The sequence below is a fragment of the Tyto alba genome, unplaced genomic scaffold, assembly GCF_018691265.1.
Source record: "Tyto alba isolate M040663 unplaced genomic scaffold, T.alba_DEE_v4.0 Super-Scaffold_13, whole genome shotgun sequence".
NCBI classification, from domain to species: Eukaryota; Metazoa; Chordata; class Aves; order Strigiformes; family Tytonidae; genus Tyto; species Tyto alba.
In genome coordinates, this window is record NW_024881275.1 from 17,704,303 (window position 1) to 17,972,598 (window position 268,296).

The 268,296-nt window shown below is 41.2% G+C and overlaps 7 protein-coding genes and 2 long non-coding RNA genes across 19 annotated transcripts; 3 read left to right on the top strand and 6 right to left on the bottom strand.

Moving 5' to 3' along the window:
- Nucleotides 1–7,850: 7,850 nt before the first annotated feature.
- Nucleotides 7,851–9,249, bottom strand: CARTPT (CART prepropeptide). The gene is made up of 3 exons (XM_042787903.1): nt 9,038–9,249; nt 8,858–8,941; nt 7,851–8,752 (listed from the first exon to the last, which is right to left on the bottom strand). Exons 1-3 carry the CDS (start codon nt 9,236–9,238, stop codon nt 8,645–8,647), a joined length of 393 nt encoding a protein of 130 aa, XP_042643837.1. The 5' UTR covers nt 9,239–9,249; the 3' UTR covers nt 7,851–8,644.
- Nucleotides 9,250–16,084: 6,835 nt separating this feature from the next.
- MCCC2 (methylcrotonyl-CoA carboxylase subunit 2) lies at nt 16,085–53,365 on the bottom strand. Its single transcript, XM_042787685.1, has 17 exons — nt 52,985–53,365; nt 48,757–48,823; nt 44,869–44,953; nt 44,506–44,607; nt 43,852–43,979; nt 41,208–41,320; nt 36,650–36,763; nt 31,864–31,928; nt 30,788–30,887; nt 29,771–29,866; nt 28,448–28,520; nt 28,168–28,244; nt 26,105–26,171; nt 25,679–25,835; nt 24,816–24,930; nt 23,468–23,553; nt 16,085–16,512 (listed from the first exon to the last, which is right to left on the bottom strand). Exons 1-17 carry the CDS (start codon nt 53,117–53,119, stop codon nt 16,395–16,397), a joined length of 1,698 nt encoding a protein of 565 aa, XP_042643619.1. The 5' UTR covers nt 53,120–53,365; the 3' UTR covers nt 16,085–16,394.
- A 1,175-nt stretch (nt 53,366–54,540) lies between these two features.
- Nucleotides 54,541–118,426, bottom strand: BDP1 (B double prime 1, subunit of RNA polymerase III transcription initiation factor IIIB). Of its 7 annotated transcripts, none has more exons than XM_042787564.1 (42): nt 118,185–118,421; nt 112,719–113,271; nt 111,954–112,057; nt 110,908–110,967; nt 110,403–110,546; nt 109,362–109,495; nt 107,668–107,762; nt 107,010–107,064; nt 104,243–104,386; nt 102,336–102,605; nt 101,827–102,001; nt 100,648–100,807; nt 97,862–97,938; nt 96,337–96,439; nt 96,051–96,127; nt 95,336–95,483; nt 94,859–94,941; nt 93,442–93,673; nt 92,760–92,947; nt 91,790–92,006; nt 91,124–91,311; nt 89,361–89,571; nt 87,742–87,857; nt 86,843–87,062; nt 86,196–86,380; nt 83,723–83,939; nt 82,509–82,720; nt 81,135–81,525; nt 78,049–78,165; nt 77,780–77,816; nt 75,905–75,988; nt 75,013–75,244; nt 73,906–74,063; nt 73,112–73,253; nt 72,363–72,549; nt 71,084–71,141; nt 68,853–69,042; nt 67,244–67,460; nt 66,312–66,354; nt 65,126–65,420; nt 63,560–63,800; nt 54,541–63,203 (listed from the first exon to the last, which is right to left on the bottom strand). In XM_042787564.1, exons 1-42 carry the CDS (start codon nt 118,319–118,321, stop codon nt 63,075–63,077), a joined length of 7,026 nt encoding a protein of 2,341 aa, XP_042643498.1. In that variant the 5' UTR covers nt 118,322–118,421; the 3' UTR covers nt 54,541–63,074. The 7 variants fall into 7 exon arrangements, with proteins under 7 accessions (XP_042643498.1, XP_042643501.1, XP_042643499.1 ...); XM_042787567.1 differs by having other exon boundaries at nt 89,472–89,571; nt 101,827–102,004; XM_042787565.1 differs by having other exon boundaries at nt 67,244–67,409; nt 101,827–102,004.
- Nucleotides 118,427–119,975: 1,549 nt separating this feature from the next.
- Nucleotides 119,976–127,548, top strand: LOC116963625. Its single transcript, XR_006164865.1, has 3 exons — nt 119,976–120,089; nt 125,804–125,912; nt 127,070–127,548. It is a non-coding gene; the product is annotated as an uncharacterized LOC116963625 (long non-coding RNA).
- Nucleotides 127,549–127,764: 216 nt separating this feature from the next.
- Nucleotides 127,765–132,919, top strand: LOC104364342 (survival of motor neuron protein). The gene is made up of 9 exons (XM_042787897.1): nt 127,765–127,888; nt 127,974–128,045; nt 128,128–128,253; nt 128,553–128,726; nt 129,144–129,287; nt 130,303–130,374; nt 130,902–131,012; nt 131,875–131,960; nt 132,673–132,919. Exons 1-8 carry the CDS (start codon nt 127,850–127,852, stop codon nt 131,929–131,931), a joined length of 795 nt encoding a protein of 264 aa, XP_042643831.1. The 5' UTR covers nt 127,765–127,849; the 3' UTR covers nt 131,932–131,960; nt 132,673–132,919.
- Nucleotides 132,920–140,060: 7,141 nt separating this feature from the next.
- LOC104364341 (general transcription factor IIH subunit 2) lies at nt 140,061–159,818 on the bottom strand. Of its 3 annotated transcripts, none has more exons than XM_033000966.2 (16): nt 156,432–159,818; nt 154,867–155,025; nt 154,707–154,784; nt 153,972–154,008; nt 153,209–153,295; nt 152,366–152,416; nt 151,828–151,882; nt 150,925–151,030; nt 149,833–149,923; nt 149,580–149,667; nt 148,934–149,041; nt 147,120–147,183; nt 146,159–146,262; nt 144,261–144,363; nt 143,918–143,957; nt 140,061–143,496 (listed from the first exon to the last, which is right to left on the bottom strand). In XM_033000966.2, the coding sequence occupies exons 2-16, from the start codon at nt 154,920–154,922 to the stop codon at nt 143,374–143,376; spliced, it is 1,191 nt and encodes a 396-aa protein (XP_032856857.1). In that variant the 5' UTR covers nt 154,923–155,025; nt 156,432–159,818; the 3' UTR covers nt 140,061–143,373. The 3 variants fall into 3 exon arrangements, with proteins under 3 accessions (XP_032856857.1, XP_032856855.1, XP_032856856.1); XM_033000964.2 differs by having other exon boundaries at nt 154,867–155,069; XM_033000965.2 differs by having other exon boundaries at nt 154,867–155,098.
- Nucleotides 159,819–161,470: 1,652 nt separating this feature from the next.
- On the bottom strand, nt 161,471–171,635 carry MARVELD2 (MARVEL domain containing 2). 3 transcript variants are annotated; one of them, XM_033000963.2, is made up of 6 exons: nt 170,384–171,635; nt 168,751–168,780; nt 167,480–167,616; nt 166,444–166,615; nt 165,960–166,010; nt 161,471–161,829 (listed from the first exon to the last, which is right to left on the bottom strand). In XM_033000963.2, exons 1-6 carry the CDS (start codon nt 171,509–171,511, stop codon nt 161,749–161,751), a joined length of 1,599 nt encoding a protein of 532 aa, XP_032856854.2. In that variant the 5' UTR covers nt 171,512–171,635; the 3' UTR covers nt 161,471–161,748. The 3 variants fall into 3 exon arrangements, with proteins under 3 accessions (XP_032856854.2, XP_032856853.2, XP_042643581.1); XM_033000962.2 differs by having other exon boundaries at nt 161,471–165,179; XM_042787647.1 differs by lacking the exon at nt 168,751–168,780 and having other exon boundaries at nt 161,471–165,179; nt 167,480–167,599; nt 170,331–171,635.
- On the top strand, nt 165,173–166,118 carry LOC116963624. Its single transcript, XR_004408307.1, has 2 exons — nt 165,173–165,727; nt 165,987–166,118. It is a non-coding gene; the product is annotated as an uncharacterized LOC116963624 (long non-coding RNA).
- Nucleotides 171,636–221,430: 49,795 nt separating the features above from the next.
- On the bottom strand, nt 221,431–229,903 carry TMED7 (transmembrane p24 trafficking protein 7). The gene is made up of 3 exons (XM_042787958.1): nt 229,610–229,903; nt 226,788–227,033; nt 221,431–224,389 (listed from the first exon to the last, which is right to left on the bottom strand). Exons 1-3 carry the CDS (start codon nt 229,763–229,765, stop codon nt 224,153–224,155), a joined length of 639 nt encoding a protein of 212 aa, XP_042643892.1. The 5' UTR covers nt 229,766–229,903; the 3' UTR covers nt 221,431–224,152.
- Nucleotides 229,904–268,296: the final 38,393 nt, after the last annotated feature.

A 268,296-nucleotide genomic window follows, 5' to 3' on the forward strand; every position in this document is an offset into this window, starting at 1 on the left:
ACAGGAGTGCTATCCTGCCTTCTCCTGTGTGCCATGCAGCCCTAAAGCAGTGCAGCAGGAAAAGCAGGGGGCAAACAGTTGAAACTGCAGCTCAGGCTCAACAGCATCTGTGGCTCCTCAAAGGAAGCGTGCCATGACAGACTGTCCCAGATCTCACCCTGCCCTGCTGACCCCCTTCTCCAGGGTGTTGACAGCAGCAGATGCTCAGAGAAACAAGTTCACTTGCTGCTGCCAAGAAGGTCTCCTTGCTTTTGCAGGAAACATCCTCACTTGGGGTGCCAGACCTCTGTGCCAATGCTCCCAGAAGTAAGCACAGCTCCTTCTGCTGAGGAACACGGACCAACCTGGCTCTGAGGACCAGTGTGGATGGAGACACCGCCTGTAGCTCCCAGCACCATCCTCCCCGCCGCTGAGCACCAGGAAGAGAGGTTGTTTGAATGGGAAGGACCCTCTGAGAGCTCAGCTCCCTCACGCTGCCACGTGCTGAGGGCTGTGACTTGCTCTGCATGGAGGGCAGCAGGCAGCATGAGTTCAGCTAAAGGGGAAGAAAGATGGCCGTTCCACATGTTCTTTTTTAACCTCCCCTGGCAGAAACCACCCTCACTGCCGGAGGGGACCAGCTGAGGACACGGCGTGGTGTCAGCCTGCAAGAAACACGTGGTGGTTACAGCACAGCCCCTCAGGAGAAATGGCCCCCGGCGCCCTGCCTCGGCCAGGCGGGCACTGGCCGCAGAGACCGGGAGCGCCGAGGCTCCCTGTCCCAGCCACAAGCCCCGCCCCGTCATCACATGTGCGGCTGTGATTGGCTGCCAGAACCAGCCACCCTTCCAGTTGAGCCAGTGATACGTCAGAACAGGGAGCCCCTCCCCCTGAGGCACCGGCTGCCACCATTTTGTTTCAGCTGCCATCTTATGGCAGGGAGCTGCCACTGTCCTGCTCTGTGATTGGTTGCTGTTCTACCCACGTGCCCTTTGGTGTCCCTGTGATTGTCTCCCTCTTTCATTTGGACCAGGAAATGCTCGGATATGGAAATATATATATTCATTTACAATACTTGCAATATAATAGATATATAAAGGAGTGTATACATATGTATAAATATATATTTTTAAAATTTATATCTAGATACAGTATTTTATATATATATGTCTACATTTATATACTTATGTGTTGGTATCTGTATATACGTATATGCATTTATAAAGATCCAGAAATTAAATATCTATAAAAGCATAGGTGCGGAGTAGCAAGAACATCTTTTACTAACAGCTAATGGGACAAATGTGAATAAAAAGTAATTAAATAAAAGGCAGGTTTGCCTTCCCCCCCACACACACGCATACACACTGTGTTGCTGCAGAAGCACCACCACCATGTCAGGAGGCATCAGGAGAGGGAGCATGGACACCTTCAAGGAGCCAACCAAGGGGGCCATGTAGATCACCAGGGTATTGCAGAGCCTTTCAGATCAGACCGTGATTATTCTGGGACACATAGGAGCATCAGGCAGGAAGGTGGTGATAGTGGGGCTGGTGGGGCTTTTATTTCTGGGGCCTCAGCTTACAAGCCAGCAAAACAAACAAACAAACAAAAAACCTGTTCCAAGAAAGTGCTAATTAGGAAAGGAAAATTAATTTTACATTGCTTCAAGCATCTGGTTGGCAAGGGGTTACAGGGACAAAAGGGCCCTTAACTGCAGACTCGCCCACACGGTGGGCCAGTGAATGTCACACACTGGGGCTGAAGGTGACCTCAGGAGTTAATACATGCATCACCCTTCTAACCAAGGAGAAAAAGTGTTGGGGAATCTTTAAGACAAACAGTCTTGGATATGCCAAAGTCAGTTTCTTCTTTTTACACAATGAGCATTATTATGGTGTTAAGGATGTCAGAAAGGTATTTGGTGTAAGAAAGCTTTGTGGGCTTTGTCATACACTGTATAACTTTGGCCATAGCTGTAAATATTATTGCTAGTTCTGTTATTGTACTACTGTGCAGTTAATTTTGGGACAAGGATAAGGTGCTCCAGCTGCAGGCTGGAGTGCAGGTCTAGGGATTTTTTAGAGGGACAAGGCCCTAGATATTAAAAAACAAACTGATTATTTGGCTGTGGTTTTCTGTGATAGGTGTAAGGTCTGTTAAAAACATCATGAATGTAAAGTCTGGAAGTGTGCAACATGCTAGGAACAAATCTATAACGTAAACAAGCACTAATGATCAAAAATCGTAGAATCATAGAATCATTTAGGTTGGAAAAGACCTTTAAGATCATCAAGTCCAACTGTAAATTATGCCCATGATCAAAAATCTAGGGGCAGGGCAAGATTATATTGTCTATGACATGGAACATACGCAAGAAACTGGCACACATTTCCCAAACTTCATTTTTACATGGAGATACCTCTGGATGACCCTTCAGCTGAAAAAAGGCAGAAGAAGAAACTGAGAGAAAATGGGAGTTTAAAGGGGACACATCTCATGCACTTTATTCAGTTGTTTATTGAATCAGAGTTTATAGACCTTATAGGAAGCACACAGAGCACCGGTCTGCACCCTGTCATGATCTTACAGGTTGCTGTAAGATCCACCAGAACCACCGGAGCTCCCTGACACCATCCGTCCTCTGTGTGCCACACTTTGAAATGTAATTTGTGGTTCACAGACCCACCAGCTGGTTCTCTGGGTTGGCGTGAGCTTTTCTGGGGAATCCTGAAGGATAATACCAGACAATCGCAGTGGACCAGGAGAGTGGAGGGACTTCTGGGACAAGGTCTGACTGCTGCGTGATCCTTTTGTTGCTCCCAGGAGTGCCTGCAGGGCAGAAGGCATTCACCCCCCAAGCAAAGCAGGCAGGATTTCCAACCTCCCATCAAGTCAATTACCACATATGAAGCAGAATTTGCCATTTACTAGGGAGGAATTAAAAGGGAAATGCATTAATGCTTAATCAGTATTTATGTTTTCATTTTGGATCTTGTTACAGCTGCCACTACAGACAGACCATGTGGAAGAGCTCCAGGCAATTCCCACACCACTTCTGGACAATCTTGCCAAAATCATGGATACAGCCCTCAGCTGCAAGAGAAAGGGCACAAATGAGCATCTCCTCCAACTGGCTATCCAAGGCTGGCAGGCTATTTTCCAGGTAAAGACATTGTGTGAGAAGCATTGAGTTCCCCTGGGCATGCATGGCCTTATCTTTTGGCTCCTCCGGCCACCCCCACCAGCTGTGGCAGAGCAGGCAGCTTGTTGCTTACTCAGCAGAAAACACAGTGAGACTTAAGGCTGAGCAGCCTTAAATCTCCCGTGGCTGCAGGACCAGTTTTTCTTTTGTGCACAACTGCTGTGCCCAAACATTACCACAGCAATGGCTGTTTGCTACCCAAGGGAAAGCGAGCTGGGAGCTAAGGTGGATCCCAGCACAGGCAGTGCCCTCATCAGTGGGGCAGAGCTGGGTGCTGGTAGCAGGGTCCACCACCAGTTGTAGAGAAGGCAAGTGAAGAGCCAGGTATAGAATCTATCTAGGGGGTGCCAGAGCTGGGACTGGAGACAAGCTACAAAATGCGAATAAGGGGTCCATCCGGGAAACAAGGTGCCTACAGCAGAGGTCCAAGCTGCCTCCAGGAGATAGGGCTAGGGACTGAAGGCCTGCACCTCAGCTGAAATAGGGTTCACGCAAGTGGGGTGAGGAATCGGGGAAGGGGCAGAGAGGTAGGGCTGCTCAGGTCCCTGAGTCCCTTTTTGTGCAGCTTCCCTTCCCAGCAAGGGGTGTCATCACACCTTCAAGGTGACTTGCTGGAAATTTTATGGACAGACCCTCTAGTCAGGCAAAGCGTATAGCTGTGTGCTCCATCTTGCTTTATTTAAAAAAAAAAAAAAAGAAAGAAAAAAAAAATCGATCCCCAAAATTGAGTAATCCAGTCTCCCATTCACCACAGTGAAACTAACATGCTCATTTAGACTAGAGCCAACTGGTTGCTGAGCATTTTATTCCATTACGACATTACAACACTGCCACCTGTTGTTAGTCTGCAGATTTTACTTTGCCCAGCCACACCCTGTGGTAGACCCAGCACCAGCACAGAGGCATAAATCCCCCACTACTTCTGTTAAACTGAAACCTTGCAACGAATATGAACTGAGTGGATGTAACATCATGTCTTTCCATACAAGTTTCAAACAGGTAGAAAACCTGGAAACATCCACAGACACATTGTATTGGTGTTGACTGGTACATCACTGTTTTCTCTGCTAACTCAAAGAATGAGGTTTTGAAAGACGGGGGAGAGGAGAAGGATGGAGAGGGAAGGGGGAGAGAAAGGCTGGGACAGACACCAACAAAACAACCCAGAAACGAAGCGGCAGCAAAACTCATCCCAGCAGAAAACGTCAAGGATTGTGAAATGTACTGTGTCTGTGCAACATTATCTCCAAACTCTGTGACTTCTCCTGATGTGACTATCTATTTTCCCTCAGTATTTGCCCCATCTTCTACCCCAGAGGCTGCCACCCAAAGGCGTACATTTTCCTGGTGCTGGTCAGTGAAGTTCAGTGTCTGTTTTGCAGAATTGTATGAACACCTAGAGAAGATTTGTCTGCAAATGAGCAGTGTAAGTTGATCATATTTGTCTTTGAGTTTCTGACTAGGTGGTTTCTGGGAAGAGTTTCAGCATGCCCTGAAAGAAGGTGGATCAGAAAGAGGTGGATCACACTTTTTGCTAGCAGGTACAACATGGGGAGATCCCACAGAAAGCAAGGAAAGAAGACAAACAGCACAATCCAGCTGGGCCCCTTTGTCCCACTGCCTGCCATTCAACTGGGTCATTTGGTTGGGGTCAGAGGAGTGACAGAGGTGGTTTTTCTGCATGGGTTCCTTGCACTATATTTTTTTTTTTTTTTTCAGGTGGATTTAGAGATCAGTTATAAATAACACCACCTTGAATTAACACTTTTTTCACTATACTTTTTCATGATGTCTCTTTGTGTTTCAATCTTGATGTGTACCATAGTTGAGAAGGGGTGTAATGTGCTTAGCTAGACCCAGGTACCTGGTAACTGCCAGAAGCCTCAGAAGCTGATGAAGAACCCAGGCCCATAGCAGTGATCCCCGGGGCAGTGGGGCCAGCAGAAGCTGCTGGTCAACCCACCACACAGAAAGAAGGAACCTGCCAGCCAGTCAGCCAGGAGTAGTTTTCTCTTCACATTTCTTTCCAGATGGAAGATCCAATCAAAAAGGAAATAATGATCTTGAAGTGGAGTTGCCAGCAGGCAAGCAGATTTACCATGGTTGAGTCCTAATGGGCTGACACTTGAGGCAGCTGGGCCAAGAGAACCTGTCCTGGTCCATGGAGCTCTTCGTCCCAGGGGCATTTCCCTGACTTGAGCCACATGGTTCACTTTGGACCATCATCCAGGTAATTAATGAAGATGTTAAACAGTATTGGCACCCATGTTGTTGCTGGGGTACACCACTGACAACCAGCCTCCAGCTGTCCCTCCCACAGCACCTGTGGGTGCATCCTGTCAGGTGCTGGGGTACATTCTGCAGGGGCTGCTGGGGGCTGGGACCATTAGGGGCTGTCCCCAGGGTGTCAGGACAGAGCCACACAGCCAGACTCATCCCACCCCCCAGAGAGGGAGCAGGCGGGCCAGGGGGCATCAGGGACCTCCCCAAGGACGGGGATGGGCCAAGGCCAGGCTGGCACATCAGTCCATGGGGTCCACGGCTAAGCAGGACAGTGCTGTGGGGACCTGGAGACCAGCACCCTATGGCATCTGCGGGGCATGGGCTGAGGCCCCAGACAGGGCTAAAATGGGGTCCTGGGTGAGGGGCATGGTGTGGAGAAGACCTGGAAGAGAAGGAATGGCCCTTGAGGCCCATCGTTGCCCTTGGGGATATTATAAGCTCCTGTTTGAAGAATACTGGAGAACCCCGGAGACATAGGCACTCCCCCACTTCTAAAGTACCATGACAGCGTGCCCCAACCCCTCAAAAGGAAAGGTGAAATCACGAGATCTTTTAAATGAAAAACAGCATCATCTTGTGGCACTGATTTTAGGAGTGAAAAATATGCAAATGCCAACTCTGTCCTGACTGTTACAGCACAGGTTTCTCACCTCACTTGCTTTTTTTCAATCTCTACAGTAGAAATGTAATGTAGTGTAAGTGGTAAGAGCGTAATCAACGTGATGAGAGCCCTCAGGCTGGTGCACACAATATTGCAGAGAGTATTCTCATTGTGACAGCATCATGCAAGTGAACCATAAATCCCAGTTTCCTTAAATCAGGCTTTAGAGTTATAATTCTGATCTTTATTTGAACTGTGTTTTTACTTTTGATCACTATGATCAGACAAAACAAGAACTATAAATCTAACATGCAAGTTGAATAACTCTTGATATATTTTAGTTCAGTATTTCACGTTTCAATCCAATTTTGTGTAAATAAACCTTCAGTAAAACTGTCACATGCTGAGACAATCTACACGGGACTCGGTTCACTGAGATGTTTGTGGTACCTGGGGCTGGACTCGGTGCTGAGGGGACCACCTAACAGCCAGCCTACACGCTCCATGCCTGAAGGCATGCAGCACCTAAGTCCTTTGTATTGTGTGTGTATGGGAACCAAACCCAGATGTTACAAAAATTATTATTCCACAAGAAATCAAGGGTAAATGCTTCTACAGTGCCCCTGGGAAATACCATAAGGACATCCACAGGCACAGTTACCAATTTACAAAACCTAACACAATACTCCAGCCCTGCAAATGCACTGTCACACCTCTCCCTCGCAGGCCAGCACCGACCCACAGGCACAAAAATTGCAGTCACAGCTGGTTGTCACCTCTGCCTGGAAAATCCTGCTGTTCCATCCATGCTCACTTCATGCCGCTTTCTCTTTGTAAAGTCCCTCCTGAGCAGTGTTCCCAGCATCTGCACAATGGCTCCTTTAACACTCCCCTCCTGCCCCTCCCAGTGGTACTACCTTGCCCATGCACAGCATCCCCCAGCCCTGTGGCCCCATCTGCTTCACCAGGCTCCACACTTTCCCTGGCTGTTTCCAGCTGCCATTTATTATCTCTTTTTCTGGGATAAGAAGGGCTCACCCCTGTCTTGGATAATAATAACATTAACAACAACAACAGTAATAATAATTATAATAAAACAAACAGTGGCATGTCTCTTCTTGCAGTTTTCCTGTACCTGTTTCAGCCAGCCTTGCTCATGTGCTCTTACTCTTCAGGAGTAAAGCAAGTGCCTTACAGAAATCTCTTTTTTCCTCACAAGTCTCTGGGTTTCTCACCTACATTTGTGCTCTCTTCAGCACCAAATATGAAATGTGTTTGGAAGAGGGCTTTTCCCCTGTCTGCCTTGGCCCATGCAGCCCCTATCTCCCTGCTGGCAGAAACAGGAGGGTAGAAATAAGATTCTGCCACAGACACCCAGAGATTCATTGTGACCCAGGAAGAGACAGGAAGTTCCTTCAGTGGTCCCTCTTTTATGGGAATAAAATGCAAAGCAGCAAAGACGACCCAGCCCGCAGTGGTTGCCCTGCATTGCCTCCCCAGCTGGTAGCTGGGGTGAACCCTGCCCTCTCCCAAGGGAAACCTGGGGTCCGAAGTGTCTGTGCTCGTCACAGTCTCTCTGGACCCCCGTGGGGCGGGGAGCAGCCATCAGCCGAGCCAGCACCAGAAGACATGAGCCTCACTTTCTAGCCCTCTCCTGACCTGACTGACAGCCTGGCAAAACCACTCGGTAATGTGGCTGTTTGCAGCAGTTTGGGGGTAACCCTCAGCCTCTGTGTGCCAGGGATTCCTGTGCATGAAATTAAAACTTGTTGCAAAACGCCGTCATCAGAACAGTGACTTTATTAACAGAGACAAACAAAGGATTAAAACACGTTACGGGTTTGCTGAAACACACAGTGTGCCTGTGGAGGACAGACATATTTATATACATCAGTTCATTGTAGAAACGTGAAACAATTTGGTCTAGATGACTAGCATATCCCCTGGTAGTTTGCAATGGATCCGGAGAGATTTCTCTCCGTGGTGACTCCGGTAAAGCAACAGATTTCCCCCCAGCCCCACCCCAGCCAGGCTAGTGCCGGACCCCTGAACGCCACTGGTATCTCATGCGGGACTTTCTCCAGCCCAGGGCAAGCGTGGCTGGACTCGGCCTGAAACTGGTGGTTCGGGTGAAGCCCCGCCGCGGGCTGTGCGCCGCTCCCCCCGCGGTGCGCCGAGTTGGGCCCTCTCAGCTGGGGGGGGGGCAAGAAAAAGGGGTTCACGGTGCTTTGAACACATCCGCGTGTCCGTCGTCTGTCCCCCCACCACCACCACCACCCAGGGGATCCCCTGACCACGGCCCCTCCGACCGGCAGCGGGTGGATGTTCCCCGCCTCGGGAAGGAGCCGGGGGGCGCAGGGAGGGGAAGGGGCCGGAGGAAGGAGGAAAAGAAAACAACTCCACGGGTGTCGGGTGTCACGGACGGCGTTACATGGACGACGTGGGGGCTTCTCGCTGCGTTTCTGGGGCGGGCGAGCCGCGGGAAGTCGCCGGCGCCGCTCCGGGCTGGCACGTCGGGGCGGGGGGGGGGGCGTCGGTGCCTGCGTTCCCGGCGGCTTGTCCCGGGGCGGCCGCGCTCACAGGCACTTGAGGAGGAAGGAATTGCACGAAGTCCCCCGGGGGCAGTCGCAGAGCTTCCCGATGCGGGCCCCCTTCCTCACGGCGCACTGCTCCCCGGCGTCACACTGCGGGCGGTGAGGGGGGCACGGCCGGGCGGTGAGGGGTGGGGTGGGGTGGGGGAGCACCGCCGCCGGCCGCCCCGTCCCGTCGCGCCCCGCCGCGGCACTCACCATGGGCACCTGCCCGAACTTCTTCTCGTAGTGCGGGACCCGCTTGCTCTTCAGCTTCTCCAGCACCTCCTGCAGCGCCTCGATCTGCCGAGAGACAGCCCCCCCCCCCCCCCCCCCGGCCCGTCAGGATGCGCCCGGCCGCCCGGCGCCCCCCGCCCCGGCCCCGGCCCCCCGCCCCACCAGCTCCTTCTCTCGGGAGGCGCCGCCGCCGCCTCCGGGGGGCCCCAGGTCGCGGGCGCGGCGCGGCGGGGCCGGTCCCTGCCCCGGTCCCTGTCCCTGCCCCGGTCCCGGTCCCGTTCCCGGCCCCGGCCGCTGCCCGCGGGCGCCCAGCAGCAGCGCGGCCGCCAGGGCGCAGAGCGCCAGCGCGCGGCCGCTCTCCATGGTGCTGCCGCCCCGCCGCGACGCCGCCGCCGCCGCCGCCTTTATAGCGCCGCGCCCGCCCCGCCGTGCGTCAGCGCCCCCCGCCGCCGCGCCCCGGCGCGCTCGGCTCGGCTCGGCTCGGCCCGGCTCGGCCCGGCTCGGCTCGGCCCGGCTCGGCTCGGCTCGGCCCGGCTCGGCTCGGCCCGGCTCGGCTCGGCTCGGCCCGGCTCGGCTCGGCCCGGCTCGGCTCGGCTCGGCTCGGTTCAGCCCGGCTCGGCCCGGCTCGGCTCGGCCCGGCTCGGCCCGGCTCGGCTCGGCCCGGCTCGGCCCGGCTCGGCTCGGCCCGGCTCGGCTCGGCTCGGCTCGGCTCGGCTCGGCTCGGCCCGGCTCGGCTCGGCTCGGCTCGGCTCGGCTCGGCTCGGCTCGGCTCGGTTCAGCCCGGCTCGGTTCAGCCCGGCTCGGCCCGGCTCGGCTCGGCCCGGCTCGGCCCGGCTCGGCTCGGCCCGGCTCGGCCCGGCTCGGCTCGGCTCGGCTCGGCTCGGCTCGGTTCAGCCCGGCTCGGTTCAGCCCGGCTCGGTTCAGCCCGGCTCGGTCCGGCTAGGCTCGGCTCGGCTCGGCCCGGCTCGGCTCGGCTCGGTTCAGCCCGGCTCGGTTCAGCCCGGCTCGGTTCAGCCCGGCTCGGTCCGGCTAGGCTCGGCTCGGCTCGGTCCGGCTCGGTTCAGCCCGGCTCGGCGCACACACCTGCCCCCACACCCGAGCGTCTTGGCAGCGGAGGGCCGGGTCGCCCCCCCCCCCCCCCCCCCCCCCCCCCCCCGTGTCGTGCGGGAGCAGTGGCGGGCTCGCCCCTCGGCCCGTGGCGGGGAGGGGGGAGGACGGGGGGCGAGGCCGGTGGACACCCGGAGAGCTTGGGAACCAACGCAGGGATCTGAGAAGAGGGAGCGCTAGTAGCCTGTGGGCTAAAGCAAAGCACGGTGTGAGGGGCGGAAGAGCCGGGGTAGGAGGATTAACCAGAAGGAGTTGGGGAGCGGGGGGGAAGATGAAGACGGTGAGCAACCACCTGATGAGGATGGGATGCTTGAGTGAGGGCAGGTGGGACTGCCAACAGGGTGGTAAGGCTCAGGGCCACAGAGAGCAAGGTAAGAAACAGCATCGGATGGCCCAGGATAAAAATAATTGATGGTACTTGGAGCAGAACTGTGCGATGGTGCTTGAGGCCAAATATCGTATTACAGAGCAGGTGCTCAGTGAGCGTCATCCATCCTGAGTGCGAAATGAGGCCACCTCCCTTTGGAGCGAGAAGAAGCACAGCTGCCAAAAGAAGACCTAGCATCATTGCACTTCTGCCATCTCCCTTCAGACCTTCCTACTGACACTCAGCTCTGCAAGCTCGGTGGCCTAATGTTCATCAACACCATGGCCCGGCTGGCCTGGGTCTCCCTAGGTGGAGAATCATCTGGAGAAGGAGGAATTTGGAAAATTTTATTAACAAAACTCTCCTAGCTGGGCATTTGGAGGGGAGATAGAAACAGCCTGAAAAGGCAAAGCAGTGTGAGAAGGAAAAAAAAAAAAAAAAAAAAAAAAGTTGTTTAATGAAAATTAAACAGGCCCAGGGACATATTTTTCCAAATATGAAGGCAGTGTTTAAAGGGACCGAGAGGAGTGTGGCTTAACAAGTAATTTTCAACAGCACCATTTTGTTTGAGGCAATGAAAAGACTCTGATCTCTCTGACTATGATGTTTCTTGCCTTCAGAGCTGCGTGTTCACCTCTTGCTGCTACCTCCTCCCACACGCTGCTGTTGATCATCACATCCAGTCTCATTTGTAATTGCTCTTCAGAGTAGAGATCCTCTTTGTGTTTGCACGAATCCTCTAGTCCCATTTTGCCACAGGGAAGGCTAGGATGTCAGACATCAGGCTGGTGGTGAACCACTCATAGCTAATCCCATGTCCCAGGCTGGAGCAAAAATGCAGCTAAGTGAAGTACTGGAAACGATGGGTTTGCCAAAGCAAAGTCTCTCAGAGCAGAGAAATAGCACAGGCTAAGAAAAACTCAACACTTCATATGGAGAGGGAGATATATAGCCTATTCAACTTTGAAAGCAGTGTATGTGAAGCCTGACCAAAAATTCAAGCCATATTTTATAGTATGAGGATTACTCATGCAGTGTTGAAAACACCACAGAGGTGCTCAGAAAACATCACCCTTTTCTTTCCAACTTGCACTTCCAGTAAAAGGCTGAATTTGTTAGTTCCCCCAGTAAAATTATTGTCGAATGTTGAGGCAATTCCACGTTTCTATTTCCAAAAGTCTTTGTACCTGGTCTGGCTACAGATGCCCACAGAACTGTACATTTCTGTGCCTGTTACTGTCTGCAGCACACTGGCTCTGCAAACATCACTGTTCCCTGCTCCCTATTCAGCCATTCTTGTAGACTTTGTCTCGAGTAATAGGGGGTAAAAAAAGCTGTAGGATGCAGGGTAGCTGAGTATTAAATAAGACTGTCAGAAGTTACCATGTCAAGGAGCAGAACAGGGTCAAGGTGTAAAAACGCAAAATCACTGTTTACAGCTACAAAAAGGCAGGTGCTTTTTGACAACGTCAGTACTCAGTCATAAGACAACTGGCTATGAAATTAAGGGAGTCTGTGTCACTACAGAGCTCAGCTCCAGATAATCTACATGAAATGCTGCCAGACCTCTGAGGCAGACAGCTCTGTTGTAGCTATGCATTAATTCAAGCTTCTCAAAGTTAACTTACTTTCTCCATATGAGTGTTACTGCAGATGAGGTACAAAAAGGACACAGCCAATGTGCATTAACATCTGTATACCAAGTGGGTAATTTTTGAAATTGCAGATGCTATATACTTTCATAATCACACTTTTCCATCATGATCAATTAATTGAATGAACTTCTAACAGCAGGAAAATAATGGAGGTTTCTGTTGATGCTGGTGTCAAAATAATGGAGTATCCATTGAGCAGTTCTGATGCATTTATGTATTCTAGTTTTGACTTGATGTAGACACAGAGTTGGATGGATTTTACGACTACTAGACCACAGAGATTAGTGTGAAGCATTTGTTCAAGTGCTCTACTGAATCAGAGCCATGAAAGTGGACATCTGGCTTTAAGTAGATGCTTTAAGGCTTTGCTGAAAAGCAGCAGGCTTTTATAACTGCTTTGTTGAATTCCCCTAATTTATAAACCTCAGTTTAAAAAAAAAAAAAAAAAAGAACCAAACCCCCAACTTAATGTAATATACCGTCGTTGCTTTTCTGAATTAAGACATTTATTTGGCTGAAATCTGGAACAGTGTGGAAAATGTAAGATAAATCAGTGTTCTGCCATATTTGAAGCAATAGTAGAGTCCAGAGGCATACTTGAAAGATAACATCTGTTTCAGCAGGAGACACCAATTCATCTTGATGAGTAACAGATTGGAAAAACACCATCTATATAAAAGATGGGTTCTCACAAGAACAGCACATACACAAATGCCAACACAAACTCTGAGGCTACAAAATCCCCATTAAACTAGCCCCAAAATGAGCGGAAGAGGGGTGGGAACAGGCACCCAGTGGCTCCTCAGAAATTACAGCCTCTCCATTTCTGCAGGCAGAGCTATTGCAGAGGCTGTGCACTAGCCACATCTCATTTCAGCCGTGGAAGCGGGCAGACAAGCCTCACAATGATTGTGTGCCAGAGGCCCTGCCCTTGATTTTTGTTGTACAAACTGCCACCGATTTTGGTTAGTGACCACACTGTAGGTCCCAGTGGTTGCCAGCACCTTCCTAGTTGCCATGAGAATAAAAAAGGAAAATGGCAATGGGTATGTATTTGTGATCCACCCTGAATTCACTATCTCAGCCCAGATAATTTGAGAGGTACCCTCGGTTACTACCACAGTACCTAGGGACATGACGAGCAGCTTAGTACACCTCATTCACAACTTTCCACTTCCTTCTACGGAGGTATTTGAGAACACCCTTAGGGTCACTGTATCTGCCCTTTTAAACTCCTTGTTCTCAAACGCTGACCTTAGACAGGCCATGTCCAGCTATCAAGGAGAGCTGAACTAGGTAGCCTCTTGGCCTTGCCTCTGCTCTGAGCAATCCCCAGGGTGAGACCAGATGGGTGCAGAAAGGTCCCCTGGAAGCCTCGAGTACTGCGTTCAAGGTCCTGGTCCACCACAGCTGGGCACTTGATATGGCAAAGCCACTTCCCTTGTTCCACAACGTCCACTTGAAAAATCAGTGTCACCCTAAGCAAAATCCTTACCAGTCAGTAAATAAGGAGATGAATGGTTGTGAGCTGCGCCAGTGCTACAGTGAACAGGTAACACTGGAAGTAGGTAGGACAAGTCTCCAAATAGTCACCCACAGGTCTTATGTTGCCTCTGCCATCAGGAATCTTGCAACCTTGCAGCAGCAGCTACCTTTTGCTTAGGTTTAACATTTCCTTTCATTAAACATCCAAAAGAGACCCTATTGCAAGAGCAATGGCAGTGGGAAGTGAGAATGACTATATAATGGAGTCCATGTTAAATAAACCTAAATGAAAGGTAGCTGCTGCTGCAAGGCACAAGATTCGGGGTGGCAGAGGCCACACCTAAACTGTGGGTAACTATTTAAAGACAGCACAAAAATAGCTACCAACATCACCAAAGGTGATATGAGCATGGGGTCCAACTCCTCACTTCTGTTGGATCCAGAGAACAAGGTTTTCCAGCAAACCTCTGGGAGCAAGAGGCCGTCTCTGCCGTCAGTGCCGTTGCACACAATGTGCATCGTGTACAGACAGTGCCTACACACGAAGCAGAGCATGGTAACCTGCAAAAGCTTTTCCAGAAGCCTGCTATGCAGTGGGGGAGCGAGCATCATTAGTGATTCCTTCTGTTCACCTGCAGTGAAGGTCCTGCTCTGTAACCTCCCCTAACCAGAGCATGCTGATAGCGATGCTAAACCCACGCCGAGAAATTTGATGTGTTTAACAGGTTTCTGAAGACAAGTACATTAAGGCAGAACTTTCTTATTCAGAGACATGTTTTTTCTTGGCTTGCACACCTATTCAGAGGAAGGAATTTTGGTAACTGTAAATAACTGTCCTTTCAGATGTAACACACGAGACGGTGTTCTCATTCTCAGAAGCATGAATCCTCCCAAACATGCACACTTCCATTACCTGTATCCCAGGATTATCTCAGAATGATTTAATTACCAGTCTCACTGAAAGAATATATTCAAAGCAAAAATATTATTCCTAAGTGATCATTTTTCTCAGCAGGAAAAGGCAACACTCCTCATGGCTTTGGAGTAACAGACTGAGGAAAGTGAGCCCCATAATTTAGAGCAGAAAGACAACATGTGCCTGAACTAATTACTCAACCACAGTGGGAGAAAATAGAGAGTGTTTCTTTATACTGGAAGACATTAATGGCAATCGTCTCAAGGTCTGAAACCTTTGTTCTCCCTGGCTATATTTTATATACACATATTTAAAAGTAGGATATTTCTAAAGGCATTTCATAGGTCCAGCAGCCATAAATAATGTCAATGTACATCTAGGATAAAGAAATTCCAAGGCCATGCCCAACATGTTTACGAGTTCACGTAGTGAGCCAAGAATCAGTGGCACAAAAGCACAGCTCTGTGCCTAGTTGCCATTCACTGCAGTATTTTAAACTATTACTCTCTGCTAAATATGTTTTTAATATACTAAGAACATGCATGTGAGCACAACAGCGAAATAATCTTTCCAGTGGTGCCGAACACACCAGGTTTTGGATAGATTTCTTCTCAGTAAAATACTGAGAGAAGTGATCCTTTAGTGCAATGCAGAGACCCCACAGTTCAACATATGATGGGCTGTCTGTAATCTAGATTGAAAGTCCCCAAATAATTGTTTCATTCTCATTTTTGCATCTGCCTGAGACACAACTGAGAGGGCTAGTAGCCGACAGACCTTTCTTCCCCCTCCTTGGTCTGAGGGGAACTCCTCTGCTGCACAAGCCTAGGAAGGCTACAGATAGCACGTTATCCAGGATGAGCAATCCTTCTCCCCACAGGCCAGCACAGGATAGGACCTCCATCCATGTACATTAATTCTTCTCAGATTCAATTCTCAGTCTAGAGTATTTTTGCCAGTGGTTATCTGGGAACCTGTAGGGCAAAGCTAGGTAAAATCACTTTCCTACTCCCAGCTGACAGTTATCTGCCTCCTTGTTCTAGGCACACTACGCATCAAGCATTTAGTTTCTACAAGGTGCAATATTTCTAAAGAGAACAAATGAAATTACAGACACTCAATTCTTGAAAAACTGCAAACTGTAATGAGTAAGTTTAACCAAAGCATCCCAGCATCTCAATAGCCCTAAAGTCAGAGGGATTCAGGCACCTGCTCTGCATGAAGCATTGATCCATGTGGGGAGAATGCTCCGTCTTCATTAAACTAAAACTGCCAGAAGCATCACACAGCAAGATGTTGGAACACCTTTGCAGCCAACCCTTGTCCTCAGAAGGGCTCTCAGCAACCTGCAGCTCTCACAGATATCAGCATATGCTCCTCAGCTCTTCCAGAAAACACCACACATCCATCAGGTCCTCTTGCTGTTTTGACTTAAGGGAAGTACATAGAAGAGTGATGTTTTTTTGGATGAAATCCAGAGAAAGGCCAAAATGCCAACAACTGCATGAAATCTGTAATTTCATGCTGCGTTGAACTCCCTGGATGCCCTTACAGCACTTCTCTTTTGAAAATCATTTACTAGCAAATGTACTTTTGTTGTTGGATTGCAAAAATATTTGCATTTATAGGGAGACATACAAAGAATTAAAAGAAATAAAGAAGCCAATAAGCATGAAACGTGTAGCTCATTTTGCAGATTTATTTACATACAAGATAGTATCAATGGTTTCTTGTCAAACATTAAACATAATGTTAGAAGTTGCAGTTTATTCATACAATGTTATACAAGCACTGTAAGGGACTGATCTCAAATCACTATCAAAATACTGAAGCACTGTGAGATGATTACTCAGTGAAAGTAACTACATTTCCATTAAAAATAGCATTGTACAAATCTTTATTTTTTAATCACCCCAACATTGTAGTTAGTTTGCTCTCCAGCCCCAATTAAAATATACAGAGATCATTCTGATAAGTGTATGCTTAAGTTTACATCCGGAAAACCCCAAATTCTGTCTTCTTCGTAGGCGCATTCAATGCTGCGCTGAGACTGAGGCCCAAAACCAGTCTTGTGTCAGCTGGATCGATAATTCCATCATCCCATAATCTACAGGGAAAAAAAAACCCAAACAATAATAATTAAAGGAAATTAACATACACAGCAGGTAAATTTTCAAGCACCTGAAAACCGGAAATAGTTATGCTAAAGACAGTGGACCAAAAAGCTAAATTACACTTGAAGCTGTGGGGTTAATTCACCTTCACCATTAATGCAGCAGACTGGTACATATTCTTTGTGGAATTTGTCTTCTAGAACAAAGTATAAATTTTGGATAAATGAAGAACGTCAGGTCTACATATTTTAAATTAGATTCTTCATACCTATTTTTAGTAAGAACTCATCACTTTAGAAAAAAAACAGACCCTCTTTTTTTTAATATTTACATGGAAAATGACATTTTGTCAATGACCTATTCTAGTAAGAATGCTTGTAGTTTAATGACTATGTCACATCACTATTTACGTTATTCAGGTTACTTCAGCTGCCAGATGAGGACCACACAAGTGTTTATTCTTTTATCATTGAAAGAGCTAAAGTAAATTTAAAGTATTTCCAGTAATTGTTGCATTTGTTTTTTCTGAAGACCATTTCTAAACAACTGTAAGTTAATACCCTCCTTAACCCAGCCCAGAAGGCAATTAAATTATGGATAAGCAATTACCAAATTCCCAAGTCCCCAAAATTACTAACACTTATAACTAGTCTCTTTGCTATTATCCAAAAATTAAAGTACTTGTGGCATCAGTTCTCAGTGACAGCTTCATCCAACCCAAAATAAAACCCACATCAAAAACCCCAGCAGGCCACTAAACTGTAAGTATCGCTACTACCTCCCCAAACAAGTTATTTAAACAAGATACCACACTGCTCACTGTAACCCTGTCTCACTTAAATAAGCATGCATTTTAATCAGGGTCTGCAAAACATGCACCACATCTTTGCTTAAGATAGTAATGCTCCTCCTCCATCCTACCCTTCCCTAGTGGGACTTATTTTGGAATCCTTTTGAACTTACTTCAGGGTTGGCTAATGTTTAATTCTGTCATGAACAGGAAGCTAAGACTGACTCTACCAAAAGAAAGCATAGCCAATCCTTTCTAAACGAAGCTTCCATCTGCGAATTTCCTATTGCTTGACAATTAATTGAAAAAAATCTACTATACAGGGAACAAGGTATTTTCCATGCTCCCTCTCAATACTACATGTACCAGCCTCACCCCTGAAAGAAAGAGGACTGCAAACTGTACATAAATACATGCTGGTAAGATCAAGGTTGCAGCAGACACTTCCGAATGTTTTCCATCTTTATTTCGCTATTTGCTGTGAAAGTAATATTCATCAAATCAGATAAAAATATTAAAGAGACTGACAATGTATGCTTTTTATTTTACAACAAATGCATGCATCTATCCTAGGATGCAAAGAGTGGAATTGCAATAAAGGACACCTGTAACAACATGACGCACGAGTCAGCTTAGGAGCCTGTTCTCCAACTAGCAGAGAGAGAAAAAAAGATACCCAACGCAGAAAGAACCTCCTGCTATAAACACACCTTACCATGATGCATCTCTCAAAGTAGAGGAGACTGTTACCCTAAACAACGCACAAGAGCAAAGCTGAAGTACAAAAGAAGAAAGGGATCAGGAAAAGGGGAGACTTTGCTGTTAATTGGGCAAAACTATGCAGTTTCTATTTTGGGACTGAAAACAAAAGCTTGGTGAAAGAAATTTTACAACACAGTTGCTGTAGCACTCACTGGCTTAGCTGACAGGTCCCAACCAGCATAGAAAGAAGCCTGGAAAAGAAAAGAACTTCGAGGGAAAATAAAAATGCTACAAACACAAATTACAATTGCAAAGAAACCGTAGCTCTAACTAATCTGTTCTCATTTTAGGATTCTCAGTGAGTATCTCCTTTCCAGGGGGCTAGTAAGCCATATATTGGAATATTCTAATTTTGGAATATTCCATCTGCATGAAAGTGGTACTAACAACAAATGCTGTTGCAGAAGACACACATATGTTTATATCATATTCTGGATAAAGTACATGGTATAACATCTTGCAGTCTGGTTCCTGTGAGTAACCAACTTCTTTCCCAGCTGTAGCTTTAAATTGTAAGTTATAACACATTAAAATATCTTGGCATATTTCAAAAATACTCAATTGAAAAAAGACTAGGAGTAAGTACTTCTAATCATACAATGAAAACAATTAGAAGCTTTTTGTTCAAAATAACTGAAGTAACTTGGCTTTACTGAGACTTAGGAGTTGTTTGAATTTTCTTGTTTATCCCCAAGACTGGTTATACCTGTTCATAGAATCTAACACGATAGAATGGATAAGTTGAGAGTATTTCCTATACTTTTAACATCATGAAATATGCATTACCGAAGTCTAATGCATATGGTTTTCTTTCCTTCTTGTATTATAGATCTTGATTTAGTTTTGATGAATATAGTCACATTAATCTGCCAAAGGGATGGAGAAGATCCCTATTAATAGTGAAAAGCAAAGTAGTTTTGTGAGGTCAAATAAACCCCCATCCATTTGTTTTCTTAGGACTATGAAAAAAGAAAGGAACTGTAAGAACAATTTCAAATATAGTAACTTCTATTTTTAAGCAAACTTGTTTTTTTCGACTGTTATAGGTTTGTTTGCTCTGCATATTAACTTGTTTTAATAAACATTTGAAATTAACTTTTTTATTAATGAAACACATTCAAGCTGAATGAAGGAATTCATACTTCTTAAAAGTGTTTAATAAATCTGCTAAGGGCCTGGGGGGGGGGGCAGGGACGAACTGAACCAAAAAGAATCACCAACTTAATGCAGTACCTTCCAAGCTGCAACTTCATAGTGACTACCAGTGTAATAAACACTTCCAAACACAAAGCACATTTTAATGGCAGATTTGTTTTTTTTTGTAACACCACAATTAACTTATATTAACAACCACGAAGATTTTATGTTGCATGGAAGTCAAGCTGCTTTCATGTGGTCACCGCTGGCTTCTGCTTCTCTTTGTTTAAAGAAAATTACATTCTCTGCTGGGATGTAACATTAATAATTAAACTATCTATTAAACCCCCACTGCTAGAACATGAGTCACAACTGAACATAAAGTATTTGTAACCGAGACACTGTGAGTAGAAGAAATGAAGTCCCGAAGAGTAAAATGCTCATGTAATTTGCTAAAATGCAAACCGCTGAAATCCTTTTAGAAACCTGTAAGCAGATTAATAAAACTCATTAAAAAGGGTGCTGCCTAATGACTCCCGTTAATTAAGACTGCTCACTGTGAAAGGTTCTAATCAAATAATTGATTAAAGTTTGATTAGAAAATACAGCTGCAGGGAACAGTATTGACATCCCGTACACATAAACAAGTTATAAATTATAAGTAAAATTATGTAAGCAGAGTAAATAGGGAAATTTGCTTGTATTTTAAGATAGTTAGGGAATTTTGCTTCCCTTTCATTATTACTGCTAAAAGCTTGATTCGAAGCCTAATGAAGTTAACTGGAAGGGTCACATCAATCCCAATGGACATTAGGGGTGAGGTACACTGGTCCCCATAGGAGCCTCTAAACCAGCTGCACCTGAGCAGCAATACCCGAGCAGCAGTCTTTCTGCCCATCTATCATTCTTTCCTTGCAGTAATGCAAAGCTGTTTGTCAGAGTTTTCTTGTTGGTCTTTTTGGTGAAGGGATCTAGTTAGCACCTGACAAAACCAAGGCTGTCCAGATTCAGCTTCAGTATAGCACCCTGACATCTGGTTGGCAGTCAACTGTTTTTACCATGCTTGGGACCAGACAGAAAGCATCTTTGAGAGCAAAGGGAACAGGTTACTACTCCCTGACCTACAGTGAATGCCTGCCAATAAACAGCTGCTAATGTTGACTCAATGGATTGGCTCCAAGGTCCAAGGTGGCTAAATCCCTCCCTCAGGTACATTATTTGCTGCAAAAACTGTAATCCTACTTTATCTCATTGTTTCTGCTTGAGCAGCCTATTCCACAGGAATGAAAACTTGAGCTATCAGTCTGAGATCTTGCTTAGGATTTAGCAATAAATAAAGGAAAGAAGGCACACATGTGATAATATTATTAGGAGGGCATGAAACCAGGGCAGAAAACATACGAAAATCTACCGATATACCCAATTATCTCTACAAGACAGAAGGGAGCAATTAAGAGCTCCTAGACAATGCAGACTGTACCTACATGGATTGAAGAGAGAGAAACCAGCCTGGATTGTCCTGACCTGAGCCAGTCACACACTGTTCTCACAAGCACTCCTCAGTGAAAAGGGACATTTCATTTTCACTGCTTTTAGTCAGATGAACCTCAGTGGGATTCAGCTCTGACATTTGACTTCATGTCTCAGCTGGGCTTATTAGCTCGGGTGCAGCATCACATGAACCCAATCATGTGCAACCCTGACATATGCTGGTTCTCGGCCAGCTCACAGCTGTGCACAGTTAAGTTTCTCTTCCAAGCTACAGGCACAGTAAGAAGTACAAAACTACCCTGCTCTTTTAAATGAAGGCCAGGACACCTAATATTAAGAGCACTTCCTAATCCCTAGGCTAGGCAAACAGGCTATTTACTGAGGTACCTTCTGGATTTGCAACCTAACTTCACAAAATGGCCAGATATTCTGGAAACATAAACTGGTAAAAGTTGCTCAATAAAAAGCACAATGCTGGTGTTAAATACTTCAGTTTCATGTCTAAAAATCACTAGACATTATTAACAATTTAGAATCTGACTTTTTAAATTCTCATCTTAATCTTGTATGTAAAACTAATTTCTTGAAGATTATTAACTTAATGTTGTAAATACTAACAATGGTCTGTTGGCTTTTGAGAGAGGACAAGTTTTTATATTGCTAATATACTGAATATATTGAATGTTAAATAAATGCAATTATTTCCAATCATGAGTACAAGGAGACCGTGCCTGTGTTTCCCATGAACATATATTTAAAAAAAAAAAAAAAAGCAAATGTTAAAAAAAATTCAAACCATTCATCTTGCCCTCCATGGTAGGGATTGATTTTAAATACAGACAGTTTGATTCAATTTTTAATGTTATTTTATCAGTGGAAAATTCTTAAAATCCAGTTATAAAAGATGACAATATATGTTTTCATTTTTGCTTCTTCCTTCAGGGCACATGGTTTTGTGACACAGGTACTAGGCTTGATCTTTAAGGGGTACTAAAAGAGCTAGCACAAAATTTTATAACAACCGATACTATCTCTCAATCTGGGGAAAACCCTATGAAATTCAAAAATGATTAAAAAAAAATAAAAACCAGTGTGCTACCAAAAAGTCCATGTTAATAACTATTCAAGATTTCACTAAAGTATCCTCATTGATCGCATGTAAAAACCCCAATAAACTGGAACTTAGTAGCAGTGGGTGTTGTACACATGCACAAAACCTCATGAAGTTGAGAATATCTATGACACTCTCTCTCTGCAGCACTACCATACAGGACTTTGCCAGAAGCAGAGACCAAATGGTAATGAGACTAAAACCCTCCCTTAACTCATGACCCACATGCTATACAACTAGGGTCCTACTGAGAATACTGATCCCATCACAGCACCAGCCAGGGCAAAATGGCAAGAGCTTCTATATGATGAAGACACTCATTTGATAAAACATTAAAATTAATATGCACCTCCCAGGTATGATTAATTCAGCTAAGATCATTCCACTATCCCAACAGAAAACACCGTAAAAGCTACCATTACTTTTCTATCTTCCTTCAGATCATGACAAACAACTCATAAAGGAACTCAGTGATGCTATGCCACTGCTGTTCCTGCTGTATCGAATTTGTCATACATCAGGATCAAGCAGGTATCAAGTCAGATAAAAAGGCCCGCAACCTCCTTCTCTTATTGACATCTCCATGGCATTGACAAAGTATCCTGCACCCACCTGTTCACATTATTTCTGCCCATGAAGCACACATCAAAGCTTATCATATCCCAGTCGCTTTTTACTGTTTGATTCCAGGCTTCCCAGCTTCCAGGTAAGAAAACCATCCATAATTCTAGTTCAGCTATACAAAAACATACATACAGCAGACTCAACAGCTGTACGAGACTAATACTCTTTCTGCAAAATGAGGAGCCACAGAGGCACAGTAAACCCTTGTTATTATATGCTTCCCTCTACCATCATTAGCAGCTGAGAGCCTGTGGAGAATTAACTTTTGGATAACACAAGCAGAAAAACGTGCAGGAACATTAGTACAGACGGGATTAAATTAATGTAGGGTAACGACCAGAGACCAAGAAAGCCTCCACGCTAGTTCCCAGAGGTAACACTCCAGGATGCCACTCTGCTTCGTTAGCCTAATTAGATCCCGGGCATTTATTAATATTCCATTAATCTGAGCACAAAATGCTGCAAAGGACTTCTCACACAAGCATGAATATGCTTCACCCATCAGCTAACGCCCTGTCCAAATTGCTATCATCCAATATAGTCACCTACCCATATCATGACCTGAGATTGGCAAATGGCTTCAGGTCTTCCTGAAACTTCTTTACTACTGGCCTTTTCTACTTGCAGAATCCCACTAAAATGAATTCTTCCTAACACACATTCAGCCAGGCATTACACTGTTCAATGGGCTTTAGAAACGTGACCAGATACTATACCGGGGAGAACGGTGTAACACTTATTCAGAATAAAATACAAAGAATATAAACTCCATGCTACTGTATCATGACTTACAGAACCAGCAGAGTAATTCCTATAAGTGCACGCTTTCTTCTGAAACAGTACATACTACAAAGTGTCAGAGACAAGACAGATAAAACATTGATTTGAAGCTTGTTTTGTTGTAGTACTGCACGTGAAACACAATCTTTGCTCCAGATTGCTCTGTCCCACTGTTCTTCAACACCAGAATTTAGATGTTATTGTTATGCCATCTGATTGCAATTAAGTTTTGGAAAAGTAATTTATATGTTACCTTGCACTGGAATAATAAGGGTTTCCTTCCTCCTCAAACCTCCTAATGATTGGCTCCTTCAAAGCTGCTTCATCTGCCTCAGATAACTAAAAAAATAGGTAAATAAACAAACACAGATAGGATGTTCTTCAGTATTTTCTTCCACAATGTCAGCAGAGCTTTATATGTAGCATCAAACTCAAAGAAACTGCCTAACTCATCTCCCCTACGTTTTTTCCCCTTTTTACAAGAATTATCAATTTACCATATTTGACAATTAAATTAAAATACCACTTTTCAAAATGAGTGGGTGGGAAAATGAGAATAAAATACACTTAACTGAGTGTAATTGGGGATTAGCATCTGAAAATTACTGAAGCTACTGTACTGAATAAACCCCATGCTGAGTTGCCTTTGCAAGATTTTTTAATAAAACAAGTCTGTGATAGTATAACATTGTGTTTCTCTATGATCCAGAGCGGTCACCATTGTAATTCAGAAAATGTCCAAGTTTCTAACACATTTTATTAACTACAATTATTTTTATGCACCTTCTTTCTGGATATCATCCTGTCCATTTTAGCAATTTGGGAAATTAAGACAGAGATAGATTAGGGTGAATATATTCTATCCGTAGAAAGCCCAAGTAAAGTGTAGAAAAAAGAACTATTGAGGTAACATGTACATATTGCTTCAGTATTTTAAATAATTACTCATGATAAACACAATTTTAAAACATCACAATAAAATTACTTCTTACAGGATCAAGACACCAGTGTAAGTATGAACCATCAAATTAAAAAAATACAGCAGGAAAGAACGTACAGAGAAACTATAAAAGATTATTAAACAAAATACCACTAGTTTTCAATTAAAATGTTGAAATAAGTCAAAACCTTTTCCAAATCTCTACAGACTTCTGCTGTTGTAAGATTCATAATTCTCAGTGACTGAATAATTTGAAGATCAGCTTTCTATAAAACTGCCTACTTCAAAAATAATTGGAAAGACACTTTGTTCTTCCATATTCCTCCTCATACTACTCCCAAGCCTCCAAGGAGGATCCCTGGCTGCTCATCTTGGGCAGAACTAATAATCTGGTGCTCAAAGCACAAAAAGATGATGACATGAGAAACACTCCTCTTTTTAAGCAAAGACAAGAAATGTTGTGAACAATCTTCACATTTACAAGACGTAAACAATAACATTTCACAAATGCTTCATGTTTGTCAACACACTAGGTGGCATTAGGAGAATGATAGTTCACTGGTGTCTCACTTCTAACATCCTTTCCTAGCTCAAATTGAGCAACTCCAGTGAAATAGTAAACGATAATGACATTACTGTAAATGAAAGAAGAATAATATACCTGTTTTCCCTCCCTTGCTTTCCGGTCCTTAGCTATTGTAGCTAGAACAGTTGCTGCTTGTTCCCCTCCCATCACCGATATGCGAGCATTTGGCCACACATAAAGAAATCTTGGACTGAAAAAATACGTATTAAATATTAAAATAAGACATTGCCTTATTTCCTAGTAAAGAAGTAATTCTTACTCAGCTAAGAATTAATTTTTATGCATGAAACCCTTAGTGTATTGGTTTTTAAAGAAAGCAAATTAATGTACGTCAATGCTTGCAGCATTATGTTTGAAAATGCAAAAATTTTGCTTATTTCCTATATTGAAGCACCTTAAAAATTTATTCCTCTCCAGGAATTTTTCTCTTTAAAAATATCATCAACAACTTCAATAGTATCAGGGACCTTGAAAATTGTAAAAAACATTTATGTGAGTCATATCCAAAGGGTCAAAAAAATAAATCCTATGGGGTTCTGCAAACATTACTCATAAAAACACTCATTAAAGTGAATAAGGATTTTTTTTACACAAGCTGGTACTCTTCATATGAATGCAGAATTAAGGGCCAGCCCATACTGCCTAATGATTGTTTAGGACTATACAATTTTTCCTTCAAGAGGGAAAACGGGAGAAAAGCATGTCAGCGTATTTACATGTTAGAAGATCTCCTCTGTCACCTAATTTAAGATTATGAGCCTATCTGTCTCTACAGGTTTGTCAGGTTGTTATTTACTTATGACCATATTCAGAGAATGGTTTTGTTTTCCAAATAAACAACTTCTGCAAGAGTTTAGATAGTTTTTCAGAACGGTATTTCCAGGTTATGTTGTCTTAATGTAGTCTTATCTCCTGCCCTAATTTGAAATAACACTTACCTGTATGCTCTTCCACACATCCCATAGTTTCCAGCTCCGTAAGAACCACCAATAATCACTGTTATTTTAGGTACATTGGCACAAGCTACAGCAGTTACCATCTTGGCACCATCTTTTGCTATCCCTCCAGCTTCATATTCTCTACCAACCATGAAACCTGCAGAATTACAACATGAAAAAAAGGCTCACTGTATTACTATACTATGCTATACATCATACTATGTGCTTTATAGCACATGCAGATAAAAAAAAAATGAAGAAGTGATCATAAGGCAAGGCCTTCACCAGTTGCTGACAAGCTGATTTCAGAACAGATTGGAGATCGATGTACAAAAAAGCACACAAGATTCTATCTAAAAGTCATAGCCTCAACTGTTAACAGCAAAGCCTACAACATAGTGAAACTTCAAAATATTGATTATTCACCTGTAATATTCTGCAAAAACACAATGGGAATATTTCTCTGGCAACACAACTGGATGAAATGTGTTCCCTGTGGGGAGAAAGGAAAAAAAAAAAAAGTAAGCCACTGAAAGTTGGATCAGTAAAGCTATCACTACTCCCACTCTGAAGTCTGTGATGTCTTCTTCCACTGAAGTCCATGGGAATATTTGCATCATGAAGTGCTATACTACTTCTGCTTCATCCAAAGTCAGCCACAAAACATGCATTCACTCTAGCAGAAGAAAATACCAAAAATGTGTGAGTCCAAGAGCAAAGCAGAAATAATATTCTTAAAAAGCATTACTGCTGATCTTGAAAAGCTCAACTGTTTTGACTCAGTCAATATGTTGTTAAACCACAGACAGTTTCACAGCATGGCATCTAATGATGTGTCTTGTAAGACTGTGTCACAGAAATTAAGACAGCCAGTCAGAAAATAAAATATCTCCCCATTTCCTGTACAGAAGAAAATTTTTCTCTGAAATTGGGAAAGGCCCACGTACACTATTTGTTCATGGCCATGCCAATTGCTGTAACAGTCCTTCCTAAGGGCAGACGCCCTCTCCCCATTTTCTAGGAAAACACCATTTTCATAGCAAAGATACAAGTAGTAGATTCCAAGCTTGTTTCAATTAATCTAAATTAGTAAAATTCTTCAGATTATTTACATGCTGCTGGTAAAAAACCCAAAAAGGTACATAGCACAGCAACTGAAAAAACCTCTAACCTCTTCACAAAACAAAACCAGCAAAATTTACGAAAATAAATTAAGAAAGAGAAAAATCATGAAGCATAATCTTTAGCTATTTTTTTCAGAGAAGCACTCGGAAAGTATAGTGATGATCTGGGGAAAAAGCAATGTCACAACTCATTACAAAAATAGAAACCAAACAAAAAAAAGGAATATTGTTAGATTATGATGCTTACAGAAGCAATATCATCAGCAAAGATCTCTCTAGAAGTGAAACAAGTGAAATGACCATCTCCTCTTACAGTACTGATATGCCAGCAAAAGTCAGCAAGGAAAGATTCCTTACATTTTTTTTACTGGTAGGAAAAAAGGTGCAGCATTAAATTATCATAAAAACAATGAAAGTATTATAAATGCTGAGTTATTCTCAACTTGGAAATAACTATGTTAGAACAAATTCTAGTTGAAAACAATTTGACTCACTGCAGTGCTCCAAGTTGAAAGTATTCCTTCAGTATATGAAACTCAATTTCATGCATTATTTTATTACAGCAGTAGATCAAGTAAAACTACTTCCTTTCTCCAAATCTCTCATTAAAACTACTGTTTTATTCACCATTAATTTGAGGAGCCTGATAAAACAAAACTACCATATGTAATTCCTATCACAAAAAATTCAACTGACAGTAGTTCCTTGAAAAAGAACTAAACCAAACAACATGGAACATGGTAAGTAACCACTGTGTCATACCCAGAAACTCTTTATCACCACCAATCCCCCAAGCCCACCTGTAAAGAACTGTTAACTATAATGCAATCATAATATTCCATCAAAGATGCCCTTTAATTCACAAAACATAGTTGAGTTCACAGATTTTATGAGACTGCATGTGTTTTCACTCAGTGGTTTAAGCAGGAGATGCCACATAACTTATAATAACTTTCCAGTTATTACAAAAACAATTATGTGATTTACTGTAGTACTTCACAATTTAGAGGTTAGGAATTATAACTAATAGGGTATTTTTGCAATAAGCATGGACTTTTCTTGAAATAGCTGTAAGTTTCAGGATATACTAATTTCCACTGTGCTGTAGTCACGCAAATTCAAATGCTGTTTTTCTAACTACATTTTCCTATTGACCTACCTACTTCATATCTGAAAAATCTAGAGAACACTGTGCCTAAAATATTGTCAATTATTTTTACAGTTTATTAAGCTATCTCATGTTTACATTAAAAAAGTGGAGCCAGTCCATTTCATTATCTAAAGAAGTTCCTCATTCCAAGAGCAAGCTGTCCACTAGAAGTTTCGTTTCTCAATGGCAAATAAGGTAATGATCTATTTATTTACCTTTTTTGCTGACTCTGAGAAAAGAACTCCATTGTTTCCAATAATTCCTACTGGATAACCAAATATTCTTGCAAATCCTGAAGGAGAAAGATAAATCTGTAAATTTTCACATATATTCATTTTACCATAGCACATAAAAGTAACACTTTCTTTTGCTAACAGCAACTGCTATGCTTCTGAAGAAAAGTATTACTGAAAATATCAATGGATGAGCCAAACAGAATGAATCCAGCTATAAAGCCAGTGGGAACATGTACAGAATAATTATACTTCTAAATACCTGTAATTAAAGTATCCCCATACAAGGCTTTGAATTCATCAAATTTACTTCCATCTACAATTCTAGCAATGACCTTAAGAAAAAACAGAAAAATATAATGAAATGCCTAATTATTCATAGTTTTAAATTTGTTTAGAAAGACCATGCTAACATGTAACTTGCAATTAAATGCTTTCCACTTAGAGAACATCAAGCAGAGTACCATAAAATTGTCTGGATGGCAGGCAAAGCCCATTTACTTTTTAAAGTCTGATTTACCTACATATTTTTTAAAAATGGAGTTTCAAGATTAAGAACATTCTAACCAAACAGTTTAAATTACACAGGAACAAAACTTTACTGATTAGTTAAATTTCAAAGAAAAACTGCTGCCTCTGGTTATATTTAACATTAATCAAGGCTCACATTTATACAGAGAAAAACATATAAAGCCATGAGTAGCTTTCTTAGATACAAGTTTATTTTTGGCTTTGCTTAAGATGGTGGCATACAAAAATAATTAACATCTGATCTGAGGTTCTTCTGAGATGTAAAGGAGTTATTTTACATAAATATAGATCCATTGCTAGCAATGCATTTGCCAGAAGATATTTATTTCAACTTTAAAAGAACGTAAATCTAAGCTATTACAACTTCTGAGAGTGTAGTGTGAAACTCAATAAAAGTGTTCACCTTTTTTCCCTTAATGCAAATCCTAGTAATTTTTGACAAAGTATTTTAAGAAAGGTACATACTAAGACTCTTCCTAAAATACATACTTGGTTGGTAATGAAAAAGGCTCTGAATATGGGATCTATGCAAAATATGAGAAAGGATGTGGTCCTAGATGTGGGTACCAAGGCAAATAATTACAAGACCTGCAGTAGAGTACAACAGTCTTCAAAAGTGGTTGAGAAAGCACCAAATTGTTTGGGGTGTTTATATTCCACAGATTTTAAAATATTTGATCCTTACTTCCACAGGATTAACAGAAAAAGAAAGCTATCTCATCACTTGGCAAGTCTACAGAAAGCTTTGCCAACACCAAGTTCCCTATTTTCTGGCAGCTTTTTCAGAATGTTACCAATCTCTCATCCTTGCTCATCCTTCTTAAATGTATAACCAAAAAGCATTATATTTTCAACATGTCACTGCCATTACAATGGATCTGCTGGACAAAAACAGAAAACAATATGTTAAAAGATTTTATGAAATTGAAATATTTACTATATACCCTAAATCAGATTTCTGTAGACAAACTATGATGATATAAAGAGTGATTTCCTGCAAGAAAACCGAGTGCATGCTTGTATAGGCATGCAGATCTTGCATTTATATTCATACCTCTTTGACATCAAAGTTTCTTTTTAGCTGGTCACCAACTATTCCATATATTTCATCAGCAGGAAATAAAGGCTCTTCTGATGGTTCTATAATCATCTGCAGAGATTTAACAACACAGTTTATACAACAAAGGAATTATCATGACTTAAATAACCCAAATAATTAATTTGCCAACTGCTTTGAGCAGTGTTCTCTTCACCAACCATATCAAAATGCCCGTACTGGCTTGTCCTTATTTTACACAAAGATCAAGTTTCTTAAACTGAAGGCTGATAACACTTTCTCATTCACTGTTACCACTGTTTCTAATCCTGCCTATACCATATGTGCTCCACTTCTTCCACATTATCAAAAATTAAGAATGTCCTTCCATTTGCTTACTTCTCCCCTATGCCCTATTAGGCAGGCAGTATTCTGAAAAACCAATGAAGATACGGACCATGCAATTGAATATAACATCTTGCCTTCCTTCAGCTGCTGAGCGTTAATATTCAATTTACTCTCTTGCACTTCCAACCAAAATAAATTAAGGCAATTCCTCCACCATATTCTATCCATCCTGTTTTCTAAAAGGAATTTTTAGATCAGTAGAATACAATTACATGATTTAGGTCTATCCCCTCAGCTTTATACCTTTTTATTAATAAATACAGAAAATGTGTATTCAAAAGATGTTTTAGCAGGTATCTAGTTTTAAATCCACAGGAACGATCACATGGGCTTGAAATTAAATTAAGCACCTTGCAAGACTGGGCTAACCTTGGAGAGCAATTCTGTGGTTTTGAAGCACTCTTCTGGTTGCTTCACTTTTGCATGTAATCCCAGTGATTTTATTGGGAATAATGCAGCAGGAATGTAATTCACAACTGAAACATTAGAGAAATCTTTAAGGACAAGAAACATAACTTCCATTTTCAAAGTGTCTAAAGTCAAAGACAAAAAATGTGTTGTATAAATCTGGCAAAGAAAAGCATTCCTAATTTAAACTATGCAGTACTTTCTGATTTATACACTTACGTCTACTTTCTTTTGGAGATTTAAACTTCTTACAGCTTTCCTTGCTAGATGAAGTGCGTGATTGTCATCCAAAGCATAATGATCTGTTACACCAGATTTTCTGTATATAAATAATAATAAATAACAATAGCATTAAGAAGATTGAAAAAAAAAAAAAAAACCAACCTGACAATGAAAATCTGAGGTTTTAAAAACCTTTAAGACTTTAAGAGTTTTATATTTATCTTTAAAATATAGATGCTACAGTACAGGTCTCCACGCTTTGTTACGAAATTATTTTCAAAATAAAATCCATGCCTGGACTTTTCCTTGACACAATATATTCAAGTTATCAAACATGACCTAAAATAGCAACTCTAGGAAGTAAAAACTCTAAATGACAATACAAAAAAATGGCAAACACTGTTCAAATGGAAATTAATTTGAAATTCATTTGCAAAATTAATGTAAAATTATAAAGTAAATATCTGTTTACAGAAATGTTATGAACTGCCCTTAAAAATAATTCTTTGTTCACATTTAGTAAACTGAAGTAAAAATTAAGCATTTATGTACAGTATATACTCATTGTACAGTAATTACTTTTTTTACTATTATTTTCATTTTAGAATGACAAAAGGCATAGAAGTCTTTCTTTTGATAACAAGTATTTTCTTACAAAGGACAAGCTATTTTCATCTCGTTTGTAGTAAGTTCTGACAGTAAGACACAATCTGCAAAATATATTCTCAGTGTGTATTATTCTATTAACTTTCAGTATTAAACAGTATAGAAAAGTCCTCCATATTATGCATGATGATGCAGTACATTAGACAAGTAAGTATTTTAAAGTAGCAAATGAAGGAAACAAGATCTGAACTAGAGTAACATAATGTAACTATGCTATTCTAACAATAAAATGATTCATCAGCACCATATAAGGATACAAACCATCTTAATTTTCAAAATCTACATATAGTTTTAAAAACATCTAAATATAAATTAACAAAACAAACCTATTAAAACCAAACCAAAATACAGCCCACTATAGTCTAAGGAATGAAAGAAATTAATTCTGGAAAAACATTTCCTTAAACCTGCAGTGAAGATCTGCCCCTCCAAGATCCTCTGCTGATACCTCTTCACCTGTTGCTGCTTTAACCTACCACAAAAAAAGGAAAATGAACTTTACAGTTGACACTTGTCTTGCATTAATGTTTACATTGACTTACATATAGCAAGAGATCTCTGTAAAATGCCTAATAGTACTTCCTCAGTTACTCTACCTCAGAGCATTTAAAATGCGACAACACAAAATCTTATCAAAATTACTTTATTTCTTTGACTCTGTATCCTTATTCTAGCAATAATATGTAGTTTTTGTTGAGATTCTCCACTTATGGTTGTATTTCTTACTCTGTCCATTATTAGTGAGTATGTTTACACACCCTTTGGATTTATGAACATGCATTATCACAAAATTTCTTTTTACATTAAACAAGCAATTTCAAATGTGATACTTGCCTGCATTGTTTCAAAAAAACAGTACCTCATTTGAAACTTAGTACTGTTAAACTTTGCTTTGTCTACACAAACTCTTCTTCTGTGAATTCTAAGTTAGTTACTTAAACATTAACCATAAAACAACCATCAGCAGTTTTCATTTTCTAAATCTTCCATTAAATACACAATAATTTAATAAGAAAGAATAAATTTATTTTAAAAAGCATATTAATGGCACTGTTTGGATCAAGTATGATATCTCCACAAAAATACCTGGAATGCACAATGTCAATCCTAGCTCTGTCAAATTTTAGACCTGACAAGGTAATTTGAAGTGAGTGAAATCCTTCTTAAAACAAAGCAGTATCATTTACTGCATGGTAAAAAAAAAAAGCCTCTGAAAGGTAGCACAATGATCTGCTCTATTAACCACTCCTCACAGGTTATCATCTGCAAATTCGCTGATGGCAAACTTTGGACCACTCTCTGGGTCATCAGTGAAGATGTTAAATAGTATTTGTCCCAGTACTGATCTCTGGGGCACACCACCAGTGACTGACCTCCAGCTTGAGCCCAGCAGTTCAGCCAGTTCTCAGGCCACCTCGATGCCCATTTACACAGTCTGTATGGCATCAGTTTGTTGAGGATGTGATGGAAGACAGTGCCAAAAGCCTTGTCAAAGTCAACATAAACAACATCCACTGCTCTCTCTGCTTCCACTGATCCAGTCATCTCAGCATAGAGAGCTATCAGTTGGGTCAGGCCTGATTTCCCCACTGTAAATCCATGCTGACTACTCAGAGTCACTTTCTTGTCTGTAGTGTTTTTGGAAATAGCTTCCAAGATTATTTACTCCATCACCTTTCCAGGTATTGCAGTGTAATAGAGAATTCTACAAACCACAGTTTAAATAGTACTAACTTTCTTAAAGTTCATTACATTTAAACAGATTGCAAATAGAGCCTTGGCAATCAGAAGGTTCTGGAATGGGATGGAGAAGCGAACAGGTCAACACAGCATCCTCAGCTACCAAGCAGCGTTGCCAAGGGTGGGAATATAGATTCCTCAGCTTGGGGGAGTGCAGAAGAATGGCCCTAGATATTGCCACTACTGTGACACTTCTCTTGCTACTGAGATCTATCTGTTCACCAAGTCATTACTACTTATGTTCCTAAAAAGGAGGCCAAGGAAACTTGCATTTTAGATTTTGGACTGTACCTGTAATTCACTTATTTTTAGCATCCACATCCCAATACTAATTATAACTAAGATCAAAGACTTTATTTTGCTTCCTTAGGATGTTTTAAACAGGTGAGTGATAAAATGCAATCCAATCTTCTTCATACAGGAAAGATACGTTGAGGAACAAAGCATACATAATAATGGCTAACATATCTGCTGCAACATGGAATGGAAGTTTCTATGGTAGTCTGAAGTAATTTTGATGCTTAGAGAAAGGCAAGCAAAACATTTTCAGTGAGAATATGAAAACCTCTACCAAACAGAAAATCTGACAGGTAGTGATATTAAAGTTTGATCTATATGCACAAAGATAAGGATTATTACTTCTGCAGGTTGCTAAGGAACAAATTAAATTGAAGGATAGTGGTGAAATCTTCCTCTGGAAGTGGTGAAAATTTTCTGTCCTTTCTAACTTCACAACATCCTTGCAGTCACTGACATGCCTAGCCACATCTTCCCTCTGAGACCTGACTCAGGCCAGTCTTTTTCAGCTGCCTATCCTGGCAAAAGTCTACTGTGCTACATCTCATTGATACGTATGTATGACCTAAATTCCCTTGTGATGTTAAACAATTACCATCTTAGAACAAGAGCCTGGTTCTCTTATTTCCTAAACAGCTTCCTGGGTGGTACTGGGTATTAGCTTATTTTGTACCTGCTTCACGCTGGAATGTGAAAGAAACTGGCTTTGACTAAGCTCTCCAGGACACATTATCAGTGGCCCCAGGAGGTCTCCCAGGGACTGATGAACCTTTCCAGCCCTAACACAGCTCCAAGCAGAATCACTCAAGGTGCACAGCACTCCCCAGCACTCTTGTCAGTGGAAATGCCATGTCAAAAGAGCTGAGTTTGCTCAGGTCTACTAGCTGAACTTCTGCAACAAATTAATCTGAACCTGAGGAAGCCTTGGAGGCAGTGCTGCTACTTTATATGCCACCAGCTCTTAGCTAACGAATTGTGCTGGACCTAGAAAGGGTTTGTACTTAAAACAGCTCAGGTGTTCCTGTAACTAGGGCAGTTATCTGTAACACAACAACCAAGCTACTAACAGTCTGATGTAAAAAGTTAATTTCTCTCATTATACTGATTTCCTTATCCCAATAAAGGGATGTATGAATCACCCAATGTTACTCACTCAACTAATTATCTTCATACATATTTATGCCACTTTTCACCAAGAAATTCCTAATACCTAAATTACAGCGATAAATTTACAGAAAATTGCTTAATTTTGAGGGAGGATTTGTCTTTATTTACCTATAAACAACAAGCTGAAAGAGACTAATACAAGATAAAAAGGAAGAGACACGGGTAAGATGTTTGAAACAATTACTGCCAAAGAAATTCCAACAGACAAAGAAATTCTAGAATTCTAAACTTTAATGAGCAGTAAATAAATTAGTGTTAAATGACATGGTAGCTTTTAATTACTTCATCCGCTTTTGGTGATTACTTTGTTGTTCTTGCAACTTGGAAAGCCTCCACTGAAACAAAATACTTTAAGCTGAATGTATTATTTTATTATGGTAGACAATGAAGAATCCTTGTACTTGTAGGGGGCTATGTGTGTCTGTCCCTGCTGCTTCTGATATGCCAGTTACATTCTGAAATTATTACAGATGTTCTGGAACAGTAATTAGCATCTATCGACCACAGAAAAGTATGTCTGCATAAATGATAAGACTTTTTTAAGCTGCACAAGAATTTAAAATCCATCTATACAATTAACTTTGGAAGAAAAAAGGGTATAAAGTGCTAAATCCATTTTTAGCATCAAGATGATACACTGGGAAAAAAAAAAAAACACCCTAAAGTAAAGGAAAAGAATGAAATGCAAAAACATACTGTGGAAATGAGAGCAGTGCTATACAAGTAAACACTAAATGACATCACAGGTAAGTTATTCATGCTTTTAAGGAAATTAATACAACCATGCCTCAGAAACTAGTCAACAAGTGGTTGCCTTCCCATGGTTTATTGGACCTGCTACATTTTTGCAGTATCTTAGGTGGTGGAAATGACTTCCAGCAGACTCCCCCTCCTCCACTACTACAAGAACTGAGTGGAGCAGTATCTTCACTAACAATGCTGTTACTAAGCAATTTCTCCATTTAGGCCTGCTCAAGTTGGAAGAATGTTTGAGAGGCATTTGATTTGCACTTGACTTTGTCACAGGAAGCATCCCTAAAAGTTCCCAAAAGACTGCAACCAAAGCAGAGTCGATGTGCTACTTCAGACCAGTTTTTTCAATGAGACAAATACTTGACTGTTCCAAAAGATCAAGTTTATCCAGTCAGACTTCATTGAGACTAGAATAGTTGTGCTGGGTGCTGCCCTGTGAGCTCTAGCACTACCATAACACTTATTACTGGAAATTCCTTTCTTCTCATAAAGCTTGTGTTAAGTCAAATAATCTTTGTTAGCAAAGATTATTATTTGTCACAGTAGAAAACTGAGCCTGCACTAGAACATACACTGGTACAACTGTTTTTAAAAAGATAAACCCCACTCAAGCACTCCCTTTCCTGTTGGAGCCAAGCTACTGTAATTTCAAAGTTGTCTTATACTGCAGTATTTTGCACAGTCAGAAATTCCATCATGACTTCCACAATAAAGCAAGTTTTAATTCACAGGACTTCTTCAGGTCAGTTTCCCAGGAAACAACTTCCTTACTAAGAAAGTAAGGAAATGATGACAAACTCCATCATAAATGCATCTCCTTTGTCTGTAAACTGACATAAAACACAGCATTACCAGTCCTGCTTCTGAAATTCTCTGATCGTGACTCTGAAATATAATGTATACGCTTGGTTTTTTTTTTGTTTTTTTTTTTTTTAAACCTAGGGACTACGTAATTGAATAGAGAAAGTACTTTTATCATTTACAGTGTGCACAGCAATATAAAAGCAGTACAATACAAACACCTTAAGAAAGTCTGATTTATATATACACACCTCTAACAGACAGAAAAGATTTAATTCAGGATACAAACAGTCAGATATACTTAAAAAATGCAAACTAGTTGACAGAATATCTGGAAATATCTCACCAAGAAAGGTCGCAATAGTTTAAGCTGGACAATTGTCAGCAGCACAATTTTCTGGGGGACTATGTTACTAGAAACTTCAGTATCCTTACCAGTGGTGGCCCTCCCAAGAATATTGTTCCCTGTTTGCCAACAATAATACTTTCATCAGCCATTGCAGGTACATATGCTCCTCCTGCTGTACAGGATCCCATTACTACTGCTATCTATTGAAAAAACAAAAGCCACAAGTTAATGAATTGTTCAACCCTTAAAAATAGCAAATGCACACACTATTATATACTGCACTGATTTTAATACAGGTTCTCAGATAGCACTGCAAGATTATTTTTGCCTGACAGAGCAAAATTTTTATTTATGTTTTAGCTTTTCTCCAAAAGAATAGGGAATCTCTCTAGTTTTCAGTCTCTTAAACTATGATCTTCAGGCCACCCTGCAGGAAAATTCACATATGAAGTACCATGAGCTACATATGTGAAATATATGAAGAGGCACACATTCTACCAAGTGATTTGTTTTTACCAATGAACAGCAAAACACTGAAACCTAGAGATTGCTCCTGGTATTTATACTTAAGTCAGAGCCTCAGTTGTTATTGCTTGTTGCTTATTGGCATAATTTCACCAATGTTCACATCCTTTGAAGAAAATTCCTCACATCTACTAGTATGTAACTTCAGTTTTTCAATGTATCAACTAATAAACTCTGCCCCTTCAAGGCACGTTGAGTATCTTGTTACAGGCTTTAGCATGAATAATTTCTGCTTCATGCTTCTGTCCAATTTTGGTGGGTAGATGGTGATAAGACGGTGGTAGATGATGAACATCCACTCAGTGAACATTTTCTACCAGTAATATTTTCATGACACTTCTACAAAACTGACTTCACCCCAGATATGACGAACACTGTAGCAGTATAGGATCATGAAAGTGAAGTTTCTCACTTAATTTCTCCTTCAGCAGAGCTCCTCCAAAGAACTTTTCAAAACAGCTTGTAAAGCAGAAGGAATTAAATACTAGTATGGAAAGGGCAAACAATAAGAAACACTTTTCTTTCACAACCACAAAAAAAAACCCAAACCCACAAAATAATGATATTTTGTGTTAACTTTGTTTGAAAATATTTTTAAATCAAGTACTGTTTTGTGTTAAATGATAATTTAATGTTTGCTCTTAGAAAGCACACACACAGCACACAGAAACAGAACTTCCAAATCACATTACAGGTATCTAAAGCAGGAGTAGATGAACTATATCAACATGCTATCATCAAATCAAACAGCTTTTCCACCGAACAGTTTTCAGTATCTTAAACTATATTCAGAGTCACATGATTGATCTGCAGTGTTTCTGTTATGCATTTAATAAACCTCCTCTTAAATACAAAGATCACATAAGGCCATAGAAATGGGAGAAACTTGAGGAAAAAGTTAGATTTTATTTCTTCCCCAGGATTTGTGTTTTTTTCCAACTCTTCATTTCACCATGCTCATGCTGAAAAAATGTGCCTGCACTTAAACTTTAATGCAGGCATTTTTCTAGTTACTTTTTCTAGTATATAAACTGGAATATGTATATATTGGAAAAAAGCCTAAAATCTGCCTGTCAAACAGCACAACCTCAAATTCCCAACTAATGTGTTACTTCCTGACTTCATTCTTTGAATTACTGCCTGGGAAATTACTTAAGAGCACAGTAAAAATCAACAGTTCTGAACGCACATACAGTATTTCATATCCACTGATCAGCTGCACATCGAATTCATGCAGCATATGAGTCTGAGAGAGCTTAGGAAGCAGTTAATGAGAAGCTAATCACAGCTTCCTGATTCACAGTCATACAGACATCAATGCAATTTAAAGCTGCAGTAGGAGTATAATAAATTAGTCACAGGTAAAAGTGTAGGGGGAAATTAAAAGCACCACAGGCAACTGGGAAAAAAAAAAAAAAAGCAAGCACTTTAATGGCAAAATTGAGAAGGGCTGATGAACTGATGAAACAGACCTTCAGGCAGGCCAGAACTAAAAACAGCAGGTACAAAACTAACAACATCCAGACTCCTATGTTAGTAGAATTAACCAGAATGGAATCAGAGGGAACATTATTTCCTTAAACATCCTCTCAGACAGGGAAGATGATTCTAGCTACCACATTCTGTTCAAAAGCAGAGTTACAAATGTTAGTAGTGCTTTTGAAGTGAAATAAAACACAGAAATAACTCCCAAACAAAATACAGCTTTATTACATCCTTTAAATGAAGGAAGCACTTCAGTAAAACCTTTTTCCTGGTCTTCCATAAATATTTTAAGAAAGTTAAACTTTTATTATTGTCATACCCAATAGAAATGCATTTTATTAAAAGACAAATCCTTCCTATAATTAGTTTTTATTGTACAGGAGTGCAGTGCTACTCTTAATACAACACTATCTGGTAATCGAAATAAAAACAAATTCAACTTTATAAGGAACTTTACAAATACATTAAAGTTGTTTCAAGACATTCCGGAAAACATCAGCATGACTTTAGGGCCAGGCATTTCTATAAAGGTATCAGTAATTTCAGCCTTGCAAACTGGTTTTACATATTCATCTTTGACATAACATCTAAAAATCACTACTCCCATAATGACTAGAGTCTCTAGCAAAAACAAGGTTTACCGAAACTTCTATTAAAAAGATAATCCAGCAAAACAGCTCTGTGACCGTCTCCTTTGACACCTGCTGTTCCACAAAAATGCTGTAACCAATTTTATTCACACATATAAAGTACAACCTTGACCTATCAGTGACTCTGCAGGATGGCCAGCTTGTAAACTGTCTTTTTTCTTAAATATTTTTGTTCTAACTAAATAGTGCTTTTTCTCTGGAGACCTAGCTGATCACTACAATTGCTACTCTTATTGTTTGAAAGAAAAGAACTAAAGCAGTGAAATTATGTCAAACTTTCTAAAGACACTGTGTGTTGTTGGAATCTTAAGCCTGGATTTCTCTGGAGACAATGGATTTCAGGAGTCTTTGGTACAGGAAAAGATGACCGAAGATCTGAAGTGAATGATGATGAATCATGAAGTGAAGAATGATGAGTTCAAGAGTCAAGTATGTCAAAACAATATCGTGGTGAAATACTTCCATGACAGTACTCAGATTAAATAGCAAGTTAGCTGAACATCTACTGTGCTTGAGGTTCCAACACCTATTTCTAAGCCTGATGTTCTAAACCAGTTTTCCTTCACAGGTGGAATATCCTGAAAATTTCCTTCATCTTCTTTCATCCAGCCAATATAAAGTGACAGGCACCGAACTGACAACTATACCTAGGAGCAGGCTCTTGAAATTAATAAACTCTGAAAATATCAGCTCACTGCTCAGCAGTCAAAAAACAAAAAATCTAAGAAGTTAGGAACTACTGACAAAGGAATAGACAAGAGAATACTGTGTATCGTTATGCTATTTTATATATATATGTATCTATATATCTCTATCTATATCTATCTATCTCCATCATTAGTTGACGTATTGAGTAGTGCAGTCTGACTCCATCATGGCAAAAAAGATATGAGACCTAGGAAAAGGTTTACAGAAGATAAACTAGGACCATCAAAGGTATGGAACACTTTCTGCAGGAAGAACAGCTAAATAAACTTGTATTCTTTGGCCTGCAAAGGAGAGTAAGAGGCACATGTGTAAGTGGCCTACACAACCATATGAAGAGGCTGGGAGATGACCAACTAGACAGCAACTTTGTAGGAAAGATCTGGTTGTCTGCTTTCCTGGAGTGTTCCTTTATTTGGAGGAGGTTATCTTCAAAGACTATGGACTCCTCCACCATCCCTGTCAGCCTCTCAGAGGTCCCTGCTGACAATTCCCTTCCCAAGCTCAAGACTACTCTCCTGAAGTCCAAGGTCTTTACCCTGCTACCTGCCTTCCTCCCTTCCATCAGGACTTTACACTCTGCCCTCCACTTTCACTGCAGCCAAGGCTGCCATCAGAAATCACACCCTCAAACAGTTCTGCAGTCTTCATGAGTAATAGATCCAGAGGTGCACCTCCCCTAGCACACTACCTGCGTCAAAAAACTGACCTCAATGCACTCCTGAAACACCCATCACACAAAAACACTTCTAAATCCAGGAACTGTGACTAACAGTAATTCATGCATCATGAATACATTAGAAAATAACCTCATTGTTGGGGCAGTTTTATCATATAGCATACCAGTGTATAAAACGGATACATAAATATATGCATATCCCTGTTAGCAGAAAGTATGTGTCATTAACTAGCAATCATCAAAGGGGTCCTCACCTTTACAGCGTTGATGCAGAGTCAACAACTGTTCCAAAATATTTTCTAGTGCTTGATCACATGGCCTTACATGTTGTCAAGTCCCTTCTCCCACTCCAAGATAGGAGCAGGTAGGTCATGTCATTAACACTAAGGCCAAGAAAAAAGACAGCTTCTTTGAAACTATAATGACTTTTTGTGGAGAGTTACTGTGTTTACACTGCTTCCGATCCCCAGACTGGGCCATCAGGTCAGCACAACACAGTGCTGTCAGAAACAAAGCATGGGTACGAGCCTTGAAACCAGATAAAGGCAGAAAGTATAAAGAATAAAATGTACTAATTAGTTTTAAGTAAGACAAAAATACCTGTGGAATTCCTTGCGAGGACATGACAGCTTGATTATAGAAAATACGGCCAAAATGATCTCGATCTGGAAATACTTCTGCTTGTCGAGGTAAATTTGCTCCTCCTGAATCAACTAGAGTGAATTAAGATATATTAACATGTCTTTCAACACTGTTATATACTTAAGTTGTTGGTAAAGTATCTGCACATTACTTAAAATATACAGCAATTACTATCACTAACACTGTATGTATTTCCAGGAATCTAGATGTATTAGGATATTCTTGAAAAAGAAGGAAAAATAGTACCCCCACGCAAAATAACATCCACCCCAATCATTCTAATGGAAAATAAATTCAGATGTGCTTAGAGATGAAACTGCACCTCCCCATACAAACTTCTAAACTCATCTTACTGCAAAAGTCTAAGCTAAGAATGCTTTCAGTGTAAAACTTTAACTCAATTATTTTACTGTGATTCTGTCACAAGTCACAGAAAAGGGCAACACTAACCATCACTGAGTTCAAGAGGTATAGCATGTGTACTTTCATACCTTAACTATATAGACATACTGAAGACCTTATACTAACTTTAGAAACCTTCATTTATTATGTGTCCTTGCCTCACGATGTGCCCTCCAGATTACAGGTCTCCAAATGCAGCTACTGCTCCACTCCCAAATGATGAAAATACACCATGCTGTAAGACTCCTAAGAAGGACAGAAGGCTAGAAGGAAATGCACAGGGAGGCCAAGCATCTCTGAGAATTCTTGCTCCTGGTAATTAATTTTTACCTAACAAGCAACAGTCTACACGCACATTCTCACGTTGTACAACTGCAGCCGCTAATGCCCTACATTCAGCTTTACCATGAAGCAGGGTCCTGATTCTTTTCCCCACCCTTGTAGAACCACTCTCCCAAACCAGCATCAACTCCGGCAACTAGACAAACTCCAACCTGGTCAACACACCAGTGTGGTGAAATGTGCCATCCCTGAACATAAAAGAAAATCCCCACACGACTGCCTCGGTGACAAATGGCACCATGTGTCTACATCCAAATTAACACATAGATGGCCACCACTGAGGGAGAAGGCAGTTCAAATGGCATTGAAGATTGCATAGTCAGCAAAGTGCTGACTCACTACAAAGCATTCCCTCCTGATTGCACAACTGAAATGAACTGAAACAAGCCCAGGTACACAAATTGCAAAGGTAAAATAACTCACTAGGTTTGAGTGACAAGCAGTCACATATACAGGGTCTATACATCTCAGAGGTGGAATAAAAAAATGAAACTTTTATTGCAAAGACATATCTATGTCCCACATTTCTTCATTCCATGATATCTTAAAACAGCAGCTCACTGGTAGTTCACTAAAAAAAGCTGTCTGAACACATAGAATTTGCTGATAATTCAGACTAAAAAAATCATATAGTTGTTTCACAAACAGCAAAGCTAAGTTTCTTCTGGGTTTTATGAGTAATATACAATTTAGCCTTCCCCTGGCATACAGTATTCTTTCCACTGCAGCATGACAATCTCAAAGTCCCCATTCATACTGTCCCTGTGTCCACCCCACCAATACTTTCAAGCTCACATTTGTCTTAATCCTTCTCTCAGTATTCTTTGCACGTTTGGCCTGTCAACAGGGCAAGAAACTACAAACACTTATGTTGGCCAGGACCTATATTTACGTTGACTTCTTAACTAGTACAAGCATCCTGACTGGCAAACCGATTAACGCCTCTCAGCTGCTATGTAAGCTGAGCCAAGCAGAACAGACAAGGACTAACCCACCCTATTTTTTAAAATGGAAATGGTAGAAGGGTCTTTCTCCTCTGATGCTGACTTACACAAAATCCACAGGAATAACTCTCTTAAATCACTGTCAAATTTGGCTGAAATTGGCTAATGGATTCAAAAGTTATTAGACTGGGAATTGAGGCTGAAAGACAGACATTGGCAGAAAGCTCTTGTATTTGTCCAAAACCAGGCTAAGAAAACACTGCCTGTAATATACTAAAGATATCTGGCACTCTGATCTTAATCTTTACTAAAAGTATACATAAATAAAACTTACATGACAGTCTGGCTAAATACTGATTTAACAGACTAAACTCAAAATGCAGAGTAATATACAATGAAACCTCTGCTTCAGTAAGGATCAACCCAGATTGCAAAAATCTGTTGATCCAAACTATTACTGACACTTCTGGCACTGAGACTTTTTTTTTATTTCTCTGGTATGTTCATACAGAGCTACACAAGTAATTTATCTTTTTTAAACTGCCATTTGAATTAAAACGGTGTGAGACTATAGGATGGATTGCTCAAGTATGACAGAAGGGAAAGGAATAAGAAAGAAGTGATACAGTGGCATAGCTGTATCTGTATCTTATGAATCCAGCCCTACAGCAGTGCAGAAGATAGCGCTAAGAAGCTATGGGTACTCCCCAGTTAAAGCTTGCCACCAATCTGTAGAGGTAACACAGTATTGATAAAAGTACATTTGAATATGTGTGTCTAAAAGACATACCTGGTTAGTCAAATCTGGAGACACATCAGTCTCAGCAGTATTTATTTAAAGAAGTAGTGTCTCATCTAGAGATCCTCAGCTGCCCTTCACAAAGGACGTTTGCTATTCCTGCAATAGGACTTACCCAAATATAGGCAAGGGAGATGATTTTGCATTGCAATTTCTTGAGCACGTAAATGTTTCTTAACTGTAATGGGATAGTAGGTACCACCTTTGACAGTTGCATCATTAGCAACAATCAAGCATTCCACCCTAAAAACAAATTTATGAAAGAGAAAAGAATTTCTAATGAGTATCTTTGTTAGTTAAGAACTGCAATACGCAAGGACTTTCAAAGCCCTGATGCTCAAAAAGCGCCCTCCTCACCTGCCTTCCCTCAAATGCACATTGCAACAGCAGTTTCATCACTATGCTACCCTGTTTCACAGTCCCTTAGCTCCCTAAAATAATGCTGTACAGCACCATATTTACTTTCAACAGGAGTTTTGGAGTAGTTTTTTGAAAACTGCCTTATTGATGCTCTAATCTCTTATTTATCAGACACCAGAAACTCCGTGTGTGTTCTGCTTTAATATGGGATACACTAACTAAAAAAAAAAAAAAAACAAATACTTCCTTTTAGCTAAGACTGAACAAATTAAGATACTAACTGTGTTGATTTTCTAGGTGTCAGAAACAAAACACTAAAAATGCTAATAGCTTAATACTGGAAACTGAACAAAATTATACCTTCTTCCCTTTTATATCATCAATAATGTAGATCACTGGCATCTCTCACCCAGATACTCGTCCAATGCCTGTGATAATGCCTCCTGCTGGTACCTCTTCATTACCATACAACTGGTAACCTGCAAACTGGGAGAACTCCAAGAATGGAGACCTGAATAATGACAAATATAACACCATTTTTAAAAGGAATTAGTCATACTTGCCACTGAATCTCACTTAAAAGGTTAATTTTTTTAAATTGAGACTTTTTTCAAAAAAAAAAAAGAGATGAGTAGTTCAAAGAACACTTCTGTAAAATTTCAGCTGTGTCATTTGCCAGTGTTTATGGAAACCAAAGAGAAAACAAGCCTGTTGCAGTACTTACCTGCAAAAGAGAACCTGAGGTGTTTTTTGTAAAAAAAAAAGTACCTACCCAGGATCAATCAGCCTGTCAATTCTCTCTCTGGGTAACAGCTTTCCTCTTGATGTGTGAAGCTTACGAGCTTTTTCTCCACCTCCTGTGATACAATAGTAAATTGTTCAATTTACTATGGACACAGATAGATAAATCACCACTTATAAAAAAACGTGAAATGGAAACACTGATCATTTCCCAGTTTTTGAAGTATGGACCTTAATAATGAATTTAATAAATAATGCTTTCCACTTCAAACAGATTTAATGTATTGGTAACAATGCTTGTTTTTCAGAATTTACTCCATTTTCCCCTTCATTTTTGTAGTTAGTTTTCAAGTAAAGGTTTTAATTAACATAGTCTGAAACTCTCCCCCACTGCTTGACAATGAACAGAAGGGCTGAAAACACAAGCATACAGACAAAAGCAAAGCAGTAAGAACTACGAAAAATACTATTCCCCAAAATTGGTTCAAAATAGCTATTCTGAATCCAACCTTGAGAGACCCGACACAATCTGGATTCATTTACTTAGATCACTCCAAAACTGTAAGCAGAGTTCAGACACATGGTATTTAATATCAGGTTTATCTTTGTTTCATTTCAATCCTTTACTCGAGGTCATCCTAAATCGTATCTTTTGCTCTCTAGAGCTTTGTGTCATTCAATACTTAAGATTTGTTGATACACCTCAGCTTCTCTATAACAGCTTATACAAACATTGTCTCTCTGTGTAGATAGATCATTGATCCACCTCATCACTCTAAAATTGTCTCCCCCATCCAAAAGGAAGGTGCTATTTTGCTAACATTTCTCCCGAGACTTCAAGATTTGTCAGCTAAGCATCACCAAAACAGAGCTTTTAAGCCCACCTTTCAAGCCCTTCTTCCCACCTCCTTCCTTGATCACTATGCACATCATTTCCTACCTGTTAGGCATGCCAGAAAGCCCACAATTTATTTCTGATTCAGCCTTTGAACTAGGTCCATATATCCAGCCTAAGTGTAAATCTTGTAAATTCTTTCTGTACAAGTTTCTGAAGATACAACCTCTCATATGAACTCACAGGGCTAACACTCTCATCCAAGTTCTCAACATCCTACATCATCATAACTGTAACACTTTCTCTGACCTCCCTCTTGCCCTTCTCATTTACACCCAGAATGATGCTGCAAAAATTACTGACTCCTGTCATCTCTGTGCACTGCCCCTCTTCACACACTAACCATAAATGCTTGCCAACAAGGCCTGTAACCATTCTACTGGACATTTCTCTTCCAAGATCAAGATGACTGCTCTACCCTATGCTAGCCTCCATTCTGTAGACTGAGAAGCAGCATCCCTGGCAATGAAACAAACTCGGAGGCATTTAGTTTGAAATCCCTTAACTTGTCCTTTACTGTATTGTCTATAAAAACTTCACAGTGACTGCTGATGTGCTATGATTGCTGCTAGTCATGAAGACTAAAAGTATCTCAGTTGTTTCTTGTGCATGCTGTCAGAAATCCATCTGCTGTAATATGTCACAGTTTGTCAATTCTTTGGGGCAGGAACCAACTTCCTGTTGTACAGCTGGTGATTACTCAGTAGAATGGGATATGGGTTCACAAAAGCCCTACCCACTGAAGTAACAGATAAAGAATGAAGCATTCATTACAAAGACCTCAAGCAAGAGCTTAGACTCTGAAAAACAGCTCTTACAAAAACATGTTGCATTTATTCTTCAAAAGTATAGACATAAGTACCTAATTCTTCTCACATATTTAAAAGATAAGCAAAGCAATCTCAATTGATGTCACTCAAAATGGTGTACTGACATCCTGGTAGAGCTCCCGGAGATGGAGAAAAGATGAGGGCCCTGTTCTTGTTCTGTTGCCATGTAACAGGCAAGAACAGAAAACCATGCAGCAGTGAGGAAGGTCATGATCATTATTAATTCATGGGCCACATAGGGAATTGCTGAACAGTCTCTACACCCACAAAAGACAGCGGTAGTCCATGGGTTTCAACATCTCCTAAGGAAATCCTGGAGCTTTGTTTCACAGCAAGCAAGAGAAAACACTAAGCACAAAATCTTAACCGTGCTCCACTCTGAAGCTGTAAAAAAAATTGCATGATATAAGAAACAGTACATGAAGAGACAAACAGTACCATGATGGACACAAGAAAGGGAGAATTTAAGCTGCATGCTCAACCTCTGGCAGCACAGTTAAGCATTTATAAACCATTTCACCCCCATTAATTATAGTCAACTGTAACTAATTCAAGTAGTCTTACAAGTCAAGAAGATGAAACACAGATTTCAATCTTTTAAACTAGTACAGCCTTGCTTTTCTCTGCCAGCACAATTACAGCTAGGGTCTTTGAAAATCCTCTTTGCATGTGAAGAGACTAACATGTAACACACCTGCCAAACCAATTTGTTATAAAGCAGGCAGCAGTGGATGAAGTGAGGAAGCAGGTGAAATGAAAACTGTATCAGTAAAAGCCTTTTATTAAAAATCCTATCTACTTTTTTAAAATATTGACATTAGAAGCATACATTACATTGACTACAATGGAACAATGGAATTTGATCAAATGTTACAATGGAAATTTTCAACAAGGCCAAGTGCAAGGTCCTGCACATAGGTCAGGGCAATGCCAAGCACAGATACAGGCTGGGAGAGGAGTGCATTGAGGGCAGCCCTGCAGAGAAGGACGCAGGGGTACTGGTGGATGGGAAGCTGCCTGTGAGCCAGCAATGTGCACTTGCAGCCCAGAAAGCCAACCCTGTCCTGGGCTGCATCAAGAGAATTGTGACCAGCAGGTCAAGGAAGGGGATTCTTGCCCTGTACTCCACTCTCATGATACCCCACTTGCAGTGCTGTGTCCAGCTCTGGGGCCCTCAATGCAAGGACATGGACCTGCTTGAGTGGGTCCAGAGGAGGCCACAAAGATGATCAGGGGGCTGGAGCACCTCCTGAAGGAGGACAGGCTGAGAGAGTTGGGGTTGTTCAGCCTGGAGAAGAGAGGGCTCCAGGGAGACCTTATAGTGGCCTTCCAGTACTTCAAGGGGGCTACTGGAAAGATCAGGGGGGACTCTATCTATCAGGGGATGCAGTGATAGGATGAGGGGTAACGGTTCTAAACTGAAAGAGGGTACATTCACATGAGATATAAGGAAGAAATTCTTCCCTGTGAGGGTGGTGAGACACTGTCAGAGGTTGCCTAGAGCAGCTGTGGCTGCCCCCTCCCTGGAAGGGTTCAAGGCCAGGTTGGACGGGGCTTTGGGCAACCTGGTCTGGTGGAAGATGTCCTTGCCCATGAGAGGGGGGCTGGAACTAGATGGTCTTTAAGGTCTCTTCCAAACCAATCCATTCTATGATTACTAAGATCTTAACTAATTAAAAATTAACTGACTCTAAATATCCAGTTTTCACTATCTTCTTGCTTACATTTTGCCCCTCTGGCAATTAAATTAATCTTCTGTTTGACTAACTCTTGCTTTCATACATGCCTGCTTCCAGTAATTTATGGATTTGCTTGCATTAGAATATTGCTCTGATATTCAACTGGCAAACAAAAAAATATGTTAACACACTAGATATTGTAGTAAACAAAGATGCGCAAATGGTATGGACATTTTTCTTAATTAACCTGAGTTACTTATTAAAAAACACTAAATTTTGAACCAAGTTAACTTGGACTTAAACCGTTTAAGATTTTCAACTGACAGAAGACGATAAATTTAGATCTAAACAGATGACCTAAAATTTCAGTACGGCTACTACAATCCAGCAAACATGTCATATCTGGATGAACTGATTAATAAATGTACAGCTATAGGGGAAAAAAATCCAAAGGACAAAACTGGTTTGTGGACCAAATTAAAAAAGTGTTATAAAATCCAGGCTATCATACTTACCTAATCTGATTTTTTCTGCTTGCTCTTGGAGTTCAGTTACCAGTGCTTTCATTCGTTCATAGTTCTCCTAAGTGGGGAACAAAACAGTATGTTAAGTTTAACTAAGAGTGACGGTATTATTTTTTAATAAACACAGAATGTACAATATTTATTTCTCTTCCAAATTTCATTTTACGTTATTAAATACTGGCTCTGTGTTGTCTTTAAAGTAATAACATTTATACCTATGTACTGACTTTCCTCAAGCATCCCAAAGCATTTAATAAACATGCTTCAAAAAAATTCCAAATGCGTTAGGATTGTAAAAGACCAGTTTCAAATTTAAAAGACAAAATAATAATTAGTCATTACAGATTTTAAGTGCTCTTTTTCAGGTTTTGTTATTCTTTTGTTACTGGTTTGTTTGCCTTTTTAAACTAATTTTGTAAAAAACATCACATGGATTCAAATTAGGTTCTACTATGTCTCTTTTACCAAAAGATGAATGATCTAAACAGAATTTGTTACACACTTTTTATATTCTTGTTGTTTAGACAGAATATAAGGATAAAACAAAGCTTTGAAAAAACAGAAAAAGTTTGGTTTTCTTGCCAATATCTCTTGTAGGAAAACAAAGTCTCTTATTTTTGAATATGAGTGTTCCGGTACTGAGCTCACTATTTCTGTCAGAATTATCTAAAACTCTGTGTGCTCATTACAACAGTTTTTTACCACTTCTTAGGAATAAAAGGTACTAGTCAAGCTTAAATTTTTTTTTACAGACATATTATGTTACCTCTTTGAAATGTGTAACTGCAATAAAAGAACATAATAACTGCTTCATAAAAAAAAATTACATTGCCTTGCCTAATTCGCATTTAGAATATGTTAGAGTCTACTTTGACATAAAAAACAATCTGGTGACTGTTTATATTTGGACTTGATCACTCAGAAGTAAGGTTTTCCCTAGAAGCAGCAAATGTTGCAGTTAAGTTTGTTCAGCTCTTAGACACTGAAAGGCACTAAGATGCAAAGCAGGAAGAAAATAAAAACACGTACATAGGCAGCTCACATTGAAACTATTTTAGTTGAATAGGAAGACTTTCAAAAGAACATATTTGTCCCCCTTTGTAATTGCTACAAATAGATTAAAAATACTCTACTGAAAGGTAAAAACATAGGTGAAAACAAGTGTTAGCAATTTTATCAGCTTGTACACATAGTTAATACATAAAGTCAGCATTAGGAGGTCGTCCAGCAAGATCAAGGTGACATACTGAAACACTACGACCAACTCTTGTACCTCTGTTGGCTCTTGAGAAGGATTCCCCATGTTCTAACACAGTGCCATCCGTGACATGGCTCACAGCCTGCACTTGTATGGATTTTGTACCACCCAACTGTCAGGCAACACCTAATGCATCTCAAGACACCAACTTCAGCTAAGGAAATCTCTCTGATGTGTGGTGCCACCCTGCAGCCCCCTGACTACAGAGGACACAGAAGGTCACCAGACTTCTGCATCTCCTCCCTTCCTTGTAAGGCTATATCAGTATGTCCACCACATTATTCCCCCTTCAGTCTGTTTCTTCAGACAGTTTAATCCTCCCTCTCCCTGACCCACCCACACAGCAAAACTCCAACACCTATCTCTACAATTGTTTTTCTTCCTCATAACCTGTGAAATCGCACAGCAGTGACCTACTGGCAGTTTTACCACTGTCACAGCATCACAAAAAAATAAGAACAAAACAAGCCATGTCTGTTAATTTGACTCTGCTGCTCCTAGGAGAGACAACAGATGGTAACTGCAGACACACAATCACATGCAGCACTGAAGAAAACAAAACCTGCTTTTATTCCTTTCCACAAGACTCTGTTTACAAGTTAACTTTGTTCCCCTGTTGAAAATCTGTAAAACAGCCACTGTCATTCCATATTTTTAAAAACATGACATTGTCAACACGCGATTTTATTGCATGTGTGAGTGTCCAGCTTGTCCAGCTGGCTCATGTCACAGCATTACACTTAAAATATTTTCCCTGTTTCTCCTCGCTCAATCATTCTGTTTCCTCTAAACACACTCATCTTTTGCATACAGTACCGAGCTTAAAAACTCACCTTTTAACAAAGGGGAAAAAAAAAAAAAAAACAACAGCTAAAAACGGCTGAGGAAATTAAAGAGGGCACAGCAATCACAACTGAGGCTGAGAACTCAGTCTCAATATCCGTAATGTCTAGTAAACCACATGCTAACTAGATTCTGAAAAAACTCACTGCAGCTACTTTAGCTACTCTACATGAAAAACTGTGAAAATACTTTGATAATGTGTAAAAAATACTGTACTCAAATATCTGAGTTGCTTAAATTAACTTAATTTCTACCCTTATCTTTCATGCCTTTAACCAGAACACATCAACACTGTATTTTACAAAATAGAAGATACCTTGAAATCTTACTGTAGGTTTTGAATACACACAGAAAAGGCCCCTCTCAGAAAGAAACACGCTAGTTCTACCACATATTTGTGGGCTTTTCATTAATTAATGACAAAAAGGCCAGTGAAGTGACACAAGTTCTTTCTGGAAACTGGCCCCTGCACCAGTAAGTTCTGTAAAATTCTGCTGTTAATACGAGAGCTTTTACAAACATTAAAGCAAAATCAAGAGGCAAAACTTACAGACTAATCCCACGGTTATTGCATGAGCTAACTGAATTACAGTTACACAAGCAAAGTGGCTGTTAGAGCTAGTCCTTGGAATCCTTACATAGATTTTCCTTTATTTTCTAGAATTTAGACTCACTCATTTTTAAATTACATTTTTACCTGTCTGGTTTGAAGCACAGTTTACATTATGAAGGCCAGCCTGTCTAGATAAATTCACAGCCAGAAAGGCAAACACTAGCTAAAAAAGGCAAGACCTTCATCACATATTGTTACGCCTTTTGTTTGCACTGTTAGTTCCTGTATTTTAGTTCAGACGGTTAAATGCCTCACAGCAGGGACCTCAGTTCTCCATGTCTGTACAGCACTACACGCATACAGTGCTCTATAAATTATTTCTACCAAATACTAACACTACTAGCTATTTTACGAAGCCTTGCTTTTCTTCTGAGATTGAAAGGTACACACACGCAAATGCAAATCTAGAGACAGCTGAGCTGAGTAAATACTTCTTTCTTAAGTTATTACTCTTTGGGGTTTTTGGTATGCAAAATATTAATATACCTACTTCACATACACAAGCTTTGTACGTGTGTGTGTACATACACACACACATACTCCAATTTCTCAGAAGATTCAGTCATCTAACTTCTGTCCCAAAATTTACTCTCTGCAAAACCAAACACAGAACCTAAGCAACTATTTCAACAAGAATACATACTGTTGTTTCACTTGCTGTTTGATGTTTTACTTGGAACAAATTTGAAAACGATGCATGCCTTCCTACCAGTTTTGATCCACACCCAAAACTCTTTTTCTCAGACTAATTGTAAACACCAGATACAAATACTGTCTTCGTAAAGACAACTGGAATTCCACCTACCCCTCCTCAAAAGACGATTCTTTCTGATGGCAACCTGTACTATGGGGGGATGCCCACGACTCTGTAAGACTATTCCAGCTGCCTTCCATTCAGAAATCCATTTGCAAACGCAAGAAAACCACCCACTCTGAAATCATCAGCCACGACCTTCAACCGCCTAAAAACGCTCAGTCTCCTCTTCCATTAGTACAGTATCGACCGGCTCTTCCAACAACGAAAACGCAAGAACCGGCATTCTGATTTAAAAAAAAAAAAAAAAAAGTGTGAAAAAATCCATAATGAGGCCGACAATGGCACAAAGCCACATTTCGTTTATATGGCTGCTTTACACTCAGCTTGAATGAAACAACGAGAACTTGGCCTTTACGGCGGAGCGCGGGGTGACCCGGCGCCCAGCCGCAGACGCTCGCGTTCGCCCCGTCCGAGCGCATCAAATGGCCGCCGCCACACCGGCGGCTAAATGGCCACTGCCGCGCTCTCGCCCACGACCCCCAGTTTTTCTGGGGTGCGACCCAAGGGGATCCAAGAGCCGTTTTAAAACAGAGCCCGCCCGGGCCGCGGCGCAGCCCCCGGGGCACCGCTCGCAGGCCGCGCCCCGCTGGCGGGGCCTCCGCTCAACGGCCGGGGGCTTTCCCGCAGCTCCGGCCTGCAAGCGGCGGGAGGCCGGGGCCGGGCGGGGCAGGCCGGGGCGCCAGCCTACCTGGTAGAGCGCGGAGCCCGCGTCGGGGCGTGAGCCCACCGGCGCCGCCGCCTCGCCGCGGTAGGCGCGGCCCAGCAGCCGCCATAGGCCCAACAGCTGCCGCGGGCCCGGCAGCCGCCGCGAGCCCACCAGCATGGCGCCGGAGCCGTGCCGTGCCGTGCAGGGCCGAGCCGGGCCGGGCCGGGCCGGGCCCGCCGCCGCCACTCCCCCTGCCGCAGCCAATGGGCAGAGCAGGCCCCGCGCGGCGCGGCCGGGCCGCCGCGTCCTTGCCGGGTGCCCGACCCTGGCGACCCGGGCCCCGCCGGGGCAGCTCGGCCGCTCCCGGAGCGGCGCTGTTCACTTGGGAATTCAGCTCGTCAAAGGCAGTGAGCCTTTCCCGTGACAGAGCGGCGTCGGGACACCGCACCTGCGCGATCTGCTCAGGCCCCGTGGCCCGAGGTGCAAGATGGTGCTGCCGAACTCGCCCTGCAGGAATGAATGTTGTTTGTACGCTCCGCGTTTCAGACGGGATTACATCCTCATGCAAGCCCAAAAAAGCCCTTGCCGTTATTAGAAATGGAGTTTTGTCATTACTGCAGAAGTGCTGAGATGCTACAGTAACACTGGCAGATTTTTTTTAAAGCCTAACCTCTTTGCTTGAGTTACTTGTTTGAAAGCTTTGCTGGTTTCCAGCATTTGAGGTTTATGTTGTTATTAAAGACGTCTGTAGTGTTTACAGAGATAACACAGGGAAGCCAGACACCAAACACCTTAAACTCTATACTAAAAAAAAACAAACAAAGCCCCTGTTAAAGGGTATTCAGTCTGTTACCACCAAACCAGCAGTCCTGTACTCATCCCGGTGTTGCAGCCAGAACTTTAGACATTCATTTAGCTCATACTTTTGTTGGAAAATGGATGAAGAAAAAAAAAAAGTTTAGGGTAGCATAAGAATTTAAGCAATCAATTGAACACCTGCAACATCTCAGTTGCAGGGAAGTCCCTGAGCTAGGCAAGAATCATAAACACCTCCTGGGGAATGCATAAAAGGAGAGGCTGCGTGTGTAAATTGGAAGACTCCTAATCAGAAGCCCTTCTCCTCGAAGATTAAGGCCCCCTGAAAATTAATCAACAAGCTGAAGCTAGGCAGGAGATAAGAAGTGCAGACATAAACCCAAGAAAAGCCAATTCCAAGGTGCTGACACAGTTCAAGAAGGTCTTCTATCCAAAGAGCACCAGAGACCACGAGAGACCACCACCAACCCCCATGGAAACCCCTCAGAGACTTAAACAGCATGTGCAGTAATTATATAAATATGATACTGAGTTTTAGGAAATTTGATGAATACGTATGCAACAGGGTGATATAAGCTTTGGCTATTAGTAATGTACGGTGGACATGTTAGGTGGAATAGTTCCCTCACATCCCCAGCCTAATCAAGTAATGCCTTGCTTGTTCATGCTAAAACTGGCGTTAAGGAGTTTTCATTCCTGATTTCAGTAATACTTTAATTAACTTACTATGTTTATGAACATTTAAAAACTGCAACTGATATTCTAAGAAATGGAAACACAGGTAAAATAAAATAATTTATTCACATAATTTACATACAGAATATGACTACTTTTCAAAGAAAAGCTTGTATGTGATGATACAGGGCAGCAGACAAGTCCAAGCACAGCAGTCTTACACCACATCTTTGTAAAAATTTTAAACTAACAGGCATTGAGATTTCACTGATCTATTCTTACATCCTTCACCATTATAAAACTTTCATACACAAAACACCAGCAAGTTGTCTTATGTCTATTAAAATTAAATTTGTCCTTAAAAAAAAAAAAATCCTCTAACAAAGTGCACGACATACTGCAGGGGAAAAAAAGTGTAGCCCTAATTAACAAGGTAGATAAGGCACCTTAAATTTTAGTATTGAAATAGATGGGGTTTTTAATCTTGTAATATGAATACAGGCTAAAATGTACACAAGTAAATGTAGAATGGTTATCACCTCAGAAAGTACTTAGGGCAATTATTTTATAGCTACTCCGCACAAATCTATTTTTAGGCTCTATCAGTGCAAGTGATTTAAACATGCCACATGTATCAGGAACTAAACACTTGCATATATAAAATATTATCTACAAGATATACAATACATGGAGCTTTCTGTATAATCTACTTCATAGTGTTTACATTAAGACAATATTTAAATAAACATTTCAAGTTAAATGAATTAGGCAAAACACAGATACCGTCTGAACTGAAACTGGGGTTGGGGGTGGGTATTTTTGTTTTTTTGGGGGGAGGAAGGGGTTGGACAGTATGCTTTCAAGTAAATTACTTCACAGTGGGACTCATCCCTTTTCCATCACCTCAAGGTACTGCTGCTAGCAACACTTGATTGACAGAGGCCTGCTAAGGTAGCAGTTTGCAGTAATGGTAGCTTTTCTAGGCATTTTCCTCACTGACAAAATTTTAAAGGCGCCTTCAGAAGCCTTGCCAATAACTTCTGAAAGGCAAACAGTCACAAATTTCATCAAGTATTTAAAAATTCTAGATACTTATATTAAAATATATGCCAGTAAATTATTATCCAGGCCAAAGCTGAAGCCAGGTTTCTTGAGAGTATAACAATACCATTTAAACATCACTTACATAATAAATAATTAGTTTTGCAAAAGTACCTGATGTTAAGAAGAGAAAAATTTAGACTACTTAAATCTACGCACTCATTTTTGTATAAGAAGGAGTTTCAGAATAAATATTGAATCTTTCAGTGACCACCTGATTTTGAGACTGCATGAACCTTGTTACCTCAAGACAATCTTCTTGACATGGTAAGTAAAAAAATTACACTAAAATCTAAAGCTACACAAACATTTTATAGCAAGTTACAGTACAGGCAGACATGCAACATGAAGAAAGCCATTCAAATCCAACTGCTTCAAAGTAGCAAATCATCAAAGCAACCACATTGCATAGTCATGGTTTAAATCCAATCTCTTTGTGCTACTTTGCGCAAGTGAAACCAAGGAAGGCAGCAGACAGGCAAATAGCTACAGGTAAACCCATGGAAAAGTAGTATCTATCCCCTTGTTTCAAATTTAGCAGGAAACTAGCATTTATAACGATACTGTGAAATCAGTCAAGAAAACCCTCTAAGACTTAATTTGAAGTTTTAGAAGGCAGGCATTCTTTATTGCAGCGCTGCAGCACTGGACGCAACACAGACTTGTGTCTCAAAAGCGTGCACACCAAACATCTCATCCAGCAAGGTTCATATTAACCTGTTACATACATATGCCTTCTGTTTCCTGGAACTCACTATAGTATCTGCATACGAATTACGCATGCACTTGCAGTCCTCAAGGGTCGTCTTCAGAGGTCCTTGGTGGTCTTCAGGGGCATCCTAGGCATGCACAGTATGCCTTTGCTTCTTCTTACTCCATAATCTCCAGTTTCTGACCACAAGTTCCTTTATTTCCTTTGTTAAGCCTATTTGTACACCTTGCCGTCTTAAAGCAATGTCTATAATATCTTAGTTTGATGAGACAATGCCTGTAATATTCTGGTGTGCTGAGACAATGCCTGTAATATTTTGGTGTCCTTAGGCAATCATAAAACCGTCTCTAAATTCTTAAGTTTACAGTTTTTACTTTGGTACAATGTATCAACTCCCCCTTTTTCTTGAGACTTTGGAGTTACAGGTCCAATGCCTCAATATCGATATTTGATTTTCTAACAGAGTTGACCACAGAAGTTACAACATTGAATCATAAGGCAAGCTAGAATACAAACTTTTGCAATTGCTATAACAAACAGATGTTTTAACTAGGCCCTACTGGGGAGGAGGTTAAGTTTATGCCATATTTTTTCAAAACCCCACGAAGTATCATTTTTCAAGGTTTCTTGTAACATCTTTCCCAATTGTAACTTAAGGGTATAGTTCATTCTCTCTACATTTTCACTGGACTGTGGTCGGTAGGGAGTGTACAAGTCCCAATCGATCCCCAATGCCTCCTTCAAGCAATCAATGAGGTGAGAACCTCTGTCTGAAGACATTCCCAAAGGTACCCCATATCTTGGAATTAATGTCTTTAGCAGTATTTTCGCAACTTACTGAGCCTCGGTGTGACAGGGAAAAGCTTCTGGCCATCCACAGAAGATACTGACCAAAACCAAAATACATTGTTAACCTTCCTTCCTAGGTAATTCAGTGAAATCGATTTGCCAATAGTCCCCTGGGGAATTTCCTCCCTTTGTTACCCCAAACGTTAATTTCTTACCAGTATTAGGATTATTCTTCTGACAAATTTCACATCTCTTTGTGGCAGATTTTATTATCTCAGTCATAGCCCTACTGAGCACTGTCTTTTGTAAATGTTTTAGTAACTTCTCAGCTCCCCAATGTATCTTTTGATGTTCTTTTCTAACTATTTCTCTCACTACAGATGGAGGGGTAATTACTTTTCCTGTTAGTGTCACCCACCACCCTTGTTCCTGCTCTGCTGCCTGCAAACTCCTCAATAATTTGTTATCCTTTTTGTCATACTTTGGTGGCACCTCAGGTAAGTTTAACTGTTTCTCTGGTATTACTGCCAGGATACCTGTTTCTGCAGCCTCTTTAGCAGCCTTATCAGCCAACTGATTACCAATTTCAGGGGGGCTTTTTCCCATTTTATGTGCCTTGCAATGCATCAATGCTACCTCAGTCAGCTTCTGGATACTTTCCAGCAACTCTTGGATTTGAACAGCATGTTTAATTTCAGACCCTTGAGCTGATAACAACCCTCTTTCTTTTCAAATGACTTCATGTGCATGTACTGCTCCAAAGGCATATTTAGTCTGTCCATATGGTAATTCTTTTTCCTTTGCTCAAGTCCAAAGTTCTTGTAAGAGCTATTAATTCAGCCTTCTGGGCTGATACTTTCAAAGACATTGCCTATGACTCTGTTACCTTGTTGATGGTTGTTACAGCATACCCCAACTTCAGTGTCAGGTTCCAGACAAAACTGCTACCGTCTTTATACAGTTCCCAATCCAGGTCCTACAGCAGGTATCCTTAAAGTCCGAATAACTGGAATAGGTTTCTTCATCCGTCTGCAAACAATCCTTTTTCTAGACAGCTCTCAGGGTTAGCAACAGTTAAAAAAAATAGCCGGATTAACGACAGATGTGGCTTTGAGAAGCATGTCATCTTGTTCTAGTAATGGTATTTAAGCATGTGACTTGGGGACAGCCAGTGCCCTCCCTTCTGTTATAATACTGTGACTACCATGTGGGGTACATGCACAGTTAATTTCTGTCTCAGTGTTAACTTCCGAGCTTCTTGGATTAACAATACGGTAGCCACCACTGCTTTGAGACACCCAGGCCATCTCTGGCTGATGTTGTCCAGTTGCTTGGAAAAGTACACCACTGCTCACCTCTGATTCTCCAGTGCTTGGGCCAACACTCCCAAAGCAACATTCTGTCTTTAGTGAGTAAAAAGTTCAAATGGTTTATTAAGGTCAGGCAGTTCTAGAGCTGGCACTCTCATCAATGCTTGTTTCCATCTTCTGAACGCAGTCCAACTATCGTCTGTCCAGTCTACCCAGCCTATTTCAAAAAGTTTTAGCAGTTTGTATAAGGGTTTCACCCTTACTCCATAGTTAGCAATCCATAATTGGCACCATCCCACCATACCCAGAAAGGCATGGAGTTCCTTGACAGCCTGTGGTTCCAGGATTTGACAGATATCTTCTTTTCACTCCACCCCTAATTGCAGTTGGCCCTGCAAAATCTCATATCCCAGGTAGATTATGGTTCTTTTAGCAATTTGGACCTTTTCTTGGGATATATGATACCCACTTAGGCTCAAAATCTTCAATAAACTTATGGTCAGGGAAATGCAGTCGTGCCTGTTTTCCACAACAATCAGGATGTCATCCACATACTGCAAAACTGACTGTCCCTGTGGGGCTTTCCTTTCTCCAGGCGTCCAATTATTTTGCTAGTCAATTCCCAAAAATGGTGGGGCTATTCTTAAATCCCTGTGGCAGGACTGTCCAAGTACACTGTGTTTTCCTCCTGGTAACCGAATCTTTCCACTCAAAAGCAGAAAGCTCTTGACTTTTAGAGTCTAGGGGTATGCAGAAAAAGGCATCCTTACGATCTACAACAGTAAACCATTCCTGTTTCCCAGTTAATGTTGTTAGCAGAGTATAAGGGTTATCTACCACTGGGTGAATACCTGTCACTATTTGATGAATAGCCCTCAAATCCTGAAGTAATCAATAATCCTTCCCATTTGCCTCTTTGATCAGAAGGATAGGTGTATTATATTCTGACTTGCATTCTATCAATAAGTTCTATTTGAGAAAATTCTGAATTATTGGAGCTAATCCTTGTCTAGCTTCCAATTTTAGAGGATGATGCTTAATTCTTACCAGCTTAGTTCCTGGCTTGAGATTGACTTTACCGGTTCATATTCCTAGCTCTTCCTGGAACTTCTCCAGCCCACACCATAGGAATTATGGCATCATCCACTTCCTGGGGTATTGTCATTTCCTTGGGGATCTATTCCTGAAACATCAAACCTGAGGCCTCTAAATATTTTGACTTGGGGATCAAGGTTTCTATTTCCCCATCCTTGAATTTATTCTCCGTTTCTAGTTTCTCAAGAAAGTCTCTAGGAAGCAAAGGTTTGGGTGAATTTGGCAAGTACAAAAATTGATGTGTCACCCATTGTTTTCCAAACTTTAGTTTTAAGGATTTAAAGAATGGTTGTGTCTCCCGAGCCCCTGCCGCACCAAAAATACGGACATTATTTGTACTCAGTTCTCCCTCCAATGTGTTTAAAGCTGAGTAAGTAGCCCCCAGTATCTACTAGAAATTCAATTTCCCCATCTCCCAGCCTAGCTTTAACCAGAGGTTCTGCTGGGAAATTCACCTCTGGTCCCCTTCAGTGTTCTTCGACTGCTAGTAAGGGTCTGGCCAGGGGGCCTCATTTCCAAAAGGGACAGTCGTGCCTCCAGTGTCCCTCCTTTTTGCAATGAGAGCATTGATTGTTTCCCAACCACATTTCAGTGTCTCTATAATGTGGAGGTCTTCCTCCTCTCCTAGTTCTTTCCTGATTTTCTATTAATGCAATTATTTTCCATTCATGCAACTATTTTCCTCCAACACTGATATCAGTCTATTGTTAGTCCTCTCCTTCTGACACTCTCTGTTCCTGTATTCCATCTATGCCACATCCAATAGTTTACCTAAATCCCTAGCATCATTTCCCTGTAATTTTTATAACTTCTGTCTTATATCATCAGAGGATTGCCTGATAAACAAAGGTGCCAATTGGTTTTTACCTTCCTCAGATTCAGGATCAATAGCTGTATACTTGTGGGCAGTCTCTTTCAGTTTGTTCAGGAAATCAGGAGGAGACTCCTTTCGATCTTGTTTGATTACATATAATTCAACCAATTAGGGACCTTAGCCTTAGCTATAGCATTTCGAATACTCAACAGAATCCATTTTTGATATTGTGTTAAGAGCTGTTTTGATCCACCCACATCGGATCCCAGTTCGGATCTACAGAAGGAAAGTTAAGTTGATGCAACCTGCGCTTCTATCTGCATTCTAGCCATTTTACAAATCATGTTCCTTTCTGTGCTATCAAACAGCACCTGTATTATTGCCTCAATATCCTTCCAATCAGGGTCTTGAGTTTTAATCATCATTTCAAAAGCACAAGCTGCTCTCTCCGGGTCATCCCTATAATTCCTGACTGCCAGTTTTCAATTATTAAGATCTGTAATTGAGAACGGGACCTTTATGGTCACTGGTCTTTCATCTCCCACAGCCTGGCATAGGGGAGCCTGTATAACTTCCCCTTGTCTACCTCTAGGATGTCCTGCAATAGGACTAAAACCTTCCTCCCCTAATACTGGTTTCTCTCCCCAGTGATTATATTCCTCATTGTTAGTTCCACCTCCCAATTTAGCATTTTACCACCCCAAATGGCAACATCAAGTCAGTATTTTCCTCTGCACGTTCTATAGCCTTCAAACATTTCTGCCTTATACTACAAGGAGAAGAACATCTTTTCAAGGTTTTACCTCTATCTTTTTCAAGTGCTAATGTAAGTGGATCACTAGGAGCAAGATTAATACCACATTTCCTCTGCCACGCTGGGTGCTTCCTCAAAGTGAAAAATATATCTGCATATAACACTTCATTTAATTTTCCTTTTCTTCTTAAAAACAACATTAATTGTAACAATGTATTATAGTCCAGAGTTCCATTTACAGCCCATTTTTCCCCTTCATCGATTACAATATTTCATCAGATTATACCTAGTTGCAACTCCCCTTGGGGGTCCCCCGATTTGTTTCCAATGACTTAGGATGCATCCTAAGGAGGGTTTCCCCAACATTCCCCTTTTTGAAGGTACAGTACCCATATCACAATTTATAAACACAACCGAACCCCAATAAACTTAGAAATGACAAATGACCAAACTAAACCCAGTATCAATCTTGAACTCAAACACAGGTACCTTTAACGTCAGGACATCTCCTGGCATCTCACCAAGCGATAAACACAACCGGCGCCTCGAACCCCAAGTCTGGACACACAGTCATCACTTAACATGCTGGACCCCTGTATCAATTACTTGATACGCAAGACTTCTGCACATCTCACTTAAGTGATTATGACCAAAACCAGTGGGGTCGTGAACCCCAGGTAAAGAATGCCTTATACATTAAATTCCAGAGGGAACTTACTTCCATCCCAAAGTGGTCCAGGGATCTGAGGGTCTTCCCAAGAATCACTCGGTGCTGGTGTGAAGGTCCAGAGATCCCACGGAACTACGGGAGGCAAGTCTCACCTGCATTGCCAAAATGATACCGTGAAATCGGTCAAGAAAACCCTCTAAGACTTAATTTGAAGTTTTAGAAGGCAGGCATTCTTTATTGCAGCGCTGCAGCACTGGATGCAACACAGACTTGTGTCTCAAAAGCGTGCACACCAAACATCTCATCCAGCAAGGTTCATATTAACCTGTTACATACATATGCCTTCTGTTTCCTGGAACTCACTATAGTATCTGCATACGAATTACGCATGCACTTGCAGTCCTCAAGGGTCGTCTTCAGAGGTCCTTGGTGGTCTTGGTGGGCATGCACAGTGTGCCCTTGCTGGTCTTCTTACTCCGGTTTCTGACCACAAGTTCCTTTATTTCCTTTGTTAAACCCATTTTTACACCTTGCTGTCTTAAAGCAATGTCTATAATATCTTAATTTGCTGAGACAATGTCTGTAATATTCTGGTGTGCTTAGGCAATCATAAAACTGTCTCTAAATTCTTAAGTTTACAGTTTTTACTTTGGTACAATGTATCAATACTAGGAAACATTAACCTCTTTTTCCCACTTTAATAAGACAGTTGCAAAGATTAACATTGTGAAGCATCTTTTAGTAAACTGTTTTTATGTTTTTTCTCAATATATTTTTAAGGAACTAAGCCCATTTGGCTTTTCAGGTTAGGATCTTTTAACTTATGTAATTAAAAACTCTTAAAAAAATATGTAATTTGAGGATGCTAATAAAAATACCTGTAATACTGAACATATCTATGTATTTACTACACTACTTCTAGTATTTGCATACAGATCTACAGAGATTACCCTATACATAAGAAGTTAATTCCTCCTTCTAACATACTAAAATAGCATACTTCACAAAAAGAAGTAAAGAAATTGTATAGCCAGTACCACAAGCTTTAGCGTTAAAGTTCAAAGGAACACTTGTCACAAGATGAAGCATTTTTTCATTGCACTTTTCTGCAATATAGTCATGCACCCATTATCAGCGTCTAAACAAGTGAAATTAAGCCAGCAGCTGCTGGTCTGGTCCAATGACATCAATGTAGTGGTTTAGATTATTTCCACATTTTAAAATATCCAGGTCGCTTCAGAAGGAATCTGTTCCATCTTTACGGAATTTATTAACAACAGCTTGGATGGCAATAAGTGTGGCATAATGAACATCAGAACAAATCAGAACTTTCTAAAAATACTCTTTTGTTGTTGCATTATACTCTCAGATTCTAGGTTTTTATAAAGCCAATTTGCTATTCTGCATCATCCACTTCCGTAAAGATGTCACTGAAAAAATACTCAGAGATTCTGGTTGGCTCTTCTTCCTTCTGTTGTTCTTTAGCACAAAGAGGTGACTTGCCAGATGGCTTGTTACTTGGAACCTAATAGAAGAAGAAAAGGCTGCTCTTAACAGTCTTAATCTGTTTGTGTGTGTGAATATGTATATGTGTGTATATACATATGCACTTAAGCTTCCAAATTACAGAGGAAGTTTAGACAAAAAAAATCAAGAGTTTAATGAAAATGGGAAAAGAGTAGATACATGTGCAGAGTGAAAAAAAAAAACACCTTAGTTCCCTTATGTTTCCTAGACATGCACAAGTCAGGGTTTATTCACTGCAGAAGATATGTCCCTCAAAACTTAAATGCTATATGCCTACCCACCCACTTCTGAAACAACTAATTCACTCTTCTTCACATCTCAAAAATGCATGGGCACTCAAATATAAGCACATACCCTAACTGCAGCATCAGCAGCTACATTCTCATACTCCACAGATGATGATGTGCTTGTAGAGGTAAGGGAATGAGATTCCCTATCATTGTTAGTGGATGGAGTGGGCTTTTTTAGACTTCGCTTTGGAGTCACAATCCGAGGTTTCTGGATCTTCCCTTTATTTCCTTTGGTATCTTCTGCAGACTCAGAACTACTTTTTTTGCAAATTAAAGATAAAAATCCCAATGGTTTTCGTCCACCCCTGTTCAAAACAGATACAGGCAGGATGTCATAGGATTGCTCCATAAAAGGAAGATGTAAATAGTACTACAGGAGTCCAGTTCATTACACAGGAAACAAACACACACCTCTGAGATCTATGAAAATTCTAAGAAAAACAAACAAACAAAAAGTCATTCTGAGATAGGCTTTCGTATAACTGCATATTCCGACACGAGTTTTTCAAAGAGTTATAGAGACTCTTGACAATATCCAACCCTGAGAACAGGAACCCACTATTTGCTACTAAGCCAGAGCCTGTAACAAGCTACCATATCTTCAGAAAGAGATTCCAAGGTGGAATGGAGACATACTCCTAAAGAACGAACTGAAAAAGAGCATCTTTCATATAATCAATGGAAAAAAGAACCCACTTCCCAACAATGGGGCCACAGCAGACTATCTTAAAGACCAGAAAGAAGACTCTCTGCTGCAGGGTTTCAGTCTGTTAACATCATCATACCTAGTACCAGAGAACTTACAGAAGTCACAGTGATGAGGGAGGTACATAGAGTATTGAGTTTTCATGCTGTTAAGAGTTTACAACTTAGAAACTAAACTTTAAGACAAGGATTCTGATGTTAATACATAATTACCCAATTGCTGTGGATGACCCAGGTACAAAAAAGCAGTTTTGGTACCCATACAAGTATAATGAAAGAGTAAACGACAGGATCAGAAGAGACCAGTGGATCACCACAATAAAGATCAGTAAGTGCAAGAGCAATAGAAGCAGGAATTCAAACACTTAAACATTACAGAAAGGTATATTAAAAAAATCCACAGTCAAATGGGTAGATAAAAGGAATACCCTTTGAGCTGTCGAGAGTGAAACACCTTTGGGGAAATGATGCATCTTAAGTTAGTCCTAAAAATCTGGTGTGATGAGCGCTATACCAATAACAAATCTTACTGGCAGGACAAAAATCAAAACAAGTGGATGGGTGTATATATCACAACATTAGACTGAACTAAGGAAAAACAACAATTATCCTAAATCTGTGTCATAGCCAACAGATGTCTGCCTCACAAGAGGCATATGTCCGTGTCTAAATAGACATACCATGTAACAGTAATGTCCCTTGGTCAATCTGCTCATTTAATGAATAAAATAATTCAAATTTCAAAGCAGACAGTTTGATCCTTTCTAATTTGCTGAAAAGGATAGATACCGTAACTCTTAGCTATGTAGGTCACAGTGGTACTGCCCTTCTTGTAATAATAAGTGGAAAAAGGATATAAAACCCTCAATATGGAAACAGGGTCTTTTTCACAGAAAAGAATGACAAAACATTATTGCATAAATACCTGAGTAAAGGAGTTTTTGAAGATGATGCTAGGCTTCCAGTATGTTGCAACTGTCCAGATTCATGAACATCCCCCTGCTTTCCTTGTCCACTTATTTCTACTTTTCTGTTAGAGGTTAATCTAGACATCACTTCCTCTTCCTGTTTGGATGCTGAATTCTCAAGTGGTGTTTTCCCTAAGTTCTCCAAAGTCTCAAGCTGGCTTCTATCAGCCAGTGGTGACATAGACTCAGACACCAATGCAGAGGTAAGTACTTTTTCCTTTGCTGAAGCCTCTATGTTTTGAAAATTATTCCCTATAAAAGGAGTTGAGAAGCATTCAAGCACTTCAGTTACTTAACTTCAGCGATAACACAGCAGCACAAAAGACGTGTGTGATGTTAAAATGGCTTGCACTGTTACAAGAGAAAGGCTGAATTTTCTTTCAGTTTTTTTTTTTTTTATTTTATTTTTTGAAGTCACCACTAAGAACTGAAAGTTCACAATCTATTTTTAAAGTCTGTAAGATCCTACAGATGTTATGGGGAAAAGCAGATAGAAGTGTGATTTTACAGCACACACCCCCCTCAATCCTTTATAGAGCACCACAGAACTTAGTCAAGTCATCTAGCTGCTTAAGCTTCTGTAATTCCCCTTTAAAAATCTTTCAGTGACAAAAAGTATTTCTCCAAACCCTGTACAGGCTCAGATCACTAAGGATTGCATTGTCAGCAATTCTAATTTCCCTCTCATTCTTCAGAGGCAGATTAAGATTTCAAATAATTAAATTGTGCATATATTTTTTTAAAAGACAAATAAAAAATGAAAACAAATTATTCTGGCATAGTATGGTTAAAATACCAGTTAATACCTTTGGTTATTAGTGCTCTCCAACAGGTGGAAATATTTCCTTGAGAGAAGATATGTTTAGACCAAAAAGCCTCTCAAATTTCACAAGCAGACTAGCTACAGTGATGTTTTTAGAACCATTATTAAATTAACAGCCAGTTATGTAATCCAACACATCTAATTTATAACAGAAAAGATGGAATGGTGGTATTAGGATATTATCGAGAAAATTTGTTTCTACTTTCATGTTAGGTAGCCCCTCGGACAGGACTACTTGGCACAACAACCAGTATTAAACTGTGATGTATTAAGCATTTACATTCATTATACTTCTTTTTTCCAAGTTTAAGTTTACCTACCAGAAGCTATCATTGCACCATTTGTGGATTTAATCAAACAACCCTGTATTTAAAAAGAAAAAAAGAAGTTATTTCTCTATTTCTCTTAGTATAGAAGACACAATAAAAGTTCATAAAGTCACATCATGCATGTACAGTTCTTAGAACAGGACTGATACAGAAGACTACATCTTCAGTACAGTATAATTCATCACTTAACTCATTTCCTGAGCCGGCTTTTCAAGGTGTTCTTATGACAAATGACTCAACACAAGGATGTCAAGTTGAGAGATCAAAGAAGGAAGAGGATTTTTATCCAGTCCTTCCTAGAAAAGCCATCTGAATCATGTGGGGAATTATCGCCTGCTCCCTCATCCGGATACACTACACAGTCTTAGCCTACTCACAGAAACCTGTGGTAGTCACTGCCACAAGCTTGGTCATATTCTAAAGGCACGGAGGGAAGCTGGAAACATGCTGGCCAGTTTTTATTTGCAGCTTGTTCTTTTAAACTAATACTCACTATGTTAAAAAATGCTAGGAACATATCTAACAACTTCTTCATGTAACAGACACCATGATGAATTACAGCATTGTTCAGTGAACCTAGATAGTCTGCCAGTCATCCAGAGTTTCCCATCCTGCAATGTCATTGTCAGAAAGGGTGTGGTGAATGAACCACATAAACATGTTACCAGCTGGCCTATTAGGAAGCCTAACAAAAAAACCTGAGAGCCTACAGAGTCTCCAAAAAATTGATACAAAATCAACTACCTAAAAACTGTTGTAGAGTTCAAAATAAAAAGCCATCATGAGTGTTGATTTTCCTTTAAGTTGTACAGGCAGTATGTTTTTAAGCAAGTGACACTGTTAAGCAATGAACATAATTAAATGCTCTATTGCATGTTATGCATCTACACTGTGCATAAAGACTCACCAAGTTACGTTCTCACCTTATCAGTGGTTTCCAAGTTACCTTCCACGACAACAGTAGACAGAGTTTTCTTGGCAGGAGGAAAACAATTCTTTTCAAGTTCAGCAGCTGATCTTTTCTGACCTCTCTGCAAATTTGGAACAGGCTCTACTGATGCACTCTCTGGTTGTTTGGTTTCCATACTGCTGTTTAGAAATGCAGCAAATTCATCAGCTGCAGTTGTCGAGGATCCAGTGCTGTTTATATATAAAGTCATTACTATGACTGCACAAGCCAAAATTTACTTTGTATGACATTTCTGTATGGAAATTACACATGGATCTTTCTTACTTAATGTCAATATTAACTTCAAATGTACTATTTACTACTGAGAAACATTTTGTTGTGCTACCTTGGGTTAGAGAATCAAGTTATTCTAGTTATAACTGAATCTAGTTACTTTAGAAGCTGTTCTATTGAACTCCACTTGATATTTTCATAAAATATAAAAATGACAATCAATTAACTGCTCCAGAAAATCCTAAAATACAGTATTATTTATACGCACAGTTGAATCTTCATGCTCCCCTCCCCCAGTATAATCTCAAAAGACAGCAAGACTTTTAGACAAGCAGCAGAGGCTAGGGAACTAGGGTAAAGCAGTAAAGGAACAGTGAGACAGAAGACGTACCTTTACTATGCCTGCCAGCAATTCTGTCCATGATCAGTAGTTCCATAGGAGTTAGAATTCTTACATTGTGTAGCCAAAATTCACTCAAAGACTATCCTTTCATTAACTAAGGGAATGACATTAACATCTGATGTCACAGGGCAAGGTCTTCCATAATGATGTGGAATTACATCCCACCTCTAGTTATGATCTGAAGACTTATATTAATATGGTAATAGGGTTTTTTACAACTTTGCAACACTTTCTATTCTTCAGAATGTCTTTTTCCTTTGATGTTGGGCTTTTTCCTCCCAAACTGACCAGGAGATTTAGTTCAACTGTAATGCTGAAATAACAATTTTGTTGCATTGCTCTGAGGAGCAGTCCTTGTAAAAGAAACTCAAACCCTTTGTATTGCAGTACTGCAAACCAGCTATTATTCTGTTGAGTAATTTGTTTGCTTTTTCAGCAATTCTGCCTTCTGAACAGGGGACAAACTGGTGAGAATGATACCTGAATTTATGTCCACTGTTTATCATGTTCTCCAAAAGACCATCTACACTAAAAATCTGGAAGAGCAATTAATAAACAGTTACCTTACAAAACTGTTAAAGTACTGTAAAAATGAAACATGCTTAGGTTTTTCATTTCAATTACTTTTCATCCTAAGTATCCATGGTGGAATAGACTCAGGCTGGACAAATGACTTCTACTAAAAACAAGGACTTGCTTTAAAGAATAAATCAGTATTAAGACTGACACCAAAATCCCAACTAACTAAAACACTAACTTTAAACCACTTGATGAAATCTTTCTCAAGTCTGATTAGAGCCCTTTCCAGCTGCTTAATTCTCTGACCAGCCTGTCAAATTTTCTTTCTCTTGCATCTCTTCTTCTGAGTTTTAACCTGTAAACACCTTCAGGGAACAATCAAGGTTCACAAAAAGAGTTTCACTTTGCTCAAAAATAAAGCATTTACCTCTCCACTTCAGCCACTCTTGTTTCACTTGCATTTACTGGGCTGATGAGTATTGGAGCTGGTAGTAATGGTTCTGAAGTTTGTTCCAGCAAAGCAGATGCATCAAACTCTTTTGAATCAGATGGGATTTCCACCAATGTTAAAATGAATGTCTGTTCCTCCTCTGAACATCTATGATCATTGTTGACTGCTATAATTTTTTCAGGGAAATAAAGAAATAACAAAAACCTATTATTCAAGTTTGAAATTACACTGTTCTCTTCATGCCCTCCCTACCTTGAGTAATTAAATTTTAGGGACTCATTTCTCCATGGAAAAAGGCACTGGCGATATTCTTTAGGCAATACGCTTTCTTTATTCTTAGATGAGATACACATCATCACCCCTTGGAGCCTATCATCGCAATAGAGTCCTGATTACCATTCAGAGCAAAGAATATTAAAAAAGCCTAATAGGGATGGAACTTTTTGAATGTGTATTTCAGCACTAAAGAACAGTTTGCAGTTTGATTAAACTTGTGTAATGGTGGTCAAATGACCCTCTGTCTTTAACTGCAACTGTCAGGTATTAAGAGTTAGTTCTTTAAATGGCAGGAGTCTGCCATTTTGAGGGCAAACATCAGGGCTTTTCCCCTCATTGCCAACTTGCATAAGAGAACATGAGAAATATAGTCTTGAATTTAATAAATGAAAACTATAAGTAATTTAGTCAACAGTTGGGACTGTCACAGTTTACACCCAGCTGACAGCCAAACACCACCACTCGCTCACCCTCCCCCACCCCAGGGAATGGCGGAGAGAATTGAAGGGGTAAAGGTTAAGGAGACTTGTAAGTTGAGATTAAAATAATTTACTAATTGAAATGAAAAATTAATATTACTACTACTACTACTAATATACAAATAAGTGATCCCAAAAATGCAGTTCCAGAAGAGAGGCCCAGCTTCCCAGCCAAGCTTTACATACTGAACAGGTCATTACATGCTATAGAATAATTCATTGGCTAATTTGGGTCCAGTGCTCTGACCCTGATCTCTCCCAGATTCTTGTGCATCTGCACATTGGCAGGACATAGGAAGATGAAAGTCCTCGATTTCTTATAAACAACATTCTTCTCATACCAAATCCCATACTGAATCCAAAACACAGCACTATTTTAGCTACTAAGGAGGAAAATAAGCTCTATCCCAGCTGAAACCAGGACACAGACATTAACAGATAACTGCCAACTGCCATCCATTAGAATGAATTTAAGGAGAGAACATTTGTAAAGTTTTCAAAAGATGGAAAACAGTGCCGCTCCATTACTTAAGACAGCTCTCATGCTTGATGATGTAAAGCTGCTGTTATTCCAACCTCAACTCAATTTGTTTCTTTATCTAATTAAAGATGATTTAGGATGCTCCATCCCAAGATCCTTGTAATAACAGAGCATAACAACAGATGTCTACAAAGAAGTATTAGCCCTATTTTTTACACATGCTCAGGATTTACAACTTTGGACTGCAGTTTCCATGCAAAGTAAGTATTCTGGGCTTTTGACACAGTGATTATCCCATACCTTACACAAGTATTGGTTCCAAACCAGCTCCATTTCAACTGGTTTTAGGGAAAAGCAGCCATCACCTTCATACCTTTTATTACATCTAATCAGTTAGGAATTAATCTGCTGACTCACTACAGCTACAGAGGGAAGTATGGTTGTCATCATCTTTTTTCTTCCCTTCTTCTTCTTTCTCCCCTGCTCCACACTTGCACAGTCCAAACCTCCTACTCACACAACTCTGACATTGGTATTCACTCGACATCATGCGCCACTGTAGCTCACTAAGCCCGTGGAAAACTACACAGGTTCTCTCCCTCTGTTATGTTCAACTTTTGACAGATAAGTGAGTCAGAGGCTCATAAAGGGCTCTAACCTAGCTAAACCTAGTACAAGGTAAGCAGCAGGAGATCACAGCAGGGAGGAGAGAGCAAGTTTCCTTTCTACTGATACTTAAACTTAATGAAATGCCATTCAAAAAAGTTCTCAAGTCTAGTTTGTGTTAATGAGATGTAATAAGAGGCTAGGGAGGGGAATGGCACTGTGCTTCCGGTCACTGTTTTTGTTAATGAAATAGATTGAGTAATAATTTCAATGAAAACTTTTAAATTATTTTATATTCATTTTTGCATAACCACAAGATACACAAGTGTGGGCTTTTGCTAACTTAGAATGTTAGCACATTATACCTGAAGACTCTTCTGTACTGCTTACATATTGTTGAGCATCCTGAGCACAAGCTTCATTCTAGAAATAACACATTTGAAATAAAACAAGTTAGTAAAGCTAAGAAATAACTCTAGAAAACAGGAAAGAAACAAAGCATTTCAAATGCTGAAGAGCCCAAAAATCTTGTTACATCATCATAATTGCATTTGTAAGCTTTTACTTCTAGCTATTCTAGGTTGAAGGATATTAGCCCGCCAAGGACAAGAGACACTTGGGCAATATAAAATTTACATGTAGCTCATAGTCTGTATTGATGGGTTGTCAAATCAAAACAAATTTATACTTCCTATCGCATAACTCTGTCAGAGATGACTCACACTATAAACTGCTCAGTGGCACTAAAAAAAACAAATTGCCCCAAACATTACAAAACCACTGAGTGCCAAAGAAAAACACCAAGCTCTTCAACTCATCTATCTCTTCCCTTTTATGGCACATACCTTTGCTAAAAACAGGAATACTCTATTGCAAATTGCCTCTTCTCACACTCTCTGCCAGCCCTGTAAGAGCCTAATCATTCTTGTACCTGGTTCCAACATGAGATCAGCCTTGACATATTAACAGGTTGCACTGGGGAAACAAGCTACTATCCATCAGCTGTTCCACTGTAACTGCGTGTACCTGTTCTCAAGCAACACTAGAAAACCTGAGGGAACTGAGAATAAACCTTTCTCTTGTAAAAAAATAAGATACTTCTAGTTTATACCAAAACAGGGATACACAAACCACTGCAAAGAAATGGATACGAAACACATGTATGTATTATTATACAAACAGTATAAAACTCTTAACTAGGTTTTGAAATAAATGGGAAAGAGTACAGCAAAGGATGAAGTTTGTTTCAAACAAAGCAAATTAAGTTGACAATGAAAATTCTGCATCCAGCAGTGACATTTTAACTTAATTTTATTTGAAACAAATATAACAGTAGGAGGTCAGACTGAATGAATACACAAGTCCTAGGTAACTTCTTCCATCAAAACTCTTTTAAAAATTGCTCAAAATTTTGCTTATATATATATATCACTTACTGCTGAAATGCTATCAACTGAGGCTTGCAAAGATTATGTTTGTTTGAAAGATTAAGTTTGGTTATGCCTTTGCAAAAAGGAAAGTTTCGTTCACCAGCTGAAGTACCAGGTCTTTCAAATGAGTGAGTACATTTGCACTGAAAACTTCTTCTTTACAGAATTTCAGAAACTGGGCACTTCTAGACTGTAATTAAATTAAGTTCATTACCTGAGTAAAGTTGATTGTGCATATATTGTGCTCAGGAGGAAAAGGATTTTGCTGATGACATTCATCCGCAGAACTTTGACTTGCACAATCATCTAGTCCAAGGTGAGATTTTTCACGTTTTGGTGATGCAGTTACAGGTCTTAAGTCTTCAGAATTTCCACAAGTGTCTCTCATATTTTTCTCTGTTCTGTAAGGTAAGTATCTAGTTAATTTGAAAACAATTGAAGATACCCTGTGCATGGGCTAAATTCTGTAAAATTATTTAATATGAATCTTATGTAGTTACAGAGAAACAGGGCACTTGTTTAAAAATGACATCATGCTACTAAACAGAATGCACAGTCTGCAAACAAGTCTACATAAAGTATTTCAGGAAAAAGCTTCCCTAACATCACTAACTGAGACTTTACCACTGGAAGCATGACCAGGCAGGAAGCCCTACAATCTCATTAACATTTCCAAATTGATCAGTTCTTTAACAATTCCTTTCAAATGCAGTTTCATGGGAGACAATTAAGCAGCAAGGTCATTACTAAGTTCTGACACGGCAAACATAAGTTAATGTTTTACCTCCAAAAACTGTATGAGAAAAACCCTAAAAGTCTAAACTGTACACTTATGTGCATAAACACACACAATATCTGTTAGCACACTGTTTCCATCACAGACACATACTATACATGCACTTCAGCTGCGTATTTTAAGAGAGTTTAGGAATAAAGTCAGTATTAGCTGATGATTCTTCCTACCTCTCAGTTTTGTCTACTTGCTTGGTAAATTCCATACTTCTAGAGGCCGAATCATGAAGAACTGAAGAATCACCTGCACCTGGTCTGACCTGTTCTAGTTCCAACTTCTGCATTTCTGCAGTACCTCTCAGGATTGCACACTCTAAGATATATAAGAATAAAAATGAAAATAAATTTGTGTGTGTGTATGTATATGCATATTATTTTTACATAAGCTTTTGTACATTAAAATGTATATATATGTAGATGTGTATATACAAACACACTAAAAATAACAGTTCTGCTACATATGTACACATGTATATTTGTATGTCTTTTATAAATAAGACATAGGCACATATCTCATCTTGCCTTTGGTATGTTGTGCATTCTGCCAATGATATGAAGATAATTAAGAGGTTGAAGACCACCTTTTTTTGTAACTGCTTTAAGAATACCAAAACAAATCTGCATAACTCCCCTTCTAGTTTTAATGGAAGGTAAGGACAGTATAAATAGAAAAAAGTACACTGCATCACATTGAATTTCCATAATTGACAGTCCAGTAATTTAAGGGCTTTCCAGGTAATATAAGACCTGCATAGAAAAACTGCTATTCAGATTTAAATTAACTTTATACTGAAAGTTATACTTATGTACAAAACTATACCACAAATGGATGCCCTACATTACTGTGGTGACGCGTCATCTGTGAATATAAAGTGAAGACTTTCAGTTTAGTTTCATTACATAAAGAGATGTGAATCCATCAGAAGAAACCATTTTCAGAACTACAGGATAAGAAACAGGCTTACCACTTTGAACTTGCTCTAGTTGTTCTGTAAATACAGTTGTATTAAGTGACTTCTGAATTGCGTTTTCATTGGACCTAGATATTCCAAAGGATTGCTCAGGCTTCAGGAGTCTGCCTGTTGTCAGTCTCATACTGTTCACTGCAGGCAAAGAGCTATCACTGCAAGTAAAAAGGAAAAATGCCATCAATATAGCTTTTTATTTTTGACAGTTAGTGTAGATAAGAGAGGTGGAGTAGATAAGACAGTGAAAAGATGAAATACAGGCTGCACCTGGCAGAGACGGAATGCTGTTTGGCAGAACAAAAAATAAAGATCATCTGGGAATTGGAACAGGCATGTATATTGCAAACCAGGATGTTCCCTACTTACAGAAAAAAAATAATAATTGAAATACTTAAAAAACATGAGATCAGAAATCTAACACCGATCACATGGTAGTAAGTTCTTCTTAATAATATAATAAAAGAAACACTGGACTTAAAATATCTTTCGGAGGAATATAATATATGGAAATAAAAGAAATAAAGGAAAATAAAATCTTTCAGAGGAGTACAATCTGATTGTTCAAGCAATTGACAAGTTAAATAGTCTTTCAAATAATACATGATCACCAGCAGATTCTGAAAAGCTGTTTCAACATTCATAAATGCTCGAACAAAATTAAAAACTGTAATGATATAAGATCAACCAGTTCCTTGACATCCCTTTGCTCTAAATCTTTTGATCTATGTTCCACAGCAGCAGTGACACTTAAGCAATTTGCCTTGGCCTACCTACCTAGCTGTAAAGTACTTTGGGAAAATGAGATTGGTAATGAACAGTAATCCATACCAACTAAATCCAAATACTCTTTTCTCCCCCACCAGGGTAAACTACAGGAGTGAAGAATAAGTTCTACATCCCCAAAACTATATACCAACATCTCACAAAAGTCCTAAGAAAGAGACAGAAGGGGTTTTCCAGATTACATACTGAATTACAAAGATTAAGAAACCTTTGCTAAAGCAGGACTGCTTGAAATTCAATTAAAATGCCAGAAAGAACCTAGAGAAAATAAGCAGTGTCAGACGATCTCTCTCCCTACAGAAAATTAAGCAGTAACTTAACCTGGTATCTGTAGCATTTTTCTCAAAATATTCTTCGACACCTATTCTTGTGCCAGTGCTTTGATCCTCAACGTTAATGTTGCTTTCATCCTCAGAAATGGCCAATTCCTTGGTAGAAGTGTCTGAAGAAAGTAAATACTGACAAGAGGTTCTATTTTGTTTGGAGTAGGTGTGGGTTACAAGGCTATTGGCCATGTTCAACTCATCTTGAGCAGGTAACATGTGCGTCCATTCTGGTTAGAATAATAAATAGAATAGAAAAGCATAATTTAAAAAACTCAGGTTTGGCATGTACATAAAGCTATTTTACAGAAGTTCAACTTCAAACCTCATTTAACAAAGTCTGCATGTGCCAAACGTGCAAGTTAAGATCCCAGGTAAATGCAGTCCTAAGATCACACTTTTGATAGTAAGAATACAGAAACTAAAATTAAGCCAATGAAAGCAGAAAATAAATTCTAAATAAAAGTCTATAAAAAACTAGACTAAACCCAGATAATTTCAGGTTGTAGCCAGTTAGGTGGAAAAAGCTATGCTTCACATTAAAGGCCTGAAAAGATCACTGATAATTATGGTCATTTAAGACTAATTCCTTTCTTTTGTCCAATCTATGTGATCAGATTAATTCAAACATCTCCTTCCTAAAACAGGTCTCAAACATCTTTCTAGCCCGGTGACGCAGTTGGCAGTATCCAGTAAGGTGCATTATTTCTTCCAGCCAAACTCCACTGCCCAGTCTGACTATGTTAGCATTCAGCAGGACTAAAAGCATAAAAGACTTGACTTTTTACTATGCAGCAGCATGTGGAAGAGCTTTGCAGCCACTGTTCCATCTCTCCTTAGGTGGACCCAGAAAGTATATGCAAGGCTTTGTCCTATAAATTAGATCATACCTTCAGTGTTTGTTTTTAACTGGAACATTGGATCGCCCATTGCAAGTAAAGTCATGGCAGCTTCAGTACTCCCATCATTAATTCCTGCAAAGTTGTACACACACATTAGAAGTCACAAGCATATTAACCAGAAATCTATTTATCCAAATACAAAAAGCATTTGACACTATCATCAATACAGTGAAGTATGTATTTTTTAAAATTGGTGCCATTCATTGATCAGGATGCTTGTAAACAGCAATTCTCATCCACTAAATTCAAACTACTGTAAAAACACTGAGCAGCAACATTACTCCCTTTAATGGTGTACTGGGTACAGGTGGCAAGTTGTTGGCAGCAACAGGGCTGCCCTGGACACAGACAGTTCCAACTAACCCACCGCAGGACACAGTTGAGCCTGTCATCCAAAGTGGTGGCACCTTTGGGAAACATATTTAAAGTGAAAATGTTGCACACCAGTGAAGAGTGAGGAGAAAAAGTGTCAGAAACAACCCTGCAAACACCAAGGTTGGTAATCAAGGAGGGGGAGGAGGTGCTCCATGGATGGCAGCAGAGATTCCCCTTCAACTTATGCAGGGGACCTTGGTGGAGCAGGCAGATAGTCCCTGAAGCAACTGCACCCTATAGAGGACCCATGGTGGGGCAGACTTATCGTGAAGGACTGTACCCCATAGGAAGGATACCATACTGCAACAGTTTGTTAAGGACTGTATCCCATGGGAAATGCCTCATGCTGGAGCAGGGGAAGAGCATGAAGAATTAAGTGTTAGGAACTGACTGCAACGCCCATCCCCTGTCCCCCTGCGCCACATGGGGGGAAGAAACAGAGAAGTGGGAAATGATGGTGTGAAGCTGAGCCCAAGAAGGTGGGGAGGGAAAGTGTTTCAGTTTTTGTCTTTGTTTCTCACCATCCTACTCTATTTTATTTGGCAATAGACTAAATTAGTTTTCCCCAAATTGAGTCTGTTTTGGTAAATGATGTTGTCTTTATCCCAATATAGGAGTGTTTCCATTTTATTTTCTCCCCTCCTACTGTTAAGGAAGAGGAGTGGGCATCTTGCAGCCAGCCAAGGTCAGTCCACCACAAATGGAAAAGAAAGAGCTAACAGTTTAATCACAGAAATCCATAACCCATTTCATTGATCCATATCCCAGTTTAGATTACTGATTCCTAATCTCTACCCAGAATACATCCCCTTGCCTATCACTGCAACTGGTCACATGCAACAAAACATTTCCATCCTCTAAAGCTATTAATAAATTAAAAGAACACAGTAGGCTTCCCCTCCTTCAACTAAAGCAGTAGCCCACTCAATTTCTAGTCCTTCCTAGAAAAATGCATTGAGTATGTATTTAAATTTAAAAGTGAAAGATATTGTAAAAATTAATAGATCTGTAAGAGTTTGTAACATATTTCACATGGAAAGACTATTTGCTTCTGGAAGACGATGATCACAGTCTGTCACACATGCTATTTTACCAGTTTAGGATATTAGTGTCAGACACCAAAGAGATGGCAAAGATGTGATTCCACCCACTCTTTTTATTACTCAGTCACACATCAAGCAAGCTGCAAAAAAGCACTTACAAATTTTCCTCTTCTCCCAGGATAACTAACCACAGCATGGGAAAGTGATAGATGGGACACACAACAGGCACATTCTGACCCTGAGAAACAGAACCTTGCAATGCTTGGTCCCCCTCCTTGATTGAGAACGCTAAGAAAGAAAATGGTTTAAATGTCCTCCAAAACATAAAATCATCCAATAGCTCATGAGCAGTTTTTTTGGTAAGATAGATAAACCTCCAAACTTCCACCAAGAATAACTACATATTGGTAGCAAGTTAACTTGAACAAGATTGTTTTGTATCTACCTTTGTCCACCTCTGGATTTCCATGTATGGTTGTTTCCTTAAATAAAATTAAAAAGAAAACAGTATCAAAGTTCTATGTAAAATGAGTCCACAACTTTAATTGAATGCTTCTGGGTAAATTACTTCAAAGTAAGTTTTCCCATACTTCTGTCCCTCGTATCTGTGTGGGACAGGTAAGAGTCTATACAAGCAGACATGGCAACCACACACTGTCCACACACCTTTGTCTGTACTATGAAACAAAACAAACAAAAGGAAGACATTCTTACAGCTGTTGAGATGCTTATTTTTTCCTTCCTCTGTACCACTAGCTGGGCAGATGCATGAGAGAGACTTTCAACATCAGTAGACACCTGCACATCTGGTATATTCATAGGTATTTCCAGCTGCAAAAATAATTTTTAAAGTATTCCATTTCATCAGCCCGAAAAGAAAATCTGTCAAATGCAGATTTTTATAAACCACATATACTTACCAAATCTTGAACATTTAGTGGCATCCTTCCCAAAAAGCAAGTCTTATACTACGTACCTTCTGATTTAAGAAGGCAGCAGTTGTATGAACTGGAGGCAGAACTGGTAGTGTTGCTTGTAACTAACTGGAAGCATCAGACAACCTACAACCTTGTTTCTAGTTGTTTATTACCCCAACAAACTAAGTCATGCATCTGAGATCTTTCATGGTGGCAGTTTACCTCAAAAGGGTTTTGTTAGTTTCCACACTTTTTCTGCTTTTTAAGCCTCCGCAAAAGAAAAACAGTTCAGCCTTTTTCCAAACTAAGACTAGGGAATATACCCATTCACACACAGCCACCCACCATTTCACCTACTTCTTTAATATTGTGTTTTTGTTGAGAACTTCAGACATTCAACATTTTCAGAAACAAGGATTTGAAATTTGCATAAAAATTACAATATTTCCAGTCAGGCTCTTATGAAAAACATGGCTCTATCTGAGTAGCTTTCAAAGGCTTGCACTCTTACAGATACTTTCCACTTATTTAAATTTGCCAACAGCTGAGTCCTTGGGTATCTAACCATATCCCTTACTAGTACTCATGGCTCCTGTGTGGTAAACCAGGAAATTTGATCATCATTCCCACACATAATATATTTGAAATTAAGGGATTCAGCAAAACTTTCTGTGCAACAACTTTGCTGTCCATTATTGTCCATTATATCTCCCTTGCTGTTTTGACCGAGCTTTAAATTGTCTTGCTGTTTCACTCAGAGAAAGAAACAGTGTGATTAATTCAGCAGACAAAAAAGCAGGATTTTAATGGAAAAAGAGAGGAAGATGACTAGTAGCAGTAAGCAAAAAGAATTTGAATGAATGGAAAGAAGTAGTGATGAAGATCTGAGGCATGAATGGAACAGGCTGGATAAACAGATTTGGAACAAACTAAAAGTGGAAAAAATGAGCTGTGAAGACACACCAATGAGATAAGACAGGCTAGAAGGGACAAAAAAAGCAAAGAAGTCATGTTGAATGATAGCGGGGGGAAAAAATAGAAAAACGTCTAAACCTTTGAGCACAATCCCATTCAAGGCCTTGAAGAGAGTCCACTGTTCCCAAACCTCAACCAACAGTTCCCTGATGACAAAAAAGTATGCTATTTCCTCTCTACTGACTGGTCTTAGCAGATCTGATAACAAGTCTTGCTACAGTCTTACAGTCCTGAGTTTTACTGTAGTATGTGTACAATTAAAACATAGGCCTGCATTCTAGGCTTAAAGTTTTCAACTCTACAAATGGTCTGTGGAAGAGTCAAAACATACAGCTTTTGAAAAAAATGAACAAAGATGTAGATGGTCTCTCACTGACAGCAGTGGTGACTGAGGCCCATGGATCTCTCCATGTCAGACAGAGCAGAAACATCCCTGAATGGACTGCAGCCCATGGAGGACCCACACTGGAGAACGGGCAAGGAATAGAGTCTACACTGTCTGCAATGTCAAACTCTATAGCCTGAATCAGAGACAAGGGCTGAAGCTTTCAGTGGATACACATTTAAAATTTTTTTGACCCATTATTTGAGTTGTATGCTATAGTAAGTACTATAGCAAGAGCAACATGAATCAAGAGAAAACAAGCCTCAGAAGAAACCAGGCAAGTGCAGCGGTGACCAAACTGAGCTGGCTTTGGTGCCCAAAAACTCAACACGACATGCCGCCTCTTCTGAGCAACCACAGAACATATGGAACCCAAGGCACAGACCTAACTCAGAGGACCCTTGGTAGACACTTTAAGGAGATGGCCCACAGACCAAGGGAATGACATCCATGTATACATCAAAGGACAGGAAGAAAATCTGTAGTCAGCAAGGATGAACTGGATAGTGTAGGACCTGAGCATGACAAATGTCATGAAATAAAGGGTGAAAATAGTACTAGGCATGGATGGGATGAAGTCAATTTTCTTCATAGTAGCCCACATAGTGCTGTGTTTTGGATTTATGACTGCAACAGTGTTGATAATACAGCAGTATTTTTGCTGTTGCCTGACAGTCAAAGCTGTTGTTTTCCTCCTTTGCCCCAGCAAGTAGGTTGGGTGTAGGCAAGAGGTCATAAGAGCACACAGCTGGGACAGCCAACCCAAACTGAACTATGGGATATTCCATATCATATGATGTCATGCTCAGCAATAAAAGCTCAGGGAAAGGAGGAGGAAGAGAAGGGCATTTGTGGTTATGGCATTTGTTTTCCAAAGTAACTCTTATTCAGGCTGAGGCCCCGCTTTCTAGGAAGTGACCTGCCAATGGAAAATAGTCAATAAATTCCTTATTTTGCTTTGCTTTCACATGCAGTTTTTGCTTCACCTACTGACTGGTCTTTATATCAATCCATAAGTCTTCTTATCTTCCCTCTATTTTCCCCTTGTCCCACAGGAGATGGGAGTGAGCAAGCAGCTCTTTGTGTGCCTGGCTGCTGGTCAGGGTCAGTCCATCACACAATTAAAGTTTCTTGGCAAGAGAGACACAACATTTAAGAACATTTCCCTAATTCCCTCATTTCCTAACATTCCATTGTAAAACTCAAATGCTCCATTTGTTCCATCTTGGGCCCCAAAACACATAGTAAGCATGGTAGACTGTGCTTACATTCAATCCCAATAAACTGCTGACCATCAGGCAGACCTATATACAGTCTGTAAACGTAACTGGACCTTAGACTGATGTCATATTCTGTTCAAAACCAAGAACATGTGTCAAGTAACGTTCCTGCTACTCTTAGCGCTGTTCTTAACGAAAGAAACTAAATTGGGATAAAACCCAAGTATTTGGAGATGCAATTAGAATAAAACCTATTTAACCAAACAAAACAAAAGTACATAGTAGAACCCCGCTACATGATACCTCCTCCATGGTTTCTTCTATCTGAACAGGAGTGGGTTTTGGAGATCGAAGACCTATAGGAACAAACACTGGAGCTTTGTTTACTTCCTCTGGTGCAAAGCGTTCATCTTCATCATCAGGCTCAAAGTCATCTGACGCCTCCTCCTCCTCCTCTTGAGAAGCCCAGAGCGTCACCAAGCTTATCTCTGAACTTCTGTGCTCCTTCCCAGATTTCTTTCTATGCGTAGTTTTCAAACTTTTGCCTCTAGAAACACTCAATTCAACTTCTTGCCTTTGATTGGCCTTCTCACTGCAATTAGCCTCACATTTGGAGGCAGAAGAAGCAGCAGTTCTTAGGTCCAAGACATGTTTTGGCAGCGCTACCCATTCTGATGACCTTCTGGACTGCCTTCTAAAGCACAGAACAAAAGCATGATTAGAAAATAATGAAATCCAAGACATTCCAAGAAAAGGGGTACCACAAATCAAAACAAACTCAATGAATAAAAACAGATCATTGTCACCAACAACACAATCTATTTACCTCCTAACATATAGTGACAAAAATACCATTTACCATTTAATCAGAAATCCTAATTTCTTTACATGTGCACAAAGTACTGATTGTAAATATGTATTAAGCAGTTTCAGAGTGTTGGAAAGCTGCACAATTAAATCTAAAAGATACAGAATTCTTTGACTAGTAAAGCATGAATTAATTTTCATTTTGAGGGATGTGAGACTCACATAGTTTTTACATCATGGAAACATTTCCAGGTCTCTTGTGCTAAAGCTATACTAAGAGCCCCAAACTATGATACTTTAGTTGATTAGACTGATGTCTAGAAACTAGAACTGTTAGACGATAATTAGTTATCTGCTTCGGTTTCTCAGACAGAAATTTTCAATAATCAGCTGCTTATTGTTTCCATGCTCAAAATGATGGGCATGATCACTTTGGGTACCATGTGATTCCAAATTTCCCCTTACAAACATCCTCCTTGATAAACTAGTGGAGAGGGGAAACAAAGAGCAGCAGAGGACACTTCCAGCACACCACTTCTGTTTAGATTAATCCCACATTCCCTGTACCCCCCGATATGGGTACTTCAAAGTCCTCCCCTTTAAAATCAGGAATTCCTGTTTAAACCAAAGGCAGACCCTGGCATGGGTTGGTGGGAGTGCTGGCTGTGTTCATTTTATAAGAGTGTAGGCAGGGTAAGAGACGTAGGGTTATCTCTATGCATCTGGTAGAGTTCAGATGGAAGGCACAAGGACTGACATCCTGCATGCACTCACATTAACACACTGCAGAACTATGGCTAATAACTACGTTTTTGAAACAAAAGCCAAAACCAATCAGTTGAGCTTACAAGCTGAAACTAGTCGTTTTACCTTGTGAGATTGTCTGAATTTTTTTCCTGAGAGGTAGAAAGCTGAGAATCATCTTCTTCTTCTACTTGACTCTCTGATGATACCTCTGGAGACTGAAGTCTACTATCCTGCTTGATTCTTTTACAAGATGTTTCTTCAACAGAGTCTGTAAAACTGTGTTTTCTTGTAGCCTCTGAGAAGGATGCAGCTTCCACTGTGTTACTAGAGTTTTGCTGAGCAGAGGAGACAATTACTACTGTATTAAGAGCCAAACATTTTAAACTGGTTTCAGTGACAAAAAGATTAAAAGAACTAAGTTTGAGGTTCTTGAAAACATGCTCAGCTGTCATCTTTGATAGCTTAGGACATTTTTCCTCATTTTTTTTTAATTTCGGGCCCTAAAGCAGAAGTGTCATTAGATGGTATTATCTATGATGCCTGAGTTTCCAGTGTTGCTGCTAGCTAATAGACCAAGACCATGCTCAACTTATCAAGGGCAGCAACTCTTCATGAGCTGGAAAGATGAATCATTTTCTAAAACTGCCTATTAATTTATAGAACAATTTAAGGGAAATAAAAATTATTTCTTCTGTCCTGGGAACAAGCTAGGAAGAAAAAACTACCACAGTTTACAGAACAGCATTTAAATATTATTCAAAACACACACACACAGAAACATCCCAGAACAGAGAAAACATCAGCAAGCACAGTTCTGGATATCTAGCTAAAACATGTTAACTAAAAGATTTTAGTGATCCATCTAGAAAATAAGGAAAACCAGATAAACTTGATTCAGATTTCACAGCTTTAGATAAAGAATTAGTTTGGGCTAGGTTAGGCCTGCTGAGCAAATTTAAGCAGAAGAAGGTCTGAACTCTGTTCACCTACATTTCAACTTATAGGTATACTTTTATGGATTTCAGCTAGTACTTGATGTTAGACAACTGCCTTAATTTTTGTTGTTCAATGAATAACAGACAATGTTAGCATGTATTTATGATAATACAGACTTCCGACCATATAAACAGTAAACTTTAAAACAACAGTGTACATTAAATATTTCAGTTTTTAGATCCTAAGTCCATCTACTCAGCATCATTTTAAATAGTGAATGAAAAAAATTTGAAGAATCATGTTAACCTTTCCCAGCCATATACTGGATTTCTGTGCCATCTATGCTTCTATACACAAGAACTAAGGTATAAATTGGCTCAAAATACATGATCAGCACTCACCATTGATACACTTGTTTTTGCTAACACCAAATATTCTTCCCCATTTCTATTCTCAGCCTCATCCTCTTCTCTGTTTTCACCTTCTTCAGGATAATATCTTTTTCTAGTAACTCTCATAAGGTTTGGCTCTGGGTTCCAGTGGGGTTCCCTTCCTTGATGCAAAGGTTTTGTATCACTCTGTTTACTTTCTTCTCCAGAACTTATTTTATCATTGGACCTACAAAAATATTTTGCAACTTTTACTTCTCAGGAACTACAAAATACTCCCTATGAGCGTGGCTTACTATCAAATATTAAGTCAATTTCTACCTGGAATTACTGAAGTGTCCTGCATTTTTATTTAGTTAGTTGGTGAAGTTTAAAAAAACATAAAAAAAAACAATGTGAAAAGGAGGTAATTTGCCTTTCTGCAGTATTGAACCCTTCTGATTACTTTTAGGAAAACAACATTAAGAAGTCAGGTAGAGCAGAAAGTTTCAGTATACCACACCATAGGTCCCCCAAATTAAGTAACCATATGAACATTATATTCATTAATTCCAGTGGTCAAGGTACTACTGCTTTTGAACAAGATGAAAATTCTTATACCTGTTCAAGCACATTCAGATCAGTAAAACAGGTATCTTGGGCTTTTAAACTCATATGTTGGGAAAGGGCAAGAAGTGGGATCTAGGGAACTACAGGCCAGTCAGCCTCATATCAGTCCCTGTGAAGGTCATGGAACAACTAATCCTGGAAATCACTTCCAGACACATGAAAAACAAGGTGACTTGGAGTAGTCAGCATGAATTCACAATGGAGAAGGCATACGTAACCAATCTGACACCCTTTTATGATGAAAGGACTGGCACTACTTCCTCTAATATTCTCATGGAGGAGCTTATGAATTATTGGCTGGATGAGCAGCAAGAAGGTGCACTGAAAATTGATTGAATGGCCAGGCTCAGAGGTTGATTAGTGGCAGGAAGTCTAGCTGGAGGTCAGTAACTATGAGTGTACCCTATGGCTCAGTACTGTTTTCAACCCTGTTCAACATCTTTGTTAATGATCTGGATGATGGGGCAGGGTGTGCCCTCAAGTTTACAGATGACTCAGAACTGGGAGAAGTGGCTAATAACACCAGAGCATCATGCTGCCAACCAGAAGAACCTGGGCAGGCTGGAGAAATGGGCTGACAGGAACCTCATGAACTTCAGCAGTATAAAGTGCAAAGTCCTGTACCTGGGGAGGAACAACCCCAGGCACCAGTACGTGGTGGGAGCCACCCAGATGGAAAGCAGCTTTGCAGAAAAGAACCTGGGTGTCCTGATGGGCACCAAGTTCAGCATGAGCCAGTGATGTGCCCTGGCTGCAAAAAAGGCTAACAGTATCCTGAGCTGCATTAGGAGAAGCATTGCCAGCAGGTTGAGGGAGGTGATCCTTTCCCCCTGTTCAGCACTGGTGAGGCCACACCTGGAGTACCGTGCTGGAACACCCTGAACTGGTCACAGGAGAGGCGTGGACACGCTGGATAGAGTCCAGCAAAGGGCTATCAATGGTCAAGGGGCAGAAGCATCTCTCCTATGATGAAAGGCTGAAAAGAGAGCCTTCAGTTCAGCCTGGAGAAAGAGAAGGCTTGGTGGGAGTGGGTGGGGAAATCTCCTCAATGTATATAAATACCTGAAGGGAGGATATAAAGACAGGTGGATCCAGGCTTTTGCCAGTGGAGCCCAGTGACAGGACAAGAGATAATGGGCACAAAATGAAACACAGGAGGTTCCTTCTGAACATCAGGAAATACTATTTCACCGTCAGGGTGACCAAGCACAGGCACAGGTTACCCTGAGAGACTGTGGAGTCTCCATCCCCGGCAATATTCAGAGGTCATCTGGATGTGGTACTGGGCAACCATCTCTAGGTGGCCCTGCTGGTGCAGGGGGGTTGGGCCAGGTGACCTCCAAAGGTCCCTTCCAACCTCAATCACTTTGTAAAATTCTGCCATCACAGAAGCTAAGAAGACCGTAAGGCAGGCCCTTGTCATGTTAGCACACAGACTCTGGGATATGATTTCAACATAAGTCATGGAAGAGATTTTAAGCAGAGGCTCAGAGACAGATGGGAACCAGAGGCTAATTTTAGAAAACAGCAAAAGTAAATTGATTTGAGGCTGCTCAGTATCAGTTAAAATTGAGCAAAAGGTAGCTTATAACATAACCCAGAACTGTTACATGTAAATAGCACTATCTGCCTCATACTGCACATACATAAAAAGCTTCCCCTTTCTAAAAAGAAAAACAGACTTGAGAAAAACTCTGTTAAAAACTCTTATACTATCTAAGAATGCCACCTAGTGACCCTCACAGCATGTAGAATATAACAACTAGTACAACTCAGAGCCTACACTTCAAAAACCAAGTGCTGTATGGAAACAACTGGATAAATACACAATGTTTTTAAAGAGCTTTTTTTTTATTTTGTCAGCAGGGAACTTTACCTTTCTGTGGTATCCTGAATGCTTCCTACAGCATCTGTTGGTTGACCTTCTTCTTCTTCCTTGCTATGGCCATTAGGTGATTTTTTAGAGGAACAGAGTGTTTCTGACTTCAGACTTTTTGGATTTATGTCTAGATTGTCATTCTTGGCTGAATTTCCCACAAACAATAACACTTCCATGTTATCCTTAGATTTGAAAATAAAATAAACCAACAACATTAGCACAAAAAATATCACCTGTAAAATAAAGCGTTGCAAGTTATGATCAAGATGTTAACCTGAGACAAAACTTTGCTTAAAAACTTTCAAGTGGTTTATGTCACCCATGACTGTTCCTTGTTCCTTTAGAGAAGGTATTTATCTAACCAAAACAGATACTATAACCAATATAGTCTTCCATTAGCAACCACCAAGGAGCTCAGTGAAGACTTCAGATTTGTTAACAGAAATCTAAATATTATCAATGTGTCAATAACAGAATTTGAGAATACCTCATATTAGAGTGCAAATATTAAACAAGAATGTAATTCTTACTAGTCCAGAATTAATTTATACATTTAAAACAGTTAATTTGGATGTGTTAAAAACAGCTGGTGCTGAACCAAGCATCACAAAGTAGAGTCAGAAATATCTGAACAGAATTCTCACTTTTGAGGAAAGAGGTTCCTCAGATTCTTCTGCCACAGGCAGATTCTCTCCTTTATTTGCTTCTTCCTCAACTGGAGCAGAAAGTTTTTGTGCCACCGGAGATTCTTTTTTACTACATGTTCCTTCTAAGTTTGGTCTAGTTCTCAGAGATCCATCCCTTATGAATTGTCTTGGTTTCAGAGTACCCAGCGTGCTTTCTTGAGAAGTGGACTTTTCAGCACTTGTGAATTTAAAGCAAACCAAACAAACAAAACCAAACACAAAACAAACAAAAAAAATGTTATTTGACTTTGGTTGGGGGCAGGGGAAAGTAATTCTGCATTCATTAAGTTTTGAATCAACTATATACTGTTCTGTTTAAAATCATTAAAATTATCTTTTCAAATATATACTTTTGGGCACTTATGGTAAACATGAGAAGGAATAAGAAGATTTGTCAAGGCATTATTAACATTAAAAAGTTGAGTTGCTAACCAAATCAACATCAAGATATCCGCTGTCTAATACATGCTTAAGAACTTATTTTAACATGAGCAGCAGTAAAATAGAAGAGCATACTGGGACCAGTGAAAGACAGGTCTCTAACATTTTGCAAAATTTCTATCTGTTACATGTATGAACGCTGTATATAAAAATACAAACCAAATAAAATAAAAGCTTGGTCAAAAAGAGCTATGAGCTCACACAGATCAAGAATATACCAGATAAATAATGAGAAGTAGTTCAACTCAACTAAAAATGTGCTCTGAAAACATGGGAAGAAGCTGTCTGTAGGCAATGCAAATTAATCATTGGGGAAAGACAGAGAACAAGAAACAAAAGAAATGACACTTGCAAAAATATCTCATTATGCACCTGATGAAAGTTTTCAAATGCAATTTTGCTAAACTCTAACTGACCTGCTTTGTTCACACAATATGTTTTCAGAAATATAGGGCACCTGTGGGGCCTCTTGCTGTTCCTGCTCCTCTTTGCTCAATACATCTGCTTGATACAACACAGCTTCATTTTCACCCTTTAATTTGCAATAAAAAAAAAGCATGAAGAAAACCAGAATCAAACAAGTTTTTAAAACATCTGTATATTTTATAAAAAATAAAAGAAACCACAAACCATAAACTACTGATATCTGTGCTATTTTCCCAATCTGAACCAAGAAAAGAATCACATTATATTTACTGAGGATAATCTGTCTGTGCACATAGTTCAATTTATAGGCAAGCAGGAACAGAAGTCTTTTTAGTCCTGGGCCATTTAGAGTTAGGCTCTTAAATACTATATGCATCTCAGCATTATGGGTAACACTTTTCTATTTAGCATTCAATCAACTTTCTATTACATGGAATACTATGGAAACAAAATACTTTGACAAATGGAAAAATCTTTGAAAACTGGACACTGCAGAGCACACCACAGACACACCCAAGCCACTATAACATAACCTCAGATTCAGAAGGGCTTATTAGTTTTACTTCTGTATTTGCCACACTGCTTCCACAAAGAAGCCACTCAAACACATACCTCAGTCCAGGTCTTTATTAGTACAGAGGAACATCAGACCTGCTGTGGTTCTACAAATTTGCACAGCGCACAGCATGCATGGTCCACAGGCCTAAAATAGCCAAAGCTGAACTGCAAGCAACTATCTCAGCTAGGGGTAAGCTGACACTGTGGCACTGAGAGGGAGACTACAGATGCAGTGCACTTGTGCTCATCTCTGAGAATGTATCACACAAGTAGTCCAAGCTAGCTCTACAGATATTCAAGAACAAAACCAGCTATAAACACTCCAAAAAAATGAGTCACTCTTACAAAGCCTAGCTATGTTTGAGATCTAAGGCAAGTCTACACAGACATGCCTACATCCAAGACATGATTCATAAGCAACCTACAAAATGGTTATAGAGAGTTCATCATACTATGTGCCTTTTGAGGACTTCAGTACCCTTTACAGTGCTTAGTAAAGTGTCTGTGGGGATACACAGTGCAGTTAAAGGACTCAGTTCACCTGTGTAAAGTAGAGGAGTGTCAGGCACTCTAGTGGTGAAGCCAGTCAAAACTAACCAAGGTAATAAGACCGTATATTTTTACAGAAAAATAGCTATCCTCTGCCTTTCTTGATACTATTCCTCAACGATATTCGTCAACACAGACTTGACACTATACAGATACTATATTCCTCAACACAGACTTGATTCATCCAAACAGAAAAGATAAAATGGGAAAAAAACCTTATTTTTATGTATTGCAATATAAAATACATTTTTATTCTAGAGTTAACCTTAAATGTGTATTATTTTTTCAATCATGCAATTCAATTAAAATGAGATCTTCATTTTCCAGAAGACATTAATAGTGCAAGTTGTAGACTTAATTGATTTCCTAACTGCAATATGTCAACATACCAGGGGATTTGGGAACTTTCTTCATCTAGTATGGTACCTCAGCTTCAGGGAATGCAACTTAAATGTTCTAATTTAATTTCATGAAACAGAACATGCAACTTATTAAGACTTACGATGACAGTATTGGCAGACTCATCTTTTTGCAGTACCAACTGCTCTCCTTCAGGCTTTTTCTCCCTCTCATTTTCTGATATTTGGAACTCCTTCTTTCCAACAGCTCTTACCAAGTTTGGCTTGTACCTCTGGAATCTGCTCTGCACTAACTGGACAGGTTGAAGAGGTGTTTGCTTACTTTCTTCTTCAGTGGCATTCCTGTTATCAGTGCTAAGTCAGGCAAAAAAAAATAATCCAAAACTTGATACAAAAGCATGTCATTAACAAACACAGGTTCATCATATTTACATATAAAAAACAACTGAGTTTTTAAAAGAAATGTAAAATTCTGCTGAGTTTAAGTTACAAGCACAAAATTTGAAGCAAAAATTAAAAAGCACTGACTGGTCTCCTAACTACTTCTACAACAGAATTAACTCACTGGAGGCATTAACTTACTCTCTGCTTATTACTATAACGCCAGTGCAATTTTCACACAGTTTCTCTGATAAGCTGTCCTGGGTCTGAGTGGTAGGGTTTTTTATAGCAGGGGAGCAGGGCTACAGCAGTGGCCCCCTGTGAGAAGCTTCTCGAAGCTCCCCTGGCTCCAGGTCACATCCACCTTTGCACCAAGGCTGAGCCGATCAGCTGTGCCTGAGACAATGTATTTAAGAAGGGGCCTGGGAGGAGGAGTTGGAGTATGGAGGAGTGACATTCATGTGAACACAAAGGTCAGTGGAAATACAGAGGAGGAAAGGGAGCGGGAGGTGTGCTGGAGCAGAGACCCCTCTGTATCCTGTGGTGAGAGGGCAGAGCACACACCCCCACACACACACCTATGGAGGTCTACAGTGGAGCAAACACTGATTTATGTCTCAGGTGATGGCACCCAAAGGTCAGGATCCTGCAGGAAAAAGCATCCCCCAGTGTTGCAGTTCAGCACTGGGAGGGGGGTGTCCATGCTCAGGAAGGGCTGCAGCCTGTGGGAGAGACTCAAGCTGGAGAAAGTTCGTGTCCCACATCAAAGCAGCTGGGGAAGGGCTGGGGCCCATGGGAGGGACTCACATCAGAGAAAGTTTGTGGAGGACTGTCTCCTGTGAGAGGGGGACCACACTGGAGCAGGGGGAAGAAGTCCCAGAAGTTCCCCACACACCAAGATGGAAGTAGCAGCAGCACTGACTGCACCCCCCATTCCCTGCCCCTGCGCCGCTGGGAGGAGGTAGAGAGATCAGGGGCAAAGTCGAGCCCAGGAAGGAAGGAGGAAAGGGGGGAAGATGTTTTCAAGATGTGGTAATGCTTCTCACTGTCTTACTCTGTCTGTTAACTGCTGTTGTTTGTGTCTGAAGTAAATTTATATTCTTTTTTTCTTCCCTTAACAAATCTGCCTTTTGCCTGTGACCATAATGGATGATTCAACCCTCCCTGTCCTATCTCACACCCCAAGCCTTTGCTTATTTTCTCCTTCTCAGCACTGCCAGGGGAGAGGGGAAGTGAGCGGCTGCATGGTGCTCAGTTGCCCTCTGAGCTCAGACCACAACAGAAGCAAACTAGTATTCCTATGTTTACATAGAATTAAACTAGTGGTAAAATGAATGCTCATTACTGCTTAGAATGGAAGTAGCTGGAATTTTAGTATCACTAATGTCAAAACTATGAGAACTTCACTTTTTTTCAGTATTTTTATTATAATTTCTTTGCCAGTTAGCAATCCATTGGAACAATTATTTCCTTTTAAAATACTTCCATTGTTACAGTCAAGAAACAAATGTAGCTAAGCCCTTACACTGAATTAGTAGTTGAGGTGTCATCTTGGTTAATGTCAGGTAGAGAAACCTTGAATTCACGATCCTCTGGACTTGAAAATGTCTTTGGGGGCTTACAACTTGGCCTCTCAGAAACCTGCTTAGAGCCAAGTGACTTCTCTATTCCTAAGGATTCCAATGGTTGCAGGACTTCATATTTTCCTGCTTTCTGAAAAATGTAAACACAAGAACCAGAAAAAGTCATGAATCAAACGAAAAAGAGACATTATGATGTCCACAAAGTTCAGTACTAATCACTCTCTGAAGTGTTTCCTGCAAAAACCCCTCTGTCACTGCTCACTAATAATTCCCTAGTCTTTCCAGGACAAAACACATTTGTTTCTTTTAAGCAAAACAGCTTGAAACCAAGATTTCTTCTTCCCCATCTTCTATTAATACTTTTCTCTCTTCACTGTCAACTCTGTAAGGCCACCTTAGGTCTGAAAAACATCTGAACACAAAGGAGAATGGATCAAATCTTTTTCTCCTACATGAACAGGAGTTTCCATGTAGAAAATTTATGCTTTTGAAAAAATTATTTCAAAAAATATTAACTTTGTATTTTTTAAATTATTAGTATTTCATTTCACAAACCCAAAAGCTCAAATATAACTAAAAAAAAAAAAAAAAAAAAAAAAGAGCCTCACATCTGTATCAGGAAGGATGCTATATTTACTGCCACAATTTGACAAACTTTCTTCCTTGTTGGTATCTTTCTGTGATACACCTTCAGTGTTTACATCCAGTACTTCCCTTCTACTAGTTGTCGTTCTTAAATTTGGTTTTGGTCTCTGGAATCGACTCCTCAGTAGCCGAGATGATGATACAGCAGTTTTCTCCTCTTCCTTTTGAAGATCACACTCCCTACAAAAACAAACAAAAGAACAAAGTTCTTGGAGAGCTACATACAAGTACATCATGCATGACCTGGAGGACGACAGTGGTCCTCCAAATCATGCATGACATACTTGTATGTAGCTCTCCAATACAGTAACCAAGTACAAAAATCCTTAGCTTTCTTAGAGCAATAACAAAGCTACTGACATTATGAAAGAAGATCCAATAAAAGCACATTGAACATCATCAAAAACCTGTGTATCTTATAAGCAAGTGAGCATAGATAAGTTAAAAAAAGGTGCGATTTCAGAAAAACAGCAGCTTCCAGTCACACTTTGAGAGGAATTTAAGTGTTTTACAAATGCCTCTGTCTAATCATGTTTAAAACTATTTACAGCACAGCTGTTGGGTAATTTTTTTAAAGGACATTTTAATAGTAAACCAAACCCTATTCTCAAGGATTTATGTAAGCACATACGGTTGCACTGCTAGGACCAACGTGGAGAAGATAACCATGGGAACCGAGCATCAGAAAAACATATTTATTTGAAAACTGGACTCACAGTCTAAAGGTCAAATTAACATCCAACATCATAGAAGTCTAGTGCTTTTGAGCTCTTGGTGTTTCGTTTGTGTAAGTCGAGTATTGTCTTGATTAAATATCTCATTATACATATAAAACTTGTTCTTAATACTGGAGTTGAATGTAAAAGTGTGGGACACCTAGAGATACTGATGGTTTTGAACCATCCCTTCTCTCCATTTAAAAAATAACCTTACCTTGTATTGAAGTCTGAAACCTGTTTCAAGACATCTGACAATCCCTTTTCATTTTCATAGCTTTCTGCTTCTGAGGACTTTTCCTGGGAACAATGCCTTGTATGTACTGAGTTCATCTCACAATCTGTAGAAACATCCCTATCTAACATCACATGGCATGGCTGAATGTCTTCATGAACAGTCACATCCTAAAAGGAATAAAAGTTTCACTCTATTAAGATGAAAGACTTGCTCAACCTCTCTTTTAGAAGAGCAGGGGGAACAGAAGTAGTTTATTTTAGTATCTCTTACAAAAACACTTGAAAAGATCTCTCTTTTTCCTGTTTGTCCAATTAATATCAGTAGACAATTTAAAAGTAAAAACTTGTTATTTTTCTATATACTTTCTAGCTGACGTGGTCCCTTTTCCAAGAGACCTTTTTAATCTGCACTTCTGTTTTCAGATCTGGTATCATGAATAATACAACAAAGTGAGATATAATCCCTCTGTCCATGGAAAAGAGAACCCAAGTGCAAGCATAAGGAAATTTTATGACAATTCAGTTCATTCTGAAAGAATAAACAAAGCATGCAAAGTCTATGCTTACGAATTATGTGGTATGTACCTAGATCTTTGTTACTAAAGGCTTCTACTTAGGACCCAGCAAAACAGCACGTCTAATCAACTGCTCAAGTAACTTACTTTTTTGAGGCAAGGATCATTGTTTTCATCCCTATGGTGTATCACACCTTTTTCTATTTCTCCACTTTCAGTTTTCTCCTCTTCGGGATTCTTTCCATCTGTCCTGTCTTTTTGCCTTGCAACAGTTCTTCCTAGGTTTGGTTTTGGTCTCTGCACTCTGCCTCTCTTCAGAGGTGTTGGTTTCAGTACACTCTGTTTGCTGTCTTCTTGTAAACTAGCTGTTTTATTAGACCTGGAAAAATACATAAGAACCGTAAGTACATAACACATCTGAAAGTGGGAGGAGTCCTAGAGAAGGGATTTTATTTTCATTATTAACATACACTAATCTAAAATTGAGCTATGCATTACTAACTTCATGAAACATTGAAGTTAGAAGTGTATCTGCTAGAGACTGAAGAAGTACCCGACAAGTTTTTACTTTTGTTTGCTCTGTTCTTTTTCTTTTCCCACTGGAGATAGGATACCACATTAGACCTTTTTCTGACCTATAATGGCTCTTCTTGTATTTCTATCTGGTCTAGAGGCAGATAGACCTAATTCAATGGAGGGTTAAAAATAACAAACATACAGAAAACACATAAATAACTTCATAATCTTACTGAGGTAAAAATATCAGATGCACATTATTACAGCTGCCAGATGCTTCTATGCCTTTTCACTCTTAAGCACCAAGTTACACAGCACGTTAATGAAAGAAATAACTGCTGAAGTATTTTTCTGGCAGATGATCAAACGCAGTTTACCTCCCTCCATCCTCTTCAACCATCCACTCTTTAAAACCGTAAGTTTTGGCGTTTTTTTGGTTGCTGTTGTTGCTTTAGGGTTGGGGGTTTTCTGTTGTTTTTTATTCCTTTGTGTTGTTTTTTTTGTTTGCTTTTGGTTTTTTGTTTTTTTTTTACAATTTATCCTGTAAAACACAGTCCTCCTTTTACACTACAGCTGCTACTTCTCCACTGAAGAGAAATACAAGCAGCACTTCTTAATTAACATGTGCATTAAACTGCTCACATGTTGGAATTCTGTCTCTTAATACTAGACTCTTAAAACTTAAATATGCTTTAAGAACAGACGTTTATTCCTATTGTTTAAATACTTACTCACTGAAACTGATGCACTTCAGTATTAAAGCTAGTAGAAGAGGCTTGTTTTAGTTTTCATGGGACTAACTTTTCAGGGGGTTTTTGCCTTTATCATGGCTGACATCTTATTTAAAAGCACTGCTTTAAAACCAAAAATGTTTAATCTATTTGTTTCATGAATTAAAATAGATTCCTAGTCTTCCCACAATTTCTGTCTCATTACCAAATTTTATTCAGAAATATCTATAACTACCACACTATGTAATACTACCAGAAGTGAGAGGGATGGAAAATTGCTGGAGAGCAGCACGTCTTCTTGTTTTTCACATACTTACTGAGACACTGTCTCCACAACTGTGTCATCTTTTTCTGCAGTTTCTTCACTGGTAGCATCAGGCATATTATTTTGGTCAGTATTCTGAAGACAAAGAGAACATTAAGACGTCAACCCTCTTACATTTATAAAGCACAACATTACCCAACAGACCATGTAACTGTCCATAACAGGATACAAAACGGACTGCTTATGACAGACACAGACAATTACAGTGTACATTTCACATAGCCAGAAAGGTGCAGTAAAATCTAGATCAAACAACTAAAGCTGAATTTACTGCAGGACATGAAAGATTATTGGCATCTACTGTTTGTGTGACAATTCCACAGCTTAGCTGAGGCCTCACTGTCACAATATCACACTGTCACTGCAGGTTAAGTGGCTGATTCCTGGTCACAGGGGAAAAAAATAAAAGAAAAAATAACATTGCTGTTGCATCCAGCAGCTTTTTAGCTAACACATTATCTCCAGTTACCTTTTCAGTTCTCCCCTTCGCCTGTGGATCATTTCTTGCATCTTTTTCAGGCTCTTCTTTCCTTCCAGACAATCTTGCAATATTAGGCTTAAATCTCAGTCGACATCCTCGAACTACTGCCTTTGCAATTACAGTTTTTTCAGATTCTCTGCACAAGGATCCACAACAGTGACATTTATTCCGTAATATTAAAACCTACGTAATATTCAATAACTTGCACAGCTTTCTTTACTAGAATTGGATTGTCTTTGGAAGGACTTGTACAAACTTAGGCAAGTTTCCTTGCATGAGAGCCAAACTTTGTTAAGTCTTACAGAGTATGGAAACTCTTTATTTACCTATTAAAAAGACATGAAGTCATCACACAGGGGAAGAGCCTAACTATACTGGCATATCACAGCTGCTTCTGCAAGTGTCAGAAGCAGAGATGTCAGCTGGCCACTGAGGGTGGGGGGAAGGCAAAGCCACTTCCCTCCCCCTTCCAAGCATAGTTGGTACTTCATAAAGGAATGCTTTCCCCAGCTTTACAGAAAGGCAGCATATATCTTCTACTATAGTACCACTTGATATCATCCAAGAAAATGCCGAAGTCAAATTAAAGACATATAAAAACTTCACAATTATTGTTGTCTTTTTATAAGAGCACTATAAAGAATAAATTAACAATTATAGTAGATTAATTTCCGGAGAGTGGAAAAGCAATCTCAATACTTACTCAGATTTAGTATCCAAATCCATATTCTCTACTTCCGTGGCTTCATTTTTGCTGCTTCTACTGTCTTCCTCAAAGCACTGTAATTGAGGCAAGGAATACTACTCTTGGACAAGTGTGCAGGTACCTCAGAAGAAATTCTCAGAATACTACTTATTAGACTGTAGCTGGTCCACAGTATCAGCATTAATCAAAACAGATACAGCATCAAGAGCATAGCATATTAAGCAATGTTTCTCCTTCTGATCTTTTCATCTGCATTCACAAGGTCTGGAGAGGAAGATTTTACCTTAATTTTCTCTTGAGTTGCTGCTTCTCTCCTTCCAGATGATCTCACTAAATTGGGTTTAGGTCTTTGCAGGCGCCCTCGTTCTGCAGGCTTTTCAGTTTTCCTTAAGATATAAGAAGAAGTGATCTATATTATTACCAAAGAGAAACTTAAAAGTCTTACATATGGTCCAAGATGTACTTCAAGAGAGCCAAAAACCGAGTGGGTAACGCAGCAAGACAATAAACTGAAAAGAATTATATTACATCTTTCTGATATTAGAAGATATGCTACTACTTAATGCAAAGAGTGTTAAATGAACCTTAATAACTTTGCTGGCGTTCAGTGGAATCTACTTAAAATATTTGAAGGAAGCTAAATAAATAGGAATACTACTTCTGGAGATTCACAACTGATGACAGTGTGAACAGGCTTATTGCTTTCAATAGAAACAACAGAAATCTGCTTTGCTTTATATATACAAAGATTTGCTTTATATACAAAATTTTGCACTTGTCTCTCCTGTCCCTTCATCCCATTTCAAAGCTATCTCACTCACAGAACTATGAAAACTATGAACTGCTGTTTTCAAACACCTTGTCCTACTGCCAACATCCAAACATTATTTAAGCACGGAGTACATACATCAACCTCTGTGCCCTTCACTACTCCAACAGCATGTCCCAGGACTCACATACTGTTTGACAGAGGCCTACAGCTTACCAGTAATCTTCAAACTGGGAACTACTGCCTTTTTTATATTCTTCCTAGGACAGGACAAATAAAACTTTGACAGCCTTTACCACAAGTGAGCTGTCCTTCAATAAAGTAAAGACAAAAGCACGAAAAACAATTTGGCATTAACTGGTAGCCCATCCCTAAGTCACCTTTAAAAAATTGTATCATGGAAAAGTAAGTCACTGATCACACAAAAATGGAAACTTTAGATACAGACTTGTTTAAACACCACTGCTCAATTACAGCAATAAGTGTAAGAAGCAGTCACAAAGACTAACTTCATAAAGGAGCACAGGTAAGACAGAGACAACCTCTAGAGAGGTGTGCCTCAACTTACAACTCCTGCGCTGAGTTCCAAAGAGCAATACTTTCGAATCAGGAAGGTGCCATACACATGATGTCTACAGCTAAAAAGCTCTGACGGACAACTGCAAATTTCAACGAATACAGTGAGGCCCTTTTATTAAAAAATAAATAAATAAAATCAACTTTCACAACCAAGGTTCACCCACAAAATGGCAGAACTTCCTCGGAGAAATTTCTCATTCTTGATGATTGTAGAAGGCTAACTTTTTTCTAAGCTTAGTTAAGTCTTTTTCCTTGTTCCCATTTAACATTTTAAGTCTTAGTCAAAGCACTGTTTCTCAGTGATCAAAATTTCTATCAAACAACTTCTTTGATTATGGAAAAAAAATTATTATTATAAACCATCTAGTCCAACCTACTATGGTTAATCAGAATTATAACCAAATTAAGCAAATGCAAATTTAGCTCAAGTACCAATGCAAGGTAAAATAATTCTACTTACCTGATTACAGACTGAGAATCATTTTCTGATGCACTCTGCTTTTCATCTGGTCTATGTAAGTCTTGTATGTCTTTGCTCTGAGCAAGGAAAAAAAAAATGTTGCAGGAAAGAAATGATAAATGTAGAAGAACTCTTTGCTGTAATGTGAAGTAAAGCAGAAACAAGAACAAGATTCACGTAATAGTTGAGGTTGGAAGGGACCTTTGGAGGTCACCTGGCCCAACCCCCCTGCACCAGCAGGGCCACCTAGAGATGGTTGCCCAGTACCACATCCAGATGACCTCTGAATATTGCCAGGGATGGAGACTCCACAGTCTCTCAGGGTAACCTGTGCCTGTGCTTGGTCACCCTGACGGTGAAATAGTATTTTCTGATGTTCAGAAGGAACCTCCTGTGTTTCATTTTGTGCCCATTATCTCTTGTCCTGTCACTGGGCTCCGCTGGCAAAAGCCTGGATCCACCTGTCTTTATATCCTCCCTTCAGGTATTTATATACATTGAGGAGATTTCCCCACCCACTCCCACCAAGCCTTCTCTTTCTCCAGGCTGAACTGAAGGCTCTCTTTTCAGCCTTTCATCATAGGAGAGATGCTTCTGCCCCTTGACCATTGATAGCCCTTTGCTGGACTCTATCCAGCGTGTCCACGCCTCTCCTGTGACCAGTTCAGGGTGTTCCAGCACGGTACTCCAGGTGTGGCCTCACCAGTGCTGAACAGGGGGAAAGGATCACCTCCCTCAACCTGCTGGCAATGCTTCTCCTAATGCAGCTCAGGATACTGTTAGCCTTTTTTGCAGCCAGGGCACATCACTGGCTCATGCTGAACTTGGTGCCCATCAGGACACCCAGGTTCTTTTCTGCAAAGCTGCTTTCCATCTGGGTGGCTCCCACCACGTACTGGTGCCTGGGGTTGTTCCTCCCCAGGTACAGGACTTTGCACTTTATACTGCTGAAGTTCATGAGGTTCCTGTCAGCCTGGTTCTTTGTCTTTTAATTGGACAAAGCTAATAACAGACTCCTTAGGCAGTATCAGCTATCATTACTTTCCAGGTCTAGTATTTAAATGATTTTCCTAGAGAGCACTGACCATCACTCTGAAGAAAAAAAAAAAAAAAACAAAACAAAACAAACCCAAAACCTAACAACGTAGCAAGCTAATCATAATTATAGCAAAGATTTTAAGGAATCTATTTAGTGAAGTAAGGTACAAGCCTACTGCATAAAACCATTATTTCTCTACTTTATTTGCCTCTTAAATAATATTAATGGAATCACGTTTCACCTCACTAGTTGGCTGAGTACTTCTAGTTTTAGGTCAGTGATTATTTTCATATACTTTTAAAGTAAATTAACCACAGCAGGGCAAGAGAATTAGAACCGACATAAAAGGTCTTTTGAAATTGTCAGTTTCAGAGAATATTATGCCTTCTTCTCAGGTCAAACAGCCATATTTCAGCCAGAGAGCTTAGCTACATAGGCTACTAACAACACTATAATAGGCTGGTGTATATAGCACATTGCCCTGTTGCGTTCACTGAATTTTATAAACATTATTCTAACTAATATCAGGAGCATGCATTGTTAAAACATTTCCAACTACAGACATATAGTATTTGTGAAGATCCTAAGTAGCTGATTTTCAATTAAGATGAAGACATTAATTTAGGTAACAGAATCTAACATAAAGGCCAAAGGACAAGTAATTCATCCATCACATTAGGGAAAGACTAACACTTAGAATTTCCTAATCTCTCACCACAAACTTTAGATACAAGATCATTCTTCATCTTAGAAAGCACAAGAGAAAGTAACTCTTTTCCCCTCAGCATAAGTCTTTAAACAGTATGATATTAACTTCCAAAAAGGACAATGATGCAAGGATAGAAAGATGATCAGAAGAATGGAATTTTCTCTATATGAGGAGAAATGTAAGCTTAAGACTCTTCACCTTGAAAACAGTATTGTTCGAGAGAAGAAAAAGTGGCATTATAAACAAGAATAGCTTGGACAAAATTAACAGGAACATAACAATGAAAGTACAGTGCCTATTAAACTACCAGGCATCAGGCTTAAAGCAATCCAAAGAACACATTTTTCTTGTTAAGTGAATAATTAAAGGAATGAACTCTCAGCTGTAGCACACAATTCACCACAAAGATACAGACAGATGCAAAAAAAAGCAGCTAGACAAACTCCTTAGTAAAAGATTCATCAAATACTTCAGAAGAAACCAGATGCAATCTCAGGAAGTTTCTAAACTGTTGGACCTGATTAGAACATACCCAAAGAAAGATCATTCAGTCTTGGTCCAGTTTCTTATATTTTTCCTGAAACACCTCATGGCAACCAGTAACAGCGGACAAGAGTTTACACAGGCTTCCATTCTGAAGCAGCACAAACCATCCAATGCTCTTCCTGCTCAAATCAGTTTCCAACATCACACCAGTAAGCATATGCCAGCAAAATCTTGTTCCAAGGTTTTACTGTTGATATTGTACTGCTTCACTTTGAATAATTAAACTGTTCAGCTGTTTAAATTGCCTATGAGATAAGCCAGGCATGCACAGCATACTCTCTGAATAAATTCAGTGTAACAGACAACCCATTAAAGCCAGTCAAATTGACAGTATTTAAATTTTGGTGACATTCTCAGGCTTGTTGCCTTTTTTCCACCTAGTAGTAAAAACATCACAAAAACAAACAAAAACCAGTTTTGATTTACAAAAACACTTTTAATGGTAAAAAGGAAGATCTTAAGAAGTACGAACTACACAAAAAATAAAAATACCTTTGTTTCTCTAGTTTCTTCAGATTGTCTTTCTTTGCTTCCAAGCTTTGAAACCAGTAACTCTGAAATCTGGCTTTCTTGTGAGGTATCGTCTTCAACGTCTAGGGTTCTCAGTTTAGCAGATTCCATTTCTAGTAGAACATTATTACTGTCTTCAGAGCTGAAATTCATAAAAGCACACAAAAAGTTCTATTAGTATATTGTAATAAAAAAGCTATTATTATTTACAGATAGAGCAGGTTACACAGAAAAATTATGCAGTTTTGACATTAAATAACTACATGTGTTTCAGATGATCTGACAAGTTTTAGTGATATTAGCAAGATGAGCTTTAAAACAACTTTTGTATTTTTGCAGTGCTACTAGAAGATGATGTTAAAATCCCATCTGAATATTCTAGACTTGATAGTTTTTTAAACAGACTTTACTAATATAAACACTGTATGCAGAAGCTCTTTTTCCCCCTAACCTTCTATAACAATCGATGTTGAGTTTAAAGACAAATACTGTTCCTTCATATGCTTCCAATAAGGTATTAAAGCACATGAAATTTTATGCTGAATCTATGAAACAAGAAATAATTACAATACAGCTAAATACAACAATTAACATGAAAAATTATGAAGTAGCACTAACAGCTTCATAATGACTTTTAAGATTTACCACTTTCTTATAGAACAAGTTTAATAAAACAAACATTCACTTTCTTTCTAGTAAAAGAATGCCTAAAATTGAAACCAAAAACTTGCCTCCCACTCAGGTTCTGCACAAATAAAGTCCAAGCAACTTTTCTTTCCCACAACAATCATCTTATTCAAAACAAATATCAATTCCAACACCACTTAAGCAACAGCAATGCTCTGAGAGAAGTATTAGGAGTTACAATAAGCCAATAGTCCATGAACACTCTTAACAACAAGAAAAAAAAAAGTGAAAGCAGTTTTGCATGGGATTTTAGTATTAATGTAAACTAATTTTGCAATGGCATCCCATCAGGGCAGAGAACATACTGTGAGTGTAAATTAAAAACATCTTACTAAAACCTAGGACAGTTCTTGGAAACCAAAAACCTGCCCATTCTGTGCCAGTTAACATGGTGGTAAGCATGAATAAATAATACCAATATTAAAACTTTAAACTACTTTTTATTTTGCCTAAGCTTTCCATTGTAAACATTACCTGCATAAATTGACATCACTTTCTCTCTCCATTATGTCATCCACTGGCAAACAGGACTCTGATCCCTCTTCCTCTGTAGCAGCAGTCTCATCCTGTTTTCCTTCATTAACACTATCCAGTTCTTCTCTACAGGTAGTATGACCATCATTGTTTGCACTACATACCACAGTTTCCACTGCTAATGAATAAGAATGAAATCAGTTTGGACATTCTGATCAACATCTTAAAATTCCGATTCTCAAATCCTAGCTACAGTGAAACAGGAGTTAATTTAAGATAAAAAAATCCCAGTAGAAAATGCCTAAGTATTAAGATTTAAGAGATCTGTTCTCAGCTAAAATAAAGTGCTTAGATTTAGTATGAAAGCTGATTTGAGAGGCATCGTCCCACAGCCTCCCAAGGCAGGTCAGTGATACAAATCAAAACCCAAGTTCTCATTTTTAAGTTTGCAATATCTTTATATAAAACTTATATTTGAACATCTGAAAGCGAGCTTTTTTGCCTCTTACTTTTCTTAGAGGATTTCCCTTCTTCTGCAATTTTTGAAGGGACAGCCATTTCTTCTGGATGATTCTCCACTTCCTGTTCAAGATCATCTTTCCTCTTCTTCTTTATCCTCTTTTTTGCTAACACCGGTTCTGATGCAACCTGTTCTTCTGACTGTTCAGAAATGCTCAAAGATTCTTCATTTTCTTTCTCAGCCATTACACCATATGCTTCTGCTTCTGCATCAGAAATTCTGGCTTCCTGATTCGCAGCTTCTGTGTTGGCAGATTTTGCTATCGAGACAATGTGGTTCCTGATTAATAGACTGGTAGAGTATTAGGAACCATAAATCACAAAGATATTTCCACTAGCAACATCTTGTGAATTCACACATCACTGCCAATATACTGATGGGTGTATGAACAATACAGTGAGAAGTTAGTCACTGACTTAACAGAAAAACTTCAGCATAGATTAACTTCAACACTAAACACAAAACATATTCTGTACATGGGACAACACTTCACCAGGGTAAAGTCAATATACTATGTAAATCCAATTTAGTTAATGTTCTTGTTCCTATGCTTTTTAGAAGGTCATACAGTCACTTTTGGCTCCAGGAAAATCAGGCATTGCTATTCCTGAAAAGAATTATCATATCGCTGCAGAAAGACACGATGATGGTTGCAGAAAGTATGCCACAAGAAAGTAATTTTGATCAATAAGTGTATTTTAGCTCATCATTCTTATTTACATAAGAAAGGTGAATTATTATCTACCTAATAATTCACAAGTTCTTCTCTGGGATTAATGAGTTTCTAAAATTCTCCTCCTTCTCCTTTTCAGGACATTTTGTCTTGATCTTATATTTATGCAGAACATTAACCACCAAGAACCTATCTCTGTCTTTTTAATTATTCTTATATAAACTTGTTCCCCTATAATTAAGAAATCCAAAATGCAAGAGAAGTAGAAAAGCATACTTATATTCCTTTACACATAAAGTACCTTTAATCTGCCATTAAGTCTACAAACAGAATTTCTGTATGTGGCTGTAAGTCCTAATAGGTGGGAAATTTTACTTAACTAAATCTGAATTCAAGGCTATAGCAAAGCAGCAATATTGCTGTTTAATTCTTAAAATTGACAATGTTGCTTCCTAGCTAGCATGCTCTTTAAAAAGGTTGTTCACTTGTTTGTTCCACAATACCACTTACAAGAAAATGGATCCTTGTGGAACAAACAAGTGAACAACCCCACAGAATTAGCAGGAAATTTATGAAATTGTGTCAGTGTAACTGTTTTTAACTTAAGCACATCTATGAAAGGTCCTTTCAGAGGTACTGAGGTAATAAGACACTATGTGGTGATTGATAGTAATTAAACATAACCTTCATCCTTTATTTTGAAGAGATCAGAAGACTAAAACAACTTTTACAAGTCTCCCTTCAGACTTAGGGAGTCAAAGTGTAATTAAAGGAGAAACAGAATGCCTTAAAAGGGATTTTAAATGTAAGAAAAAACTAAATTAAAAGTCACAGAAGAGCTTGCCAAAAACATGGTTTTGGCCTAAGGATTCTAAAAGTGAATTCATTAGCAACTTATGGAGATATTTATCAACTGTTATAATTGTAATATCCCATTTATAATGAGTGCTTCAGACTGTGGAAGAGCACTAATCTCATTGTCACTAAACTCACAATCTACGTTCCTGACCAGAGAAAACACAACTCAGAAAACCAGCTGCTACCAATTATTAGCATCCCACACATCAGTAAACTACATCTGAAAAAGTTATGCTATGAAGCCAGGATCCTTTTGCCCTGTCCAGAACAGGGGAGGGAAAGATTCCCCATGCAATTTTTCCTCTGCTAGCAACACATTACTGACACTGCTCTGTAATGCTACCTCACGCATTCTTTTGAAGTACCTTTTGTCTTCTTCCGAGGCCGCGATGGCTTCTTTCCCTTTGGCTTCCGGCTTTTGACAGTCTTTTGTTTCTTCTTTTCCTCATCTGCTAAGACCTTCTCAAGCAGCTGGGCAAAGAATTCAAAATCAAAGGGACGCTTCTCTTCTATCAGATTAAAGCAAAGAAATAGAAGCGATTTCAAAGTTGGTAATTTTTCCAAGTTTCTGCTTCATAAAATAATCAGTGGTACGTGTTATGATATTAAAACGCAAAGGTTATATAAATTTAAACAAATAATTATTTTTTAAAATACTTTCTGTATCACTTGAGCAGGGACTAGAGTTGACATATATATGGATTGTGGTAGCTTGGATTTAAAAAACAAATAGTAAAAAGGTTACAGTACTTAGCAGTTTAGAAACTTTAAGAAGTTGTGAGAGCCAACTTGTAAGTCCAAAAACAGTGAGCAAGAAAAACAGCCTTAGAAAAACAGGGACTGAGAAAAACAGCCTGGAAACAGTGGGGATTTAGAAAAACTGCCTGAGAAAGAGATAAGGATGGGGGGGACTGGAGACCCTCTGAGCCAAGGAATGCCTCCAACACTTGCAAGAAACAAAACTACAGTCACAGGGTGGATAATGTGGAGGCTGAAGCTGGTAAGGCTACTTGGATAGCACAGGATATAGCTGGAAGAGGGAGTCTTGTGAAGGTAAGATGGCTCTGCTCTGGCATATCTTGTAAAGTTTTAAGGGCCACTGTCCAGTGAATGACCTTTGCTTCATTATCCACAAAATGTGTATTAAAGTTGACACCCCTGAATATGCTACACCATCCTATGAAACACCTTACCCCATACATGTAATGTGTAGGTATGTGGGTTGTCCTGGAGGACAGACAAAAAGAAAGTGTGTATAAATTGAGGGGGTACAAGGCAGGTGGGGTGAGCACGCAAAGAATAGAAAGAAAGAAATGGAGATGATGGAAAAATCTAATAAACTCAGACAGGACCAACGCAGGACCCTGGATTAGTGATCTCTATTTTTCTATTCTCTCTCTCTCTCTCTTCTTTTCCCCTTTTCCCTTACTACCCCTAAGTAATGCAAAGCATACTATATTGCTTGCCATAATTCACAATATACTTAGCCAATTTCCATGTATGCAATTAGTACATCATAGGAAATTTATAAATGTTTCTGCATGGACTCTGAAAGTTGTTTCACTGTGGTCTGCTCCGTTGGGGATTTATGAATCTAAGCCACTTGTCTCCTTCATCTGAGCGGGACGTGACACAAGTGACAAATCCACAAATCTTACCTGTCTTGGGTCTGAATGAGTGGTGGGGCTACTGGGTAGCATGGGATGGGGCTGTAGTGGTGGCCTCCTGTGAGAAGCTTCTTGAAGCTCCCCCAGCTCCAAGCAAGACCCACCTCTGCACCAAGGCCAAGCCAATCAGCTGAGCCTCTGAGAAAATATATTTAAGAAGGGGCGTGGGAGGAAGAGTTGTAGTTGTGACATCTGTGTGAACACCAGGGTCAGTGGAGGAATGGAGGAAGAAAGCAGGGGGAGGTGTGCTGGAGCTCTGTATCCTGCGGTGAGACAGCAGGGTGGCCCCCCCTGCCATCCATGGAGGTCTGTGGTGGAGCAAACACTGATAAGGCCTGTGAAGGACCCCACACATACATTTAAGGTGTCTGTGCCCAAAGGAGGCGGGGATCCTGTGGGAAGAAGCAGCCGCCGCTGTTGTAGTTCAGCACTGGGAGGACTGCAGCATGTGGGGGTGTCCCATGCCAGAGCAGCTCAGGAAACACTGTGGCCCGTGGGAGGGACTCAGGTCAGAGAAAAGTCGTGGAAGACTGTCTCCTGTGAGAGGGGGACCACACTGGAGCAGGGGGAAGAAGTTCCAGAAGCTCCTCCCACTGAAGATGGAAGAAGCAGCAGTGCTGACTGCACCCCCCATTCCCTGCCCCTGCACCACCTGGGGGAGGAGGCAGAGAGACTGGGAGCAGAGCTGAGCCCAGGAAGAAGGGAGGTGTGGGGGAAAGCGTTTTTAAGATTTCTCACTGTCCTACTCTGTCTGTTAAGTGTTGTTGTTGTTAGTGTCTGAACTAAATTTATGTTCTTTTTTTCTTCCCTTAACGAGTCTGCCTTTTGCCCGTGACCATAATCGGTGATTTATCCCCCCCATCCTATCTCGAACCCCAAGCCTTTGCTTATTTTCTCCTTCTTATCAGTGTGGGGGGTAGAGGGGAAATGAGTGGCTGCATGGTGCTCAGTTGCTCTATGAGCTCAGACCACCAAGCCTTTTGTTTTATTTTCTCGTTCTCAACACTGGGTGGAACAGGAGGGGTGAGCAGCTGTGTGGTGCTCAGCTGCCCTCTGAGCTCAAATCAATGTTTTAGCATGCTGCTCTAGGACCTATATAGCTCATTCAAATAAACACAAAGCCTTTAAGGATTCTCAAAGCAGTTTACAACAAGTAACTACTAGAAATTGCCAGGAATCAGAACAATTTTCAACTGGATATATATATATATATAGGAAAGTTTACATTAATCTTATTTATCAGACATATAGAAAAGACATATAGAAAAAATTAAACCTACAGATCTTTACTGTAAACCATGACTGTTACAAAAACCTAAGATTCCCCAGCTTCTGAACTCACCTATGATCAAAAACTTTTTCTTATAATTAATTCAAGCAAGGCAAAACACAAAAAACTACCAAGAAAAAAGATGACTACCATTTAATGACCCATTGTATTGTGGGGTACCTTTACTTTACTTACTGAAAGCTTTGTCTATCCTCCATCCGTTAGCTTTTTCTTCACGTTTGAACTTGTTCTAAAAGCAGAGGTATATTTGTCTTTTTCAGCAAAAAAGAAATGCAACAATAGATTGTATAAAATGGCAGATAAAGATAAAACTTCTCAAATGCAACGAGATTTTCTATGAACTAAAGTTGTTAAAACTTACAAGAACAGTCACGGAACATAAGTTTGTAATTAATTTTTAAATATAAAATCTGTTACCAATAGACATTACCAGTCATGATTTTTTATTATGTTCACCATCTTTATCCTTACTTCCAATCTAAGCAGGGTTTGCAATATCAAAGATTTTCCCAGGTGGATACCACAAAAGAGGCAACACAGAAGACCTCACCAAACATCCACTTATGCTTATCAGCATTCTTCACTTAAAATAAAATTGAGACAAACTGTGTCTAAGTATGCTAGATTTACTAGATGTGTTGACTGGAATTCAAGCATATTAATGTTTCAGATACTTACTACCTCTTGGAAACAGGTACTAAAAAAGCATTGCTACAGAGATAATTAGCATCACAATCATCCATACCAATATAGGAAGCACAGGAATAGCAAATTAGAAAGAGAAGAGTGAAAACAGATGTTTAATTGCTTTATTGAGTGCTTTAATTTTTACCTTAATTTCTGCTCTGGCTCTATGAGGAAACAGCCGTCCAATCAAGGAGAAGTCTGTTCCTACCATACTGATAGCTAAAAAGAACATGTCTGTTTCTGATGGTGGGGGAAAAACAAAAATAAAAAATTAAGATACACACACTTAAGTACTTAGTTCACCATCCTTCTTGCTACCTAAACTAAAAACACCTTTCAAACTTAATGCAACGAGATTGATAACTTTTAAGGTTATCTATTGTGGCTGCAAGTTCAGCTGAGCTGGAATATGTGTGTTATTTTACCTAAGTACCTCTAATAACATTTGACTAATGAACTATTAACAGAAAGAACCGTCTAATCTATTATAAAACTGCAGAATGTGAAATATATTTTATAAAGCTAGTAAATCAAAGCTAACCAACTCCACATTGTAAATGTTTATTTTTATTACAAACATAACCAGAAATCAGAAAAAAGCATATGTAATAATACCATCTCCATTACTATTTGTTAAGACAAAAAGAGTGCATTCCAAAAGCAGGACAGTTGTCACGGTTTAAACCTGGCCAGCGGCCGAGCACCATGAAGACACTTGTTTACTCTCTGCAGCCCAGGAAGATGGGGGACAGAATTGGAAGGGTAAAAGGAGACTAGTAAGTTGAGATAAAAACAGTTTAGTAATTGAAATAAAATAAAACAATAAGAGAAAGTACAAATGCGATTGCTCACCACTCATCAACCGATACCCAGCTTGCTCCCGGCTAACGATCCCGAAATACCAGGATCCTGAAATCACAACCCTGGCAGCAAGCAAGAACCCCTTCCTGCCCAGCTGCCTGGGCATATATTCTATAGCATGATGTCACATGCTGTAGAATATTTCACTGGCTAATTCAGGTCCGGTGCTCTGGCCGTGCTCCCTCCCAGCTCCTTGTGAACCTGCACAGAGGCAAGGCCATGGGGAGTTGGAGAGTCCTGGATCTCAGCAAAAACCAAAACCACCAGTGTATTCTCAGCATTCATCTCGTACAAAATCTCATACTGAATGCAAAGCACAGCACTATTCTAGCTACCAAGAAGAAAAATTAACTCTATCCCAGCCAAAACCAGGACAACAGTGAATTCTGAAGCTAATTTTTCCATCCACAGTTGTAAAGAAAATTTCCAATTGTAAAAAGTCCTGTATTGTGTTGTCATCCTAGAGATAATAACCAATTCACAGCAGGCATGATAAAAAAATAACCCACCTACTCATAAAAACACAGCTGTCCATGTGCACTGAAATCAGCCCACACAGAGATGGTTTATATAATTTATTCATGCCCATGATGGAAGAACAAAGTAAAGAAGCTGTTAAGAAGTCCTAACTGTTCCATCTAGAGCTCAGATCTCTGGACACCAGAATACAAAATTACGCTTTTGATAAGGCAGACTAGCATTTCCTCAGCGTACAAACTTCCATAACAGAAAAAATTCACAGGTAGCCTGAATATCACAAGGCACTGGATTTTTTAAACATGTCCATTTTCATGGTAAACATCAGAGCTCTGCTTGTTGTAAGAGTTTGGAAGGTTGAGACTATGTCATACATAAGTACATCCATTTACTCCACTGGAAATAAAGTACAGTTGAGTCAAACAAAGTTGAATACAAAGCATAGATGGAAAACTAAGAATTTCCTGCACACTCAAAACTTGAAACCAAAAATATACTCACCTTTATTTGACCATGGTTTTGTGTAAAAGCTTTTCCTAAAGCTAGAATATGTAGTTGTAGAGCCACGCTCAAAGATAGGATCATTTTCTTCTACAACACATGGACCTTTTGTTCTTAGAACTTCTACAGTTAAACTGTAAAAACAAACACATAAAGAGACTTATCTGAAAATATTGCTAACAGGACACATAGTAGATGTATATAAACTAGCTATTCAGATTTTCCTGCCACAAGTCAGAGTTTGTATTATATGTAATCAGCTTTAATAATTCCACTGGCATCTATTATACTGGGAGAATGCAGTAAAAAACCATTACCCTACAAAGCCTGTGCAAGCAAATCTGCTTTCCCCTTTTTATAAGCTATAGTACAAACAGACAAAATTAAGTATCTTTTTAAAAAAAGGAAAAAAAAATGTCTTCTTAACATTCAAGAAGGTTATTTTACAGAATACAAGAGCCTCTGCATATCATTTTAGAATACTTTCAAGCTCTTTTGCCAGGACTGACTGCTCTATCCTTACACCTTGGCCTAAATCTCATGCTAATAATATGTTTGGGGAACTCAGTAATTTGATAATCTAATACTTTAAAAAAAGCCATATTCTAAGCAAAGTTAATGAAAACACTGGTAGCTGAATAAAGCAGCAACATGCAAGAAGCAAAGCTGAAGCAAATCATACTGACAACTGAGTAACAGTAAACAGACAAGTGTAACTGTGAGAAATTAAGTTAACGAAATAGGAGACTTGGAAGTGTGACAAATATTCAGTATTAATTCAATGTAATAAAATTACATGTTCCTCTCTATCTCCTTTCCCAAAAACATTTCTCATAGAGAAAGTTTGCCAGTACTGAGATGCAGATAACTGCTACTCATATTTTGACACGTAATTTGCACTGTTCCCTAAGTTAGGATAGCTCAACTCTCAACACATAAAAACACTGACATTTGTCCCTGTCCAAAACAACTGTTCTCTACCCACAAACTAAGCAGCAATGTAGTATATATTGCCTGTGAGCCAGGTGCAGAATTTTCTACCTTTCTTCATCCAGAATAATTGAACCATCTTCTGCTACTTTCACACGAGGAACTAGAAGTGGACCATCCTGACTCTCCTCCCCATTTTCTGCTTCTTTCTCCTCGTCTTCCTCTTCATGATCAGGACTACCTTTTTCTTCATGTCTACAATTTTAAGAGAGCAAGCAAAAACATTACTTTTGTTAGTGTTCTGAATTGCTACTCAGTATGCCAGATGTTCAACAATTTAATGAATCACCCAGCAATGTTAGTCAGTACATAAACTCTGGAATCTGCTTTTCATTCTATTGTAAAATGGAAAAATGCAAAAATATAATTCTGAAAGCAAAATGCTCTTTAGCCACCCTCCCCTCCCAAATTACAATTTTTTTCTAAATAAGGGCTGTGATATTGAAATAGTAAAAAAATCCCAAAACTTACACTGTTAATATTACCACAGAAATATGGGATTTTTCCAACATCAGAAAACTTTTTGACCATAAGTAATTCCATCACCAAGACTTACTCTTTCATTTGGCCCAGTGCAGAATTTTTTTCTGTTCTTTTTTCTTCTGCCAATGAAGACCTAGAATTTTATACAGATAGGCATAGATGTTTGTAGAGATACATTTCTACTTCATTCCACAAAACCTGCTTTTAGTGGACAACGAAATACAAAGCTTTTTTTCAATTCTTTGTACCACATTTAGACTTGAGTCTAAATGAACAACCAGCACTTCTTAATGAATTTTTTTTTTATACAAACAAGGGCAAAAAAAGATATTTCAAGCAGTAATCCACTGTAAGGGTACAGGAAATGTTAGATCATCTGGTTCATTACTTGTTTAAAGACTATTCAGCATAAAAGAAAAAATAACAAGGAAAGTGATAAACACACAAGCACGCAAACATTAACAGGCAGGTGATAACAGAAAACTCATCTGCTACTGAAAGGAAGAACAGTACTTGGACTGCTGTACTTATGTTTAAGCGATTGGTTTTGGTAGTTGCAGGAAAAAGGCCCTGTTCTGTCTGTAGCAATCTGAGCAGCCAGCTGCGTTAGTGTTCCCTGTGTATGTGCACCTCGGGGATGCTCACTCAGCCCTGTTGCTGATGAAACCTGTAAAGGGAACAGTAGCAGCTACATCCATCCAGCTGGAATGTAGCGACCTCATGGGTCTTGCAGTGCGTTTTGCACTTCAGCACCTAGGAAGCAGAAATGCTTAGCTTCATGTAGTCCACTAGATTTGGCAAGCAGTCCTATCACTAGCAGCCTAGGGAAAAAAAAAAAAAAACAACAAACAACTAATTTCTATTATTCTGCATTTGTACAGAGATGAATCAAAAATGGGGACAGATTCATGGTTTTATATTTCAACAAGTACGCTGATCTCCATTCTTATTTCTGTATGAAGACTGAGCAGATGTGGAAATGTCTAGAAGCTTTTGTTACCACTGTAACTATACTGCATCTGTGCTAATACTTGAGATTAAAGAATTCTCCTTTTCACAATTATTAGATTGGTAGAAAAATAATTTAAGCTAAGGAGGGAGAAAAAGAGTCATACTTACTTCATAGGATTGTTTTCTGGCAGATAGTATATCAAGTCTCTCATGGTCATTTTAGAACGATCCAGTGGAGAATGCCCTTCAATTATTGGAGGCCTGTGTTTCAACTGTTTCAATATAAAAAGAAGAGAAAAAAAAAAACTTAAATTCACCCTGAAAGTACTTTATATTTCACAAATTAATATTTTTCTCTATTTACAAAGTACCCCATTCAGGGAGTTTTGAATCTCTCCCCTGCCCCCAACAACTGAAATAAGTTAACTTAAAAGTGTCCCTTTGTCAGAGAGGACACCGCAGACTCTTAAGTGATTTACCCTCTCAGAGAAATTCAATTCTTGACCCAAGTAAAAGTGAAAACTTATTCAAAATTACAGAACTTGGTCAATGATCAAGTTGAAAAGATTTGAGAAACCCCAAATCCCAAGCCTCTTACAGCACACTTCGCCATTGTATTACCAACTGTAAAACTTTCAAACTTGGAATATTGACTACAACATAATACCAGGTCTCATGTCAAAAAGGCTTGTGGGTCAAATGAAATTAAAAGATATACAATTTCTTGTGAAATCTGTATTATGGAGGAACTCAGTGCTACTATTACTTATAAACAGACTAAACCCATTCAGAGTTACAAGATATCACAGATTACTGTTAGCAGTAATCAGCTGATGATCATCAGAAAACATTACTACAAAGAGGTAATGCACGTTAGGTGCATCACATGTCTTTGCCCTTCACAGATCAGCACTACTCAACACAAAGACCTACCATCCGCTCTTTCTTCAACTCTTCTTTAAGCATTTCCCTTAACTTCCGAGCTTTGAGGATCCTTTCACGGTCAGAACACGTTTGTTTCTCTTTTATGGGAACAGGTTTGATTGGTAGCTTTTCCTCCTGCATTCCTGATCTTTCCTGTGTTGGTCTCTCCTTGAGTGGGGAGGGTACATTCTTCTGCAAAGTATCATCATTTTTTTGAGCAGCTACACCTACAGTTTGCTCTTTGTTCACTGATTTTTTTAGTGGGGAAAACTGTGGCACTTGTGGCACAGGTGTCTTCTTTTCAGGCAGCATGGAAGACTTTAAAGAGCTTTCAACACTACTCTTTTCTGATGGAGAGGAATCATTCTGAAGTGAAGCACTGCCATCAGGAGCCTGTGATGCTCGTCGTGGTGGTTTTGATGTAGAATGCTGAGCAGATGAAGGCCCAGCTCTGGGTTTGACAAGATTGGGCATGGTGGAGATCCGTTTTCTTCTCTGTATAGGCATCTCTGCAGGTTTACTAGATTCTCCAGCATCACTTGAGCTATCAGCCTTGCCATCACTGGAAAAATGATAGAGTATTCTGAAATACTTTACAGTGACAGATTTGTAACTCTTACTTTCAAGATATGTTTATTTGTCAATCAGTATAAACATAATTCTACAAAAAATACGGTTTTATATAAGACGCCACACAAGAACCAACCTGTAGCTAATACTTCCTCACAAACTAATTAGCTGCAAGAACTGGTATATTATTTTCTAATTATGTTACTGTTACAAGATAGTTGACCAATAACACTAAACTTACATGTTCCCTCCTCACCACACCTCTCCTTTTTTTTGGAAGGCTCTCTACTTTCGGCTGAGAATACCAAACATCATAATACGATAAAGCTTTATGAAAAATAACTCACGTAACATTGGTGACATTACAAACATTTTAATAAAGCTATATGCAATAAGTAGTTTAATGATTTTCATTACAACCAATCTGAACATTCCTCTTATATGTTTGCAAGTTGATGATATGTAAACTGTGAATTCCAAAACCACTTCAGTAGTCAAACTCGCTGATGATGTTCTATTGCTCACACTTAGCGCATCGAAAGTAGCCTTTTAGAGGCAACAACTTTTAGCTTCCCTGGAAAGCTTTCTTATTTAAGTATTTTTTACATCCCTTACACAGAAATAATTTTCAAAGTGCAAGCAAAATTGACAACCATATAATCTTTTAACATCTGCAGGCTCCTCCTTTGGTTCCTTGGATGTTGCTCACAATAAGACTGCAGTAGAATTATAACTGAGTCATAAAGTTTTTTTGAATTTACATTGGAACTATGCCTTGTTTCTATACATAAGGACAACCGCACCCATGGTTCATTTAGCCATCTTCAAAACCTGTCAGAAGCAAATGCCAGTGTCCTGGGTTTGAGTGAGTGGGGGCTTTTTTGGGTAGCATGGGAGGGGGCCTACAGTGGTGGCCTCCTGTGAGAAGCTTCTTGAATCTCATTCCCCCCTCCCCAAGTAAGACCCACCTCTGCACCAAGACTGAGCCAATCAGCTGCGCCTCTGAGAAAATATATTTAAAAAGGGACCTGGGAGGAGGAGTTGGAGTTGTGAGGAGGAGTTGCGACATCTGTGTGAACACCAGGGTCAGTGGAAAAACAGAGGAGGAAAGGGGGGAAGAGAAGATGCACCACAGCAGAGACCGCCCTGTATCCTGCGGTGAGATGGACAGGTGGCCCCCCCCGCCATCCATGGAGGTCTGTGGTGGAGCAAACACTGATAAGGCCTGTGAAGGACCCCACACATACATTTAAGGTGTCTGTGCTCAAAGGAGGCGGGGATCCTGTGGGAAGAAGCAGCCGCCGCTGTTGTGGTTTGGCACTGGGAGGACTGCAGCATGTGGGGGTGTCCCATGCCGGAGCAGCTCAGGAAACACTGTGGCCCGTGGGAGGGACTCAAGTCAGAGAAAAGTCGTGGAAGACTGTCTCCTGTGAGAGGGGGACCACACTGGAGCAGGGGGAAGAAGTTCCAGAAGCTCCCCCCCACTGGAGATGGAAAAAGCGGCAGCACTGACTGCACCCCCCATTCCCTGCCCCTGCACCACCTGGGGGAGAAGGTAGAGATATCGGGAGCAGAGCTGAGCCCAGGAAGAAGAGAGGGGTGAGCGGAAGGTGTTTTTAAGATTTCTCACTGTCCTACACTGTCTGTTAAGTGTTGTTGTTGTTAGTGTCTGAACTAAATTTATGTTCTTTTTTCTTCCCTTAATGAGTCTACCTTTTGCCCGTGACCATAATGGGTGATTCATCTCTCCCTGTCGTATCTCAAATCCCAAGCCAGGCTTATTTTTTTCTTCTCAGCACTGGGGTCGAAAGGAGAAGTGAGCAGCTGCGTGGTGCTCAGTTGCTCTCTGAGCTCAAACCACCAAGCCTTTTGCTTTATTTTTTCCTTCTCAGCACTGGGGGAGAAGTGGGGAGGACCTGTGTGGTGCTCAGCTGCCTTCTGAGCTGAAACCACAACACTGTGGAGGAATATGAGAAAAGCATAAACATACAGCATGACTTCTCCAAATCCTCTCCAGCTACTGTCTGTGACTCAGGCAAACACAAAAACATCACCTGCAGCATTTGACACCCTCTGTTAAATGGCTGAATCAACTTGTCTCACACTGTGAGTCCATATACACTTTTAGTATACAGAACATCTCTCAGTAAGGAATTCAGCAGCCTTACTACATACATGGTGCCTGTCTGTGTGTTTTGAATGGGATACTTCCTTGCAAGTTCCATTCAACACCCTCTGTTTTTTGTAGAGCAAGAGACAGTAAAAAGTAATTCTTTGCTTGTCATCTCTGTAACACCTGTGTTTTGTTGAGTTTTTAATCAGAGTGCCACATCAGATTCACGAACAGTTAAATACAATTTAGCAGAGACTGTATTTTAAAAAAATAATCTTATGCTCAGAGAATTTTCACTTCCCTGATAATCACCAAAACCCATTCAGTATTTAGAAAACAAAAGAAAGGAAAAATAACACACGACAGATACAGGTTTGAGCAGCTATGAAGGCATGCCTTAGGTTGGAAGGATAAATATGCAAGATATTTTCACATTTGCCTTTACTTTTCTTGCAGACCACACAACAAACACACCATGCTGTATGTCACCAATTACTACACTGAGGAAAATCAAATGGTGTGACTTCACTCAAATCCACTCTTCCTGAATCTTCAGAGCATCTCTAAAATGCATAATCTAGAGAGACAGCTCCCCAAGAAGCTAATACTACCTAGTCTGCAATAAATCCCTAGGCCTGCTCTCTCCTCCCTTGAAGGTTGTTATACGCCTCCAAAAGCAACCAAAAACTTTAAGAACCAGCTATGCAGTGGAATTTAGGGTGACCAAACAGGGGAAACAAGGCAGCAGCTCTCACCTGTGCCTTTTCTACTTGCTCCCAGAACTAAAAGTTCCCCTGAGATTCTCCTAGCAGTTTTATGTTGGATACTACTTTCTCCCTCCAGTTAAGCTGTGGAACCCATCACAGTGCTCTAGCAGTCCACATTTCTCTTCTTGTAAGTGCATCATTTCCCAAAGTGCACCTCCAAAGAAGGTCTTTCCTAGCCACATTCCACACATTTCACTGCATTGACAAACTAAAGAGGTTGGTACACTACATTCAGTGTGAACAGTTTCCATCACAAACAGTGTTAGTTTTCTTATAACTGCCCTACTTCTTTAAAACAGCAGGATACAGTTTTCTGGATTTGTACGCTTGGATATTTTCCACCTTTATTGAGGATCAGTAACCTGATCTCTGTTATACATAAATTTTATTTATAAAAGCTGAAAGAAAAACATCCTTACAGCATAATGCAAAACAAGTCTAAATGTAAAAGATGTAAGATACAAGTGAAATAAAAGGCAGCATGGGTTTAGTAAAGACATGCCACACCAACTAGCCTGATACTTGAATTTCCAGTCACACAAAACAGAAGAGTGTAAGAAGACCTTGTAACATGTCATAAAGGACAAATTTCAACTAAAAGAATAGATGTATTCATGCAAGATGCAAAACCAACAAGCTAAAGAAGTGAGAATGTTCTGAAGAGCAATTATGAGACTGAGGAAATGTCCTGAAGAACTGGTCTGTACTGCATTTGGCAGGGAGAGAGTTCATTTTATTCGCAGTAGCTCATATGGCGCTATGTTTCAGATCTGTGAGCAAAACAATGTGGACAGCAAACCCATGACTCAGCTACCGTTGAGCAGTGTTTACATAGCATCCAGGCCTTTTCTCAAGCTGCCCTATCAGCAAGCAGGCTGGGGGTGCACAAGAAGCTGGGAGGGGACACTGACAGGGCACTCAACCCCAACTGGACAAAGGGATATTCCATGCCATATGATGTCATGCTCAACAGTAAAAGCTGGGGGAAGAAGGAAGAAAGGAGGACATTCAGAGTGATGGCATCTGTCTTCCCAAGTAACTACCACACGCAGAAAGCCCTGCTTTCCTGGGGATGACAGAATGTCAGAAAGTGGTGAATGAATTCCCGGTTTTGCTCTGCTTGTGTGTGCAGCTATTAAACCGTCCTTATCTCAACCACGAGTTTTCTTACTTTTGCCCTTCTGACTCTCTACCCATCCCATCACGGGGGTGAGCAAGCAAGAAGATGTGTGGGGCTCAGCAGCAAGCCAAGGTTAACCCACAACAGGGAGGTCCCGAAGGGCTTGGTCCTAGGACCAGCCTTACCATGCACTTCCACTGCAATGAAGAGCACTTAAAAAATTAAACAATGGAAAAGGAAAAACGCAGAAAGTTCTCCCTAACACATGGTGAAGTAAATAGGAAACAGGAAGTGATGTAAGAACACAAAATCATTCAGCTGTCAAGTGCACAGAATTTTTGCTGCAGACAGCAAACCGGAGCTCCCTGCTGCCGCAGTGCCAGAAAAAAACGAGTATCAGACCACACTAGGTCCCTCCTTTGCAGTCTTAATACTATTTTATAATAATTTGAAATTAATATTATCTCAAGGACCTTCAGTGCAGCCGCAGCAAAGAAATGCAGGCTTTACTTAGTTTGCAAATGCACCAGACACTCAGAAGTCGTCGCCCAGTTACCGCATACACAGCTGTGACCAGGCACCGGCCGGAGGGCAGTGCAGCATCTATTTCAGGAGGTCTGCAACTCCATCCCAAAGCAGGGGCAGTCAGGAGGCGACAGGCCGCCACGACAAGCGTCACGGGAGAGCCAGCCACCACCACATCCTAAGGGGCTCCCGAAGGCGGGTGGGGGCGGATCCCCCCACCTCCCCAAGCCCGCCCCATTCGCGCAGATCCACGGCCAGGCGGTGGCAGCGGCCCTGGGAAGACCCCGCCAGCGGGAGTCTCCCTTCCTCCCCTCCTCCTCCTCCTCCTCCTCCTCCTCTCCACACCCAGGGCTACCGCAAGGCCCTCGACCGAGACTCACCTCTCGACCGCCGCAGCCTCTGCTCGGGCAGCCGCCGGGGACCCCGGCCCTCGAGGCTCCGCGTCCGCCGCATCGCCGGCGGCCCTGCCCGCGGGCCGCACGTTGGGCCGCACGTTGAAGCGGGCCCGGCGGAACATGGCGCCGGCCGCGCTCTCAACCCGGGGGCCGCTCGGCACGGGCAGGGGCGCACGCGCGCACAGGCGCGCGCGTGGACACGCACACGCGCCTGCGCCCCGCGGCGTCCTCAGCGGGCGGTGTCAGGAAGGGGCGGGCGGGGAGCGGAGCCCCCGGGGGGGGTGGGTTGTGGAGCGGGGGGGGGGGGGGGGGGGGGGGGGGGGTGAGGCGGCCGGTGCGCGGCGGAGCCCACGCGGGAAAAGTCGGCCCAGGGGGCGAAGTGCGTAAGGCACCAAACGCCGTCTCTAACGCCTCATCGTCTCAAAGGCCGTCCTGCTCTCCTCAGGCGGAGGCACCTCGGGACCGGCCCCCCCCCCCCCCCCCCCCCCGGGCGTTCGCGTTGCCCGCGACCGTCCGTTTCAAGCAGACAAAGGAGGTTCTGGCAGCTGGGGAGGCGTTTTCCTGTGGAAGGGCTTGGGCGGTGTCAGGAAGAGCGGACATCCTCGGGTGGGCAAAAGCACTCAGTTGCTGTCAGTGGGCAAAGCTAGAAAAGGCAAAGGAGTGCCCAAAGAAAGCAGCAAAGTGACACCTGTGAACTAAGGTAATTAGAGAATAGATATTTGAGGAGTAGAGTTATTAGGATCAATTTAAGCTGTTTTAGCCATTTAACCATTGTGCTGTAGAATGAATACTAATCTTTTGAGGAATAGTTGGAATAACTGTAGGATAAAGAACTCATAAATAATCTCACTGGAAACGGTTTGGTCTTGTAGTGGCAGGTGCAAAGAAACATAAAGAAGCTGCAAATTAGCAACAAACCAGACCAGGCCAGCCTTGAAGGACAAGATGTATGTGACTACAGGACTGAGTTTGCGCCGAAGTAAGGGTCAACTGGTGAGCAAGACTATGAACCTTCATCTGAAGACCCCCGATGACCACCTGAAGACTCCAACAGACACGTGCAAGAGACATTAACATATGCTAAATGAGTTCCTGGAAAAGTAATGAATATGATCTGTGATTAAGGTAGTAGAAACGCTTGTTGTTTTCATTCTCACACACACACATTAGGAGGAGCTATCCGCTGTGTCCGGCGCTGTAATGAAGTGCCTGCTTTCTAAAACTCCAAAATCGAGTCTTAGAGTGAATTAATTACCACTTTCCGGTAACAAAAGAAAGCGGTTTGCTTTTAGTTTGGGGTTTGTTGGGGTTTTTTTAGAAAAAGCTTTCATTGGTGATTTTCACTGACAGCGATCCGTCGTGATTTTCCACCTGATTGTTGATCAAAAGCCGCTTCTACAAGGACGTTTCGGCAACGCACCTTCCTCCGGGCGTGCAAATCCAGGTGCCTTTCACCTCCCCCGTTCCAGCCAGCCCGGCGGCACGGCCGCCGTTACCCCGCTCCAACACCAGGCGTGCCGTGCCGTGCCGTGCCCTGCCTACCACGGCGTTCCCCGTCGCTCGAGGGGAGCTCGATGGCCCTAGACCTGTTCGCCAGGAGCGGCACCCCAACGCGTGGAGCGGCCGAGCCCCCTCAGCCCACGCGCGGGCAGCACCCGTCCTTCACCCGAGACGACCCTCCGGCCACGCCACCCACCCGCCGCGCGGCGGCGGCATGCAGCCCGCTGATTGGGCCAGGCCTTTAGCACCGCCTCCTGCGGGCCGCGCTGACGTCATGCCCCAGCAACGCTTTATAGGGGGCGGCCGCGGCGAGCGGCCGTAGCAGTCGGCGCAGTCGGCGGGAGGGGTGGGTTGCGCTGCGGTGGCGGCCTGAGCGTCTCGCGATGACACGTGAGTGCTGGCAGTCCCCCGGCGCCCCGTGGAGGGGTGGCCGGGACACCCCCCCCACGGCTGCGGGGCCGCCCGGCTCCAGGCCCGCGGAGATGGGCGGGCCTGGGTGGGCGCGACGCCCACGGCACCCCGGGGTTGGGGGTTGGGGGGGGGGGCGGGGAATGTTCTTGTGGACTCGGCGTCCCCGTGGCGAAATCTCCGCGGCGAGTGCGTGGGCTGCGGCTTCCCACGTCCTGCCGCCGTCCTGGGCGTGGAGCAAAACCAGCCTCACCTCGTCCCCTGGCGTAGCTGTGCTAGGGGGCGGGGAGCAGGAAGCAAGGTGTTGATCTGCTGGAACAACAGTAACGCTCAGTTTCAGTCCTGGCTACCGTCCAGTCTGTAAGTAAAGAAAGGGCTTTTACACTGCCGAATAGCTAATGCTACGCTGCTTAAATGGTGGTTGTTAAAGCTGTGGCTGAAAGGACGACAACAGGCCTTGCTAATCACCGTCTTATTCAAAAGTAAGGTCAGTATATCTAAAATGGCGGAGAGCAGTGAACCAGGCCTAGAATACTCTGCCTCGCCTCACTGATGGGGTTGCTGTTTAGGCTTCTGCATACACTTGGCAGTACAGAAACAGCCCGTGTTTAATTGTGGAGGTGCTTTTACATTTATGCTTAAAAATACATAGCTTCGAAGCCACTGTACTGCTGGCAGCTCACATGAAAACCTCACTGTAAACAGCTTGTGCACTAGTGGATCAGATCTTGAATGTGAGGAAGAGACAGTGTCATGTCCCACTCAGATGAGGGCGACAAATGACTTGGATCCAAAAATCTCTGATGTAGCAGACAACAGTAAGACAACTCTCAAAGTCCATGCACAAATGTCTATTAATTTCCCACAGTGTACTAACTGAACACATGATAATTGGCTAAGTACATAACAAATTATGGCAAGTGATGTAGTATGCCTTGCATTACTTAATCGTAGGAAGGGGAAAAAAAAAAAGGAGGGAGAGAGAATAAAGAAACTGAGATCACTAGTCTGGGGTCCTGCGTTGGTCCCATCGGAGTTCATCAGGAATTCCTTTGTCTTTTTCCCTTCTTTCTTTCTGTGGCTTGCTCACTCACTTCCCCCACTCAATTTATACATACTTTCTTTGGGTCTGTCCCTTAGGTCTACCTACATATTGCATGTATGGGGAGGGGTAAGGTGCTTAATGGGATGATATAGCATATTCAGCAGCATCAACTTTTATATACATTTTGTGGATAATGAAGCAAAGGTCATTTACTGGACAGATGGCCCTTGAAACTTTACAAGATGCACCAGAGCAGAGCTGCCCTTTCTCCACAGTGCCCCCCCCCCATCAGCTATATCCTGTGCTATCCCAGCAGCAATTATCTACCCTGTAACTGTAGTTTTGTTTCTTGTGAGTATTGGAGGCATTCGTTGGCTAGGAGGGTCTCCACTCCCCCCCATCCTTATCTCTTTCTCTGGCTGCTTTGGGGAGTTAGAAGTCGGCACTCAGAACAGGTTTATGTCTTTTGTTGCTATTTTTTTCCCATGTTCTGCATGATGCTAAAATAATCATAACCTAAAGCTAAAAAAAGGGGCACAGCATCTCACACTTGAGCATAGCAGAACGCTAACGTTTTGTTTCAGGATGACCTAGGTTAATACAGTGTCTCATACTAGAGGTATAGAAGCTGTGTTGTGCTACCCTAGAGTCCTGTCTGAGCTTTAGTACATGTTTCCAGAGTACTGGAACAACACTTTGTTGTCAGTCAGACCTGGACTTGACACTGTGGTTTCAAATGGACATATAGTATAATATAATAAGAATTGATTGCTTATTAACAAGTGCTTACTGTGCCTCAGAGTCCCTAAATTCATGGTACTTGTTGCACTGCCAAATTTCAGGATACCTGAAAATTGAATAAATCTGTGAAGGTGGTGATGACTAGATGAGCTGGAGGGTTTGTCACTTGTCTTCCATTATTGCTTTGTTATTGCATCAAATGGCTCTGTCTACTTTTGCTTTTGAGGCCAATCAAATAATATTTATTTAATGTTACTATGTGTATGGAATAACTGCAGACACCCTGCACAATGTTTGCTTGGAAAGGAAGTCATAAGGTTAAGGGTGGAGGATAACTGCTGTATGAATTCTCACTATAGCAGTGTGTTTTGACTTCCTCTTTCTTTTTTCATGATAAAAGATACTTAATTTCTTTAAGCACCACAGAAGAGCTGTTTCATTGCTGCTAACTTGTTCAGATGACATTCATGCCTTCTGAGTACAGTGAAACTCAAGAACCATTTATAGCCTGGAATGTATCATCTGCTCATGAGTCATCAAGTTCTAATCAACACCAGTACTGCTAGATATAGTTAGATGTTTTACTTCAGCTTCTGAACAAGTAGTGGCCCTTCTGCATGGACTTTGGGGACAGGATCTCACTGAATGTTAGTGAGGAAGGTGGAGCATGAGTTCTCTTAACTTTTTCAAAAGGTAGTCCTGTCACAGGTGAAGATGTAAGGAACTGAAGGAACTGATGCCTCAAACTTTCCTCAACATAGAATGCCTCAAGGACAACTTGTGGCCCTTGTGATTAGGCTAAGGAGTGCTGCCTAAGGAAGCATGGAGTGTATTGAAGGATACACAGCTTCGCTCTTGCAATTGTACTGCCATGTTCTTTAGAATGAGCCTCAAAGGAGGGAAGTGTGGACCGAGTGAAACCATATGTTCAGGTTAAAAGACTGATAAGAGATAAATAACCAAAATGACCTAAGCAAAAACTGAGGAAAAAAATAAAGGTGGGGAGGAGGGAGGGGGAAAAAAGGGGCAAATACAACCACTGACTCAATTGGACAAGGGGGTTGGTGCACCCCATTCCCCCTCAATGCATGTGCAGAACCCATCATCTACCCTTTCCTCATCTCATGGAAATGAGTTTGTGGAATACCTGCCTCTCTTTGTCTAGTATGCTCATCAGCTGATAAAGATGAACTTAAAAGGTGACAGAAAACTTTGTGTGTGCACCCACCACCCAAGATAACCGGACCTGAGGCAACACTGGAACCTGACTGGTGAACTGTACTCTTCCTCTTTCATCCTCTCCTCTTCTTTCCTTTCTTTTCTTTCTCATAGATTTTATCAATAAGAGACCACACTGCTTACTATCCTTTTCCAGGTTGAAGTTGTTTCTACCTCAAGTAAAATATTTGTAACAGGTCATTTGGTGTCATTTCACCTTAATTTAACCTAAGGGGATAACAGAACTTTCAAGACTCCCTGGGTTCCCGGTCCAGGTTGTAACATAAGTATATCTTCCAAGGCAGCAGCAGCCCTCAGGAAGCAGCAGTCATAATACACTATTTTCATTTGGGCTTCTGGCACCTCTTACCAGACAGTCCATGTACTGGTGTGAAGAATGCACAGAGCACCTGCTATCACAGGGTTGCTCTTGCCTGCTTGTTGACATGGCAGGTACCTCTCAGCTCAGAAGTGGGGTGAGTACAAAACTGTGGATTGTATCAACAGATTGCTGTTTAAAATTGACTTAGTCATAAACTGCTTCCATATACCTGAAGTTACAGGCACCAGAAGATTGGAGAGATCTATCTTTGAGACTGAAAGACAGTATAGGTAGTCTTAAGCCCAAAGAGAGACTGAAAAGAGGCACAATAGAAATTATGGGAGGATGGAGCTTTCATTTCTGAGTGCAGAAAACTGTGATCATGTTTGTTGAACAGCATAAGTGATTATGCCTAGTGTATCTGGAACACTTTGAGCCCAAAAGCAGCAGGGCAAGAAATACCAAGCAAGTGAACCAGATCTGACAGGTTAAAGCAGACCAGAACTGCTGTAAGGAGGTGGATACCAAGGAAAGATTGTTAGCTAATGCAGAAGAGTTGGTAGTTGTGGTAGCTATGGCCATTGCCTGGAAGACCCAAAGTGTTCAGATGCAGAGTTGCATCTGCTCTGAGCAGTAGTTGGGTTGTGCTGGTTTTGATGTCATGTCCTCAGGAATGTTGTCTGTTGGAAAAGTTTGCATGCCTAACTTAATAGCAATACAAAGGGTTTGTAGTCCTGGGGAAAGCTGCCTGGCCCCTGAAGAGGTGTTCTCTTCACTAGCAACAGTATCTTTATATATATAATGTTAGTCTTCTGACTTGTTGAAGGTGAGGCTAAGCACTTGCTAGAGTCATGTTTAAGTGCAGCACTTGACTTCAAATAAAAACATCTTTTGAGGTCACCTGTTTAATAGTATTTGAGTGTAATTAACTGAATGGGCTAACAGTCCATCACAAGCAAAGTGGGTAGAACAACTATAACTGTGCCCTTGCTGCCATACTAAGGGAACATCTACATAGAGAAACTCATAAAATGAGGAAGATTAAAAAATAGAGTTGTTGGTTTACAATTAAATCTAAAAAACATGCACAGGAAAAAAAGCTATAAACAGAAACTCATAACAGTGCATGGAAAGAACCTTCCTAAATGCTTGTTTGCTAATTCCTTCAATAGCATGAAAATACTCTTGCCTGTGAACAGCATTAGGGTTGTCCACCCTGTGCAGGGGTATATGCATGCACCTGATCAGAGACAGTGGTAAGTCATTTTATTCTAAACAAGGTGTCTTGATGAGGAACTGGAGTTTTTGTTGTGTCCCAACTTCAGCTTTGTCACTTCTTTTGCATGGGGGTCTGTGGTATATGGTAGGTAAACAAAGTCTTAGGCTGAAGCTCTGCAGCTGCCATAGCCTCATACTGCAATACATGTCAGCTGCCCTGGAGCGAAAATGAAACCTACATACAGCTGCTTGTGTACTATGTGGTCTTGTCTGCTTTTGTGGTTCCCAGGGTAACGCAACTGTAGTGCTTGATAGTGCTAGCTGACCTTCTGGAGCATGAATGCCCAATAATACATTATGAATCCTGTGCTGAGTAGTTTGGGGGACTTTATCCAATAAAAATTAAAGCCAAAGTTCCCATATATATATATATTAACTATACCGGTCATCTTCTAAGTAGCATCTGCAGAAGTTTATACTTTCTACAAACATATGTGAGGCCCCTAACTGCTATTACTAAGTATGAGCAAGACTTAAAAACTTCCTGGTGCTTGGCCATGGGATGTGGTGAAGTATGTCGGTGGTTTTGTATGGCAGCACTACAGACTGAGAGCAGGTAGATGTTTCTGGATCCCAAATACTTCCAGCCATTTGCTTTTTGATTTCTTAGGGGGCCTTCAGAAGAGTTTGAGGGTTTATTAACTTTATCAGGCTGCCTTCACTATAATGCCATTCTTATAGTCTAAAATGAATTTGTAGACTATCTTAGATGCTGGAACCTGCTTGAGATAGAGAGGGTGGCTCCCCTTTAGATAAGTTACTGTTGTCACTTTGCCTGGGCCATTGATGGGGTGGTCTGCCTTCTGTCTTTACGGGAACCTGCTTTATGTTTCTAGAAGGAATGTTGGAATGGATTTTGATGATCTTTTGGATATGACCTGTAGAAATGTGAATGTGACAACTAACAGGCTTTCATGCCTCCCACTGTGTACTGAAGGGGGAGACTGTGATGGAAGGTACTGCCAGCTAGAGAAGATAACTGCCATACCAGCTCCACAGATTGAGCCAAACCATACCACCTTTATAGAAGACTTTGACATATGCAAATTGTGTGTAAAACATAGCACCTGTATAAACTGTATTATCTTACAGGTGGAAACCAGCGTGAACTTGCCCGCCAAAAAAACCTGAAGAAAACTCAGGAGATCCACAAAGGGAAAAGGAAAGAGGATAGCTTGTCTGCTTCTCAGAGAAAACAGAGGTAACATCTAATAAAGTTGAGTGAAATAGTTGGGCAAAATAGGAGGGGAAAGCCAACCGTACCCTGGGCTGCATCATGAGAAATGTGGCCAGCAGGTTGAGGGATGGGATTCTCCCCCTCTGCTCTGCTCTTCTGAGACCCCACCTGGACTACTGTGTCTAGCTATGGGGGCCCCAGCATAAGAAGAACATGGACCGGCTTAAATGGGTCCAGAAGAGGCCATGAAGATGATCAGGGAGATGGAGCACCTACCCTGTGAGGGCAGGCTGAGAGAGTTGGGGCTGTTCAGCCTGGGGAAGAGAAGGCTCCAGGGAGACCTTATGGCAGCTTTCCAGTACTTAAAGGGGGGCTACACTAAAGATGGGGAGGGAACTCTCTATCAGGAAGTGTAGGGATAACATGAGGGGTAATGGCTTTAAACAGAAAGGGGGTAGATTCAGGTTAGATGCAAGGAAGAGGTTCTTCCCTGTGAGGGGGGTGAGGCACTGTCAGAGGTTGCCCAGTGAAGCTGTGGCTGCCCCCTCCCTGGAAGGGCTCAAGGCCAGGTTGGACGGGGCTTTGGGCAACCTGGTCTGGTGGAAGGTGTCCCTGCCTGTGGCAGGGGGTTTGGAACTAGATGGTCTTTATGGTCCCTTCCAACCCAAACCATTCTATGATATAGTTCTATGATATAATAAAATGGGTCAGAAAAAAACCAGTCTTAGCTGAAGCGGCATTTAAGTACTTTGCTTTGATTCACAGTCCATTCACATACCAGAGCATAAACTGTGGATGTAGGTTTTATTGTATCTGTTGTTAAACAGATTTATTTTTTATAACACCTGTAAAGCTTTTATTTCTTTTGAGCAGCTTTTTGTCTGGTATGAGCAGGAAAAGATGGTGTAATACTTTATTGAATATGTGTGATCCATGGTGTGCTTCTAAACTGGAAAGAATTATAAGGTCTACTAATCAAGTAGCTTGTCTGCCTCGTGGGGTACTGTACTGAAAAAAACAGGATAATAGAAACTGTGCGTTCATGGCTAAATGAGAAGTTTTATATAAATCTTTTTCCTTTCTTGAAATGGGGGTTGCTAAAGGGCAAAAACAAGCTGGAGGAGACTCTGCTTAGAAAAACAGTGATCCAGTATCTGAAATCCAACTTTTTTTCTTTACAGAGACTCTGAAATCATGCAGCAAAAACAAAAAGCAGCTAATGAAAGGAAGTCTCTGCAGGCAGGAGCAAAATGAGCTGCCTGAATGGAGAAGTGCAGCAATGACGCAGGAGGGCCTAGAAGATCATTCATAAGTGTCTAGCCATTAAATGATTAAACGTCTATCTTGCAGAGTTGTTCAATTGGCATTAGAGTATTTTCTGGTTAGCATAGGCTTAGTTGTCTGGAGCGCTGTTTCAAAACTGACTACTCTTCTGCATGCATGCGAATAAATGTACCAAGCAATACTCTAGCTTTTTGTTGCATTTGTTGGTTTCACTTAAGGGTTCCAGTAACAATTAATTTCTGAATCTGCTGTTAGAGCAGATTTTATTGTCTTAAAAGTGTACAGCTTGGAACACACTTGCAAAATGTTCTTAAGTTTACACAGGTCTGAACTGTAAATCTCAAATTATTTTTACAATAAAATGTTGCGTGAGAAACGCTGCCTAGTCTGAAGCGGTTATCTTGACAATCACTTGATTTCTGAGGAATTGCCAAGAACAGATAGAACAGTGGAAAAACGCAATGGAAGTACGGAAGTGTAGCAACACAAGTGTAAACGGAAATGGTAAGAAATGGACGTCGGGAGCACTACGGTGCACCGCCCCGCCGTTGGGAAGCGGAAGTGACGCCACGGCTCGCGGCAGCCCGGCGCCGCGGGTGTCCCCGCCCCTCGCGGCGCCGCCGGAAGTGACGGGCGCGACCGGGGGCGTGCCGCCGCGGCGCGGGCCGGGGCTCGCCATGGCGGACGGGGTGCTGTTCAGGCGCGGCACCGGGCAGGTGGGCGCCGGGGGCGGGGGGTACGGGGGGGGGGGGGGGGGAGCGGGGCTCTGAGTCGCGATAAAGCGGTCTGTCGCCTCCGCAGAGCGACGACTCGGACGTGTGGGACGACACGGCTCTCATCAAGGCGTACGACAAGGCGGTGGCCTCCTTCAAGGTAAGGGGCGAGGGGGGGCGGGGGGGGCGGCCGGGGGCGCTGGGCCGCCTCTCACTGTGTTCTTCCTTCCTTTTGGGCGAAGAACGCCTTGAAGAACGGCGAGTGTTCGGAGCCGTCGGGCAGGCAGGAGCAGCGCACGGGCCTGAAGAGGAGGAACAACAAAAAGAACAAAAACAGAAAGAAGAGCAGCCCAGCGCCTTCGAAACAGGTCGCCTCGCCAGTTAAATGCTGTCGGTGCTCGTGCTGCGTGTTGGGCTGCTTTGCGGTACTCAAAAGCAGCTTCTTCATCGCCTTGAGAGCAAGAAAGTCGGGGCGAGGGGATAATAATGTTATAAACCTCATTTATAATGAGGCTACGTTGAGCAGTTTTGCTAAATGCCAAGGGAAAACTTTCAGGGTGGGTGCCCTTTTTCCCGTGGTTGGGACAAAAAGTGGTTTAGAAAAAGGCGGCTTTCTCTGTTGAGCGTTGCAGCAGGCGTTGACTTGTTTCTCTTGCTTGTGTTGCAGTGGAAGGTTGGTGACAGCTGTAACGCCATTTGGTCGGAGGACGGCAATGTGTACCTCGCGACTATTGCTGCCATCAACCAGAAGAGAGGCACCTGCGTTGTTACTTACATGGGATACGGAAATCAGGAGGAGCAGAACCTGTCTGACCTACTTCTTCCAAACAGCGATGAAACAGTAAATGGGATGGGGAATCCTGGGGAGGTGAGGGAGGCTTTTTCATTCTTCTGGAAAGTGGGAGGATCGACTTTTTTCAGTATTTCTGGTACCACTGTGGTGTTCAGAGTGAGAATCGATACCCGATTCCATTGTGAACAGACACAAGCCAATGGAGGGAATGAAAGCATCCCCTTACTTCTCAAACTCAGGATGGAAGAAAGGGAGGGGACAACAAGAAATTCACGAGTGAAAGATAACATAAGTAAAATGGTGAGCAGAGAAGATTATGAGGTTATAAGACCTTTCCTGAGTAGAACTGGGAGGGGTGCAGAGACGGGAGGGTGAGGACTGGGGCTTTCCAAGTTTTTTCACACTCAAATTGCATGTGGTAAATGGCTGTTTAGTGCATCTCATAAGAATGTCTTGGTCTTCTAGAATGAAGATGAAACTCCACATTCAACAGATGAAAGTGAAAAATCTTTCCAGTCATATCAAAACAAAAACAACTGCACGAAAGAAAGATTCTCCCCTCAAAACCTACGTCTTCCCATACCACCAGCAGCCCAATGTCTGGGATGGGTAAGCTCAGCCTTTTCTGAAATAATTCACATACCACCGTAAGCCTGGTGTTGTTATAAATTCTGAGACAATAGGATGATACTTATCGTTGTCTAGAAACCAAATAACAGCATTTTGACAATGGGTGTACAGATATGCTCGTTAGAACCTGTTGGTGTGTCATTTTGTAATAATCTGGCCACAGTGTAGCCCTTCTGCAGGGCTGCTGTCTAGTGAGGAAAGCCTTCTCCCCACCTCTGCAATTGCCTTGCACCTTAAAAGAGGGTTGTTGTTCCCTGGACTCTGATAATGCTGTTAATGGTAGCACTGTTGATGTTTTGAGATTGCGCTTTCTCTAGGCAATTGGTATGTTTCACTGCACAGGACACTGAAGGCAGCAAAAGTGATGGCCAGATGTCATGGAAGCTCTCAGCTGCAGCTTCTCTATTGAATTATGAGGGCTGGAGTGTTCATATACTCTTCGGTTTTTCTGTTGTGTATGAGTCTAATAGTGCAGTTGAACACAGCATTACGTTTTCTAATGTTACTGTTTGTACAAGGGTTTTTTTATAACATTTTTTTTGATTTTTTTTTTTTCTTTCATATCCATAGATTTTTATCTAAGCTCATTTTAAAGACATTCAGAAGTATAATGGAATTTAGACAGCATATGCCCCCAGCCACCCAGGAGCAGAGAAATTACCTGTTTGCCCATGGGTAATAACAGACGTGTTTCTTCACATGAGAGTGCAACCACTGACTTCTATTTAGAAAAAACTTTTTTAAAATGCTTCTATTAACTAGAACCTTATTTCAGCACTATTTACCTCAGTGACGTGTAATGCAAGTTTTACTTTTCCAGTCATGGAATACTCCACAGACATAGCTACTTCATGTTGTTATTGCAGTTTCATTAAATTGCTGGCATGTGTTATCTTTAGTTTAAGGTATGTGAGTTGCTGCAAATAATTCTCTTAAATAAAATCCTAATGCCTGATATTTCTTTTAACTTGCACTATTCGATTTTTCAATGTAGCCTGGATCAAAATTCAGAGCATCTCCATCATTTTTATCCTGCTGGCCCCCACCCTTCCCAGCAGGACCACCGGTAAGTGATAGAATGAGGAAGAAAAGTGTCAGAGATGAGTAGTGGTGATCTCAAGTTTTCTAATTGAATGTGCTCACCGCCCGTGTTTTTAGAACACGCTTCTCTGTTAGAGTCTGTATTTTCCAGGTATTTGATAACTCATTCCATTATGTGTATTACAAGAATCTCATGTGCAAGGTCTGGTCTGCACTTATTTTTGTGACAGTGAAGCTGTTGGTAAGAATATCGAGAGAAAAAATATTTGAAGAAACTACATCTTACATTTGATTAACAGCATTACACTGATGCAGATAAATATTTTCTCCTAATAAAACTTTTTGTGTAGAGTCAAGCTACAGGAATCCTCTTTCTCCCAGGCTTTGGAAATTACGTGTTTTAGAAAATACCGTGTTATTTGACTCCTTTTCAGATAATGCGTTGACGATATGTTCCTATTTCAGTTTTATGTTTTCATCTTTTAGAATTGGTCGGTATCTCACCTGGCATATACCCTATCAAAACAGACTTTTTCCTTTGTGATTTCTTAGTTGATTCCTCCTCCACCACCTATGAGGCCAGACTCTCCTGAGGATGATGAAGCATTGGGAAGCATGTTAATAGCCTGGTACATGAGTGGTTATCACACTGGGTATTACTTGGTACGTGCCACATTTGTCTTGAAGTGTCTTTGCAAGTTTTGCTTTTGTGTTGCTCCTGCTGCTTTCAGTGAGAAGTTAGACAGGGAGGGTTGCTCTATAGATCTCTTGTTCTAATTTATTTTAGCCAAATTTAAATGTATTTTGTATTGTATAAGTATTCTCGTCCTTGAGTAGGAGTCACATGAGCCAGCGTGTCTGTATAGTTCATGTTGCTTTAGTTCTTTGTTCCACCAGCAGGGTTCCATTAGGTACTTTGATAGCCAGTGTTTTATAGCCATTCTGAAATAAACAGTTCTGTCTTTATAGACAGGTGAAGTAAATCCAAGAATGTTTATTGTGCAGTAGCCTTCTGTGTATTTTCTTAGAGTTTGAGTGGTAGTATCCCATTTAGGATCAGATTTGGCATTTTTTCAGAGGCTATTCACCAGTAATTGTTTCAGGTGGTTATGAAGGTCCAGCAGGAGCTGTCAGCATAGTTATGAAAAATCTGTGACATGAAGTATTGATTTCTCTTTTCCTTTGTACACTTATGAAGAAATAAAATTACAGGAAGAATTAAACTCTTTGCATTGAGGAAGCTGGAGAGGCCAGATTTGGTGCCATAGGGTATCTTCAGAAGACTAGTTTGGGAATTTCTTGCTTCAGATTGTATATAATTGTGGACTGCTTTAATTTACTTCTCATTGAACAAGGAATATGTATTTAAAATTACTATGTAGAGCCACTGATTATAAAGAAGACATAGTTTGGCTTCTGCCCTTTTTAATGAAAAAAAAAAAATTTCCCAAAATATTTTTTTTGTGACTAAAGCTTTTATTTCCATGTTAATAAAAACAAGGTTTTACTAAACTGCATCCTACAGGGTTTAAAACAAAGTCGAATGGAAGCGGCACTGGAGAGGGAAACACATGCAAAATAACTGAATATTCATCAGTGTGTTGAAGGATTGTGAGTATCAGTTTTGTGCTAAATGAAGATACAGTGTTGCTTGACAAATTTGTTTGAAACTGCAGATCCTTTCACAAGCTGTCAACAAGTTTTGAATTCTGTGTGAAAACTGTGAGCTTCAGGACTTCCATCCACCTTTCTGGCTCTCTACAAAGACCACTTCTGCCACTATTAATTCCTTCTTTGCTTATCAGCTGTGGAATAGTATTTTCTTGGCTAGGATGAAGGAAAGTATTTTATTGCTCTGATGAGAGGTTTAACTACAGCATCTCTCTACATCAAGATTAATTATAAGAATTACCTTCATTTTTTAATGGGATATTTTGAAAATAAAAGGTTGTTAAGTGAAATGCATTTTTTTTCATCTACGTACACATCTTCAGAAGCAACTGCTTCTTTATATAGATGGGATAGCAGAGTGTGTAGCTAAACTCTTTTCAGGACAAGATCAACATTTCAGTTTGATAGTGAGGAGCAATTCTGTTCTCATTATTTCAGTGCCTGTGCCTTTATTTGAAAACCTTTATTTAGAATTTTTCAGTATGTTCAGCTCCTTACAGAACAAAAACTGTATTCTCTTGGGGAATTGGTTTTGTATTTCCTGTGACAACATCTAATTTCTATGCAGTTGAGTAATTCTTGTTTGCTTGTTTGTTTGTTTAAAAACAAAAAAGCTCTTGTATACTAATTTTTGTTGCTTTTTTAAATCCAGGTACAAATCTTTCCCACTGAGAGGTGTGTATCACTTGTGCATTGACGGTTGATGGTGAAGGTAAAAATTTTCTCAAGACAATTAATCTCAACACTTTCTTAACATTGAGCTTCCCCTGATGACAAGTAAACAGATAACTTGACACTAGTAATTATATGTCCATTGAAATGAGCTATTTCTTAAAGACCTCTAGTCAGAAGTATTTAGAAAGCACTGCATCAATAAAGCATTTTTTACCTCACTGAAACAATCTTAAGTCTTTTTACCACGTGATAGATTTAAGTCTTTCAGCCCCACATGGTAGATTTCCTTTATCTCTCACTTCAACATCTCTCGTATTCCTCAGCGTTTTTGTCTGAATGACAACACCAGAACTATCAATTAATGTATACTCTTTTAGGAGGCTGCTATGGCAGCAATGTATGTTACAGTGGCCACCACTGGCAATGACCTGGAAAATGGTATACCATCATAGTAAAAGAGATACCTTATGGGTCTGTTTAGTGTTTTGCCAACTGACGGGGTTAACACAAGGGGCACAGACACCAAGCTGAAGAAATAGGCTTATTTTGCTTTCGTTTAAAGCAGCAGAAAGAATAAGCAAGGTAACGCACCTAGTCATTGCTACATAAAGCTGGCTATAGTGATTAAGAAAGATCCATCACCAATTGCCCTCCGACTTTACCATCCCCCCGACCCGTGCACCAGCTGGGGAGCTCCGTCACAGCGAAGGGTCGCAGAGCCTTTCCCGGCAATGGGAAGTCCCACGCAGGGCGTCCGCTCGTAGGTGGGGTCTGCGTCTGTGCTGGGAGAGGGCCCGGCTTTTGTACAGTTTAACAAACAAAAAATCTATAAAATCTATACAAAACGCACGGGAGATACCTGGTAGATTGACGTGCCTCGCTCGGGCGTGTCCAGATCTGGCCAGGATCCGGGCACGTCTGAGGAGTTCCTGTTTTTCTTTACATTTGGGATTTATAGTTACTTTCTGCTGTTTATTTATAGTTCCCAGGGATTGTTCCCACGGTTGAATTTCATGCTGATAAGATGCTGGTTGCTGGTCAGGGAATTCACTCAGAAGTCAACTTTGATTTGAGGCCTATTGTTTGGGCCTTTTCTGTTTCATTTAGAAACCTGAATATGGCAGCTGGATTCAGAAAGGTTAATTTTTTGTTTCTAATGCTTGTTAATAAATTTCTACTTTTCAAGCTCTGAATTTAGGGGTGCGGTGTGTTTGGCGTTGTTTTTACTTTTAGCTCCAGCAGACATCTATCTGTTGGATGAATCGCTGAAATACACCAGAAAGTTTTGCTTTGTGGCATTTTTCTGCATACGATTACTAAAAGTAAACTAGAAATAGCAGACTGTGGAAAGGTGATGTTAAATGTGGATTTAGAATTCAGCCCTTACAGTCTTAACTTGTAGAAGAGAGGCTGTAGCCACAAAACTAGATGGTAATTTTGTTAATGCCAGTGGTTTGCTGAAAACTAGCCAAATACAGGCTTGAACTTTGCTGCATTCAGTTCCTTTTCCTACTGTGGTCAAGTGTCAGACAATCAGTTTTCCCACAATTAATTGAGTAAAAATAGAAAGTCATAATCTTAACTTCCCTAAGCCATGTTGAAAGCTTTTTCTTAATTGTCTAGTTGAAGTATATTAAGATTGCTTGCAGTGATGCAAAGCTTCTAAATAAGCTGTTCAGCAACTGTTCATTGCTAAATAGGCAAAACTGCCACCTGCCTCGGTCAGCTAGTCCTGTGTTAGTATCTGGCATTACGCTAGAGAAGGTGGCCGCCATCAGTTTTTAACACTAGTAAAATCTAGCATCCAGTATTTTTAGGGCAGTCTTGACCATCAAAGGGTTTATGATTTTTAATTCCTAAGTGATTAATGTAATTAACTTCACCGCAAGCAGAACTGAATAGAAATAATTTATTTTAAATAGGCTTTAAGCAAAATCTTACCTTTTTCTTTGGAAGATACCACTTAGATACAATCTGTAACAATATTTGCAAAGCAAATCAGGTTTTTAGTTACGTTAATCCTGTCTTCTATTCCTTGATCCTTTTACATTAACCTAACCCTGCCATAGAAGAGATGGGCATGTTTCATCCTGGTAAAAATTTTACAATATATGTTTATTTTCAATGCAGGTGTATAATTCATAATACAAGAAGGAGGAGGCAAAAACCCAAACCCTTACACTTTCAAACTTTTCTAAGTCTTGAAAAATTGGTCAAAGTGGTAAGACCCATTGCCAAGATAATTTTAAACTCCTAGACTGTGGATGCTGCTCCTTGATGATATCAAATATTTTAAGGTCCTCTGCATCAAGGAGCCAGCCCACCATTACTATTGTCACAAGACTAGACAATCGAGAAACACTGGCCAAAAGCTGTCACTGTTGATGCACTGGCTTTGATCTGATGTGTGAACACAGGGCTAATGTCCAGCTCTTTTAAAGCAGGCATGTTATTTATTAAGTGTTCTAAAAAAGCTTCTCCAGCCAGTTTCTGTAACATCATGAATTACTAACAGCAAGAGCTTTTCAAGCTTCTGGAAACCTCCACAGTTTGCAACCTTTGCTGCAAAAATAAGCAGACATCACTAAGGATTTAGAGATGCTCGAAACCCATATGGAACATGAATGAAAATACAGTGAAGCTGAGGTATTGTACATTAAAAGTAAAACAAAGTTCTTGCTATTAGGTTGAAAAAAGTAAAACTTTGAACTCATTTAAGCATTTTAGTACCATCAGGCTGAGGAGACTGATAAAAGAGAAGATACTTTAGCAGGCACATTAATACCTACTAGAATAAGATACTAGTGTGTTTACAAGTGCTCGAATACCACCTACAAAGCAAAGCAAAAACAAAGCAAGCTTGTGCAACCATGTGAGGTCAGACACCAGATCAGCTTTGCACAGATGAAAGATACTGAGTTGGAACGATCTCTTCCTGCCTACGTACCATGACATACGTTCTTCAGCCTTGCCTTATGGTCATCCTACTTAGAGAATGGGACTGGATATATACTAAAATGTATGTCAAAAATAAAGGAAGATGATATGATCTACTTAGCATTTTCTTACAAAAGAAGACATTTTCCCTAGCCTTTATATGAGATGGCAGTTTTAAGACTATACTAAATAAGTATTAAATTCAATAAATATTTTGGTAATACACAGTTTGAACAGTTAGGACATAATAGCTAATATAACTAACAATGCAGCTATGAACTTCTATTTTAAGGCCGTCTTTTTTCCCACTGATTTTTTTTCATGTAATTCACATTGCTTTGATAGAAGACAAGGGGAACTATGGAGGCATTTCAAAAGAGGTTTCAGCAAAGTCTAGTATATAAGCAGCCTGAATATGCTTTGACAAGCAAGAAATATTTTGGGCTGTGTATAGCACAAACAGGAAGAAATTATGTCCATTAAAAATTATGATTTGCAATTGTAATCTATAGAAACAGAAGATTAATGTATGCTGAAGCAGTATCTACTCAGAAATGTTATTTCATGTTTGAAGTTCCTTCGTGTAAACTCACCTATTTCTAACAGGCTCTCATCATCCAGGCAGGATAAATGAGAAGCATCTGAGGTGCAGCAGGTAGGTGTAAACACTGCTGAACAATCAGTTTGGCTACAGACATTATTCCCTTCCCTGCTAGAAGGATGAGCTCCTCCGGGTTAAGAACAACACCTAAATTGTATGCTACAGAGAGAAAAAGACAAACTTTTCCATTAAGATTCATAGAATAATAGAATGGTTTGGGTTTGTCGTGGTTTAAACCTGGTCAGCAGTCAAACCCCACGCAGCCGCTCGCCCACCCTCCCCAGCCCAGGGGATGGGGGAGGGAATTGGAGGCGTAAGAGAAGACTCATAGGTTGGGATAAAACCAGTTTACTAATTGAAGTAGAAGAAAACAATAAGAGAAAGTACAAACGGGCAATCCACAGTGCGACTGCTCACGACTCACGGACTGATACCCAGCCCATTCCTGGCTAGTGATCCTGAAACCACAACCACAGCAGCAAAAGAGGAGCCTGCCGTTCCCGGCCACCCCTCCTTTATATACTGATCATGACATTACATGATATGGAATATTTCATTGGCCTGACTGTGCCCAGCCCAGTGCTCTGGCCATGTTCCTTCCCAGCTCCTCGTGCACCTGCGCACGGGCAGGACATGGGGAGTTGGAGAGTCCTGGATCTCTCAGCAACAACTGAAAACATCAGCGTGTTATCAGCATTCTTCTTGCACCAAATCCCATACTGAATCCAAACCACAGCACTATTTTAGCTATATCAGAATAAATTAACCTTTTTGTACATATAAAAATATTCCTAGGACAGTCAGCCAACTTACTTGGGAAACCATCTAGCATGTTCTCTCCAAGGATCATCACCACCTTCCCAATTTCCCAGACATCACCAGAAGTGGAACACTACACTGTGTCTTTCTTGCCTGTGTGTAGGAAATTACAAATGTCAGACATGATCACAAATTTGTGTTTCGCGGTTGCTCACACTAGCCAAGTGACCACGAGTATACTAGTGTGTGTCATTGGTCCAAAATTTGTAGCTAAGCGAAGACTTTTTCTTAGATTATAGCAATTGAAACTAAAAAGGTTTACAAAACTGCTTAGATTTCCATTTAATTTCATTTGGGTCAGTCTGGGTCTAAACTTGGTGTAGATCCAAAAGTGAAAATATAAGGTGGATCTTTCTGTCAAAATAAAACTTCAGAAATATCTGAGAAATTGTATAAGCTTGATTGGTAGAATAAACTTATCTTTTTGTTGGCTATTTTTTAAATTTTGCATTCTAGCTAGTCAGTTTATTTGTAAAAGCTAAGTAAATGAATAATTCTAAAAACCAACAGAAAAAGATGGGAGAACTAGAACTTCTGCCCCTAAATTAGCATATAGATCGCATAAATGTGATGGGAGACAGACAGGTCAGACGTGCTGTCGTGCTAGTATATAAAACATTCAGGGAAAAATGAGTAAGAAATGCTAGAAGGAAAAGGAATATCAGGTCATAATAATATCTTAAACCAAAATCAAACTAACCAACAAAGAGCAAAGAGTTCCTACAGACTGAAATTTCAGGCCTTTACTGGAATAATACAGTTCTTGGTCCATATTACCAGCCAACCAACTAGGATGACAAAACAGAACATAATGCTCAAAGAAATGAGCTGTAATGGCTAACTAAAGAAGACCAACCAACTTCCCTCCCCTACTCCAAAATTAAAAAAAAAAACAAACCAAGGAACCAAACTCTCTTACAGGCATCTGAGACTTTTCTGAAGGATGTTTTATTGGAAGTGCAACACCAGCATGTGCTATCTGTTAGAAAATATTTATTAAAAGTTACAGGAAAGGAGTATGACTGGCAGGAAAATAAATCAGATTACAAGAATTAAGAAGGTTTCATTCAAAAAGATGAAGTTTTTGAGCAAAGAAAACAGAAGGCTCAAAAGCTCTGGCAGATGAAGTGTGAAAATAGAATCAGGCAGGCTTTGGGGGAAAAAAAAAAGTCCAAGAGTAACAATCTAAAGGAATCTAAGCCTTCTTCCAGAAAGCAGGAACAAAAAGCCAGTGAAGAAAGCTGGTAGATCCAACTGTTAACCAGGCTATAAAAGAACCGATCAAAGAACAATGCAATTGCAGAGGACTCAAAGTGGCATCCTCTGCAATAGTTGCATTAATGTTCACTGCAGAAGAATTCAGGGGTATTGTGATTGTCTAAACTGAGGGGGCCATGCAGCAGGAGGTGGGTGCAAACTCAAAGCAGCTGTGCACTAAATTGAGGCTGAGTGGGGAAAACACAACGCCAATCTTTAAAAAGCAGTCTGCACCTTTTGGGGAGAGGAAGAGACATCAGATCTGTAAGCCTGGCATCTGTTACAAAGAAGCAGAAAAAAAAAAGTATAATTAGGCCACTGTACGAACCCACAATTAATCCACATCTTAAACAGTGCATGTGACTGAGGTCCCTTCAACTCAACAAATCAGAATAGGAAAAGGTGCAGGGAACAGAGCAAGGATGATAAATGTGGCACACCTTCCACCTGAAGAATGGTTGAGTTGCCTATGTTCTTCAGCCTAGGGAAGAAAGCATTTATGAGGGATGCAACGCAATGCAAAATGATGAGTGGCACCAAAAAAAACAAACAAACAAACAAACAGTTATACCCATCCAAGTATTTTAAGTAGATTCACACTGTTTTATAAATCAAAACAGAAATCCCTCCAAGCACCACTTCCAGTTACCTGTAAACTAAAACTGAGCTCTGCCAAGCAAATCAGGCTTTGCTCCTCTGGTGTAGAACAGCCACTCACCGAAGGGCTGCAGCCTCCTCTCCTCAGTGCTGTACCTGTGGGAGTGCTCTGCTGAGTTCTTCTCCAACTTCTGAACATGTATGTTCTACGTTGAAATTTTACCCACCCTTTGGCCAGGACAAATTCGCAAGTGGGTCAAAATTTCTTGTGCTGTTCATACAGGGTACGTCTAACTCCCACGGTAAACAGAACTAATCCACAGCAGAAACACTGCATGCTGGTTTTAACAAGTGTGTGATAAAACCCGGCAGCTGCCGTTTCTGTCAAAGACCATGATGAATGGGACAAGAAGGACTTGAATCCGTTGTGTTCATTTCTCATGGCAGGTTTGCAACTCTTCTGCAGCTGCTCATGGACTTCTTGGAATTCTGCCTCCATGTCCTTGGCAAACTTGTGAAAATCAAAGGTGACATGCAGGAAACAAGCTTGCGAGGCAGAAGAATTCAGCTCCTTGTCATTCGTCCCCACTGTAGGGTCCTCTTTGGCAGACGCTTTCTGAGGAAACGAAGCTGACTGCTGAATTATACTACCTGCGTGTTTTAGATAACATTCAGTCATCGCCTCTGTTGCCTTAGTAATAGGGTCTCTACAGGTTATAAACATTTGATTTCACTTTACTAAGAAGAGATGAGGTAACTGTAGAGTTGGTATAAACAGGTGTATCAGTAAATCTGACTAGCCAAATCGGGACTTCTGCGAACTGACTGACCACTGCCCTTATAATGACAACAGCTAGTATCCTGAAGTCTTTACAACCAAAACAGAGGGAAAGAAGAGACATAAACAGGCAAGATTTGAGCAAGATAACACCGGTGATTTGCAGATCCTAAGAGTTTCATCCTGTAGCTTAAAAATCTAGAATGGCCTCAGTAAACCAACATCTCAATTCTTCCATCTCAAAGCCATGACAGAATGCTGATAGCACATTTTGAATTTATCCATAAATTAGGCAAGAAAAACACGTCAAAACATATAATGCCAAATGGAACATAGGAAGTAGAAGTGAGATATAGACATAAAAAAAACCAAAGCAAGCAATGCAATTATTTTATTGAAGTGTTTTTAAATGTCACCTGTCTTCAACAGAAACAGTGACTGGCAGGAATTGCATGATCCTTCATGAAAAGGAACAGGAATTTCATCATTACAAAATGAAATTAATTTGGCAATTAAATTTATTGCTTAACTCATACTGCCAATACTTCTGTCTAGTAAAGTGGTTTTATTAAACATTTGCTATTTACACCAGTTTTCTCAAATATACATTAGCTTGCAGAAGTAATAACTTTTTGTTACTGATACTGTTGTAAGACAACCATAGGAAGTATTTTACTGTGTGATGGTTCAGAACACAGCAAAAATGCCTACAGTGCAGCTCCACAGTCAAATTCTGCTCCCTCCATCACCACAGAGCTCCGTTTTCTCAAAGAATTAAGGGATCTTAAGAGATTTACAATGTTTACCAAACAAATTCATCCTTAAGAAAGTGATTCTAAACCCAGAATCTCCAACCTGTTGTTTTCACTGGCTACAAAAATCACATTTCTCTCATAGGAAAATACGTGCTCAACAATTTCAGTGCTTTCAAATCCCAAGGCAGCAAGTGCTACAAAACTTGTAACAAGACTTCAAGTTCTATTATATTTTGAAAAAATACTTTCATGCATGACACTACTGGCACGATGTTTGTTTTTCCTAAAGATGGAAATGTGATTCTCATTCAAATTTGACTTAAAATTCATCTGCTCATTCCTTCAGCCAGGAGTCTGCACAATCCGGTAACACTTCAGTTAGTACTTTATGGCATTTTTTCATTTCTAAATTACATCATAATCTACAATTAAAACTGTTCCTCATATCGCATGAGTCAGGCCAGGATGTCATGCCAATTCTTCAGGAGCTGCAGTTGTTAAGCAAAACTAAAACCAGACCTTTGTTTTACTCAGTTAATACATTTTCAGCACTTCCAGTCTCAGAAATCAGTTACAACAGTTAATACAGATGGTAACTTTTATTCCTGCAAGAAAAGTACAAAGTGGAAGGAAAGCAAGGGCACTCACCGACCTTTCCACAACCTCCTTCACAGCAGTGCACTCTAGTAGCACTGTACCTTGCAGCCTCAAACTTCTTGACACAGTTGTCCCCTGAACTCCACCACGGGATGTTTTTGTTTTTTCACCCCTTCCTTAAACGCTTTATGTCCAAACTGTATTGCATAGCATTTTTAGGAAGTTTAAGAATTTCTCACAGGTCTGCTGATAACATCACTGATTAACTAATCTTGTGACAGATACAGTAAATAAGAGAACACAAAAACAAGAAAGCAAGTTGTAGCTTCTCAAAAGCAAAGGAGACTTGAGATCCAGTGAATTCCAGTCAAAAAGTACAGATGAAGGAAGGATTTCCTCCCTCCTGCTTTAAACACAAAGACCACAGCTGAAATTCTTTACGCAGTAGATAAACATTGCCCCAATAGTAATTTTTCAGGACCTTGTTTGAACTACTCTTGCTATCCAATGAGAGGGGTGGAATAGTACAAGCCAAATTATTACTCAAACCACAAGCAGATACTGGAGTATATAGCTGCAACTTCTACACAGCTTCTACTTCCAAGTATGTTACTTTGGTGTCTAGCAAGAGAAAAAACTAGAACAGATTTAAAGTGCTTTCAGAAAACCGTTTTTTTTCCATTAGGAAACAATGACTGTGAAGATGAAAATGTTACCAGAAAACATCACATCAAGACACTCTCACCCCTATCAGAATATCCAAGAGCCAGATGCTTAGGGCCCTCCTTTGGCTTGGCCTGGACTACTAGACCACACCAAAACCCATGAATATGTCATTTTTCTGCTAGTTTTTAGGACACCCTCACAGTAACAGGCACTGTAATCACCCGATAGCATGAAGGGTTTATAGGGATTCTTTGACTCAGCACAAAATGAAACACAGATGCATGCCAAAACAGTCATTTATCTGCCAACACAGCAGATACACTGCATTCCAGCCAGCCTGCAGTACTGGAGTAGGAAAAACAAAGCTATACTAGCAATTCTGAATTTGCAGATTTAAAGGACTTGAAAGCTGCCAGTGAAAACTGAAAAGCAGCATGTATTGTTTGTATGTGGCGAGTATGAAAACAGGTAACTGACTTAAGACAGGGGTTTGCTTCCCTTCTTCGTCTGTTTGCACTTTTAAGATTCAGTGGTTAGGTTAGATTATTGCTGTTCCTACTCTGACAACAAAGGCCACCGTTTTAAAATTAAGTCAGATAGAGCAGTGACTGAGTTACTCTGGATGTATTACAGCCATCTTAAGGTAACTTCAGAAAACCAGATGTGATGTACTGAACTGTCACAACCTCCTCTTACTGAGGTGTAGCACGTTACATTCTCACAACTTCAAATTGTAATCACACTTTGAATAGACACTGTAAAACGTCTGCAAATCTCCAAGGTGTCTTGCCTCTGTCTCAGTTTCCATTCTTCAATGTTCACATGCTTCCCCTTCTCCCTCCACCTGGCTGTCTGTTGCTTTGGGAAGTTTAGCCAAGGAGATAACTTGCAGTTCTAGCCGTTCATTCCAGCCTCAGAATCAAAACAGCGTCACCGTCTTCAATACTGTGACCATCAAACAATAGTTTGCGTAAACTCCAGTCTTACATCTTTGCAAAGTTATTGCCTTTCAGTTATTTTACACTCCTACAAGAAAGTGAAACAAACCATACAACTACAGACAGAGCAGTACCAGAATTCAGTTAGTTTTGAATCATACCATTAAAACGTAAAACATGTTTTCAGCACATTTGTAACTGCTGTATTTGAGTTGCTTTACTGAAGCCCAAGGTGAATAGTCACAATACTTGAAATGTCTCCCACCTAATTGCTCAAACACACTTTTGTTAAATTCTCACAGAAAAAATATTTTGATATATAGAACTCCACTATCCACCAAAACCAAGATATTATAACAACTGACACATAAAATATCAGGGCTTCTTTTTTGAACAGAATGAAAAAAAGATTAATCACATTATCATACAAATCAGTTTAATCCCCTTCACATTTACAAATATACATGTTACTCATGTTCAGAAAAAGCCAGAGCTTTTCAGACAAAACCAAAGAAAATAGATCAGATATAGATAATTCAAGAATATATTAACAGTAAAAAAATCATTGATACGTTAGGTAAAAATCAGTTTGCTCCCAAGCCCATGTTCATCCTTGTGTAATCATCTAGGTCCTTCTTGTTTTGAGGTGCCTTAGTGAAAGCTATGACTGAATAAACAAAATAGATTTATGCAAGAATGACATAGATACAATAATTTCTAAGAAGAGATGACATCATATAGACATGGGAGTAGGGTGCTGCTCATGGATACAGCCAGGACAGCAGTGCAGAGTATCATGAACAAACAAATCGCATTCCAAGCAAAATGCATTCTGACACACTTTACATATGTAAACCTGTGTGGAAAAGATAGAAAAACAAGTAAAATTAGAAAAAAAATTATCACCATCATAGCACTACAGCAGGGCAACAGTTGTGTCAGCACAGCAGTGTAAACAGACTATACTGCTAACATCACAGAAACCCAACTGAACTAAAGTCTCTAACAGCCAGTGTGTCCAAATGATCGAGCTCAAGTCACTGCAGATGTTTCCAAATGGCTGAGAGTGAAAGCTTATTTACACAACTCTCTAGGAAATCCCTTCCCACAGTTTTATGGATGTTGCAGTCTAAAAGGTGTGACTAACAGAGAACTATAGTTAACCATGAGATAAACTTCCACAGATATTCTTCTGGTCTTTAGAAGAGTACACAAAAGGATCCTCTATACTTCTGACACCCCTCAATGCAAATTCCAATGCAGTTCAACACACTTACTTTTTGATCTTTCATTTCTCCCCGGCAGCCCAGACAACACCTGAAAGCAAAATCATACATTTTAACTGAAAAGAGTCAAGATTGTATAAAACTGTGTTTAAAAAAAAAAAAAAAATCCCATACATAGTAACAATTTATGGCAATATTTCAGCTATTCAACTGAACACACAGGGTAAGTATTAATGGAAAGTACAGATATTTTTTATTGCCAGAGGTGCCCCAAGACACCCAAACATTCAACAGTGTCTCCAGCAGCAAAGAAGCTGCTGCCAGTTATTCTTACTTTCATGAGGAAAAAATTACAGGGTCCACAAGTACAGTCATCACAAAAATATTTGCATACCGTTCCCCCTGATATTCTTCCAGTGAAACTTCCTGAAAGGCATCCAAAGGAAACAAGTGATGGTACGACCGAGCCAGGTGAGGTGCAGACACTAATGTAAGACCTGCAAATAAAGAGACATCAAAATATATTACGAGAGGACTTACTGAAAAGCTTTTATGTACTAAGCAAAGCAAAAAGAAATTAAGATTTTAATTACCCAGTGGTTCAGAGTTTTTAAAAATTAAATATAAAATTATTTGTTGGCTTCCATAATCCAAACCTGTAATCCCTTCCAGAATTAAATCCAAATATAAAGAACAAGGAAATGGCAACAACGGTTCTGCTGTTTTATATCATCAGTTAAAATGGTGCCCAACTACAAAGCTCTACTGCAGTCTGCTATAACACTGCCAAAGCCACACCATAGCCCTGTTTCAATTAACACTGGTCTGGTAGGTTTGGCTGGGATAGGGGTCATTTTCTTCATAGTAGCTAGTATGGGGTTTTGTTTTGGATTTGTGCTGGAAACAGTGTTGATAATACACGATATTTGTTACTGCTGAACAGCGCTCACACAGCTGTCAAGGACTTTTCTGCTTCTCACACCATCCCACCAGTGAGGAGGCTGGGGGTACATGAAAAGTCGGGGATGAACACAGCTGGGACTGCTGATCCCAACTGACCAAAGGGATATCCCGTATCATATAATATCATGCTCAGCAAATAAAGCTGGGGGAAGGAGGCAGAAGAAAGGGATGTCTGGAGTTACGGCATCTGTCCTCTCAAATAATCGTTACGCATGATGGAGCTACGCTTTCCTGGAAATGGCTGCTGATGGGAAGTAGTGAATTAATTCCTTGTTTTGCTTTGCTTGTGTGCATGGCTTTTGCTTTACCTATTAAACTGTCTTTATCTCAATCCACAAGTTTTCTGCCTTTTACTCTTCCAATTCTCTCCCCTGTCCCACCGGGGTGGAGTTAGTGAGTGGCTGTGTGGGGCCTAGTTGCCGGCTGGGGTTAAATCACAACAACAGGTTAGCTGGGGCATGGGCTGGCACAAACTTCACTGCTCACTCACATGCAGCGTGAACTTCCAAGCTCTTGTTCTGCTGACAGCTGCAGCTGTAGAGAATCTGTTGCTGACACATAGGATGTCTCCAGTTACACTATTATCTTGCTGAAAAGAAACTCATGCTGATATGAAAATCTTAGCATGAAACTAGGAGAAGGTGACCCAAAACTGTAATTATGTCATCCTCTTGCCAAATACATGCACTTGATAATACCTATCACGTTTTAGTCATGTGCCTGGAGAAGGTAATGGGAGGACAGCTGTCTCTCACAGAGCATTAATACTATAAAAAGATGCTAATCTTCCCTCCCATTCTCATTAAGGGAGAGGAGGCACCATTGGTCACATGGTCCCTTAATATTTGCGAGGTCGAAAGGCTTCCATTTTCAATTCTATAGCCTTTCCTGTGTCACTGTGCAGCCTGCCCTTGGGTTCAACTCTGAAACCTTTCATCTGCATACTCCCAGAGGTAAGTGGATACTTCTGTCCTTTTACTCCAAAGCATTCTTTCTCTTCATGGCCTTGCACTGAGGAGTCTGTAATATTGGTGGGTCTGCTAAATCAGGATTCTTGAGGAAATTACGACCATTCATATATGAATCACCCTTCTTCCCCCCTCTGCTTTGGGGCTTTTAGTTTATATCATACTAAGGAACAGGATACAGCTTTGCTGTTACAGGTATTGTCCTGAAAGTCCCTTGTATGAAGCTGACACCCCAGGACATAGGAGTGCAGGCTTAAAGTAGAGCTGGCTTTTAATTCCTAAGTATAGTTGAATTTTTCTACCCCTTAACTTCCTTACCACTAACTCATAATTCATCTGCTCACCTTCTCTTGCTACTCACCACAGATTTTGCATTCTATCGGAAGTTCACAGTATTTGGCTCTGCACTGGGGACAGAAATATCCACCCAGTGTAAGAACTGGCTCACTGTTGTTTTCCAGTTGCCTAGAGTAGAGAGAGACAGTTTAATATCCAAGAGATAACACCATAATAATACATAACTACAAATACTATATAGGGGTCACAACAAAGAGTTTAAAAGGTTTCAGTAGCTTCCATGTAACAGTTCCACACATACAGAAGTGTCAGAAAGCAACTGACAGAGCGAGGTATCAGTAACCATGTTTTCCCCCCAAAAAAAAAACAGAACGAAACCCAAACTTTCCCACATAAAGGAGCCAATATATCTTTAAAAAATAAAGTTATGAGAGCTAACAGCATTAGTATTTCTACTTACACAAATATTCTGTATTGACTCCAAGATGAATGTTACTACCTTCTCTTTCAAACAATTCAGACTCCCCTATCATCCCTGAAAACTATGATTCCTTCCACTGAGAAGAACAGTGGTATACTAATCAAATGAGGCCCCTATTTGACACTTCTCTTTAAAGTCACACTAGGAAACAGATTAAAAAATACTTTATTCCAGATAATACCCGTCATCCTCATCATTATAGTGATAAAAATACTTGAATCAAGAAATGCAAATAAAATTGGTAGTAATTAATACCTTGTAGCACCCTTGTGTTCAAATCAGTGCACAACACAAATAAAAGCCACTTACTACCTTCAAAAAATTCTAAACGTACATTTTAAAAAGCATATTTAACAGAGGTAACTATGGCCACAAAGTGGATGTGCAAATGGAAATAAAATTTCTACTGAGAAGTCACAAGACATTTCTTACTATTTTTTTTATACTATTTTACAAGATTTTCACTGACAAGCAGATTTGCTAAACATGACTAATTATTACTGAATTCTAACCAGCTCATTGAATCCTAATCAACTCTACTTACGCCATGCTAAAGGATGGCTTTGCATCTTGATCAGATAGAGCAGTAATAGTATGCTGAGGAAAACCTGAAGAGAAAAACATCTATTACCAATACTAAACATGCAAGTAATCCTTCAGTTTCCGACTCCAATGGATAAGTTCAAAGATTAGTCTAAGCATTAAGGCCTATCTCTCTCTGTTTGTTATTACAGAAGTAACATACTCTGTCCTGATTTCAGCTGGGATAGAGATAATTTTCCTCCTTAGCAGCTAGAATAGTGCTGTGTTTTGGATTCAGTATAGGATTTGGTAGGAGAAGAATGTTGACTTGTTGATAGGAAATCAAGGACTTTTCAACTTCCCATGTCCTGCTAGTGTGCAGATCCACAAGAAGCTGAGAGGGAGCAGAGCCAGAGCAACGGACCCAAATTGACCAGTGGAATATTCTAAATCATATAGCGTGCTGTTCAGTATATAGATAAAGTCTGGCCAGGAAGCTGGGGCTCTCTCCTCTCTGGGATTGCAGTTTGGGGATTTTTTGTCCTCTAGGAAACAGTCTGGGCATTGGTGGGCAGGTGGCAAAAAACTGCACTGTGCAGCACTCATTTGTATACTCTATTATTACTATTCTTATACCTTGTTGTTGTTGTTTATTCCATTTCATTCATTAAATTGTTTTTATCTCAACCTACAAGTCTTCTTACCTTTATCCCTCCAATTCTCTCCCCCATCCTCTGGGGTGGGGGAAGGTGAGCGAGTGGCTGCGTGGTGTTTTGCTGCCACCCAGGTTTAAACCACAACACACTCTTACTAGATATCATATTCTTCCTAAAGGTCTCTACCTACATCCCCCAACAAATCCTTCATTGTATTTCCACCAACTTAAAAAAAATCTTTTCATGCACTTCATATTGACAGAAGCTCAGTGGAACCCCAGTTTTGAAGAACAGCTAGAAAGAAAATGATGTGCAATGGTAGGAAAGCATTAAAGAGCACTACATGAACATTCACTTCAACAACAGTTTCTAATTAAGGGGAAAATATTTTTATATGCAGACACTGAATGTATATTTGCCTTCCAAGTGCAGTGTATGACAGATAAGAGCATAGCACTTCACGGAGGCTGTAACAGATACCATTCTTTTTACATGAGCTGTAGAAAATAAGTGGTAAAGTGGGCAGTTAATTTTTCCAACTGCTGCTCAGGCTTTACCTATAAGAAGTGAATCTCTTCAGTATTTAAGTCTACACATAATACATACATTCTTATCTGTGAAAACAGGTGAATGAAAGCCAGAAATCAATGCTCTTATTCATGGCATTAGGCTTCCTATTCCGATTTAACTCCAGGCTTTAATTTATTGAGAAATATATCAGGAGAAGAAAAGGTACCTAATCCATCTGTTGAAAGAACACCACAACAGTGCTCCTAACAAACATGTACTACATGGTCAAACAGATGGCTCTTACAGTCAACTAAGCTTATAACAGTTGCCTTCTGCAGGGAAGAAAAAAAACAGAGGAGAAGCAAAATAGTTTTTCATCCTTCGTTTCTAAGTATTACATTTATATCAATTACTGTACAAGAAATATCATTCCCCTTTACAGTTTCCAACGACAGTTGGGTAATTTGTCTTATTTGTTTTAATTCTTAACTTTATTTAAAAGCTGACTACTTTGCAGGAACAACGTAAGAGAAAATTGATACCTATTTAGCAAAATAAAAAAGCAACTGTGCAATGTCGTTATTATGCTTCTAACTATTTGTATGGCTTTAACACAGAAAATACAAGAAAGAAAAAGATTTCACAAATCTTTAACAAAACTGTATCCTACCCATTCGAATAAGGGAGCACTCAGAACTTGAACTGGCAGGTAGAGGACTAACGTGATTCATCAGCAGTTCTTTATAATGACTTTCATCTAAAATAACACGGTATGTTCCTGTCAAAGAAAGAAATGCCTTACTCTCAGATTATGAGCAGATAAGAATGCAAACATTCTCCAAATGACAGAAAACAACTTGAGTAAAAAAAAAAAATAATTTAGCCAACCCTGTTCCTAAACGCACTCCTGTTAATGCTACTGAAAATTACAAGTTTAATTAAACGTTCTGGTGTTATTAAGATATGAAGGCACATAGATTTTCCTCCAACAGTAATGATATTATAAGAGTTACCATTGTAGTAGTAATTAACGTAACATGTTAATATCAGTTAAGTTCCACATCACATATAAAGATATGTGAAACATTAGGTTTTAAAATATATTTATATTTCTTCTCTAGATGCAGCTACCAGCTAATAATAACTTCACTAAATACTGTGTATTTCATAGTCTTAGAGAAGCCCTAAATTTTCTGCCAGCACAACAGAATAGTCACCCTTAAATATCAGAATGCATGAATGACTATATGACAAATTAGTTAATTTTTATTTTAAACTTGTAGTAGTAGTGTAATTACTGAACTACAGATACATACCACCAGTTTCTTGGGCAAGTACTGTACAAACTCGAACTTCTGCACTTAGGCCGATGATGGATACTCTGATCTTAACTGCTTTTAAAGACTTCAAATGGAAAAAGAAAGCATACTCAAATTCATATGCAGAACAGAAAACAGTAAAAACATTCAAAGTTTTAGATGAAAATTAATTGGTGATGACACTGCAACTGCCTGTTTTTAGTCTAATAGCTTGGATGTTCAATGTAGTAGTCAAGCTTCACTTCTGTACCTTAATTAGATCATAGATGTTGGCTGGATCACATGTTGTCAGACTGCTGAAGACTACCAACACTTCTCTGCTTGTATGTCCTGGCATGTGCCTGAAGAAAGTACATAGTTAATTTACTTCTGCACACTAAGCTACTTGTATGCTAAAGTTTCCAAGCACTTTAACGTTCTAAAGTTGGAAGACAGTATGATATCAAGTCCCCTATAAATTATAAAGACTGATAAGATCCTTCTCTGAGCACCGGAATTTCACCTTCCAAAAGCCAAAACTTTCCAATATCTAAAATAGAGTACTTGATCGCGTAGTATTTGCTCTAATGCTTAAGTTATCCCTGTACCTTAACCTTACTTTCACAGGTAAAATTCACCTTCAAACTAGCAACACTGCAGTAAGCCTTCCTGACTTCTTAAAATAAAAATCTCTCATCAGTTTATAGGTGTAAATCCAGTAGTTTTAACTACTGTTTTTCAGTTCTTAACAAAAAACTCTTCCAACTAGTCAAATATTTTTTTATGACATTGACTACTGTTTTGTTCTGCCAGTGTTTCTAGCTATAATTATTTGTTAAAACAGTCTTCCATAAATGTTTATCCCATCTCAATACCTCACAAAGCAAAAAAAGTTTTTATAATGATGCTATCTAAAAATCTACCTTTCCAAAGCATGCCAGAACTCCCACCAGATTACAGTGATTCAATGTTGTTTCTTTTCTTATTCTCCTATCATTATTAACTCCTAACTCTGCCCTCTCTCGCACCTTAACACTCTAGTGAAAAACTGCAGGGTCTTCCATCATCATATTCATGCATAACATAGTCACCTACGTTGTTTTAAAACAGTTGGATTTTATAAGCAATACATCTCTAAACAGAAGCATCTTGTATCAGAAAATTAACTTCTGCACTACTAGTTTATTTAACTTCTGAACAGTTTGTATTGTAAAAGGACATAAAGCTGTCTTAAAGACTTAGGTCGGCACAATGCAAGACGCTACTTGTAAAAAATACGGTCTTTGTTCCTCCAAAAATTAACAATCAGCATTATATTGGTTATGAAAAATAAACAAAACAAAGAAATGCCATGTATACTAACTTTAAGGTCTGCATGGCCAAATTTAGGGAATTATAGAGAGATGGCTCTCCACCACAGTTCATATCCACCGCTTTCTTCAGAGCAGTTATGTGCTTTTTTGGGACACCTGCAAGTGAAAAAAACAATTCACTTGAAATAAGTTAAAAAAATTGAAATATGGGAACTATATTTAATGAAGTGTATTTGTACAACAACAGTTTTCAAACTGACTTTTAGCTCTGTGTTTCTTCTTAGAAACTGACCTCTTTATGAGAATATAGAAAATAGTAAGATATATAACAGAAAGGCGTTTACTCTACAGGCATTCAATTGTTAGACACTTCAAGAAGTCAAAAGAATAAAATCACTGTTGCATATCATTAAGCACTTGACATGAGTACCAAGTGTCCTGAAGTGTTTCAGCAGAAACAGAGTTTGGTTTTGTCTGTCATCTTCAAAAATTGACTGATCCTCAAATTCCTCAGTAAAGTTGCTCCAGTTTTACAGGTGAATAAAGAGAAAAAATTAAGACTTTGTCCCAGAAGCCACACAGATTGCTAGTGACAGAAGGCAGGAACCAGAGAAACATTGCTCCTTAACATCTGATCAGATCTCATAGAACACACAGCTGTCAAAATAATAAACTAACAAGCAGGGTGAGAAATTAGCTATAGGGGAAACAAAACATATTTCAATTGCAATCTGGGTAAGACTTGACCACAAACAAGCACACAATGACAATTCTAGATTACAGAAGATCAAAATAAAGACTGGTTTCGGATAACTTGCAATAACTTCTCTTAAATTAAAAATATTACATTAATTCTACTTCATTTCAGCAGTGTCATTCAGGTAGAACTCGTATCCGTAACACAACAGATGAAAACATCTCCAATCAGAAAAAAAAATATACTACCTCCCTACCTGAAAGGTCTGTCATTTTTTCAGCTCTTTTATTCTTGGTTACAATTAAGCCAATCTGGAGAGAGAGAAAAAAGGAGAAAAAAAAAAAAAAAGGCAAAACTTTTCTTAGCAAGTTTGAAAAGCAAGCTGGTTTACATTTTTGCTATATTTTGCCTAGTATTTCTTTATGGATCGTAATTACTTAACTATACAAGTTTTCTTGCATTTGTAACAACAGCAGCACCAGACTATGCATCAGTTAACAGAGATTCATGTTATTCCACTACTTTTTCCACATGGCACAAAAAGAAGTCTTCTAAAATTCTAAATGCCTGAAAAAAATATATAATCAAGTCTTCTACGTTAGAGGTTATGTTTAAGAAAAAGGGAATAGATGGGTTGTTATTTTCATTAGTTCAGGAAGAAACAAGACTTTCACCAGACTGATGAAGGGATGGGGAACAATACATCAATTAAAAGGTTTACTAGATAGTGTTAAAACTAAAACTCTCTGTTAAAATATTTTTCAGTTACTTGTTTCTTGCATTCTTGTACATACCTGACTAATAGGATTTTGGTCAAAGTACTCTTCAACAAAATATTCCAACAACTACAAAGAAAAGTTAAGACCGTTAAAAAACAAAGTTTTATTCCACATGCAAAACATCCAGTAGCATTGAAAAAAAAAAAAAAAAAAAAGGGTGGGGGTGTATGATCCCTTCCTTTCCATTCTCCTTTCTCCTTCCTCCCATGTTACCATTGCAATGGAAGTTTCACAAAGTAGCCACCCCTTATTTTATTCACTTCATATGTTGAAGTTTTAGATTACTGTTGGTTCAAATCCAAGTTCATGATACACCAAAAAGCATTAGTCCACATAAAATCATCAAAACACAGGATTTCAGTGCCTTGCTTCTGCTTAAAGACCATATAGTACAAAATGCACAGTTTAAGTCCTCCAGTCTGAAAGCAGTAATCCAATTCAGCTCCTGCCTAGCATCCATTCAAATCAGAATTCATCAAAATACAACTGTAAGAAAAAAAAAAATCTAGATGTGTACTGAAAGCATGTTCTTCTTTCAACCCTTATGGCAGGCAACACTTCAGCTTAATTTCCACATGTTTCATAAAGTGTCCTTCAACAGTATGCCCTTACAGTGTTTTTACTATACAGAAGTACTAGTGCAAGGCAAACTAATGTCACACAGATTTCACTATTCGAAAACAGGAAAATTACAAACTAGCAACAGAAACAAGGGGAAAAATGTAGGGGCAAGAGGATAGATGAGGCTATGAATCTAATCTAATGACAAGAGAGACTGCCATTTTTTAAATGCAAAATGGAATTGGTTTTCAGAGAAATAGTGGATTAATAAGAGAAAACTTCCGAGTACAGAAATACCTTCAAGGTGCAAGTAAGTCTGTTCGGTTTTAAATCTTGGTCGTCCATAGTTCTTGATCCATCAACCACCACATAAAGGTGACGCATCTGCATTTTCACCATAAGTGATAATAATTCACAGATGAGGTATTTAAAAGAACTGTTCATTATTCTGTTTATCTAAAAAGTCAACTACTCCCTCCCTCAAAAAAGAAAAATTCAGTATACTAGGCTACGCAATCAACAGCAACTGAGGAAGTAATGCATCTTTTCCACCTTTCCTTCAAAATGAAGGAAAAAAAAAAACAAAAAACAAAACACAAAAAACCCAAACCCCAACTATTTTGAAAAATGCATTGTTCTTTTCCTCTCATGATAAGCTACAAAATATGCATAGTTTGCACCTTCATCTCTTCTTCTGAAGAGCTCAGTGTTGTACAAAGTAATGTTATTTACAACTCATTTTCCCCATGAAAAAAAATATCAGTGCATGTGTGTGTGATCTGACCGCAGTTGCAAAACACACCCTGATACAGTGAACATGCCAAACCTCCACCTTTGAATATCCATGCTTCACACCCTACACTGTCAATGAACAAGGAATGTTTGGGGTTTGCTTTTTTGTTTTTTTGTTTTTTTTTTTTTTAAAAAAAGTTTGGTGGAAAAACGCAAGGTTTGGTTTCAAGCACATTAAGGCAGCAAAAGTGTATTTCAGATTAGGCATACCACCTCTATTCAAGTACGTTTAGACTCAGGACAGACAAGGGTTAAGACATTAACATACCATTCCAAGTCGAACTTGTCCATGATGTTCACTGACTCTAAAAAAACACAAGGGGTTTTAAATAAGACTCAGATGAATTTCCTACAATGAAAGTCTGGAACAAACCCAATACCAGACTTCTGGCAAATATTAGGCAGTAATAAACCGTAGGAACTTATTTACACTGAAAACAAAGACAATTTAATTGAAAACAGATTTCAGTCCTGTCAGGAAACAAACAAAAACTATTTCTTACTACCAGGTTCAATTGAACTTTAAAATTGTATCCAAATTTGTGTATTTTAACATAATCTGACGTAAAAGAAATCTAGATTTTATCTAACAGTTTTTCTGACAATTTGAAACACAAACCTGGTGCCACGGTACCAAAACTCAGCTTGAAGAATGACTTGTATATTAAACAAATGTTGAAGGATTTTCTTTAAGCAGCGCAAATTGCAAATTAAGTGATTTGCACCATGTTTCATCAGACCAAGACCTCACCTCCTTAGCTAGCATACATCTGGCATATCTAGCCTACCCACATTCAGTCTTAAGATTGTTTGTTTTCTGGCACAACTAATAAGTAGCAGGCAAGAAGCATGCATTGGGAGCTCTGAAGGGGTAAGGACACACAAATAGATGGCAGGCATGCCGATATGTTTACTCAACCAAGAGGTCTCAGTTTCAGGATGATTAAATCCTTACAACTGACCAAACCAGGGTTAGCAGCAGGCTCGTGCCAACACATAATACCTTCTCCGCTTTGCCTTGAAAATAATGTCCTCGATGGTCGCTTTCAGCGATCCGGATTCATCTTCTTTAAGAATTTCCCTAGGCGAAACAGACTGTTACTGAGCAGAGAGAGGTTTTCCTCGTTTCAACAAGGTGACGAGGAAGGAGAAGGAAAGCTTACCATGTCCTTTCGTAGCCTCCTTCCCACCGCTTGGTCCGTTCCGGTTCGTCATCCATCGCTATGGCTTTGCTCCAACGCTGCAGAGAGCACCCACGGCCGTGCTCCTCTCCTCGCCGCTCCAGCTGGCGCTGGCTCTGGCCGGGGAGGAGTAGCTCCTGCCTGAGGGGAAGCTCCACTACCGTGCTGCACGGCCAGGATAGGGGCTGCGAAGTGGGCACGGCCGGAAAAAGAGCTGTGAGGGGGACCAGGCCCGCAGAGGGTGAAAGAGCTGTGGAGGGGTCCTGGACCGCGGCAGGCGAAGGAGCCCTGAGGGGGGCCAGGCCCGCGGCGGGGGAAGGGTCCCTGAGGGGGGCCAGGCCCGCGGCGGGGGAAGGGTCCCTGAGGGGGGCCAGGCCCGCGGCGGGGGAAGGGTCCCTGAGGGGGGCCAGGCCCGCGGCGGGGGAAGGGTCCCTGAGGGGGGCCAGGCCCGCGGCGGGGGAAGGGTCCCTGAGGGGGGCCAGGCCCGCGGCGGGGGAAGGGTCCCTGAGGGGGGCCAGGCCCGCGGCGGGGGAAGGGTCCCTGAGGGGGGCCAGGCCCGCGGCGGGGGAAGGGTCCCTGAGGGGGGCCAGGCCCGCGGCGGGGGAAGGGTCCCTGAGGGGGGCCAGGCCCGCGGCGGGGGAAGGGTCCCTGAGGGGGGCCAGGCCCGCGGCGGGGGAAGGGTCCCTGAGGGGGGCCAGGCCCGCGGCGGGGGAAGGGTCCCTGAGGGGGGCCAGGCCCGCGGCGGGGGAAGGGTCCCTGAGGGGGGCCAGGCCCGCGGCCGGGGAAGGGTCCCTGAGGGGGGCCAGGCCCGCGGCGGGGGAAGGGTCCCTGAGGGGGGCCAGGCCCGCGGCGGGGGAAGGGTCCCTGAGGGGGGCCAGGCCCGCGGCGGGGGAAGGGTCCCTGAGGGGGGCCAGGCCCGCGGCCGGGGAAGGGTCCCTGAGGGGGGCCAGGCCCGCGGCCGGGGAAGGGTCCCTGAGGGGGGCCAGGCCCGCGGCCGGGGAAGGGTCCCTGAGGGGGGCCAGGCCCGCGGCCGGGGAAGGGTCCCTGAGGGGGGCCAGGCCCGCGGCCGGGGAAGGGTCCCTGAGGGGGGCCAGGCCCGCGGCCGGGGAAGGGTCCCTGAGGGGGGCCAGGCCCGCGGCCGGGGAAGGGTCCCTGAGGGGGGCCAGGCCCGCGGCCGGGGAAGGGTCCCTGAGGGGGGCCAGGCCCGCGGCCGGGGAAGGGTCCCTGAGGGGGGCCAGGCCCGCGGCCGGGGAAGGGTCCCTGAGGGGGGCCAGGCCCGCGGCCGGGGAAGGGTCCCTGAGGGGGGCCAGGCCCGCGGCCGGGGAAGGGTCCCTGAGGGGGGCCAGGCCCGCGGCCGGGGAAGGGTCCCTGAGGGGGGCCGGACTGGAGCTCCTCCCGTGCCTGCCCGCGGTCCCCGGCGCCGCCGCCAATTGCAAAGTCCCGGGCGCCGGTAGTAGCCCTCTTCCGCTTCGGTGCGCCCGCATTCCCGCCCGTCTGCCGGCTGCATCTCCGAGCGACCGTTCCGGGAAGGAGAACCGAGCAGTTACCTGCAACGCCGGGGTCTGACGGCCTCTTATAGCAGAGCGCGAGACGAGGCCCGGTGGCTGCCGTCCATAACGCCAGGTTGAACTTGAGTGAGCTTCCGAATGGCTCTGAGGCCACGCCCACCCCGCCCGGCCTCCGGGCTGGGCGGGAAACAGGCCCCGGGGCGGGGCGAGAAGGAGGGCAGGCGTCCGGGCCTTGGCATCTCAGTCTGAGGAGAATAATGCTGCCGCTGCAGTTAAATGCAGGATATTTTTCACAACGACATCGAAATGCTCCAGTTAAATTATTAAAAGGACAGTAGCGCAGCTAAAACGTGCCGTGGATACATCGTTGGTGCAGGCGCGGGGCCCGCGGTAAGTTTCTCTCAGGTCCAACTGGCCCTCATTTCTCAAGTTCCGGTTGACAGCATTAAGGCACTGTCTGGGTTTACGTGGTATTTCTGTAACTAAACGAAGTAATTTCTGTAATTATCAGAAGAATCCAGAAACCTGGATAAAAAGGCTATTATTTACATGCACTGTAGCACTGAGTTTTAATGCATAATTATGCTCATCAGTTAATGAAAATAGCCTGTTAGCCCAATAGCAAAATCACTGCTTTAACTCTGTTCTAAAATATTGATCTTGGAATTAATTAATTGCTGCAAAGTTTAAGGTACATTTTCTGTGATTTTCATGCGCTCGTGGGAGCAAACCAAGCAGTGGAGTAATACAAGTCTTTGCAAACATGCAGAATAATCTCACTGTACACACAGTCACCCCTTTCAGGCTGGGTTCTTGTTTCACTGTGACAGCTTTCTTTGGGGATTTCTTTTAATAAACTATCCCTACAGAGCTGTGAACAGTTAACTGGCAATTGCATTTAAAAACTGGGTTGGGATGCTTTGTATTCCATTGAGTGTGCTAATTGCTCTAACCAAAAGAAATCCAGTTTTTCAGTAAATGTTGTGTACGTTTCATTTTTCAAACATCTTTAAATTTACTGTTTGTCTCCTTTGCAAGCATAGTATTTATTTCTAAAGGCAGCCAGAAATATGTAAGAAGGACTCTAGTTCAGATCCAGCAGCTCTTGGCATTACAGATCACCACAGAGAGATATTGAAATATTGATTAATGTAGTAGAGTGGTACCTGGTCAAGATACTGTGCTGGATGAGTTCTACCCATACATGCCAATGCAAAATGTCACAAGTCTAGACTAGACAATGTTGTAATGTAGAGATTTCTTAGAAATCAAAACCTCCTGAAACTACAGCTTTTCTTTTTCATTTGCTTTTCACAGTAGGGTAACAAGCTGTTTTGTTTGCACACACAAAGCTCTTACTAGTCACTAAAAGAAAGCATCAAGAAGAAAATCAGTTACAGTTTTAACATCCAGTAGAAATGCAGAGGTTTTGGCTGGTGCACAGGTCCAGGCGGGCACTTTTATTGTTCACTCGAAAGAAGAAATCTGAAGCACTTGTAGTAATGATTATCTTCATATGCGGGCAGAAAACGGATTATGCTTCTCACACTGAAAATGCACTGTTACATTAACTAATCACCTTTCACAACTACTGTAGTATTATAAAACTACGTTTAACTATGTAACAGTAACCTTCTTCAATTACCCTTACTTTGCTACGCCCAGAAATTGACAATTCTGCAGTAATATCATACCAATTGATGCCAAATGAAGCACAACATGGTCTCTACATTCAGGAGTTTAAAACAGCAACTAGTTCACGTTGTTAAACCTGGAGGGTGATTTGTTTAAATACAAGAAAAGCGTTTTCAGTTGTACATCAGAGTACTTAAAAAGATGACATAGTGATAAAATGATACCATAGGATGGATTGAACTTTGTGAGAGTGAGGCTGCAGGGAAAAAGCACAAATACAAGAATACAAGGGGACAGAGGGACAGATTTGTTAGCAGAACAAACTCACTAATAGAAAAACAGGATCAGAACTCTGAAACGTTCAGAACTATCAAGATCTAAAATGTGCTATGGAAAATAAAAAAATTATTTACCTATAATTTACACATGCCTATACATAATTTTTATATATCTCCAGAACAGGCTACTACACACAGTGATAGAAAAGGAAAATCACTGTAACTACTCAATTATAGGTGAAGAGGAAGAAACTCAATGACATCCAGAGAGTGCACATATTTTAGTAATAGTAGGGAATAAGCAATCTTTCAGGATGAAAGAATACATCACAGCTGGTTTTCGTGTTCTGGTAATTCCACAAGGTCTTTATCTGTATTTAAATAGCATTACAGTGCAGGTTCTCATACTGTATGAATGTTTCAAATTATTTATTTTGTTAAAGTAAAAATTACACGTAGTTTTAAAAGCTTGCAAATGTTTGCTTTCCCATAATAGAAGCAAGAAGAAAATGCAGTTATGCAGAAGTGTACTCTTTCATGTGCAGAAAGAGTTTGAGATCTTTTCAGATAATATCAAAATACAAAAAGAGTTAATAGATTAGTTTCAGGTATTTTGATGTTAAATGGTTATGTCTTGCTTCTACCTAAACTAATTCCGAACAGCACTGATCCATCTCGTGTCACCAGGAGTTTCCATACCATAAGCATCAGAGTGAGGATTAGCTCCATAAAGCTAGAGATAAGTTTAGCCAGTTTCCCCGCAGAGCAACCATAACTTTACTGGATATAGTGAAAGTGTGCCAAGACTGGGTTTGACCTCTTGAATTACAGGAAAGTTGCAGAGCATGTTTCTAAGGGTTGTCACTTCTCATCCAAGTAAGACAATTAGGAGGAAGTAAACATTTAAAGTGTAATAACAATTCCTTAAATAGCAGTGTGCTGGGTTTCTGTGGCAGGGTCTTTGGTAGCAGGGCGGGGGGCTACAGCAGTGGCCCCTGTGAGAAGCTTCTTGAAGCTCCCCTGGTCCCAAGCTGGACCCGGCTCTGGCCAAGGTCGAGACAATTAGTGATGGTGGCTGCACCTCTGCGATAGCATATTTGGGAAGGGGAACCTGGGAGGGGAGATTGCAAGGAGCATGCTTACGCAAACACCGAGATCAGTGGAAGAAGGGAGGAGGAGAAAGGAGAAAGGGGCGGGGCGGGGCGGGTGGTGTGCCAGAGCAAAGAGCCCCCCCTATCCCGTGGTGAGACGGCAGGGCCACCCCGCTGCCACCCACGGAGGTCCGTGATGGAGCAGTGGCCGACCTGAAGCCTGAGGAGGAGCCCACACTGGGACAGGCGTCCGCGCTTAAAGGGAGCCAGGACCCTGAGGGGAGAAGCGGCCCCGCGGTTGTGGTTCAGCGCTGGGAGGACTGCAACACGCCGGGGGGACCCACGGCGGAGCAGCGTGGGAACGGCTGCGGCCCGTGGGGAGGACTCCCTGTGGAGAAGGTTCCCGGAGGACTGTCTGCAGTGAGAGGGGAGCCGTGTGGAGCTGGGGAGGGATGTGCGGCGGTCACCCCACCTCCCGAGCGGGAAGGAGCGGCGAGCTGACGGTAACCCCCATCCCCTGCCCCCTGAGTCACTGGGGGAGGAGGGAGAGAGATGGGGAGCAGAGCTGAGCCTGGGAAGCAGGGAGGGGTGGGGGGAAGGCGGTTTTGGATGTGATAATGTGTCTCACAATGTCTCACTCTGATAAGTACTGTTTTTGTTAGTGTTTGGATTAAACTGATGTTCTTCTTCCTCCCCCCAATGACTCTGTCTTTCACCCAAGATCATAATGGGCAAGTCACCCCTCCACGTACTTCCCTGGATTCTGGAGCCTTTTGATTTATTTTCTCCCCATTCCTGAGGGGGATTGAACAGCTGTGCTCAGCTGCCTTCTGGGCTCAAACCAGGACAATCCTTTTTGGCGACCAACTTCAGGCAGAGGAATGCAAGAAGGATAGTAATTGGGTGAGATAAAGGGCAAAACATGGTTTGAACCATGTTAGAACTCGCTTTGGAATTTCTGTTGTAACTGTGGTGGAGGGATGAGAGGTGAGTTTTGTGGATTGTGCTCCTGTACTGTGATAACGCTGTTTGTATTTTTGTTGTGGGGAAGTTTTTTTTCTTGCTTTTTGTGTTGATGTGATTTAAGTTTGTGACTTTTGTCTCTATGGAGTGAATATAGATTTTAATGACCGTTCTTAAATACATGATTTGCAGTTGTCACCAAAACCAGCAAAAAAAATCTCCTTAACCCTGAGTTTAGCATTAACAAGCAGGCATTACTGTATTCGGCTGGGGACATGAGGGAATTGTTCCATCTAACATGTCCACCGTACTTTACATTAACTAAAGCTTATATCACTTACATACATATGCATCAAATTTCCCAGAACTAATTATCATATTTACATAGTTATTCCGCAGGCAGTTTGGGGTCTCTGAGGGGCATCCGTTGGGGCGGTCAGTGGTCTCTCGTGGCTTTTAGGAGAGGAACCTTTCTTGCTTTGTCTAAACCTCTGAATTCTTCTGGATGTGGTCAGGGCTTGGCTGTTCTTCTGTTCATGTTTTCACTTTCTTACCTCTTGCCTAGGTTCAGCTAGTGCACCACTCAATCTTCCAGGACAGGAGCTTCTACTTAGGAGTCTTTCAGTTATCACTGCTGGTCTAGCTCAAGGACAGTTGTGCACCAGGCATGTTGCAAGTGTTCAGCTGATTGCTTAATTCTTATTTAACCCTTAATGATCTTCAAATTCTAATACCCATTTTCCAACACAGAGGCAAGGGGTGGAAAACTTACCAATTCTGTATCCTTCAGCTTGTTGAATTTATCAGGAGCAGTTTATAAATAAGGGGGAAACACGAGAAATTAGTTTTCAGTTAAACCATACATGGGAAAAATCAAAGTTATTTTGAAGGACAGAAATTAAAACTACTGAAGATGCAAAAAGGGGAATTCCTTAGTTTAAGAAGTCAAGATTTGCTTCTAGGAACCAAAACTAAGTTGAGTTTGATCTACTCCCATTAGACCACATGCTATCTTTTCTTAAGAAGGAAAATGTCCAATTTATAAAACATCAAAATAAAAAAAATGACTGTAAGCTGACAGTTTAGTAGAAGAAGAGAGAAACAAGACTTCTTTCATAACAGGGATATTTTTTATTGTCAAGGCCAAGAACTTCAATGCTGGACAGGAACACATGATATATGATAATGTTGTATGTAGATTGATTGTCCAAATACTTCAAATCCCACAACAACTTTGAGATTAATAAACTAAATACTGGGTAACTTCTACAATTTCAAATTAATTAGGTTTTTCATTGCCTCAATTATATTTAGTTGATACGCTGTGATGAAAGCTAATCCACCCTACTATGTGATACAAACTTTTGGTTACATCTGTTAGGTGTTGCTCTATCTGCCCTTCAAAAATGTACAGATCAGTAAAGAGTATGAAGATGTTGCCACAGTTATATCTTGATCAAGGAGATCCAGCTGTTTATCAAGACAAAAAAAAAAAAAAAAAAAAAAAAAAAAGCCCTTTTATTGATTTATTCAAGTCCAGTTTGAAAACAATGACATTTCTGGAAACTGTCTCTTGGACATTTTCCTTTGTAGATCTGTAGAGCCAGCTGGGCATTTTCTAAGAGGAATACTGAAGGATAAAAGTTCTCATTGTATACACTCTGTGTCTGAGGACAGGCTATAACTGAAGGAGGATGCTGTGTGCTCACTGATGTAGGACAGTATTACTTGGCAAGGTTAACTACCTTCTGCAAAAGTCACACAGCAGACTCTTTACATGTACCTAAAACAGTGTAGCTGAGTAGTTGAGATTAGAGACACTGCATAGAGAGACAGAGGTGTTAATCATCTAATGACTTTAGTTTTGTCTGAAGTATACCTTCTATTCTTTAAGGGTACCAAGAGACTGCTTTCCCTGATCTGACTGTAACTATTTCTCACTCAGTTTTCTCCTACTTTGTCTTGCATTTGACTGGTTTCAACTCCCAGCCATTAATTGTTATTTCATTAATCTCAATTTCTCTGAGAGATAAAGATGCTTCTTAGACTAGTGTTTTTTCTTTGCCATGTTCAGGGTACTGTTGACAAGACCCTTTTCAGTCCTTTGTTGATAAGTTAGAGCAAAACCAGCTCACCGATTGTATGCAGCAAGAGTGCCTGTTACGGCAAGGTCCATAACAGACCCAGGACTAAGTAATGTACTGTGAGGGTTGAAACCTGTTGCCCTGCTTGACTTCCTAAGCTGGGAAGGTAATTGCCTCCTCCTGGTGCTGCATGCTCAGCATGCTCCACTGCCATGCACTGCACTAATCCTCTTTGAAACCCAAAGGGCTGGCAGAAGGGAGTACTCCTATGTATCTTCTCTCCCTGGCTTTTGGAAAACCCACTTAGCCACACCTGCAGCACCTTGCTGGGAAAGGTGGAGCAATCCACACACAGCTATCTCCACTTGGTTTATTTCCCCATTCCAGTCACAGGCATGGTGTTGCCTCTTCCCAAGCCATTTGTTGGAAACTTTGCAAGAAAGGAGAATCTCTAGGGTTTCTGCAGAGGCTGTGCAGGCACTGTCTGAGGGAACAGAAGCCAGTTTCTCAGAGACTGAAACAGACCACTGTCAAAGGGAGCCTGGCACTGGGTCTCAGTGTCCTATGGGAAGAAGACTTATGAAGGGTGCAGACTGTGACTCTTCCAAAGAAATACCATGAGTCAACTTCTTACCACTTTATAAACATCAGTTGATTCCTAAATTGGATTAATCAGAGCTGCCACTGAGAAGAAAAAATTGGAAACCTGGGTGTACAGTGAGAGGTCATTTAGATTGCAGGGATTTGGACAAAGACCTCTTACAAAGAAAAGTTTATCAAGTATACAGCACAATAGGTGTAAAACACTTGTCCCAGCTCCTTTATAAAGTACAGAGGTTTCCTCTGAAAATAATAGAAACCTAAACGACAGAGAGAAACACCTCATAAGAGAGACAAGGGATAGCACTGACTGTCATCTGATTTCAGACTGATGAAAATACTGAGACACCTTCCAGGTAGATGAGACTGAAGGCTTTCAAATGAAGAGGTGCCACGTTTTCAAATTTTCTGTGTTGCCAGTGTCTTGTGTTATTTACTTAATCCACTAAAACTCTTGGCATTAAGTGACTGCTAAAATTGAAATGTCAACTTTATAAATATGAAAGTGGGTTTGTAGCCATCAGGATTGCAGTGTGAATGATAAGGGCTCAAAAATCAGAAGGGATGTAACTGCCAAAGCGAGGTATATTAATGCATTTCTGGTACTGAAGAACAGAGGTGGTACCACCATCACTGTTTCGAACTGGAAACAGCTTTCCTGATGTCTTGCCTTTAAATTAAGGCAAAAGTTGAAAACTTTCTTTTAAAGAAAAAATGATTGCTAACAAAAATTTGAAATAACCTTAATCAGAGCACCTTTTTCCAACAGATTGCCTTTCTAAGCAATAGAATAACATGGCTACATTGGTGGGGTTTCTTTCAAATTAAAATATATTTCAGAACAGACAAACTGCAGTTGTAGAAAATGTACAAGGAAACTCTAATTGGTTTCAACAATTTTAGCAAGTAAAAAAAGTAAACAAAGATGTGAAACCGGATACAAAGAGAAAATTTACTGGCTTATGAAAACATTCACATATACAAACATATCCCCAAGATAAAATATAAAAATATATATTGAATTTATGCAGATATGCTTTGGAAAGCCTGCCTATTAAAACATTTACCTGGCCTTATAAAGGATACCAATAATTTATCCTTTGAATGAGAATTAATGTTTCTGTACTTACTCTCTGAATGCCAAGTTCACAAACAGCTGCTGCCTAGACAAAAAGACCTGTTACTTACTGATGAAGAATAAAGTGTTTTGCCTTTAAACCCATGGATTCCTACTGAAATGACCCAGGAAGGGTATGCAGAGCACACTGGGCTATAGCAACACTAACATGAGTCTTACCCTGTACCTCTATTCCTTTAAGGCCATGTATAAATCTGTTGCATCACCCCTGAAGAGGGGAATAAACAAAAAACCCCAAACAAAACCAAAGAACAAAGCCCCAGCACTCACCCCCCCACCCCCCCACTATGGTTGCTCAAATAAAAAGTTATTTTGCATCTCTTGTTAGGTGAAATTCCAGATAATTTCTGACATACAGCAGAGCATTTGGAAATACAATACAGAAAGTCTTATTAAACTAATATTTGACTTGCCAAAATTATTCAGTATGATTACGCATTCTTCCAAACCCCAGCCAGAAAGAACAGCTCAACTCTTTATGATATCATTAAGATGTCACCTATAAGGAAGACCTGAAATGGTTAACAGCACTTCTGTGCAAAATTTTGACATGGTATTTAGAACTCCCTTCTCTGGTGGGCTTTGTAAGTTTGCAAGTACAGTATTTTCAAATAAAATATTCGTATTTAAGAGGCCAGGTTGTATAGCATCTAACAAAAGCAGAATGTTAGCACAGGTTTTCTAAACTGACCCGGTAACAACTACATTGATTTAAAATTGGATCTGCATACAAAACCTACCAGTAATGTACAACATCTACGTAAATGACTGAGTGATTAAGCAATCCCCAGAGGTGTACTGGTCTGAGAGTAAATAAATAGTTTAAAATATGCATATCGATTTAAAAATTAGAAAATAGTATCCACAAAGTGAAGGCATAGCTAAGTTTCTACATTCCAATTCATAACTTTATCGTAGTCCTGAATTCTTTGTTTTATGTGAGAAAGCTTATTCTTTAGGTATTCACAACGCTCCTTTTTCTCCAGAAATGCAGGATCCTGCCAAGAATACAAAAACCCTTACATTAATATATCACACTTTCAGACTCTTCCAAGACTAGTCTATTATCAGCTACGTTCTTGATTAAGGACAGTATATAAATATTGTCCAAAATAACACTCTTTTTCCCTGGCCAAAATTTCTTACTTCCTGCTTCCCCTTCCTTCATGAAAAACGAAAAAGAGGTTCTGTGTTTATATGCTGTAGTTACTTAGTAATCAGAGTGGTTTTTAAATAGAAATCTACAAGTATAAATGACATCCTACTACATAATTTAGATTTTATAGGTGTTGTGGTATGTCTAATAAATCCCTGCCCCAAAAAATGCAATGAAGTTTAATGAACATAGACACAAAATTTGAATTCTATGAAAACCAAAAAAATATATATTTGTAATGTATTATGTTTTTAATGGAACACAGGTATATATTTACTGCCTACATTTAAAAATGACAAAGTGAAACCTCATGGATCACACTGAAAATTACTTTTTGAGAGCCTGTCCAAGTTCCATACTACAAAGGAAATGCAAAACTTCTTTTCAAGGGTAAGACTATGTTTATGTGGCTATTGGAATAATTGTTCTCAAAAAAGGTTGTTGGCATGAATAGAGTTGGTTGTGTCCTAACTTTGCCAAAGTTTTACAAGACGAAATATACAAAGCCCTGTAGTAGCTACAGATACCCTGAACTAGTGAATTGTACCTAGTGTCAGACATGTTGGCTATTTACACTCTTTCTGCTAGTCACATTTTGCAATGTAGAGCTGAAAACACTCACATTTTTCTTCTTCTTGTATTCTTGCAGAACTTTTGATATCCTTTCCTGTTCCTAATGAGAGAGACCACACATTTTTAAACACCTTGAGTGTGCTTCATATCTTCATGTAAGTTCTACAAAATACTTGTCAGAAGTAAAATTCTTATTTGATCAACCCGTTCCAGTTGTTACATTTTAGTTCTAAATCTTGTACTTGAGAAACAGTGAACTCACTCAAACTTGAATGCTACTACCATGAAAAAAAAAAAAAAAACAAAAACAAAAACCTCCAACCAACCAAAAAAACCCCAGAAAAACATGTATACAACTTAATTGCAACATGGTACCCTTGACTGATGACCAAACAAGAAGTAACATATTTGGGGAAACTTCTCTCCCACCAAGTCACCTCTGGCATTACATGACATTCTGCCCCTGCTAAAGACAGTCAAAAATTGCCTAATACCACGCTTGCTTCCCATAAGCCCAGTTCATGGGTACTTACATATATGTTTTCAGGATGATGAGGAAGCTGCCTCAGCAATGTATCCAGCTCATCAAACTTTTTTAATACAGCATGAACTTCCACAGACAGTTCTTTATACTCAGCAAACTGATCATTGAATACTGCTTTGTACCGGTCTCGCATTTCGTTTGTTTGAATTGCTGGGTATTTCCTTAAAAAAAGTTTTCAAGGACTAGTTTTAGATATAGGGCTTCAACAAACACATGGACCCTTCATCTTGATAGTATATTTCTGTATGGTTTGCTAATCTCATAACCTGCTGAGATTGCATGTACATAAAGCACTGAAATCACAGAATCACAGAATGGTTGAGGTTGGAAGGGAAGTCTTGACAGTCATCTGGCCCAACCCCCCTGCTCAGGTAGGGGCCATCTAGACCAAGCTGCCCATGATTATGTCCAGGCAGCTTTATGAGTATCTCCAAGGATGGAGGCTCCATAATCTCTCTGGGTGACCTGTGTTAACCCTCCCAGTGAAAAAAATTCTCCTAATATTCAGGTGGAACCTGGAACCTTGTGTGTTTCAGTGCGTGTCCTAGTTTATGGCAAACAGTATAAAAATTAATTTATGGTCTTACACTTCACCATGGAAAGGCCTACCCTTTAAAAGGGAGCATGTTATAGATTTAGCACTTAGAAAGTACAAAAGTAGCCAAATTTCAGGGGCTACAATGACAAGTAATTTCCCATGTATTTTATTTTTTTTCTAAATTGTCTGTGTGGCCTTCTGTTCCTTTGGCAGTTATTGTACTTGCCAGACTACAGCGTTCTGCTCAACCATTTGAGGTTTGCATAGGTTTTTTTAAATTTAAGATTCTTTACTTATGTAACTGGTTCTATGCCATTGATACCAGGCCCCATGCTCTCTATTTGTAAAATTAATTTACTAAGAATTATGAGTACCCATAGCACATGCACGGAAGAGAAACCATGAGTGTATGTATGAGAAATGCTGAGTGAAAGACATCATTTGAGTATTCCCCATTAAATTTGTTCATTAAAGTCACGTCACTTACGCTAAGTAGTCTGGCATCACGATAGGTTTAGGAATGTGGCCTGCAGGTATATGACCATTAAGTAGTTCCGGTTTTCTTTCCACTGATTTAAGCTGCCTGTAAGTGACCTCTTCTCTTGGTCTGTCATCAGTTTCATACTGTTTTAAAAGCAAAAAACCCAGTTTTTAATGAAGTCAGTTTTACTTTGAATGCAATATACGTAAACCACAAAATACCCAACTCATTTGAAGACACTGATACAAGTACTGAGCAGCAGTAGAAGTAAATCATAGGTATTTCTTACAATCCTTACTGTAGTTAAAAAATTAGTAAAGAGTTACAGTAATGTTTCTCACACAGCATCCATCTTCAGTTTGTCCTAACAGTGATACCAGTGACATAAGTACTTACTGGGGCTTGGAAAGATTTGCCTTGTACATCTTAAAAAGAAAAATAATTTAAGGAAGTTTCCCTGGATATCCATCTAGTTTGTGAATGAACAGGAATCACTCAGTTCTCCAGAGTTCCCTTTTCCCCTTGTTTCCTACTGCACAATTTATACCTTGATCCAGAAATAAAAGCATGTGGAGTCATGTTGGAACACATAAAAAAAGGATCCTGATCCAGTACTGAATCAACTGGGGAAATTCACAGTATCTAATAGGAGACATTTAAGACAAATAAATACACCATCAATTCTTTGGAAATCATCAACATCTGCTGCTAAGATCCTATACAATCTTTGCACATGTAACCACATCTTTGTGCAGCAGAAGCACTAACGCTGCTGATACTTCAAAACTGGCAAGGAGGTCTTTGGGGGGAGCGGTCTCAGAGTCATAGGAATAAGCTCAACTCACAGAACACCCGCCACTGTGCTTCCACTGGCTCTCCTCCAAATTAAGCAGCCAGCCAGGAGAAAAGTCTACAAAACCTACAATGCATCACACTACCTGCTGTTCTAACCATATCTGCCAAACTCTGTGATAAATGCTACAGAACTTGTCACCGCATAAAAAAAAAAAAATAAGGGCGCACACACAGAGGCAGTCATCAGATTTTCTATATACAATAAATTTTATAACCTAGCCTAACTAGTAGTAATTTCTTTACAAACTTCTTCCAAACCTTCTAGGTAAGACAACGTTGTCTGGACTATATTAAAGAATTAAATGTAATCTCTTCCAAGCCAAGTAAATAAATAAATAGATAGGTCAATCAAAATAGTCACAAGAAAAAGACTAACCATTTGGAAATACCCGTAAACAGAAAAATAAATTCGTATTTCCTACCTTTTCTGGAAATGAGGACTGAGTTTTCATCTATCAAAAAAAGAGAAAGATCTCTAAGTTTTATTTTCAGCAAAAATAGTATGCAAAAGCACAGACTCTTAAAATCTAAACTTTTTCAAAATCATGCTGTACAGAGAATTACATTTATATTTAGGTATGAAGAAACTTCGCGTAAGGAATATTTTCAGATCAATCGATTTAAAGACTGTTTAAGAACAGTGGAATAAAAACAACCACCCAAAACCCAGAACAATGACAGGATCTCCCAAAGCATAGCCGTAAGGAACAGCTTGCAGGAAATCCTTCATTCTCCTCCCAGTTTCTCTTATTATTTTGCATTCCAGCCCATATTAACTCACTGAGATTCTGAAGCCTAATTCATTGGCTAGAAGACACAACGGTGCACTAACCAGTAGCTCAACCAGCAGCTGTTTGGAGTTTGCACAGCACTCTCTAAAGCCCAACCTGTATTATAAAAGTATTCCCTTTAGATGTGCTAAGTAACTGAAATAAAACAACATGGATACTAACAGGGAAGAGCGATTGAATACCTTCTCTATAATTCCAGCAATCATCTCATTCTTGCAGGACATATTAAAAGTTAGGTAAAAAACTTTTATCAAAGAGCTGCAATGCACTTTTCAAAAGGGGAGCCTCAGTTTTATATCAGATGGTGGAATAGAAACCAGTGTTAAATGAAAATGCTGCAAATCAGACTGCAGTCACAGAGCAGAAAAAATGTCAACTTTAAAGTCACTCTTCTCTCCTACTAAAATCACTTAAATGCTGACCCCTCCTTGTTCGGCTTATGCAGGCTTCAAATACATTAATTTTTATCCTATATTAAGTTTTATTTATTTTGTAAAGGTTTTTTTTGGTGGTCTTTTTACATGAAGGAGGTTTCACTCAAATGCCTTTGAATTCTCAAGCGGAGAGTGGTGAGTCTCAACTGTTTCAGTTTATCATTAACTAGGCGATTATTGAATGCTTCTAGTAAGGGCAAGGCCAGCAGCAATGCAGAATACTTGATATGAAAAAGACAAAGTTGATTGAAATCTGAGACACAAAAATCTAGCCAACTTTGTTATTACTACGATTTTCAGATAACTTTTGTAAAGAAACCTCAAAGGACAGCAAGAAGCAGCTTGGGAGTTTTGTTTGCAAAGTAAAAATCCATTTTCAAGTTCTTATGGTCATTCACACTAGGCACGTAATGTGCTGAAAGCCCAGCCTTCACAGAAGTGCAAGGTGGCTTTAAGCCTAACCCTACTGAATAGCCGAACAAGCACATTGTTCATTTCTTCCTTTGTTTGGAAAATATACACCAGGAAGTAGTTCATCAGCTGACACAGGAAGGGCCGAGTATTACAAACAGAACAGAGCCAGCTTCTTACCAGAGTGAATTAAGGAAAAAAAAAAAAAAAAAAAAAAAAAAAATCCAAGGGGATTTGGATCAGACGTCTTAAGAACGCCTTTCATTTGGTGATCTCAAATACTGTTAAGACTGGTGAAAGTTCACCCTCAAAGGCTACGGGCCTGCTGCAGGGATGACACCAGGCAGGACGGAAAGACGTGAGGACTGCTCCCCGTCGCAGCCCACCCAGCAGGTACCACACGGTGACTCAGGACTTACCTCCTGTTCCATTAGCTCCCTGTGCCTCCTAGCTCCTTCGTGCCTCCATAACTTTAGAGAAACCACTGCACTCATTAGATAGATGATCACCGTGACAAACAAGAAGATGATTGCTGCTGTCTGACCTCCCTCCACACGGCAAAAAGATGCATTTATCGGCGTCTTAAACAACTGGTAATAGCAGAGCCCGCCTCGGTTGGTATCGTTCACGTACACTATGGCAGCCGACATGTACAGAAAGAACAAGGCCACGTTAATGCCGAACTCGGTCAGAGGCCACCAGTTGGAATCGAGGAGGATGGTCCGGTAGTACATCGACATGCCCAGCACCAGCAGCACTATCGTGACCACCCACGCCATGCCCGCGGCCACCAGGATGAAGGGCGTTTTGGGTCCGCTGTAGGAGTAGCCCCCGTAGGCGCCGCCAGCCCCGTAGCCGTAGGGCTGCGAGTACCCGAACATGTTGTACCACTCGTTATCCTTGTGCACGTAGGCCGTGACGCAGGCGAAGACGGCGGCGCCCAGCAGCAGCTCCGCCACGCCGAGGATCCTGAGCAGCCCGGCCCACGACTTCATGTAGGCGTACCGCCGGTTGTAGGCTTCCACCCGCTCGCCGTACGTCGGGCCGGCGGCGGCGCGGCGCCCCAGCGACCCGCGGGGGTCCCCGGGCAGCATCGCTTCCGCCTCCCGCCGCGACGGGCAGCTCCCGCCCGACCCGCCGGAAGGGTCCTCGTAGGAGCCGGGCGCCGACCTGCGCCCCGGCCGCGGAGGGGCCGGGGAGGGCGGCGGGGAGCATTCCACCCCGTCCGAGACGTACCTGATGTCGGAGGCCGCGCTGTCCCAGCTGGAGCCGCGGCGGCGCCTCCCTTTGAAGAAATTCTTCCACGAGTCCGGGATGAACCGCCGCACCGGCTTCAGCTCGGCCGGCCCGCTCGGGACGGGGCTGCGCGCCCCGGGGTAGGCGTCGGGGCCGAAGGGGGGCTGCAGGGGCAGCGGGGGGGGGGGCGGCGGCAGCGGGGCGGCGGCACCCGGCTCCGCGGTCCCGGGCAGCGGGGAGCGGGGACCGGCCCCGCGGGGCGGCAGGGACCTGCCGCGCCGCCCGCCCCCCGAGCTGGCGCTCCTCGACATGGCTGGCGCGCGGCCCGGCCCCGCTCGGCCGCCCCTCGCGTACCGGACGGGAGGAAATCCGCCGCGGGGGCCGAAGGGCGGCCGGGCCGCAGGGGAAAGCGGCGATCGCGGCCGCCCTCCGCACCTGCGCAGCCCCGCCCCGCCCCGCCCCCGCCGCCTCACCTGCGGCGGCCGCGGAGCCTCCGCCCCGGCCGGCGGGAGCCGCTCGCCGCCCGCGGAACGGCGCTGCGCGGCGGGAACCGGCACGCCGCACCCTCGCCTTCCGCAGGGTGCGAAGGGCCCGGGGGCTTCGGCCTCACTGTCGAGTTTCCCCCCTGACAAGCCGCGGAAGAGTTTTCAGGAAGGGAGTCCAGAGTCATGCGTCATCCAGCGTGTGTTCAGTTGATACTGTTTGCCTTTTTTTGTTTTTTTTTTTTTTTAATTTAAAAATACTGTTACGTTCACAAAACACGTCTGTGGCAGAGTGCAAAACAGCAGCAACGCAGTCGGAGTTTTATATGCATTGTCAGGATGGGGTATCAAATTTTTTACACACACAGCCTCTTCTTTCAGAAAGTTCAGACTTTGAAATAGCAATTTTTTGAAGGTAAAAACTTTAATAAAAACCTTCAAATGCTGACAGCTTATCAAAGGTGGACTCCAGAAACATGGTGTACAAAGTAAATAAAAAGGTGTTAAAAATAGAGTGACACTACCCGCCTACAGTCTCTCCCTAACTCTACTAATTTATTTCTAGTCTTAATTTATTGTCTTAATTTATTGCTACCTCTTTTCAGAAATACGGCTAACTCTTACCACTCAGAACAGGCAGGGATTGGCTTGCGATTTCGTATTCAGCTCAGGTCTGATGCTGCAAAGTTTAGGGGAATCTGGGGAAACTTGTCTTGGTGCTGACTCAGCTTTCTAGCCCAGCTACGTAGCTAAAGGAGGACTTTTGTGCAGACTATGCTCTCCTTTAGCAAAAGCCGTTTTAGCATGCTAATCTGTTCTGGTGAGTCAGTGGTTGATATTTTGTTATGTTAAGTCACTATCCTATTCCTTTTTAATTCGGCTTCCTCCACGATTGCTTGAGCTGCAGCAGGCAGAGGCTGACTGGAAGGCAGTTTGTTTCCACTGCACTGGCTGGAAGTAAGAGGGAATCCATCCCATTCATTTGTATTCCTTTTGCTTTTCTCCATCTGTACAGCCACCTCTGTAGCATTCAGATCAGCAGGGTCCCCCTCGTAACTAGTAAGTCTGGCGTGCCAGGATCTGTATCAGTAAGCGTTTCAAACTTTAACCTGTAAAGTTATCACAGCAACAGTAAGTTACTGTGGGAAACCCCCCACATTTCCTGCTCTCTCAGCACAGAAACTGCAGTGGAAAAGACTGTCCACATACCACACAAGTATCCCCTCTTCACTGATGCTCAACAGCTTTCACATTTTCTCACATCTATTCACCACCGTTAATTCAAGACATACATGGTGTTTCCTTACATCACTAACATCAATATTATGGTTTATGGCTCTGTGCACATCTTCCGGTTACAGGTATTTAATAGGTGTATCAGATTTGACAGGTGTATCAGGACTCAGCAATACGTAACCTGCATGAGAACCCACAGAATATATGGAAGTTCCTATTGGACAAAGCTTGAAATGGTATACATCTAACTTACGAATGCAGACACAGAAAGCTTACTAGTGTTTGAATGTATGTTGCGGGCAACATTACTGGCATAAGGAAGTCTACAATTAATTTCTGAAGTTACAAACATTTTGTTGTAGACCAGTGTGGTAAGTTGATCTTGGCTGGCAATTTTATTCTTACTTAAATCTTTTTGTTTGCAAACCCAAAGATTTTATCCAGATCGTGCTCTGGACAAACAGACCTACGCCTAGGTTAGAGAACTAATATTTGATACAATGGAAAAGAAAGCAAAATAGGGGTTAAAAACAAGACTGTAGTTAAACTGTTGCTGCTAACATTGTAATTCTAAGTAGATTTGAACTGAAGTAAATCTTAAGAGCCATAATATAAAATTATAAGGCTGCAAGTGAGGGAAAATGTCACATTACAGATGTACACTTGTCATGGTTTAAGCCCAGAGGGCAACTGAGCACCACACAGTTCACTCAATTCTTCCCCCTCAGGAATGGGAAGGAGAAATTAAAGTAAAAGGCTTGGGAATCCAGATGAGGACAGGGACAGGTGACTCACCCATTCTGGTCATGGTCACGGGCAAAAGACAGACTCCTTAAGGGAAGAAAAAAATGAATATCACTTTAATTCAAATGCTAATGGAAACAACACTTAACAGAGTCAGACAGTGAGATGATGAGTTTGGTATCCCAACACCACCTCCCTCCTACACCCCCCCTTCTCCCGCACTCAGCTCTGCTCCCCATCTCTCTCCCTCCTCCCCCAGTGACTCAGGGGGCAGGGGATGGGGGTTACCGTCAGCTCGCCGCTCCTTCCCGCTCGGGAGGTGGGGTGACCGCCGCACATCCCTCCCCAGCTCCACACGGCTCCCCTCTCACTGCAGACAGTCCTCCGGGAACCTTCTCCACAGGGAGTCCTCCCCACGGGCCGCAGCCGTTCCCACGCTGCTCCGCCGTGGGTCCCCCCGGCGTGTTGCAGTCCTCCCAGCGCTGAACCACAACCGCGGGGCCGCTTCTCCCCTCAGGGTCCTGGCTCCCTTTAAGCGCGGACGCCTGTCCCAGTGTGGGCTCCTCCTCAGGCTTCACATCGGCCACTGCTCCATCACGGACCTCCGTGGGTGGCAGCGGGGTGGCCCTGCCGTCTCACCACGGGATAGGGGGGGGCTCTGCTCCGGCACACCTCCCCCATGTCTTTCTCCTTCCTTCCACCAACCTGGATGTTCGTATAGCATCCTTCTCGTAACTTCTCGAGTCCCCCAACCCCCTCTCAGGTTCCCCTTCTTGAATATGTTCTTGCAGAGGTGCCACCACCATCTCTGATTGGCTTGGCCCTGGCCAGAGGTGAGTCCAACCTGGAGCCAGGGGAGCTTTGAGGAGCTTCAAGAAGCTTCTCACAGGGGCCACCCTTGTAACCCCCTCCCTTGCTACCAAAACCCCACCGCAGAAACCCGGCACAACAATAAAGGTGTTTCTGCATGAAAGGATTCTTTCCATTAATTTATTAAGAAATAGGATGTTCTTAAAGGAAGTATATGTCCAGTTTACCTCCCCAAATGTCTTTTCAGTGTTAGCTTCTCAACATCTTGGATAAAAGCAGTCTGAGCTGAGAAAAATAATCACCAGTACTTTACTAGGTAGATCACAATGCACATAGAATTAAAGACACTGGAAAATAAATAATTCATATGTTTAGTTAAGTGGTCCCGTATATATTTGCATTATTTTGAATACCAAAACAGTTTATATATATTTGAAGTGTTTATCACGTTACCATATTTACAGAATGCCTCCACAGAATAATATAAATCCCTACTGCCTGTCAGCTGTGCATTTATTATGTAGACTTATTATTACATAGCCTGCAAAATTAATTAATCTGGATGGTAAAGCTTTAGTTAAGACATAAAGCCCTTTATTAGAAGTAATTAACATAGCGTAAGTGACCCAGCTGTCTGAACAGTGATTTTTGGATTACATATCATACACAGTAACCACCTGCTACTGGATTGCCTCATGTTACACAAACTCTTTTACATACACTGAACACTTTGGTTTTGTTTACTTTATCTGGAAAAGGCACTTTAAAGTCTTCTGATTCTGTTGATATTACTTTAAAGGGATTGGTAAGTGATGAAGGTCTAACTAAAATAGTCTATGGGATTTCCAAAAGGCCTCTCACTGAGTCCCCTAAAGGCTTTTAAAAGAAACCTTGAGCCTTAGAAGAAGCCTTAAGCCTAAAAGAACGACTTAGTAGTAAAGTCTGATAAATAATTAACAGATAGGAAATGGTGGAGGGGAGTATGAGTTATTAGTTAACTCCTGCAACAGAGGAGAGGTGCCAATACAGTTCTGCTGAGATCAGTGCTGGAACCTGGGCTACCCAGCACATTCCTAAAGGTAACCCTGCAAAAAAAGGGGGTGAAGAGTGAGACTTTGCTGGTGATGCTAAGGTAGGCAGGGTAGTAAGGATGTGGGCTGTCAGAAGAACTGTGCCAGGACTTTATGAGACTGAATGATGGGGCAGTAACATGACAAAATTAATTGTACAAAGATACCTGAAATCCATGCAGTAAAAAAAAGGAAAAAGGATTTAAAATACTGCAACATGAGGGCCCTGACTTACATACTGATAAAGCATCACACATGCCTCACTTCTGGCAAGACAGATGCTTGTTTAATTCTTTCAGTTAAATAAGTTTTAAAGATGTTCTTAGTGTTGTTTCAAACCTAACAGGAGAGCTTGAATCTTGGCTACGTGACTAGAAGCATATTTATTTACCTGTTACACATGCATACCATGCATGGGGTTTTTTAGTTAGGCAAAAGGATAGATAGTATTGACATTTTGAGTTACAAAAACGTACCCTTATACTCACTGATTTTTTAAAAAAAATAAATCTAAATGCAATAGTTCCACCACTGATCTTGGTTTCTCACTGAGTTTGCTAACATAGCAAGATAAGGCAATTGCTCCATCTGAAGACACTCTGGTGGTAAACAGAAGCTTGAAAAGTGATTTTTCAGCAAGACAGCTTTCCTGATACTCTGGAGGGAGGATGGGGGGACGGACACACCAAAACACAAGTGAACAACCTGCTAAATCATAATTAATGTATATATTCTGTACCATAAAAAGCAGCATAATTACTTTAAATACTACAGACAAACTGCTGGAGAATGTGTCCAGAAAAGAGATGAGCAGTTGGAGTTAATGCATACAGATTATAAAAGTGGTGAATCCATTCATTTTTGCCTTCACTGGATACTAAAGATTTCTAACAATTTTTATCATTTGATTATAGATTTATCCACCAACGCAGGTCAACATACCTTTTTTTGCTAGACTCTGCAAAAGTATTGATTCAAATGCAAAAAATTGACAAGAGCTTTGGTATCTCATGAACAAGCTATTTCTGATAAAAACATAAAACACAACAGCAGTAGTCTGGTAAACTTACAGGACAGTTTAAGGTGGTTTAAACTGCACAATCTCAAACTTACTTTTAGGAATACTTTGTGGTATTTCGTCTCCATGAACGTGGGATTAAGACTCTCCCAGAAGTATGGAGAGAGACTAACTTGGACACAGAGAGAGGACTTTGTCAGAGGCCCCCAGTTTATTTTTCCACTAAAGGAACAATACAAATGTACCTCTTCAAGCAAGTATTTTTTTAGATGTAGCTTATAGTAAAATGAGATATTTGACAAGTTTAGCTTTGCATGCAAATCTCATCTGTACTACTGCTCTAACAAAACTAAGTGTAATACCTTCCTCAAAACATCAAGCATTTACCTTTTTCTTGATAAGGAACGCCTGGGGCTCATATAAAGGCAGGGACCCCATTTCTCCGTGGCAGTGGGCAAAGGCCCTGGATTAATTTGAATGTATCACCCCTCAGGTAGCCACAGATGCATGGTATTTTTCCATGACAAGGTGTGATGAAGGTAGAAATCAGGCACTGTATGAACTCAGGGTCTCTGTATAGCATGTCCCTTTTGAAGTAAACCACACTCTGTAACTGCAGTGACACGATGTGCCTGGAAGATATTCAGGTTACTGTGGAAAGCAATGGAATGAAAAAGCTAGCTCAGGTGCTTAAGGGAAAAGGCATACAGCCTCTGATACATTCTTAGCATAAATTGGTTCTACATAAAAATACTTTGTGAAATATTTTACAAACACTAAGACCAACCATAATAAAATGCTGTCAGAGGTTGGACAAAAGCTGTACTAAAATTGCCTGCATCTCTCCTACTTTTGATGTAGTTTAGCATTCATTAATAATTCACTGTCACCTATACTGTATCAGACGTTTGAAGCAATACATCTTGTAAGAAACTAATGGCCTTCTATCCTTCATGAACACTTAAAGAAAAAAATAGAAATTCAATTTCAGGGTATTAAAAAACTTATACATGCATAAAAATGACACTTACATTTCTCCGTGCCATTCCTACAAAGGACACCAGCAGTACTCAAATATTCAATGGCTCTCTTTTACATCAGCAAAAAAACGTGCGTAGTCCTGGTGAAGGTATAGATTAAACATGCTTGCGGACATATGTGGTTTTTCCACAATATCCTATTTAAAAAAAAAACCTGTTAAACAAGAAATAAATTTTTAAAAATCAGTTCAGATTTTACACATTGTAGAAAGAAAAACATCCTATAAAAGTTAGGATATGTTTAGATGGTTAGGCAGCTGGCACTCATAACCTTCAAAGCGATGCTCATATACAAGAGGGAGGTTGGTTTCTTGCAGGAGAAGGCTAACAGTGGTGTGCAGGGGCAGTAGCTATTGCTGCCTTCAGCTCTCTCATGGGTGGTAAGAAAGGCGAGCTCAGATTCCTCCCAGCAATGTGGAGCAGAAGGGTAAGAGGCAACAGTCAAAGGTGACAGCAAGGGCAAGTCCACACTCCACCATGAGCTGGTCAGAGAGGCAACGTCTGTCAAAATGAGACTATGGATGAGATGGAGCAAGAACAGAGATATGTCAGTGCATGAATAGCTTCGTGTATGTTGAACAGTATTTTCAGCAACCACTGACTCTACCAACAAACAGGTTACATCATTTTCAGTTCCCAGGACATTCTTGATGCAGGTGTAAGTACTTGTATAGTCAGCATAACATAACAACATGTAAGTTATGCAATGCTTTATATAATAAAATTAATCTAATTGTTTTCATATCACTTGTCTCACTATTTCTCCTCAAGTGATTTTGGAACTGATAATGTGAATTGTCACCTAAATATGGACAGCCAATGGCATTATGGGTCCTGATTTAGCTGAGTGCAGATAGTACTGCAGTATAGCAAGTATCAAATTCTTATCAGTCATAGCTTTTAAATGTTAAAAACAAGCACTGTGGCCATACAGAGGGAGCAGATATGAAGTAAATTTACAGAACCTGAGTGTAGAAAATGTGAATTTTCAATAGTAGGAAGGTGGGAAGGATTTCGGAGAGGTGGAAAGAGAGACAGGGTGGCAAAGAGAGAGGGAAAGAGCCTTTCAGCTCATAAAGAAGCCTGCATGTATCGCTCTTAAAGGAAATCAAGGAGTTGAGAGAAGGAGGAGGGAAGAAAAGGTAGCAGAAGGAATTACACCCATACACACAAATAAGGGAAGCAGTAGGTGAGAGGCTGTAGGACTGTGTTGTAAGATTTGGGACTAGGAGGAATACAGAACATCACCACATAGCTGTGTATAATTCTCCACAAAAAAGAAAGTTTTGCTTTTTGTATAAGTCAACAAATGTGGTGGCTACCTACCTAGCTTCGTGTGTGTAACAGCACATGAACCTAGTGCAACAAGTTATTTATTACATACATGTAGAAGATCTTTAATGAGGTGTATATTATTTACCTAAGAGACACAGACAGCTGCAGTTTCAGTTACCACAAATTTTACTGCTCTTTGTGCTGTTACTAACGTCCAAACACCACCTAGCTGTGGGCAGTCCATGCTCCCCCTCCCAGGAAGGTGTCAGGAGCGGGGACAACACTCAAAGTCATGGGCGCACATTACAAGTGACCCAGCTGGAGTAACACGGAAACGTCGAAGACAAAACCAAGAAACGGTGTTTTGTTTTTCCCCCCGATGCCGTGTGCCGGCAGTGGCAGAAGGCCTACTGCGACATTACCGAGTGGGGGACGGTGACATCACTGGGTGGATGCGGCTGACGTCAGCGAGCGATGGATTATGACCCGGCGCCCCCCGCTGCTCCTCCCCGGGCAGCCCCCGGCCCGCGCCCGGACTCCCGCCACGCGTGCCTGCCGCGCCTGGAGGGTCGAGCGAGGCCGCTCCCGGTGCTGTGGGGCGGCGCTTTGGGCGCTGCCGTCGGCAGCTCTCGGTGCCCGTCCCGGAGCCGTCCCCTGCGTTTCCCCGGCCCTGCCCGGTTCAGGCAGCCGGGCACCGCCGGGCGCGCTTGCGGCAGCGGAGCTGAGCTGCGGGGGGGGGGAAGCGTCCCCGCGGGGCGGCCGTGGGGCGGGCGGTGGGGCTCGGGGAGCCGGGAGGGCGTCCTTCGCGAGGGGCCCGGCCGCTCCCGCCTCCCTTCCCGCCGCGGGACAGCGAGTGGCCGGGGCCCCTCTCCCTTGTGCCGCGCACGCCGCCCGCCGCCGCGGCGCCGGCGGGGGGGGGGGGGGGCAGCTCCTCACCCTCGGCGCTCCCCGGCCCCACGCAGCGCGCAGCGAGCACGGCCGCCCACAGCACGTGGCGCTGCCCCGTCTGCCGCGACGACCGGGACGACGTCGCCTACCTGTCGCCTTGCCTCCACCAGTTCTGCGTGGGCTGCGCCCTGCACTGGGCGCGGCAGAGGCCCCGCTGTGCCAGACGGCGACCAGGGTCACCGCGTTCTCGGTGTGGTGGTACGACGAGTGCCGCATGTTCGACGTCCCGGGCCCCGCGGCGCCACTGGCCGAAGACGACGAGGACGAGCTGGGGGCTGCGGGGCCGTGGGCTCAGCCGGGCGACCTCCCCGCGGAGGTCCGGGCAGACTTTTTCAGCAACCACCCGGACAACGTCAGGCCCCCGCTGCCCTGGCTGCGGTGGGAGCTCGGGCTGCTCTTCCAGGAGCGCTGGTGGGAGGCCGCTGCGGCGGAGGGCATCCTTGTGAGCCGCCTGTGCCTCCGGGGGCTGGACGGGGCGGTGCTGGACGGGGCGGTGCTGGCGCGGGAGGTGCGGAGCTGCCTGCCACAAGACGCGGGGACATTCGTGCGGCAGCTCGTCGCCGCCGCCGTGCGCCTCTGCGGCCGGGAGATCCGCCGGCACCTGGAGCAGGGGGTCCCCCGCGCTGCCGCTGCCGGGGGGGGGAGCGCGGCGGCCCCGCAGCCAGCGCCAGCCCCAGCGCCAGCCCCAGCCCCAGTCCCGGCCCCAGTCCCAGCCCCAGCCCCAGCCCCAGTCCCAGCCCCCGCCCCAGTCCCAGTCCCAGCCCCAGCCCCAGTCCCAGCTCCAGCCCCCGCCCCAGTCCCAGCCCCGGCCCCAGTCCCAGTCCCTGCCCCAGTCCCAGCCCCGGTCCCAGCCCCGGCCCCAGTCCCAGCCCCGGTCCCAGCCCCCGCCCCAGTCCCAGCCCCGGCCCCAGTCCCAGTCCCTGCCCCAGTCCCAGCCCCGGTCCCAGTCCCGGCCCCAGTCCCAGCCCCGGCCCCAGTCCCAGTCCCTGCCCCAGTCCCAGCCCCGGTCCCAGTCCCGGCCCCAGTCCCAGCCCCGGCCCCAGTCCCAGTCCCTGCCCCAGTCCCAGCCCCGGTCCCAGCCCCGGCCCCAGTCCCAGCCCCGGTCCCAGCCCCCGCCCCAGTCCCAGCCCCGGCCCCAGTCCCAGTCCCTGCCCCAGTCCCAGCCCCGGTCCCAGCCCCGGCCCCAGTCCCAGCCCCGGTCCCAGCCCCGGCCCCAGTCCCAGTCCCAGCCCCGGTCCCAGCCCCGGCCCCAGTCCCAGCCCCGGTCCCAGTCCCGGCCCCAGTCCCAGCCCCGGTCCCAGCCCCGGCCCCAGTCCCAGCCCCGGTCCCAGCCCCGGCCCCAGTCCCAGCCCCGGTCCCAGCCCCGGCCCCAGTCCCAGTCCCAGTCCCAGTCTCGTCCTCAGCCCCAGTCGTGGCCCCGGCCCCGCCGCCTCTCGGGGGGGCTCTCCCGACCTCGGCCCGGCCGCCTCCAGCACCCCCGAGAGCTCCGACGGGGCGGAGGAAGGCGGCACGTCGGGGGCCGCCCCCCGCGGGGCTCCCGGCCGCGCCCGCCCCGGCGGAGCAGGAGCCGCCCCGGGAGGAGCCGGGGGGGGCGGCGGCGCCGGGTCCCTCCGCTCCCGGCCGGGGCAGGGACCGCTGGGCTGGGGGGCCCCGCCGCCCCCCGAAGAGGAGGGCCCCCGGCCCCCGGGACGCTCCCCCGCCCGGCAAGAGGACGCCCCGCCGACGGCACTAGCGGGGCTGCAGCAACGCTCCAGGCGACGAAGAGGAATGAAACGCCTATTTCCCTGACCCCGTCTCCGGGTGCTGCTTTCTCCCCCTTCTCCCGCCGCCTTTCCCTGCCCGCCGCGCCCCACCGCGGGGGGCACCCGCCTGCTGGGGGGCTCGGCCGTGGGCCCCCGCAGCCCCACGGACGTGTCGGCGGCGCCTCCACCCGCAGGGAACCCTGCTGCAGCCGCCCCCCGGCCGCGCTGCGGGTGCTCAGGGCGGAGCGGGCAGGAGGGGAAACTGTTTTTGCTGCCGCTCCGATGGTGACCCAGCTGGGCATCACCTCCGGTCTCCACTGGTGGTCAGTAAAAGGGAGTTGGGATGAGCTGTAACCTTGTCCCCTCCAGCATGTGTCTCTGCACCAGCCAGAGTGTGACAAAGCAGGAACCTCTTCAAGGTGGGCAGATGTTGGTCCTGCTGGAGGTGCCTGTGCCGGGTGGTTCATGTATGTGCGTGCAGAGCCCAGTTTCAGGCATCTTTGGAAGCAGTGAAGCAGCCTGGTGTGGAAGGGAGCGACCTGCCGATGAACAGGCTGAATTGACCCTGGAGTTCCCCTCTTCCTCATGCTGCTTGCCTTCAGCAGCTGCTGACAGCACCAGTTCTTCAGCGCTCACAGGTGTCTGGCCTGCTGGTGTGCTGGACGAGCCAGTTCCACAGCCATTTTCTCTGCCGCAGATGGCCTGTGGATTTGTGGTGCTGTAATTGTGGAGATCTTTCACAGGAGGGTGCAGAGACCCGATTTCCTACTGCTGTTTTCAGCAGCCGGCATGTCACGTAGCAGCGGGCTCCTTTGTAGATTGTTTCTCTCCCAGAAAACAGCATTTGGAACACTGCTGTGTAACACAGGCTCCTGCCTCCTTTGGCTGTGCCTTGGCATTCAGGGGAACCCAGCTGCTTTCACAGGAGGTGCGAGAACTGACAGACACAGGTACAGAATTTACCTGTTACAAGATCTCAGCCCAGCAAGGTGCAGAGAAGCAGTTCCTGATACGAACTGGTGTTTACCGCCTGGGAATTGCTTTCTCACCTTTCTCCCTGTGTCTCTGAGACACTTTGGTTTAGAACGGGGGCCTGAAATCAAGAGAGGACAGTACTGGTTCTGAATGAGGAAGGACTTTCTCAATGTCGTCTTCTATGCACACAGGAAGCTATCCTCACCCTCTGTCGGTGCCCTGAACTTCATGGGGAACAACTTTTTGCCTGTTTGGGGGAATGCAGGAATGATTGGTTTCAGTATAGGCAAGACCTGAGGGACAGAGCTTCTTCCATAGCTCTCTCACTTCTGCTTTGTCAGCTGAGGAACTGATGGATGCTCTGGCTTCAACATCTCTGTGCCAAGGAGCAGCTCAGCAGGTGAGATGAACATACACGAGCCTCATCACAGTTACCACACTGTGGGGTCCCGGTTGTGCCCACAAGTGATGTTGGACAAGGAGATGTGTGTGTGCGCTTAAACCCAACTCTATATGCTGGGCTTAGTTCCAGTGTGTAAAAATACCTTTCATTTTCATATATATTTCCTCTTGCATCTCTTTGGTCTTTTTCCAACCCTGCAAGTGTGGCCCAAGCCAGACAGCAGATCACAGAAGGCAAAGAAATGGCTGCAGACTTTTTTCTTCCTTCTTGTCATTTTTATACCTGGTCACTGACGAACAGGCATGTTCACAAGTGGGCACATGCTGCTGTTCTGAAGGAGATCTGTGCCTCCACAGAAACTTTTCTCTCAATTTTCCCCTTTCTTCCCAGAAAAAAAGAAGAATTATAAAATCTAGCAGCCAGGTTGGAAGTGAAAACAAGATAGATGTGGGTTTTTTTCCTCTCAGCTTTCTCAAATGACTCCTGTAGGAGTTTTTGTTCTCATAAAACTACCAACACTGACTTGAAAAGTTGTTAAGTGCTGTGAAGGAAGCATGTCATGGGCAACATTGTGCATTTAGAAGGCATCCCTTCGGTCCTCTGTCAGATAGCTGTTGATCCGATTTCGTTACATGGGATGCCCCCTTCTTTTCCATCACGGCAAACTTCTTTGAGTGGTTTACATGAAGCACCTTTACTCCATATTGCCCTTCCTCTGACCTTCTATTCCAAAACATTCCTAGCTGCAAGAAAAAAAAACAAACCACCAAAACCCAGCTGACATGTAAAGAGAATCAAGCTGTTCTTTCAGCAATGTTTTTGGCTCAGTAGGAGAAGGATGGTTCTCTAGACTGTTCAACAGACCTGTGAGCATCTCAGCCTAAAAAGTGCAGCCCGTGGTGCAGCCCACGGTGAGGCAGGCTGTGCCCTGCACCCACGGAGGTCCATCGTGGAGCAGATCCCCACCTGCAGCCCAGGGAGGACCCCACGCCGGAGCAGGGGGATGCCCAAAGGATGCTGTGACCTGTGGGAAGCCCATGCTGGAGCAGGTTTGCTGGCAGGACCTGTGACCCCTCCAGGGACCCACGCTGGAGCAGTCCGTTCCTGAAAGACTGCACTCCATGGAAGGGACCCATGCTAGAGCAGTTTGTGAAGAGCTGCAGCTCGTGGGAAGGACCCATGTTGGGGAAGTTGATGGGGGACTGTCTCCTGTGGGAGGGACCCCACGCTGGAGCAGGTAAAGAGCGTGAGGAGGAAGGAGTGGCAGAGACAGGTTGTGATGAACTGGGCACAAGCCCCATCCCCATTGCCCTACACCACCTGGGGACAGGAGGTGGAGGAAAACTAGGAGTGAAGTTGAGCCCCGGAATAAGGGAGGGGTGGGGGGAAAATGTCATAAGACTGAGGTTTTATTTCTCATTACCCTGCCTGGGTTTGGTTGGTAGTCAACAAAATTACCTTCCCTGAGTTAGGCCCGTTTTGTCTGTGCTGGTAACGGGTGAGCAGTTTCTCCCTGTCCCGATCTCAACCCATGAGCCTTCTGTTGTGTTTTCTCTCCCCAGTCAGTCAGAGAAGGGGAGTGACAGGGCGGATTCGTGGGACCCTGGCACCCAGCTGGGGTCAACCCACCACACACTCCAAGGCTGTGCAGCGAGGCAGAGAACTTGGGCAATAGCAGGAGGCAGCTGTCCTGATGGAGGCAAAGCTGGACACAGAGACATCCCCACACCCCGGGGACAGGGCACCCACACCTCATGCCCAAGTGTGGGGCATCCAGGCAGCAGCAGCGACCGTGTCAGAGCCTCCCAGCCCGGCTGCAAGAAGGGGAACACTCGGGTGCACGAGGTCTCGCTGAAGATCTGGAGCGAAATGCACAGCGGTGGTTTCCCCTGGGCTACCCCCAACCTTAAAGGTGGGAAAGAAGAGCTGCTCAGGTGCCATGTCAGCTCTGCCACACGCTTTTCCTGGCAGGTGCTTCCAGGTCTTCGCCCTGATGTGTTTGCTTGTTCTGAGCAGTGGAAGCTGTCCTGGTGAAGAATGAGGCTGCTCCAACAAGTACGCACCGGGAGCTTGTGTAAAGCCATGCTGCCATCCCCGCCTGTGAGCCTTGTGGGGAAAATATAAACTTGCCTCTCTTAAGTGTGATTAAAGAAGCCTCAGTCTTATGACAGAAGACTGCAATGGAAGCAGTAAGACGTGGAATACTTACCAAAGTGAAAGTAATGGAACCCAGCCCAAGTTCTTTTTTCCTGAGGTATAAAAGGCAGCACTGTGACAGATTGGGGTGGCATTCCCCTGTTTAGCTGTAGACCTCCAACTCGTGGTTCACGATTTTAGTTGCAGCACCTACTGCTGTCTGTCAGCTGCTTAGGGAACTTGAATCCATCTTTGTGACTTCATCCTGTTGGTGTTTGACTTCGATGAAAGAGCTGAAATGTTTGCCAAAACATCAGTAGCCCAATTCTTCCCCTCTCAGTACCGCCGCCGTCTAGATGATGGTCATGTAAGGGTTACATGACCTGTGCTGGTTCTGGCTGGGATGGCGTTCATTTTCTCCATAGGAACTAGTATGGGGCTATGGTTTGCATTTGTGCTGGAAACAGTGTTGGTAACACAGGGATGTTTCGGTTACTGCTGAGCAGCGCTTGCACAGCGTCAGGGCCTTTTGTGCTCCTCACAGCTCCCACCAGCGAGGGGGCTGGGGGTGCACCAGAGGTTTTGAGGGGACAGAGCCGGGAGAGCTGACCCCAGCTGACCAAGGGGCTATCCTGTACCATATGACATCATGCTCAACAATAGAAATTTGGGCAAGAAAAAGGAAGGGGAGTGGTTGGAGAGTGATGGCGTTTGTCTTCCTAAGTCACCATTCCACATGCCAGAGCCCGGCTGTCCTGGGGTTGGGTGAGCACCTGCCTGCCCATGGCAAGTGGGGAATGAATTCCTTGTTTTGCTTTGCTTGCATGTGCAGCTTTTGCTTTGCCTGTTAAACTGTCTTTATCTCGACCTGTGAGTTTTCTCAGATTTGGTCTTCCAATTCTCTCCTACATTCCACCAGCGGGGAGTGAGCGAGCGGCTGTGAGGGGCTTAGCTACCAGCCAGGGTTAAATCACAACACTCCCTAAGTGGTTGTTCCTTCATACAGAACAACCCGACAGGGGATTAGATCTGGAACTGGTACATGCTGGGTTTTTTGTTTCTGAACGTGCAGGCGAGGGTAATACAGTGGATTATGAGTGCTAGGGAAGAAGGCAGGGCTGGTGGTGGGAAAACCGATGGGTATGTTTTCTCTCTACCCTGAAAATGATTTTCATAAAATCTTCGTAAGTGCTGTATGTTATGGTTACAGATATGATTGCTAAAATATAAAACAGCCATGTAATGTAAGGAAAGCCTGTAGAAGGTTCTCATTTTACGAATTCTGAATTCTGTTTCAAGACTTTTTCAAGACATGGACTTGCTTTGTGTTTTGCTAGAAGAAAGAGACAGTGACCAGCTTACAAGTCAAAGCTGACTAGGGAGAGAGGAGGGAGGGGTGATGATTATACAGGTAAAATATTTGAATCCAAACACAACTGATTACAGGTTTGCAGTGAAACTGTTACAGCAGCTCTGTGGAAGTCCTCCTAGAAATTTGGCCTTGTTGTGGCTGGATATTTGTTCCAGAGCTCTGGATCACTTATTCTTTGCTTTTTTTAAGCAAAGAAAGTGTTTACTTGACAGCACTAAGTATTTAACACCAGGATGCATTTGCACCTTGTATTCCACTGGTCTGTGTATTACACTAGCATGGTCCTATTTTCTTCCAGCTCCAAACTGAAAGCTCAGAGAAGCTAGTCACCATGAATTTCTGTTGCCATTGTAATACAGGAAGACACATACCAAAGTTTTGTAGTGCTGGTCTGGAACCTGTCTAGTTTATATGCACTGTTTAGAGTGGAAGGCAAAGTCATCTCTAAATACTAATCAAGAGTGGAAAAGAGGGAGAGAATTTGGCAACAGATTACCCTTGTTCTTTTGTCTTAGAGCGTTTTCCAAGTGGTCATGTCTTCAGGAAACAATGATGTATTTAGATAGGATTAGAAATCAGCAATGTAATGTATAATACTGGACTTAGAGACGGCAGCTATAAGGAGCAGGAATCCGTGCGAGAACAAGGGAGTAACATAGCCATGGTGAAGGTTTAAAATACCTGTCTTCAGCCATTTAAAGTTTTGGCAACTGAAACTATAACCTGAAAGGCATTAGGGGCAGATATATACAATGCAATTCCCATGAAAGGGTGGATGGAACCTGTTGTTGTGTAACTACCTATACAGGTAATAAAGGGAGATCCGTATGCAGATTTCTCATGTTGACTGGAAGCCTTGTTTTGCATAATTTTCACTTTTATTGTAGGATTTATTGGATTACAGCTGTTGTGAATTCAACTCTCATTAAACATCTTGACCACAAAGGAACAGTTACCGTAAACTGAGGAAGTGTTTATCAAGTTGTCATCAAGGAACTATTCCAGTTCTAAAATTCCTTATTAGTAAATCTCCCTTGTGCACTAGAATGTATATAGCAAAGGGTGTCTAATTTCCTTGCGGAGGATTAAAAGAAGTATGGATGTTGGGAGAAAATGAGAAGACTGGTTCATTGCATCACAAGGGTTCTTGTCTTTAACTGAAATTGTAAGGAAACTTTGTATTAAAGTAGGCAAGGCTTTAAAAATGATTTTTTTTTTGTTTTCTATGCAGTAATTCATTTATAAGTTTAAATAGTGTCTTTGGATATAAAATTTCTCTAGTGGCAAATGAGAATTCCTATCTTGCCTTTTATGGAGTTGGTTTCAGTACCCTGCAGGGTATGGCTACCTCAGTAAACTGCTGGTTTTCTCCCTCTGGGAACTCCAGGGAAACTCTCTCTGTGGGCCAGGCTGGATCAAAACCCTGGCAAATAAGCTAAAAAAATGTTTCTTGTGTCTCAGGACCTTTTTTTAAGCACTGTTAGTTTAAACCAGTGTGGGGGAACTGCAATGCCCTGAGTACGTGAAAACACTGATATGCAATAATTAGGGCCTCACTGCATGAGATGCTGAATATCCTCAATTTCCTTTGACTCCTCCTGGGGCCCTAATGACAACCAGGCAGAAGGGGATTCAGTGGTATAACATGGGGTGCTTCTGTGATCTGGATGTGTGTATTTTTATTATTTCTGTGGATCTTAGTGCCTTTGAAGTTGTGAAGAGGAAGTCTTCAATAAGGACTTGATCACACACAGCACTGATCACTTTCCTTTTCTCTGGTGTCAGTCAAGAGTAGTTAACACCTCACAGGAACTATTAATATCTTGTGGAGCCATGTATTTATTGCACAATGATGAGGTGTTTCTTAGTGTCTGTGATGTCCTGGGTTGAGCAAGTGATGACTAAGAGAAGAGTGTTTGCAATTGCTTTACAGGAAATGAATTTCTTTTGGCTTTGGCTTGTTGGGTTGGCTTTTCAGGGTGGAGAGTTGGGTGAAATTGCACCAGGGAGTGCTAGTTCTTTATGATCCCAGTCAGATGCTCAGGTTCTGTTAAGCATCTCTTCAGATGCTGGGTTTTTTGAGATCACACTAAGAAGAAAAGGATAGTATAGATAACCATATGACCCTCCAAATGATGAGAACTGCAAGTTGTGGAGCACCGAATGGGCCTCTGACCATGGCCCAGCACAGCCTGCAGATCCCGTCCATGGAAGAGTTACCCCATTTTGGTCATTTGAGCTCTTACAGGATTTTCCTAGGGAAGCCAACTCTATTCCTCCTTTCCACTGTGAAACAGAGAGGATGTTCACCTAAGACCTTGGTCTCGCTGCACGGTGAGGTAAAGGCGAGGCCAGGCAGGAGGTGCAATGTCCAGTACCAAGTGGGAGCTGCCTGCAGGCTCCAAGGAGATGGGAGAGTTTCCCCTGTGGGCAGGGGGTCTTTGCAGCACAGTGCAGGGTCTGTCCATGCAGCATAGCACTGCCTGTGCCTATACATCCATACAGTAACCATGCTAAACAGTTGCTAAAATGGAATATTGAAATAATTTTATTGGAATGCAAAAATCAGAACAGAGTAACAACATTTACCCCTGCTCAATTTATGGTCCTGTCGAATGTAATACTCTAAATTACGGTGACACCAAAGCATTAGTAAATGTAAAATTTCTATCTCCTTTAGACAGGTAAAATTAGATTAAAAGTATTTTTCAAGATGTGAAAAAATACCTGGATGCAGTATCCCTCTGAATTAAGATTTTAAATTGCCTCTGGCAGACAACATCTAGAATGTGGCCGGAAGGCATCATATGCTACAATTTGAAACTCCAATACGTAACTACAGGGGGGAAACATTTTCAATACACCTAGTCCTCAATTTTCATCAGACATTTTTTGTCTGTTTCTTACGTTTGCTAACTCTCAGCTACACCAGGTACTCTAGGATGAGTTTTGTTTCTTCAGAAAGCAATATTAAAGTATCCTTCTTGTCAGTCTTCCTCTTGTCTTTACCTGATCTTTTAGACTTGACTTTAAAATGTGCGTAAAAGCGTATTTCAGTTAATTCCGACAGTCTGTTGTGAAGTTCAGTTAGTTCGTGACACAGTTCTGCTGCCCTGCTAAAATAGCAGCATCTCAAGATCAGGCTGAGCCCCCAAACATCTGGTAAACAGCAAAACCATCTAAGAAGCTGGTTTTCCCACCAAAACAGCTACTTTCTGGAATGCATTACTATTGCTGCTGGCATGAAGAGTCCTCTGAGACTGCTGAGTAAAACTAATAGTATTTATGCATGTTAGTAATTATGCCTTAAAATGTAGCCTGTAAAAATCATTTAAACTGTCAAATGTTCCTAACAGATTAAATGTAGTGAATAGAATGAAGACTATTATATGTGACCATACTGAACATGATTTTAAAATTTTTAATCAGTTTGGAAACTTTGTAGTGTACTTCCTTCATCTTATTTTTGGAATCTGGAATTTTATTATCTTTGTTTTTTCCAGTTGTTAATTTCCTTACTTCAATTTAGATTTTTCTTGTAAATTGAAGAACTCGCTTCATGTTGTTCTCCTATTCACTTCCATGTCTCCTTGCTGTCAAACAAGATACACAGAACATTTTGTGCATAATTTATTAAACTGTATGCTATTTCAGAAAGATCTTAAGAATTAATATTTCAACATGACACAAGATATTGGTTCTGATCTCTGCTTTCAAGACAGCTGTGAAAGGTTTTCATAATCCTTTGGCTACCTTGTGAATGTTCTGTAGCCCGAGTTCTTTTATGGATTTGGACCTTGGTTAATCATTGTTCAGCTATTGCAGGTGCTTGATGAGCCATCAAACAGAGAGACAAATAGGTCACACTCGTATAGACTCTGCTGTGCTTTGTCCAGTGCTACAAGCCAAAACCTACTTCTTGTAGCTCCTCACTTTGAAGGCAGGTACAGATTTTGCTTTTGTCTTGGTAATATTGTAAAAAATTAGAAATCACGGGTTAGTTTTACAGTCAAAATTCCATGTCTGAAGAGAAATTAAACTATTAACTGCTCTTTCAGACTATTCAGTGTCGCTTAGAATCTTGTGGATTTTGGATAGCAAGTTTTAAGTGCAATTTTACATTTTCTAGGAGGGGAGAGACACGTCGCTGTTACTAAAAAGGCTGAATTGTAAAAATTTCTATCAAGCAATTCCCTGAATGGTTGTTTTAAAGTTAGGGAATGTTTTTGCATGTGGATTTCTTTTCCTCCAAGTTGGTGCATTATAAGATCCTGAAGTATATTTGTCTGTAGAAAAAACAAATACATAATTTCTTAATTTCAGCTATGATTTTAGGAAAGACTCCTTTAGTCTGAAATGTGAAATAAATATTACAATAGCTGCAGTATCAGTTAATGCATCAGCTGAATCATGTATAATTGTATTAAATACAGACTCTCTTTAGTACTTCCAAGGTCATTTGTAATGTTGCAGTATTTCCACGAGGCTCACAGGATCTTCCGCATGAGGTGATTCTGCCACGGACATCCTGACTTAAAGAAAGTGAATGTTCCTGTGTTGAAAATCTTCCCAAAGCCATCGGTTGTTTTTAGACTAAACTAATCCATAATCCAATCTTCAGTTTTATCCCTGCTTGTGAAAGCACACTAGATGCTGAGCAAGGTCATGTTTTTGTGCTAGCCAGTTGGTTTTGCATCAGAGTATGCTGCCCAACGACTAACCATTTTCTGTAAAATTTGGTTAAAAATTACTATCAGTAATGCTCTTGTTTTCTGTTAATTCCAGATTAATTCAATTGATTCAAATTATTAATTCCACAATAATCATAAAATTTCAGTTTATACACAGCATGTAAGTTCTACTGTAGTTTTCTGTTTGGGTCCAAAATTATCTATTTGTGTCAAGTGCATTCTTTTCTTTGGAGCATTTCCAACCCTATGGCTCAGGGACTGCTGAAAGCAAAGATAGTGAAAATAGTGATGGTTGTTCTTATGACAAAAATGCTGATCAGCTTCTTTTTTTTTTTCTTCTTTTTTTTTTTTTAAATGCTTTATCCTTTTTAATCTAGAAAATTGGTGTATTCTTCACATTAAGAATGTTCTTTCTGTAATCTCTATACCAATCTGTCCACATTTAATCAAAGCAAACATTCAAAGAATAAGTTAAAACCCCACAACTAGTCACTCCTGAGATGAAGCAGTGATGTTGGGATTCATTTCTCTTAACTTTATTCATCTTCAGGTAGGTATTACTCTGTCTGAAGAAGGTTCCTTTTACTGGCAATTAAGACAGGGAGGCACCTCAAGGTGGAGATTCAACCCAGTTTAAGAGAATGACTGAAACTGGCAAGATGAAATCAGTTTCTTAATTTAGGATTGTTTAAATTATTTACCACTAAAATTGTTGCTGAAGTGACAGATGAAAAACTACAGTTTTCCAGAATAACCATGGAGACGGAAAGTAGAAAGGCAAATAAAACCTGAATGATGTATGAGATTGTGTGAAGCTATATTAGGAAGTTAAAAATATAGTGAAAGATGTCAACCTAGGGTTATATCTGAAACAGATTGCCAAAAAGAATGGTACAAGACTCAGAATTCCACCTGTAGGCTTCTTGTCAAATTTATGACATAGTACATGTTATCAAAAGGAGAGTAGAGTATTTGAAAGATGGAAAAAAGCTGAAGGAAAATATTCTCCTGAATGAATGGCAGGAATAATGAATTCAGTCCTCTGTCCAACATAAATAATGTGAAAAATAATAATAAAAATGACAAAAATTTACACTGGACTTAATTCAATAACAGCAGTTTGAAGAACACCCAAGCCCTTGTTCATTCAAGTTAAAAAATAATCCTAAATAATGAAAACAATCAGAAATCCATCGTCATCAACACTCCAGTGATACACTAGTTGTGGAAAAATATGATGCAAAGCTTGGAGAAGCTCGTGGGGGACTGTCTTTCGTGGGAGGCACCCCATGCTGGATCAGGGGAAGAGCCTGGGGAGGAAGGAGTGTCCGAGACGTGTTGTTATGAACTGGCTGCAAGCCCCATCCCCGTGACCCCACGCCACCTGGGGACAGGAGGTAGAGGAAAACCAGGAGTGAAGCTGAGCCCGGGAAGAAGGTGTTATATGTGGTTAAAAGATAATTTGCTGAATGTTAAGAATTTAACATTTGAATTTCTTGCTTTGCTTAGAAAAAGCAATAGGTTGTTCTACCTACGGCTGGGGGCCCCTGCACAAGATGTTTGTTCTGTAAAACAGCTTGTGCTAACGAAATTTGTAGCTAACTGCTTTGATGAGATTACATGGAGCAAGGAGAAGAAAGAAGAAGATAAGATTGCAGAAGAAGCCGGGAGGCATGCTGAAGATGTTGAAACCGGTGACTGTGTAGATAAAAGGGGGTTTGAAACTTAAACAATTTGGTGAGCCTGGACGGAGCTGCGACTCCTTGGCCACCCCAGCGCTGCCTTTGCTCTCTTACCTTAATAAAGATTCATTAATCCATATTTGGATGTGATTTGCCTTAATCTACCTATAACAAAATTTGGTGCCGTGACTCGGATCCAGACAGCTGACTCGGAATTCAACTGTGGGAGGGCGCCCCATCCTTGGATGGTCCCAGGGGGAATCCCAACCTAGCTCACCTGGATTTTCCGAACCGAGCTAGGAGAGCAAAGAGGATACGGGGTGGGGGATCGGACTCCCCGGTAACACCCCAAGACGGCCGTTCCCCAGAATATTTGTGCACGAAGACCGAACGAAGACTCTGGACTGAGTGAGTATATTGCGATACCGTTCGGTTGGGGACTGGGTACCTGGAGTGTGAGTGATTGAGACATCCACCGGGCTTAGGAGTCCAAGGAGCGAAGCGAGCGTGGACCTCCCACTAGTGCGGTTCCCACTGCCCGCGAGGGCGTGGGCCACGGACGGGGGAAAGCGAGTGACTCGTGTGACAGAAGGCACTGCCCGAAGATGGGCCAGAGCGAAAGTAAGGCTGCTGGCACCATACAGAATAAGCAGGGTGGGGGTGGTGAACTCCCTAAAATACCTCCAGATAGTCTGTTAGGGCTTATGATTAAGCATTGGGATAATTCCCCCTCCTGAAGAAAAAAATATTTAGGGAAAAGATGATCCATTATTGTATGGAAGTGTGGGGGGAGAAGGAGATAAGAAGGGATTTATATTGGCCAGTTTATGGCTCTTTCGAAGATTGGATATGTCAACAATTAAATATTTATGTAAATGACAAACAGCCATTTAATAAGGAGGAGAGTGAATATGCCTTCTTATGGATTATAAGTACAACACAAACCGCAAATTTATTTCCGCTAAAGGAAAAGAAAAACAACAAGAAAAAGAAGGATATAGATGACATTCCACCTCCTCCTCCTCCCTATGTTTCCCCTTTTAATCCGCCCCAGGACTCTGGACAGGATTCTTCTCCTCCCACTCCCTCAGAGTCCCCGTTAATTAAAAAACTAAATTCTGAGCCTGATGAGGAAGTAATTCCTCTGCCACCTAGGAGGACGTCTAGAAGTCAGACTCAGGAAAGCAGAAGGGAAACATTATTATATCCTTTAAGGGAAACAGCAGTGGGAGGACCCCAGCCTGGAGTTGGTTTTGCATCGATCCCACTCAGCTCTGGGGATGTGAGAGAATTTAAGAAAGAAATGGGACACTTATTGGAGGACCCTCTAGGGGTGGCAGAATGGTTTGATCAGTTCCTTGGCCCAAATATTTACACCTGGGATGAGATGGAATCCATCTTGAGAATCCTATTTACTAGTAAGGAACGAGGAATGATCAGAACTGCTGGTATGAGACACTGGGACCAAAGACATCAACAAGGACCCGCTGGGGACACAAAGTGGCCCCCCCAGCGACCTTAATTGGGATAATCAAGACCCGGTCCATAGAAATAATATGATCGACCTCCGAGACATGATAATTCAAGGCATTAGAGATTCAGTACCGAGGGGCCAGAATATTAATAAGGCCTTCAATGAACAACAAAAGAAGGACGAGACCCCCACTGAATGGTTAGAGCGTCTAAGGAGGGGCTTGCAATTATGTTTGGGTCTGGACCCTGATAGTCCGGTGGGTCAGGCCCTACTTAAGACTCAGTTTGTGGCTAAATCCTGGACAGGATATAAGAAAGAAAACTAGGAGAAAATAGAAGACTGGCAAGAAAAAGGGTTAGACGAGTTATTACAGAGAAGCTCAGAGGGTGTATGTAAGAAGAGAGGAGGAAAGCCAAAAGAGGCAGGCCAGAATTCTGATGACAGCCGTGAGAGAAGGACAAAATTGTGATAGGAGAAAGGAGAGCCTCCGAAAGAATCCTGTGGGAAATAGGAGACCGGACCCGCAGAATATGGAGTGTTTTTACTGCCATAAAAAGGGACATCTAAAGAAAAACTGCAGAAAGAGAATGCAGGATGAGGAGGTCTTTAAGGAAGATTAGGGAGGTCAGGGGCTCCATCTGCTGGGGACTTCTAAGACCACGAAGTCCCTTGATAAAATTAAAACTGGGACCCCAGCATGAAGTGTTTGAATTTTTATTAGATTCGGGCGCTGAGAGATCAACTGTTTAACGTTTACCATCGGGCTGTATGGAATCAAAGGAAAAATTACAAGTGATTGGAGTAAAAGGTGAACCTTTTAAAGTTCCATTGGTGAAAGATGTGATGATAGAAACCCCCAATAAATACGGTATAGGAACGTTCTTATTAGTCCCGGAGGCTGAATACAATCCTCTGGGACGGGACTTAATGGTAGAATTAGGGGTTAACCTGGAAATAGACCAAGAAAAACTAAAGGTGAGGCTCTATGCCTTAACTGCGGAGGATGAAGCTGAAAACCAACCCAGAAACATGGTAAGACTTGGAGTCAGTAGGGAAATTAAATATAAAACCAATAACCATACCTATCAGGGACCCGGACTGGCCAATTAGAATAAAACAATACCCCATCTCTAGAGAAGGAAGGGAGGGATTAAAACCAATAATAGAGAGACTTTTAGCTCAAGGTCTCTTAGAACCTTGTATGTCCCCTCACAATAACCCTATCCTGCCAGTAAGGAAGGCGGACAGGTCCTATCGTCTTGTACAGGATTTGAGAGCGGTCAATGAACAATTACTTGATTCCCTGTAGTAGCCAACCCACACACTATTCTTAACCAATTGAGTCCAGATTACAAATGGTATAGTGTTATAGATTTAAAAGATGCCTTTTGGGCTTGTCCCCTGGAAGAAAAATGTAGAAATTATTTTGCTTTTGAATGGGAAGACCCTGAGACTCACAGGAAACAACAATTGCGCTGGACTGTCTTACCCCACGGGTTTACAGAATCTCCAAACTTGTTTGGACAAGCTTTAGAGCAACTATTAGAATCTTACGAATTAAGTAAGGAATTGATTCTAATACAGTATGTAGACGATTTACTAGTTGCTGGAAGAACTCAAGAAGAAGTCAGGAATGAAAGTATCAAATTGTTAAACTTCCTGGGTCTCAAAGGACTAAAAGTCTCCAAGCCTAAATTACAGTTTACTGAAGAAGAAGTAAAATACCTGGGACATTGGCTTACAAAGGGTTATAAGAAATTGGATCCTGAGAGAGTTGAAGGGATTCTGTCCTTGACAGCACCCACTACTAAAAGAAAAATACGACAGTGATTGGGATTATTAGGGTATTGCCGGCAATGGATAGAAAATTATAGCAGTAAGGTGAAATTCTTATATGAAAAATTAACTAAAAATGGACTGGTGAAATGGACCCCTGAGGATGGGGAGCGTTGGGAAATTATAAAAAGAGATCTAACAGAAGCACCCGTCCTCAGTTTACCTAACATTTGTAAACCTTTTCAGCTTTTTATTAATGTAGATAATGGGACTGCTTATGGAGTTCTGACCCAAGGATGGGCAGGGCAAAGGAAACCTGTGGGATATTATTCTAAGATATTAGACCCTGTGAGTCGGGGGTGGCCCACATGTTTACAGGCGATAGTGGCTACTGCATTGTTAGTAGAAGAGGTCAGGAAAGTTACTCTAGGGAGTGAATTGAAAGTGTATACTCCACATAACATCCGGGGGATGTTAAAACAACGAGCTGACAAGTGGCTCACAGACAGTCGATTATTGAAATATGAGGGAATTTTAATTAACTCCCCTAGGCTAGAAATGGAAACAACCTGTATTCAGAATGCAGCTCAATTTTTGTATGGGGAACCTAAAGAAAATTTAACACGATTGCCTCCAATTAATAAGCTTGCAGACAAAAATAAGAGAAGATCTAGAGGAAGACGAATCAGACGAAAGTGAAAAATTATTTGTAGACAGTTCCTCATGAGTGGTCGAAGGGCAGCGGAAATCAGGATACGCCATCATAGATGGATACACTGTCCAAGTAAAAGAATCAGGGCCATTGAATAAAGCCTGGTCCGTGCAAGCATGTGAGTTATACGCCATGTTGAGAGTGTTAAAGCTCTTGGAAAATAAGATTGGAACCATATATAAGGACTCAAAATATGCATTCGGGGTGGTACATACCTTTGGAAAAATCTGGGAAGAGAGAGGCCTAGTTAATACTCAAGGGAAGGAATTAGTTCATGAGAAATTAATCTTAGAAGTCCTGAAAGCATTAAGAGAACTGTTGAAGATAGCCGTAGTTCACATCAAAGGACATCAAAAAGGGCTCACCCCCCTGATAAGGGGAAATAATTTGGCTGATGCAGAGGCAAAACAAGCTGCATTGTTAGTGTTCCAAATTTTAGAAGAGGAACCAAAATTAGAGAAGTTTAAATCGGATAAAACTTTCACTTCCCAAGAATTGGACAAATTAAAGCAAATCGTGGCAGGGAGAGATGGCAATAAATGGTTATTGCCTGACGGCCGGGAGATCCTTCCTAAGGGATTAGCCCGGGGGATATTGAACAAATTACACCAGACCACACATTGGGGAACCCAAGCTTTGATAGATCAATCTGAAATAAATTACACTTGTGTAGGGATATATGGGTTAGCCAAGAAAATTTTAGGGGGTGTTTAACCTGCCATAAGGTAAATAAATGACAACTTAGGGAGAGGGTTCATGGAGGCCGGGAGTTAGCCAAAAGACCCTTTGAGAGGGTACAAGTGGATTTCACTGAATTACCGAAGGTTGGGAGGTATCAGCATCTGTTAGTTCTGGTTGATCATCTTACAGACTTTGTGGAAGCCTTTTCAGTGGTACGAGCCACTGCAAACACGGTTGTTAAAATTCTCCTGGAAGAAATCATTCCAAGATATGGGACAATTGAGGTAATTGATTCAGACCGCGGTCCACATTTTACATCTAAAATAATTAAACAAACAACTGAATTACTTGGTACAAAATGGGAGTATCATACTCCTTGGCATCCACAGAGTTCTGGGAAGGTGGAAAGAATGAATGGGGAAATAAAGAAACATTTAACAAAACTCATGATAGAAACGAAAATGAATTGGGTTAACTGCCTACCCCTAGCTTTGCTGTACATTAGGACTCGGCCACGAACAGACACTGATGCATCCCCCTTAGAAATGTTATATGGAATGCCATATGATTTCGGCTTACCAGTCGAACACCCTAAGGTTGAAAATAAGATTTTAACAGAATACATTACAGAATTTACCAAGAGGAGGCAGGAATTAGAAGGAAGGGTTTAGTGGTGCAGCGGCCTCCACTGGATATTGCAATACATAAAATACAACCTGGAGATCAAGTACTTATTAAAACCTGGAAGGAGACTTCCCTAACACCTCGTTGGGAAGGGCCTTTTGTTGTTTTGCTCACTACAGATACAGCTGTTTGGACTGCAGAGAAGGGGTGGACACAAGCCAGCAGAATTAAAGGGCCGGTTTCACCAAAAAAGTGGACTGCCACTCCACAGCCCAGGACACTGCGGATGAAAATAAGCAGGAACTGAGTGAATGAGTAACCCTGACGAGGAGATAAGTGACACTTTAAATAGATTCTTTCAGGTTTTACCAGGAGGGACACTATGGAGAATTCGCTTTGCACCCTGGAGCATAGAAGAACCACTACCTGAACAAACAGGTGGTGCTGGAATATACAGATTGGTGGATACTCTTTGGTATGTTGTATTATGTTGTGAAGTAGAGACCGAAATTCCTGAGACACCCCGATTGGAAGATTTGCCGGACATTCCCTGCATCAAGCACCCTGATTCAGAACATTTATGTTGGGTAGTGTGCAAATGCTTTGATTGTAATAAGGAATGGTCTTTTATATCATTTAGAAAACAACCGTATTGTATGAAGTGTCGCAGCACAATCAACAGGAATCCAGAAGCCCAGGTGGAAATTTGCAAATTGTTCTGTGGGTGGGAATTATTAGTGCCTGAACACTGGGAAATTTACGAAACCGATTGGTATAGAGCATTAGGACCATGTGTTGCCAAGATTGCAAGTTCTCTGCATAGATCCCAGACCTATTAGTAGCTGAACCCATGCTGCTAACTGTGCTTGCTGTCATCTTTGAGGTATTGATAGTAGGCATTTTTTCTGGTGTACTAGAGAAAAGTGGTGTGGCCGCAGCCCCCTGGAGGTAAGAAAAGAAGGGGGCCCTGAACAAGAGTAACTTGTTGCCTGTTACATTCCCCTGAAGACTATCTACTGCTGCCACGAAGACCTTGATATCCCGTTGCTCCTTGCAAAGGAGTAGACGAGGAAAAGGCAGAGAGATATTGAATAGTGGGGAAAGTGGAAACAGGTATTCTGTTAATATTGTTATTTGGCCTCACCATTGAGAATGAATGTCATCAGCCTTTCAACTGGACCATCGCTAGATGGGACGATTCTAAAATTCTCAAGATTAACATTACGACAGGTGCACCCTCCTTTAACATGACCAATTGTGAATTATTAGACTCCACAGCAGGATATGCTGGAAGCACGGAACACTCTGAATGTCACCCCTCTAGACAATATTCCTGGGGAGCGACAAATTTAAAAGCTACCTACTGGTGTCCCAGTTCAAATCCCGGCAAAAGTTATTGCCACTCCCCTAACCACTATTATTGTGCCTATTGGGGTTGTGAAACCATAACCACTGGAGGATGGGAGGCACCTAACAGGGACAAATTTTTGAGTGTTAATTGGTGGCCCAATAATTGTCAGAAGCCTGCCTACAATCACGGTGGTGGAATAAATTGAGCTGGGACTTGCAAGTCCTTGAGGGTCTCGATATTGCAACACCAAGATCCCGGATGGCTAACGGGACGAACCTGGGGAATAAGGTTTTGGGAACCTGGGACCGATAGGGGGGTCCTAATATGTATTCAAAAACATGAGGCTAAAATTTCCCAAGTCATAGGCCCGAATTGAATTATTAAAAAACAAAAGGGTAAAAAGAAAAAGATAAAGAAGGTGGAGACTTCTACAGCATCCCAGGGTTTAGATCCAACTACTATCGTTAAGATGAATGATGAGAAAAAAGCTGATGTATCCCTTTGGGCTGTAATGTAGGCAGCCTATCAGGCCTTAAACGATACAAATCCGAATTTCACTATCTCCTGTTGGTTATGCTATGACATTAAGCCGCCTTTCTATGAAGGAATAGCTGTCTCCTCTCCTTTCAACACTTCTGATGAGGGCAGTCCCTCCAGGTGTAACTGGAGAGAACGGAAAGCAAGGATCACTCTCCAAAAAGTCAGAGGGAGCGGTTGGTGCATAGGGAGATTATCAAATGGAAGAAAGGCCTTATGCACAAACCAGACTCAGAACTTTTCGCCCACCACTAAATGGGTATTACCAAGTCCAGGGGCATGGTGGGCCTGTTCCATAACTGGGCTAACACCCTGCCTATCTATCACCACTATTAAACAAAATACCTCTGAATTTTGTGTTCAAGTCACAGCGGTACCAATGATTCTCCTATATGGAGAGGAGGCTATGTACTTACATTGGAGTAACTCAGAACACTGAATCAGCAAGAGGGGACCTATATCTGCTATCTCTGTTGCAACCTTGTTAGGATTGGGAATTGCTGGAACCGCTACAGGTGTAACCTCCTTGGTGCAACAACAACAGGGCCTAACCTCTTTAAGAGCCGCAGTAGATGAGGACTTAGCCTGCATTGAGAAATCTAGATCCTATTTAGAAAAGTCATTGACCTCACTATCTGAGGTAGTTCTACAGAATAGGAGAGTATTGGACCTTTTGTTCTTGCAACAAGGAGGAGGACTATGTGCCGCCTTGGGCAAGGAATGCTGTTTTTATGCCGACCACACTGGAGTTGTAAGAGATTCATTAGCCCAATTGAGGGAGGGACTAGAGAAAAGAAAGCAAGAACGGGAGGCCCGGTCCTCCTGGTACGAATCTTGGTTCAATCAGTCACCATGGTTAACTACTTTAATATCCACTCTGGTTGGACCTCTCATAATGATCTTGATCGCTTTGACAATTGGGCCATGTATTCTTAATAAGTTTGTAGCCTTTGTTAAAAATAGATTAGAGAAGGTACAACCGATGGTGGTGAGACAATCTGAAATAGAGATGAAAACAATAGTAGATGAGAATCCTGAATTGAAAGTAGCTCGTGGTATATTAGCCAAGTTTAATCAGCAAATTAAGGGTAAATAGAAAAGGGAAGGGTTGTTATATGTGGTTAAAAGATAATTTGCTGAATGTTAAGAATTTAACATTTGAATTTCTTGCTTTGCTTAGAAAAAGCAATAGGTTGTTCTACCTACGGTTGGGGGCCCCTGCACAAGATGTTTGTTCTATAAAACAGCTTGTGCTAACGAAATTTGTAGCTAACTGCTTTGATGAGATTACATGGAGCAAGGAGAAGAAAGAAGAAGATAAGATTGCAGAAGAAGCCAGGAGGCGTGCTGAAGATGTGGAAACCAGCGACTGTGTAGATAAAAGGGGGTTTGAAACTTAAACAATTTGGGTGAGCCTGGACAGAGCTGCGACTCCTTGGCCACCCCAGCGCTGCCTTTGCTCTCTTACCTTAATAAAGATTCATTAATCCATATTTGGATGTGATTTGCCTTAATCTACCTATAACAAAGGGAAGGGTAGGGGGAAGTTACCATAAGACTGAGGTTTTATTTTGCATTACCCTACTCAGGTTTGGTTGGTAGTCAACAAAATTACCTTCCCCGAGTTAGGCCCGTTTTGTCTGTGCTGGTAACGGGTGAGCAGTTTCTCCCTGCCCCGATCTCAACCCATGAGCCTTCTGTTGTGTTTTCTCTCCCCAGACAGGCAGAGAAGGGGAGTGACAGGGCGGATTTGGTGGGACCCTGGTGCACATCTGGGGTCAACCCACCACAGCACTTCAGCTATGATACAAAAAAAAAAAATTGGTTAAAAATCTGGTATGCTACTGTGCTTGATTCCTTTGCCACAGTTTTTGATGGGGGGGGTGGGGGTGGTGGGGTGGGGCGGCGAAAGCAGTGGCCCCTGTGAGAAGCTTCTCGAAGCTTCCCTGGTTCCAAACTGGACCCGGCTGTGGCCAGGGCCGGGCCAATCAGTGATGGTGGCTGCGCCTCTGTGATGACATATTTAAGTAGGGGAACCTGGGAGAGGGTTGGGACCTGTGAGGAGGAGCTGTGAAAAGGACAAACACCGAGGACAGTGGAAGGAAGGAGAAGGATGTGAGGCAGGAGCGCTGGAGCAGAGCCCCCCGTGTCCCGTGGTGAGACGGCAGGGCCACCCCGCTGCCACCCACGGAGGTTGATGGTGGAGCAGTGGCCGATGTGAAGCCTGAGGAGCAAGCCACTCCAGGACAGGTGTCCGCGCTTAAAGGGAGCCAGGACCCTGAGGGGAGAAGCAGCTCCCACTGTTGTGGTTCAGCGCTGGGAGGACTGCAACACGCCGGGGGGACCCACGGCGGAGCAGCGTGGGAACGGCTGCGGCCCGTGGGGAGGACTCCCTGTGGAGAAGGTTCCCGGAGGACTGTCTGCAGTGAGAGGGGAGCCGTGTGGAGCTGGGGAGGGATGTGCGGCGGTCACCCCACCTCCCGAGCGGGAAGGAGCGGCGAGCTGACGGTAACCCCCATCCCCTGCCCCTTGCAGAGCTGAGCCTGTGAAGGAGGGAGCGGTGGGATGAGGTGTTTTGGATGTAGCTGAGCTTCTCAATATCCCACCTTGTCTGTTAAGTGTTGTCTTTGTTAGCATTTGAATTAAGGTGATGTTTTCTTCCCCTAAGGAGGCTGTCTTTTGCCTGTGACCATAATGGTTGAGCTGCCCCTCCCTGTCCTTTGATGGATTCTTTAAGCCATTTCTGCTTCATATTCTCCTTCCCATTCCTGACAGGGGAAAGGGGGCAGTGAACGGCTGTGTAGTGCTCAGTTGCCCTCGGCTCAACCAGGACAGCTATTTATGCTCAGCAATCATGTCTGAGAACAGGTGAGTGGCTTGATCCTTCCACTGTAGGGATATAAGCCCCTACAGTGCAGTGTGCAAGAGAACTGCCATAGCACTTAACGATAGTGTACCACAGTGGCTTCTCCAGAAAGGATTTGAAGTTTGAAAGTTGCTTCATGTTTACTTTTTGTGTCTCACTATAGATGTCAAAACTAGATTATTTCGATGATCCAGTGCAACAATCCATAAATTCCCACGTGCTATACATTCCCTGTGGTCAAAACTTTTAAATAACACACAGAAAATGCCATCTATGAAAAAATGAAAAATCATTCTTATTTTTTCTTTTAATTATATCTATAACCTACTATAGAATAGTTTATGGAATCGTAGAATAAATACTTCGACTTGGAACAGACCCTTAACATTATCTAGTCCAATCCCTCCTGCTATGAATAGGGACATCTTCAACTAGATCAGGTTGCTCATAGCCCTGTCCAACCTGGCCTTGAATGCTTCCAGGGGTAGGGCATCTGCCACCTCTGTTGGGCAACCTCTTCCAGTGTTTCACCACCTTCATCATAAATGATTTCTTATATCTAGTCAAATCTACCCTTTTCTAGTTTAAAACAATCATCTCTTGTTGTATCTCAACAGGCTCTTGTAAAAAGCCTGTCCCCATCTTTCTTATAAGTCCCTTTTAAGTATTGAAAGGCTGCAATAAGGTCTCCCTGGAGTCTTCTCTTCTCCAGGTTGAATAACCCCAACTCTCTCAGCCTGTCCTCATAGAAGAGATGTTCCAGTCCTCTGAACGTTTTGGTGACCATCCTCTGGACCTGCTTCAACAGGTCCATGTACTTCCTATGCTGAAGGCTCCAGAGCAGAACACAGTACTCAGGGTGGGGTCTCACCAGTGTGGATTAGAGAGGCAGAATCACCTCCTTCAGCTGTAGAGGTATTAATTTTATCTCAGTATTTTACATGCCAAAAACTGATCGTGACAAACTGGGATGAAAATCTGGTAAAACAAGTACCTTCCACTTCTCAGATTTCACACATCCTGTAACTTTTCAGGCTGATCCAATAAGCATCTGCATAAATACGAGGGTTTTGATTCATATGGGGTTTTAAAACAGATTTTTGACTTTTGTAAATCTTTTTCAAAGCGTAACAGTTTATTTTTTGTCTGGTAGTGGAAAGAATATTAATAGATAACCCAAGAAGTGAATCTATTTGAACTGTCCCGGAGGATTTTCCTGATGATTGTAAATTCCTTAATCTGCAGTCTCACAGCTTGGCTCTTAAGAGAAGCAGACTTTTGCATTCAGTCTAAGGTACATTGCTAACATTGATTCCCATAATCCGATTTTGGATTATGTCTACAAAATAATACAGAAGAATGTCTATTCTAGGTTATTTTATTCTGAAGAATAAATTTTCAGCATTTCAATTTGTGCTGCTGCTGTTTCCCCATATTCGTTGCTGTGGGTTGGAGTTCTTTCACAAGTTACCTCAAGATTGCTCACAGTACTCATACTGTTAGTTGAAATCTTTTTACATCATTGTATAATTAAATCCAATTGAAATGTTTGGGTAGGCCAGTTTATAATAATCCAAAGCTGCCTGATATAGAAAAGAGTTTCTATGCTAACTTCAAGCTCCTTATCATCACCTTTACCTAAGACCTTACATTGCCTGAAGCTTCTTTCTTATGTTTAGCACACTGTACTGGGCTTTGTGTCAGATGAAACTGGTTGCCAGTGCAGTTGATGTGAAATGATTACAGAATACTATTTAAATATTATCTCATAAATTCCTATTCTTCCCTTACACCGCCAGCAGTTGAGATACCTCATTCTAGCAAAAAGAAGGAACAGTGCAAGTTAAATACAAGTACATTGTTAATATTTAATTATACAATTAATTATACATTTTCTCCATTTTCTCCTTGTCTATGCCATCCAAGAGTTCAATGACTTCTTCCTCTTGGACATCCAGCTGCTTGCTTAGCTTCATTGTTCCCTCTGTGGAAGCTACATCATACCTGTGATCCCCTTACACTGCATCTACACAATTTTGACTCAAGCAGTAAAGTCAGTTTTGAAGGAAATCCCATTTGTCCCACATACTGTACATTGAACAGTTTTGATGCATAAGATCTAGATTTCTTCCATAAAAAAGATCAACCAGACCAGGTGTGCACCGATCAGAAAGCTTTGAACTGGGTGCATAGTAGAAATGTTTGCCTGGAAGAGAAACTCCCAAGCTATTGTCATGGTTTAAACACGGCCGACAGCCAAACCCCATAGACGGCCCCTGGGGGATGGGGGAGGGAATTGGAGGGGTAAAGGGAGACTCATAGGTTGAAATAAAAACAGTTTAATAATTGAAATAGAAGAAAACAATAGGAGAAAGTACAAACAGGTAATGCACAATGCAATTGCTCACCACGCACTGACTGCTACCCGGCCCATTCCCGGCTAGTGATCCTGAAGTACCAAGACTGTGCAATTGCAATTCTGGAAGCAAGAGAGAACCCCCTCTTGCCCAGCCACCTCTTCTTTATATACTGAGCATGGCGTCACATGCTGTGGAATGTTGTATTGGCTGACGTGGGTCCGGTGCTCTGGCCGTGCTCCTTCCCAGCTCCTTGTGCACCTGCGCACGGGCAGGACATGGGGAGTTGGAGAGTCCTGGATCTCTCAGCAACAACTGAAAACATCGGTGTATTATCAGCATTCTTCTTGCACCAAATCCCATACTGAATCCAAAGCACAGCACTATTCTAGGTGCTAAGAAAAAAAAATTACTCTGTCCCAGTTGAAACCAGGACAGGTTTATACAGTGGAGATGTAGAGTCCTTAGCACCAGCTGCTCTGCTCAGTTACCTGCTAATGCAGATGTATGCTTCACCTTCCTCTGAAAATTTTCCAATTCTAAATTCTACAGGGTCTTTAAGATGGGAGAAACTAAGCTACAGCCAGTATTCAAGATATTGGTATGCATTCAGCAGCATCATAGCTTCCACTATTAATTTCTTAATAATCTGTAATATTCATGTAAGGGAAAGAAAGAGTGTTGTTTTCGCAGAACAAGTCTGATAAAGGAGGATCGATTCACACCTAGCCTGTGGCCAGAAGATAAGTGGTCCTTTTGTTAATTGTGATGACCCAGTACTTGGAACTAGTTTTAGGTGGATGAAGATACCAAAAGGCTTGGGGAACCTGAACTTTTGAACTTTTCATCTTAGTACATTTGCGTGATAAGCTCATGCATATGAACTTCTCTGCCCTGGAGAGAGCCAAGGTTCATTTCCATGAACATGTGATGTATGAACACATACATGAAGAGGCGTGTTGGTAGGCGGTTCAGGAAGTCTGTACACCCTGTAGTACTCAGCCAGTGAGGAATCAGGGGAGGGAATTTGTGGTCCAGAGACAGGGATATAAAACGTCACACGATGGCCTCTAGGCGCGTCCACCTGGTGGGGCTCCTGGTCTTGCAAGAACATAATAAAAAGTGCTTCACAACACATCCTGTCTGAGCCACTGATCATTGGCAATTGAACATTTTCTCACATTCAGCCTGGCTTTTTGGCCAGTACTAAGCTTTAGGTTGATTCTTCCATGGAGCTATCTCCTATCAGTCTGCCATCTTGTTGAAATCCTCCTTTATAACAATTCTGACTTCTTCTGAAAATTTTACTCAAGGAAAAAGCATCAGTGTGAGATATAACAGATCCAAATGCAATAAATTAGTAATGCCTCTAATCCCTGGGGATGTTGTCAGATGCCTGTGAATAAAAAGAATATGCTTTTTGCAGTCACATCCCTAACAGAACCTAGCAGATCCCACAGAGAGGCCTTCCATGCTGTCTGCACTAAGCCGCAAGTCCTCCATACTAAGGAACCTTTTAATTGACAGGCTGTGTTAGATTTATATGGCATTTTGCACCACAGAAGTAAAAAAAAAGAGCCAAAACACCACACCATCACATGTCCAACATGAATATGGTGAAGAGCATCATCTATGATGAAGAGCTGCTGAAGGATCAGCATAGACAGATATAGCTACATTTTTACTTCTGATTGCATTTTCTACTTGCCAATCAATAACTAATCTAATCTAATCAATAGACTTAAGTAATACATAGAAAAAACTAGCAGCTGAGACTCTATTTTTCCATGCAGTAAGTACTTCTTGAACTATGATCATGAAATTGAAAGGATAAGCAAGCTGTGTCACAGGCTGCCCGAGGGTTGTGCAGGCTCCTTCCCTCCTCAGGGGTCCCAGGTCCCGAGGGGATGGAGCCCCGAGCAGCCTGGTATGACCCCATGGTTGACCCTGCTGGGAGCAGCTCCCTGCACCGGGCACCTCCCAGGGTCCTGCAAGTGTTTATTGTGCAGATTAACGGCCCAGTATTACAGTCCTAATCCAGGCATGTCAGAAAAGGCTGCAGAGTGCCATTCACTTTATTACTGTTGCTGGGTTCCTCTCTGTGGAAATATATATACATATCATATCCCATAAACCATCATCATAGTCATTGTGTGATACACCTCTTCTTGAAACCAAGTGAATTGTCTCCTGCAGTTATGAATTGTTTAAATATATCAGTCAAACTAAAAGCAACACATTTCCATATAGCAGAAAAGAGAAGTTTGAGAATTAAAATATGTATATGTAGGTGCATGTATATACATCTACTTAAAATTAGAACTGTGAACTCCCTGTTTAGGGCTAGAAATTAAATTGTTTAAACAATATAACAAAAAGAATTTCTACACATTACACAGGATGTATCAGCAGTTGCATGGGAAAGTTTGTTTTTGTGAGCTATCCTCCCAAATTTGTTTGGAGAATTATAACATGGAGAATTGATCCAAATGAGAAAGGTACTTTTTTCAGGTCTACTCATCACTGATTTCTACTACAAAGTTCTAATGTTATATTATAGCTTCACATTGCAATGAGGCTTTTCCTCTTCGATACCGAATGGCCTGTAACATGAACTTTTTGAAAGTGGATTGTATAATACTTTCTTAAAGTAATCAACTATATCTTTAAAAGAATCATGTTGAATAAATAATAAAAAACCCAACCCAAACAAAAAAGTAATAAGAATAGTATGCAATGAGAGTTTTCCTTTAGCATTGTTTTTTATTTACTTACAGTTGTTAGCGGTCGCAATCGTGAATAGAACTTATCTACACACAGCAGATAAGCAGCCACTTCTTTATTCCAGCGCTGGGGAACACAGGGGATAGCTCCACCAAAGACGTGTTCACCAACAGGTACAAAGCACAGCATATTTATACACTTTTTCAGCAGAATCTCGGTTACAGAAGATCAACAAAATTCATAATGTTTAGTTTGACCTTAATGATGATTGGCTTTCAGTTACCTCATCTTACCCATATTCCTATTCTACCGAAATCATTGGTCATCTTTTCTGATTGATTTGAATAGAATGAGGGGAGGCTAATGATCAGCATATTCATGTTATTTCCTGGAAATCATTATCATATGCAAATGTCTCTAACACATGCGTGGTTACGTTGGACGGGGGTCCTCTGGTGGTTGTCGATAGTCTTAATCACTATGTCCACTGATTGAACTCCATCCTTGTGCATGCTCATATCACCTTTGGCCAATGCTCATTTCTTCTTTGGCTGATCTTCAAACCAAACCCAGTATCTTCTGGTACCTGTTGTTTTGACTCAAGATCCATAACCAGTAGCCACTGTTTTAATTCAAAGTCTGTAATGATTCTTATAGTGTTCAAGGCACACACCATACTAGTTACCTATTCCTAAGGGCCTTAGTGTGCTTTGTATTCTCATAGCTGCTATAACTCCATTTTAAAATCAAAATGATATTCTAAACCAAAATCAAAATAATATTCTAAGAATCAAGCTATTTTATTAAGGTAACTGCAACACACTGACTTGGGAGAGGAAGAGGGGGGGACAAAAGAGATGTAACATCTGTTTTACAGTGGCATCCTGTGAAAGGGTTTCTTATGGAAGTGTGTTAATTCTGTGAAAATGTTAATTAGCGTCTCTCTCATGTATTTTCAAATACTTAAGTTTCAGTTCCTCAACTTGTCTCCCTTTATCCCACCTTTTATTAAGCATATTCTCGTTTTGTTTCATGACTTTGTCACTTATTGTTTTCCTTTTGTTTCATTACTATCAGTTCTAGTTCTTTCACCAAATATGTCCCAATCCTACCTATTATGACAAACATAACAAAATAATGCCGTTTGAAGTAATGTGAGTAGCTTACACTCTGGACTCAGATAAGAACTTCCCCAAAGTTAGCCAGTGATCAGATTTGATGTTTTCAGAATAATCTGTTTCTTCACAAGTTGGACCAATTGCTTTAGAATACAAATAAAAAGGGAGAGTAAAATTCATATAAAACAACTATGTTCCAAACAACATTTTAATATGCTGAAAGGAAGTACTGTATCAGAGAAAGAAAATTCGCAGTCAATGTCACACTAGTTTAATACTGAGAAACTTGAGGTGTCAGCGAGACCTTACTGCTTGTATTTTTCTATTGTCACAAATGTGCTTTCTTCTGCAGCCTTAAATATATTTTTTGGATATGTTCTACAGCTACCATGCAGCCCCTTTTTTTTTTTTTTTTCAATCACACTTTATTTGCCCTTCAACATCCAATTTTTGCTTGCCTTTCCTCTTAGACCAGTACATACTTTTTTTTTTTTTTTTAAATGATCTCACTGCACAGAGCCCCAAAGCATAAAAATATTCAGAAAAGCATAAGCCAGATTCATTAAAGACAGATCCATCTGTAGCTTTTCCAAAACAATGAGCTGAACGTAACATTCAGCTTGCAAAATCCTTAAACCTCTGGCTGCAGCAAAATATCATGAGGGATTTATTTTTCCATGCTTTCTCTGTTTCTTATATTCCTTCTTTCACTGTTCACTATTAGAGATATTATAGCAAGGTAGATAGGATATCTCTCTTGCCCCTCAGATCCTCATATCCTGCTTGCTGGTTTTGAGGTTTCCATAACTAATTTTAGAGGAACTGGGCAGAATCCTGAAAAATGCTATCTATCTTTAATTCGATTGCATGGAATAAGAGACAGGGACACTTAGTATGAGGATAATTCTCAAAATTAGTTACAGTTATTTGTGTACACATTACTAGGTTACGCCGATATGTTATGATCAGCAGACAAGAGCACTGCACACTTTACTGGAATAATCTCTAGAATCTTTGAATATTTCCTAAATAATCAAAAAAGTTAATTTTTTATCGCTGTCATATTTAAAAATTAAACAACAGATTTGAATTCCACCTACATGGTTCTGGAGAGGAGACCTCCTAGAGAAAACCTTATAGAGTGAGTCTGGTTGTTTTTTTTTTTTTTTTTTTTTACTTTTCTCATTTGGCTTGTAGAACATTACCATTTCTGGCATGCACACCAAATGGGCAGTAGGAAATAAATGGATAAATAAAATATCAAATGTCCGGAGCCTTTAAAATGATTACTATGTTAGTTAAATACTAGATGACTAATTCACATGTGCACATTTCAACTGAGCAGAATTTATTTTATGTAAAGGTCTGATGTATAATTGAGTTTTGTTTGTGATACCCTTTCACGCCCAGATCTTTACACACAGCCTAGCTTTAATTAACATGTGCAGCTGGTAAAAACAAGTCTGTGGTAATAACATAGTTACCTTGCATTCCTTTTCAATTCAGAAACAGCTCACCCTGCCTGCATGATTAACAAGTCTGCTGGGATATTAGATATCACAAGGAAATATATCTGCTCTGATAACATTCATAGTAGAATTAGTTCTAGATAATTTCCTCTTTTGTAGTATAGCACCAGTGAGGCAGATCTGCCTGGCAAATATGTGTGTAGGAGGATGTGCTAAAGCCCTGGTACCCTAAGAAGCACTGATTTTCTTTAGTGGAATGTTTTTTCTTTATTTTTTTTTTTCCCATTTTGGTATTGCTTCAGGCAAGTATATTTTAAGCAAATAAGAACATATGGAGTACTATCACTAAACATATAGATCCATCCTGAAGTGGAGCCTTACTGCTACATGGAATTCTTAATTGTCAGGAAAGAATAATACACATTTGAGCTATCAAATAATAAACATATTTTTCTATGGAGGATGGATATTTCCAAAGTGTATAGATATGTGGAGTTAGCATCTTGTGAACTATTAAAAAATATCCAGGTATATTAGGTCTACTAAATCTGTTTGAGAATCTATCTCAAAGTTTCTATTTTTAAAATACAAGTAATGCACCATTTGATACAAGATATTCAGAAAGAAAAAAAAATCTAACTAACTTTATAAAAGCATCAGTCTGGAAAAGTACCTGAAGCACACACTTAATTTCAGTGAGATTTCTCACATAGCTAGTTACTCACACGCTTAAAAATATCACTGCATGCTTTACAGGCAGTAAACAGTAAACAGTCCTTTTCTCTGATGTGTCATCCCATTTAATTTAAATTCTTTGAAGAGCTCCTTGAACTGACTAAAGGCAATCAGAGGTATTGGGGGCTTTTTTCAAAAGCAAAAGTCAACCCCACTCAATAGAGCACAGTTTTAATTTCATTAATTTTCACCTGATTCAGCAAAGGAATATGTAAAAGTAGTAGCTATGTGGTTGGTAAAAGGAGCAATGTAAAAATTTAGAAAGAAGCAAGAAAGCAAGGATAGTCTCTGAGCAGAGAATTACAACAGAAAGAATTACTAAAGTGTAACAGCATTTCATGAAATGTGGTTAATCTGGAAAATATTCCAACTGTTTTAGTATGACACTATGAGGCCATACTGATAACTTGAATTTCATTTATTTCACTGCAATTCCATGTAGTCCAAGAAACTGAGGAGGGGGGGAAAAGCTGAGAATTTCTCATTTACAAAAGTTAAGAAACTGAGCTATCGCAATGGTAATAGTACACAGAAGAATTTCCTACTTTGGCAGAGTGCATGTTCTTTGTTACTTCTTTTGCCTCAAGTGAAAAATTTAAAAAATCATACCATTTGCAATAGCAAAGGACATGTTCTATCACTTTCACTAGCTGTTACAAATTACGAGCAGTTCCTTCAGCTGGGTTTTTCAGAGGTAGTGCAGAAACTGGGAGGGAGCGGGAGGGAATACTGAATACTACTGATTTTATATGGATTCTGGGGAATCCCAGCCTCTAAATTAGTAAGCTTTCTTAATTAAGGAAACTACAAAGGCATTTCTGGATTCCAGTTGGTGAAAAAAAATATCCTTTTAGTAGTAATGAATAACCTGTCAATATTAAGTATTAGCTGCTACTTAACTATATTGTATTTTGTGTAATGTGTTCAAGGTATTTCAGTAAAAGGAAGAGAGTATATGAAATGTTCTTTTGTTCCTGCTTGCCACACATAATTGTGCCATCACTGCTGGAACTCGTTTTGTATCACATTCCACAATATGAACAAAATAGTGAGATTATGTTATTTTTAGCCTCATTACATTTACAAACACAAAGTATGCCCCCAAAATAGACAAAGCTATGTTTTTGCACTGAAATGACTCCTATTTAGATGAGTGTGATGTGATAAATGAGTGCGAGATGAGAGACAGGGAACTAGGAAGAATACACATAACTAAAGAAGATCAAATACCTTCACAAAAAGAGTATTCGGAATTTAAATTCCAATTGTAAGTTTAACAATTGAACTTAACTGGCAAGTGGCAGAGATTATGATTAAACAAACAGCCATTGCCCAAAGTGTTCTTTGTGGGATTCTCTAAATAGGCAGAATTCTGGATATGACTTATTTTACCTATTTAGCATAAAAAATACCAAGGCTGTGTTAATAAACTGATCACCACCACCAAAAAAAAAAAAAAAAAAAAAATTAAGGACTTTAAACTTTACAGAATATGAAGATTGAAAATTTATGCTATTCTTTTATGTAGTCAGCAAATAAACTGAAGTAAATTCATCAATAAGCTATGAAATGCAGCATTCAAATTGCCAGAATGAAAAGAAAAGGAAGTAAACTCAGTAGCCACCACACTAAGAGACAGAATTAGTAGATGTCTAGATAAATATGGTTTACTTTAGAATGCTTTTCTAAACAAAGATCCAGCTTTAAAAATTTGTTACAGTTGGCTTGGATTTGCTAAGGGCTTCTGACAAAGTTGCTCCCAAAACTTCTTGACAAAGGATGTGGTGAATACAAGAAGTTCAAATGGGTTCAAGGGAGGATTTGATAAGTTCTTGGAAATCAGCTCCACTGAGGTTTATTAAGTAGGCAAATCACGCCAGGGCCAGGAAACGTCCTGTGCTGGATAGAGTTGGAGACCACACAGTTATCAGGGTGAAGTATCAGACGTATTTGCACTGGTTTTGATGGCCTTGCAGTTTCTATAGCTGTGCAACCTGGGCTCATAAAGCAAGCTCAACCCAACCCAACTGTTGCTACTTTCTCTGGGAGCTAGTGCTGATAGGATTCATCTTAGAAGAGGACATGTCCTTACCAAAGCCTTCATGGTACTGTAACTGTGGTATTTTAGGGGAATGTGAGTGCACAGGGTATATGCAAAGAGGTGACATTGAGGCACATCTGCACCTTCCTAAGGTCATGCTCCTTCTCCTCTGGTGATGTTTCTACATTTCTTCTGTCATGCCACCTTTGGCCCGGAGTAGAGATGTAAAAAATATTGGAAGTTTCTCTAGTCCTGTCACCCCTATGCAAAGAAAACCTTCTGGTAGAAAATTTGTCCATGCTATACTTCACAACCTCTGTTTAGATAACAAGTATGCTATCATTACACTAAGCAGGAAGAACAGTCAGTAAAGCAGGGAACCAAATGAGAGGTAATGAGGAAAGTAGGTAAAGGGAAACTGAGCTAGGGCCACAAGACGTGTTCACATCAGACCTCTTCAAGTATAAAATTGTTCTATTTTTCAACTACTCATGTTCATAAAACTATTCTATTTCCATGACCCTATAGCTTTCTGTTACTACATCATTACACTGCAAGTCTTTGACAAAGGTATCAGAGTGCTAAATAAGTAATTTTCCAAGGCTGTCAGCTCGTGGTGGTGAAATTCCTAGGGTGCTGATTGGATTTTTTAAAGTGAGAGTTACAAATATAATTATCAGCACAAGAACTGTGCAGCTTGCAGCTCTGTTTGGGTTCATGGTAGAATTCGATGTTAGCCTGCACCATGACCAGTCAGTTTCAGCGCCAATCAGCTGGCAGTTACTGACTGTTCAACTTTTAGAAAATAAAGTAACAGTGAATGAATAAAGCAAAATGATGATCAAGGTATAGTCCAAGCTGCCTGGACTCTAATTTGTCTGACTGAAGCCCATGCATCCATTATAGATATTCCCATTGGCAATCACTGAAATATGATGCTGTCTCAATAATATGACCATGTGAAGGCGGAAAAAAGAGCAACACTTAATTCAAGAGCTATGCTCCCTCTGTACATTTATTGGATTTCTATTTGCCAGGTTTAGAAACACTAGCAAACCAGAAACTGGGTTTTATTTAATCTTCTGCTGATAGTGAATGGCCTGAAAACATGCTGTACAGATATATCTGAAAAGAGCCCCAGCCCATGCTGGACGTGAATCCTCCAGTGATGTCATTTATTGCTACCACAGCAATCTAACTATGTCAGTAAAAGGAAGATGAGTTTGACATCAACAGACGTCAAGGTGGGCCTGGGAGGGCAAATGACCCAAGAGAATGCAACTTCTGAGCAATATGCTTGGGATATTTAATATGCCGTGTATTCTTCAGGTGTTACCATGAAGCTCTGCAGTGCTTTTCAGGAAACCATGCAGAACCTCCAACCCCAAGACTCATTTGGGAAGAGTTATTTTCCTTATTGTAGAATATCCATTTCAACTTAAGGCACACAAAAGTTTGACGACCGTTTTATAATAAAACTCAGAACTAGACATATGTTCAAAAGTAAGCCTTGCACAAAAATAGATACCCCAGCCTATTAATCTGCACAGCTGGAATGAGCAGCATGTGCTACATGATATGCAGATATGTGATTGGTTTTTAATGATTTTAATGAAAAGAACAGACACAACTGGTTTTGGAAGTAGTCCATGCTAATTCCCCTGCTTCAGTAAATGCAGTGACAGCACTGAGATATTCACTAATTCAAAGAAAAGGGCTAATTTAAAGCATTTCACAGGCTTAGTTCTCCTGATTCCTGTATAATAATGTTCATAAACAGAGTTGTTTAGACAAGGCAAAGAGTTATCATGCATTTCTATTAGCAGTTCTACAGATATTTAACATGACACTGGCTGAGCATCCTTTTTCTCCCAGATCTAGAATCAAGCACACCAGACAGACCCATATTTGCAGTGTCTTCCTTGCAACTCCTCCTCACAACTCCAAATCCACCTCCCAGGTTCTCCTTCTTAAATGTGTTATCACAGAGGCAGGGCCACCATCGCTAATTGGCTTGGCCCCAGCCAGAGGTGGGTCTGGCTTGGAGCTGGGGGAGCTTTGAGAAGCTTCTCACAGGGGGCACCGCTGTAGCCCCCTCCCCCACAGTCAAAACCCCCACCACACACACACAAACTCAACACAATTCCCACAAATACATGGGAGGAATGGAGGGGAAGATACTGCCAAAGTTCACAAAGACATCAGATCATGAAGAGCCTTGTGAAGACAGATGGTGCAGGAGATAGTTATGTGCAAAGGGAAATCAGTCATTTTAATGAACATATTTTATGGAAGTTTAATACTGTCTTATGTTGTGCATCTTGAATCCCAGGCTTCTGCAACAAGGTGATTATGTGTAAATTTCCCCTTTCCTTGTTCATCCAACATTGCTGTTAAAGGCGTTAACCCTAACAACTCAAAGGGACAGTAGAGAGCTGTCAGATGTAGAGCTTCCAAACTTTCCATTTATGCAAGCTTCTTGATTTTAGAAAGTTTTGCTTCACCTTTGAAAGTGCTGACACTGGGCTTCTGTTGGAGCCCCGACTGGTATGATAAATCATGAAGCCCATCAGAGTTCTGGGATTTTTTTCCTCCCAAAAAATAATGCATGAAGCATGAAGACAGAGAATGTAATTGTTAGGGTGCCTTAGCCTGGCACAGAGCAGAGATCAGAGAGCAGGAGCTCCACTTTCACCAAAGGAGGAAAGCTCTAAGTCTCACAACCTTTGTCTCACCCTCAGTCCTTTTCCACTCCACAACCCTATGGATATCCCCACATTCCTTATATTTCTCATCTACCGTGCATTGAGGTTTTTGGCAGTACTCTTCACCTTCCCATTTTTCCAATCTATTCATGGACAGGTATTAGTAAACACTGAAATGATAGCAAGAACAATTTGATGTGTGCCAAAGTAAAAGTAATCCAACTGATGTTTAGTTCAATTCCCTGCTTTGCCATCAGTTTCAGGTGTCATCATCTAAATACTCCGAGGCTCTAGCCCGGTGTGCCTATAACCTAGCTGCCCTCAAGGGTGATCAGGTTCATGATTTGAAAGGTGGAGGACAAGCTCAAGATCCATTAAGGAAAAAAAGGAGGCTGAACCTGGGTGTCTTCACATCTTAGGGTACCCCTGATGTCCAAGGTAGAGTATAAGGTTGGAAAGGTAGGGGTAGTTACTACGTCATGCTTTATTTTGAGAGGCAGATGGTCATACCAGCCCTCTCTCTAAAAGGTGCTCCAGGTAGGCTCTTTTGGTTAGAGGTGGGAACATCCTGGCAGCGCCTAAATCCATGTGTGACTAGCCCTCACTCAGAGCTGGTAGCTAAGAGCTGGTAGAGCTAGTAGCTCATGATAGCAGCAAAGAACTGGAAGCTCCTGACAGTGGAGACCCATAATAATCAGTTACTGAACCTACTTCCCCAACAGGCCCAAATTCTTTGGGGTGAGCTAAGAGAACTTTTGATAGTAAGGCCATGGTCTGTAGCAGTCTATAATGCCTAGCAGGCCTGGGAGAGTTTTAAATCACATGGATTACTTTCTGATTTTGATCTCTAGGGTTTGGAAGCAGAATACGTGATGCAGTTTGCAATAACTGTGCAAAGACCTGGCACAAGTTCCAACTTCTTCTATAGAGAGCCCTTATTTAGTGAAGGTATCTGTTTTCTCACAATTTCCCCTGAGATGTATGCACAGCTTTGGAATGCTGTTGGCCTGCAGAGCTGCCCAAAACTGAACAGTCCCATTTCAGTTACTAACAAATGCACAGACATGCAGATGGGTAGAAAATATAGCTAGGTAGTTCCCTTGTTACAAGGCAGCTTTAAGAGAGAACAGTGTGCAAAATAAGGCTATTGGCACTGCCTCTGGAGGAAAGAAATCTTTTCCTTTAGCTCTGTGATGCATAAAATACTTCAAGTTTGCAGAGAGACATTTTGTTCCCTTGTATATAAAAATGCCCCCAAGACCTCAAAACAACTCTGCTGCCTGTAAATTGCAAGCATCCATTTTTTTACCAGGTGTTCAAACAAAACAAAAGTAATTAAAAAAGAAAAAAAAGGCACCTATATCCTTTGCTGAGAAATGTCTGCAACCTCCACAGCTAAACCAGAATTTATGCTGCTCCCCACTAGGGACTATTTGAAATGTGCTCCTTCCTTACTCTTTGAGAACACAATATGCTTTGGCATGAAGCTATTCTATTTAATTTTTGTAATTAATTGGACTCTATTGTCATGAATTAGTGTTGGGATTTATAGCAAGAAAGTTCAGTCCTACAGAGAGGAGCAGAAGGTAGGAGGCACTGTTTGTGTCTTGGCATTCATGAATAGTGTTGACTTACACTTGCAGATATGTGCCATTCATCCTATTTCTTTATTGCTGTGCATTGTGTACTTTTTCCTTCACTCTCTTCTCCAACCAAGTCCTTAGAAGCAATGCTATTTTATAGCAGTTCTGCATGCACACAAGGTCACGAGAAAATGTTACGGAAACAGGTATCACAGGATCAAACCTACAGAGTGCTACAGGCTTCCAGGACAGCTGTGTTTTCCTCTTCTGTTGACTGTGGTGGGTGTAGGACATTAGCTGCCTACAGACTCAACTTCCAACTCGGAGTTTTACAGTATAGCTACGGGGAGCTTTCTGTTTTTGACTAATCTTACATGTGAGTGTATTAATCTGTAGGAAGTTGTTTTCCAAAAGGAAATTCTGGCAAGATAAAGCTTGATTTTGGTATCTTGGTTCAGACATCTTGTGTGTTCTGTTCCAGTGTATTGTACAGAGTAACAATTTAGGATGGAAACTAAATTGAAATATATAGACTGACATATCACATGCTTTCACTAAAAACATTATTTTCCAGTGCTTTTTAAAGATAATGTTTGTACTTTGAAATGCCATTCTGGGTTTGTATCAGTGGGATTAAAGTCTGGTTTGGTATGAGGCAGAGTATTTCACAGGTCACACGTGGCTGGCAGTAGGTTGTGACATCCTTCCTGTGGAAGCACACCAACCAAACATACATAGCTACAAAATGTGAACCTGAATGGTGCAGGCTGTTTCCAGTGCTGTTGGCAGGCTGTTAACAGGTGCCAGATCCACCCTGCTGTATCGCGTCTAATTTGCTGCACTCTGATCTGGACAGTGCCTCGCAGTGAGATACAGGCCATGAAAATGTCCTGCATTGATAACCACACACAGAGTTATCAGCAGCGAAAGTCAGGAATGTGGTGTTCCTATAAGGATTAGTTTCTGCACTCTGGTAAATCCACAGCACGGATGACTCATCAGCAGAAGACTCTGCGTGTTGAAAAGAGGAGAATGGCAACAAGGCTACAGCACATCCCATGTCACTCCTTTTCCTGCTAGCCCACTGACAAAACAGCCTGTGACGCTAAGAAACTCAAGCCACTAATACACAAGGCAGTCAATTTGCACCAAACTGCTGTGCTGCACACCAGTGATGCTGAACAGAACATGCACACGTGTCCGTGTTCTTGTTGGTGGGCGGGGGAGAAGGGATGAGTGGGTCAAATCAGTCTGCTCAGAAGTATTGCGAAGTAGAATCATGTTATGCTTATGTAAGATCTCACCCTGAGGTTTGTAATATGGATTTCTTAATACAAATAACGAACCTTTCAAGACCTGCTGCTACTGTCAGGTAACCGGTGTATTTCCTAAGCTGAGTCAAGTTGTTGCTTCCCCTCACATCTCACAACACTTACTTGGTCAAGATCAGTAGCATCCTCAGTATGCACACACCGTAACTTTGCTTTTCTGGAACTTGATTTGACAACCATTGAAATCAAGGGAAGGTACGCAGGAGAAGGACTTTGCATCTGTCACATTTAGGGCCTGTGTTAAACTCTTGCTTTCATTTCACGCTGGGGGAGTGCTCCTCCACTGAGCTGTACAGGAAGAAAAGTTTAATCTGCTTTTAATGAACAGAAATCAGGTGATGTTGGAAGACTTGTCACTTCAAGGAACATGCATATGGACTTACTGACAAGCAAAATTAGCACTCATTAGTTATAAATGCATTGTCCTGGTTCAGGCTGGCCTAGAGCTCCCGTTGGTCTGGCAGCGGGAGGAGCTGCAGCACCCTGAGACCCCAGGGGCTCCCCAGGTCCCAGTGCCCTCACCTGTGTGCGGGGGCGGGGGGAGCACAGCTGGAGGGCTGGGCCCCGATTGGCTGATAGTCCATGTCACGTGACATTGTGCTCACTATATAAAGGCAGGAGTGGGCCGGGAGGGGCTCTCACTTCCGGGAGTGTGGCTGTGGGGCCTTGGTGTTGGTGATCGCTGGCCGGGAGCAGGCGGGTGTTGGTTGGCGGGTGGTGAGCAGCTGTATTGTACATCACCCGCTGATACTGCTGTCAGCGTGTTGTTCTGTCACTGTTATTAAACTGTTTTTATCTCAACCCGCGAGTCTCCCTTTGCCCCTCCGATTCCCTCCCCATTCCCAAATGGGGGGGAGGGTGGGTAGGTGAGTGGCTGCGTGGTGTTTAGCTGCTGACCAGGCTCAAATCATGACAGACCTTAGAGATTAACACAGTGGCTGAGAGAAGTAACTCAGTCATGGTAACGAGGATTACTAAAACTTAGTTTTAAATAATCGTTGGCAATAGATCATGCTCTCATTACTGGTGGATTTCTCCATTAGTATGAGTATGGCTTCCTCCTGCAAAGAGCCAAATTAGGCAGAAGGCAAAGGCACAGAATGTTTGCATGTCAAGAATAATGACTAGGAGGCACACTTTGATCACACCTGAAGGTAAACCCACACCTCTCAAGTCAATAGCAATGACTCCAGAGTTGCATTAGATAATGTAAATCTGAGTTCTTGATAATATGCAATAACCTTGCTTTCCTTTAGCAATGCAGAACATAACTATAAGCTGCAAAACCCTACACAATACTTAGGAAACGGGATCTGTATCACACAATAAACTTTACTCATATACCAAGCACAGAACCTCTCCTAGAGTAACCTGGTGTAGTTTAGGAGCTTTCTGCACACTGATGCATTACACCATAACTCCTCCCTGAACTGAAAGGTCTGACTTTAAAAATTTATTTCAGCAATTGTTGCCATTGTGCAAATCATACAAAACCCAGGCTATGGTGCCCCTGCTGCATTTGTGCCCTCAGGCAGCCTGAGAAACTGTTTAAAATGTGTTGCAGTGGTCCAGAGCACATTTCTACTTCCTCCTTGATAAAAGCCTTCATCATCATCATACAAGTCAGGTGATCCGCTGACTCATCTTTTCCCTTTGTCTATTTTATTTATTTATCTATTTGTAAGATGATCAGCTTTCAGAGAAAAAGTGCTTCGGACCACAATTTATCTTAAGCTACTTTCAAATCTTGTGTGCAAGGCACCTGAAAAAACCCCAGACAACTACTTGACCATAACAACAGCACACCACTGAAAGAGGAGAACTTACTCACACTTCTACACAAAAGCTTTTTTTAATCCAAGTACTGTAAATATTCTTGAAAAATTTTGAAGTTACAGCAACCAGCGCAGGAGAAACACAAATAGCAAGAAAAACCCATTTTAGAAGGTGCCCACACAGAGCAATGAAGCCTACTCGTTTTTTAAAAGTTAACTGGTATGTGCTAAGATTCAGTAAGAAGCTACACAATATAAAATACCTCCAATCACACATTTAGTTACTACATATTTGAACTTTTTCTCTCACCATTAGACAACACTAATTGGATGCACCTTTCTAGCTCATCCCACCTTAACCTTGTATCTATAGAATCAATGTGAAAAGATGCAGCAGGTCCCAAAGCCATTCTTGGCATCTGTAATCAAATACTTTGAATTCCACTCCAACAGGAACAGATTTATGAATATTACTGCCTGCACTACTAACGTGCTGATCAAAGAGTCAGTAACCACACTATCTTGCTAAAACTTGAGTTTTTCCAGTCACCTGAAAACACAGCTAATTATGAACAGCAGTGAACCGGTACACTTTGTGATGTACAGCAACAGAAGTACTGATCAAGTATCTGGTGGCAGATTAACTGTAATGTGTTACAATAGAAGTTATCTACTCAAATCATTATTCAAAACTCCTTTGAAGAATGATGCTCCCCACTCCCATGCAAACAAAACAATCAGACTACATTCATATATTAATTTTTATTTTCCCATACAATATTCACAGGGTCTGCTTTTCATCTTAGTCAAACTAAACGTTTTGTTTTTCCCCCACACTAAAACAAGAATTGACATTTCGGGACATTAAAAGAAATTCTGTAAACATAAAACATCCAAGGAATAGCTGAAACCCAGAGCCTTTAGTAAATAAAAACACAGTTATATCCCCTTTAACGCAGGTCGCTTACTTATGTATCACACCATTAACCAAACTATTCTTTTCATGTATCAAAAAGATGCAGCTTTAACAAAAGTCACAATGCATTTCTTCACTCACTGCGTGTTAGCATGTTCTATTATATTCTATTCAGTTATTTTAAAACTATATACAGCTATGTTTTAATGTGTATTTGTGCCATGTTTTTAATAACACAAAAATAAAGGCATTCTTAAGCTACTGCTGCATGTTATGCAGCAGGACACCAGAGGACTGGCTCAGATACCTAACTTCAATGCAAAAGTCAAGTTCACTAAACCTCTGCAGTGGGAGTACTATTGAGCTGAACAGTCCTACTTCACACATTCAGACATTATGAAAGAATAGAAACATGTACGTGGTGGCCAATCATTCTGTTTTACCCCACTGTTTACCAATTTTGTCAGCACACAGAACAACTCAGTGGGGAAAAAACCCAACAGATTTCAGTCTTTGAAACAAATGCTTTTGTTGTGATTAAAGCTACATAAGTAATATTAAAACTCCAGAAGATAATAGCAGACATTATCAAAATTAAATCATGTTTTCATCTGACACTTGCACCCAAGTGTACCGCTTGCCTCATTATTGTGTGCAATGCAGCACAAAAAGTACTGCATATCAGTTGCTGAAACACAAGAATAAAGCATATAGGTACAATCAAGAATTATGTGTGCAGGCACAGATTTGTATCATAAGAAGAAAGCACTAGTTTTTTTATTTTCTAATCTTTGTGAGTCTAACTATTTCTCAGAAGCTTGCATCCCCAAATGGCATTGCCATATTTAAAATTCAGTACAGGATAGGAAAACATGACATATAATGCTGGATTTTACATACATTAAGCCTTTTAATAGCCCTGTAACCTTTTAAATAATTTTTGAGCTGTTTGAGGCTTTTCTTCAGTTTCTAAAAGAGCGGTCATCCAATTCACAACACACTAGGTGCACTTTTGCTTACTTTTTTTAGCCACCACAAGATTTTAAAATCGACTAATCTTAGATCGATTCTCCAGACTGCTCAAGTGTCACCCGTACATGTAATTTCAAATTTTTACTAGAAATAATACAGGCAATTAGTAAAGGGTTTAGTATTCTTTCACCCTTTGCTGATAACTTGTTTAAGGAGCATCTTTTGATTTAGCCAGTAATATATGACAGTTTTTTTCATTTTGGTTTAGTTTGTGTGCACTTAAGAATCGGTCAGTCTACTTATTCCTCCAGAGACATTTGAAAGAGTTTAACCTTATTATGACCAACTCAATTCAAGCTACTTGTATGTACATACATTTACTACCTTCCACATCAAAATAAAACAAGACTTTACAGTACATAAGCTACTAAAGACATGAGCAGTGGAAACAATGTAACTATAACTCTACCAAAAAGATAACCTGAAATATTAAAAACATTTCCTGACCACTAGCAAAAGAGAGTGCCAATTAGATGCACAAGGCCATCATGTATCAGTGCACCACACACAGGAAAGTAAAATATACAGCACTCGTGCAATGCAGTATCAATATCAAATTGGCCTCTTCATAGGAAAATGATTTACTAAAAAGTTTTGTATGTGCCTACCACATCGTATAACCTTGTCCAGTGCTGGTGCTGTGCTGCTTAACAAACCAAGCTACTTCTGGTCTGAAATCCAAAAAGCAGCAGCAGCATATATACGAGTACAGAAACTGTACAGTTTTGGTGACAAAGTTACAAGATTCCCTCTTTTATTGCATCTTTACTAAATAAACTTGGAGATTTGGGTTTTTGAATACAGAAAGTATATTTCCCAAATAGTCTCAGCTTACAATTTGTTTGGTAAGACAAACTCTGTAAAAGAGGAAATGCATTTATTTTAATGTAGAAGAATGTTTAAGCAAACATACTCAAGTATAAAATTTAGGAAATTTTGAAGATGAAGACTTACCAGGCTAATTGAGAATTTGCACCATCATGTAGTGTCAAGCTTGCAACAATTTTACAAATAAGCAAGGGGTACCATTGGATTATTTTTTTAACAGCAAATCAAAACAGTGCACTACAGTTCATCACATCTACTTTTTTATAATTCAATACATTTAGCCTGAAAATGAAAATAAAATAAATTTTTCATTTATATTGTCTCTCATATCAGACACTAGATTGTTGGGTTATTTTAAGTGTTATATTACAGATGGCTAATCTTACTACTGAAAATCAACTCAGTTTGGATTACAGTCAGTAGAAATAAAGAGAGGCTGGTCACCGCCAGATATTTAATACAGAAATCAGAGAACTCTTAAATTCCAAAGAAAGTGTTTTAAAAATATTTCAAATTGTGTGTCCCTTTCATAACTTTTTGGGTTTATTTTGTGATTTTTTTTTAAGGGATGAGGGGAAGACATATTTGAATGTTGCATATATTCAGATCCTTCAGGTACCTAAAATTAATTGGAGGACAGTTAATTTTTACAGATGAGTAGCACACAGTGACCTGAAGCATTACCACTACCAGTTATGACCCAACACGGGTTGTCGTGGTTCTTTTATCCGAGAAGAAGCTTTTGAGGAGAAATACCTGCCCGATACTAACGACCAGAAGAATGATTGCTTCCCCTATTGACCAGTAGGCCACCCTCGTGTTTAAATCCTCTGCTCTGCTGCGGCCCTGCGCTTCTCTCAGGCGGAAGTGAGTCTGATAATCGATGACAGACTTCAAAGCTTCATGAATTGAAACACACGCAGACTCCATCTAGAGAAGCAAACAAATACACACCACTGAATTAAGAACCTTTCTAGTGCTTTTTCTGCAAAGTTTTGTGGTTTCATATTTAAAATTAGGATTCATGCAACTCTGCAAGCTAAGGATTACCTCAGTCCATTGTCAGATTAAAATATTGTAAATGTAGTACAATTTAACTTACATTAATCAAACTCTACACACAGGCATGTGACAGACACACACAGAGGAGTGTAAAACTGCAGATCTAGTAACAAGCTCTGAGAACGACTAAAAAAGTCTTAAATTCATGTATATTTGGGTTCAGAATGAACATTAGAAACACTTTTGAAATGTCAGTGATCCCCCAGTTGTTCATTCCACACATACCAGGAAAATAAGCAGTTGTTTATAACATGTAGATGCACATAGTTATATTAAATGCTTCTGTGTTTCACATTTATGACATTCTTCATTGCATAATTCTCACTCAAGTTGTACAACATCCTAAAATCTGCATTACTGAACTCAACAAGTTCTTTTGGCAAGAGACTCTTCTCTTCGTCATGTACACAAAAAGTGGTTAGAGAAAGGAAAATTCTGTTACCTTTCAGTGCTCCTGAATGCTCCACAACATAACTATGTAACAAATATTTAACAACTCGCCTGGCTTCATTGTCATTTTTCATTTAAAAAAAAATTATTACCAGTTTTCCAAGCCCCAGACCATTTTTAAAGCTTCTTCCACTTTCAGTTTATCTTCTGTAAGTAAAAGTCAGTACTTGTCTCTGTGTTTTGATCACCAAATAATCAACAGATCTTGAAAATGCTTAATTACTTAAAATACTTAGCATAGTCACAATTGATTTTTTCTGCTTTATGTCTTAAAATTACTATTTCCTGAATACAAACAGCACAATCTATTATAAAAAGAAATGTTTAACACCCTGATAGGACCACTCTCAGTTAAGTTTATCTGTGTCTAACCATCTTTTCAAGTTGATGACTTTTAAGACGGGTGTCTCAACAAGTCTAAGATACTATTCTCAACAAAATTCAGGAAGAGCTTTGCAAACTAAGTTCTGCCATTGGTCTCACTGATAAAATTATAGAGCTCTCCTAGTCTGCACAAGGGATTTAAACAAAAAGTCACTCTGGTTTTAGGGATTTACCTTTTTTACTGCCCCTGTGAAAGGCTGCCCAAATTTGGTCATGCTACAAGCCTCAAGAACACTGCAACAATAACCCTCTTACCAAAGACTTGTACTCTGAAAATTAACTTTCACATTTCCCAAATACCTTATTTGTATTGTCTATGCTACAACCCAGTGATAAACTATTTTTAATATATCTTCTGCCACATGCTGCAAAGGTCTGCAGAGATGTAGGACCCAAGAACTGAATGTTCTGCGTTCTCAAAATCTCTCTGCTGATGTCAAGATAAAAAAACAAACCCTGGATGTAACAGAACACAGAGTGAACAGAATGAAGACTGAAGTAAGGAAAAGAGATGGAAAGATACAGGATCAAGAACCAGAATATAAAATAAAGCACAGCAGAAGAGTCACAAGAAGAAAGAGGCAAGAGCTGTAGTTGAATTTACAGCAAGTCATCTATTCATTATACATCTCAGGTACTGCAGACTTATGGGAGCTAAATTTAAGTGAGATTGGCATTTGGGAAGCAGTATTTATAATGTTGAGTGCAGACTAGCAAAATAACGACCATGTCTGGCATTCTTTAGCGGTTGTTTAATGTGAGGTTTGGTGATGGATATGATCTAAGGATATTAGTGGGAATTCACAAAGCAAGTGTTCCAAGGGAAGCTCTGATGGATTTAGGTTAGGCGGAGGTGGTACAGTACTGTAAAATCCTAAGAATATAATAATAATGCTCTGACACTCTGTAGTGTCTTATGAAGGACAAATATCTAAAAGCCAGCTAAATAGGACCGATTTTGTTCATTCGTTTATCCAGTTAGAATTTTCTTCTCCATTTTAAAAATGACCGTTACACGAGAGGTCAACTTATGTCATCCCCCAAAAGAGACTACCATTTTAAATAGAAAAACTATTCTCAAAGTCTCTCCCAAGTCTGGAAATTTTAAAAACCCTGATCTACCGGTATTTACAGTTTGTGAATGCCACACAATCATAGCATTAAAAAGAAGTTCCCTTAAAAAAAAAAAATATAGTGGCCTAGAGTTTAAGTTACTACTCTAATTTTCTCTTAAGCATTTGGAGATTCCTTCCCAGCACTGTTCTGTGTTCTATAAATTCTATCTCAAGAAAAATTACTACTAATAATTCAGATTATTCTAAAAGCTCCAATGCACTGATTTTCAAAAGTGATACAGATATCTAATGCGGCTGAACTTGAAAAAAACATTGCCTCCACCTAACAGCTGCTGTCAAACACAATAGCATTTTACCTGGGTAAGTGCAGTTACCCTGTTCTCACTAGGAAACAGTGGTGGATCTTCTCCAACCTGGAAATCAAAGTACACAGTTTTGTGTGTGAAAGTGGAGAATTCGTTGCTGAAGCAGAATTTGTACGTTCCGTTCCTGGAGGCAGTAAACGTGAAGCTATCATATTGTTTCTTCATCTCTTTGTACAATACAATGCCATCGGGATCCTCCAACCGACAGTCAACATCATAATGACCTCCAGTGATCACCTGAAAACAAAAAGCAAGAAATTTTTTTAACAAAACATATTTACACATTTCTTCTAAACAGTATGATTTGTCAAGTGGCACTGCAAAATTTTTTTCTTCAACGTTTTGAAATATAATGCATTCATTTGAAAATCTTTCAAAGCAAGTCCACAAAACTATTTACTTATGGAAAACACATGGAATGTAATTCAAAATACTTTAGTTACAGCTTATGTAATGTCAACTATATTTTCAATCTGTTTATGAGAGCAATTTCAGTTACTTTGTTATAAATAGGTGTACAACAGAGAAGGATTCGGTAGATGAAACTTGATGGGGCAGCAAAGACTACTGTAACAGCCATTTGATGTATCCACAAGTCCTCCAAGGAATTGGTTCAGCCGGCTGAAATTGCCAACAGGCAGCAAGACCGAGCCTCTCTGTAGGGCCAAAGGAGTGTAACTACCTTGTTAGCCCAAGCTGCTTTAGGCTGCAGAAATGGCGTTCGACCAGTAGAACAGGTATTTCAACCTGGCTTGTCTTCAGGTCTGCTACTGAGCAGAGCAATGTTCCAGGGGTCTGCTGCCTTCCTCCTGCACAGTTAGCCATAGCATTTATTCGCAAAACCAGCGCATCTGGGTAATGCTTACAAGTGACTCGAAACATCACAGGATTGTCTCAAGGTTTTTTTTTTTTTTTTTTTTTTTTTTTTTTTTCAGCCTTTGATTACTGTTGGTCTACAGCACACTGCTCTGTATACTAGCTATCCCACCTCTATAGAAAGACTAACTCATAGGTTAAGTATTCATAACTTGGTGTTCCAATGACAGACTAGTAGTTTTACCCTTAATCCTTGTTGCAAACTTTTTGTTTTTAGGATGAAGCATGCTGACAGAGGAAGAGACTTACATCTGAAGACATGTCTCTTTTATATGTGTGCAGAAACCACTGAAATATTTTAGTATCCGAGTATCTGCACTTCAGTTCACGTAGCATTATTTAAACTCACATCAGTTTGTTTAGGGATCAAGTTATTAAAACAATAACATCAATGGTACAACTGAAATAACAAAGAGATCCGAGCAGCAGTTGCTCTGCAAACAGGAAGTTTTAAAAATACTCGGTTGGCAAGGAACTATCGTCATAGTTTTTCCAAAATGTGATGACAGGATTCAAAGAGAGAAAAAACATTTGTGGATGTCTGGATCTCTGAATGTCCCTCCCCAGGTATCTGCATCTAGTTGGGTTTTTCATACAGAAATGCTTACCTAGTTGGAAGGAGAAACAAGAATAAGGTTTTCTATAATGAAACAATGGTTCATTTTTGAAGCATGATCTCAAATTTCACAGGGGTGTCCTTTTTACTGATTACACAGAAGTCACTCACATTGAAATGGCCAATTTACACATACATGGTAAAGATCTGCCAGAGCTTTAAAGCTCCCCTAGGATTCCTTCCCACAGAGCTTGTTCAAGCCTCCTCTCAGCTCTGAAGACATACTGCCAAAGGACATGCACACAGCACTTCAGTCTATTGGTGGCTGGTCAAATCCAGACTTTCCTTTTAACAATACTACTCTTGTTCTGATCACTGACAGAAGTGACAATGGCAAGCTTATCCATCCAGCAACCTCCAGTGACATCCATTTCAAAACACGGGGGAAAGTACACACAGAGAAGACTTTATGAAATTAAGAGCCATAGAAAAGAAACATTTGAGTAGGGAAAAAGATATCTAAGAACCAGAACATGTAGGACAGAGTAACAAGGATCAATATTTGGCAGCAACATTCCCCAAAATACTAAGAGCGGGACAGCAGCTGGGAAAGAAAAGCAAACACAGGACTTTATTAAGTCGGACCTTAAAAGTACATAGCTCCTTCAAGAGCCCCTACAGGTAACTGTGATTCCCGTCGTCAAGGATGGCTTCTCGCTCCTGCTGCACTGCCAGTGATTTCACCAGCTAAAGTGACCGGCTGAAAGGCTGCAGCCCCGCTGACACACCCAAAGGCACCGAAACTGTCAGAGCCGTTCACTCCATCCACCTCAAACCCGAACAACATGCTCAGTCCCGACGGCTGCGCGTTCAAACTGCTGGAAACCGCAAGAAAAAAAAAAAAAAAAAAAAAAAAAAAAAAAAAAGGAAAACCGCGCAGCCTCGCGTAACACACGCGCGCTAACCACAGCCTTCCGCAGGGCGCGGGCTGCCTGCGCGGTTTATTTCCTGCGGGTCTCCCCTCGCTACAGGCGCAGGGCGCTTGGCCAGCGCTCCACGTCGTCGCCTTCCCACCGCTCGCTGTCCGTCCTCTGACATCAGCAGCAGCACCAGCGCCCCCGGTGACGCCACGCTGCTCGCACGAGTGCGTCACGGCCGCCACCCCGTGCCCCCTCGCCGGGCGGGCGGGCTCGGGGAGTCCCGCGTCCTGTTTCGGGCGGGTCGCAGCGCGGGCACAGCGAAATTTTGTTTTTTTTTTTTTTTTTTTTTTTTTTTTGGGGGGGGGGGGCAGCCTTCCGTGCCCCTCCCCGGCCCTGCACCGAGCCATGCCCCCCGCCCCCCCACCCCCCCCCGCCGCCGCTCTGAGGCCGCCCGCGGCTACCTGGAACTCGAGGGTGCACTTGGTGCCCTGGGCGATCTCCTCGTAGAAGCACTGCTTGGCGTTGTCGGGCAGCTCGAAGGTGATCTCGGAGGCCCGCGCGGCGCAGGCCGCCAGCGCCGCCACCAACCACAGCGGCAGCCGCCCCCGCAGTGGCATGGCTGGGCGCGAGGGGGGGAGCGGGGAGAGGCACCGGAGGGGGAACCGGAGGGGAACGGGCGCGGAGAGCGGCGCGGGGAGGGAGGGAGGGGCGGGCGGCGGCGGCGGCAGCGCCGGCGTGGCGGGGAGGCTGGGCGGTGTGTGGGGGGGGTACGCGATCCGGAAGTACCCGCGCCAAGCTGCGCCGCCCCGCGGGAGCGCTTCCGGGGCAGCCCTGCCGGCGGCGCCGCGGACGTGGTGGGCGGGGACACTGGCCGGGGGCGTGGCCGAGCGGCCAGCGCCGCCGCCCACCCCCCCCACCCGCGGCGAGTTCTGCGTGTGCGTCCGTGGGACGGCCGGTACCGGGGGTGAGGCTGCCGTCGGGGCCCCAGGGGTGCACGGCCTGGAGCTGCAACAGCGGGCTCTTCCCGGCGGACCGCAGTGAGGGGCAAGCTCCGCGCCTCTCCGGCTTCCAGAAGTGGAATAGGCGGGATTGGGTCTGTTCTGCCTCGAAGGTCGCGAAACGTACGGTTTGCTCCGGGGAGATAAAGGACCCGTTAAAGTGCTCGCACCGACCACAGGAATGTTGACTTTGAGTGCCATGCCAGTAAACACTCAGCTGCTTTTACAATGTAAAACATTAAAGAGAAGAAATCAAAGATAACCTCCATCCTTAGGTTCATTTTAAGTCCTGTGGCGTGTCAGTCAGAGTAGGAAAAATAAACAAACCTCACCTCCAATCTCCTTGGCAGGAGAATGAGCTTGTGATGGGGTAGGTCTGACCAATTTTGCTCCTCTGGAAAAGGGACCAACCCCTGTGAAGTACCCAGTGCCAAAAGAGGCACCACACTGCGATGCTACTTTGTGATCCTCCAGGTTCAACAAAGTGGCTCCTGAATTAGTTTGTGGAGCCTGTGACCTCCATTCTCAGCACTGTATGAGGAACCTGGGCCTCTGTTTGAGGACCATGGATGTCACAGGACAGAGGTACCCAAAATCCATACGTTGAAGTCTCTGGTAAATTTGCAGGTGCAGATTAAAGTGAGATGGCAAACACTTTACCAAGTATCCACCCCACCTCTGAGCGAGACATTATCCACCTACTAACCCTCAGATCTTTGCTGTTTTCATTTACAGACACTGGATTTATTTCAGATTGCATTTAAGTGTTAGCTGATAGTTGAGACAGCTCACAAGCAGATTACATATCTGCGCCATAGGAAGCAGCTTCAGCCATTTCACTTAAATCAGTGACTACAGGCTTGTAGGACCTATATGCGTGTGCAGAGCATTCCCAGACATCTTCTCCTTCATGCGGCAAGAAACACATTTCAGGAAGACTCACAACATGATTTTTCACAGCAACTGAAGTGATCCTGTACATCTTACGATTTCCTAATTCACTCTTTCCAGGTATTTTCTCAAAGCTTCACTAAATAGGCACAGTCAAGCTTACTTAAGAAATGACAATTGGAAACCTGTCACCAGATAACCAAACAACAAAACAGCAGGGACAAGATGCCTGGTAAAACCAAGACAAACCTGCAGAGCAGGCAAGAAAGGTGACTGGTGGCACCTTTAGATTAAGAAAAACCCGGAACATGCCCCAATCCCCAACATAAGTCACTAAGAGCAGATGTGACCAATTCCTCTTCTTTTGGATCAAGTACAGAGAGTACAAAACATAATCTGAGTTAAAAAAAAAAAGGAGGTAAACTGCCTGCCAGGAGCTCTCAAGCCTGATCACCTTGGCCCTGGTGATACAGGACGCCAAAGAACGTAAACATCAGCACCGACTACACAGCACCAGCTCCACTGGCCTGTGTGCTTGCAGCTCATCCAGAATAGATTCGTTAAGAACTAATTGTTCTGTATATGTAGCGATAATCACTGATAATATTTAAGAACTATTAGCAACATGAACTGCTTGTGAAAATTAGTATTTTTGAAGCTTGAAACTGGCTTCGTTTGTCCATTTTCTGAACACCCTGATCACAGCGATATCCAATTCCCTAAATGATGTATGGAACTATATATTAATTTGCAACACTAAGGTTCTGAGCATTCCTCTTTCAGAAGAACATGACATATGCCTTTGTACTTGTTGATTTCACTATATTTTTCCTTGAGTTAGTCAGTTAATCATTGGTAATCCTTACAAGGAATAAAAAAATTAATCAGGCTGCTGGTTTTCCAGGTTGCTGGTGCTGCTGTTACTGTTAGCAGATTCTTCCCAGTTTCAATTGTTCTATCTCCATGTGCAGTCATTCTGTTTCTGAAATAAGATTTCATATGTTGTGTTTATCTTACTGTGCAAATAATATTTGAATGTTAAATCCAAAATAAGTTCAATAAATATATGAGTGAGTCATGTGAAGAGTTTTTTTCTTTCCTATTAGATAATCTATTTAATTAGGGTGAGACTCAATTTCAGGTGCTCTTCAGCAGTTATTGCTCAAGACAAATCTTTATTATTTTTTCTCTGTTATGACGGAATATTTGCAAGCAGAATTCTGAATCACAACCTTCCCCAAACATACATGCATAGGTAGCTAATTTTATTAATGTGCTTTTTTACTTTATATATAAAGTTAGAACATAGTTCTCAGTCGAAGACTAGAAAGAACAAGGATTCGTTTTACTGTTGGATTGGTTTGACTTCAAGTTTGTAAATGCATGTTGCCACTTTCTGTCTATGGAAAATTAAGGTTGTCAAACAGCAAGCATTTTTTGTGCAGGTATTAATTAAAACATGCTCTCCTGAAGAATGCTAATGAACCACAGTGGTACAAGCAGTTAATTTCTTCAGAAAAAAACATGGAAGCAGCTGCAGAAGGACGGAAGAAACCTGCGAAGTAGAGGAAACTCAAGGTGTGTATATATCTTCTCTGCTTAGTAGCTGAGAAAAGTTTCAAATCTTTTCTCCAGAGGTAATCAGAGACCTTTTGCCCGTACTAGAGGCTGTAGATATGGATGTCATTTCAGGCAGATAAAATGAGATCTTATGACTGAAATAATATTTCCTGTTATTTGAGCAGTAAAACAGATAAAGCTGTTCTTCACCTTTACAGTCATTTAATATGCAGTCCTCCCTACTGGAGGTTTTGAAAGGTGTCTTCATAAAATTCCTTAGTCTGTGTGGCCATCATACCTTTCCAGAAATCTACTTGTGCATAACAGTTAAGAAAATCCACTTTGTTGTTTTAATTCTCACTTAAAGTACATTCCACAGTATGCTTTATCTCGCTACTCAAACTTGCCTAACATGGTAAAGTACCATTTTAAGTACCTCAGCTTTAAAAACCTTTGCTTTGGGCTTGCTTTGACAGATTTTACACAAATAATAGACCTTGATATCCAAATACTAATGCCTGCTTACTTGCCAGTACAGTGCTCAATTTTTGATAGATTAAAATTACTGAAATAAACCAGTTGGGTTATAATACAAATTAATCTTCCTTCTCACTGTCCTTCATACTTGAAGAAGCAGCCCTGAACAACTCTGGCACCCGTGAAAACACTTGAAAGGCAGTCACGTATACAAACACAGTTTCATCCCACAGTTGCAGTGTGATTTGTGCAAAGTCATGCTGTGGAGGAAGAAATCACCAGACCTTAAAACAGCTTGAATTTATCCTTTCTTTTAAGGTTCAGTGCATTTTCTAACCTCTGCTCTCATGTTTTAAAAACTGAAGTGAACAAGAAATGAGCTTGTTTGCCTCTAAAAAGTCAGTGCACTACTGTCTATGTTCGTGACAGTTAATTACATAAAAGCTGAAGCACATCCCAGGACACCCCAAGAAAGTAACACATTGAAATAAATGTTTTAGAGGAAAAACAAAGTTAGCTACACCCCAAATTAAGCATTTACTGTATTTCCATATGTATGGCTTCACAGAGGAAGAGGTTGAGAGCTGCTGCAGTACAAGGAGCTGGCCATCATGAAATCAGAAGACGGGAGATTATTGGGAAAGCTGTGACCCTTGTTACCTTCTGAAATACCCCACACGCACCCTTGCAGAGTCTCAAGTCTTATTGACAAGAAATTGTGAACTGTATTCAGGAAAACATAGTACTTTGATTTTTAACTTTTTTTTTTTATTATTTTAATAAATTTGTAAATAAGAAGTTCAAATGGATGAGAATTTGATTCAGATTATCAGTTCCCCAGGTCTTGTCTTTTTCCCTTTCCCTTTCCCTTTCCCTTTCCCTTTCCCTTTCCCTTTCCCTTTCCCTTTCCCTTTCCCTTTCCCTTTCCCCTTCCCTTTCCCTTCCCTGCTCCGCGGCCCCGAGCCCAGCCCTCTGCAGACACGGACCTTCCTACACAAGAGGGAGCTCTTGGTCACAACAACTTCCTTTCGCTCGCTCCTCTCAACTTTTGTTGGAAGTCTATTCCGTGCTTAAGCCTTCCTTACTTTCAGATTGGCTCCTTCAATTCAGTGATAAAGGGATATTGGAAAGACAAAAAAAAAAAAAAAAAAAAAAAAAAAAAAAGTGACAATCCCGGCCATACATAGTGTAGACATAACTCAACGGAATGGGTTACAACACCCAGTGAAAACCATGCCCAGGCCTCCCCATATGTAACATATAGAGATCTCCACCAGTGAGGCTTACAAGCACCCGTGTCCTCAGCAGGGAGCTGCAAAAGCTTGTCCATGGGAAATGAAGAAATGTCGCCCCATGGGGAGTGTTGGTGTGTTCTGCCACCCGTGGCAAACGTGGCCCGCTCTCGGCAATAGGCAGGAATTCACCTCCGGTTAACATTCACAGCTCCCAGTCCTCTCCGGGGACTGGTGCTCACACCAGCCCTGTTACACAGTGTGTAGCTCTGTGTTGAGGCATTAGGGACCATCCCCATTAACTAAATTTCTTTTAGGACTAGGAGGGCTCAGGATGTGTGAACAGCCGGGTCCTGTCTGTTCTCTGTCTGAATATGGACTTCTGTGTGAAGAGGAAAGGTCTAGGGAAGGGCTGAAAAACCTCAGGGAGAGACAGATGATGAACAATTGGCTGCACTGAAGTAGATAGGAGCCCCAGACGATGTCCTGGACAGATTTTAAGCGAAGAATCTGAAGAACCCAGGCATCCTTTCCATGGCACTTCTCCCAGTGGCTCATCTTTTGTTTTGTTTTTTCCCCCAGTCATGGCTGAATTTTGGCAATGCTGTTACATTTACCTAGTGAAAGAAAAATTTGTTCTTTCGTATGTGCACTTTTATCTACTGACATTTAAGGTAGTTACAACATGTTATAAAGCACTTAATGAAAATAGTCCACTCTTTACAACTATATGTAGTTGGTCTAATAAAAGATGTAATTATTTTTACAGAAACTGTTTCAATTAAGGCATTTTAAACAATTTTGTGGCTTCATAAGTAATGGACAGGTTTTAAAAGACCAAGAATGCCTTTATGCAAAACAATTCTATATATTTTTTTTTTGTTATTGTCGTGGTTTGAACCTGGTTGGCAACCAAACACCATTCAGTCACCCTCTCCCCCTTCTCTTCCGGCAATAAGAAGGGACAGAGAGCCAGGCTTGGGGTTCAAGATATGACCAGGATGGGAAAATCACCCTTTATGGTCATGAGCAAAAGGCAGACTTGTTAGGGGAAGAAAAAAACAACATACGTTTATTACAGACAACACAGAGTAGGACAGTGAGAAGCATTGCCACATCTTGAGAACACCTTCCCCCCACCCCTCCCTTCTTCCCGGGCTCAGCTCTGCTCCCGATATCTCTACCTCCTCCCCCAGTGGCGCAGGGGCAGGGAATGGGGGTGCAGCCAGTGCTGACACTTCTTCCATCTTCAGTGGGGGGAGCTTCTGGAACTTCTTCTCCCTGCTCCATCGTGGTCCCCCTCTCACAGGAGACAATCCTCCACAAACTTTCTTTGACATGAGTCCCTCCCACGAACCGCAGCGTTACTCACACTGCTCCTAAATGGTTCTTCTCTATTCATAAGAAACCCAGCTGTTCATGCTCATGCTGTAGTTATGCACTGAAAAATGAATAAGTTGGTCTGTTACCTTCTGTAATGTTATAATTATTGCTTATAAGCAGACATCAAGTGGACAAATAAAGCCTTTAGCATGACTGGCTCTCTGATAAATATGCTACTCTTCATATTTCCTGAGGGAAGGAGTACAAAATTTCACGTAAGTGAATAAGGATACCTATCTGGTACATTCTCTGGCTACCTAAGTGTACTCTGTTGATTCAAAACCCATCTGTCTTAATCCTGGGTAAAAAAACACAAGATACTGAATATTTAAAAGACACTAGATAAGCAGTAGCGTTTTAAGTATCATCAGTATTTTAAGCCAAAGGGAATTTACGTGTTTCATCTTAGACATAACCAGCACAGCAACAGCATTGTTAATATCTTGGAAAGCAAAATAATCAGGTATGCTGTGAAACAGCTGGTGTTTTCTTTTTTGGCTTTTCTCATTTGTTCTGTACGCTTTGTTGCTTTTAAGACATTTGATATACTGGTACATTCAGGTATGCTTTCAGAAAACAGAAGCATCTCGAAAAGCAATATATTTTCGAGGTGTTTAAAAAAAGGAGTCTGAGGCTGGAAGTGGCAATTTGTAACAGATTAAGTCTAGGTAAAGATCATCCATTAAATAAATCCAGGAAAAATCCCATGTAGCAGTGTCACGTGAAGATAACAGAGAAGAGAGAATCAGACGTGTTGCTCAAGGTGGAATAAGAATGGGAAAAACAAGATTGAGGGGAAAAGCAAGCATATTAGATGGGATTGAAAATAAGGAGAATAAGCTGCTACCCTGGAGCTCATAGCTGTTATAAAATTGCCTTGCCATTCTGCAGAACAAGATACAAACACGTGAATGTACATTTTGGGACTTACAGTTAGATGAAGAAACATAGGAACTCTTTATAGTCCTAATTCTTCTATTTTTAGCAAAAGAAGCAAAGGGTCTGTGAAGTGCATATTGCAGGAAAAGTCATGATTATACAATTTTTATATTGATTCATCAAAGCATTCAACAAAAATAGCTGGCAGGTGAAGACTGGCTAGAATGCTCAGAACTTGGGTGATAGTTGATGACATCTTCTAACTGATAGACAGGAGGGGTTGTCTACCATTGTCACTAAAAAAAAAGAGAGAGGGATACATTCTGAATAGTTACACAAAATGCTTCACAAATATTATGCTGACACAAGTGTGTCCAAAAAATCTTGTTTCTAAAACATGCCTCAGTTCGTAGTCTTGCACAAAGACATTACAGGTGCTGACTTCTGGAAGTGGTAACAAGAAAAGTGGAAAAGCAGTAGGAAAATCCACAAAATTATATGGCCTCTTACAAGTCCCCAAAAAAGATGAATAACATACTGACTATTTTAGAGCACAGAGCAACCTTGGATTTCACGTGATGAAATTGTGGTCATGACAGAAAATAAACTCATGAAACTTGTTACTTTTTCAGAACAGAAAGATCTGTGTGCACGCACCATTTCATTCACTCATTTGTATAGACAAAAATGAAGGATTAATTAATTAATAGGCAAGAGGTACAAGAATAAAGTATGCCTCCCTGAGTTGTTCCACAACTAGTCCACATAAAGTGACACAGATACAGAAATACAAGAATGATTTTATCTGCATCTAAATCCGAAGTCTAATTTGATGAAAATTTCAGAGAATGTGCTAGGACAAGACTGATAATGAAGATCCTCTGCCCAGAACACAGTCTTTCAGAAAATGGTTCTCTTTACTACAAATTGGCTCAGACTAGAAGCCTCTAAAAAAGAGCCTTACCACTGACACACAGAGCTTTTTCAGTGCAGATTACTCAAGACTTTGGGCTGGGAGCCTGGAGACTAAGTTGAACAAAAGCCTGTCTGCTTGAGAACGATTTATTGCCAGCAACCTCTGTGCCACCATGGCAAAGCTTTGCCAGCCACACGAGGAAGAAGAGAATCCAAGAGGAAACTTGGCTTTGTACCTATTGCAGCCTTAGTCATCCTTTTTGAACAGCATTCAGCTGTCAGCCATGTGGAAGACAAACACCTGCAAGGAAGTATAGAAACAGCTGGTGTCAGAGGTGATATTGCAACCAGCATCAGCTGTGATCTTTACCAAATTCTGCTGCTCTGCTAGATGAAAACAGTCATGCAAGTCCTGTCATAAAAATTAATGCATTGGGATCAATGAGGGCATCCAACAGGCAGCCGGGGGAAAATTTTCTTTGAAAGAAAGAATGAACAAGAATGATGCCATGTTTTTATGACTTATCATTGTTGTTGCAGTTCTTTATTGTATTGTGGGCATAGGGAAATAGTAACACTGATGGACAATAAAACCTACTCACTTTCTTCCTCTTAAGGCTTCTATTCCAGACTCATACTATCTGTTTCAACATCCTGTAATTTTTCTGGCAGTCATCCCATCTGGCCCTTGAAAAGATATTTTCAAAGTATTTGCTTAGATAATGCACCTAAACTTGAATTTATTGTTTGTCTTTATAAGGGGTACTATAAAGGCTGTGGGACCTATCACAATGATGTAAAACAGGTAGCTATCATTAGGTTAATAGATGACTAGGGTTTATAGCAGTACTGACTGTGAAACCAGAGAGAACTCCAATGCTTGTGTTTTGAATTACATATTGAAAGCTTTGATGGTGGCTGATTAGAAAGATTATATACTTGTATCAATTTGCAAAATTAAATGTGTACCCATGACTGTCTTGAAAAGATTCTTCCAGTGACTTCTGGAAGCTCACAAGTTCTTTCAGTGCAGAGTTAATCTGTTTTATTAAAGTGGCAAACAGATACGCTGACAAACCTGTCTATCTGGTGAGATACGTATGATACAGGTGTTTTAAAGCAGAGAGAGGAGAATTTTAAAGTGGCTGTGGGAGGGAAGCAAGACCAAGAATATAAGGGTTTGCTTATGGGCAGAAGAAGAAAGGTTAAGACACTACTGAAGATGAATGAGAAGTTGTAGCAAAAATCAGTCAGTTAGGACAGGTATTTATTCTACCTTCTTGAGCGCTTGTAGATCTTCTTGGTGCCAGGAACTACAGTTTTCAATTTTTCAACTTTTTTTTACAACTTGTGACACTGTTATACATTCTCAGTACAAAAATAAAACAGACTGAAAGCTGATTGTGGTCCAAAAGTATGTCATAATTAAAGTTGTATATAGAAATAAAACCCAAGATTCTGCCTTAATGTTATAATATGTTTTTAATTTGCTTAATATCTTAACAAGGTACAGACAGGATTTTGACAATGGCCTTTTCTACATTAGGTGAGACAGAAAGCTGACATGAAGAAACACTGCAGAGAAAATAAAGTGTTTAAAAGGATTCAGAGGCTTAATTTAGAATACTGATTCCATTCTTGAAAGTCACATAAGCCTGAATTTTAATTCTAGAAGACTTTAAAAATTGTACCTGTTTTTACATTGCAAAATACTGATGTTGATACTAATGAACTTTGTCGAATGAGGCTGTATAGATGTTGCAACGAGTTCATGATTTTTTCTGGAAATTAGATGCTCAACGTATATATTCTGTTCATTTATCTAAGTTAGAATTTCTGTATCTTGTTTGGCATTCTTACTAACTAGTGAAGACTTTAAATTGTAGGGAGGGCTGCATCTGCAAAAACTATAGTAATCTTCATTACTGCAGTCTGAAAGTCTGGATACCAATACATATGGTTCTGGTGACAAAAAGAATAGGTAGTTTCTTTCATTCACAGATACCTTTTGTCTTTGTACATTTTTAATACACTAGAGGTTGCAAAAATGGGAGAACATGAGAAAATAAAAATACTGTTTCCTTTCTGGAATAGTAGGCATGTCATGTACTTGCATTCTTGAAGAAACTTTGGGCTTCAATAAGCAATAAAAATAAAGCCGAGACTCTGAATAATATTTTTCATAACAGTAATTTTACAAACTGGAGAGGGAACCTTTATAAAATTGTTGGATTTTTTTCCCCAATATACATGTCCTTATCCTTAAACATATTGCCATGTCTCTGCAGATTATCATCAGTTTTTGATCATTCCTAACTTTCTGTGTGTATCAAAGGACATATAAGCATTTCTTCCTTGTGTTCATCTATTTAGAATATTAGTTTAACTTAAGGGGAAGAGGAATCCAGCATGACTGTCTTCAACATGATTTTCTGTTTTATCAGTGTTACATAAAGAATAGAGGAAACACTTCAGTTCTGAGCCCATCTATTCAAGAAAATAGATGAATACAAACAGGGAAAATGAACATATTATTTTTTCCTTCTCTAGAAATAGCTAATTCTTTCACTGTGAGATCAGTTCTTCCCAGTCCAAAAGGATCACTGAGTTGCATGCAGAGATATCCAAAGTTTACCATGGATCAATACATAATACCTCTAATGCAGCTGCCTGATCATCTGTGCACCTGCACTTACAGGTCACCCAACTGAGGGCATCACATTCTGTTCTCTGTTACTTCTACAGTCGGACATAAATGTTATAACTCAGCACATTTCTCAGACAGTAAAAAGGTGAACCAGCTAACTAGGTAGAGTGTCATTACAGGCAAGAACTATAGCACTGAATGTGATATATTCAGCCGGAAAGTAGTGGCATCTCAAAAACGAAGGTGTTCTCTATCATGTTCTCAGTTTTTAAATTGCACATGTATACAATTATTCATTTACCACACTGATTAAAATAAGAAGCGTACGCAGTTATGTAATGAGACATACGTGGTTGCAATTGCTAAGTCATTTGCACCTGTGCAAAGGCAATGCAAACAGGAGAGGGTTTAGGCTTGCTTTGCAAAATGGAAATACTAATAAAAGACTGGGAGATAGATGTAATCAGAAATAGTGAGTTTTGGCAGAGGAGGATCCTGTATTGCTAATTTCTAATAAAACTAACTGGTTGGGAGCGGTGATTTTATAGACTGGTGTGACTAAAGAAGGTCTGTCTCTTAATTTGTGCTATAGCATAGTAATATACATGCTTCTAATGTTAAGAAGGTATTCCCCCCACCTTTCTTGCACAAAAGGAGAGAAAGAACAACTGTCTTTTTGGACAACAGAAATTTTTTGTACAGGGAAAACAGCGTGATTATTTACTTTAATGGAAAAACACAGGTCACTTGTTCTAAGATGCACTTAAGCAAACCAGTTTCCCCTGTGAAAGAAGATGCATTTCAGAGGAAAACAGGTATGAATATGTAACGTTAACTGTTACTTTCCTGAAATTCCTCCATAGTTTAGCTATATCATTCAGGTACTCTCCCAACATATCAAGCATAAGACCTCCAAGGGTTAGTTGGCTCATCTTCCTGAAATTATGCTCTTCTGTTCTGTTATAATTTTTTGCAATTATTGCTCCATACCTAGAAAAGACATACAAAGCTTTCTTTCAAAACTTTAAAAACCTTGTTCTCCACCTTTTTTTTTTTTTTAGTCCCATTTAAGCAGATCAACAGAGATGCTTGATCCAGAAAAAGTAATAGTGCTGAAAATAGAGTATGAACGTTATCTAGTACCATATAGTTTAGAAAACTCAGTAAAAAAACCCTCAGTGATTCAACAAGATAACATGCTGTGGGTAAAATCCAGGCTGTAAATGAAGTCAGTGGCAAAATTCCTATTAAAACTCTTAGGCCAGATTTTCTGCCTAAATACCCAGTAGGTAACCTAAAACACAATGCCTTTAGGTATCCACTGCAGTAACAAAGCAGTAGTTACAGCCTTGCAGGGAGTGACTGGAGCACAGCACTGACTCAGATTAGTCGAGAGCCTTAGTTCAAACTTTGATTTTATCTGCATGTCAAACAAAGGATCACCTGTACTATAGCTGCACCTCTGTCAGCCAGGTAAGGTCAAAGAAAAGGGTTTTGTAGTGCTTTAGATTAGATTGCTTACCTTCTATTAAGGGAATACACTAGTAATGCGTATGTAAAATTAAAGAGAACTTTTCCTTTCTTCTCATTCCTGCTTCTTGATCCTGCAAGGGAAGACCAACACTAGGTCCTTGTGCTCTAGAGCACCAGGCTTGAGAAAAGCCCCGAAGTTTTTTTGTAGGTTAGTCTAACATCTGCATTATTTCACTTCAGAAATAAAGATCCTCTTCACTTTGTTCATGAAGAATAATGGAAATAGAAATAGGGACTCTACAATGGAGAAGAGCAAAAATTGGTTTAGGAAAACAAAGATAATCTTTGTTAGGATATTCAAAATGTGGGGGTTTTTTGATTGTTTGTTTTACTAATTGCTATTTGTCTGCAGTAACAAATTATTATAATGAAAATTTCAGGAGGAGGACTTACCAACGTTATGTCTGTACTTAAGAACTAGTGGTGATAATCTTTTTTACTTCTGAGTAATTCTTGAGCAAGCTCCCAAGTCTTACATTTTCCCAATACATTTCCCAATATCTTACATTTTTCAGGGTGGAATAACAAACATCCTTCCATTCCCATTTAAAATACCTCTAGCCATTAATTTTCTGACCTGCTCTGCAGCTATATGGATGCAATATCATCCAACAGTCATTGCCTTCTAGTGCTCCATGTGTATCCAAAGTATTCACACAAAAACAACCTTTGAAATTGCTTGTGATCTGGACAACAGTAATTTTCTCCAGCTAGCTCTCCAATCCGTTTCCAACGAAACAATGTGCACTTGCACACAAAGCATGCATTTATGCTGATTAAGCACCATTTTTTATCAGCAGGGTGTGCACAATCAAGTGTATTTGACTCAAATACAGAAGCATAGATTGGTTTACTCAGTTAAAAGCTTTGATCTGACAACTACAGGTGTTAGGTAGAGCTAAAAGAATCCATAGTGCATATGGATTCTGATTTACTTTTGGTCTCTAAAGCCGAATACTAAGGATAAGCAGGAATTTCTTCACTAGCACTGACAGAGTATTGAGTTCTTGTGAGTGAGAGATGTGTTACTCCTCCTAACAACTTTGCTTCTTCATATGCTCTTCCCTTGCCAGTCTGACACTAATAGGCTTCTAAATTATCATTATGCCATGTTACCACAAAATATCAAGCGTCCCTGGCTGCCTCAACTCAAGACAAAACACTAGCTGTAAGTAGTAGGAACTTCAGTGAGACATACTCAGAAAAGGGATCCCGCCCTTGTTCAAGGGCATAAAATTTACTTTCAGATTTCATTTATTTCAGTGGGTAGATAAAGCCAAAAGAGGTTGTTATCAAAAAGGGTAAATATATTTTTAAAATATTACTTTAGGATGTGCCTGCTCTCCTAAGAATTGGAAATAGTCAAGATACTGCATTCTGTCCAAAGAACTGCTGCAAAGGTAGTAAGAAATTTTTATGACCATTAACTTGAAACCAGTGCAATGATTTAGCTATAATCCTCAAAATTACTGATCAACTTTTTTCACCTAGTCAGCTATTTGCTGTGATGTGAAATGAGGAAACAGTTGCTTCGATGAGATAAATAAGCAACTTGTTATCATTGCAAAATTGAAGTGTGCCACTGCACAAGCAGAATAGCTTTTTACATTCTGTTTTTAGCAGTTACAACTTGTTGTCTTATTGTTAAACACCATCTGACCATTTCTGTGTTCCTGCGTTGTGTTACCTTAAAAAGCCAAAACAATTATCCTTTTTGCACACTTATTTTTTAAAAAGCATTTGCTACATTCCCAGCTGTTACAAGAAAATTAAGCATAGAGTTTGGTTTACTCAGGTGTTTTGGCTAACAAAGGTCAAGATGATTGGGTTATAAATATGTAAATCATTAATTGTAGTGTGTGTTCCTCTTACTGGGTTGCTGAGAATTGCAGAGGAGAACAGAGATTAAATACTTCCCTATAGTCTGTGGTTGTTTTCCCTCCATGCTGGAGTTAACTCTGACCTGGTGCAAGAAGGCATCTACTTGGTTGTATTGGTTCCTTCTGCCAGCCACTTGAACATCCACAAAGAAATAATGTTACATAGAGTTTTCCATGATTGGAGTCCTTGCTTTTCCCAGAGAACAGAGCCTTGGTTTAAAGTGCTATAATATCAAATGTTGTAAGGGTGTCAATCTGCCATGTTAATAACAGCAAGGATCTTTAAGCAGATCTGGGAACTCACAGAGTCAGGTGACTGATCCCAGCACATATAAAACATGAACATTCCCACTGAGTTCAGTGGGAGCATTTATGAGCTTAAAGTGAATTTTGTGATTTGTTACTTGTCTATTGGTGTCTGAGTATATGGTAAATAAAAGCTTATTTCCCCAAAATATGCTTACAAGTTATGTGTCAAACCTACTGCTACCCCGCTGTGGCACACCCTTTGAGGTTAGACATCAGTTGTGGGGTGAAGACTAGGGATCTAGGGCAGATACCAACTGGTGCAGGCCGTGACTTTTGAAATTGCAGTGGTTAGTCACTGAGGGCACTCACACAGTCTTAACAAGGGTCAGGCTTGGGATATCACTGAGAGGACAGTACTGCATTGAAATTTCAATGCTCCATTTCTGAGTGGAAGTTTGGACATATTTTGGGGCTGTAAGAAAGGGCAGGCTGTCCCCCTCTGAACAAGTCTGAAATGCTCAGGCTGAGGCAGCCTCTCAGTGGGGTTTGGGGGGTTGCAATGTGGCTGACTGACAAATCCAGACCAAAGAGCAGGATTAAACTGCATTAAACTGATGCTGCAAACATATCCAGGGCATGCAACACTTGATGAGTATGCTTCCCATTGCAGAAGAGGGACCTCCATCAACAACTACCACTGAAGAGGAAAGTCCTAGTTTGCAAGATGTTTTCTTACCCAAATCAAGATTAGTGCTCAAGGAAACTTGGAAAAGCAATCAGTGAAAGCCTATAGAAGAGACAAAAATTGTAAAATATCTAGCTTTGAAAAAGGATGTGTAAGAGCCAGTAGTGAGAGCCGTGCTAATGTTTTGGCATCCAAATGCAACTAGCAACCTTTGACTTCATGCCAGTTCAGCACTGGGTGTGAAACTCTTGGCAGTTTGCCTCAACTTCACAGCATTTTAGGTCTGGAGACAGAAAGAGAGAGAACAGAGAGAAAGTGAGCAAAGACCTGAGTATTTAGAAGATTTTGTAAGTCTTGTTTCTGTTTCTCTTTTCTACTTACAAGAAACTATTCATGTCTTTTGGGACTATGGAGGATCTAACTCTCAAGGATCAAGCTAGGAAAGCAAACTACATCCCCCATTTCTTTAAAAGTGGTATTTAGAACTATTAAACTGGATTTTGTACCCCCTTTAGAGAAAAAAAAAATATTTCTTGTAAAGGAATAATATTATCAGATCTGATTTTCAGGAAGTGAACTATCTATCCAGCTTGAAACACCAAACATCCTTATTAAGAGACAGGATTTTTTAACACCTTCCCCTCTCTGAGAAATATCAGAACTGCTTAGAGTATCTGAAAACAAATGGTCACAGCTCCTAAAAAATTAGAAAAAAAAAAAATATAAGAATTTTGATTTAATTATGTAATTTATGTTTGTACAACAAATACACTACATCATGATGCTTAACCTGATGCTTTACCCAAAGTAATTTTAGATTCAAGGGGTGCTTTTCCAATTCAGTTGAATAAGCTTCCTTGTACTTGCAGGTGTGAGTTTACTCAAGTCAGATGAAAATATTATATATATATATATATATATATAAAATGTGTAGTATTACATCAGAAGTTGTCTCACTTATCAAATAACCCTATTTCTAAAAGTTTAAGTTAACAAGAGCAAAAGTATTATCTTTGAGATTCTGATAAGTATGAATTTTGTTCGGAGGTCTTTTGCCTATGCAGTTTAAGGCAGCAGTCCTCCTCTCACTCAGAACTGTGCATGGAAGGCAAGGAAAGAAGGGCAGGTTGTGCTTCCCAGCATTGCTGCGGCAGACCTTTGCTGTGGAAATTCCTGTTGGGCAGAGTGGGTGATCTAGGAGCAGCAGGGTTAGCAGAGGCAAGGCATGCTAACCTCAGGTCACCGGCACGTGAAAGGATTCCACTGGCCCTTTCCTTCTTTGCCTGTATTACTATACAGTCAGGTACACTGATTTTGATGCCTGTAATACCAGCTTTTACTGCCATCATCTTCCCCTATGGGAAGCACACCCCACAGATTTGCTACTTCGGTTATTCCACCATCTCTTTGGGAATCTCAATGCCAAGCATGATGGTGCGACTTCAAAGCAGTGATCCCACAGGAAAATATTGTGGCAGCTCTTACAGGCATTGCTGAGAGCAGTAGTGTATCCCACAGTCTGTCAATACACATGTCTGCTTTTTCCCACGCTGGCTTGGAGAAGGAGGCAGAGCTGCAGGGACGTTCATTTCTCCACGTTGGCAAATCCTATATACCCTGTTTTGTACTATTTTCACTGTTTTGTTCCCCTGCATGTCTTGAATAGGATTAACAAATAGAGTTTTTCCTTTAAGCTCCGGTGAACTTTACTAAGATACTCACTCAGAAACTGCGTCAGAAGTTTTAAATAGTCTTTTTCACTGTTGGTTCTCTTGGCACCATAATTTCTTGTCTTAATAAAGGCACTGACACTTTGTTAGTGACATTCTTGTTCTGTATCACCGTGAGAGTGTGTGACATATTAACTTTCAAGCAACCTAGAGGTTTTATTTGCTGTCACAGATCTCTAAATATTGACCTCTTTAAACATTAAACATTACAGACAAACACCCCAGAATTGATGATGCAGAGATTGCAAAATAAATTACTGTTTAAACCGTGGAATGTGCAACATGACAATTCAGAGCAGCTGTCAGGGCCACCTCTGGCTACCCTCTGGAAAGTGCTCTCACCAGCTGTGAAATTGGTGCTAACAGTGGTTTCAGACTTATTTCAGGAAGCATTATCATCAAATAAGCATGCTGATGAATTGCTTTAATGACTCCAAATCAGTCTCTCATTGTCTGTCCTCTGATCTGTGGAGTTATTACTTTGTGAAAAATAAAGTGTCATTGGTCATTTGGGCAGACCAAGAATGAAAGTATATGACTCAAGAGGTTTAAAACTGCAGTAGTGAGGCTTATATTTCGGTAATTTCCTCTCCAGGTAGAAATTTATTGGTCAGATCTTTGGCTGTTGAAATCACTTTGGCATTTGTGTCTGCATTGCCTCAGGGAGCTTGCCCAGGTCCAGTTTCAAGTTCTTTGAATCTGAAGAAGGGGGCACACATTCTAAGGCATTACCACCCCCTGTCTGAGTTTTCCTGCCAGATCTGTCTCCTTTTCACTACACTTGAAAAATAAGAAACAGCTGTTCTCTGGCAAGTCTCAGAAGAGTGTAATCAATGCCTTAGTTATATGCTATGCACCAGATATGTTTTACTTCAGCTCAGAAATAACCCTTTTGCAAGCAAGCTTACCCCTACCCCAGTAGGGAGACTATTAACAAGGAAGAACTTGCAAGACCATACCCAGACTATGCACTTATTGCAGGATGTACAACTGATGACCTGTCTTCAGGACAGAGTGAAAAAACGTGCTTCTACATTACATTTTAGGTGTAACCAAGACTGCAACTTTGAAGCAAACCTCTTGATTTTTCCCACATATCACGATGTAGAGAGGTCTTTAAGCATATTATGTGGATTACCTGCAGATAGCACCAACACAGAAGATGTGCCACTGGAGTTCTGCAACCACTAATGAGCTTTCTATTCACAGGTCAGACCAGAACCACCCTGAAGTAAAACCTACTGAAATTAATATACTGTGGAATGCCCAGTCCTCAGCACCAACTGTTTTACTCTACAGATCCACTCCTACTGTCTTATCATACTTGTCAATATATACATAGCCCAAATGATCTTCTGATACTCAGTTACCATCCATTAGATTTTCAGCTGCAGTGTTGCCTTTGGTAGGTGTTGACTAACTCATAAATTAGCTAACAAATTTAAAAAAAAAAACAAAACAAAGCAAAAGAAAAGAAATGGTCTGTGGTTGAAAACCAAAACGTTGTTTCTCTCTAATGCTTTTTCTTCTGCTACTGCAAAGTGTGTGAAGGAAATGCCAAGAGCTGGGGCTTCCAGCTACAGACAGGATTAAGGCTCAGGTGATTTAGATCACGGTTACTTCATTGACTTAAGTGGATAAAATAAGTACCATCACAGATGAAGATCTAGACAAAAAGTATTTTGCTGTAAGCACTGACTGCAAATTCAAAACTCAAGGATAGATTTTAATGACTAAAACAAGGATACTACACCAGGACAAATAAAAAGATCCGCCCAGCTATTTTCTGTACTTTACTCCAAGACTCCAGTTTTACTACATTAGCAAGGACCAGCTGGAAAGATTCTTGGTGCTATGGTGGGAGCCATGGGAAACAACAGCTCCATCCTACACAGCTCCACAGGATGTGAGCCAAAATCCTCTACTTCGGGTTTCCCTTTGATTGCTAGATATTTTTGTATACATCCCTCCATTTATCCACATACACGTATTCTCAGCTCAGGCAATATTTATAAATTATTTCTGCCTTAGAATTTTAAATTTGTTTCCTCCTGTGTGAACATTGATCTGCTTTATATTAAGAACATGGGTTAACCTCATAATTTTAAGGAGCTTTATCCCAGCTTGCATTCTAGATAGCAGTATTCCCCTCAGCAGGAGCTGCAGGCTAGTCCTCCACACAGAGATTCACATTTGTGTCTTAAATTTCCAGATCTTATTTCTAAATGAAGATTGATATGCTGAAAAAGAATCTACTGGAAAGAATCTCTTTCCATTTTGAAAAGAGATATCTCCTTGGCACCTGCAGTTAATTAGATGCCTTCTCCATTCACCATTTTTCAAAGATACCGGTGTTCCATCCATCTCTTGCATTTCCAGTGCTTCTAGGTCTTGGCATTTCAGAGAAATTACTTATTTTCCCAGTGAACAAAGAATTGCAGACTTTCCTACTGAGCACACGTGGAGGTAGGCAACAAGACTGCTGTAAAGAGAATGTTATCGAGTGTACATAAACTGGAATTTTACTGGGGCTAGTTGAATTTTAAAATCTAAATGGAAGGTTACAGTCAGCTGAACTGACCTTAGAGGACCTACAGATAAAAGACACAGTTTAATTCAGCTGTAAATTTGTGTAGAATGGCATAGCAACGGGATGACTGTCTGAAGGGGAACTGTCAATTTAACTTTAGGTAACTGCTGAAAATTATTTTCCTGAAAACATAACAATTCTAGAATAGACATACACACTTCCAAAGAGGATAAACTGGTATTTAAAAAAAAAAAAAAAAAAGAGAGATTGTTGTATACGAGCATGAAGCAGTTTACCCTGTAAAAAAAAAAAAAAAAAAACAAACTATCCCACCAAAACAGGGCCTAGGACACAAAGTCATGGGTTAAATTTTCATGAGACAATTTGGATTCCCAGCTGCCTCTGAGCAAACTGACAGCAGTGGTGCTGCTCTTCAGTCTGCTAGATATTGGATGAGGTACTAATAAATCTCATGCCATCTCTGGTGGAAGTCAAAATCCAAGACAAGTTGCAATAAAAGGAGCAGATAAATTGGCAGCTTTAGCCAATGTGCCCTTTAATCCAAACAAGTCTGAATATTCAGTTTTGCAAGTGTGATTGTGCAACTCAAGATAACTGCTCCACTTCTGTCCTAATGCTCTTTAGTTAGTCACCACCTGCAATGTTTTCCACAATATACATCATTGAGACTATCCTATACAGATGATTATAAACTGATAGGTATGAAAGATATTTTCTTTGTGTATGCTAGCCTGTTATTTTCCTACTGCCTCTTATAAAAACTGAGGAAAGCACTCAACTTTGGGATTTATTTGGCAGAAGTTACAACATATCAGATCTGACTAAAGATATGAAAACTGCTTAGTGTTGTGCTAGTGCCTTTAAAAGGGAAACACTCAAGATGAATACAGCGATGACTTGAAATACTTCATGAATGTGAATAAAAACGCAACCAAGTCACACAGCGAAAAAACGCTTTTCTAAGGCACTCAGCTGCACTGTTGGTCTGCCTTTTGGACAAATGTTTTCCTCCACCTGACAAAAAGCATTCAGTTTTAGAGTTTATATGGCTTAGCTGCTAAAGGCTGCTGAAGCATTTCAGTTTTGTTTTTCACACACTGTCAAAAGATTTTTTGTTTTGGCTTGTGTGCTTTCAAAGGCACAACTGAAATATTTACAAAAGCACTATTCATGTCAGTATTTAACTATTGATTGACAACTCTTCTTCTGCATGCTGGTGAAAGCTTGCTGAATTGTAGCTTTGGCTGGAAGAAGGCAACAGTGAAATTGAACACCTCTTCCTCAGTCCCAAATATCTGCAAATCTAAAGGGCCTTTTGTTGAAAGAGTAGTGAGTTTCAGAAAGCCAGGAAAGAAAGGAAAATAATGATTTTTTCAGCTCTTTCCTTGTGCTTATTGCTACAGAGTCCAACTGTGACCCCTGAACTCAGGGTAGATATTTCTACCATCATCATCAGCATGCCATCTGGCAAGAGGTTATTGGCTTCTGTCAGGTGTTTTGTTTCCTCCCACATCAGTTCAGTGAAAGAAGGAAAAAGTTAAAAATGCTGGCTGTTATTGTCTTTAAAATATCTATGGTAGAAAAAAAGAGAAGTTGAAGAAAGAGACCTTGTTAAGTAATGAGACCTTGTTTTCTGTACATGCCGCTGGACACTTTGCCTTTTTAAGGCATGAGTTAAAAATGGAAGAAGCAGGCATGTACTTTTGGTTTCACATCTTTCAATAAAAAGTGATTTCAATGTTTTTAAGTATTATTACACAGAACTGTCTACTAAAAGAAATTCAGTGACGTTTCCATGAAAGAGCTGACACTTTTACCTTTTTTAGTATTTTGAGCTTGCATTCTTTAAATCCCCCCCTTTCAAAGCACTCAGCTGAGTATTTCAAGACAAACATGCTGGACTTTGTCTTTCAAATACACAGAAACAACTTGGCATTTGCATGGACCAAGATACCTAGAAGGGTTTTGGGAGGTGGACTTTCTGAATACTCATACAGCAACTGAGATGGTATCAGCCCTAATACTCTAAAATATAAGAATATAGCAGGAATAAGAGGTCTACATCTACGTTAACATTTGAGTTGTCTCTCTGGTATGAGAAAGATTTATGTAATTTAATGTTTCAGAATATTCTGACATGTCAAACAAATGTGAAATAATTGAATCAACAGAAATACAAAGATGATTATTTTTAAAGAGAAAGATAGTAAAAAGAGGAGAAAAGCAGCGAAAAGAGATTAACAAGCTATTAATAAATGCACATTTCCTATCCATCCTTTTGACAATATTTAGTGTGAGATTTTGTCCTCTGGGTGCCCAATACTTTTGCCACAGTCCTAAGTGTGTAAGCTCTGAAAAAGAGTCACATTTATCTCAAGAATTTTCACCTATTTGGGTATTCTTTCGTTACTTGATACAGAGCAGACTTTCTTGTTCTTCACAGTCTTTTAAACTTCAAAACACATTAGAGAGAAGACAACTGTGGCAGTCAGACGGAAGAACCTTATGTCAGCTTTTCATGTAGTCTTTCCTAGTAAAGAAGGTGTTTTCTTCCATTACTCGAATAAAGCTGTTTGTGTCATCAGCCTTTCAACTGCCAGCATGTCTATCAATCTTTTTGCAACCTAACCATCAATCTTTTATTTGAAACTGCTATTTTATATTGTTCTATCAACCTTTTATCATGACCTCAAAGACTACATTTCACCAATTATTGATTTCACTCTTGAAAAAAAAATGTCAAAAACCATTTGCAGTCATCGTATGGACAAGATTTTTGGGGTAGAAGAAGAGAACTTTAAGTGTGAAGAATTTAGTTAAGTACGAAGATTTAAATAGCAATTTTGCTTTCCACTTCTAAAATTTTTCTAACATAAACTGAAACAAGAAAATCTTATAAAGGAGAACTATTTCAAATGTTTTCAGAGGAAAATCAGGAAAATGACCCTGCCAAAATAAAATGAGAACTTTGCCTGAAAACATGCAGCCATTGCTTTGGGAGGGCCTATGTACATGAAGTACTCCAAAACTAAAAAAAAAAAAAAAACAAAAACAATCAACCCAGAAACCCCACAGAACTTCTTAAGAATTTAGAAAATAAATTCTTTCCCTGAATAAAAAAGGAAGCCTCTTCCAGCCCTATCTCCTTAAGAGAATATTGCCTTACAATCCGTTCTTTCTATTTGATTTTCATCTAAGTCTTGTACATACATATCTAAATACTTAGATGTATGTATAGTCATCAGCATTCTTTTAAATTCAATTTTCCCTATTTTTTTTTTTAAATTCAGCCTATTACAAACTTGACTTCTGCGTTGCTGCAGAAAAGGACTATTCTAACATCAGAAGCACAGTGCCAAATTCGGTACAAGAGCCCTAAAAATTCATAATAAACTGCACAGAATAGCTTCAGAAATGCATGCTGCTTTTATCAGCATACCATGGTCTCTGTCACAAACATTAGAGTATTTTAAATAGTCCTAGTCTGTGGTGCTTTCATCCCAGCAGTAGCTGTGGTCAGGTGAACGAGGCTGTCTTAGAACTTCATCTAAACACCCACAGTCTCTTTTTGCCAGTAAAATTGATTCCCCTCTTCCCCCTGCCTGTCCAAGTTCTACTTCTAGAACTACCTAAAAGTTTGATTGAGGTTATCCTTCTGGAGAGCTTTTTTCACCTGCATTATGGGAGACATAGGCACACTATGTGTAGACATAAACCACCAGCTGATCTGAACTCCTTTGATTTGTTATTATGTGTATACTCTGCCATGCACAATGTTAAATATTACCCCAAGGAGCAAAACAGAGTGGAAAAATACGCTGGTGCCTCATCCAAGAACAGTGAGTGCTGTTCCTCAGGACACTACAACCTCTGGTAGCTCTGAACAAATCATTATTCTTTCTCTGCCTAAGGTTTTTGTCTCAGAAACTGTGTAGTAATACTTCCTTTTCCCAAAAACATTTCCTTTTTTTATCTTCTGACACGGTAAGCTGCTGGTGCAGGAAACTTCTTGCCGTGTCTTTGACTGGAACCAGAATGAGAAAACTCTCTCACCTTCAACTTTTTGTGCACTCTGTTGGAATGACACTAAAATAAGTGCTAAAAATATTTGGCCAGTTCTGTTGAGGCTGTTCAAACTAAAATTACTTTTGGCTGTTTCCAGCTTTTTCTCATTGTGCAAGATGGTAGTTTTAAATATGTTATTGCTAAATTAACTTAAGAGTTCCTGTATAAACATAACTAGTTACCATCTAAACAGCTAAAACACCAATTTTCAGGAGGTGTCTGGCTAGGGGGAATTTCCAATAAGAACTGACGTAATATTTCTGCTTGTGAAACAGACAGGCAGGGTCACCTGTGTCATCCCTGGGCTGTACTGCAAAGGCATGTTTTTGTGTCAACAGGGCAATGTGACCTGTCCTCATCATTGATGCAAAAGTATTGGCAGGATTGGAGAACTACAGTTGGCGAAATTAGAAGTTAACTTTGTGACTTTCACTTGGGGTCGGATGAAGAGAACAGGCACCTCAGTTTAGACAAGCAGAAGAAAAGAAAAACAAGTTTTAAATGGGCAATGTTTTTGACACATCCTTTACATCTAAAGAAAAGCAAAAACTAATACATATTCTGACCAAAGGCCAAATGCTGAGCCTTGGCTGCATGTGCTTGACTCTCCTTGTAATCAGCAGGAACTCCATGTGAGTATATCGAAGGTCAGAACTGAAGCTCGATTTGAGCTCAGATCGATACAATCAAGTGATTTCACCAGCTCCACCTAAGTGTAATAAAGTAGAACTTAAGCCATCATGTCACTGATTGATGCATTTAATGTTTAAGTAAAGATACAGAACTTTATTTAAATAAATGGCTGTCCAGGGAAATGAGAGTTAGTGTAAACCAAATTAATGCCTTGTTGTACATAATGTAAAAAACCCAGCCACTTATCAGTGTAGCTTAATTATTCTGAGTGCAAGACAGTAAATCTGAAGAAATAAGAGACGTGCTAAAAACCCAGACATTAAAGCTGCAGAAGAAAAAGCAACTGATGGGTGGGTTTAGGTCAAAATTTTCTCCTCAACTGCAGCGCACAAGTTTAAAGTACAGCAAGCAATCTTTATCCTTAAGTGCTGATGAGAACTGAACACTTCCAGCTGGGTCCGAGAGAAAAGTACACAAAGTGTTCTCCAGTCCTTTTGGCATTGAAGAGAGGGGAATTTTCTCTTTTGAGACTCGTAGTGCCTTGAATTAACTTTGCATCATCTGTGTCATCTGTGCCTGCCACAATGTCAGACTACAATGAATCTTCTCCTTCCAGGACATCACAGTTTTCATTCCGCCCTCTATCTTGGCTGTCCCTTAGGAATATGACTGTATGAAGTGTAGGTTCTGATGTACAGCATGAGTTCAACCCCCAGGCTGTCTGCTCTTAACAATGCAGGGTCTGAAGTACAGGGCAATTCTAACTCCATTCCAAATGAAGCCATGCAAGACTAGCTCTGGTCACACTTTTGTGCACCCTATGAAGGCAGCCAGGCAGGAATTACTGTTTAAATGTAGTTCTTGATTAAATAACTCCTATTTCCTTTTTTATATACAGGCATATATACAATCCGTACATACAGATATAGATACAGTTGTTTAGAGTTGGTAGGTTACATACACAGATACAGTTGGTTGCGTATAGCAACCTGTCCTAAACTGGCACATCTCTCATTGTAATTATTTCTACTAAAAAAAACCTTTTGTCAGAGAATCTTCCTCATCCATTTGGGATGCAGTATTCAATTTACATTCTTAGAACAGGAAAAATTACCTCTCGGAACTCTCCTAATGTGCTTTTCTGTGGACATTCAGTTTAGCTGAGTTTATATATTTAGAAAGTAGATTATATTTAGAAAGTATAAAATCAGTACAGCCAAGGAAAGTAAAATTTTAAATAAATATGAAGTATTCGCATGTTATGAACCAGTTTTTAAATTTCTGTCTTCCCAAGTGAAAGTGGAGATTTTGTGTTATGGTGTGACATAGCGTGTGCTCTATTTTAAACTGTATTGTGATTTAAAATACTTTACTACTAAAGGAGAAGCACTCAGATCTTAAACAAGCCAGGCTTACAGTGAGAGCCAGATGTAACTGTAATGTAATATCTTCCAGCTGGTACTGTGCAACATACCAGTAGAGCCTTTTCTGTTGGCTACTAAGGTTTATGTTACATTTAACCTTGAGCTGTTCTGGTAATGTGGGGCATGGCTCCACTTCCCTCCTCCATCATGGTCACACTAGTGTCATGATACATCATCAGTGTGACACGGAAATGAAGATGTCTACCACGGCTCCCCCAGAGGTACTGAGCATTTTTTCTGCACAAACAGCAGATCTGGCTCTTGAATTCTCTCTCCTTGCTTCCCTTAGCCATACACAACCTCTGAGAGTTTGGTCTTAAGCATTAAAAGGACTCCCAAAGAAAGGTCTTGCAGACTGTGGTGACTTTTCATTGTGAAACAATTTCTTTGTTATTTCAGTATCATCCTCCTTCAATGCCCTAACTGTAACCACAGCATCCTCTTTATTTGACTTAAAGCAAGAAACCTTAATGCTAGCAAATATGAGGTCCCTAAGGAAACAGAAATCTTGAATGTGGAGAGGCCTGTTAGCCTTGATACAACCACCACTGACTAGGAGGAAGAGAGGCAAAACAGAGAATCCTGTCAATTTGGTACATTTGTTTAGCAGGTTCAAGCTCTGAAATAAGATACAGATTGAAGATTTTTGAAAAGAGTATGGAAGAAGAGTGGAAGAAAAACCTATACATCTCCCACACTAGATGTGCTGTTTTGCCTATCCATTTAAACTGTCCACTCTGCTTTGTCAGAGCTTCTCCACATAATCAAATTCCTTCTCCTGGCTGTAGCCCATGATGCATACAAGATAAGATGAAGGTGGCAGGAGGGAGGAAACTAGGATAGAAAGTCAGGAAGAAAAAGGAAAGGAAACAAGATGGAAAGACGAAAAAAGGAAGAAATGAAACCAGATTGTGAGCTAATACTACACTGCCACAGACCCAAGATAGTGAAAAATAAGGCACAAACCACATCAAGACTGCACTCTAAAACACCCATCTTATTTTCACTAATTTTACTCCAGTGAAATATTGCTGGTCAGTGTCCATCAAAGATGACCCTTTTAACTTGAGAAGAGCTTCTTCCATAATGAAAAATACAGCTGCAGACTAATCAGTGTTCTTCAGTGAGCAGTAATGCTACTTACCGGAGTAAGGCAAAAAGGGGAAAAAAAAAATATCTAATCGGAACTGTAGGGGAAAAAATGTGTCTATGTGAAAAAAGATAATTTCTGAATTGAAAACTAACCAGGAAAGAGGCTTGAAATAGTGGAAAACAGTAAACAAATTCCTGGGAGATGAACTAACATTGTGCCCTGCAAAGATAAATAATTGGAAAGTAAAGAAAAGATGAGGTTTGGAAGTGGACCATGGCAAAAATCATCACGGAGTCTCAGATCCCAGCTAAGGAACACAATTCTGGAGCTAGGTACCTCTTGGAAGAACAGACTGTCTCCTGTTCAAACCAGGAGGGTTCACATGAATTTATAAATGACAGCTGCCTCTGATGAAGGGGACCTAACAGGTATAAAGAACATTACTGCATTGGCGCTGCCCTTTCCAAACCCACAACTGCAAAAACTCACTGTTACATCATTAGGATAGAGAGAAATCAACACCACTGAATCCAGTTCTACCTCTGTGGGAGTCATTAGTAAAACTCAGGATTTATTACAAAAGCACTTGTCTGAAAAGAATTTTTGAACTTAACCATTGTCTCATTTTGCAAGTTTCCTGTCAATCACATTTTATTGCTTTTTTTCGGGGGCTGGGGGTGTTGTTTGTTTGGTTGTTATTTTTTTGGGGGGGAGGGGGTGTGTTTGTGTTTTGTTTTTTGTTTTTTTTTTTTTTTTTTGGGGGGGGGTGTGTGTGCGTGTTAATATTACCCTTCTACAGGAGAATCCTAACTCCATCAGCAACCTTCCTATAAACCAGCAGATTGCTGTCTTAATCCTATGTGCTCTTTGTCTCCATCCAGGAAAATGTTGTATGTGCCTGAAACTTGTACTTCTTTCCTAAATGTACTAGCTGATCTAATGACTTTTGCAAGAAGAAGTAATATTTTATTTTGTTCAGGTCTGTGGGGCATTATTCTTACTAATTTATTAGTTACAAAAATTAATTACAAGGCCCACCTTATTGCAAAGACACCCCCATCATGATCGTCTGTAAATCAGTTATCTTCCTTGTGTCTCATCCGGAAATGTGATGCCAAAGGCTGAGTCCATGAAAGCTACTGACAAGTCTGGAAGAGCCAGTGGTAACCTGAGAGGTTACCCGAGAAGGAACCTTAAAAAGCGGCTGGCCTGTGAGGTCATGTATCAACACACAGGTAGCTGGTAAAGAATATGTGTTTAGGAGAAATGCCAGCAGAGCTGCAGCATCCCAAAACCATTTAAGAGCCCAGTGTCTACCCCAGAACAGTGGTCCACTGAGCGTGCTGCAGCAGATCTCCATCAATCAGCAAAAATGGGCAAGTCCAGATATACCCATGATTCATTCAAATGAGATGGTGATATTGACTCCTGTAACCCATGATGTCCCCACCCTTGTAGACAAGGCCATGTACTTTGGCCCCTAATAGGAACTTCATGTACTTACTAAACAAAAATAAACCTCTTCTCAGCACTCTTAATGTTTGGTATAGGCTATTTGCATCACAATAACATGGGTAGCAATAACATTGAGAAATCAGCACTGCTTTTAACTGCTAAGTCATTGCCCTTTCACCAATCAATAATTCCAGATCTTTTCTAAGGGAACGTGTTTCCCCAGAGTCCTCAATCGAACCTCACATGGGGACATCTTATATGATCTCAGGAAGACTGTGAGTTGATTGAAGACCTCTATAAATAATTCATTTGAGATCTTGTTTGTGTAGGCAACTCTGGTTTTAGAACCTCATGGTTACCTCCAGTAGGACTTCTTGGTCCAAGGTCATCATCTTTCCTTCTTTGCTGCATGGTTCCCCATTATTGAGGTTTAACTCCAACTTTATATGCTAAGCATGATGTCATATGGGGTCAGCTGTCCCAGCTGTGTCCCCTCCCAACTCCTTGTGCACACCCAGCCTCCTCGATGGTGGGTCAATGTGAGGAGCACAAAAGGCCCTGACTCTGTGTCAGTGCTGCTCAGCAGTATCTGAAACATCCCTGTATTATCAACAGTTTCCAGCACTAAAGCCAAAGAATAAACCCATACTAGCTACCATGAAGAAAAATAACTCTACCAGAGTCAAAACCAGGACATTCTCCACCCCTTATTCCATACCATTTGTGTCATGCTCAGGTCCCACACTATCCAATACATCCTCATTAACCTCCACCCCTTTCCCATCCTTCGACACAATACAGAGATATCATTCCCTAATCTATGGACCACCCCTGTGAACTGTCTGTAAAATATCCATAAATGTCCACAAATGTCCACAAAATGTCACTTGAGTTAATTTAGTCCATGACTTTGGGCTCCATGTGTTATGGTGGTCACTCAGGACAGGAGGGATGGTGTTACTCTGTGTAGATATGGGGGACCAAAGCCAGCTCAGAATGGGTCACTGCTGCAGTTGCACTGCTTCTTGTAAGGCTTGTTCTCCATTCGTTCAGGTAATTACTGCTGTCATAATTTCTATAATATGCAACCCAAATTGTAAGTTACAACAGCTTAAAGGCATTTCCATTACAATCTCCACAGGTGGTTCCTTTGGGTCAGACCATTTGGTTTAACACTGCAATGAACTCCTCTTGCCCTTGATCCATCTTGGACTTATCCACAGTCCCTTAGGTTTGTACCTGCTCCACGTGGAGCCTTATCTGTAAGTCACAGTCTTTCCAGAGGTGTACGTGCTGCGGCATAGACTTATCCACAGCCTCAGTCACTCCAGCGTGGACTTCTCCATGGGTCACAGTCCCTTTGTAAGTCAACCTCCTCCAACATGACCAATGGCTTCTGTCCCTCTAGGGGTGTACCTGCTCTGTTGTGGGCTTATCCATGCCCACAAGCTTTGAGGTGCTTCAGCATGACCTCGTGCGCACCCAGTAATGCTTCAAGATGTACCTGCTGCAGCATGGACTTATCCATGGCCACAGGTGCTTCAAGGTGTACCTCCTCCAGCGTGGACTTACCCTTGAGCCACAGTCCCTCCAGAGGTATACCTGCTGTGGCATAGACATAACCTTGGCCACAGACACTTTGAGGTGTACCTGTTCTGGTGTGGACTTATTCACGGCCACAGGCACTTCAGGGTGTCCTGCTCCCATCTGGACTCATCCACAGGTGACAGACCTTTCGACTGAACTGGAGTTCCAGCCTGTCCAGTACAGCAGCACAGAAGCAGCAGCGATGCCCTGGCCATCTGCCAGCCCAGACACATGGCCATTGCTGTTATCAAAATGTTCCAAGGCATGGCAGAGGAAGATGATAAGCGGTACAGCAAGCAGCCACTAACAAGCACTAGACTCATTACACAGCAAGCCCCATGGCAAGCACAGGAGTCTGACAATTAACAACTAAACAGCAATAACAGCTATAAATTTGATCTGGCACATTCCAGTCAAGTATATCCTTATCTTGAACCCTTCGAGCCCCACGTTGGGTGCTACAAAGGACTGTTGTGGTTTAACCCCAGACAGTAACTATGCACCTTACAGCCACTTGCCTACTCCCCCTTCGTGGGATGAGGAAGAGAATTAGAATGGTAAAAGTGAGAAAACTGGTGGTTTGGTATAAAGACATTTTAATAGGTAAAGCAAAAGCCATTCACCCCGGCAAAGCAAAACAATGAATTAATTCACCACTTCCCATCAGCAGGCAGGAATTTGTCCATATCCAAGACAGCCGGGCTCCGTCATGTGGAATGGTGGCTTGGGAAGACAAACACCATTACTCCAAATGTCTCCCCTTTTCTTCTTCTCCTCCAGATTTTATTGCTGAGTATTACATCATATGGTATGGAATATCCCTTTAGTCAGCTGGGGTCAGCTGTAATGGCTCTGTCCTCTCAAATCCTCTAGTGCACCCGCAGCCCTCTTGCTGATGGGGAGCTGTGAAGAGCAGAAAAGGCCCTGATGCTGTGTGAGCGCTGCTCAGCAGTAACTGAAACATCCCTGCGTTACCAACACTGTTTCCAGCACAAATTCAAGACATTTCCCTGTACTAGCTACTATGAATAAAGTTAATTCAAGCCCAGCCAAAACCAGTACACTCATCCATGGCTATTTAAATTCTGTTTATTTGAACATGGGAACAATTCCATGAACCCAGAGCGTGGGGTGCTATGTAGATATATCTGTGCACTAACTTAATGTGATGCTGTTTTGCATTAGTGCCATGAGAAAGTAAGCTGAAACTGCTTCAGTCCACACTATTTCTTCAACAACAAGGTTAGAGTGTCTGTGTAGAGGGTTAAAGCAACCACTAGTAGTTCCGAGTTGTCATGTCAGTGAGTAGACCTGATACAACACCAAAATGTTTTATTACTTCCCATCCTAAATCTGAGGGAGGTAGCTGACAGTTGAAGTGGTTGCTACTTCACAGTTTACTGATTGTGGCCTGACCACCATACTTTCCTTTCCACCTTGCACCAAGGACAGATGAAAGTATAGGTAGCTCTTCTTGAATTCTGGTGATTTACAACTCCACATGTAACAAATCTGGCACCAATACACAGCTGCAGACTGTGGTGATTCAGAAACAGCTTCAGCCTGTTACGAGACTCCAGCCTCTGGAAAAAAGATGGACAGATAGGTAGCTGGAGGTAGCAGCTGATTGGCCTGTCCATTTTAAATCACTGTTCAGTCTCAGTCCTGTTTGTTCCTCACTGAACTGTACAAATGTCTTTGCACTGTTAACCCCTGGCAGCCTGCAGCCTGTGACACAGCCTGAGCTCTGGAACCTCTCTGTCATATCGTATAGCTGGCTCTCAACAGGGCTTGCAAGCCCAAGATAGTGGCACTGTGAACATGCAGTCATTTGCAATCACTTTGTGGTTTTTCAAGTGACAGTGATGTCTCTCTTACAGCTACTCAAATAACAGAGAGAAGTAACTGTTTTAGAGAAATGGCTTATAATTAAGGTAAGCGTTTAATGTTGCATTGACTCCATGACTCACTCATTTATTTGGGATCCTCTTACAAGCTGCTCCACAGGTACAAATATGGGAATTCCAAAGGCAAGTCAATATTTGGGTCTTGTTTTGTTTAGAGCTAGCTGGTTTCCAAAGCCCCACCTTTATTTTGGTATGAGTCTATGGAAAGAATTTTCCATTTGTTTTTAATCACTTTCAGTTATGTGGAAAGACCTGCACAAGTGTTTGGGACTTTTTGATTATGAAAGATGCTTTTATTGAATGTTATGATTGTGACTTCAGAATCAAAGACTACTACAAAATATCTAGTGTTATTTCCTTTGGGAGTGGGCTTTCCCTCTAAAGGAGCATTTGATATTTCTAGGTCTTAGTTCAGCTTTTTAGTTTTACAATAGAAGTGCAAGGTAACTGAGTTACAGATGCTCTATAAGAACATTTATTCTCCTTATATTTTAGCTCTCCATGGAAGATGATATATTTTTAGGCAGCAACAGAAATAAAGACTGGCTAAGTGAATTGGAAATTAGCATGGGGTTTGTAACATTTTTGTAGAGCTATCTGCCCTGTCTGACAGAAGGTCACCAACTTCACTGCACCTCAATTCCCTTATTATTAAAGAACTTACTATTACTGACCTGCCACAAGCTTGATGCAGTAAGAATAAATATTTTTAAGAGCACAGATGATGCAGCAGTTGAGGCTACTACAAGTTGCAGCTTAAGTTACTTAGAAGTACTTAGGCATAATTTAGCTTATTTGGTGTATCAGTCTAATTCTCTAATACCTATAACATACTTCCATGGAGGAGTGGCAGTAGTGATATCACATTGCATACAAGAAGGTAATGTTAACTTACATTCTTGTACCTTATGCATTTCATTTTCGTTGAGAACCTTGAGTACTTTTCCTGCCTGGTTTAAAAAAAGTTTACAGTTGAAATATTGCACTGCTCTGCAAAACTTCCTAACCACTGTGTTAACAAAAATTCTAAGGTTGGGGAGTCTGCAGATGACTTAAGTTGTTTTTTCAAGTGCTTCGTTCCAACAGAGCAGGGGCCAGAATCAAGAACATAAACCTTATCCCAAGGGTTTATTTTTCCAGGATATCAGAACTCAAAAGTAGGTACAACAAATGAAAGGACTCCCTTAATCTGAGTTTATGTTGCAATTAAGCAATGAAGTGAAATATGAATGCAGAGAGGTCTGCTATTTGTTTTAACTGATGCAGTGATTGATGTAGGAAGAAGCTTTTCCTCTTGTGCTTGCCTTTTGTCCAGAGACTCTAATTCTGAATACTCCTGGCCAACATAAAGCACTAGATGTTAAAGCTTTTCTCAAGCAGCGAGGGAATACATTTTCATTCATAAGTAAACATGTTCAGGGAGGACCACAGTTTGAAGTCTCGGGTAATAAATGTAACCAGAATTAAGCACACAGTCCTGGTAAGGGCTTAAAATAAGAACCATGGTTTCAACCGATGTAAAACACTGTAAGTCAGTTGATGACAGCAATGCTATTCCAACCTATATTGAATAAAGATCTATCCCAGAAAGGTGATAAGTCTTCCTCCAGTCTCTGAGTTTAAACAGGGCTATTTTGCATGTTTCCTTTGAAGCAGACTTTTACAAATGCTATTTTCTTCCCAGTAAATATACACAGTAAATATTCTCATACCAGCTATCCCAGACTCATTCGGAACCCTAGTTATGAAAAGAATAGCTATACACCTGTGCTGTGTTCCTGTGGCAGTTTTGTTTGGTAGTGGGGGAGGGGGCTACAGCGGTGGCCCCTGTAAGAAGCTTCTCAAAGCTCCCCCAGCTCCAAGCCAGACCCACCTCTGGCAAGGGCTGAGCCAATTAGTGACAGTGTCTGTGTCTCTGTGATAACATGTTTAAGAAGGGGAACCTGCGAGGGGGTTGGAGTTTGTGAGGAGGAATTATGAGAAGGACGAACACCCAGGTCAGTGGAAGGAATGAGAAGAAAGGGGGGGAGGTGTGCCAGGGCAGAGCCCCCCGTATCCCGTGGTGAGACGGCAGGGCTGCCCACCCTGACACACCCAGAAGTCTGTGATGGAGCAGAGGCCGACCTGAAACTTGTGGAGAAGCCCATACCAGGACAGGTGACTATCCTTAAAGTAGACCAGGACCTTGAGGGGAGAAGCAGCTCCCACTGTTGTGGTTTGGCGCTGGGAGGACTGCAACACGCGGGGGGGACCCACGGCGGAGCAGCGTGGGAACGGCTGCGGCCCGTGGGGAGGACTCCCTGTGGAGAAGGTTCCCGGAGGACTGTCTGCAGTGAGAGGGGAGCCGTGTGGAGCTGGGGAGGGATGTGCGGCGGTCACCCCACCTCCCGAGCGGGAAGGAGCGGCGAGCTGACGGTAACCCCCATCCCCTGCCCCCTGCGTCACTGGGGGAGGAGGGAGAGAGATGGGGAGCAGAGCTGAGCCTGGGAAGGAGGAGGGTGGGGGGAGGTGGTGTTTGGATGTGGTGGCGCTTCTCACTGTGCCACCTTGTCTGTTAAGTGTTGGTTTTGTTAGTGTTTGAATTAAAGTGATTTTCTTTTTCTTCCCCTAATGAGTCTGGTTTTGCCCCTGACTGTAATGGATGACCACCCATCCCTGTCCTTATCTGCATTCCTAAGCCTTTTTTCTTCATTTTCCCGTTCCTGAGAGGGGAAGGGGTGAGTGAATGGCTGCACGGTGCTCAATTGTCCCCTGGGCTCAAACCACAACACCACCTCAGGCCCGAGAGCTTCACAGTAGGTTTTTCAATATTTCAATGAAAGCTTCAAACCTTGGCTTCTATAACCATATGTAACCAGACCTCAAATGAACTTGGTCTTTGCAGTAGCAACAGACCCTCAGCATTTACTGAGTAGTTCTCTAATCTCCAGAGCTATTCCTGCTCCTCAGGATTGCCTGTCCTTAGGCTTAGGAAATGCACTTTCAGGGCCACCCTCTGAGTGAGTGATCAACAGGAGGTCTCTCTCTGTACTTAGTGCCAAACACTCACAGAGCTGTTTTGCAACAATCTTAAGGGCAAAGCTTTGCACTTACCTGCAGATAGAAACAAGGGAGGAAATATTTTTCATCGTGCTTATTTGATCAGAGTGCTCATTGCAAACTGGTGATGTGTTGCAGGGGCATCTTTTTCACTTAGGGAGAGAAGAGGAGGTTCATTGTTTTGGCTGCTGGTCTCAGAGCTTCCTGAGACAGTGACCTATAAAGATAATCAAACACCCTGCATTCACACTGTGATTTTAAAAACACACAAGTTTGAAAAAACAGAGATACTGAGGGTCTGAATCTGCATACAGAGTGGGAGTAGAGAACAAAATGTAGCTGTCTTCTGAAGCAGAAGTTTTGCTTTCTGGTCAGGGAACATGTTTTGCTCATGGTAACTTTGTGATTCATGTGGTTCTCAGGGAAACTGGCTGGATCAGAATAGCATGTGCCACATAATCCTCTTATGTCATTTCTCTAGTTATGAATTAAGGAAGCAGGCTAATGATGTTTCATCCCCTAAGAAATATATTCATTCACATTTAATCATCATATTTTAAAATGTTCTTCACCACCGCTAGCCATAAGTCAGCCAGTTAGCTAAACTAAACCTGGGAGAACACAGGGCCCTGAAATAATATAAATCTAAAACAATGAGCAGGAGGGGAGTGAATAATAAACCAAAGCATGAGCCAGTGAGAAGCATGTGTATTTTACCTTTGTGGTTCAGAAAAGGATTTTTTTTTTCCTACTGGGAAGTGAAGTGCAAATAGAGTTGATTTTGACATTATGTGTTCCTCTGAACATACAGTGAGACAGGAAGGAGGCAGTCCTTGGATGTCAAGAAGTTAGACTTTAAGATAAAATTCAAAAATTCAACTCTCTGTACCTATGGCTTTTAGCAAATGGTAGAGTAAAAGCAAAAAGGAAACAGGTTTGGAAAAGACATAAAATGTTTAATTATTTGTTAAAAAAACCCAAAACTTTTCTTGCGTAGCATGGAGGAATGATCAATTAAGTTAGAAACATTTGTCTATACCTATTTTGGAGGTCAAACATCCCTGAAGAAATACAGTGTAGTGCAAAGTACCCACAGGATTCAAAGATTTGAGATCTAACTATTGAATAAAGCTTCACATGAGCTCGAAGTTTTCAGAACTAGTCTTGAGGTCCTGTATGGTTAGTACATGGTGGTTTTTCTTCCTTTACCAGCCAGGGAGTATGTCCATGCCTGGAACATAAGACTCTCTGACATTCAAAGACAGCAAAGTCTTTCATGAGCTAAACTGGCAAGAGCAGAATTTACAGTATGATTGAAAAGTACTGAGCTTCAGGTCCTTCTGCTTGTCTCTGCAGAAGAACTGTAGGCAGGTCACCTCTTTTAACCCTGGGAAGGCTACATTCTTGCAACACAGCTTTCTCTTGGCTGTGAGAGGAATGTGAAAAAATAACTACAAGGATTAGCCAGTGCCAGTGAATAGCATATCTTGTGTCTTTGCTGTTTAGGGAAAAAACTTTGTAATGGAAGCAGGGTTACATATGTAGGGTGGACTTTGGTTCTGCTGGGTTCCTCTATGCACCAACAATGGAAGAAGATGAATACTGTGCAAACATCAAGAGACTTAACTGTCACTCAGGCTTAAATAACAAATTGAACCAATTTGTGTATGCTAAGGTCTTGTAGTGAGTTAGACAGAAAGTAACTCTAGGCTTAGTTACCCACAAGAATACTAAGAAACTGTGCTTAGGCAGCAAGGGACTATCTCTGAGCAATAATTCCTGTTAGAGGCTTCAGAGCTCACATACCTCAGCACAGGGAGAAAAAGAGCTGCTCACCTGCTGGTTATACGTAGGTGAAAACTCACAGAAGACGTCCCACATTTCTGTGAATCTAGTCCTCATCAGCCATGGTCACACAGACAGGGATAGCACTTCCATTCCCAGAAGAGTCCCTGTTGTCAACTTTTCCCTTGCATAAGGCATATGCCTTCCCAGGGACTCTTTACTACAAAGCCTTCCCATGTAATACATGGTTTTGATAAATAACTTCTCTTATTTCTAAATTTCTAATAATGACTCTCCAAAACAAAACCAAAACAACAAGACCTTTGCAATTTGCTGAATTAATGTAAATATTGCACTTTACTCCACTCCTGTCATTACTTTGCCTCCCTGTGTGTTTCTGCTGAAGCTCCTTCACTGATATTTTAGTTAATGCACCAAATCATAGTTAGACTGAGTTCCTCCTGCTGGTGCCAACCTGAATGATTTAGTAGTATTAATGGTTTAAGGCAGTATGTCTTACCACTTAAGGATCTTAGCTGTAACCCAGGTAAATGTTAAACTTTCTTCAATTTACAGTGGCATTGCTCAGTGATACCTTCCCAGATGAAAACATATGAATTGTTAAGCACCTATTTATTGGCCAGTGAAAGCTAATTGTCAGCCTACAGCATATTGCTACCTTATCAACTGGCCAGTTAACACTTCTCCAAAGGTTGAGTACTTTCATATGCTAGAAAGTTTAATACCTTGGCTGTTCAGACATAATGATGTGCAAAAACTATTTTCTTGTTGCTTGTTTCTATGCTTTAAACCAGCATAAGTTATGTGAACATACCTGTGTAAGTGAAAAGTTGGCTCTATTTCTCATTATATAGCTTGATATTTATTGATTAAATATTGCTTTTGGTAGGTGTCAGCTTTATGCTTGTGCTGTACAGCACAGAAGATGCATAGATGGTGCTTAGGAAGTAGCAAAGGTGGCAGCTTTGGTGTGTGTTCTAAGGACACTGGACTGAGTTATTAATTTGTCTTGAGGTTTTCTGTATTTGTGCCCATTATGTTGGATAGGCTACCTCCTTATGTTTGTGGTATGGCAGGCATAAGTACCTGGCAAAGACCTTGGTCTGAAACACTGAAATTTCTGTATTATTCTATGCAAAGTATGATACCATGTTTACTGTGGCTAAACAGTGTTGGTGACAACTTGGGTAGATAGTTGTTATCTTTTCTGCTTGTATTTCCCCGGCCTCACTTGCTAGGCATGTGTGTGGCTAGCTGGAGTACGGCCTAAGTTTCTCTATCAGTGGATCTTGGTACAGCTAGCTGCTGTCACTGTTGCTGTGTCTTTTGGCTGTCTCTCTAATCTTGCCAGTTCCCTTGACCTGTGTGAACCAGTGATCTACAAGCTGTTGAGTCTGTCCTTTAATTTTACATAGTAAATGAAAGCATGATGAATATGGTATATTTGAAGTTAGTTAAGTGAAACTGTTAATTTCCTTTGGGAGGGGGTGGAGAACAAGGGGTAATGGGTACAAACTGAAGTGCAACATACCTTGTCTAAACATAAGGCTTTTCTACTGTGAGGGTGGTCAAACAGTGGAATAGTTTGCCCAGAGAGTCTGTGATGCCTCCAGCCTTGGAGATACTCAAAACTCAACTGGAAATAGTCTTGAGCTACCTGCCCTAGGTGACCCTGCATGAGCAGGGCAGCTGGACTGCCAGCCTCAGCTCATGCCTGGTGCTGTGCCACTCTCACAACAACTTGAGACATGACAAATTAAGAAGCTCAAGCCCAACATCTGGCCTGACAAGATTTTTCAGGAAGTGGCTCATAGTGAATGAGAAAAAAACATGCTAAACATTGGGGTATGCTGGAGCCTGGGAAAAGCACAGAGGACTCTTTACACCTGGAGTGTCATTTTTCCTAATCCTTCCAGTTTTGGGCTCCATGTTCTCTCAACCCCTCTTTGGCATAGTCTCTGGGACCATCTCATGCAGAGAGTCCCTGATTACTGTTGATGCTTATCCCTGTTCTTTTGCATTTAGGCCTCCTTTATCTTTTCATTTTTCCTGTTCTCCTTCCATGCCCCATTTCTTCCTCTTCTCCACTCCCCTCCCCTCTCCCCCACCCCCCAAAAAAAAAAAAAAAAAAAAAAAAAAAAAAAAAGTCTGTTGCAAAGCACCTACTGCTTTCCCACTGGACTTCAAGGAATAATTGCTGCCCAAGGGCAAATGTTTGTTTAAAGACTGCTACACTGCTCAAATATTTTTTTTAAATTTGACACAGTCTCCCTGGAAACAGAGTGTCATAAAACAAATATTTTCTGGGATTGTCAATATGGAGGAAAATATGTGATCTAAGAAAGATACCGTTAAAACTTAAACAGCTACCTGAGTAACCAGCAGTCACCTATGAGACTACGAGACTTGCTACACATTCTCTACTTGTCTTATGTTACTAACTGCATTAAATGAATGGGAGTGCAGGCAGCTTTGCTGATTTTGATATGTTTATTTAGAGTTAACTTTTTTCGAGATAGTTCTTTCCTT

Coding starts and splice junctions, on each gene's coding strand:
- CARTPT (XM_042787903.1), bottom strand. CDS start 9,238: ATGGAGAGCGGCCGCGCGCTGGCGCTCTGCGCCCTGGCGGCCGCGCTG. Junction 8,942..9,037: donor CCTCCCGAGAGAAGGAGCTG/GTGGGGCGGGGG, acceptor GTCTCTCGGCAG/ATCGAGGCGCTGCAGGAGGT. Junction 8,753..8,857: donor AGTTCGGGCAGGTGCCCATG/GTGAGTGCCGCG, acceptor CACCGCCCGCAG/TGTGACGCCGGGGAGCAGTG.
- MCCC2 (XM_042787685.1), bottom strand. CDS start 53,119: ATGCTGGTGGGCTCGCGGCGGCTGCCGGGCCCGCGGCAGCTGTTGGGC. Junction 31,929..36,649: donor TCTTGGGAGGGCCACCACTG/GTAAGGATACTG, acceptor TTTTTGTGGTAG/GTTAAAGCAGCAACAGGTGA. Junction 28,245..28,447: donor TGGGGATACTTTAATTACAG/GTATTTAGAAGT, acceptor TTTCTCCTTCAG/GATTTGCAAGAATATTTGGT.
- BDP1 (XM_042787563.1), bottom strand. CDS start 118,321: ATGTTCCGCCGGGCCCGCTTCAACGTGCGGCCCAACGTGCGGCCCGCG. Junction 87,858..89,360: donor AGTCTGCCAATACTGTCATC/GTAAGTCTTAAT, acceptor TGCAAATTAAAG/GGTGAAAATGAAGCTGTGTT. Junction 77,817..78,048: donor AAATAAGCATCTCAACAGCT/GTAAGAATGTCT, acceptor ATTTTATTTAAG/GAAACAACCATACATGGAAA.
- LOC104364342 (XM_042787897.1), top strand. CDS start 127,850: ATGGCGGACGGGGTGCTGTTCAGGCGCGGCACCGGGCAG. Junction 128,727..129,143: donor TTCCAAACAGCGATGAAACA/GTAAATGGGATG, acceptor TTGGTCTTCTAG/AATGAAGATGAAACTCCACA. Junction 129,288..130,302: donor CAGCCCAATGTCTGGGATGG/GTAAGCTCAGCC, acceptor TTTTCAATGTAG/CCTGGATCAAAATTCAGAGC.
- LOC104364341 (XM_033000966.2), bottom strand. CDS start 154,922: ATGGATGACGAACCGGAACGGACCAAGCGGTGGGAAGGAGGCTACGAA. Junction 154,785..154,866: donor GGAGGCTACGAAAGGACATG/GTAAGCTTTCCT, acceptor TGTTTCGCCTAG/GGAAATTCTTAAAGAAGATG. Junction 149,042..149,579: donor ACTTGCCCAAGAAACTGGTG/GTATGTATCTGT, acceptor TTTCTTTGACAG/GAACATACCGTGTTATTTTA.
- MARVELD2 (XM_042787647.1), bottom strand. CDS start 171,511: ATGTCGAGGAGCGCCAGCTCGGGGGGCGGGCGGCGCGGCAGGTCCCTG. Junction 167,600..170,330: donor GTGGGCTGCGACGGGGAGCA/GTCCTCACGTCT, acceptor AACTGATGACAG/ACCAAGAGAAGAGGTCACTT. Junction 166,011..166,443: donor ATCATCCTGAAAACATATAT/GTAAGTACCCAT, acceptor CTCTCTCATTAG/GAACAGGAAAGGATATCAAA.
- TMED7 (XM_042787958.1), bottom strand. CDS start 229,765: ATGCCACTGCGGGGGCGGCTGCCGCTGTGGTTGGTGGCGGCGCTGGCG. Junction 227,034..229,609: donor AGTGCACCCTCGAGTTCCAG/GTAGCCGCGGGC, acceptor TTTTGTTTTCAG/GTGATCACTGGAGGTCATTA. Junction 224,390..226,787: donor GGGTAACTGCACTTACCCAG/GTAAAATGCTAT, acceptor TTGCTTCTCTAG/ATGGAGTCTGCGTGTGTTTC.